At 42.9% G+C, this 288,358-nt stretch overlaps 2 protein-coding genes and 1 non-coding gene across 5 annotated transcripts; 1 reads left to right on the top strand and 2 right to left on the bottom strand.

Annotated features, from left to right (window-relative positions):
• Window positions 1-20,703: 20,703 nt before the first annotated feature.
• On the top strand, window positions 20,704-103,993 carry PLEKHG7 (pleckstrin homology and RhoGEF domain containing G7). Of its 2 annotated transcripts, none has more exons than XM_056569385.1 (18): window positions 20,704-20,768; window positions 48,241-48,702; window positions 48,787-48,963; window positions 53,881-53,903; window positions 64,181-64,308; window positions 65,546-65,586; window positions 66,264-66,362; window positions 67,217-67,366; window positions 71,489-71,584; window positions 73,780-73,881; window positions 77,759-77,872; window positions 81,042-81,216; window positions 88,653-88,768; window positions 94,949-95,042; window positions 95,127-95,206; window positions 96,492-96,645; window positions 103,219-103,316; window positions 103,630-103,993. In XM_056569385.1, exons 2-18 carry the CDS (start codon window positions 48,265-48,267, stop codon window positions 103,735-103,737), a joined length of 2,193 nt encoding a protein of 730 aa, XP_056425360.1. In that variant the 5' UTR covers window positions 20,704-20,768; window positions 48,241-48,264; the 3' UTR covers window positions 103,738-103,993. The 2 variants fall into 2 exon arrangements, with proteins under 2 accessions (XP_056425360.1, XP_056425359.1); XM_056569384.1 differs by lacking the exon at window positions 20,704-20,768 and adding an exon at window positions 30,363-31,042.
• Window positions 103,994-115,051: 11,058 nt separating this feature from the next.
• Window positions 115,052-233,622, bottom strand: EEA1 (early endosome antigen 1). 2 transcript variants are annotated; one of them, XM_056574352.1, is made up of 29 exons: window positions 233,465-233,622; window positions 206,717-206,803; window positions 197,345-197,472; window positions 192,439-192,493; window positions 191,744-191,809; window positions 184,034-184,073; window positions 182,897-183,010; window positions 182,532-182,653; window positions 178,518-178,673; window positions 171,508-171,624; window positions 169,036-169,374; window positions 168,224-168,373; window positions 164,606-164,725; window positions 161,841-162,044; window positions 160,727-160,927; window positions 158,499-158,612; window positions 158,178-158,333; window positions 155,904-156,043; window positions 141,174-141,492; window positions 140,704-140,805; window positions 138,890-139,075; window positions 137,423-137,605; window positions 133,759-133,944; window positions 133,326-133,457; window positions 131,985-132,170; window positions 131,521-131,759; window positions 130,722-130,842; window positions 117,696-117,794; window positions 115,052-116,116 (listed from the first exon to the last, which is right to left on the bottom strand). In XM_056574352.1, the coding sequence occupies exons 1-29, from the start codon at window positions 233,486-233,488 to the stop codon at window positions 115,994-115,996; spliced, it is 4,209 nt and encodes a 1,402-aa protein (XP_056430327.1). In that variant the 5' UTR covers window positions 233,489-233,622; the 3' UTR covers window positions 115,052-115,993. The 2 variants fall into 2 exon arrangements, with proteins under 2 accessions (XP_056430327.1, XP_056430328.1); XM_056574353.1 differs by lacking the exons at window positions 206,717-206,803; window positions 233,465-233,622 and having other exon boundaries at window positions 191,748-191,809; window positions 197,345-197,427.
• Window positions 123,659-123,846, bottom strand: LOC130267896 (U2 spliceosomal RNA). The gene has a single exon (XR_008843327.1). It is a non-coding gene; the product is annotated as a U2 spliceosomal RNA (small nuclear RNA).
• Window positions 233,623-288,358: the final 54,736 nt, after the last annotated feature.

Genomic DNA, 288,358 nt, shown 5'->3' with positions numbered 1-288,358 from the left:
TGCTCATGACCGTTGAAATTCTCCACCAAGAAAAATTTAATTCTTTGTTTTGCCAAATTGTACCTCGGACATTCTGCTTGGTTTGCCCTGGCTCCAGCGTCACACTCCTACCCTCGATTGGACCACTGGGGACATTAAGTCCTGGGGCGCTCCCTGCCACAAACGTTGCCTTAAGTCTGTACCCATCAGCCAAGTCTCCATCTCTACTCCATTGCCTGGCCTTCCTAAGGTCTACCAGGACTTTGCTGACGTCTTTAGTAAAAAAAGCAAGCGGAGGTCCACATAGACCCTACGACTGTCCTATTGACTTGCTTCCAGGCACCACTCCGCCCCATGGCAGAATCTATCTTCTCTCCGCCCCTGAAACCAGGGCCATGTCTGAATACATTCAGGAAAATCTTAAGAGAGGTTTCATTAGGAAGTCTTCTTCACCAGCCGAAGCGGGGATCTTCTTCGTTGCCAAGAAGGATGATGGATCACTATGCCCCTGCATAGACTATCGTGGCCTCAATAAAATTACAGTAAAGAACCGCTACCCTCTGCCTCTCATCTCTGAGCTCTTTGACCGTCTGCGCGGAGCAAAAGTTTTTACAAAGCTTGACCGTAGGGGCTCCTATAACCTCATCAGAATTCGTGAAGGAGATGAGTGGAAAAACGCTTTTAATACCAGAGATGGCCACTTCGAATATCTCATCATGCCATTTGGACTTTGCAATGCCCCTGCAGTTTTTCAAGATTTTGTCAACGAAATCTTTCGGGACTTACTGTATACCTGCGTAGTGATCTATCTAGATGACATCCTAATTTTTTCCTCCAACCTTGAGGAACACCGGCTCCATGTCCGTCAAGTACTCCAGCGCCTTCGTGTAAACCATCTTTACGCCAAATTAGAAAAATGCCTTTTTGAATGTAGCTGTCTTCCTTTCCTGGGATACCTGGTCTCTGGACAGGGTCTTCAAGTGGATCCTGACAAGCTCTCCGTGTTCTTGGATTGGCCACGCCCCTCTGGACTTCGTGCTATCCGGCGCTTCCTCGGATTCGCCAACTACTATCGTCAGTTCATTTCCCACTTCTCCACCATCGTTGCCCCTATTGTGGCACTGACGAAGAAAAGCGCAAATCCGAAGTCCTGGCCTTCCCAAGCCGATGAAACTTTTTCTTGCCTTAAGGCCGCCTTCGCTTCTGCACCAGTCTTATCTAGGCCAGATCCACTGAAGCCTTTCTTCCTTGAGGTTGACGCCTCCTCGGTAGGAGCCGGGGCTGTCCTTCTTCAAAGAGCCGCTAAAGAAAAAAAAAACGTCACTTGCAGTTTTCACTCCAAAACTTTTTCTCCTCCTGAAAAGAACTATTCCATAGGAGACCGTGAACTGTTGGCAATCAACTTGGCACTTGAAGAGTGGAGACATCTCCTGGAAGGGTCCCTTCACCCTATCACCATCTACACTGACCATAAAAATCTGTCCTATCTTCAGTCCACCCAGCGTTTAAATTCTCGCCAGGCCAGGTGGTCGTTGTTCTTTGCCAGATTCAATTTTCAAATTCATTTTCGTCTTGCAGACAAGAATATCAGAGCTGATGCCTTATCACGTTCCACTGATGACTCCGAAGCCGAGACCCCTCCTCAGCACTTCATACCTCCAGAGTACCTGATCTCCTCTGCTCCTGCTTCTCTGGTGCCAGTTCCTCCAGGAAAAACTTATGTTCCTCCACATCTTTGCCTCCAGACTCTCAAATGGGGTCATTCCTCCCATCTTTCTGGTCACGCTGGAATAAAAAATCCATACAGTTGATTTCCAGACACTACTGGTGTTCTTCCCTGGAAAAAGATGTGACTGATTTTGTACGTCCTGTACAGTATGTGCACGTGATAAAACTCCACGCCAGAAGCCTGCAGGTCTTCTCCACCCCCTGCCGTTGCCTGAACAGCCTTGGTCCCACATAGCCATGGACTTCATCACGGATCTTCCTTCATCTCATGGCAACACCGTCATTTGGGTGGTCATTGATCGTTTTTCCAAAATGGCTCATTTTGTCCTGCTTCTTGGCCTTCCTTCTGCGCCACAGTTGGCAAAGTATTTTTTTCTGCAGATTTTTCGTCTCCATGGGCTTCCCACGCATATCGTCTCTGATAGAGGCATTCAATTTATCTAAAAATTTTGGAGAGCACTCTGCACTCAATTAAAGAACAAATTAAATTTCTCGTCCGCCTATCACCCCCAATGCAATTGACAAGTGGAGAGGGTGAATCAAATTCTTGGTGACTACCTGCGACATTTTGTCTCCTCCCGTCAAGATGATTGGGTTGATCTGCTGCCCTGGGCCGAATTTTCGTACAATTTAAAGAATTCTGAGTCTTCCGCCAAATCTCCATTTTTTGTAGTGTACGGCCGTCACCCGCTGCCCCCCCCCCTTCCCATTCCATCTGGAGTTCCTGCCGTAGATGAATTAACTAAGGACTTCTCATCTATCTGGAAGGAGACTCAAAAGTCGCTCTCACTGGCCTCGTCTCGCATGAAAAGACATGCGGATAAGAAGAGAAGAACTCCTCCTGTCTTTTCCCCTGGTGACAAAGTATGGCTCTCTGCCAAATTCATTTGGTTCCAGGTCCCTAGCTACAAGCTGGGCCCTCGTTACCTCGAGCCTTTTAAAATCAAAAGTCAAATTTATTCTGTCTCCTACAAGCTCCATCTTCCTCCCTCTCTTCGTATTCCTAACTCTTTCCATGTCTCCCTTCTCAAACCCCTCATACTTAACCGTTATTCCCCCAAGGTCACCGCTCCTGCTCCTGTCACTGGGTCCTCTGATGTCGTCTCGGTGAAAGAGATCCTCGCCTCCAAGGTAAAAAAAAAAAATTCTTGTTAATTGGGAGAATCCAGACCCCTTGCCATTGCCCCTGACTACGAACCTTGCCGCCTGCCTTGACCCAGTGGCGTTGTAACCCGGGTGCGGGGGGTGCGGCCCGCACCGGGTGACACCAACCTAATGGGGTGACACCAAGACGCTCCGCAGCACCCGACCCCCTCCCCAGCTACACCGACACCCCCATCTGTGCCCGACCGGCCTCCCATCCGTCAGCACCCCCCCCCCTGCGCTGTGTGTGCGGTGCGCCCGTCCGTCAGCAACCCCCCCCCCCCCCCCTTTCACCTGCACTGTGCGCCCGTCCGTCATCACACCCCCCCCTCACCTTCACCAGCACTGTGCCCAGCCTCCGCTCCCACGTCTGCGCCGGCCTGACGTCACACCGCATGGCCGCGCAGGAGGACGTCAGTTACGTCACTCGCAGGGCGCCCGGTGAGAAGGAGCGCTGCGCTGGATGGGTGAGTGTGCGTGTCTGTCTCTCTCTGTCTGTCTCTATCTATGTTTGTGTGTGTGACTCTGTGTGTGTGGCTCTGTGAGTGTGTGTGTGACTGTGTATATGTGACTATGTGTGTGTATGTGACTCTGTGTGTGTGTGACTGTGTGACTCTGTGTGTGTGACTGCATGTGTGTTTGTGTGACTCTCTGAGTGTGTGTGTGACTGTGTGTGTTTGTGCGACTGTGTGTGTGACTCTGTGTGTGTGACTCTGTGTGTGTGTGTGTGTGACTGTGTGTGTGTCTCTCTGACTGTGTGTGTGTTTGTGTGTGTGTCTCTCTGTGTTGTATGTGTTTTTTTTGTGTGTGTGTGGGGGGGTGAACCAGCGATCTATTGTGGGGAGACTTTGACCCATTGTGGGGAACCTGCAAGGGAACCTGCGGCCTAATGTGGGGAAACTACTACCTAATGTGGGGAGTCTATGCTACCTAATGTGTGGAGTCTATGCTACCTAATGTGGGGAATCTGTGCTACCAAATGTGGGGAGTCTATGCTACCTTATGTGGGGAGTCTATGCTACCTTATGTGGGGAATCTGTGCTACCGAATGTGGGGAATCTATGCTACCTAATGTGGGGAAACTGCTACCTATTGTGGGGAATCTGTGCTACCTAATGTGGGTAAATTGACACCTAATGTGGGGAAATTTCTACCTAATGTAGGGTAACTGGTATCTACCTAATGTGGGGGAACTGGTACCAAATGTGGGGAATCTATGCTGCCTAATGTGGGGAAAAGATGCTACCTAATGTGGGGAAACTGCTACCTACCTAATGTGGGGGAACTGCTGCCTACCTAATGCTCCCCCCTGGCAGTAGCACCCTCATCATCCACCAGCAACACCCCCCCCCCAGCAGCACCTCCATCAGCATATCCTGATGGTGGATGATGGAGGTGCTCCTGCCAGGAGGACGATCCTGCCGATGGATGATGGGGGTGATACTGCCGGGGGGATGGGGGGGGGCAGTAGCACCCTCATCATCCTCCAGCATCCCCCCCCCAGTAGTATCACCCCCATCATCCACTAGCAACACCACCAATACCCCCCTCCCGTGGTAATAGCATCAGCTAACGGATGTTGAGGGGTGTTACTGCGGTTGTGGTGTTATATTCAGAGGGTGCACTGTATGGCAATGTTATATTCAGAGGGCGCAGTTTGTGGTAGTATTATATTCAGAAGGCGCAGTTTGTGGTAGTATTATATTCAGAGGGTACAGTATGTGGTAGTATTATATTCAGTGGGTACACTGTGTGGCAGTATTATAATCAGGGGTACAGTATGTGGCAGATTTATATTCAGAGAGTACAGTATGTGTTGGTATTATATTCAGAATGTACAGTGTGTGGTAGTATTATATTCAGTGGGTATGGTGTATGGAAGGTTTATAATCAAAGAGTATAGTGTATAGTAGTATTATATTTAGAGGATACAGTGTCTGGCAGGTTTATAATAATAATTGTTTTCATATAGAGGATGAGAATGCGCTGACATAGTGAGGAGACGTCTGGGCGTCACATTCTACAGACAGAAGTTTTAGCTGGAACAAGTCCTGGCGGTATGTACCATCTGAATTAGATGGGAAGACTATAGAGAAGACGTCACCTGTAGTCACTGATATCATTGTACATTCTCCTCTCCTCTCCTGTCCTATCAGAGCTGTAGTCGCTTGTCAGTTCTACAGTTAGGTCAGTGGAACTACAACTCCCAGCATAACCTCACCACTGCTCAAAGGGGTACTCTACTGGAAAACATTTTTTTTAATCAATTGGTGCTACAAAGTTAAACAGATTTGTAAATTACTTCTATTTAAAAATCTTAATCCTTCCAGTACTTATTAGCTGCTGTATAAGCGATTCACAGGAAGTTATTTTCTTTTTTAATTTATTTTCTGTCTGACCACAGTGCTCTGTGCTGACACCTCTGTCCATGTCAAGAACTGTCCATAGTAGGAGCAAATCCCCATAGCAAACCTATCCTGCTCTGGACAGTTCCTGACATGGCCAGAGGTGTCAGCAAATAGCACTGTGGTCAGACTGGAAAGAACTACACAACTTCCTGTGGAGCATACACCAGCTTATAAGTACTGTAAGTATTAAGATTTTAAATAGAAGTAATTTAAAAATCTGTTTAACTTTCTGGCACCAGTTGATATAAAAGTAAATGTTTTCCAGTGGAGTACCCCTTTAAGTAATTCTGGGAGCTGTATATTTCAATGGTGAAAACTTCTTTAACACTTTCCTATTCTGTGGCAACTGGTATATCTGATTATTATACTGGAATTTCTCACAATGCCCTACAACAGTGGTGTCTGTCACAACAGGCTAAAAACTTACTGGGGGGAAGGGGGAGGTATGGGGGTGACACCATTTTCTACCGCATCGGGTGACACCAACCCTAGCAACGCCACTGCCTTGACCTTCTGCTACGTCTGACCGCGCCTTGCCTTGTCCTTTTGTACCGCGCCTGTCTCAGCTGTCAGTGAGGTTGAGTCGCTATCTGGTGGAACGACCTGGAGGTTACCTGCCGCAGCAAGTCCATCCCGCTTTGCGGTGGGCTCTGGTGAAAACCAGTAACCCCTTAGATTCCGTTCCCCTGGTACGGCCCATGCCATCACCTCACACCATCACCTGACACAGAGGATCCACTCCAGTGCCCTTCCTGCATACCAGCCCGGATCCTGAGAGCCGTCCTTCTCCAAAATGTATTCCATTCTGCTGCTGAGGCTGCTGCTTCTTTTTCTGTACAAGATAAAGATATAAGTGTAGGATCTGTTCCTGTGTATGTGTCCAGTATAGGAGAGACACCATAGACATTAGGCTCCTCCTACTAGCACAGGGACAACTAAAAAATCTGGCAAAAAATTCCAGATACTAGTGATATAATGATCACAAATAGAAATACTCCTTGTAAAGCAGTAACTTAAGGGTTAATAGCACTTGGGACTACAAACTGCTCTCAGCATCAGTGCGTTCGCCAATATGGAGGAGATACATCAAAAACAAGGTGCTGATTCTACCTGGAGTGCATCTCATTAAGTACAGTTTGTATGAACTGGAATGCCTTCCTTTGCCCAAGTGACACGTTCCTGCTAGACTCTGCCCTTGCACATGAGGTGTCTGTAACAAGATTTTTCCTTATGGAATCCATCTACCATGGTGAGTGCTCCACCACTATTTTCTACATTGAAGAGATACTCCTTGTGTACACACAACAGCTTATCCTGAAAAGTACCCCTTTTGGTATCAAATTCTGATTTGATGAGCATTACTCTTTTCTTCATGTAAAAGTCAATCGTGTACTGGGATATAATTCAGATGTGAGTCAGATGTCATTTACATTTCTGTAGGATTTGTAAGACATTTAATAATTAAAGTAATAGCTTCAAGAGCAATGGTGAACCCAACCCATTCTTATATAACTAGTCATAGCCTCTCTTTACACGTTCATTTGTGATGAGACCATAAAATATTGTATACATATTTAGCAGATTTTACAGGAATTAATACATGCTAAGTATATATATTTACATGTGCAGGTTCTCACTTGATTCCTCTATATATCTGTCATACATGCCTTTTTGAGGATAAATCAGGAAAAATCAGGAAAACTAAAATGTATGGTTCAGTTTATTCCCATAGTACCTATCATCCAGGATCTACAGCTCTGTATCTAGTATGGAGTTGACAGATTCACCTTAATATTTGAGGTGACAAAGATAAATATTTGTTATTGTGCTATTAAGCGTGCTTTCATATTGAGGAGGAATTGTGCAGCTGTTCTGCTACGGTAGTGTCTTTCCATATGTCATGAATATGTCCATTGTCTCTCCATATGTCATGAATGGGGGGCAGGGAGAAGTGAGCCCTAAAGCTGTCCCTAAAACCACTTTCCATGCTTACTTGTCCATCCGCCCTAAATGACGGATCGACAACTAGGAGCTGGTCCCTTCCTAGTGCTAAAGTGCATGGACTTCGAAGTCAACAAAAGAAACTAAGCTGTACATTTCGGAGACAAGTTAGGAATATAATGGAACCAACAAACAGACATATAAATACAAACAAGGCAGGATATAGCATACTAACATACAGTTCAGAAACCGTAATCAAGATTAACGGCAGATATGATAATATGAACAAAACTAGATATGGGGATAAGTTTAGCAAACAAAACCAGGAGATACAGGGGATAAACAGGTTAACTGAATGCCAGAACACTAAATGGGTCAGGAAATCAAGAGCAGTGTTCAAACTGGACTCAGGATAAGGAACACACTAGAAACCCAACTCCAAACATGGAGGGCCATCAATACCAAAGCCACATAGACTCCTAGCCAGCAGGCACTCTCCACCGAGTGATCAGGATACTGGCCTAAAGGGAAACAGAAATCCTAAATAAAAGCAAACAAGGGTACAGACACAAGACACATTTACTCCTAGATGGACGGTAGATAGAAGGTCAAAACAGGACTGACATAACGCACAGTGTGAACACGGACTAAGGTATATCCAGGTAAATGCAGAACGAACATACAAGAAACTAAAACGAGACAAATGTACTAAAACAGAGCAGGCTCAAATCTATATATCAAATAGGACAGGTAACCATGGTTAAAACTCAGGATATATGCTAAAACAGACAAAAGCTTAAAGGGGTTATCCATCATAAGGGGATTTTAGTACGTACCTGGCAGACAGTAATGGGCATGGAAGGATCTGCCTTGTCTTGTGGCTAAATGTCATTAGATTACCATAACACTGTGACTAGCTTTTTGTGAACTTGTATTTCCTGTTTGACTTTTCTTTTTTTGACTACAAATCCCACAATTACATTTTCCTCCCTCCCACACATCAGCCACCCCACCCATTGAAACATAAATGAGCTGCATCCATTCAAAGACCTGTGGTTTTCAATCAGGGTGCCTACAGCGTGTATGAGAAGAAAATAAATAGGAGCACACACACCTGTAACTCTTGCTTGAAGTGGTTTTATTCCATAAGGATCAAATCCAACATCCCGACGCCCCTAAACCAGACAGAGCCGGAGCTGCAGGAGCTATTCACCTGGACCTGGGTGCCTACAGCTGTTGCATTAGTTGCAGATTGATCTCTCTCCCACCAAGCGATCCCTCCACCCATTGAAGCAGACAGGCTCCCTGTCATCAGCTGACTAGTGAGTCAGGTCTCAGCCGCATTGCAAGCTGGGAAAAATCTGAGACAACAGTAATTTTGTATGCTGTTAAAAATAAATAGTGAGGTGAAAATCACAGAAGAATTGTGAGAAAACCGTCACACACAGGTACAGACACTATATTATGAACTACACTAAGAGAGACCTTGAGCAGTTTGCAAAGGAAGAGTGGTCCAATATTGCGGCTGAGAGGTGTAAGAAGCTTTTTGATGGTTATAGGAAGCGACTGATTTCAGTTATTTTTTCCAAAGGGTGTGCAACCAAATATTAAGGTAATGGGGCCAATAATTTTGTCCAGCCCATTTTTGGAGTTTGGTGCGACATTATGTCCAATTTGCTTTTTTCCTCTCTTTTTTGGTTTAGTTCCAATACACACAAAGTGAACAAACATGTGTATAGCAAAACACATGTTACTGCAATCCTTTTCTGTGAGAAATACTTCATTCTCTTGAAAAATTTCAGCTGTGATGCATATTACAATATCAACTAAAGTGCAGTAGTATAGGTCATATTGGGGGAGATTTATCAAAACCTGTCCAGAGCAAGAGTTGCTGAGTTGCCCATAGCAACCAATCAGATCGCTTCTTTCATTTTTTTAAAAAGCCTCAGAAAAATGAAAGAAGCGACCTGATTGGTTGCTATGGGCAACTCAGCAACTTTTCCTCTGGACAGGTTTTGATAAATCTCCCCCATTGTGTATATAATAGTACAAGCTGTGATTCCTTTTAAGTAGTAGCAACCTTTGCATTTATAACAACCATGCTGAAGATGTTACTAGTGTGAGAGTGTACATAATAAACAGAATGCAAACTCCATCCATAGAATGGTATATTCCCTGACAATCTCCGTATATAAAGCTGTACAGGTTATAATCATACATAGAGTTATAACACTGTCATTCTTCCAAGAGCTACAATTTATGAGAGCATTTTAGCATTTCTGGATGTCCAGATTAAACCCTATTGTAAATGTGTTCACTTGTGTTGACATAAAATGACAAGCTGACATTTAATAAAGAAAGGTGCAAAAGGAAATATTGAATGGGACAATGGCGGAGAAACAGGAAAATCTCCAGTCAGAAGGTAAAGACATTTTCCTTTCTTTCTATGTGTTTGTGAACACCTCATACCTATTAATCTTAATAGAGCTAGAGTTATAATATACAATGATTTACATTCCCACAATACAATATGTTAGATTCCATATCTACAAATGTGAGCACTGGCAATATTCTAAAATATGCAACATTATATAGCAACTTGTGGTATGATATCATTTGCATGATAAAAGTCCCTGTTTAGTACCATAGTGTGGCTTAGAAGTACTTCTGACCGGCCTAGACAACCCTACACATGAGTGAATATAGACAAGGAGAAGCGCTCCTAGTGTGATAACGTAATAATAAAAATTAAGATGAGAAAAGCAATAGTGCTCACCGAGTATAGTTGTACTACAGCCAAGTACAACTATGGTGTAAACATGGAATAATCCTCAACGGGCGAAGATCGGCAGCCGCTCCTGGAAACACAGGTGAAGCACTCAGATGGATCCCTCCAAGGAAAAGCACAGGATGGAAGCGGCGCACAAGACATCAAAGGTAAAATGATTTATTTACCCGGCATGCAACGCGTTTCGCTGGACAACCATCTCCATCAGGCCCCTGATGAAGCTGGTTGTTCAGCGAAATGCGTTGCATGCCGGGTAAATAAATCATTTTACCTTTGAAGTATTGTGCGCCGCTTCCATCCTGTGCTGTTCCTTGGAGGGATCCGTCTGAGTACTACACATGAGTGGACAGGGGGCGTCCTATCTTCTCTCCCCCAGCTTCAACAGCCAGGGTAGATTCCAAGTTTTAGACTCAACCCAGTTCTCAGAAAAATGTATCTTTCTCTGCGGCAAAAAACTGGATATGCCTGAAAAATGACTCTTTAGCTGCACAAATATACCACTCCATCAGCCTTGTCTTTGGAGGAGGTTTTACATGAAACAGTTTTTCCCCATATTATTCTCAATATACATTTTAGGCTAGGTTCCCATCAGCATTCGCTGATTCAGTTATAATGATGGGACTTTAGCAGAGAAAAAACCCTGCATGTCAGGTTTTTTTTCTTACCTAAAATCATGTAAAATAATGGGCAACTAACAGAATCCAGATTGTTCCGTTCAAAGTGAATTGGGCCTATTGGGTCCCGTTGATGTCTGGCGTCATAACCTCTGTCCCAGCGCTGTTATGAGCTGTTGTAACGGAGCTTCCTAATGAAGCTCCACAACACTGATGTGAACATTGCCTTAACTCTCAAATTAGGGAAAAAGGCAAAAATATAGCATACAGTTGAGTGAGAGAAAAAAAAAGAAGGATTGCAGCACTCAGCCAAGCACTTCTTCCTGCTATTGTTAAAGGGGTACACTGCACAAACATCTTATCCCCTATCTAAAGGATAGGGGATAAGATGTTAGATCATGGGCGTCCCGTCGCTGGGGACCCCCACAATCTCTGGCGTGGCACCCTGTCACGGAGCGAACTCTGTTTCATGCCCGATGACTGTCGATGCGGCCACAGTGCCCCCTCCATTCACTTCTATGGGAGTAGGCATGACGACTACATCAAAGCCGCCACGCCTCCTCCCATTTACATGAATGGAGGGGGCGTGGCGTGACATTTTGAACGCGGAAGCTACAAGCTTCCGCGTTCCTCCTGCTGCCGGCACAGGGATCGCGGGGGTCCCCAGCGGCGGGATCCCCACGATCTAACATCTCATGCCCTATCCTTTGGATAGGGATAAGATGTTTGCGCTGGAGTACCCCTTTAAGTACCTTGGCCCACACTATTCAGAAATGTATGACACATCAGATGTTCTTTAAACTGATAGGTACCCTTTAACCTCTTAATGAAGTTTTCATTACAGGGCTAGAATACATGGGCACAGGTCTCCCCTGCAGGTGTTGTCAGTAGTGTTGAGCACGAATATTCACAATTCGAATATTTATTGCGAATTTTGCATATTCACATATTTGCAAATATGGCGAATATAGCACTATATATTCGCAATTACGAATATTCGTAATTTTTTTCCCACAGAACACATCACAGTGATCTCATCCCTTCCTGCTTCCAGCTTGTGGTCTAAAGAAGACTCCTATACTATTTACTGTATTAGACTGGAGAGAGAATTTTTCGCAAATATGAGAATAGGCGAATATGCGAATATTCGCGAATATCCTCAAATTCGCGAATATCGTCACTAAAGAATATTAGGAGATAGATAAATAGATAGATGGATAGATAGATAGATAGATAGATAGCAAGATAAATAGATAATATAGATAGATAAGTAGATAGATAATATAGATAGATAGATAGATAGGTAGATAGTTATCCGCATGGGCATATGCACATGCGAAAATAACCGCAAATATTTTGAATATGCAAATTTTGCAAATATAGGACGAATATTCGTCCATATATTCGCAAAATATCGGGAATTCGAACAGGCATATGCCGCTCATCACTAGTTGTCAGTATTAAAAAAACACTCTACCTCTATAAAAATCAACCCCTTACATGCCAACATGATCGCTGATGGGTTATAATGATATTTTTAACATATGGTGAACACAGAAAAGGAATGACAAAATAACATTTGTTCCATTTGTCCTCAAAAAATAGTTACTAAAAATGAACCAATAAGAAATATGAACACCAGAATAAGGAAAATAAAAAGTACAACTTGTCCTGTGAAAAAAAGACAAGCCCTCATATGGCTATGTCAACAGAAAAATAAAATAAATATGCCACTCAGAAGGTAAGAATGGAGAAAATAAAAATAAATAGTTTGGGCATTGAAGCCCAGAATGCATGCCTGGGGAAAGCGTAAGATATATGGTGCATGTTTATTTAAAAATATTCTACACTCATACCAGTAGGATTATTTCCCAAAAGTCTTTGGCTCAGGATTGTACTTATCATTAATGAAACAGTGAAGACTAGATAAACTAGATGCCATACAGGTTTGACGCTAATAGACAGGTGTGCATGAAATCTGTGATGCAGAAGTAACATCAAGGTTCTCCATTCAAGATATTAGGCCACCTGCATGGGAACCTGTACTTAGTCTAAGTAACAAGTCTTTCATATTATATAATTTGCTCAACAATGGACAGCTCAGTTCACATAGCCAACCAATTGTGATGTATTTGACAGGCGGATGATCAGAAAAAATCTGCTAAACTTTTAAACATTTTAAATGAATTCTAAATGTCGTAGTCTACAGTTACCCATTTCTTCATCTTGCTTTGTATCTAGTATTGATATGTGAATAATATACTTTATAAATAAAAGTTTACTAATTCTATTGGTGTAATCCATATAATAGTAAATCTGTAAATAAAGATCATTCACAACTCATGTTCACAATTATTCATCGTTTGGCTTTGGATCCAATGACAGGTTCTTATAGATATGTTTTAATCCAAGACATTCATGTCCCTTCCAGACCTCCTTTTCTTTTTCCTTTCTGGTCAAATGACTAATTCAGATCCTACATGTTTGCTGTGTTTGCAGGCTTATCTAAATATAACTTCATCCTTTATTCATTTAACCTGTTAAAAAAGTGAAGCCTTACTATCTGTATAATTCATGAAAATGCTGGTGCTGTGGCCATGACTGTTTAGAATGTATGGTAGCACATTACACAAGAATGTATTGTACATCCTAGTGATGAAATAGCGGAAATATCACAAGTTTGCCCACTTATACTCAGAAGAGCATTTGTGAGGGGAGATAGTGATGTTGGTTGAGATGGACTGACACCAAACACATGACTTGTTCATCCCAAAGGTGTTCAATGGGGTTGAGATTAGGACATTTGTGCAAAGCAGTCAAGTTATTTCACACCACATATACTAAACTTTGCCTTCATGGACCTTTTTTGTACTGGTGCACAGTCATGGTGGCTCAGAGAACCCAAACTATAACCACCATGTTGGAAGCATACAATTGTCCAAAATATCTTGGTATGCTGAACCATTAAAGGAATACTGCAGTGGAAAATAACTTATAGTATAGGAGATCGTGGGGGGGTCCCAGCGGTCAGACCCCCCGCGATCTATAACTTATTCCCTATCCTTCAGATAGGGGATAAGTTATTTTGCACTACAGTATTACTTTAACCCCTTAAGGACCCGTTTTTTTTTTCCATTTTTGCATTTTCGTTTTTTCCTCCTTACCTTTAAAAAATCTTAACTCTTTAAATTTTTCACCTAAAAATCCATATGATGGCTTATTTTTTGCGCCACCAATTCTACTTTGTAATGACGTCAGTCATTTTACCCAAAAATCTACGGAGAAATGGAAAAAAAATCAATGTGAGACAAAATTGAAAAAAAAAAAACATTTTGTCAATTTTGAGGGCTTCCGTTTCTACACAGTACATTTTTCGGTAAAAATTACACCTTCTCTTTATTCTGTAGGTCCATACGATTAAAATGATACCCTACGTATGTAGGTTTTATTTTGTCATACATCTGGAAAAAATCAAAACTACATGCAGGAAAATGTATACGTTTAAAATTGTCAATTCTGACCCCTATAACTTTTTTATTTTTCTGTGTATGGGGCGGTATGAGGGCTCATTTTTTGCACCATGATCTGAAGTTTTTAAGGGTACCATTTTTGCATTGATAGGACTTATTGATCTTTTTATTCATTTTTTAATGATATAAAAAGTGTCCAAAAATGCACTATTTTGGACTTTTGAATTTTTTTGCACGCACGCCATTGACCGTGCGGTTTAATTAACAATATATTTTTATAATTCGGACATTTCTGCATGCGGCGATACCACATATGTATATTTTTATTTACACTGTTTTTTTTATGGGAAAAGGGGGGTGATTCAAACTTTTAATAGGGGAGGGGTTAAATGATCTTTATTCACCTTTTTTTTCACTTTTTTTGTGCAGTGTTATAGCTCCCATAGGGACCTATAACACTGCACACACTCATAAGAAACCAGTGATCGATGATTCTGCCGCTTGACTGCTCATGCCTGGATCTCAGGCACTGAGCAGTCATTCTGCGATCGGACATCGAGGAGGCAGGTAGGGATCCTCCAGCTGTCCTGTAAGCTGTTCAGGATGCTGCGATTTCGCTGCGGCTATCCCGAACAGCTCCCTGAGCTAACCGGCATGGTTTCACTTTCATTTTAGACGCGGCATTCAACTTTGAACGCCGCGTCTAAAGGGTTTATAGCGCGTGGCACAATGTGATCAATGCCGCGCGCTATTAGCCACGGGTCCCGGCCGTTGTTAGAGGCCGGGTGTCGACCCGGCCGGGCCCGACACGCCGTGGCCCCGCGTTATAGATCGGAAGCGAACTCAGGACGTACAGGTACGCCCTGGGTCCTTAACAGGTTAAGGTTTCCCTTCCCTGGAACTAAGCAATAACAACTATAAAGCATTATCCTCACATCACCAAACTTTACAGTTGGCACAATGCAGTCAGGCAGATAACATAGCCCTCGCATTAAACAAACCCAGAATCATCTTTCAGACAATCAGAAGTGAAAAGAAGTGTGATCCAAAACTCCACGGAATGTTTCCGCTGCTTTAGAGTCCTATGGTGGTGTGCTTTACACCATTTTATCTGACGCTTGGCATTTTGTGTGGTGATAGAAGGCTTGTATGCAGCGGTCAAGCATGAAAACTCATGTCATGTGCTCCCAACACTCACAGTTTATTGTGTTAGATAAAGGAGGGAAAAAATTTCATGAAGAGGCTTGATGGAGCGGTCGCATCCTTTTACAGTACCATGCTGGAGTTCTGTAAGCACTTTAGAAAGACCCATTCTTGTACAAATGTACAGTATGTAAAGATGACTGCATTGATAGGTGCTGGATATTATACAGTTGCAAGAAAAAGTTGCAAGAAATATATGGATTTCTGCACAAATTGGTCATAAAATGTGATCTGATCTCCATCTAAGTCATAACAACAGACAATCACAGTCTGCTTAAACTAATAACACACAAAGAATTAAATGTTACCATGTTTTTATTGAACATATCATGTAAACATTCACAGTGCAGGTGGAAAAAGTATGTGAACCCCTAGACTAATGACATCTCCAAGAGCTAATTGGAGTGAGGTGTCACCCAACTGGAGGTCAATCAATGAGATGAGATTGGAGGTGTTGGTTACATTTGCCCTGCCCTATAAAAAAAACACCCACCAGTTCTGGGTTTGCTTTTCATAAGAAGCATTACCTTATGTAAGTGATGCCTCGCACAAAAGAGCTCTCAGAAGACCTATGATTAAGAATTGTTGACTAGCATAAAGCTGGAAAGGATTATAAAAGTATCTCCAAAAGCCTTGCCGTTCTTCAGTCCACTGTAAGACAAATTGTCTATAAATGGAGAAAGTCCAGCACTGCAGCTACTCTCCCTAGGAGTGGCTGTCATGTAAAGATGACTGCAAGAGCACAGTGCACAGTGCTCAATGAGGTGAAGAAGAATCCTAGAGTGTCTGCTAAAGGCTTACAAAAGTCTCTAGCATTGGCTAACATACCTGTTAGTGAATCTATGATACGTACAACACTAAACAAGAATGGATTTCATGGGAGGATACCACAGAGGAAGCCACTGTTGTCCAAAAAAAAAACATTGCTGCACGTTTACAGTTTGCACAAGAGCACCTGGATGTTCCACAGCAGTACTGGCAAAATATTCTGTGGACAGATGAAACCAAAGTTGAGTTGTTTGAAAGAAACACACAACACTATGTATGGAGAAAAAGAGGCACAGCACACTAACATCAAAACCTCATCCCAACTGTGAAGTATGGTGGTGGGGGCATCATGGTTTGGGGCTGCTTTGCTGCATCAGGGCCTGGATGGATTGCTATCATCAAAGGAAAAATGAATTCCCAGGTTTATCAAGACATTTTGCAGGAGAACTTAAGGCCATCTGTCCACCAGCTGAAGTTCAACAGAAGATGGGTGTTGCAACAGGACAATGACCCAAAGCATAGAAGTAAATCAACAACATAATGGCTTAAACAGAATAAAATACACCTTCTGGATTGGCCCAGTCCTGACCTCAACCCGATTGAGATGCTGTTGCATGACCTCAAGAAAGCGATTCAGACATCACAAGAATATTGCTGAACTGAAACTGTTCTGTTGTTACGCCTAGCGCTCCGGGTCCCCGCTCCTCCCCGGAGCGCTCACGGCGTCTTTCTCCCTGCAGCTCCCCGGTCAGTCCCGCTGACCGGGAGCGCTGCTCTGTCATGGCCGTTGGGGATGCGATTCGCACAGCGGGACGCGCCCGCTCGCGAATCGCATCCCAGGTCACTTACCCGTTCCCGTCCCCTGCTGTCATGTGCTGGCGCGCGCGGCTCCGCTCTCTAGGGCGCGCGCGCGCCAGCTCCCTGAGGCTTAAAGGGCCAGTGCACCAATGATTGGTGCCTGGCCCAATTAGCTTAATTGGCTTCCACCTGGTCCCTGACTATATCTATCCTCCTCCCATGCACTTCCTTGCCGGATCTTGTTGCCCTTGTGCCTAGTGAAAGCGTTTTGTGTGTTTAAAGCCTGTGTACCAGAACTTCTGCTATCTCCCCTGACTACGAACCTTGCCGCCTGCCCCCGACCTTCTGCTACGTCCGACTTTGCTTCTGCCTACTCCCTTGTACCTCGCCTATCTTCAGCAGCCAGAGAGGTGAGCCGTTGCTAGTGGATACGACCTGGTCACTACCGCCGCAGCAAGACCATCCCGCTTTGCGGCGGGCTCTGGTGAAAACCAGTAGTGTCTTAGAACCGGTCCACTAGCACGGCCCTCGCTATCCCTCTCTGGCACAGAGGATCCACCTCCTGCCAGCCGGCATCGTGACAGTAGATCCGGCCATGGATCCCGCTGAAGTTCCTCTGCCAGTTGTCGCTGACCTCCCTACGCTGGTCGCCCAGCAAGCTCGTCAGATCGCCCAACAAGATCACCAGCTGTCGTACTTGACCACCATGACACAGCAACTCCAGTCACAACTACAGCAAGTACAGTCACAGCTACAGCAGCAACAACCATCTCCTCCGCCAGCTCCTGCACCCCTTCCGCAGCGAGTGGCCACTCCTAGCCTCCGCCTGTCCTTGCCGGACAAATTTAATGGGGACTCTAAGTTTTGCCGTGGCTTTCTTTCGCAATGTTCCCTGCACATGGAGATGATGTCGGACCAGTTTCCTACTGAAAGGTCTAAGGTGGCTTTCGTAGTCAGCCTTCTGTCTGGAAAAGCTCTGTCATGGGCCACACCGCTCTGGGACCGCAATGACCCCGTCACTGCCTCTGTACACTCCTTCTTCTCGGAAATTCGAAGTGTCTTTGAGGAACCTGCCCGAGCCTCTTCTGCTGAGACTGCCCTGCTGAACCTGGTCCAGGGTAATTCCTCCGTTGGCGAGTACGCCATACAATTCCGTACTCTTGCCTCTGAACTATCCTGGAATAATGAGGCTCTCTGCGCGACCTTTAAAAAAGGCCTATCCAGCAACATTAAAGATGTTCTGGCCGCACGAGAGACTCCTGCTAACCTGCATGAACTCATTCATCTAGCCACTCGCATTGACATGCGTTTTTCTGAGAGGCATCAAGAGCTCCGCCAGGAAAAAGACTTAGATCTCTGGACACCTCTCCCACAGTCTCCACTGCAATCTGCGCCTAGGCCTCCCGCCGAGGAGGCCATGCAAGTGGATCGGTCTCGCCTGACCCTGGAAGAGAGGAATCGCCGTAAGGAAGAGAATCTTTGTCTGTACTGTGCCAGTACTGAACATTTTTTGGTGGATTGCCCAATCCGTCCTCCACGTCTGAGAAACGCACGCTCGCACCCAGCTCTCGTGGGTGTGGCGTCTCTTGATGCTAAGTCGGCTTCTCCACGTCTCACGGTGCCTGTTCGGATTTCTACTTCAGCCAGCTCTTCCCTCTCAGCCGTGGCCTGCCTGGACTCTGGAGCTTCTGGGAATTTTATTCGGGAGTCCTTAGTGAATAAATTCCGCATTCCGGTGACCCGTCTTGTCAAGCCACTCCACGTTTCCGCGGTCAACGGAGCCAGGTTGGATTGCACCGTGCGTTTCCGCACGGAGCCCCTCCTAATGTGCATCGGACCTCATCACGAGGAAATTGTATTTTTGGTCCTTCCTAATTGCACTTCTGAAGTTCTCCTTGGACTACCCTGGCTTCAACACCATTCCCCAGCCCTGGATTGGTCCACTGGGGAGATCAAGAGTTGGGGCCCCTCTTGTTCCAAGGACTGCCTTCAACCGGTTCCCAGTACTCCCTGCCGTGACCCTGTGGTTCCTCCTGTATCCGGTCCCCCTAAGGTCATTAAGGACTCTGCCTGCCACAGGAAATGCCTCTCCCCCCCTCCCAGTCCCATCAGGCAAGCCCCTGTGTCCCCGCATGGCCCTCGTCCTGGTGTCACACTGCCCCGTGCCAGGTCTCGCCCTCTGCCCTCTCTCCCCATTCCTACTCCTGCTGTTCTGCCTGCCGTTGAGGAATCCCTCCATCCTTTCCCGGTGTCCTCATCCCAGGGGAGGCAGTTTCCGGATAAAGAGAAGGGGAGACCTAAGGGGGGGGGTACTGTTACGCCTAGCGCTCCGGGTCCCCGCTCCTCCCCGGAGCGCTCACGGCGTCTTTCTCCCTGCAGCTCCCCGGTCAGTCCCGCTGACCGGGAGCGCTGCTCTGTCATGGCCGTTGGGGATGCGATTCGCACAGCGGGACGCGCCCGCTCGCGAATCGCATCCCAGGTCACTTACCCGTTCCCGTCCCCTGCTGTCATGTGCTGGCGCGCGTGGCTCCGCTCTCTAGGGCGCGCGCGCGCCAGCTCCCTGAGACTTAAAGGGCCAGTGCACCAATGATTGGTGCCTGGCCCAATTAGCTTAATTGGCTTCCACCTGGTCCCTGACTATATCTATCCTCCTCCCATGCACTTCCTTGCCGGATCTTGTTGCCCTTGTGCCTAGTGAAAGCGTTTTGTGTGTTTAAAGCCTGTGTACCAGAACTTCTGCTATCTCCCCTGACTACGAACCTTGCCGCCTGCCCCCGACCTTCTGCTACGTCCGACTTTGCTTCTGCCTACTCCCTTGTACCTCGCCTATCTTCAGCAGCCAGAGAGGTGAGCCGTTGCTAGTGGATACGACCTGGTCACTACCGCCGCAGCAAGACCATCCCGCTTTGCGGCGGGCTCTGGTGAAAACCAGTAGTGTCTTAGAACCGGTCCACTAGCACGGCCCTCGCTATCCCTCTCTGGCACAGAGGATCCACCTCCTGCCAGCCGGCATCGTGACATCTGTAAAGAGGAATGGTCAAGAATTACTCCTGACCGTTGTGCATGTCTGATCTGCAACTACAGGAAACGTTTGGTTGAACTTATTGCTGCCAAAGGAGGTTCAACCAATTATTAAATCCAAGGGTTCACATAGTTTTTCCACCTGCTCTGTGAATGTTTACAATGGTGTGTTCAATAAAAACATGGTAACATTTAATTATTTGTGTGTTATTAGTTTAAGCAGACTGTGATTGTCTATGGTGGTGACTTAGATGAGGATCATAACATTTTATGACCAATTTGTGCAAAAATCCATATAATTCCAAAGGGTTCACATACTTTTTCTTGCAACTGTAGACCTGTGGCAATGGATCTGAATGGAACATATGAATTCAATGGTTAAAGAGTACCTGTCACCAAACTAATCTTTTAATGTATTGTTCCTTATGTAATTATGAGACACTTTGCTATTTAGCTGCTGTTAAAATTCTTAACCTTCATGGCCAACATTTATCATTGTCTTTATACTGTTTCTTGTGTCTAGAAAAGGCGCAAAAAAGGCGCAAGCTTTATGGTATCTGTAAAGAGTAACATTTCTGAAAATATGTACCTGCACAAAATGTATGAAATGCTCTGCGACCATTTAATAAATTTGGTGCTCCTACACATTACCAGCACACAAAAAAGGTGTAGAAAAATGCTTCACTTACACCTACAATGATAAATGCCCACCTATATGTTTTAAATATGATTGAAAAAATGGCCACTAGGTGGCTCTGTTCTGTTCCCTACTGCAAGTCAAACAGTTGTCAGGATACCAAACTCAGGAAGTGCGTGCGGGGCATGGCGAGGCATAGCTCTCGTAGGCGTCAGTGACACTGTACCTGCTGGGGGACGCCCACTTTCTCCTGACGAGAGCTCATGCAATGTAAGCAAGGGGAAGGGTATGAAAATTTTAAGGGTAGGAGGGGTGTTATGAGTAGTAAGGGAATATAATCTGAGTTAGTTTAGAAAATATGGTTTAATGACAGGTACTCTTTAATGAGAATCTGTCATCATCAGTGTCAACCGCACTAACCTATTGGTACAGTTTTGTAGTGCAGTTGACAGTGATGTCAATGATACTTACCATTACTTGATCCATACCTTAGTTCCAGTCATATCCTTTATTTTTAATTGTGATGTGCTAATCAGGAGCTTAGTGCATGGTGGGGGGGATTTTAACCCTTTATGTTAACCCCTATGTTAACGCGGCTGGCTATTAACCCTTTAGATCGCCGCTGTCAAAGTTGACAGTGGCATCTAAAAGGTGCCTGTATCCAGTCCCTGGTGGTCCAGTGGGGTGGATCGCCCCCCCACAGCATGATCACAGGGGGGCGATCCACTACTGAGATAGCCTGAGACTTACCTCTCCTGCTGCGGCGGCTCCGGTGCTCAGAATGATATCGAGCACAGAGCACACACATCAATGGGATTGTATGTAATCCCATTGATCTGTATGAGGAATCAAATGATTCCTCCTAAAATTCCCCTAAGGGGACTAAAAGTATTAAAAAAAAAATAAAAAATTAAAAAGTTTAAAAACACACACATAAATCACTTAAAAGTTTAAATCACCCCCATTTTCCCCAAATCCATATAAAAAATATATAACCATAATAAAAATAAACATATATGGTATCGCCACGTGCGTAAATGTCCATACTATAAAAATATATTGTAAATTAAACCGCATGGTCAATGGCGTACGTGCAAAACAATTCCAAAATCCATAATAGCGCATTTTTGGTCACTTTTCATACCATAAAAAAAGGAATAAAAAGCGATCAAAAAGTCTGATCAAATCAAAAATGGTACTGATTAAAATTTCAGATCACGGGGCAAAATATTTGCCCTCATATCACCCCGTATGTGGATAAATAAAAAAGTTATAGGGGTCAGAAGAGGACAATTTTAAATGTATACATTTTTGTGCATGTAGTTATGATTTTTTCCAAAAGTACGACAAAATCAAACCTATATAAGTAGGGTATCATTTTAATCGTAAGGACCTACAGAATAAAGATAAGGTGTCATTTTATCGAAAAATGTACGGCGTAGAAATGGAAGCCCCCAAAATTAAAAAAATTGTGTTTTTTCTTCAAATTTGTCGCACAATTATTTTTTTTCCCATTTTGCGGTAGATTTTTGGGTAAAATGACTGATGTCATTACAAAGTAGAATTGGTGGCGCAAAAAATAAGCCATCATATGGATTTTTAGGTGCAAAATTGAAAGGGTTATGATTTTTAAACGTAAGGAGGAAAAAACGAAAGTGCAAAAACAGAAAAATGCTTGGTCCTTAAGGGGTTAAGAGCTGTGTCCAAACACATTTTCGATATAGTTCATGTTGTGGCATTTCTTTGGTGCTTCTAGGGAGGGATTTTTTATGCAGTATTTAAAGCCCAGATACCTGTGTAACCTTTACCTTTGGGAAGTGGTAAACAGTGCAAAGTGCATCTGTCACCAAAAAAATGCTGCTGCAATAGAGCTTCACAAGCATATTCTCGGCATACCTTTATAAAAAAAAAAAATTAGGCTGTTATATACTTACCAAAAAACTGCTTTATAATTCCTCTGTGAACCGGGCCAACAGTCAGAAAGGCAAAGTCCGGGGTCCATTCTCTGGCTACGTCATGGCTACCGCCTCTCTCTGCTTATGTCAAGCAGTCGATTGACTGCCAGCACGTGCGCTCAGCAGGGCCGTCGCAGATTATTGTGGGTCAATCAACTGCAACAGCCCTGTACAGCCCTGTACAGCTCTGCTGCGCGTGCCGGCAGTCAATCAACTGCTCAACATAAGCTGAGAGGTGGTATGGCCCTGAAGTATAAAGCAGCTTAATTTATTTATAAAGATATGGCGGTAATATGCTTGTGAAGCCCTGGTGCACTGTACAGGGGAAGATTTATCAAAACCTGTTGTTACGCCGAGCGCTCCGGGTCCCCGCTCCTCCCCGGAGCGCTCGCTACACTCTCCCCGCTGCAGCGCTCCGGTCAGATCCACTGACCCGGGGCGCTGCGATTCCGCTTCCAGCCGGGATGCGATTCGCGATGCGGGTAGCGCCCGCTCGCGATGCGCACCCCGGCTCCCGTACCTGACTCGCTCTCCCTCGGTCCTGTCCCGGCGCGCGCGGCCCCGCTCCCTAGGGCGCGCGCGCGCCGGGTCTTTGCGATTTAAAGGGCCACTGCGCCGCTGATTGGCGCAGTGATTCCAATTAGTGTCTTCACCTGTGCACTTCCCTATATCACCTCACTTCCCCTGCACTTCCCTGCCGGATCTTGTTGCCATTGTGCCAGTGAAAGCGTTTCCTTGTGTGTTCCTAGCCTGTGTTCCAGACCTCCTGCCGTTGCCCCTGACTACGATCCTTGCTGCCTGCCCCGACCTTCTGCTACGTCCGACCTTGCTTCTGTCTACTCCCTTGTACCGCGCCTATCTTCAGCAGCCAGAGAGGTGAGCCGTTGCTAGTGGATACGACCTGGTCACTACCGCCGCAGCAAGACCATCCCGCTTTGCGGCGGGCTCTGGTGAAAACCAGTAGTGGCTTAGAACCGATCCACTAGCACGGTCCACGCCAATCCCTCTCTGGCACAGAGGATCCACTACCTGCCAGCCGGCATCGTGACAGTAGATCCGGCCATGGATCCCGCTGAAGTTCCTCTGCCAGTTGTCGCTGACCTTACCACGGTGGTCGCCCAGCAGTCACAACAGATAGCGCAACAAGGCCAACAGCTGTCTCAACTGACCGTTATGCTACAGCAGTTACTACCACAGCTTCAGCAGTCATCTCCTCCGCCAGCTCCTGCACCTCCTCCGCAGCGAGTGGCCGCTCCTGGTCTACGCCTATCCTTGCCGGATAAATTTGATGGGGACTCTAAGTTTTGCCGTGGCTTTCTTTCCCAATGTTCCCTGCATCTGGAGATGATGTCGGACCTGTTTCCCACTGAAAGGTCTAAGGTGGCTTTCGTAGTCAGCCTTCTGTCTGGAAAAGCCCTGTCTTGGGCCACACCGCTCTGGGACCGCAATGACCCCGTCACTGCCTCTGTACACTCCTTCTTCTCGGAAATCCGAAGTGTCTTTGAGGAACCTGCCCGAGCCTCTTCTGCTGAGACTGCCCTGTTGAACCTGGTCCAGGGTAATTCTTCCGTTGGCGAGTATGCCGTACAATTCCGTACTCTTGCTTCAGAATTATCCTGGAATAATGAGGCCCTCTGCGCGACCTTTAAAAAAGGCCTATCCAGCAACATTAAAGATGTTCTGGCCGCACGAGAAACTCCTGCTAATCTACATGAACTTATTCACCTAGCCACTCGCATTGACATGCGTTTTTCCGAAAGGCGTCAGGAGCTCTGCCAAGATATGGACTCTGTTCGCACGAGGCGTTTCTTCTCCTCGGCTCCTCTCTCCTCTGGTCCCCTGCAATCTGTTCCTGTGCCTCCCGCCGTGGAGGCTATGCAGGTCGACCGGTCTCGCCTGACACCTCAAGAGAGGACACGACGCCGCATGGAGAACCTCTGCCTGTACTGTGCTAGTACCGAACACTTCCTGAGGGATTGTCCTATCCGTCCTCCCCGCCTGGAAAGACGTACGCTGACTCCGCACAAAGGTGAGACAGTCCTTGATGTCTACTCTGCTTCTCCACGTCTTACTGTGCCTGTGCGGATGTCTGCCTCTGCCTTCTCCTTCTCTACTGTGGCCTTCTTGGACTCTGGATCTGCAGGAAATTTTATTTTGGCCTCTCTCGTCAACAGGTTCAACATCCCAGTGACCAGTCTCGCCAGACCCCTTTACATCAATTGTGTAAACAATGAAAGATTGGACTGTACCATACGTTTCCGCACGGAGCCCCTTCTAATGAGCATCGGATCTCATCACGAGAGGATTGAACTTTTTGTCCTCCCCAATTGCACCTCGGAAATTCTCCTTGGACTTCCCTGGCTTCAACTTCATTCCCCAACCCTGGATTGGTCCACTGGGGAGATCAAGAGTTGGGGGCCCTCTTGTTCCAAGGACTGTCTAAAACGGGTTCCCAGTAACCCTTGCCGTGACTCTGTGGTTCCTCCAGTAACCGGTCTCCCTAAGGCCTATATGGACTTCGCGGATGTTTTCTGCAAAAAACAAGCTGAGACTCTACCTCCTCACAGGCCTTATGATTGTCCTATCGACCTCCTCCCGGGCACTACTCCACCCCGGGGCAGAATTTATCCTCTCTCTGCCCCAGAGACTCTTGCCATGTCTGAATACGTCCAGGAAAATTTAAAAAAGGGCTTTATCCGTAAATCCTCCTCTCCTGCCGGAGCCGGATTTTTCTTTGTGTCCAAAAAAGATGGCTCTCTACGTCCTTGCATTGACTACCGCGGTCTTAATAAAATCACGGTTAAGAACCGCTACCCCTTACCCCTCATCTCTGAACTCTTTGATCGCCTCCAAGGTGCCCACATCTTTACTAAATTGGACTTAAGAGGCGCCTATAACCTCATCCGCATCAGAGAGGGGGATGAGTGGAAAACGGCATTTAACACCAGAGATGGACACTTTGAGTATCTGGTCATGCCCTTTGGCCTGTGCAACGCCCCTGCTGTCTTCCAAGACTTTGTTAATGAAATTTTTCGTGATCTGTTATACTCCTGTGTTGTTGTATATCTGGACGATATCCTAATTTTTTCTGCCAATCTAGAAGAACACCGCCAGCATGTCCGTATGGTTCTTCAGAGACTTCGTGACAATCAACTCTATGCCAAAATTGAGAAATGTCTGTTTGAATGCCAATCTCTTCCTTTTCTAGGATATTTGGTCTCTGGCCAGGGACTACAAATGGATCCAGACAAACTCTCTGCCGTCTTAGATTGGCCACGCCCCTCCGGACTCCGTGCTATCCAACGCTTTTTGGGGTTCGCCAATTATTACAGGCAATTTATTCCACATTTTTCTACCGTTGTGGCTCCTATCGTGGCTTTAACCAAAAAAAATGCAGATCCCAAGTCTTGGCCTCCTCAAGCGGAAGACGCCTTTAAACGACTCAAGTCTGCCTTTTCTTCGGCTCCCGTGCTCTCCAGACCTGACCCTTCCAAACCCTTCCTATTGGAGGTTGATGCCTCCTCAGTGGAAGCTGGAGCTGTTCTTCTACAAAAAAATTCTTCCGGGCATGCTGTCACTTGTGGTTTTTTTTCTAGGACCTTCTCTCCGGCGGAGAGGAACTACTCCATCGGGGATCGAGAGCTTCTAGCCATTAAATTAGCACTTGAGGAATGGAGGCATCTGCTGGAGGGATCAAGATTTCCAGTTATTATTTACACCGACCACAAGAACCTCTCCTACCTCCAGTCTGCCCAACGGCTGAATCCTCGCCAGGCCCGGTGGTCTCTGTTCTTTGCCCGATTTAATTTTGAGATTCACTTTCGTCCTGCCGATAAGAACATTAGGGCCGATGCTCTCTCTCGTTCCTCGGATGCCTCAGAAGTTGAACTCTCTCCGCAACACATCATTCCACCTGACTGCCTGATCTCCACTTCTCCTGCCTCCATCAGGCAAACTCCTCCAGGAAAGACCTTTGTTTCTCCACGCCAACGCCTCGGAATCCTCAAATGGGGTCACTCCTCCCATCTCGCAGGTCATGTGGGCATCAAGAAATCTGTGCAACTCATCTCCCGCTTCTATTGGTGGCCGACTCTGGAGACGGATGTTGTGGACTTTGTGCGAGCCTGCACTATCTGTGCCCGGGATAAGACTCCTCGCCAGAAGCCTGCTGGTTTTCTTCATCCCCTGCCTGTCCCCGAACAGCCTTGGTCTCTGATTGGTATGGATTTTATTACTGATTTACCCCCTTCCCGTGGCAACACTGTTATTTGGGTGGTCGTTGATCGATTCTCCAAAATGGCACATTTCATCCCTCTTCCTGGTCTTCCTTCAGCGCCTCAGTTGGCTAAACAATTTTTTGTACACATTTTTCGTCTTCACGGGTTGCCTACGCAGATCGTCTCGGATAGAGGCGTCCAATTCGTGTCTAAATTCTGGAGGGCTCTCTGTAAACAACTCAAGATTAAATTAAATTTTTCTTCTGCATATCATCCCCAGTCCAATGGACAAGTAGAAAGAATTAACCAGGTCTTGGGTGATTATTTGCGACATTTTGTTTCCTCCCGCCAGGATGACTGGGCAGATCTCCTTCCATGGGCCGAATTCTCGTATAACTTCAGAGTCTCTGAATCTTCCTCCAAATCCCCATTTTTCGTGGTGTACGGCCGTCACCCTCTTCCCCCCCTCCCTACCCCCTTGCCCTCTGGTCTGCCCGCTGTGGATGAAATTTCTCGTGACCTTTCCATCATATGGAGAGAGACCCAAAATTCTCTCTTACAGGCTTCATCACGCATGAAGAAGTTCGCGGATAAGAAAAGAAGAGCTCCTCCCGTTTTTTCCCCTGGAGACAAGGTATGGCTCTCCGCTAAATATGTCCGCTTCCGTGTCCCTAGCTACAAGTTGGGACCACGCTATCTTGGTCCTTTCAAAATTTTGTGTCAAATTAATCCTGTCTCTTACAAACTTCTTCTTCCTCCTTCTCTTCGTATCCCTAATGCCTTTCACGTCTCTCTTCTTAAACCACTCATCCTCAACCGTTTTTCTCCCAAATCTGTTCCTCCCACTCCTGTTTCCGGCTCCTCGGACATCTTCTCTGTCAAAGAGATCTTAGCCTCTAAAAAGGTCAGAGGGAAAACTTTTTTTTTAGTGGACTGGGAGGGTTGTGGTCCTGAAGAGAGATCCTGGGAACCTGAGGACAACATCCTAGACAAAAGTCTGCTCCTCAGGTTCTCAGGCTCTAAGAAGAGGGGGAGACCCAAGGGGGGGGGTACTGTTACGCCGAGCGCTCCGGGTCCCCGCTCCTCCCCGGAGCGCTCGCTACACTCTCCCCGCTGCAGCGCTCCGGTCAGATCCACTGACCCGGGGCGCTGCGATTCCGCTTCCAGCCGGGATGCGATTCGCGATGCGGGTAGCGCCCGCTCGCGATGCGCACCCCGGCTCCCGTACCTGACTCGCTCTCCCTCGGTCCTGTCCCGGCGCGCGCGGCCCCGCTCCCTAGGGCGCGCGCGCGCCGGGTCTTTGCGATTTAAAGGGCCACTGCGCCGCTGATTGGCGCAGTGATTCCAATTAGTGTCTTCACCTGTGCACTTCCCTATATCACCTCACTTCCCCTGCACTTCCCTGCCGGATCTTGTTGCCATTGTGCCAGTGAAAGCGTTTCCTTGTGTGTTCCTAGCCTGTGTTCCAGACCTCCTGCCGTTGCCCCTGACTACGATCCTTGCTGCCTGCCCCGACCTTCTGCTACGTCCGACCTTGCTTCTGTCTACTCCCTTGTACCGCGCCTATCTTCAGCAGCCAGAGAGGTGAGCCGTTGCTAGTGGATACGACCTGGTCACTACCGCCGCAGCAAGACCATCCCGCTTTGCGGCGGGCTCTGGTGAAAACCAGTAGTGGCTTAGAACCGATCCACTAGCACGGTCCACGCCAATCCCTCTCTGGCACAGAGGATCCACTACCTGCCAGCCGGCATCGTGACACCTGTCCAGAGGAAAAGTAGCCCAGCTGCCCATAGCAACCAATCAGATCACTTCTTTCATTTTTAACAAGGCCTCTACAAAATGAAAGAAGCAATCTGATTGGTTGCTATGGGCAACTTTCCCTTTGCATGGGTTTTGATAAATCTACCTATGTGTGTGCAGCTTCACAAGCATATCCTTGGTGACAGTTGCGTTGTAAGGATGGTCCAGTGCTGTGGGCTTGTACTCCAGGTGACAATTTGCCAGACAACCCCTAAGACTAAGTTTCCACTTGGTTTTTTGTGTGCGTTTTTCCCCAAAAAATTCAAAAATGGCCCCAATGGCGTTTTTTCATTGAAAAAATGTTGCGGCCAGATGTTAGCTGTCAATCAATGAGAAATCCCAAAATTCTTTTTCCACTTTGCGTTTTTCAGTTTGGTGTTTTTTTTTTTTTTTTGTTTTTTTTTATCCTTTTGACGTTTTTTCACTCTTTTTTAGCTCCTTGGTGGTTTTGCAAAGTCGCAGCATGTTGAGCCTATGGCGTTTTTCCCCCTGAAATGTGGGAAATGGGGGTTTTTCACCCTGAAATGTGAGTTTTAACTTTGGCGTTTTTGCAGGAGGTTTTTATTCTTTTTTGGACTTTAACGATCCAAAAAAGGGATGGAGATACCTTTTTTAATAAAATTTTGTAGGGTACCATTAAAACAATATATTAAAAAAAGATACAGTAGTGATGGAAAAAATTGTATTTAATGAAATTTATCTTTTTATAATAAAAATTTTACTTCATTTTTAAACAGGGATCAACTTATGTGTGCAGGGCACTAAAAATATAGCAGACAATAATAAAAATGTAGTGTGTGTGTGTGTTTTTCACTTTTTTTAAAACATTTTTTAGGTAGTACTACTACTCCCAGCATGGAGCACACTGTTCCATGATGGGAGTAGTAGTACCTGTACTTATTGACAGATCACCTGGGGGTGTCTCCTGTATAATGTATAGATGCGCTGCGATTTTCCTGTATAATATATAGATGCGGCCGGCCACTCTTCTATGGTCCCCTGCACTGATGTATATATATATATATACCTATTCATATTTTCTGCAGAGAGCTATGATTGGCCAGATGGTTCCAGCCAATCACAACTCTCTGTGGGAAATATTAATAGGTATATATATACGTCAGTGCAGGAGACCATAGAAGAGCGGCCGCTGCATCTATACATTATACAGGAGGATCACAACAGGTTTCGGGAGTGACACCCGCTGTGATCTGTCCTTAACTGCAGGTACTACTGTTCCCAACATGGAGCACACTCTGCTCCATGTTGGGAGCAGTAGTACCTGCAGTTAAGGACAGATCACAGCGGGTGTCACTCCTGACATCCTGTGATCATCCTTCATCCCTGAGTTGTGGAGCAGCTTTCTCCGGCGCTCGCATCTCTGCTCTGTACTCCAGTTGGCCACTCACTCATTCATATTTCCCTCTGAGAGTGGTGATTGGCTGCAACAATCTGGACAATCCCCACTCTGGGCGGAAAATATGAATGAGTGAGGTGAATTTCTATTCACATCACTGGCCGGCGGGAGTATGGTGCAGAGATGCGAGCGCTGTATAGAGCCGCTCCGCATCTCTGCTATATTATGGACGATCGCATCGGGAGTCAGGAGTGACACCCGGGGTGATATGTCTATTAGTACAGGAACTACTACTCCCATCATGGAACAGTGTGTTCTACCTAAAAAAAATATAAAAAATAAAGAAAAGAAAAGTGAAAAAACACACACACTACACTTTTATTATTGTCGCTAAAATTTTTAGTGCCCTGCCCGCCCACATAAATTGATCCTTGTTTAAAAATTATTTAAAATTTCATCATAAAAAATATAAATTTCGTTAAATACAGTTTTTTTTCCATTACTACTGCATATTTTTTTTATGGTACCCAACAAATTTTGAAAAAACATCAAAGGGGCCAAAAATGCAATTTCCACTCAAAGACAAAAAACGCCAAACACAGGAAAGTCGAAACTTGGCCTTAGGGTGAGTGCCATATGATATCACTTCTCTCTTGAATACTTTGCATAAAAATGAGCACCTTTTGCATTTGAGAATGAGCGCCAAAGAACCTGTGGAGATTTTTACTGTGGCCAGTGTGGGAAACGCAGGTCTTTTTTGCTTCATTGTAGGAAAACAAGTATAGAATGCTTGAAGAAAAAGTATATTTCTGTCATTAACAGCTCACCTCTCCAGGCTAAGGGTGGGGATGGACAAAAAAATAAATGCTGCTGTAAAACAGGACCAGTTCTGTCACTCACTATATACCTGATAAACCTGTTCCTTGATCTATGCTGTATACTAGTCATAAAATCTAGGAACCCGTTGATTTACTGAAAAAAAAAAAAAAACAAATGGAAAGTTGTGTCAATGTGTGGAATCAATGAGCGGCAGGCACAGAGACATTGCTCTGTCACAGAGGAGGAGGAGGAGGCTTTCCCAGAGTTACTGGAATGCACAGCAACAGCCAGGGTGTGCCTATCGCTCGCTGACTGACTGACACACTGGGGATTTACCACAGAGGAGTGAAGTACAAGCAGCAACCTGTGACATGCAATGGTGGACTCCTTCAAACCGTAAGTCTGACAGGTGCCATTATTATAAGAATAATTCCAGCTTTGTACTTACATAGGGGGTTGTGATTTGTGAAACAAAATGTAAAAAGTAGTATTTTTTTTATATATAACACATATTTACTATACTGTTTACTATATATACTATATTGCATTTCGTCAACAATTTTGGCTTTCTCTATGCCAGTGTTTCCAAGCCAGGATGCCTCCAGCTGTTGCAAAACTACAACTCCCATCATGCCCGGACAGCTGAAGGCTGTCCGGGCATGATGGGAGTTGTAGTTTAACAACAGCTGGAGGCACCCTGGTTACGTACTAGGTGTATTGTGATGGCACATTGGAAAAAGTATTCATGCTACCATCTATGCTTAGTACAGAAGACAGTATGAGTATTTATTCTATAATTTTGTATGACACCTTTTCCATTTTGCGGAATAAGGATATAAACTGAACCACTCTGGTCGACGCCACAGTCCCATTGACTGTGATAATCTGTGCTAAATGGGTGTGAAGGATATTTTTACCTATAGAATTTTTTTTTATACCTATAGTATTTTTTTATATATATATAAAAGAACCGAACAACCTAAACAATTAAATTTAAGAATAAAAGAAGAAAACAATGAAATAAAATGATAGTACTAAGCTGTATGACAGAGGGGTTCAAGGTGTGTTAGTACAACAAAATATATATCCAAAGTATTCTACGACCTATAGTATTTTATGTCTGCTACGGTTACTCTACCTGAAGTAACATCTCGTAAGGAATGGAATTATCATTATACCTGGAAAAGCCTTCTCAAAATGAAGTGGCTGCAGGGATTAGTTAGTCACCATGGTTCTGCTTTTAACCCTGGTCATCTACTGGGGGAAGCTGCACAGTCATTTTTGTAGTATTATTATCATGTTAGCACCGTATGGTGCCATATTGATACTACTTGGATATATGAGCATTATTGAGGTGGTATGTAAACCAGTGAAGAGAGCTGCTAGAAGTGTAGCCCCTTTATTTACATGGTGCCATCTTATGAGTGACCACCCACAGCAAAAAAAAATTACTATTCTAAACAGAGGATGCTGCAGGCAAACAGTCATCATTCACCTGAAACGGGCAAATAAGTAATAGATGATTGGACATGCCAGTTTCACCGGGGACGAGGGTAAGGGGTAGAGCCATTATTTCTATCTGCTATGGACTCTGACTTATTGAGTGAGATTCTAAAGGTGGTTATAAACATTCGATAGAAGTAGGTTTATGGGTGAACATATGTTGAATGAATGATTGGGGAATGAAAGTTTCCCATACACAGCCATTCACATTTCAGCCATGTTGACATTACGGTTAAAACTGGCAATACATCACTGACAACGGGGGAAGGATGAGCACTCTATCTGGAAACATTCTGAGAATATTCTTTCCCATGGACCACAGATTTTTCGTCCAATTATTGACCGAAAATTTGGCCGACTACCTTTCAGAAGATAACAGTCTAACAACAAACAATTGATGGCAAATTTCACCCACTTTAACCCCTTAAGGACTCAGGGTTTTTCCGTTTTTGCACTTTCGTTTTTTCCTCCTTACCTTTTAAAAATCATAACCCTTTCAATTTTCCACCTAAAAATCCATATTATGGCTTATTTTTTGCGTCGTCAATTCTACTTTGCAGTGACATTAGTAATTTTACCCAAAAATGCACGGCGAAACGGAAAAAAAAATCATCGTGCGACAAAATCGAAAAAAATACGCCATTTTGTAACTTTTGGGGGCTTCCGTTTCTACGCAGTGCATATTTCGGTAAAAATTACACCTTATCATTATTCTGTAGGTCAATACGGTTAAAATGATACCCTACTTATATAGGTTTGATATTGTCGTACTTCTGGAAAAAATCATAACTACATGCAGGAAAATGTATACGTTTAAAAATGTCATCTTCTGACCCCTATAACTTTTTTATTTTTCCACGTACAGGGCGGTATGAGGACTCATTTTTTGCGCCGTGATCTTAAGTTTTTAACTGTAGGATTTTTGTTTTGATCGAACCTTTTGATCACTCTTTATTCATTTTTTAATGGTATACAAAAGTGACCAAAATACGCTTTTTTGGACTTTGGAATTTTTTTGCACATACGCCATTGACCGTGCGGTTTAATTAGTGATATATTTTTATAGTTCGGACATTTACGCACGCGGCGATACCACATATGTTTATTTTTTTATTTACACAGTTTTTTTTTTTATGGGAAAAGGGGGGTGATTCAAACTTTCATTAGGGAAGGGGTTAAATGTTATAGGTGTTATAGGTCCCCATAGGGACCTATAACACTGCACACACTGATCTCTCATGCTGATCACTGGCGTGTATTAACACGCCTGTGATCAGTGTTATCGGCGCTTGACTGCTCCTGCCTGGATCTCAGGCACGGAGCAGTCATTCGTCGATCGGACACCGAGGAGTCAGGTAAGGGCCCTCCCGGTGTCCTGTAAGCTGTTTGGGACGCCGCAATTTCACTGCGGCGGGCCAGAACAGCCCGACTGACTAACCGGAATACTTTCACTTTCGCTTTAGAAGCGGCGATCAGCTTTGAGGGTTAATACCGCACATTGCCGCGATCGGCGATGTGTGGTATTAGCCGCGGGTCCCGGCCTTTGATGAGCGCCGGGACCGACGCGATGTGATGCAGGGTCGCAGCGCGACCCCGCTTCATATCGCGGGAGCCGGCGCAGGACGTAAATATACGTCCTGCGTCGTTAAGGAGTTAAAGGGGTATTCCAGGAAAAACTTTTTTTGTGTATATATCAACAGGCTCCAGAAAGTTAAACAGATTTGTAAATTACTTCTATTAAAAAAATCTTAGTCCTTCCAATAATTATCAGCTGCTGAAGATGAGTTGTTCTTTTCTGTCTGGCAACAGTGCTCTCTGCTGACATCTCTGCTTGTCTCGGGAACTGCACAGAGTAGAAGAGGTTTGCTATGGGGATTTGCTTCTACTCTGGACAGTTCCCGGGACAGGTGTCATCAGAGAGCACTTAGACAGAAAAGAACAACTCAACTTCAGCAGCTCATAAGTACTGAAAAGATTAAGATTTTTTAATAGAAGTAAATTACAAATATGTTTAACTTTCTGGAGCCAGTTGATATATAAAACATGTTTTTTCCTGGATAACCCCTTTAAGGCTACATTCAGATGGCAGAAATTCCGCATAGAATTCCCCATGAATTCTGTGGGCGCATTCATTCGGCCGGGATTCCGCATCTTTGCAATCATTTGCAAAATGTCTGAGGAATTAATGCGGAATTTCACGTAAGTGCACGTAAAAAAAGTGCCTGTATTCTATGCAAATGTTGAATTAAATTTTTTTTAATACTTCTGCACGAAATTCGCACCAAATCCACATGTAGCAGAGCGAAAAAAGCCCCATTGATATCAATGGGCTCCTGCAGACATGACTTATATTTTTGCCGACGAATGCGGAATCCCATTAAACTCAATGTACTTAAAACATGCGGATTTCAATGCAGAATTTCAATATGCCTGCCTACATATATATATATATATATATATATATATATATATATATATATATATATATACAGTCATGGCCGTAAATGTTGGCACCCCTGAAATTTTTCTAGAAAATGAAGTATTTCTCACAGAAAAGGATTGCAGTAACACATGTTTTGCTATACACATGTTTATCACCTTTGTGTGTATTGGAACAAAACCAAAAAAAGGAGGGAAAAAAAGCTATTTGGACATAATGTCACACCAAACTCCAAAAATGGGCTGGACAAAATTATTGGCACACCCTTTCAAAATTGTAGAAAAGCATACAATGCTCCTTTAAACTCACCTGGGCAAGTAACAGGTGTGGGCAATATAAAAATCACACCTGAAATTAGATAAAATGGAGAGAAGTTCACTTAGTTTTTGCATTGTGTGTCTGTGTGTGCCACACTAAGTATGGACAACAGAAAGAGGAGAAGAGAACTGTCTGAGGACTTGAGAACCAAAATTGTGGAAAAATATTAACAATCTCAAAGTTACAAGTCCATCTCCAGAGATCTAGATTTGCCTTTGTCCACAGTGCGCAACATTATCAAGAAGTTTGCAACCCATGGCACTGTAGCTAATCTACCTGGGCATGGATGGAAGAGAAAAATTTATGAAAAGTGTCAACGCAGGATAGTCCGGATGGTGGAGAATAAGCAGCCCCAAACAAGTTCCAAAGATATTCAAGCTGTCCTGCAGGCTCAGGGACCATCAGTGTCAGTGCGAACTATCCGTCAACATTTAAATGAGATGAAACGCTATGGCAGTAGACCCAGGAGGACCCCACTGCTGACACAGAGACATAAAAAAGCAAGATTACATTTTGCCAAAATGAACTTGAGTAAGCCAAAATCCTTCTGGGAAAACATCTTGTGGACAGATGAGACCAAGATAGACCTTTTTGGTAAAGCACATCATTCTACTGTTTAGCGAACACGGAATGAGGCCTACAAAGAAAAGAACACAGTACCTACAGTGAAATATAGTGGAGGTTCAATGATGTTTTGGGGTTGTTTTGCTGCCTCTGGCACTGGGTGCCTTGAATGTGTGCAAGGCATCATGAAATCTGAGGATTTTGGGTCGCACTGTACAGCCCAGTGTCAGAAAGCTGGGTTTGCGTCTGAGATCTTGGGTCTTCCAGCAGGACAATGACCCCAAACATACGTCAAAAGCACCCAGAAATGGATGGCAACAAAGCGCTGGAGAGTTCTGAAGTGGCAGCAATGAGTCCAAATCTAAATCCCATTGAACACCTGTGGAGAGATCTTAAAATTGCTGTTGGGAAAAGGCGCCCTTCCAATAAGAGAGACCTGGAGCAGTTTACAAAGGAAGAGTGGTCCAACATTCCAGCTGAGAGGTGTAAGAAGCTTATTAATGGTTATAGGAAACAACTGATTTCAGTTCTTTTTTCCAAAGGGTGTGCAACCAAATATTAAGTTAAGGGTGCCAATAATTTTGGTTTAGTTCCAATACACACAAAGGGAATAAACATGTGTATAGCAAAACATGTGTTACTGTAATCCTTTTCTGTGAGAAATACGTCTATATGTCTATATACAGACTTAGCATGTAAATAGAGAGAGATGGATAAAGAGAGAACGTTTGCCTTTGCCAATGTTTGTGCACAGCTATGAATTGAGGGTATTTTTCACTTACAAAAGCAGCATTAACTTTGACTCCATTATACTTTTTTTCCAGTCTAATGTGTGTGTAGCTTAAAGGTTTTACAATGCACTGAATAGATCCAGTATATGTATAATCTACTAGATCAGAGGTAGAATTGTTTGCATCGGGCCAATTGTTTATTGTCGTATTATATTAAGAGCACATCCACCAGTCATTAAGCCGGGGCAGATATCAGCTATGAGTGGCATGCTATTAGTCATGTGGTTACATGTGGTTACTGAGTTCAGCACACTAATATATGGCTAGTAAACAGGTATTTTTATGGTACAATGTTACATGGCTCTACTGGATGTAAACTAAAAAAGATTAAGCTGGGTGTGATGTTTGGATGGTAACCAATGAAGTCATTCTTTTTATGGCTGCTAAGTGAGGTGTGTTATATGCTGTAAACCTGCAATCGCGGACAAGTTTTAGAGCCAGCGGAACTTTCTTTTCTGTGGGAAAAACTTTTCATTGCTGGAGGGATAATGTAATATAATGGTTTCTTGTTGAGGCCTAATGTAAGACACTGACGGCTTTTTTTTTGTTCTAGTTTTGTAGGACATCATTGTGATATAATTCTAGGTTTGGCAAAAAAAAAAAAGATATTAAAGAATTCATGCATCAATTGTTGATAGCTAATGCTCGAGTCATTTCATGACCCTAGAGTTTGGAAAAGAGCTAAGAGAACTTTGCTATAGATGCCTAAGGCTAGGTTTCCAAACAGTTATTTTTCGCACAAAAGTCGCACAAAAAGTGCGTAGCCGGCCAACAGGTATATGAAATGATGGCACGGTAATTTCATATTTCCCCGACCTGTGATTGACCTGGACTTCCCGGCCGAACACAGCTGCCAGAGGGAAATATGAAGTTACAGTACCGTCACTTAATTTTCTCTGCTTGTTACCTACCCCGCAGCATGACTACAACTCCCAGCATGCCCTTACAGTGAGGATATGCTGAGAGATGTAGTTGTGCGACAGCAGGCGGGAGAAGTGCGGGCGGGTGACAATAAATGTACTTACCTATTTTAAGTGGTTTTTTTCCTTCTCATTTCAGATCTGTGTATCCAGTAGACTACTTCGGATTCGGTGAACTACGTCGATCACCAGGGTTTATATTTTTAAGCTTAATGTTAATAAGATGGCTAACGAGGACTTTTGGGGGAGTGTTTTTTAAATGTGTTGTGTTTTTTTTTTTTATTTACTTGACAGGCTTAGTAGTGAAAGCTGTCTTATAGACAGAGTCCATTACTAAGCCGGGGCCTAGCGTTAGTCTCAAAAACAGCTAGCGCTATCCCCCAATTATTACCCAGGGACCCACTGCCACAGGGGTGCCGGGAAGAGCCGGTGCCAACAGGCCTGGAGCTTCAAAAATGGCGTTCCTGGGCCAAGGCGGTAACAAGCTGGTGTTATTTAGGCTGGGGAGGGCCAGTAACAATGGTCCTCGCCCACCCTGGTAATGTCAGGCTGTTGCTTCTTGGTTGGTATTTAGCTGAGAATAAAAATAGGGGAAATCCTATGCATTTTTTATTTTTTTATATTTAATTATTTATGCAAAACACGTGTGGGATTCTCTAAATTTTCATTCTCAGACAGATTCCAACCAAGCAGCAACAGCCTGACGTTACTGTTGCCCATTGGCCCATTTTTGATGCACCGAGCCTGTTGCTACTGACTCTTCCCAGCATCCCTGTAGAGGTGGGTACCGGGGTAATAATTGGGGGTTAGAGCTAGCTGTTTTGGGGGCTAACGTTAAGTCCCGGCTTATTAATGGCTTCCACTAATAAGCCTTTTGAAAAAAAAAAAAAACACATTTATGAAACTTTTATTTAAAAAAACACTCCCCCACAAGTCATTATTAACCATTTTATTAATATTAAACAAAAAAAAAAACACTGGTCATCGTACTCCACCGAATCCAAAGTAGTCCACAGGATACACGGATCTGAAATCAGAAGAGAAAAAAAAATTACATTTAGGGGGGAAAAAAGTGGTAAAAGAAATGTAATAAACACATATATGACACATTTTTTTAACAGCTGCGACTTGAGGTGGGTTTACAAAGTGTTGTTCTGAAGTAATTTATTAGTTTTTGTTTATGTGTGCTAAAAAAAATTGTATTCAAAGGTGATTTATTGTTTTTTGCTTATGTGAGCCAAATATATTAACCCCATGTGATAGTATGATAAATATGTCACACATAAGAAAAACCAAAGACTAAAAAAACTCGCTTACCAAAGCAAACAATGATAAATGTCCCCCATAGAGTCTACAAAATACTTCATAATATACATCTACTTGTGGTACAGACTGGGTAGGAAGGTTTAAAGGGCTATTCTATTTTTTATATCAACTGGCTCCAGAAAGTTAAACAGGTTTGTAAATTACTTTTATTAAAAAACGTAATCCTTTCAATAATTATCAGCTGCTGAAGTTGAGTTGTTCTTTTCAGTCTGGCAACAGTGCTCTCTGCTGACATCTCTGCTTGTCTCGGGAACTGCACTGAGTAGAAGAGGTTTACTATGGGGATTTGCTTCTAAACTGGGCGGTTCCCGATACACTTGTCATCAGAGAGCACTTAGACAGAAAAGAACAACTCAACTTCAGCAGCTCCTAAGCACTGAAAGGATTAAGATTTTTAGATTTTTTTATAGAAGCAATTTACAAATCTGTTTAACTTTCTAGAGCCAGTTGATATATAAAAAAATGTTTTTTCCTGGATAACCCCTTTAAGGCCGTATGCACAATGTCATACTATGGCTCTATACAAACTCTGTGATATATAGAGCTGTAATTGAGCATTCTTCCATATCTCTTTAACTTTATAAAAAAAAAAAAAATAAGACATGCTTCACTCAATGCCTGGGGTATTTTCCCCTAGTCCTTTTATCTCTGTTGTACAGAGCCAAAGGGGATTCCATGTTGTGCCATACAATCACCTTTCTATTGAAAGTGGCAACCTAACATCTATTAGGGTGCATTCTTAAAGAGGTACTCCTATTTTTTTTTTTTTTATCAACTGGTGCCAGAAAGTTAAAAAGATTTGTAAATGACTTCTATTAAAAAATCTTAATCATTCTAGTACTTATTAGCTGCTGAATACTACAGAGGAAATTATTTTCTTTTTGGAACACAGAACTCTCTGCTGACATCATGACCACAGTGCTCTCTGCTGACATCTCTGTCCATTTTAAGAACTGTCCAGAGTAGAAGAAAATCCCCATAGCAAACATTTGCTGCTCTGGACAGTTTCTAAAATGGACAGAGATGTCAGCAGAGAGCACTGTGCTCGTGATGTCAGCAGAGAGCTCTGTGATCCAAAAAGAAAATAATTTCCTCTGTTGTATTCAGCAGCTAATAACTACTGGAAGGATTAAGATTTTTTAAACAAAGTCATTTACTAATCTGTTTAACTTTTTGGCACCAGTTGATTTAAAAAAAAAAATGTTTTCCACCGGCGTACCCCTTTAACCCCTTAAGGACGCAGCCCATTTGGGCCTTAAGGACGCAGACAATTAAATTTTTACGTTTTAGTTTTTTCCTCCTCGCCTTCAAAAAATCATAACTCTTTTATATTTTCATCCACAGACTAGTATGAGGGCTTGATTTTTGTATGACCATTTGTCCGTTGTAGTGCCATAACTCACTTTACCATAAAATGTATGGCGCAACCAAAAAAAATACTATTTGTGTGGTGAAATTAAAAAGAAAACCGCAATTTTGCAAATTTTGGAAGGTTTTGTTTTCACGCCGTACAATTTACGGTAAAAATGACGTGTTCTTTATTTTTTGGGTCAATACAATTAAAATGATAGCCATGATAACGTACTTTTCTATTACTTTTGCTCTTTAAAAAAATCACAAACTTTTTAACCAAATTAGTACGTTTAATATCCCTATTTTGAAGACCTATAACTTTTTCATTTTTCTGTATAAGCGGCGGTATGAGGGTTCATTTTTTGCGGCATGATCTGTAATTTTTATTGGTACCATATTTGATTATATAGAACTTTTAATCCATTTTTTATAAAAAAAAATAGTCAATAAAATGTTATAAAAAAAGCAGCTATTTTGGACTTTTTTTTATTTTTACGTTCACGCCGTTCACCATACGGTATCATTAACATTTTATTTTAATATTTCAGATATTTACACATGCGGCAATACCCAATATGTATATAAAATATTTTTTTAACACTTTTTGGGGGGTGAAATAGGGAAAATGGGACAATTTATGTTTTTATTGGGGGAGGGGGTTTTTCACATTTTTTTTACTTTATTTTTTTATTTTTTTTACTTTTATTTTTACACTTTAATAGTCCCCATAGGGGACTGTTTATAGCAATCACTCGATTGCTAATACTGTTAAGTACTATGTATAGGACACAGCACTTATCAGCATTATAGGTCATCTTCTGCTCTGGTCTGCAGGAAGGCAGAACAGAGCAGAAGACGCCAAGAAGGCAGCAGAGCCAGGTGAGGGGACCTCCGTCTGCCTTGCTGGTCGATCGGATCGCCGCGGCGGCGCTGCGGACGATCCGATCATCCATTTTAGTGACTGCGATGCTGCAGATGCCGTGATCTGTATTGATTACGGCTTAATGGTGGACATCCATGGGATCGCGGATGTCTGCCATTACGGACGGGTCCCTGGGTGCGATCAGCAGCCAGGACCTGCCGCGCATGATCCGGGCATCGTTCCGATGCTCGCTGTTATGCTTAGGACGTAAATGTACGTCCTGGTGCTTTAAGTTCCAGCTCACCAGTACGTACATTTACGTCCTCAATCGTTAAGGGGTTAAATATTGAGGATTCTAAATTTACTTAATCCCCAAATTTAAAGGAAATCATTGAAAAGGTTTCTCATAAACAACACATATTACCTATGCACAGGATGGAAGATGAGTGTCTGATCACGGGGGTCTAACTACTGAGACCCTAACTCTTCATTAGAAGGGGTCCTCTGTCTGCCTGGTTAACAGGAGTAGTGGTTAGACATGTGCTCTGCTGCTCTATTTAATTCTGTGGACCTGACAAAGATAGAAGATAGCTGGTCCATTCAACCAGGGGGGCATAGGACTCCCATTCACATGATCAGACACACATCCTTTATTCTGTAGACAGAACAGTGTTGTTGGCGTGAAATCCCCATTTACTTGTGTGACATTTGGTACATTATGCAACTAAATTCCCTAAGTACTAAACAAATTTAGGAACATTTCTTATAACTGAATTATACAGATACACAGCACACTCGTTTTTATACTTTTCTCACATGTTGGACTAATGGATATATCATGACAAATGTTAAAAGACTGGGAATCGTATGCTGGTTAGCGGAAACACATGATAGTGCTGGAAGGCATGTTAGGAATAGACCTCATGTCTCATGATGTTATCTCACTAGACAGGATGACGCAAATATATGGCTCAGGGGGAAAATGCACACATAAAAGGCAAACAGACACCAGGAGAATTCAGATAGACAAAAAGGGGCAGACAGGTGGGCAGAGGTTAAATGCAGACAATGAAGGTAAACAGACACAGAGTGACTCCGTAGGTCATTAACCCGGGAGACTATCACAAAAAGACATTAGAAGGAGTCATTTACTAGTGATAAGAGCAAGATCATGTATGGGTACTAAACCACTGTTCTAATTCTGGTAACCAGATACACAACCTGTTCTAAGACTCCTCAGAGAAGGAAACGGAGTATATAACTTGATATGATCATAAAACAGGCATCTGGATAATATAGTAGAGCCCTATTTTAACTCTTATTTTATCAATGATTGTTAGATATTTGTTTCTATAATAAAACAAAAGCATCCTAGTGATTTACATGGGATTTGTTTATAGTAAAGCTCATGTTCCATTGAAAATGAGTACAACCCACAAATAGCTGCATTTAATATGCACAAGTGATGGGTAAACTTTAAATGGGCACGGTCAGATACAAAAACTTTTGATATGTTGTACAGCATGCAAAACCAATAGGTTTTGCAATTGCTTTCATTAGAAGATTTTCAGTATTTCATACTGAAAAAGCCAGTCAAACAACTGCCCCCACCCCCCCCCCCCCCCTGCTTGGACACATACTAGTCCAGCTGTGTCCATGCGTCATCACCTATGTCATGGACACACTTCCTTGATTGACAGCTGTGAGCGCAGGGCTCACAGCTAGAGGAAAAATCCTCCCGCTGTCAGTTTGTGTCATCTACTGTCAGTGAGGACAAGCTGGGAGTTGTAGTTTTGCTAATGCTAGGGGAGATGTGAGATGTGGAGCAGACAGCATACTGAGGGAGGGGGCGGAGACCTGCACAGTGAGGCCACGCCTCCTCCCTTTGAGAGGAATTCAGACTAGTGAGCTAAATTAAAAGTGTAATAAAAAAATAAATAAAGGTGATGGACACATAAAAATTTGATGTACATGGTCAGGATTAGGTACTGAGTGATATATTTAAAAAAAAAATTTGTTGGATCAGACTGGTACGCTTTAAGGAATTAGCCATAGTTTTGATTTGCCTATGCACTGAATGCATACACTCTCATTATCAATGAAGTGGTTGAGGCAAAACCTCTAGAACTGCTTTATGTGGTGGGTATGCTCACATTTATATAATAATCCTGTGGATGCTGTATCTGTAATCATTGACTTTAGTGCACATACTGCATCCCTTGAATCACACTAGGCACATTTATATGTAAGGACACTTAGCCAAAGAGTGTGGCCCCTGTGATCCCAGCTTTTTTGCATTATTTATACATTTGCACCAATAATCCCCTTTCCTCCCTTTTGCCTTTACAATATATTTCCTCACATTAGGTAGGCAGGTAGATCCCCTTCCCCTTTTGAACCCTTTTCGTCAAACTCTGACCTCAGTTAGAAAGGCAGCACCCACATAAGTTAGATAAGCAGACTCCTCCCTTTAGGTATATAAACCCTTCATTAGGCTTATAGGCACACTCCCCTCCTCTAGGTTGGTAGTTCCCCACCATAGGCAGATTTCCCCAAATTTAAGTAGGTTGCTCCTCCATTAGGTAAGTAGCTCCTACATTTGGTAGTTAGTCCCTCCATTAGGGAGAAAGCCCCTCCTTTAGGTAGGTTGCTCCTCTATTAGGCTCCTACTTTAAATATAGTGGTCACTGTACCCATAGAGATCTGGTATAGTTCAAAAAAACTTAAAAGTTTATTGCAGAACAAAAAAAACTTTGCACTCAAATGATGCGAATGTGAGGTTTATTTCATATACAATCCAAAGTTTAAGATAACGTTTCAGTCAAACATTGACCTTCATCAGATCCAGGATTGCTACGGAGTAAAGCATGGGAAATGGCCTAAAGCCGTGGTAGTGGCCAGTTGGAAGCGCGACCTTAGTCACTAGAAGCATCTGATTAAAAGTTTATTGCACCATGATACAAAAAAAAAAGATGCAACGTTTTTGGCAACCGTGCTTTTCTTAAGTGTATCGTTTTTGTATCATGGTGCAATAAACTCTTAAGCCTTTTGAACCATTCCGGACCTCTAATATGTTCTGTGACCACTACATTTGCAGTTTGAGTTTTTGTTCCATTAGTAGCCCTTTATTGGTAGCCCTCCATTAGGTAGGTAAGGTGGCCCCATACATTTGGTTACTGTTGTTACTGTTAGGCATCCCCCCCACCTGCATCCCTTTAGGTGGGGCACAGAACTGATGTTCTGATGGTCTTTAAAGGGGTATTCTCAAGAACCTAACTTATCCCCTTTCCAAAGGATAGGGGGTAAGTGTCTGATCATGAGGGTCTGACCGCTAGGACGCCCAGCAATCTCCTGTATGCCAGCAATTGGCTGAAAGCATCTCCAAAGGTGGGGGAAGGAGCACGCCGGGGACTGGTAAGTAGCCGTGCCTTGTATAGAACCCTTGCAGAGGGTTCAAGCAGTCAGACCCCCGTGATAAGACACTTATCCACTTTCGTGTGGATAGGGAATAATTTAGATCCCCTGGAATACCCCTTTATTTTATCTGTGTCTGACAAATGCAGATATAGTTAAAATTTATGCTACAAATGTCAGTGAGCCCCCCAATCAGTAGGCTCGGTGCAAGTGCACCAATTGCACCTATCTAAGTGGACCTGTGTCTGTGTTAAATTGAAAGATGACATCAAGACAATATAATTTTATTTAAAATAATGTCCTTCTTTAAAACCAGTATTCAAAATGTCTCGAGCTGCTGCATGATTGAATAAGGCAATATTAAATTATCCCTTAAATTCACATTATAGGTTTGGCACGCATCATCGGAGCACAAAAAATATAATTCTTTTTAAAAACAGAGGGTTTTTGTATGGTGCTAAATAGAGCATTGTGCAAAACCAATGTTTGAGAAAAATCTAACATGGGTACATCTACAGCTCTGTTCAACCACATCTGTGCAGATCAGCTATGAAAATCTCTACCGGACATGTGCAAAAGTATGCAATACCATTACTTCTCATTACAAGCTCAGCAGTTTAGTTATAATAACAATAATAATCATTTTATTTATATAGTGCCAGCAGATTCCACAGCACTTTACAATTTTGGGGTACAATAATGGACAAGTGTCAGACATAACAATATTACACACTAACTATTCAAACAGAAGGAGTGAGGGCCTTGCTCGTGAGAGTTTACAGACTACGAGGAATGGGGTTGAGATAGAAGGCATAAAGGGTTTTATTTTTACAATGGCCCAGCCATATTTTATAAATAAAAAGGTTACATACAGGAAAGAGAACCAGTTATTCTTAGTTTTGTATAATAATGTGAAATAACTCAGGGAAATAGTATTGAACACATGAAAAAGGTAGCAGATAAAAGGCATGAAAAGCCAAGACAACAGCTGACATCTACCAGTAATTAAAAAGCAATCAAGTACCTTGTCACTGGAAATTCATATCAGCTGGTTCAGTCCCAATTGATGGTCAACAAAAAAGGTTGTCACACAAGACACATGACATGATGGGTAAAAGCAAATAGCTGTCTCAAGACCTTCGCAAACTAATTGTTGCAAAACATAACGATGGTGTTTTTTAAGGGGGCATTTCTAAGCTTCTGAATTTTCCAGTGAGCGCTGTTGGGGTCACAATACAGAAGAGTAAGAAAATCAGTCCACTATAGAATTACCCAGTGCTCCTCGAAAGATTTCTGACATAGGATTGAAAAGAAGAATCAGATATGAATATATTTCCACCCATTTAACAAATAACTTTTATTATACAATACTTATTTTCTAATACTTCTACTTGCTGCAGACATTGAAAAGCAGATTGCTTTAGCTTTTATCAAGTTTTCTTTGTTTACATTAAACAATTTAAGAATTCTAAGAATGATGTGTGTGACATAGTAAGACAGTTTGTGATTCTAAGAAATATATTTACCCAGTTCAGCCTACAACCCTGCAGTGTTCATCTATAGGAAAGCCAATTCCTCTCACCTTAGGGGAAAAAATCTTCCAATCCAAAATGAGGAAATTAGAATAAATCCCTATAACAATAACTATAATCTATTACATTTATTTGCTCTATAAACACATTCTAGCCCCTTTTGCTCTTGAGTTTAAGTTTACTGTACCTTGACAATATATTCTTGCATAGAGCTTCCCGTCTCACTGCTCTTAACCCCTTAAGGACACATGACGTACTGGAACGTCATGTGTCCACTCCCGATCTATAACGCGGGGCCACGGCGTGGCCCCGCGTCATAGCGGGTCGGGCCCGGCCTCTAACAACGGCCGGGACCCGTGGCTAATAGCGCGCGGCATTGATCGCTGTGCCGCGCGCTATTAACCCTTTAGACGCGGCGTTCAAAGTTGAACGCCGCGTCTAAAGTGAAACCGAAAGCATGCCGGCTAGCTCAGTGGGCTGTTCGGGATAGCCGCGGTGAAATCGCGGCATCCCGAACAGCTGACAGGACAGCGGGAGGGCCCCTACCTGCCTCCTCGCTGTCCGATCGCCGAATGACAGCTCAGTGCCTGAGATCCAGGCATGAGCAGTCATCCGGCAGAATCGTTGATCACTGGTTTCTTATGAGAAACCAGTGATCAACATAGAAGATCAGTGTGTGCAGTGTTATAGGTCCCTATGGGACCTATAACACTGCAAAAAAAAAGTGCAAAAAAAAAGTGAATAAAGATCATTTAACTCCTCCCCTATTAAAAGTTTGAATCACCCCCCTTTTCCAATAAAAAAAAAAACACAGTGTAAATAAAAATAAAAATAAACATATATGGTATCACCGCGTGCGGAAATGTCCGAATTATAAAAATATATCATTAATTAAACCGCTCGGTCAATGGCGTGCGCGCAAAAAAATTCCAAAGTCCAAAATAGTGCATTTTTGGTCACTTTTTATATCATTTAAAAATGAATAAAAAGTGATCAATAAGTCCTATCAATGCAAAAATGGTACCGTTAAAAACTTCAGATCACGGCGCAAAAAATGAGCCCTCATACCGCCCCATACACGGAAAAATAAAAAAGTTATAGGGGTCAGAAGATGACAATTTTAAACGTATTAATTTTCCTGCATGTAGTTATGATTTTTTCCAGAAGTCCGACAAAATCAAACCTATATAAGTAGGGTATCATTTTAATCGTATGGACCTATAGAATACATATCAGGTGTCATTTTTACCGAAAAATGTACTACGTAGAAACGGAAGCCCCCAAAAGTTACAAAACAGCGTTTTTTTTTTCAATTTTGTCGCACAATGATTTTTTTTCCCGCTTCACCATAGATTTTTGGGCAAAATGACTGACGTCATTACAAAGTAGAATTGGTGGCGCAAAAAATAAGCCATCATATGGATTTTTAGGTGTAAATTTGAAAGAGTTATGATTTTTTAAAGGCAAGGAGCAAAAAACGAAAATGCAAAAACGGAAAAACCTCCGGTCCTTAAGGGGTTAAAGTAAAGAACCATGTTGTTGGAAAAACCTTCTTTACTCTCTTGCAATAGATATAGTCCTGGGTATAAACAGATAATGGAAGAGATCTCTGTTCTGACCTTTGATATATGTATACGTTTAAAGGTCATTCTTCAGCATCTTTTTTTTCTAAATGAAATAATCAAAATTTTAGTAATCTTTCTGGTTACCGTAGTCCACCCTGTAGTGACTTCTATTTAGGCCGAAGTACACAGTTTATTGTGCAAGTACAATATATATAGTATTTACACTAATATCTAATGTAAGCCACAATTACTCTACACATTTAGACTGGACATCCCTGGGAACTCTGTGTGTATAAGGGACATGTGTGCCAAATTCTCAGGTATTAATTACATGTACAAAGACTTGCCTGTTATACAATACTACAATTATCAATAGTAATACGTACAATTGTTAGTAATATTGTAGTTATATATAGAAAAACACAACTCACCTTTTCTAGAGTATTTGTCTTGTGTTTTTTTTAAATGGCACTCTCATTAAAACAAATTTTTGCTATTGCGCTCCTTATGGTAAATAAAAAATATTTCTAATATACTTTGTTTAAAAAAAATGAAGTTTTATTTGTGCTTAAAAAAGCTCAAGAGCACATTTCCCCCAATCTTTTACACAGACTTAGGACCAAGGTCCAAACACAGAAAGTGATAGCATATGGCAGTTAAGTTAGAAAGGAGCTATGATTGGATGAGGCTGGACCCCCCACCCCCACCCGTCCTCAGCATTCCAGGCTGCACTTTCTGTGTTTGGACCTCAGTCCTATGTCTGTGTATAAGATGGGGGAAAGTGTGCTCTTGAGCTTTTTTAAGCACAAATAAAACTTCATTTTTTTTAAACAAAGTATATTAGAAATATTTTTTATTTATCATAAGGAGTGCAATAGCAAAAATTTATTTTAATGAGTTAAATACTCCAGTCTCCTATATTCATATATTTTTGGTAATAGAATAAGCAAGTTAAAATGACTGCATCACTTCTCAAGTCCTCTTATGGTAATTTCTCCTCATTTAGGAATATGATGGAAATGTAAGAAACATGCAGGAGCCAGTTCACATTTGTATCCAAGACATGGACAAGGAAGACATTTTGGTTGAAGATTACAGAAACGGAGATAATAATGTTGAAGTTTTTCATGTCAACTTTCCTACTCCGGATCCACATACAAAGCGCAGTGAACTATGTCTAAACAGTTTAAATGACGGGCCCAATGTGAAAGATGAACATCTCATATTGGATACTATTAAGACCAATGTAGAAAAACTGCACAGAAAAGTAAATATCCCACCACTTGTGTTAACAGAGGTAGATGGAATCTACAGTACACCATTCCAATTTGATAGACAAGCACCTGCCAGAATATCTACTTCCCCAACGTTGAGGAGGCTGAGGAAAAATACTATAGCAAACTACACGTCATTGCAGGATGTTTTTGATGTCTCTAAGTTTCCAATTCATAAAGAGGAATGTATTGAGGTAAGTTGTTTAGCCTTGTGAATGTAAAGAACATTTCTATGACTTCATCCTTATAAGGTTGCACTGGTCATGTCATCTCCTCAGGACAATGTATCTTGTGTGTCCCAAAGCTTAGAAGACCATTTGAAAACTGATGACCATTTAGTGAACCCTGTAGACCGTTCTGTCCACACCAATTATACCGATGATGAAAAGTCACCTAAACACAGCTACAATGGGACAACTTCTACCGTAACTAAAGGAGAGCCTGAAATATCCAAGGTACAATGTATCTTCCTTTCTCGATTTTTTAATAATTCTATATTTTTTTCCTCCCAACATTAAACAGCAATGGTATTATTTCTCATTCATTACATTGTTACAAGACACAATAAATCCAGCTCTGTATTTTATTTATTTTTTTCTTGTAGATTTTTTTCATTTTATGAATTCTATCCAATCTTTTTATTTGGGGGAGAATTTCCTATCCAATTACAATGAATCTGATATCTCCCAGAAAATAGACATCTGATTATTTACCCTCTTTAGAAGCTTCTAGGTCTGTGTCCTCTCAAAAGAGCCACAATCGTATACTATAAAACTATAAAACACTTATGGAAACACTTATTGGTAGAATATGTGTATCTTATTACATAACTAAACCATATGAAAAAGTATGCCCATTGTTTCCTATATAAAATGTGGTGAAATGAATGACATTCCTTGACAAATAGAGATTTCCCAACTTCATCCTCCCATTTTCGACAAGCTTTATGTTTATTATCTCAATATTATATATTTAAAGCACTATTATGATTTATAGGTAACTTCTTATTAGCTACCCTATAATTTCCGATATCCTTTATAATCCCAACTTCCTGTATAATGTTTTAAGTTTCTTTATACTTACTATTAGACATGTGCAGAACCAAAAATGTAGTTTTTTTCGTTATGTTCGTTTTCGTTTTAATTTTTTTTTCGGTTCTGTGAATATTCGGAATGCTGTGCATCCGTCATATTCGGTTTTCAGATGCATCCGCAATTTTTTTTTCCGTTTTCGGATGCATTCGTTTAAAAAACGGATGCCTTCGTTGAAAACAACGAATGCATTCATTAATTCTGATTTTTGGTTCTGCGCATGTCTAGTGATCCCTCAACATACGATGGTAATTCGTATGTTGAGGGATTCGTGCAATGTAAAAAAGTAAAGTCCTACTCACCTGTCCCCAGGCCTCCGCTGGGCTCTCCTAGTCCTCTTCGGTACTCCGTTGGGCTCTGCTGGGCTCTCCTTGTCTACTCCGGTCCTCCGTTGTCTGCCGCAAGGCCTTACTGGGCCTCCGTAGCGACGTCATCACGTCGCTGCCGCATGCCATTCCTATTGGATGACGGGACGGCGTGCACGACGGCATCATGACGACGTCAGAGGGAGACCCGTATGAAGGCCCCGGACCAGCCCAGGACCCACCGGAGGAAGGCCCGGAGCAGCGCGGAAAGGTGAGTGAACCTGCCCGGGCTGCTACAACTGCTATCCGGCAGCAGCTTAAGCATTATGCGCTGCCGGATAGCAATTGATGCATGGCCCCGACATTCGGTATACTGATAACGAATGCATTCGTTGTTCGTTAGCATGCATATTCGTTATGCGTTAGTTAATTAATGCATTCGTTAACTGTATATTCGTATTCGTATGCTTTTTTGGGATTTTGTAATAATTTTTTTTGTGCATTCTTTTCGTAACGAACATCCGAAAACGGGAAAATTTGTTTTGTTCCGTGTTCGTTACGAAACGAATTGCACATGTCTACTTACTATACTTAACAGCCTTAGTATATCTTTCCCTAATTCTAAACATTTTTAGTACCTCCAAAAGCCTTAGCGGCATCTAGCAACAGGATAGAATGGAAGTCCGGTGCTGAGCCTATTTACCCTTAATAACTACAATCTGTTAGACAGCCCTGGATGAAATCAATTTTGGCATAAATTGATTTGGCATATCAAACCTATGAGCCCCATAAGAGCTAATATCCAAAGGGTCTTTGCCTCCCTTATCAATTAGTAATTACTCCTTCCAACATATAAATAGGTAGTGTGCCCTCTTAGAGAGATGGGTTCTAAACAAAGCTGGGATAAGTTTACCCCCCCCCCCCATACCTTTAATAAATTTTAAAGGGGAGACCATACACCAGGATATATATTTCCCCTCATACCTGCCAGTGCCCTTTTTACTTCTTCCACTGATACATCAAGTTCTCTCTTTTGCTTATTTGAAAAGGAGGTTACAGAAATATTAAATAAAAATCTTCCTGATATTTAAAACTGAACAATATGTAACTGATATTTAAAACTGAATGATATTTAACTGGATCATTTGTTATATTACCCTCGTAAAACTTAATTGCAACTACCCCCTTTTTTCCTCTTAGTTCTCTGCTACAGGAATGGATTATTGAGTTTATTCCATTAACTTTTTCCATCAGTGAACTATTATATTCAACCTGTGCTATTAACCATTTTTCTTCATTTTCTGGTGAAGGGTTCATAATAATTTGTTGTCCCCATAGAATATGATTGGATAAGCTTCTGGGGTGATATCCAATCTCCTCATTGTGAGTACCTCTCATTACCGAGTATCATATCGATTCTTGACTACTACTAGCTATATACTGTTACAACTCTTCATATAGTTCAGTGTTCCTCCTTTCCTCATGCACCGCTGCTTCATTCCACTCTACTGCCATGGGCACCGGCATGTTCCTCAGCTGGCTCCCAAGGGCAACGCTGGGCACCACCAAACAGCGAGTGCATGCCAGAAGGAGCCTCTGGCACACAGGTGTCTGTGAGAGACAGAATGATGGGCAACCTGTGTGCCAGAGGCTCCTTCTGGCATGCACTCGCTGTTTGGTGGCGCCCATCGCTGACTAGCAGCAACCCCTCCAATCCACCAGTATGATCCTCCTCCGTTCACTAACACCAAGTCCACAGTCATCCAGCATCCCATGTGCTTACACTATGGGTAAATTCCTTGCTCAGGGCTGAGCTCTAAACACTAGCACATGGCAAGATGAAGTGCACTCCGCTCCTCCACATGATGTTACTTTACTCATACTATGTGCAGCAGAATACTGCATTCAGCCATAGGCAATTTCCAGAAAGAAAAAGAAAACATCACTTTCTTAAAAATATATATTTTTTAAGTTTATGAAGACAGGTTCCATTGTCTTTAAGTGATCTCTGTTTTGGTGACATATTCCATACATTTTTAGATGAAACCTAATAGAACAACAAATACAAAACAGATGGTTAGAGATTAGTTGTCATTATATGCACCAGCCTTTTATATCCATTGTCCATTGTAAAAAAAAAAAAGACTTAAAAGACATTTTGCCAAAGGATCTAATAGGGATATATTTACACCACCCCCATCAAATGGTCTGCTCTGAGTTCCATTAGCAGTCCCAGGAGATTTTATAGGAAGAATAACACTTCATGTTCTTCCACTTCCTCCTGTCAGAATAATAGACACTCAATGGACTATATTGTAAAGGCCCTTTGAGTCTGTGAGCACCTTCTAGAACTTGGTAACCTTCTTTATATACTATTCAATGAGGTACTCTGTCCGTGTTTTCTCTGTTTTTACATATATATGACCAATGGGTCCTTTGGGCACAGGTTATATCTGTTGTACAATAGATCTGTCAGTGCATGTTATTTCCGTTACAAAAATGAAAATCACAATTATGGGAACAGAACCAAACTAATATCTCCTCTTAGAGTTTTTGTATCATGGTTTTCAGTAAGTTTAGTCATGTCTGACAGAAACACTGTTAGATGACAAATTGTTTGAATAGTAAAAACAGAAATATATGAATTCTGGGATATATTCTGACTGCCATGTTGCTTTCTTCTCGATTAATGCAATAGGTTTATAGGTTGAAATTGATGGACTTTTTTTAAACCCTATTAACTATGAAACTATTCAAGTGAATGGTACCTGAATTCAACAATATATACACCAGTAGTATACAACAATATAACACGTGGACTCTTCATGGGTCTACTGAACCAACCTTAACACGCCTTAAGGATCTATGGTGCTGTAAGTTAGTTTAGTTAGAACCTTAGGGAGCTCAGAAGTGGCATTAGAAATATGGGCACTTAAACAAGGTACAATAGGAAATGTAACTTGTATACATAACTGTCAAAGGAAATGGCTGTCATTTGCAAAGTGTGACTTTAAATTCAAGATGTATGTATTATGCACATCCATCAAAGTATTATTCTCCATGTTGTGGAAGATCGATGTGTAAATGTGTACAGGACGCTGTGTTTCTAATAAAGTGGATCATCATGTCTGCAGGTAGACAATAGAACGAGACCACATTCAGTAATCCTGGCATCGGTCTACAATTTTTTTAAATGCTAGCTCTGTTTCAGTTCTTGGCCAGACAACAAAAAGCCGTAACAACTACAAAAAGCTGGCAACATAGTCATGTCATACTGATGCATTGTCAACCCGAACCAAATTAGTCTTACCACATACAAAGCTAAAACAAAAAAGAAGAGCACTCCATAGCGTAAAACCGCCACTCCAGGGTCCAATTTAAAGTGGTATAAAACCCTTACCGAAGGTGGTTGTGTGAACTCACACACAACAATGGTCTGCGTGGATGAGAGAGTATATCTGGTCTGCAGCCTCCCCGACCTAGGCAATATTCAACAAGTGAGGACTTCCAAGGGGCGGTGGGGGGTATCGGCGCTGGCCAAGATCGGACACGTCCGGTGAGTATAAGGTGTTTTATTCAAATGCAACGCGTTTCACCGCACTTAGGCGGCTTCATCAGGCATCATCAGATGCCTGATGAAGCAGCCTAAGTGCGGTGAAACGCGTTGCATTTGAATAAAACACCATTTACTCACCGGACGTGTCCGATCTTGGCCAGCGCCGATACCCCCCACCGCCCCTTGGAAGTTCTCACTTACCACATACAAGACTGGTATAGAAATGTTCAATGAATAAGTAATGAATGTCGATAAATAGAATTCTACAAATTGTCAATATTCACCAGTACACATCTCGCCTGCATCTCCTTCAATCCTATCTTCTTACTAAATTTCACGAGGTTTAAAGATTGACTAAATATTTCTGTACCAACAAGTCAGACATGACTAAAATGTTCCCTGTTTGCCTTTGTCTTTCAGATAAAGGCGTTCCACCAGTCACGGTAAGTGAAAAAACAAAAAAACATTATTTTGTTGGTCCATGAGTCCCAGCACACCTGTCATGTGCATGTTGATAAATGTTTGAAATGACATAATATTGTGAAGCAACATTTTTGTCTGCTGAATGTTAGACAGTGATGTTGAAATCTTGGCTTATGCAGTATTTCTGACCCAAAGCAAAATACATATGTATGTATAACACCAATGTATTCAGCAATACCATACACATATATTGTACCAATCACGTTCTAAAGACCCACTCCCCAATGGGGCTCACATTCAGACTGTTTTTTTAAAACTCATTAGAGCCAAATTTATAGGAAGCTTATGAAGCTGTAGTTGAAGTGTGGAGTTAAACCAGAGAACTTGTAGAAAACCTCCAGCAGGACATCCATACTTAAAGGGGTACACCAGTGGAAAAAAAGTTTTTTCAAATCAACTAGTGCTAGAAAGTTAAACATATTTGTAAATTACTTCTATTTAAAAAATCCTAATCCTTCAAGCATTTATCAGCTGCTGTATGCTCCAGAGGAAGTTGTGAAGTTAATTTCAGTCTGACCACTTTGCTCGCTATTGACACCTCTGTCTGCTCCTACTCTGGACAGTTCCTGACATGGAAAGGTGTCAGCAGAGAGCACTGTGGTCAGACTGAAAAGAATAACTCAATTTCCTCTGGAGCATACAGCAGCTGATAAGTACTGGAAGGATGAAGATTTTTTAATAGAACTAATTTACAAATCTGTTTACATTTCTGGCACCAGTTGATTTAAAAAAAAAAATCCTACCGGAGTACCCCTTTAATGTAGTTGTTGCCCCTGATCAATTCTGTTTCTAGGACTTTAGTGCTACAAAGCCATGGTGCTATCCATATAGCTTAAAGATATTATAATTCATCCGATGGCATTCCCAGGATATGAATTCAGTTGATATAGTTGGATCCCAAGTGTTGTTGGTTACAGGAGCTGTTTAGATTGAATCACTGATAAATAAATAGGCAACGCACACACAGAAGCAAAACGGCAACTTAGAGTATCGCTGCAAATAAAATATCTTCTGTGTATTTGTTGCTGATCTATTGCCAGAATATTAAAATACTGAGTTGCCTGAATAGGAATGAAAAGCAGATCATCCAGTTATTTGTGTACACAGCAGACATATGTCTTGTGGCTGTCATGTTTAGAGTACGTGTGTGAGGCTAAAAAGATCTTCCTTTACCGAAATCTTGCCAACCAACAGCAAACAATGAACACACCTCTCAGCCCACACTTAGTTCTTCATATCACAGTATTCAGGGTGTTGTAGTCACTGATCCTTGCATTGCTATGCTGTGCCCACACCAAAATATTTATATTGTTATAATAGAAGTCTTCCAGGTAGTCTTTCACATACAAGTATTTCTTCATTGTTCTGCCAAATATATGGCTCAGTAGACACTGTAACGGGCAGCGGATGTGCGCCTGCTGTGCCACCTAACTGGTTTGGCTTTTGGCCAGTCCTGAGGGCATTGTATTTTTTGCATGTTTGAACAGAGGTGGGTATAGCTATTTTTGCTTTTGTTTATAATCCACCTCTATTTACATCCACTAGAGAAGTTCTGGTATTATAGAGCTGGATCCCCAATTTTTCTTGTAGGTGATCTCAATTGTGTTATGGAGGAGGACAAGGAAAAGCTCAGGTTGGGGAAAATGGTAGTACTTCTGGGCCCTACCCTTTTGTTTTGTTTATGTTCAAAATTTTGTTTGGTCGAGCTATATTTCAGGGGAATAATTTCCAGGACTGATATGTTATTGGGATTAAGAGAGATAGATAGATTAATGCGGTATATTAAAAATATTAGTTGTAGTTTATCAGATCATTCTCTAGTTCTTCTGGAATTTAATAAAGTAGTTAAAATTGGGGGGAGACCTTTTACTATAAATGCAGATTGGTTAAATATAATAGGGGCGGATAAGAAGTTTAATGTATAATCAATCCCAGAATATAACTGGCGGACCTTGCAGGATAATATAGTCTGGGATATAAATAAATGCCTATATTCAGGATAAATTGTTTGGAATAATTAAATATTTAAAGAAAAAGTTCTCCATGACAGAAAAGGATGTGGTGGAAAAACTTACATCAGCAGAGAATACTTTTATAAGTTACAGTGGGGGGGGGGGGGGAGTATTTAGTCAGCCACCAATTGTGCAAGTCCTCCCACTTAAAAAGATGAGAGAGGCCTGTAATTTTCATCATACGTATACCTCAACTATGAGAGACATAATGAGATAAAAAATTATAAAATCACATTGTCTGATTTTTAAAGAATTTATTTGCAAATTATGGTGGAAAATAAGTATTTGGTCACACTCCAAACTCCACTATGGCCAAGACCAAAGAGCTGTTGAAGGACACCAGAAACAAAATTGTAGACCTGAACCAGGCTGGGAAGACTGAATCTGCAACAGGCAAGCAGCCTGGTGTGAAGAAATCAACTGTGGGAACAATTATTAGAAAATGAAAGGCATACAAGACCTCTGATTATCTCCCTCGATCTGGGGCTCCACGCAAGATCTCACCTTGTGGTGTCAAAATGATCACAACAACGGTGAGCAAAAATTCAAAAACCAAACAGGGGGACCTAGTGAATGACCTGCAGAGAGCCGGGACCAAAGTAACAAAGGCTACCATCAGTAACACACTATGCCGCAAGGGACTCAAATCATGTAGTGCTAGACGTGTCCCCCTGCTTAAGCCAGTACATGTCCGGGCCCGTCTGAAGTTTGCTAGAGAGCATTTGGATGATCCAGAAGAGGATTGGGAGAATGTCATATGGGCAGATGAAACCAAAGTGGAACTTTTTGGTAAAAACTCAACTCGTCATGTTTGAGGAGAAAGAATGCTGAGTTGCATCCAAAGAACACCATACCTACTGTGAAGCATGGGAGTGTAAAAATCATGCTTTGGGGCTGTTTTTCAGCAAAGGGACCAATACAACTGATCTGTGTAAAGGAAAGAATGAATGGGGCAATTTATCGTGAGATTTTGAGTGAAAACCTCCTTCCATCAGCAAGGGCATTGAAGGTGAAACATGGCTGGGTCTTTCAGCATGACAATGATCCCAAACACACCACCGGGGCAATGAAGGAGTGGCTTTGTAAGAAGCATTTCAAGGTCCTGGAGTGGTCTAGCCAGTCTCCAGATCTCAACCCTATAGAAAACCTTTGGAGGGAGTTGAAAGTCTGTGTTGCCCAGCGACAGACCCAAAACATCACTGCTCTAGAGGAGATCTGCATTTAGGAATGAGCCAAAATACCAGCAACAGTGTATGAAAACATTGTGAAGACTTAAAAAAAAAGTTTGACCTCTGTCATTTCCAACAAAGGGTATATAACAAAGTATTGAGATGAACTTTTGTTATTGAGCAAATACTTATTTTCCACCATAATTTGCAAAAAAAAATATTTAAAAATCAGACAATGTGCCTTAATTTTTCTCATTATGTCTCTCATAGTTGAGGTATACCTATGATGAAAATTACAGGCCTCTCTCATCTTTTTAAGTGGGAGAACTTAAAGGGGTAGTTCAGTGGTGAAAAACTTATCCCCTATCCTAAGGATAGGGGATAAGTTTGAGATCGCGGGGGGTCCGACCGCTGGGGCCCCCTGCGATCTCTCTGTACGGGGCCCCGGCTCTCCGCCGAGATAGCGGGTGTCGACCCCCGCACGAGGCGGCGGCCGACACGCCCCCTCAATACATCTCAATGGCAGAGCCGGAGATTGCCGAGGGCAGCGCTTCGGCTCTGCCATAGAGTTGTATTGAGGGGGCGTGTCGGCCGCCGCTTCGTGCGGAGGTCGACACGCCCCCTTCCCGCGGGCTGTCGGGGCTCCGTACAGGAGATCGCGGGGGGCCCCAGGGGTCGGACCCCCCGCGATCTGCAACTTATCCCCTATCCTTAAGATAGGGGATAAGTTGTAAACCACTGAATCACCACTGGACTACTCCTTTAAGCACAATTGCTGGCTGACAAATACTTTTTTCCCCACTGTATCCAACTACCTGGGAGAACCTAGAATTGTATGGGAGCATTTTCAAATTTTGTAAATAATAAATCCCCAAATGAATTGCTTTCTTGGGGGGAAAAAAAACTTTCTTGAAATGGAGATGGCTAATAAATACTTGCTGTCAACAGTTCAGAACCAAAGGAGTTGGTTTTAACAGGAGCAATCAGGAGGCCTTGAAAAGGGAGGTGGCACTATATTTCAAGCAGGTATAATATACTGTTACATACAGATGAGGAAATTGGAGTTTATTATTAACTGAACAATCTAGACATAACTAATACATTGAATGAGGTCTAGTAGTAAACCTTTAGAAGTGTGCAATTTTATTTTACTGGCGTAGTGACAATACTAGAAACTATACAATAATAACACCCATAGCCCTAGATTCTAACATAGCAAATGTTTTGATCGATGGAAAGTAAAATTGTACATAATTGAGTCATTTCATGTCAGCTTTCTAGATCCTTCAGTAGAATACAGTCATGTGGCCCAGGTGGGTGGTTTAGATTTTTAAAGGCGTGGGTGTTCTTATGGAATTGCTTACTGAGTATATAAATACAGACAATAGAAAAGCTACATGATATGCTTATTTGCCAACTGGATTTTCCTGTTCTCTTTTGAGAGCTACTATTAACGTATTGTCCAACGTAGAGACTTTGGATCAGTGTGAAAACCAAAAACAAATATCTTACGCCCCTTTAAAATGATATGTTTGAAGTACATTCGGATTCTGAATTATTTCACCTAATCCATAATGGTGCTTGCTTTGTTAGAGCGATCACATTATTTACGCCTTGCTACCCTCTGAGATGTAATCAATTGGTAAAAGAATGTAAGTCTTCCATTGTTTTAGCTTATCTACACGTCATTGATGGTCCAAAGTTTAGATAAAAAGATATTTGTTTTACCATTTATTAATCCCATATTCATGTCTCTATAGAGTTCAAATTGGGCTCTGCAGTATAAGTAACAGCTGTATGTATGTCTTGATGTATACTTCTACCTACATATACCTCTTCTGAATGTATATCCCAATGAATACAGTCTGAAAGCAGCCTTAAAGGAGTTTATTAGATTAGTAAAAATGGATCTGGGTCTACCAGCGTGGTTCAGTCCTATACTCTCCCGACATAAATTCACAAAATGATTTATGAAAACATTTGGTGAAAATTGGTTGTACGTGCTTGGTAAAAATATGATGATCTTCCACTTAAATGTATTGCTACTATTATTCGATACATTTTTGGAATGGTAAAAATATATATAATAGTAATCAAGGTACAGATAGCTAAGTTTAAATTAGATAAAATATGTATTGGATATTACAAATGGTATGATAAATGGAGGGCTAGAGATGTAACTGGTATAATGCCTTGCTTTACTAAGATAATAATGGTATAGTGTTACTTGGTCCATGAGCAGGGCCCTTGCTACAGAGACAGTACACTAATGCAAGGTAATAAATGTTACAATACACGCATAAAATAGCATAAAGTTGGTTCAAATAAAATTAAATAAAATATTACAAAATAGAATAAAATAAAACAACTGCCACTCTATATATAGGATGTCCTAGATAGTACAGTGGTCCCTCAACATACGATGGTAATTCATTCCAAATGAACCATCGTTTGTTGAAACTATCGTATGTTGAGGGATCCGTGCAATGTAAACTATAGGAAGTTGTACTCACCTGTCCCCCGCCACTCCGGACCCGTCACCGCTGCCCTGGATGTCGCCCTCCATCGCTGTCACCGCGTCCCTGTGATGTCCCCCACCGCTCCGGAACGTCTCTGCTGGCCGGGAACGTCACTCTCATGTCGCCGTCATCACGTCACTACGCCGCTCCTATTGCACGACGGGAAGGCGTGCGCGGCGACGTGATGACGACGATGGAGAGCGCAGGCGATGGAGGGGATCCCGAAGAGGACGCTCCGTAGCCCCCAGGACAGGTAGGAGACCATCAACGAGGCACATGGGGCACCGTAAATGGCTATCCGGCGGCAGCTGAAGCAGTCTGCGCTGCCGGATAGCCGTTTATGCGATGGCCCCGACATACAAAAGCATTGTATGTTGATGCTGCCTTCAACATGCGATGGCCTCTGAGAGGCCATCGCATATTGAAATTATCATATGTCGGGGCCATCGTAGGTCGGGGGGGTCACTGTATAGGACAGTGTTTGTACTCCAGATAAGTAGTTCAAAGTTTTAGTTTAACACTGGTATCGCAGACTTCACCAATTTATGATATATATCCATAGATTAATGCAAAAGTGGATGCAAATAGAAGTAATACATGTTCGCAGGACAGGGAATGGACCAATGCAAGGCTGTTTACCCAGCGCTTGGACAGGGTCCAGGTCCTAACCCACAGGGTTCACCTTCCAGTAAGACGTTATGCATAATTTCATTTTCTGATTTGCATTATTTTTTACATTCCCATTTCTACTTCTTTCAGTATATCATCTTCTCCCCAATGTATTTCAGATGTGCAAGTTCACATTTTTCAGCTAGCAGTACACAGTAATTTATATTCCCCACATACATCATATCCAATAATAAGCTCTTTTACTGGAAAATCTAGAGATTTAGCTGGTTTTTGTGTTTTATCTTATATGTATATAAAAGTCATTACAAGTTCCATTTATATGTATTCTTATAGAATTGTACATACCACTCCTTATAAAAATATAAATCCTAATCCAAATTAGTGTTGAGCGGCATTGGCCATATTCGAATTTGCGATATTTGGCGAATATATAGACGAATATTCGTCCTATATTTGCGAATTTCACGTATTCGTTATATTCGAATATTTGCATATGTGAATATTTGCATATTCGAGTAAGAAAACAGTGAGGGGGTGGGCAACTTTACTAATGTCTGCTAGGGATGTTGTTGATAACCTCTGACAACTGTATTTGCATCATTCTAATTGGCCCACAAGTGAAAAGAAGGAATATGCGAATACTCACATATACGAATATGCGCCTATGCGGAAAAACGAATATTCGCAATTTCGAATATATAGCGAATATGGTATATTTGCAATATTTGCGAATTTGCGATATTCGCGCCCAACACTAATCCTAATGAGTGAAATCCATAACGTGTTGCCTACACCATTGTCCATATGCCAATCAACATGGCAGTCTTTAAAAGACCTCCCTTTTAGGGTCAGCCACACATAACCATTGAAAAAGGGGGACTCCCCCGAAACGCGTCAGGCCTCCTTAAAGGAGTTATCTAAGCTAAAACTTTTAACCCCCGCTGTGCCCGGGCTGTAAAACTATACATAATAAACTTTCACTTACCTGCCTACGATCCCCTGTTGTTCTGATATCGCCGTCCTGTTCTCCGGTCCCAGTCTCTTCCACTTCCTGCAGGTCGGTGACTTCACTCTGCGCTCAGCCTATCAGCGGCCGCAGCAATGTCCCATCGCGGCCGCTGATAGGCTGATCACAGAGTGAAGTCACCGACCCGCAGGAAGAGGAAGCTGACAGGGACCGGAGCACGGGCGGCGATATCGGAACAACGGGGGATCGTAGGCAGGCAAGTGAAAGTTTATTATGTATAGTTTTACAGCCCGGGCACAGCGGGGGCTAAAAGATTTCAGTTGGAGAACTCCTTTAACAGATCCTATTGATATGATCTGCCACTTGTACCACTGACTTTTCCATATTCCCACTTTTCCATATTCCTAGTCCATTCTGTCCTGTCTTCTAAAGATGTTCCAAACACATTGTAGGCTCACTCATTGGCAGGACTCATTGGCGGGTTAGGAAACACGGGGTAAGAGAGACTAAGGCTAAGTTTCCACTTGTTTTTTTTTTCTGGCAGTTTTTGGAAAACTGCCACTGCAGTTTTTGAGCCAAAGTCGGAAGAGGATCCATAAGGGAGGAAAAGTATAAGTCCTTCCTTTATATGTCCTATTCCTTTTGAATACATTTCTGGCTTTGGCTCAAAAACTGCAGTGGCAGTATTCCAAAAACTTCCAGAAAAAAAACCAAGTGGAAACCTAGCCTAAGGCAGATGAGCAATGACTAAAGTACATTTTGTAATTTTATAACTTTACAATACACCAGTATTGTATTTTTAACAAATTAGAGAGCCCCTATAACAGACAAAAGCACTCTGTGGGGGGCAGGAGCAGTCCTGTGTGTTGGGATCCTGCTTTTGCAATCAGTTGTGGGAATAGCAATGCTGCAGCAGTGTACCATCATCTAGGCAAGACGCCATTATGAGACACTGATACCATCTCAGTTGGCCAACATTTGCCCCTGCCCTCCAGCTGTCCGTAATTAAATTTATAGGTAGATTGAATTGTGTGCCCAATTTGAGGAAGACAGTCTTCTCTGTATTTGAGAAATGAGAAGGCATTGGTGGCAGAATCTCAGCAGTTTGGAGGACAGGTGTTGTCTCTTATTTTCACCCTCCTTATCAATGATACTCTGCCAATGAGCAAAAAGTTACATTCTATTAACTGTTATTATAAAACTCCAAAAACATTATAAGGAACAAATCTGCAAACTGATGGTTATAAAATGTAGAATTTAGATGTCAAGTTTACTTTGCAAACATAAAAGCTATCAAGCAAAAGCTAGAATCCTAGTCCTTTTCATCTTAGTTGGAATTTTAATAAATAAAGAATATACAATAATCCCCAGTGATGGAAATGGTTTGTGCTGGGAAGGATTCTAAGAAATGCTTTGTGTCTAAAGTTAATTAACACTTGTCAGTCAGGGAGAATTAACTAAGGAGAAATGACTTCCAGTTTAGAGCCTAATGGAAAACCTGGACTTTCAAATATTTGCTTTGAACTCAGTGAACTCAGGCACTAAGGGGGGGGGGTGGGAGGGTTCCGACCACTGGGACCCCCCCCGCGATCTCCTGTACGGGGCCCTGGCTCGCTGGACAGATAGCAGGTGTCGACCACCACATGAAGCGGCGGCCGACACACCCCCTCAATACAACTCTATGGCAGAGCCGGTGATTGCTGAAGGCAGAACTCCGGCTCTGCCATAGAGTTGTATTGAGGGGGCATGTCAGCCACTGCTTCGTGCGGTGGTCAACACGCCCCCTTCCAATGGGCTGCCGAGGCCCCCTACAGGAGATCGCAGGTGGCCCCAGCGGTCAGACCCCCCGCAATCCTTAGGATAGGGGATATGTTTTTCACCACTGGACTACTCCTTTAAGGCAAATAAGAAAGACAATAGAACTAAGGACAATCAATATGCCAAAATACATAATAAGCTTTTTATCTGCACAATGGTCCTTAAAGGGTACCTGTTGTTTCAAAAGATTTTTAACAACCAACACAGTTTTGTTAGATTAACCCTTCAGAGTGGAGACAATGTGTTTTTTTTTTTTTTTTGTGCTCTCACTGCTGGTATTAAGCCCTAAAGAGCCCCCTCCATGTTGAACAGTTATTTCTATTTCTCTTCATTACAGAGGGGTGGAACCACAGCTGGGCTGTTGCCAGCAGTACAAAAACAGGTTCTGACTTTCCCATACTAGTCTGGGCAATGTCAGCACAGCACATAGTCAATACTGCAATGTTATCAAATACTGCTGATTAAAGGGTACTGGACTAAACAGACTGGCACTGAGCTGGACTGATGACTTACACAGTACAGTACTATACTTGGAATGTGGGGGGTTTCTAATGCTCTTGCTATGTGAGAAGAAACTAAAAGAAAAATGTAAGCACAGCAAGGAAGAGATTACTCTATGCACTGAACTGCTGATGTTGCCACTGAGATGAAAACGAAGCCTTGATTTACCTTACAGACAAAGCATGGATCCTCTGGAGGATGGAGACATGCTCACAGATTGTAGGTACACAGAGTAGGCTCTCTTCCCTCTCCTCTACATAACAGTAACCAAACCTCATGCCCATATCATGTGTTCCACCCTGGTCTCTCTGTTACTAGACACAGACTGAGCCTATACCCAGGCAATGGACAGTAGATTGTCGAGAAGTGAAGCACATACTGGCCAAGATTTTAGAGCTGTTTTTCTGCGGTATGAACATATTTTTGGTAAATTAAGTGATTTACAAATATGGTATGTTTGAAATCACCTAGGCTATGACATGGAGAGCAGTTGTTTGAAATGACAAAGTATTGTGTATTATAATTGTCACCATGAACTGTTTTTATTTAATCTGTTAAAAAACAACTGTGGCTAGAGTTAAAAAAAAATAAGTGATATAATCTTTTGTCCTGTTTTCAAAGGAAGTATGAGCGAAGACGTAGTTCTGTGGTATTAAGTATACCTGGACTGGAAGTGTTCCCGGGAGATCTTCTGGTTTCAGATGGTGCTTCTGATTACATGTATCCGGCCTCATGGCTTCCTAACAGTGGTATGAATATGTACATATCAACACAATTTTGTGTCAGATTTTTTTTCTCCACGCTTACAAAAATAAATTGACAAAATATTTAAAATGTCTGAGCTGTTGGTAAAATATGTTTAGACAAGTTCCATTTTGCTCAAATGATAGATTAAGTTTCATGTTCTTCTCATGATGCCAATTTGGGCTAATAATTCATTTTTAAAGGGAATCTGTCATCAGTATCACCCACACTAACCTGTAGGTACAGGCTTGAAGTACAGGTGGTCATGATGAAAATGATACTTACCACTGGTCAATTGGTGGCCCCATTCGCCCGTTATTCCTCCTTGTTTGGTTGATGATATTCAGCAGGCTTGGTGTACGGGGGTGTTCCAGAAGCATGCGGATGTCAAGGCTGCTGCTTAGTTAAGTCTGCTCGCATCCTGCTCAGAGTGCTCCTAGAATGCCACCAGTGCACCAAGCCTGTTGAATATCATTAACCAAATAAGAATAACAGGCAAATGGGGCCAGCAATCGGCCTGTGGTAAGTATCATTTTCACCTCCAATACAGGTGTGTACCAACAGGTAAGTTTGAGTATACTGATGACAGATTCCCTTTACGTATGCTAAGAATCCTCTCCAATTATGCTGACAGAGTTAAATTGCCAGCTTAGCTGAGCCAATAGTTCAAAGTTCCTAAGGTTGAATGTACGTGGCACTCTCTTTTGCCAAGTCCATAAATTATTGAATTTACAACATAAACCTGCTTGATCTACCGATGCCACTCTTAACCTGTATTAAGACATTGGGATAGAGAATAAACTCTTTATGTTGGGTGTAACTAATGTTGGGTACAGTTTAAAACATGTTAGTTTATTTTAGCCAAGTATTAACATAATTAAAAAAAAACATTAGTGACTTTGCTTCTGGGTCAGCTATTGCTGAACAGACAGAAATACTGTATCTGTCAACATGATATTCTAGTTGTTCAAGTGTGTGATTTAAAATCATTAGATAGATTTCCACCAAAAGGAACGAATAATCCACTTCGGCAACTAGTATATTTATTGTGTATTGGCAGTATTACTATTAATAGCCATTACAATAACCAAACATGAACAAATGTGTTTTTATGAAAAGCAAAGAAACACGTATGTTTGTAGATACATACTAACCACACATTATATACCATTCCTAAGACTCAGCCAATATTTTATTTAGTGTTTATGGTATAGTACAAACTGAGTTCTTTTTATTAAATAGATGCCAAGAAACCAAAGTGGCCTTTCTCTAAGAAAGCATCGGTGAGTATTTTCATTTCAGTGATTTATAGAGACATGCGTTTATTTTTCTAGGTTGCTTTTATGCAGCTGAATTTGGTACCCATTGACTTCAATGGTAGCAAAATGAGCTGCATAAAATACGAAGCAGATACAATTGAATTGAACTTATCCATTAGCCACAGGATAACTGTCTGATTGCAGGGGTCCAACCACTGGGATCCCCTGTATGGAGCCCTGGATACTTACTGCCATCAGCATTCTCCGCCACATTCCTAGACAAGAGCAAGTACTAGCCCGCTAAGCCAATCACTGGCTGAGGCAGGACATCACTGTGGACAGTCACTTACTCTCGTCCAGGAAGGTGGAGGCTGGAGCGTGCAGAGGGTGTGTAAGTAGCCAGGGACCCGTACAGGAGAATGTGATATTATGTGTGCCAGCGGTAAATGGGGTAGTATTTTGAGATCAGTACTGAGATTTACAGTGCATACAGTATAAGAATATGAAATAAAAAATGGAGTGGCATTGATGGAGCAAGAGAAAAGATGAATCAGTTGAGTAGTAGTGTTGAAGATAAGAGGGATGCCAGTTGTAAGTTATAGTAGTTGGAATAGAATATAATAAGTGGCCTGCTGTAGCATTTTATTTGCCTTATGGATAAAGGGCTAATGGCTGGACCTTGTGTATTTATTCTTTCATAGTTCATCAAAGGCAAACAGAAGCAGAGTTATGATTTGGAGAGCTGTCTATCAATGTTTAAGGTCCCAGATTTCACTGAATATGAATTCTATAATATTAAGGTAATGTACAGTAATATCATTTGGCCATTGATTTGCCATTGATGGTAGTATGCACTTAGATCCAGACATAGAACAATTACTTGAAAAGGTAATAGCCCACAGTTTACTAAGGATCAGTAGACACACATCTTTTAGATACAATTATTTAACACATATTCAGGCAGGTTTAGCCTTTGCTGGGATTATCCGAGGTGTGTTCCTTCCTTATCAAATATGGAGCTGTGTCAGTCTTCTACTTTAGTCCTGTTTACTGCTGCTTTCTCTCCTGGTGCAGGTAGACAACTGCTTAGCTCATAGTTCCCAGCAAAGCTCAAAGACAGGAGGTTCGGCTCTGCTTGTCCCACAATGAAGCTCAGAGGTGTGAAAATGCATCGGCTTGTCTCCAGTGCAGCTCAGTGACACTTGTTTGTCTCACCAGTACTGCAAAATCCAATGGCAGGCTATAGATTTGTAGGTCCATAATGTAGAAGCTTCACTGGGGCCTAACATAAGCTATAAGGTGCTTGTTTAGATCACCCTAACAGGCTAAACATCTTCCCAATTTAACTTTGCTGCACACTGATATAGGACTAGGCTCGGAAAGTGTCCCGAATCAACTTCTTAGCAGGAGCTACCTCCCTATTCTGTCTTGGACTAACACACTGTATACATCTTCTCACTATAGAGGTTGAACTGTCCTTTTGGTAGAGAGGCAGGACTAGCCTAAACTCCTCCTCCCCTTCTGGAAGGTTCTTATTTAGGCATATGTGTGTGGGTTAAGACTTGCATAGCTCTAAGAATAACATTAGCATAATACATAATGTTATAACTTAAATCAGCACAAAACTCTCACTTATCTTCCATCGGAACTATAGGATAAAACATGGGATGAATTCAGAAACATGCAGACCATTGAGAATAAACAGATAACAAGTGGTTCCAACAGAAAAAGACTAGAATCTATCTGGGAACTGTTTACATCTGAATGTACTTACTTTTTGGAACATCTACTAGTTCTTAAAATGGTGAGTTTGATGTTTATCAATTAATATGTTGTAGAGATTATGGGTATTTTGTATTAGCACATATTGGAGTGTTGTGTAGTTTTCTTTGTGATTTTTAATTCCCAAAAGTATTTTTCCACAGTATTTACTAATGTTTCCCTACGTTTTGCACTCCTCCCTACATTTAGTTTTTTTTTTATGCATGCTCTGATCTGTGGGGTTTTCCAGAGCTCAAATCCAACACATTTTCTGTGGAAACCTTAGCAAATATGTTGGGATTTTTTGAAAATGTGACCACGCCCCTTTCCCCAAAAGCCACACCTTTTTTTGGGGTGGGGGGGGAGTTCTGAGTAAAATGGAGAGATGTTGGGTTTTTACATTTATTGGCACAAATTCTGGTGCAGGAACAATTTGTGGGGCAATGCGTCAAACAGGGCCCTGGGCAAAATTTTTAAATGGGGCCCCCCAGATTGTGTGACCAAAGTTCACTATGTTGTGCTCCCTGAATTGAGCTGCATCTCAGCTAATGCGAGTAAATGAGATTGCGCTGCAAACCCCAAATGGCTGTGACTACAACATGAGAAACGTAACAATTATAAGCCATACATTTTATGATGCTGTTTTATGGGTTAAATAAATGACCTGAAGAGCAAGAACTGATTTGTGCTGTATTTCTCTACGTGTGTCTACATTTACTTACATTAGCTGAGATTCAGCACGATTCAAGGAGAACAACATGGCAATCTTTGACTGTGTGACCCATTTTTGCCATGTAGCCCTAAACTAAATAGTGCAACCTTGTTCTTTATACAGTGATAGTCACCGCACACATATAAACCGTGATCTTCTCAATGCTACCTAATAGCATCCACATATACTATAAGGCTATGTTCACACAAAGGAATGCCCACATGGAGAATCTCTGTGCGGATATTCCGCAAACTGCGGGGGAACAGACATAATATGCCAACGCTAGGACTGCACAGGAATGCGCCATCTCATAGACAGCTATACATTCTGTGCTGACATTCTTTCTTTGTGCGGACACAGAAAGTGGAATTTTCGTGTCGTAAACATCTAGCACGGAAATTCCAGTGTGTGCACAGAGCAGCAGAATCCTGTTGAATTCAATGGACCCACATATACTATAACAGGGATCTTCTCAATGCTTCCTATCAGTAATAGCGCCCACATATACTGTAACAGTGATCTTCTCAGTGCTACCTATCAGTAATAGCGCCCACATATACTGTAACAGTGATCTTCTCAGTGCTGCCTGTCAGTAATAGCGCCCACATATACTATAACAGGGATCTTCTCAATGCTGTCTGTCAGTAATAGCGCCCACATATACTATGACAGGGATCTTCTCAATGCTGTCTGTCAGTAATAGCGCCCACATATACTGTAACAGTGATCTTCTCAGTGCTACCTATCAGTAATAGCGCCCACATATACTGTAACAGTGATCTTCTCAGTGCCGCCTGTCAGTAATAGCACCCACATATACTATAACAGTGATCTTCTCAGTGCTGTCTGTCAGTAATAGCGCCCACATATACTATAACAGGGATCTTCTCAATGCTTCCTATCAGTAATAGCGCCCACATATACTGTAACAGTGATCTTCTCAGTGCTGCCTGTCAGTAATAGCACCCACATATACTATAACAGGGATCTTCTCAATGCTTCCTATCAGTAATAGCGCCCACATATACTGTAACAGTGATCTTCTCAGTGCTACCTATCAGTAATAGCGCCCACATATACTGTAACAGTGATCTTCTCAGTGCTGCCTGTCAGTAATAGCACCCACATATACTATAACAGTGATCTTCTCAGTGCCACCTGTCAGTAATAGCGCCCACATATACTATAGGGGTATGTTCCCACTGCTGAAGCTCTGTTCGCGGAATTCCGTTCATGGGGATTCCGTCAGGTAGCTGCCGCTGAAAATTCTTTGGTGGTAGGACCGCGGGTCACTACGCCATCCCCATTGACGGCTATGCAGTACTCGCAGAATTCCATGCAAAGAATGAACATTGTTCACCGCGTGGAATTCTATTTGAGTAATTCCACAGTGTGAATGTACCTAACAGTGATCTTCTCAGTGCTGCCTGTCAGTAATAGCGCCCACATATACTATAACAGTGATCTTCTCAGTGCTGCCTGTCAGTAATAGCGCCCACATATACTATAACAGTGATCTTCTCAGTGCTGCCTGTCAGTAATAGCACCCACATATACTATAACAGTGATCTTCTCAGTGGTCCCTGTCAGTAATAGCGCCCACATATACTATAACAGTGATCTTCTCAGTGCTGCCTGTCAGTAATAGCGCCCACATATACTATAACAGTGATCTTCTCAGTGCTGCCTGTCAGTAATAGCGCCCACATATACTATAACAGTGATCTTCTCAGTGCTGCCTGTCAGTAATAGCACCCACATATACTATAACAGTGATCTTCTCAGTGGTCCCTGTCAGTAATAGCGCCCACATATACTATAACAGTGATCTTCTCAGTGCTGCCTGTCAGTAATAGCACCCACATATACTATAACAGTGATCTTCTCAGTGGTCCCTATCAGTAATAGCACCCACATATACTATAACAGTGATCTTTTCAGTGCTGCCTGTCAGTAATAGCACCCACATATACTATAACAGTGATCTCCTGAGTGCTCCCTGTCAGTAATAGTGCTCATTTTTCTCTTCACACAGTAATAGTTTTCCTTTTAAAGCCCCACACTGTAATAATGCCCCTTTTGTACCCCTTACTGTGTAATAATGCCCACCTTCATGGTCCTTACTGTACTACAGATCACGGTGCCAAAAAATTAGGCCTCATGCAGCCCTGAATAGGGAAAAATTGGAAAGTTATAGGGTCAGAATCTAAACTAGCTGTGTCCTCAAGGGGTTAACATCTTAATTCACCCCCCACAATATCTGTTACTGGTTCCTCACTGGTTGGGCAGCCATATATGTGCTGGAAGTGAATATTTAACCCCCCCCCCCCTCCCCCCCATGCTTTCCCCTATTACCTTCTTTTTTATCCATTGCACAGAGGCCATACACAGCACAGACTTACTATGCATCTTCTAAGACCTGAGATTACATCATCAGGAATCCTAGCCTATAGGAGTCATCACAGGTCCTAGAAGGTCCATAGTAAGTCTATTAGTGCTGTCTATTGACAGCTTTAGGGGTATACTAAGACTACTGTATTTTGCCGTGATTTGCTCAGAATCGCAGAAAAAACACAGCAATTTTTCTTCGATTTTGCGCAAAATGTAGTAGTGTAAGTAATGCCCTAAAGCTTTTCAGGGGCCCCCTTTTGGAGGGGGGCCCTGGGCAACCACCCGGGTTGCCCCGCCTAACGCTGGTCCTGGCGCCAAATTCTAGCGTACAACGTGACAAAACAGGTTGGGTTTACAATAGTAAATCAGGGCCATTGTGTTCATTATCTGGAATCTAATATGGAATCTAATACAGTTTTCTTGAGATTGTTACGGTTTTCTCATAATAACTAAGAACTAATTATATATGACTAATTTAACTATTGACTGTAAAGAGATACTCCTAAAGGGGATGCTTCTGAAACAGCCCTAATCTTATGTACAGGCTGTGTCTGGTTTTAGAGCTCAGCTCCATTTAAGTCATCATGCGGGAGCAGCCTGTGTGTCTTCTGAGGGACATCCTATTTATTATAGGTTTTAAAATCAGTGTCTTAGCTGAGTGATGTGCCCGTTTGTTTCTTATTGTCACTACTCATCATAGCGAGCAATGCAAGCAGTGTATGGATTGTCAGAAAGCCAATCAAAAGTATGACGGGTCAGAAGTTTTTAAAAAAAAATATACCAACTATTAGTTGTCTTTCTCCAAACCATAATTGTGTGCCAAAATTTTTGGCACATTTAGTCCACGCCTCTCTTACCCTACCACACTCCCTTTATAGAGGCTACACCCCATTTCTTGGATCCAGCAAAGAAGGGTTTTGTGTTTTTTTTTTGCATACATTGTGCTAGATTCCTGGCACATTTGTTTTAATTAATATTGGCCATTATTTTGTTTGTTTGTTTGATATTTTTATTTATTTATGTTAATTATATTTCAATTTTTTTCTCTATTTAATGTTATAGATATTTCTTCACGCACTTAAGCACTTACAGAACAATGATTATCTATTGGATGTGGATCCAGTTAGACTCTTTGCCAATTTGGAAGAGCTTAATCAGGTAAGTTGTTTTCTTACTTTGAAAGCATCTGTACTCTTGGAAGTTCTGGCGATAAATTGGTTTGTTACAATCCCTCATGACAAACAAAGGCATCAGAAAGGCATTGAAAACTTTTACTCAACCCTTGCCTCTCCACCTACTGAGGCCACCCTTACCCATATCACAAAATGGGAGAGAAACCTCAACAGCATGTTTTCTCAACCAGTGGTTTTAGGCACAGGAGCATGGTATTAAAGGGTTACTCCGCTACCCGTCACGAGGGGGCGGGCGTGATGTCACGAGGGGCGGCCCTGAACACAGAAGCCCGCACGCAGCGTTCGGAACAAGAAACATCCGGACGCTGGGGAGTGAAGCTTCCGAAGCAGGGCAGCGGAGTACCCCTTTAAGAGTTCTTTTAATGCTAGCCATCATGAGTCTTGCCAAAAACTCCTGTTTAGGCGGTACAACACTGTACAAACTGGCAAAAATATTCTCTAATACCTCAGACAAATACTGAAGAAGGGTGCAGTCACGTGGGCACATTTCTTTCTACTTTTTGAAAGTGCCCTTTGCTTTTACCCTCATGGCTAACAATTGTGTGTCACGATTCGGCTAGCTGGATGTGGATCCTCTGTGTCAGTGAGGAATTGGCGTGGACCGTGTCGGTGGACCGGTTCTAAGATGCTACTGGTATTCACCAGAGCCCGCCGCAAAGCGGGATGGTCTTGCTGCGGCAGTAGCAACCAGGTCGTATCCACTGGCAACGGCTCAACCTCTCTGACTGCTGAGAAGGCGTGGGACAGAAGGACTAGACAGAGGCAAGGTCAGACGTAGCAGAAGGTCGGGGCAGGCGGCAAGGTTCGTAGTCAATGTGGATAGCAGAAGATCTGGAACACAGGCTTTGGACAACACTAAACACTTTCACTGGCACAAGGCGACAAGATCCGGCAAATAAGTGCAGGGGAAGTGAGGTAATATGGACAGGGAGCAGGTGGAAGCTAATTAGACTGATTGGGCCAGGCACCAATCATTGGTGCACTGGCCCTTTAAATCTCAGAGAGCTAGCGCGCGCGCCCTAGAGAACGGAGCCGCGCACGCCAGAACATGACAGCCGGGGACCGGGACGGGTAAGTGACTTGGGATGCGATTCGCGAGCGGGCGCGTCCCGCTATGCGAATCGCATCCCCGCCGGCAATGTCAGTTGGGGAGGAGCAGGGACCCGGAGCGCTCGGCAACATTGTGTGAGTTATACCTTCTTACATTTGGTATTGAAACACAACTTAAACCCTAGGGTCATGCTTTGTCATATAAACAATTGTTGATCTCACAGCCACAGCCGAGAATTGGAAAACTAAACACTTACCTCTACTAGATACGGTTGTATGAAAAATTAAACTGAAAATATGAATATATGTTTGCCCACAGCCAATACACATTGCTGCAATCCTTTACAAAATGCATACCAGAATCCTCTAAATATGCGCACTCCCTGTCTATTTAATAAACATTGTTCCATAGATACATATCTACATCTGCACTACACGGTTCTTTTTTTTTTAGACATTCACCTAGGCATCTTAGTATTGGGGGAAATTCATCATCAGTTTTACACAAATGGTAAAAGGTCACAATTATTTGCGCAACGACTCAAAAAGCTGACGGTAGTATGGCACGGTAAGATTTTTTCAGTGGTCAGGGATTAATCAACTGCAACTGAAAATGTTCACATATATTGGAGCAAATTCTCACATTTTGGCACAACCTCACATTACCCCGGACTACACTTAAAAACTTGTTTCCATCTCCGCTACTTTGCTATTTGTGATGAACGCCCAGACAAACAAGGGTAAAAAGAACTTGATTTACAAAGAAAATGATAGATTCCCCCTATTGTTAGTGTCAATTTTAGTATTTGTTGTCATTTTAGTGGAAGTTCTTGTTATGTCCTAACATATTGTTTCATTCCATGGGAATTCTTCAAGGTTTATCATACATGTTTATGTACTAGAATACTAATTTCCATATGTTGGCTAATAATAACTTTAGTTAATAACCAACTACAGTTGTTTATATGCCTGTACATTGAACTGTGATTTACTACTGCTTGAAAACTTTAATAAGAACCATTAAAAGAGCTTAACAAAGGCGTCAGAACTTAAACTGTTTCATACTTTTTTTTTGGAATGTATCATGATATATATTTTTCTGTTTTTTAGGAAAGCCTAAATTTTGCTACAAGCATGTTTCACAATATTAAAAGCAGAGAACTTGGATCTGCATCTTCCTTCTCATTGCCACTAGCAGACTTACTAACAAAGGTCAGTTTATATGTAAATATTGGTGCTAATGTACATTGGGATGCACATAGGACCCATAACTTTTTTATTTTATTACTGACAAAGTTGTATTAGGGCTTCTTATTTGCGGGACAAGTTGTTTCATTGGCAGACTTTATTTTATCATAAAATGTATTACAGAGCAATAAAAAAAAAGTATACGTTAGGCAAAATTGAAAAAAAAAATATGAAATTGCACAACTTGTGGGGCAATATTTTTTTCAGGGTTGAGAATATGGCAAATCTGACATGCTATCTTTATTCTATTGGTCAGTGTGATTTTAATGATACCAAACTTGGGTCATTTTTGTTTTGTTTTAAGGTAAAAAAAAAAAAAAAATTAAACTTGAAAAAAAAAAAAGTTTGTATAATGCCACGTTCTGACCCCTATAACTTTTTTATTTTTCCACCTATAGAGCTATGTTGGGGATTATTGTTTGTGCCATCAGCTGTAGTTTTTACCAGTACCACTTTTGCTTATATATGCATTTTTGATCACTTTTTATTATGTTTTTTTCAGGGACATGATGTGACCAAAAATCAGCAATTTTGGCGTTTGGAATTTTTTTGCGTTTACGCCTTTTACCGTGCAGCATCAGGAACATCATTATTTAAAGAGGTGCTTCGGTGGAAAACTTTAGTTTTTTTTAAATCAACTGATGCGAAAGTTAAACAGATTTGTAAATTTCTTCTATAAAAAAATCGAAATCCTTCCAGTACTTATTAGCAGCTGTACACTACAGAGGAAATTATTTTCTTTTTTTATTTCTTTTCTGTTACGACCACAGTGCTCTCTGTTGACACCTCTGTCCGTGTTAGGAACTGTCCACAGCAGGAGAGAATCCCTATAGCAAACATTTGCTGCTCTGGACAGTTCCTAAAATGGACAGAGGAGTCAGCAGAGAGCACTGTGGACGTGCCAGAAAAGAAATCCAAAAAGAAAAGAATTTCCTTTGTAGTACACAGCCACTAATAAGAACTGGAAAGATTAAGAATTTTTAATAGAAGTAATTTACAAATCTGTTTAACTTTCTGGTACCAGTTTCTGGTATGCTGTTGCATTACATTGATCTATGTTTTCGGCACTCAATTTCTAAGGGCTGCCTATGGCAGCCTTAGGCAATCGCAAATCCACGGAGCAGCGGGAAGGATGGGTAAGTCCCCATTCTTCCCCGGCAACCCATCTGTTGGCCGTGATTACATCGCAAAGCTGCAGATGGGTCCCCTAGACCCCAGGGATTACCGGTATTTAATGTTTAAATTCAGTGATCGCTATTGATCATGCCATTTAACTATTTCAATGACGGACATCTGAGACAGCTCAAATGTCTGTCATTACCGGCAGATGTCAGCTGCTGATAGCCGTGGGGATCTGCCGGTTATGACTTGGACCTGACCCGCAGGCCCACGTAATATTCCCCTTACCCGACCCATGATGTATGGGACGGTAAAAAAGTCCCATCAAAACTAAAATGGAACCAATAGAAAATACAGATCACAGCGCAAAAATTTAGCCCTCATATATTCCTGTATACAGTAAAATAAAAGCGTTCTAGGGATCAGAAGAGGACAATGTTAAGCATACTCATTTTACAAAAAGTTATAAGGTTATCACTGTAATCATGCGGACCTACAGAATAAAGATAATGTGTCATTTTTACCGAAAACTGCACTGCGTTGAAACAGAAGCCCCCAAAATTAGCAAAATGTGTTTTTTTTTTATTTTTCCCCACAAATACTGTACAGTGTATGTTGAGGGATCCGTGCAATGAAAAGTATAGGAAGTTATAGTCACCTGTTTCCGCCACTCCGGACCATCACCGCTGCCCTGGATGTCACCCTCCATCGCTGTCGCCGCGTCCCTGGGGTGTCCCCGCCACTCCAGACCATCTCTGCTGCCTGGGATCGTCGCTCTTCATCGGTGTCATCATGTCACTGCGCACGCCGCTCCTATTGGATGAAGGACCGGCGTGCGCGGTGACGTGATGGCGATGAAGGAGAGCGACGGCGATGCAGGGAATCCTGAAGAGAACGGTCCAGAGCGCCGGGGACAGATGAGTGATCACCACCGGATCATGCGGGCCACCATAAACGGCTATCCGGCTGCAGCTGAATAAGTCTGTGCTGCCGGATAGCCGTTTGTGTGATGGCCCCGACATAAAAAAGCATTGTATGTTGATGCTGCCTTCAACATGCGATGGTCTCTGAGAGGCCATCGTATGTTGAAATGATCGTATGTTGGGGCCATCGTAGGTCGGGGGGTGACTATATATATATATATATATATATATATTTTTTTTTTTTTTTTTTTTTTTTTTGCTGCAGATTTTTTGGTAAAATGAGTGATATCATTACAAAGTACAATTGGTGGCACAAAAAACAAGCCCTATATGGGTCTGTAGGTGGAAAATTTAAAGCGTTATGGCTATTAGAAGGCGAGAAGGAAATTCAGCATACCTTATTTATAGCATATCAGTATCCCAACTTATCATTCACTGCAATATTTATAAAAATAATACAATAAAAATGTATAAACACCATGCTCAACAAGCAGTCTTTAATTTTATAGAGAGACAAAGAACAGTTAGAATCTTGTCAGGAGAGCCTACCCATAAGCTTTCTCTGATGCTGGACAATGCTAAAAAAGAAAAAAAAAACGACTTTAATCACTGTTCCCTGCCACTGGATAAGTAGTCCTGATAAGTAGTCCTGATAAGTAGTCCTGGAATGTAGTCACCCTGCCACTGCCTACCACCCAGCTTCTCTTGCTCAACTAACACACCAAGTGCTGGGCTTTGCATGAAACTTCAAACACTTAGTCAACCCTGAGTAGCTGAGAGGAGGGCGGGGGTAGCATGACTACATGCGATGTGGCTCCACCTCCAGGACTACTTACTCGGCAGCAGAAATACTGTTGTTGATATTTTTTTAATACAGTACGGCATTAAAGGAAGCTTACTGGCAGAGCATCTGAATTTGCCATTCCTGGGCATGGCCTATAGTGGTTAGGGGACCTGACAAGTTCCCATTAAAGGGAAACAGTCATCCTTTTCACGTACACTAGTCCCAATACACTGGGTTACAGTGTGGGTGAACAGGAGAGCGATGAGGCGTCAATTAGTTAAATACGTACCTGTAGTACGGAGCTGTGTCCCTCCAAAGATCCTCTTCTATCCCCGCTGAATTGTGCACAGGAGGCGAACCCGTCGGGGGAATTTGAATATTCATTGGCGTTGGTCATGTGAGTGCTTGCGCCTACTGAGCGCTCACGTGACCAGCACCACCAATGAATATTCAAATTCACCCTCTGGGCCCACCTCCAGTGCACAATTCAGCAGGGATAGAAGAGGATCTTCGGAGGGACACAGCTCAGGACGACAGGTACGTATTTAACTTATTGACCCCTCATCAGTCTCCTGTTCACCCACACTGTAACCTAGTGTAATGGGTTTGATGTGGGTGAACTGAATGACTGTTTTCCTTTAAATAATACAATTCTAGCTGCCTTTAGCCACCACTAGAGAGCTCCTAGGAGCTTACTGTTACTGCTTATACTGCATCCCAGTGACTCCTGGAAGCAGTCAACATGTTATATTGTATGATAAGGCAGGCATGTATCTGTGGAATAAATCTCCCGCTGTTATACATATATATTATGAGATTATGCATTATACAGAAAATCCAATGATTTCAATGCGCAGGGTGTATAGGGTTTCATTCCACCCATGCTGGTGCTGCAAAAGATGGAACACACAAATAGTACCAGTGCAACTGTAAGATATACCATACGATTTGCAGAATTTATCCAGAACATTGCTCGGATTATAACCAAGTTTCTTCTTTTTTTTTTATGTTTCAGTATTTCAAAGATAATTTCTGCTTAAGTCATCAGATCTACTGCCTGAATTACACATCCGCTATTATCTACCTAGAGACACTAAAGCAAAAAGAAGATTTTGCAGCATATATAAAAGTAATATATCTGTTTTAAGTGTAAAAAATGTTATTGAGTCAGGGATATAGAAGATAGCTAAGATCTCCAGGTTATTTTGGCCTTAGTCTTTTTATTAATTTATCATAAGTGATACTCCATGAGTCAGCTTATTTTATTCAGTAAAAAATAGATTTTATAAATTGAAATGAAAAAATCTTATTGATAAAACTCCCTCTGAGAATGCAATTCAGTTAGTGTTGTTTTCTTTAGTATCAAAAGATGTTAATACATATCTATGACTTATTTTGTTTGTTTCTTTAATTCTTGCTGCTGCCATGTTACAAGAGCTATGTTTAAAGGGGTAGTCCAGTGGTGAAAAACTTATCCCCTATCCTAAGGATAGGGGCTAAGTTTGAGATCGCGGGGGGTCCGACCGCTGGGGCCCCCTGCGATCTCTCTGTATGGGGCCAGGCTCCCAGATAGCGGGTGTCGACCTCCGCATGAAGCGGCGGCCGACACGCCCCTTCAATACATCTCTATGGCAGAGCCGGAGATTGCCGAAGGCAGCGCTTTGGCTCTGCCAGAAAGTTAAACAGATTTGTAAATTACTTCTATTAAAAAATGTTAATGCTTTCAGTACTTATTAGCTGCTGAATACTACAGAGGAAATTATTTTCATTTTGGAACACAGAGCTCTCTGCTGACATCACGAGCACAGTGCTCTCTGCTGACATCTCTGTCCATTTTTGGAACTGTCCAGTGCAGCATGTATTTGCTATGGGGATTTTCTCCTACTCTGGACAGTTCTTAAAATGGACAGAGATGTCAGCAGAGTGCACTGTGCTCGTGATGTCAGCAGAGAGCTCTGTGTTCCAAAATGAAAATAATTTCCTCTGTAGTATTCAGCAGCTAATAAGTACTGAAAGCATTAAGATTTTTTAATAGAAGTAATATAAAAGTCTGTTTAACTTTCTGGCACCAGTTGATATATGTGTGTGTGTATGTGTGTGTGTGTGTGTGTGTATATATATATATATATATATATATATATATATATATATATATATATAAATAAATAAAAAGTTTTCCACCGGAGTACCCCTTTAAACTTAACCATAAAAGGGAGCAATCACATCACGATTTTGCCATATAGTTTTGTATTTGAAAACTGTATACATTGACCTACATACAAAAACATACACAACAAGATGTATCCGGTTGTGTAAGTTTTTGTACTTGTACGGTTTTGTTCGTTTTTTTGCCATGCACAAAACTGTAGTCAACCACGGTTTTGTGTCCGGTTCTGTCCTATTTTCTGTTTTAAAAGGGTTTGTGTCCTTTTTAAAAACCATATACGGATTTTCTAACATTGTAGTCAATGGAAACCGTACTCAGCATACAATTGCATACAGTTTTGTCAGTTTCTGAGGTATACCTTTTCCAAAACAAAAACTAATTAAAAACAGTGTGGCAAAATTGTGATGTGAATGTAGCCTTACTGTTGCAAAAGAACAAAGCTGTCTTTCCCACTGCAGTGCCATTCACATTCAGCTGTATACCCTGAAGACTTCAGATCTGCAGTTATTCTTTTAGGATGGGTTCACACCTGCATTGTATTTTCCATTGTTCTCCTCTTGAAAGAAACTGCACTGGCACATCAGTTACATGTCATAGACAAATGGCGCCCAATGGACCACCATTCACTACAAGGATAAGTTTTCTTCTGGCAGTTTTTGGAATACTGCCACTGCAGTTTTTGAGCTAAAGCCAGAAATGTATTCAAAAGGAATAGGACATATAAAGGAAGGACTTAGGCTGCATTTACATGGCCGTCTAGACCTGCCCGTTGTTCTCCATCAAAAATAAAAACAAACTTTAAAAAAACAAAAAACAGTGCATCCGTTTGGATCCATTATTGTTCAGTTAATAAACCCCCCCAAAAAATTTTTTTTTGTTCTGAACATGCTCAGAAGTAAAAACGGGTCAAAAAACTGATTGAAAAAACGGATGCAAAGGGATGACATTTAAGGCTCATCCGTTTTCCATAGACTTAAATGTTAAATTTACTGTATCCGTTTTTTTTTTTTTTTTTCCCTATTTTTCCATTTTTTTGACAGGAGAAAAAATAATGCATGCACCGTCTTTTCTCCCATAAAAATAAAACAGAAATAAGTGCAGACGGGTGCAAACGGATGTGAAAGGGTTGTAAAAAAATCCTATTGACATCAATGAGATATTTTACAACCATTTGTAATCCGTTTAACAAGCAGCAACAACAGAACCTAAATGGGGGGGGGGGACAGATGGCCGTGTGAACGCACCCTTACACTTCTCCTCCCTTATGGATCCACTTCTGACTTTGGCTAAAAAACTGCAGTGACAGATTACCAAAAACTGCCAGAAAAAAAAAAAACAAGTGGAAACTTAGCCTAACAGGGTTTGTTCAGTTTCTGGCATGGTCTCTAGCATTTTAGCAGGTAAAATAGTGCAGCATGCTGTATCTAAAAAGCAAAAGGTGCAAAAAATTGCAAAAAATTCCAGCTCCCATGCCATGACTAAGAACCATATGGTTCGAAACACGTCAGCGTTTCTGCTTGTTTTTATTCTCCACTATTTTTGGGTATCATTTTAATATGATTTAATAAATGTTTGGATTTTACAGATTTTTTGGGGAGCTGGAATTTTTTGCATTTTTTGCACCTTTTGCTTTTTGGATACTGTTCATACCAAGATTTGCGGCTTGGACCTGTATTCCATGCTTCCTATATCACCTGAAGTTCCTTCCTATCATACAACATCTACAGGCGGTGAGCTGGTTCATTTTCTATATTGACTTTCGCAGCATGCTGTGCTATTTTCTGGTATTTCGGAGGCACAGGCGTGAATACATCCTTATTCCAGAATGTCATTACATTTTTCAAACATATACTCTGGATAACCCCCTTTAGAGACAGAAAGTGCTACTTATTTTAAAGAACAGTTACAAAAACCTTAGAGGGGAAGTGCAGATTCCAAAAACGCAATATTCCCTATTAGTCATCCATCTGTGCATTGTATGCGATCCTGATAATACTATTTGCTACATATCCTCGTGCTGTTGTTTTGAACCAAGCCTTGGTACAATTATTTCATTCTTTTCATAAATAGTTGCTTCCCTTCTCAGACATTAGTTCTTGGATCAATATCCTTTCCCTTTGTGCTTTTGTAGTGGTGTGAACAACAGGAACAGTGTAGGCGGCTGCACCTCACCGATTTGCTGGTAGCACCGTTACATCGACTCACCAGATATCCACTGCTCCTAAAGAACATATGGAGAAAAAGTAATGATGCTGCAGAGAAAGTGTCCATCTATTCAATGAAGGAGAAAGTTGAAAGTTCTATAAGTAAGTCCAGAATCTTTTTTTACTGGCTTGTATATAGCATATGTCACACACAATACCAAGACAACTCTTCTTATTGACGCTGCTGACCCCAGTTGCAGCTAAAAGAAAATAATGTCACCACATTGCTTGAGTTCTACCTGGAGCCTAAATTGCAATATCAGAACAATACAGCTATAATAGTTAACATATTGACCCCATGCATGAATCCTGGTATTAATCTAAGAAAACTTCTAGATATCCAATCATTTCTTTTTGCGTTTACAAGACAGACTGGCAGCTCACTATGGAATCAGGTAACATGCTCCCCATCAAAGTTTATGTATAGGTAAGGGGTGTCATTGAGATGGAAGGTACAGTTATTAGAGAGAGCCAAAAGCAAACAGACTGCAAAGAGACTACACATGTGCTTACTGCCAGAAATTAAAGGGTTATCCAGGAAAAACTTTTTTATATATATATATATATATATATATATATATATCAACTGGCTCCAGAAAGTTAAACAGATTTGTAAATTACTTATATTAGAAAATCTTAATCCTTTCAGTACTTATGAGCTTCTGAAGTTAAGGTTGTTCTTTTCTGTCTAAATCCTCTCTGATGACACCTGTCTTGGGAAATGCCCAGTTTAGAAGAGGGTGTTTCCCGAGACAGGTGTCATCAGAGAGAATTTAGACAGAAAAGAACAAACTTAACTTCAGAAGCTCATAAGTACTGAAAGGATTAAGATTTTTTAATAGAAGTAATTTACAAATCTGTTTAACTTTCTGGAGCCAGTTGATATATAAAAAAAAAAAAAGTTTTTTCCTGGAATACCCCTTTAAATCTCACCCCATGACTTAACTTACTGCTACTACTGTCCAGTACTGCTCTATAATGTCCTCCAAGCTGCTGCTGCCTATTAGGATGTGTATGGAGACATTTTATACTCCAAAAAGTTCAGTGCATTTGGATTATGAGAAATATGGGTGCAGGGATGATCCAAATATGTTGACATTTCCCAAGCTGTATAGGTACTGGGATGAGATAAGGCACATACTAGATTCTATCAGATATAGATACTTGTGATTTGGGAGATTATTCTGTTATCACAGGGTCCCAAGGAGCTAAAAATACTCTGCTAAAAACACTTTTAAGAAAAAATATATATATGTTGTCCCTAACAGGGACAACATATATATATTTTTTCTTGATTTGCTGCCGAGAGGAATTATGTACTAAACCTGGGTATATGTATGGCCAAACATTTCATACACTAATATTTCTAAAAACACTTTTAAAAACAAAAACAATAATTATTTGAAATAGTAAAACAATACCCATATTAGGAACGATGAAAAGAAATAAAAGAGCAAAATACAGTATGATGTGTATCTAGCAGGAGATAGGAGGGGTGAGGGCGGCACCAATGAGTGTAAAGTTATGTTCCTTTCATATCTCTGTGTAAAACTTACCATGAAGGCACAACTCACATTATGTAAACTAAAAATACTGATTCTTAAAAAACGTATATATATATTTTTATATATATATATATATATATATATATATATATATATATATATACACACACACACACACATGTATTTACAAAATAATGCAACAAGATAGAAATGTTTGACTGCTGCAAAGCTCAGCATACAGATATATGTTTACAAGTGGGGTCTGATGCGACACTCGGTCTTCTCACAAAAGGAAGGCAATACCCGCTGCCCTATAAGAAAGACCCTCAAAGGCTACATGTGGGTAGTATACCTCTTGGTTAGAGATTGTTGACAGATAGAAAGGTCTTTACAGAGGTCTCAAATACATTTTTCCAAATGACAGACTTTGAGAGGGGCACATCATTAGATTGATAAAATCAGGAGTCATTTTGACGAATTGTCCGCCATCTAGGTTGTTCTGATCAAGACGTTTGGAGGTATTGGGAGCAGTGTTTAAGTTAGGGTGTGCACACGTGGGGGAGATTCATCAAAACTTGTGCAGAGGAAAAGTTGACCAGTTTCCCATAGCAACCAATCAGATTACTTCTTTCATTTTTGAAAGGGCTTCTGAAAAATGAAAGAAGCAATCTGATTGGTTATTATGGGCAACTGGTCAACTTTTCCTTAGCACAGGTCTTAATGAATTTCCCCCATGGTGAACAGGCTTCAGATGGCCCAGGGAGACCATCAGTAGAGAGGATCATTTGATCTGCCGACAAGCACCTCAGCTGCTGGTAAGATGATCTGGAGAACCATCACATACAACAGTCAGTCACCCTAGTAGTGATATCAAGGACACGAACAGCTCACTGATATGTCCAGGACATACTGCGGCCACATGTGTTGCCTCTCATGGCTTTACACTGGCATCTTTTAGCAGGATAATGTTCACTTACACACAGCTAGGGTTTCCCAGGAATGTCTGTCAGATTAAAACACTTCCTTCGCCTGCTCGGTCACCAGATTTATCCCTAATCGAGCATTTATGGGATGCTAGGCAACCCACCAGTGTGCAGGATCTACAGGCCTAGCTACAACTTCTGAGGGGGAATGTGCCTTATGATGCCATACAGAACCTGTATGCATCCATGCCCAAGCATATCTCATCTTGTATCCAGGCTAGAGGTACAACAGGGTACTAGAGTCTCCCTTCAGTTGTACAATTTTCCTCAATAAACTTATCCTTTCCCTATAATGTTAAATGTATTATTATTATTATATTCACATTGGTGCATTATATATATATATATATATATATATATATATATATATATATATATATATATTCACAGTATGTGTGTTTTTATCTGAATGTCATAAATTCACCACTACTAACTTCTGACAAATAAAATAATACAGGGACAACAGTGCAACATTAACCTGTTGGGGACCATGAGCATATGGGTACGCCCTTGCGCCCTGGTACTTCAGGACCAAGGGCGTACCTGTACGTCAGTGGGAATTTCGATCCCTGCCGCTAGCCGGTCGGGGATCAGACTGGGATGCCTGCTGAAATCATTCAGCAGGCATCCCGTGCATCCACCCCCCTCCCCCATGTCGGCAATCGCTACAATTTGCTGATCAATTCAGATCGGCGATTTGCAGCAATTTCGGGCTGATCGGGTCTCTGATGATCCGATAGCCCAGAAAATAGGGATGATCGGAGCTGTCAAAGACAGCCCCAATGATCCTGAAGGATAGGAGTGAGGTGGCAGGGGTGCCACCTCCTCCTATGCCCTGCGATTGGCCGATCAGGATTGACCGGCAAATTGCAGGGCAGGGGCGGGGGGGGGAAGTTCATTTCCCCCGCTCTGCCTCCCCTGTATGTTGGGGCAGAGCAGGGGAAAGATGGCGGCGATGGTTCTGGGGCCGTGGATGCGGCAAAGACCGGCGACAGTTACCTCCAATCAAGGCGCAGGGACCAGGACCGGAGGCTGACAGGAGGTGGCAGGCAAGTGGAGGCAGTGGCCACGGCGGTGTCAGATGCAGTTTTAAAGATCGCTGTAAAGTGATCTTCATTGCTGTATCTAGGAGTTTCAAAACTACAACTCCCAGCATGCCCAGACAACCTTTGGCTGTCTGGGCATCCTGGGAGTTGTAGTTTTGCAACATCTGGAGGGCCACAGTTTGTAGACCACTGTCCTTCCAGATGTTGCAAAACTACAACTCTCAGCATGCCCAGACAGTCCAGGCATGCTGGGAGTTGTAGTCTTGCAACATCTTGAAGGGCACTGTTTGGAGACCACTATACATTGGTGTCTAAACTGTAGCGCTCCAGATGTCAATTCAAAGCATGCAGAGACTGTCCAGGCATGCTGGGAGTTTTAGTTCGGCAACATCTGGCCCTTCAGATGTTGCCGAACTACAACTCCCAGCATGCCTGGGCAGTCTGGGCATGCTTGGCGTTGAAGTTTTGCAATATCTGGGGGCTGCAGTTTGGAAACCACTACACAGTGGTCTCCAAACTGTTCTCCTCCAGTTGTTGCATAGCTACAACTCTCAACATGCCCTAAGGCTGTCTGGGCATGCTGGGAGTTGTAGTATTGCAACAACTGGAGGCACACTGGTGGAGAAACATTGTCTGTTTCCTAACTAAGTGTTTCCCAACCCATGTGCCTCCTACTGTTGCAAAACTATAACTCTCAGCATGCACTGACAGACCATGCATGCATACTAGGAGTTGTAGTTTTGAAACAGCTGGAGGCACATGGGTTGGGAAACACTGAGTTAGGAAACAGACTGTGGTGCGGAAACACTGCGGTAGTCTGTTATCTAACTCAGTGTTTCCCAATCTCAACCAGTGTGCATCTAGCTGTTGCATAACTACAACTCCCAGCATGTATGGTCTTTCAGTGCATGCTGAGAGTTGTAGTTTTGCCCCCCCCCCCCCCCCCCCCACGTGAATGGACAGGGTTCATTCACTTGGGCGGGGGTTTACAGCAAGTTTCAAGTTTAAGATGCGGCAAAAAACGGAGCCTCCAGCTGTTGCGACTCCCAGTATTGCCGGACAGCCATTGACTGTCCAGGCATGTTGGGAGTTTTGCAACAGCTGGAGTCAACCTGTTTGGGGAAAACTGACATACAGTATTTTTGGTGGAGGAGGCAAGTGTAACGCTTGCACCCGGGTACACCCCTATGAAAATCTCTAATCTAGGCCTCAAGTGCGCATGGCGCTCTCACTTCAGAGCCTTTACACTAACATGCTGGTGTTGCCCCATACTTTTCATTTCATAAGAGGTAAAAGGAAAAAAAGACCCCCCAAATTTGTAAAATTTGTACAGAAATACCCCATGTGGGCGTAAAATGCTCTGCGGGCGCACAACAAGGCTCAAGAGTGAGAGCGCACTATGTACATTTGAGGCCTAAATTGGTGATTTGCACAGGGGTGGCTACTGGTTACAGCGGTTCTGACATAAACGCACAAAAAGAAATACCCACATGTGACCCTATTTTGGAAACTACACCCCTCACAGAACATAACAAGGGGTACAGTGAGCCTTAACACCCCACAGTTGCCTGACAGATTTTTGGAACAGTGGTCCGTGAAAATGAAAAATGTAATTTTTCATTTGCATAGCCCACTGTTACAAAGATCTGTCAAATGCCAGTGGCGTGTAAATTCTCACTGAGTAAATGCTCTGGCACCATAGGGGCTTCCTAAATAAGATATGCCCAGCAAAATCCATTTCAGCAAAATTCACTTTCCAAAAGCCCAATGTCACTCCTTCCCTTTTGAGCCCTCTAGTGCACCCGCACATCACTTTACATCCCCATATGAGATATTTCCTTACTCGAGAGAAATGGGGTTTCACATTTCACATATTAAAAATAAAATTTTTAATTTTCACGTCTAACTTTATTGAAAATTCGTCAAACACCTGTGGGGTGTTAAGGCTTACTGTACCCCTTCCTTGAGGGGGTGTAGTTTCCCAAATAGTATACCATGTTGTTTTTTTTTGTTTGTTTGTTTTTTTGCTGTTCTGGCACCATAGGGGCTTCCTAAATGTGACATGCCCCCTCAAAAACCATTTCAGCAAAATTCGCTCTTCAAAATCCCATCGTCACTCCTTCCATTCTGAGCCCTCTACTGCACCCACAAAGCACTTTACATCCACATATGAGTTATTTCCTTACCCGAGAGAAATTGGGTTACAATTTTTTTGGGGGGGAGGGGGCTTTTTCTCCTTTACCCCTTGTAAAAATAAAAAAATATGGGTCTACAAGAACATGTTAGTGTAAAAAATAAAGATTTGGAATGTTCGCCTCCACTTTGCTGCTATTCCTGTGAAACACCTAAAGGGTTAAACTTTCTGAATGTCATTTTGCATACGTTGAGGGGTGAAGTTTTCATAATGGGGTATTTCTAACATAAAGACCCTCAAATTCACTTCAAAACTGAACTGTTCCCTGAAAAATTCAGATTTTGAAATTTACTTGAAAAATTGGAAAATTGCTGCTGAACTTTGAAGCCCTCTGGTGTCTTCCAAAAGTAAAAACATGTCAACTTTATGATGTCAACATGAAGTAGACATATTGTATATGTGAATCAATATATAATGTATCTGGAATGTCTATTTTCCTTAAGTCTATTTTCCTTAAAAATGCTAAATTTTCAAATTTTTCATGAAATTTTGGAATTTTTCACCAAGAAATAATGCAAGTATCAATGGAAATTTACCACTAACAAAGTCTCTGAATTAAATTCATAAGTACAAGCATCCCATAGTTATTAATGCTTAAAGGGGTACTCCGGTGAAAACCTTTTTTCTTTTAAATCAACTGGTGGCAGAAAGTTAAACATATTTGTAAATTACTTCTATAAAAAAATCTTAATCCTTCCAGTACTTATTAGCTGCTGAATGCTACAGAGGAAATTCCTTTCTTTTTGGAACACTGATGACATCACGAGCACAGTGCTCTCTGCTGACATCTCTGTCCATTTTAGCAACCATGCATAGCAGATGTATGCTAAGGGCAGCATGGTGGCTCAGTGGTTATCACTCCTGCTTTGCAGTGCTGGGGACTTGGGTTCAAATCCCACTAAGGACAACAATAAATAAAGCATTATTATTATAATAACGTCAGCAGAGAGAACTGTGCTCGTGATGTCATCAGAGAGCATTCCAAAAAGAAAAGAATTTCCTCTGTAGTATTCAGCAGCTAATAAGTACAGGAAGGATTAAGATTTTTTAATAGAAGTAATTTACAAATATGTTTAACTTTCTGCCACCAGTTGATTTAAAAGAAAAAAGGTTTTCACCGGAGTACCCCTTTAAAGTGACAGTCGTCAGATGTGCAAAAAAAATGCTAGGGTCAAAATGGGCTCAGTCCCCAAGGGATTAAATGGTAAGCCTGGGTTCACACATTATTTTGATCAGTATTAGTCCTCAATCTGGACCTCATTTTGGTACTTTTATCCAAACCCAGGAGTGGGTCCAAAACACAGTTAAGGTACAGATCTTATAGTTTTTCTCTGAATGAGGCATTTACAGTGATATCACAACAATGGACACTTAACATTTATATGGAGCAGACGGTGAATTAGTCATATCTATTTGGAAAAGCCCCAAAAACCAGTATGTCAGGTCTGTGAAGTCCCAAGGGCAAACTGTCTGCCCCACTATCTCCTGATCTGTTAATGACAAACTTGTCCTCACATATGAAGCATGTGCAAAGCTGTCATAACCCGCTGTGTTATTTTGGGATTAGTGTGGGATAATGTAATAATAACCACAGAGAAGTAGCAGTTAGCGGAAGTGACCATCGCTAAAAGCACCTCAGGATACAGCGCACTATTCTCCTTAGGAGGAAGTAATATAGTGCAGGTCATATATTATCTCAGGTTATAGGACAGCTTCATGAATTGTATTTTACACATGACACATATATCACCAATCTTGGTATTGTACCCCACTATACATGATCATTTGGCGTTTTCTTTAATCTTTCTAGGAGATCTTGAAGGGAGAGTGAAATGGTTGGATAAGTCACAGAAATTCAAACAACTTCAGGATGTAATTGTGTGGCCATCTCTATGGGAGAGAGACAAAAGATTCTTCATCCCAGAGGTATTTTATTGTGTTTAATAAATTGTCTGGTATAGAACAAAAGCAATTCCAAAATGCCTGTTAGGAAGTACTGAGTTCATATGGTGATATTGGGCGGGTACCACTCATTTGAGATGCGAATTCATTACAGTGGCCACAAAGAAAACTCTACAGCAGGGCTTTATAACAGGTTTCTTCTACTTGAGTCTTACCGGCCAATCCATGTGATGCAAGGCCTCAGCACTGAAAAACTAGTGTGCACTGTGCAGTGCCTTTAATACTCTCAGCAGCACAAAGCAAATAATAGACAGACCATGTAAGTGAATACAGTGCCGTTACAGTAAATCATTTACTCACAGGGGACGTCTTCTTGAATGGGAGATGTTCACTTTGCTTTTTCTTCATCTGGCCCAGAGAAACATGACATCTTTCAGGCAAGACGTGCCTCTGCAGAATGTGCCACGAAGACATCTTTTGCTACTTGCTATTCCAGCACCCGCCTCACCATAACACAAACTCGCCATCAATGCCACAGACAGTAATAGTACCCCCTTTTGTGCCCCCACACAGTAATACAGTCCAACTTTCTGCCACCATACAGAAGCAGTCTTTTATGCTCCCATATAGAAGTGCATCCCAATAGTGCCTTCATTGTGCAGATGATAAATTGGTGTTAAGTAGTACAATGGCTTCACTGTACCACGCTGCCTGTTTCAATGTGCTTCCAACCTCTTGCAGGCCCAAAAGCAGGCTGTCGTTGAAAAGAGTAAAAGGGGGAGCTCAGAGCAGATGGCTCCCTGCTCCACCACAGCTTTCAACTGGACTATATGTAAATACAGTAAAACTGTGCACTAACCTAGGGATCGGGGGCATGTGCCTTACATGTATACTGTTTGCAACATCACTGGTTGGGACCTGTGCCACAACAGTCAATGAGCTGTACCTATGAGCACTTCTCAGACTTTGAGAAGTGTTATTTTAGTACCACACTATTTATGTTTTACTGGGAACTATGTAGTGGTTCACCTTTTCTGTAGTTTTGTTGCAGGAGAGTTTAACTTGCACCACATGTCCCCCCATAAATTAAAGCTTAGAACACCCTGTCATCAGCTCTCCTTTCCTGACACATCTGTATAAGCATAACTATGATGGGCCATCTTTTCTCAGAACAATGCATTATGTTATTCCTCTGTTATTTTTCCTGGTAATGTATGAATACATTGACAACTGGGTGTCACCATTTTCCTTGTTTATAGGCTGTGTCCTTATGCAGTCTAACACTGTCCAATCAGTGCTCACATTCTCGGATTGAGATACCCTATTGGCACAATGCAGAATTCTATGAAAAGATGCTCCGGCATTCTTACTTCATGGGGAATACAAGTATTTACTAATAGTGTCAAGGAGGGCATCCATCCACTTTAAATGGCGATTGTCAGATTCAAAAACTTTTATATGTTGTACATCTTGGCAACACATTAAAGGAGAACTCCGGAATATAAAAATTGTCGCCCATACTGCCGGCAGTAAAAAAATAAAGATGTACATACCTTCCTCCCCTCCTCCGGTAACCAGCTCCGGTCTCCGCCGCGATCCACTTCCTGGTTGCAGGTGGTTGGATGAATCATACTGCGCTCAGCCAATCACCAGCCGCAGCAAAGTCAGACTCGGCCGGCGATAGGCAGACCGGCAGTGTGAAAACGCTTCAGGACACAAAATTCTTCACTACACTGGCACCTGCGGCCGGGCCCGAAAACGTCACACTGCTGCTCAGCCTATAGCCGGCCGAGTCGGGACTTCACTGCAGCTGGTGATTGGCTGAGCGCAGTATGATTCATGCGACCACCGGCAACCAGGAAGTGGATTGCGGCGGAGACCGAAGCCGGTTACCGAAGGCCCCGGGGGAGCGGAGGAAGGTATGTACATCTTTATTTTTTTTACTGCCGGCACTATGGGGGACAATTTTTATGTTCTGGAGTTCTCCTTTAACCTTTCTAATATACTTCATCAGAAAATGTTATTTCCTTTTTATAGAAATCATGGCTTAATAGTTGATAGTACTCCTTTGTGCTCTCTCCTGTCTGATAGTACTCCTGTGTTCTCTCCTGTCTGATAGGACTCCTCTGTGCTCTCTCCTGTCTGAAAGGACTCCTCTGTGCTCTCTCCTGTCTGATAGGACTCCTCTGTGCTCTCTCCTGTCTGATAGGACTCCTCTGTGCTCTCTCCAGATGTTGCAAAACTAAAACTCGCAGCATATCAAGACAGCCAAAGGAGTCCTATCAGACAAGAGAGAGCACAGAGGAGTACTATCAGACAGGAGAGAGAGAGCACAGAGAAGTGCTATCAGACATGAGAGAGCACAGAGGAGTGCTATCAGACCGGAGAGAGCACAGAGGAGTGCTATCAGACGGGAGAGAGCACAGAGGAGTGCTATCAGACAGGAGAGAGCACAGAGGAGTGCTATCAGACAGGAGAGAGCACAGAGGAGTGCTATTAGATGGGAGAGAGCACAAAGGAGTCCTATCAGACAGGAGAGAGAGCACAGAGGAGTGCTATCAGACAGGAGAGAGCACAAAGGGGTGCTATCAGAGAGGAGAGAGCACAGAGGAGTGCTATCAGAGAGGAGAGAGCACAGAGGAGTACTATCAGACAGGAGAGAGCACAGAGGAGTGTTGACAGGAGAGAGCACAGAGGAGTGCTCTCAGACAGGAGAGAGCACAGAGGAGTGCTATCAGACAGGAGAGAGCACAGAGGAGTACTGTCAGACGAGAGAGAGAGCACAGAGGAGTGCTGTCATACAGGAGAGAGAGAGAGCACAGAGGAGTGCTGTCAGACAGGAGAGAGCAAAGAGGAGTGCTGTCAGACAGGAGAGAGAGAGCAGAGAGGAGTGCTGTCATACAGGAGAGAGAGCACATAGGAGTCCTATCAGACAGGAGAGAGCACAAAGGGGTGCTATCAGAGAGGAGAGAGCACAGAGGAGTGCTATCAGACAGGAGAGAGCACAGAGGAGTGCTATCAGACAGGAGAGAGCACAGAGGAGTGCTATCAGACAGGAGAGAGCACAGAGGAGTGCTATCAGACAGGAGAGACCACAGAGGAGTGCTATCAGACAGGAGAGAGAGAGAGCACAGAGGAGTGCTGTCATACAGGAGAGAGAGAGCACAGAGGAGTCCTATCAGACAGGAGAGAGAGAGCACAGAGGAGTCCTGTCATACAGGAGAGAGAGCACAGAGGAGTCCTGTCATACAGGAGAGAGAGCACAGAGGAGTCCTATCAGACAGGAGAGAGCACAGAGGAGTCCTATCAGACAGGAGAGAGCACAGGGGAGTGCTATCAGACAGGAGAGAGCACAGAGAAGTGCTTTCAGACAGGAGAGAGCACAGAGGAGTGCTATCAGACAGGAGAGAGCACAGAGGAGTGCTATCAGACAGGAGAGAGCACATAGGAGTGCTATCAGACATGAGAGAGCACAGAGGAGTGCTGTCATACAGGAGAGAGAGCACAGAGGAGTCCTATCAGACAGGAGAGAGCACAGAGGAGTGCTATCAGACAGGAGAGAGCACAGGGGAGTGCTATCAGACAGGAGAGAGCACAGAGGAGTACTATCAGACAGGAGAGGGCACAGAGGAGTACTATCAGACAGGAGAGAGAGAGCACAGAAGAGTCCCATCAGACAGGAGAGAGAGCACAGAAGAGTCCTATCAGACAGGAGAGAGCACAGAGGAGTACTATCATACAGAAGAGAGCACAGAGGAGTACTATCAGACAGGAGAGAGCACAGAGGAGTACTATCAGACAGGAGAGAGCACAGAGGAGTACTATCAGACTGGAGAGGGCACAGAGGAGTACTATCAGACAGGAGAGAGCACAGAACAGAATTATCAGACAGGAGAGAGCACAGAGGAGTACTATCAGACAGGAGAGAGCACAGAGGAGTACTATCAGACAGGAGAGGGCACAGAGGAGTACTATCAGACAGGAGAGAGCACAGAACAGAATTATCAGACAGGAGAGAGCAAAGAGCAGAACTATCAGAAAGGTAGGAGCACAGAGGAGTCCTATCAGACAGGAGAGAGCACAGAGGAGTCCTATCAGAAGAAGATCGCACAGAGGAGTTCTACCAGACAGGAGAGAGCACAGAGGAGTACTATCAGACAGGAGAGTGCACAAAGGAGTACTATCAACTATTAAGCCATTTTTTCTATAAAAAGGAAATAACGTTTCTAATATACTTCATGAGAACATGTTAATGTTTTGCCAAGATGTACAACATATAAAAAGTTTTTGTATCTGACAGCGCCCATTTAAACATGTTTACAAGTGATATACCAGTCTGTGCTGAGGAAGTAACATACACTACAATTAAACCACGTCTTCTCTAGATAGTTACTTACTATATGTTGGTTATACAATAAAAACTAATTCCCATGTAAATTTATGGCATATCCACAAGATACAGTATGCCATTTATATCTTATAGATTTGGGTCCTACACCCACTCTGAAGATAATTGTCATTCTTAGAGATGGAATAGACACGTGTCATACATTCGTGGTGTACCACATAAAGATATGCCATGAATGTCAATAAAGAGAACAACCTATTTTAAAAACCTCATCTTCTAGAAAATGCTGGTATTTGACTTTTATACTCATTTATACTATCTTAATTAAAGAGTATCTGTTCTCAAAAAAATTCTTACATTTTAAGTGGACTGAATGTACATAGACTTAAATAATCCATCAGACATATTTTTCCTCATTTACTAAGCTAAAACTGGCTAGTTTTTGTCAGGTTACTTCAAGTTATTTTGACACATGTTGGCCCTTATTTACTATTGCAAACCCGACATATTTTGTGGGGTTGTGCACCAGAATCTGTCGCATGGCACCAGACTCTGTCGCATTGCGCCAGAAATTCTGTCTGCGCCAGATTTTGCACCAGAGTTTGCAAAGAAAACCCTAAAAAGGGGTGTGACCGCTGGGGAAAGGGGTGTGGCCTCAGAAAATGGGCGTGTTTCCAACATTTTCACAAAAACCCAACATATTTACTAAGGTTTCCACATAAAATGTGGTGGATTTTAGCTGAGGAAAACCAGACAGATCAGAGCATGTGTAAAAAAAGCAAAGTGTAGGGAAACCTTAGTAAATACCGTGGAAAATAAATTGTAGGGAATTAAAACCCACAAAGAAACCTACACAACACTTTTAGTAAATAAGGGCCATTGTCTGAGACATGTCTGCACCAGTGTGCAGCTGTATAATCCAACAAACCTGACATAACATTGTGAAAAGCTGAAAAAGGGGCGTGGACTGCCACAAATGGGCACGATCAACCCAAAAGGGGCGTGGACTGCCACAAATGGGCACGATCAACCCAAAAGGGGCGTGGACTGCCACAAATGGGCACGATCAACCCAAAAGGGGCATGGTTTCATTACCTTTTCTGTATATTATTGAATTCACAGAAAATCATGTAAATAAATGGCTGTAAATTTCCACCTAGAAAAAGCTGGTCAGAACATTTTCCCGACTTGTAAATTTGTGAATCCCCATAGTAAATAGAGAGGAAACTTGCAAGTCAGAAACAACATTTCCAACTTGTAAAAACCCAACACTCTTAGTAAATGAGGGTCATTACCTCTGCTGCTTCCCCACCTCCTTTCATACAGAGAACCTGCATTTCTATTCCCTCCTTTCTTATTTAGAGAGATGGTGATGTAGGCTGTAGGGTCTGGTCAGAGGTGATGACATCACTCAGGGGGTGGGGCTAGAGCTCAGAGACAAGATCTAGCCAAATCTCCTTAGACAGCAGAGGATGATGGATTGTTATTAAGAGGGAGAAGCCAGGAAACTGGAGAGGGGTGAATCACACAAAAGCATGCTAGAGTCAGTATCATTTGTGACTATTAAAAATTATCTGTCCTGAGCGAGTAAGTCTTAATTTAAATACAATTTTCTGAAACCGGAATACTCCTTTAAACAAAATTGTCCCGAAATACATCTTATGTCTGAAACACCACCAATGGTGAATCTGAATTGGGTATTGGTGAATTCCCCCTATGTTGCTGAAAGATAAGATTGGTGCTAATTTCCTTTAGAATATTTTGCTAATATATTATTACTGCAGCCAATGGAGAAATCTGCCTTACCCACTCCTGGTATTATATTGTGCCATCATTCTGTTTTTTTTTGGATTAAGGGCCTGAAGCACTATTTTAAGGACACCAATGTAGAGACCATCCTTTCTTCTCCCAATAGACAGCTTCTCTATGAGGGGAGACTCACCCTCACAGGTCAGTATTCTATTCTACTGGTTAACCACATGCTGCAGAATGAGCCTTCTCCCATAAGTAACCATCCTCTTGTTTTCTCCCCAGACAGCACACGTCTCCTGGATGTTTACCTACTCATTTTTGATGACTTTTTGCTCATTACAAAAATTAAAAGAAACAAACGGGTAATGAAGATAAGTCCATGCTGTATTTTTCATTAGTGGTTTAAGCTCATGCCCTATATGTTAAAACTAGTGATGTGCCGAAAGGAAAATTTAGACTGTGCTTGGCCGAAAACCAAAAATGCAATGCCTCGCCCACTTTTAAAAAAAATATATAGTTTTTATATAAATTTTTAATTTTTCCATATACGGGGATGTATGAGGGCTTATTTTTTTGCACCGTGATTTGAAGTTTTTATTGGTACCATTCTAGTTCTGATGTTTTTTTCTTTTAAATACTTTTAAGAATTTTTTTCTGATAAAAATCCACAGTTTTGGACTTCGATTTTATTTTATGTTTACGCCATTACTCCATCACTGTTATAAGCGATATACTGTTATGGGGGTACTCTCACTGTTATGGGGGTACTTTATCATTGTTCTAAGCCATATACTATTTGGGGGGGGGGGGTACTCTATCCAGGACGATCATACACTATATCAGTGTTTCCCAACCAGGGTTCCTCCATCTGTTGCAAAACTACAACTCCCAGAATTCTTTGACAGCTGAAGGCTCCCTCTTATGAAAATGGCCACAGGGTATGATCCGGATCAGCTGCTGCACTATGGCGGATAACTCATGGAGTCACAGCACGCCCCTCTGCAACCTCCTCCACTCAGACCCCACGGACACTGCCTAGGCCACCTCATCCACAAAGTTTATGGTCCTGTAGCTCAACAGCAGACAGCTCCCTGTCGGCCCGAGTTACCACGGCTACCAGAATCGGTTCACGCGGCGCAGCTCATGACGTCATCAGCGCAACGTCAGCCCCCTAAAATTTCTATCATTACAGCCGGGACCTACAGGTTATGATGCAAGCGCAGCTCCTGCACTTGCATCATAGCCGTGGTGGGATTCAGGGCGTACAGGCGCATTTTGGTGTGCTATGTCCCTGGCACCCAGGGTGTACCTGTACACCCTGTGTCATTTAGGCCACGCCACCCGAAATTTTTGGCACAAAAATGCATCAGCCGAAAATGCCGAAAGGGGCATTTTCGGCGGCCGAAATTTCGGTGCATCCCTAGTTAAAACATCTCATGACCAGCAAACATTTAACATTTCCCAGATTCTATGTTAGATCATAATGTTATGTGTTAAAATAAGGGGAGAACACATCCATGTTATTTTGAATTATCTTATGCTGTGCAAGGGTTAAAAATGTATCTTGTTCATTGGTATTTCACTTGTGATTGGCTTGAAGTAGACACATAATAGTTACAGAATTATGATAAAATGTTTCTCTTACAGAAATCCTCAAATATAGAAGTTAGTACAATTTATACATCTTTACACCCAGAGCTGCAGTCCATAATGAAAGAAGGAGGGTATTGTAAGGTTCTGGACCAACCAATCCCACTCGACAGGTTGACTGTTAAAAGCATCGATCTTTTCCACATGACAGGTAAATGAACACAAATCATAAGGACCAAGCGTTTTTCCACTTTCGTTATTTCCTCCTTACCTTTTAAAAATCATAACCCTTTCAATTTTGCACCTAAAAATCCATATGATGGTTTATTTTTTTGTGCCACCAATTCTACTTTGTAGTGACATCAGTCATTTTACCCAAAAATCTACGGTGAAACGGAAAGAAAAACATCATTGTGCGACAAAACTTAAGGAAAAACACAATTTTGTAAATTTTGGGGGCTTCCGTTTCTACGCAGTAAATATTTTGGTAAAAATGACACCTTATCTTTATTCTGTAGGTCCATGCGATTAAAATGATACCCTACTTATATAGGTTTGATTTTGTCGTACTTCTGGAAAAAATCATAACTACATGCAGGAAAATGTATACGTTTAAAAATGTCATCTTCTGACCCCTATAAACTTTTTTATTTTTCTGCGTATGGGGCGATATGAGGGCTATTTTTTTGCGCCGTAATCTGAATTTTTCATTGGTCCCATTTTTTTTTGATCAGACTTTTTGATAGCTTTTTATTCATTTTTTTATTGGTTTTAAAAACTGACCAAAAATAAGCAATTTTGGATGTTTGAATTTTTTTGCGCGTACGCCATTGTCCGTGCGGTTTAATTAACAACATATTTTTTTATAGTTCAGACATTAACGCACTTGGCGATACCACATGTTTATTTATTTAACACAGTTTTTTTTTTTTTTTAAATGGGAAAATGGGTGTGATTCTGACTTATTAGGGAAGGATTTAATTACAGGGGAAAACCAGATAGTTATTCACTCCTCTAAGTGAAATTGGTATATGAACCCTTGGAGAGACCTTTAACAAGTATTTATATATAAACTCAACCAATAAGGCATAGATATTTTAAAATATAACTTTTACTTAATCTTTATAAAAAGACAATCAACATCAATAGTGACAATTAGAAATCATAAAGACAATACCAAGAAATAATAATAGTGTATCTTCAGCAATGTTCTAATTCCAATATAAAGATAGAATACTTGATATAAGCCAATTGGCTTTGAGAGGGAGGGGGAAAAGGGTACACCTAGATAATTTGATATCCCTACCTATTAAAACTCTAATTCCCTACCTAAACTATGTGTGGATATGGGAAGGGTATAAATAATACAAAATCAATGACAAAACAGAGTACCAGTGACTATTGCAAGATAATTCATGCTATATGAACACTAGTAACATGTGCATAATTCCTCATACTTCTTGTCCTACGCGTTTCTCCCATCTCATAGGAATGGGTTCATCAGGGTGGAAGGAGAAATCAAAATGCAAAACCAGATAATATTTAGTAATGAGCTGAAGAAAAGATAAAAGTAAAGACAAAGATGGTCTTAGATGGTCATCGTCACCCAGTCAGGTCAGTCACCGTTGGTCTTGGGGAAAATAGATATGGTTGGGGAGTCAATTATTCATATAAAATGTATATAGTGTATATAATTAAGGTACCAACACTTAAATAGAACACATATGTATCAGGTTGATAAGTTTATCACTGTTGATGAACACATATGTATATATATATATATATATATATATATATATATATATATATATATCAGGTTGATGAGTTAATCACTGTTGATGACAACCTTATATACATAGAAGATGATTTGAAGGGAGTTGAAGAGCCGTTTTTATGGATGACTTCCCCACCAATAGAAATCTTGAAATTGACCATGAACTTGGATCGCATGCATCCAAATTTTAGAGCAGGACACGGTACAATTGTATCTTAAGGGATCCAGATAGGTAGAAAACCTCAACAAGCGGTGTTATTTGATAGAAGTAAATAAGCCCTCCTTGAAGAACCAGATGGTAGAACAGATAGGTGCCCAATGATAAATGGGGGGGCAGATGCTGGCAATAGATGAATGACGGCGATGATCGGATTCGGTCTTTGCCGTCATTCATCTATTGCCAGCGTCTGCTGGATACAATTGTACAATTAAGATACAATTGTACCGTGTCCTGCTCTAAAATTTGGATAGACAGATCTTGCACTAGTAATAAGGCAAGAAAGGGGAGAAACTAAAACTTAGCTTTTACTGATTATAGATAAAAAATCAAATAACAAAACCAAGTGTAACCAAGTGTGTAGACCAAAGTCTAAAATGGCCGAATATATTCAAAAGAAGGCTATAACAGTCCTTCCATGGATATAATTAGTGAACAATGGTTATCCGGGAGCTATAAATCCAGCCTCACCATTGATAACTCTAAAGAATAGTATCAAGAATTATACACCTCAACATAAGGATGCCCAACGCGTTTCTGTCACAATATAGTGACGTCATCAGGGGTAAAGCTTATGTAGTGGCCGAACTAGTGTGGTGCTATAATGCAAAAAAGCCACACACTTATGTTCAGTCCAAGAACTTGGTGTTACATGTGAAAATTACTACTCAATCATAGTATATCCAAGGGGGATGGCAGCCCATGATATCAGGCATGCCTTTTTAAATCTTAATGAAAAAACCTAGCCAGATGGATATATGTTTCAGCCGCGAGACCACAGGAACCTATAGAGGAGAAGAAGAAAGATACACATATTGTATATACACTTCATAGTACTCGTTCCTGCAAAAGAAAATCCTCCCCATATTTTATGCATTTACTCACAGCCTTCCATGGGCATGTCAGATTACCTAAAAGGAAAAAAAAATGCAAAAAAGATCCCATTCAGCCAATTGATCCTACTATAGGGGAGGCAAGGCTAGGGATAGGGGTGAAAACCGCTCAGCGGGGTACTCACGGTCTCTATTTTTCGGCACATATGCGGTGCAGCGCGTACCTGCATTAGCAGGGAGCCGGACTGTTCGGCTTCAGAGCGCTGTCAACTCGTGTCAGCGGCGTCTGACGTAATATCCACTTCCATTGCTGTGCCGCGTCAGAGCGGTCACACCCCCGTCTGACGTCAGTAAGGAGGGGCGTGGCCCTGTGCTCCGAGCCGCACTCGGTCCAGCAAAAGAAGATACAAAGTAAAACAGTGATTTCTGGCACTCAGTACATAGAGTCCCGTCACTAGAAACACCCATAGCATATCTAATTGTATCAAAACACCGAACCCACAGTCACAAACATAGTGGTAAGTGGATAGGGTGTTAGATAAATTGTATATATGATGATTTATACAAGTTGGAAAAGATATTAATAATAGTAATTAGGTAGCAAAGAGGAAAAAGTTATTCAGTGGGCCCAATGGAAGTATTAATATAAGGATACAAAGAGGTGGTTAGAATCGCAACGTATCCCTACACTAAATGGGACACTTAGCCACTGTTTATCGTGGCAAATAATAACCCGATGATGTTGTCCTGGTTGTATCCTTAAAATATCTCCATCAGTGATAGTCTTTTGCCCAAGGGAGATATTCTATTAATCAGTAAATGAGGAATATGATAGTTCTCAATAGGGCACACTCAGAAGAGAGGGGACAAAGAAATCAATCTGGAGGAGACACTGATAAAGGGCTATAGGGATGACTCCCTATATATATTGAGGTGAGGGGTGGTGAAGAGGGAGTCCCTAAGGGGAAGATGAGTGTGGAGATAGCGGGGCCTAAGGACCTATACGACCCTATTCTAGCTCTTAGCCCTACTCCTAGGCGGAATGGTCAGCCCTAAAAAGGGCGGTCCCGCTCACGAACCTCCTGGGCCTACAGATGCCCTAACTAGGGATGGTGACACAACCTCAGGAGGTCCGCTACAACCTCCACTATCTACCTAACCGTCACCAGAATAAGGCCAGGTTATAAGAAGCAAGCAAAATTTAGTTGCTCATTGAGGCCAGAGGGGGATACCGTGTTCAACTGATGGATCCAACGGCTCTCCCTCTGCAACAATAGCCGATCAGTGTCCCCTCCTCTAGGTGAAGGAATTACCTTATCAATTCCAATAAATTTCAGATTCTTGGTATTACCTGCATGAACCATATTGACATGTCTTGATAGTGGAGTGTCTCGATTGTGTCTGATGTCACCAAGATGTTCAAGAATGCGCTTCTTCAGTTCTCTCTTTGTTTTGCCTATATAGGTTAGGTCGCATTCACATGTGGCCATGTAGATGATAAATTTAGAATTACAATTAATGAAATGACGAACTTTCATCCATTTGGAGGTTATAGGGTTGTAAAACTGATTACTTTTTTGTAGATGTGGGCAGGCTTTGCATCTTCCACAAGGGAAGTTACCAAGAATTTGTGACATATTCCCCAACCAGGTCTGCTGTGTTCTCCTTGGGGGACCCAGATGGCTTTGCATTAATAAATCACCTAGGTTACGTCCTCTTCTAAATGTGATGAGTGGTCTGTCAGAGATGGTTATTCCAATGTCTTGATCCATTTTGAGGATAGGCCAATACTTATCAAGTATCCCTCTGATCTGGTCTGTACACTGATCATAAGTAGCTATAATTCTAGTACAGTCTGGTCCAATTTCTCGGGGTTTTGGGGTAAGAAGGGATTCCCTCGGTGTGCCAAGAGCTTGTTTGTATGCATGGCTGAGTACATGATTGGGGTATCCCCTCTCTCTGAAGCGTGCCCTTAAGTTTGGATGCATGCGATCGACGTTCATGGTCAATTTCAAGATTTCTATTAGTGGGGAAGTCATCCATAAAAACGGCTCTTCAACTCCCTTCAAATTATCTTCTATGTATATAAGGTTGTCATCAACAGTGATTAACTTATCAACCTGATACATATATGTGTTCTATTTAAGTGTTGGTACCTTAATTATATACACTATATACATTTTATATGAATAATTGACTCCCCAACCATATCTATTTTCCCCAAGACCAACGGTGACTGACCTGACTGGGTGACGATGACCAGCTAAGACCATCTTTGTCTTTACTTTTATCTTTTCTTCAGCTCATTACTAAATATTATCTGGTTTTGCATTTTGATTTCTCCTTCCACCCTGATGAACCCATTCTTATGAGATGGGAGAAACGCGTAGGACAAGAAGTATGAGAAATTATGCACATGGTACTAGTGTTCATATAGCATGAATTATCTTGCAATAGTCACTGGTACTGTTTTGTCATTGATTTTGTATTATTTATACCCTTCCCATATCCACACATAGTTTAGGTAGGGAATTAGAGTTTTAATAGGTAGGGATATCAAATTATCTAGGGCATTCACCTGTACCCTTTCCCCCCTCCCTCTCAAAGCCAATTGGCTTATATCAAGTATTCTATCTTTATATTGGAATTAGAACATTGCTGAAGATATACTATTATTATTTCTTGGTATTGTCTTTATGATTTCTAATTGTCACTATTGATGTTGATTGTCTTTTTATAAAGATTAAGTAAAAGTTATATTTTAAAATATCTATGCCTTATTGGTTGAGTTTATATATAAATACTTATTAGGGAAGGGGTTAAATCACATTTATTAACTCTTTTTTGACACTTTTTTTTTTTTTTGCAATGTAATAGCCCCCAAAGGGGATTATAACACGCAATACATTAATTGCAGGCACTGTTCATTGCATTGCCATAGCATTGATCATTGTTATCCTGGCTTGACTGCTCAAGCCTGGAACTCAGGCTTGGAGCAAACGCAGATCAGACAGCGTGGAGCCAGGTAGGGAGCCTCCCGATTTCCCCGTGGTGGCCCCAAACAGCTCAGCTGAGCTAACCGGCAGCATATTCTCCAGTTTTAGATGCTGCGATCAACTTTGATAGCGGCGTCTAAAGGGTTATTACCGGACATCAGTCTGATCGGCAATGTCCGGTATTAGCCACGGGTAGATATGAAGTGTGCTCAGCTTCTGAGCACGCTTAACAGATCGGGCGCCGGCTGCTGGGTAAATATACGTCTGTGGTCGATAAGGAGTTAAAGCTGACCTGTGCAAACATATTAAAGCGGACCAGTCAGCAGTTTTGAGCTATAAAAACTGCTAACAGGCCCATAGAGAGGTCAGGAAGGGGAGTCCATGGATACCTAATGCCTCAGTCATGAAGTGTGTACTATGGATATAAGTGTTGTAGAAGGTTCTGGCCACCAGAGCTCTCTGCATTGAGAGTCCCTAGCCCCTCCACTTAAAGTCACTCGAGCTATCAGTCATTACTGAGATGAGGTTTCTGGAACACACTCAATGAGGACAACTCTGGGAATCTAATAAGATACCACCGCCTGAGTATTTCTGGTGACCCAACACAACTGTTGGCAACACATTATTAAGGGTAAAATTAGCTCTCGCTATATTATGATGTCCTCCAGGCTGTCAGCAATAGTAAAGAAAATGAGTTTTAAAAGTCTCTTGTGCTCCTATGGTAATAAGGTGCAAGTAGTCATCTGGTCATGTGCCATCCTAAAATAGTCACAGTGCTCCGAGCTGTAATAACGCATTCTTGTGATTGACAGTCTGGTCCAGTTTACATCACCGCTCTTCACTGAAATGTTGTGCCAGGAAATCAAATTGCTGATAACTGTTTTCGAATATTACCAATAATATATAGGCACACTATATACATATTTTAAAACAACTGCATCCTTCTTTTGGTCTCCCTGAGCAGTGTATGGAATGAAGCATGCCTTTTTGATCCAGCATGAGAATCGCTATCAGCAGTGTATTGCTGCCTTCATTCTGCAAGCAAATACTGAGTCAGCTAAGGTTAGTTTTGTTTTATTTCTCCTGTAAAAAAAAAAAAGATGCTTTATAGTGGCCTTCTCGAAAGTAACTACCCAGAAACATGTGAGAGAGATGTGTCTGGCGCATTGGAGCTCAGACTCCTACAAATGGGGGTTGAGCTGCGATATCATACACAACCTATAGACAAGAGAAGAACAGTGTCTCAGGAAGGGAGGGGGAGGTCCAGACCATTTTGTTCCCCAACTAAACTGTTCTTTAGCATATAACTAGGGGGGAGATATATCAGGATTATTTGGGTTAACACTTTCTAAATGTTCCTAAATATGTTTCACAGAAAATGTGGATGTCGCAACTCGAAACTGCCATTTCTTGCTACAGTGAAGCCTATGAATCAAACAGATCATCATTATTTGGCTACCCAATGGAGTCGGCTGAAATCTAGTGGTGTTGTATATAGGAGATCTGGATTCAATGTAAATGTTTTGTCAACTGTTTTATAAGTGTGCTTTGTCTTTGCCAAAATTTGTAACATATTGCAAATATTATGTAACTACTTTTGCATTGTTTTTTTATCACTTGACATTTAGATAATTTATATAACTCTAGTAATAATTTGCCCAAGCTGCAGTGTTTTTTCTTTTTGTATGGTAAAATGAGATGGTTTGCATGTTCAGGTCAAATAAAGTTGCACATGTTCACCACCACCATTGTCTGCTATTAAACTGGGTCTATTTTCTGGTAGCAGAATTATAAAAAAAAAAAAAAAGAAAGAAAAGAAAAATATATATAATAATATTAATAATTATAAAAGGCAGACTCCACAAAAGCAACTTTCAGTGTCTGCATGTATATCAGTATGTAAAAAAATAAATAAATAAGAAACATAGCCGCACATCCACCATTTGTATTTTGATCTATTTTCAAAAACTAACAGGTTATTAGCATACATTTTGATTAAAAAGTACAAGCCCACTCGCCGTGTCAAGGCCCCCTAGTCAGAGTGAGTCCCTAACCCGGCACTGGCGTAGCGCCAGGCAGCCCCCATCCCTCTCTCAGATCACTGTGTTAGCAGTGCGCTGCGCAATGACCAAATGCCCGCCTCCAGTCCCGCCCGCTAGTGTGCACAAGGCCCAATCCCCCTGGCGCTCGTGGATGTTTTAGCAGTGCGCCACAATGAACACCTGCCCGCCTCCCCTTCTGTCCCGCCACTGCACACAAGCCCCCCCGCGCTTGTGCATTTCAGAAGCACCAACAACCACAGCATCGGAGACAGGGGCACTGCAACTGAAGACAGCTCCCTGTAAGTGCCTCAGCGTCACGGCCTTGTATGTGAGGGGAGAATTAAATGTGTAAATATATAAATATGTATATACACACACACACACACACACACACACACACACACATACATACATACCAGTGTTTCCCAGGGGGCCCTCTAGCTGTGTGCAAAACTGCAATTGGGCATGCTGGGAGTTGTAGTTTTGCAACAGCTGGAGGCACTCTGGTAGGGGAATGCTGATATATACACCAGTGTTTTTCCAGGGTGCCTCCAGCAAAACTGCCATTGGGCATGCTGTGAGTTGTAGTGCGGCTATGTTTCTGTTTATTTTTGTATAACAGTATGTCCCTCTCTACTAAAAAGGGTATATAGAAGACTGAACAGATACAGTTAAGGGTGTTGTTCTGGAAGCACGCATTGCTGTTTATTAGTGAAAAACACTGTAGACCGATGTCTGCTGGAATTCAGTAGGAAATATAAAACACTATTTACAATGCTTTTTTGTTTGGTGTGTTTTTGGCTATTTTTCCAATACACAGCATGCTGTAGATATAGTGTTGTTTGACCCAGTTTGTGGATTCTCCCCTCCATAGATGTTCATAGTTTTTTTTTTTTCTGCCTAAAAAAACAGACCACCAAAATCAGATCTGTGGGGGGCTGACTCCTGGCAATTTGCTGATCAGATGTAAAATGGCTCTGGTGGGCATGTAAGTGTCACAGCCTGGGTTTCTTGCTTCTCATCCTGTAGTTGCCATACTTACATACCCTTTAGTTCCAAACACTGTGTGCATGCTGCGGGGATCAGCTGTCATGCCTCCTCCCATAGACTTGCATTGAGAGGGTGTGTAGTGCGACATCACGAGGGGGTGTGGCTGACCCCCACAAGGCGCACACAGCGTTCGGCATCATTACAGAAACATTGCATTTAAAGCTCAAAAAGCCAAGTTCACACAGTGGTCCAGTGCCAAATGAGCTGTGGAAAGTGCACGTGTGACATGCAGTTTTGTCACTGATTGAACCCCTTGAATGATTAAAACTTGTAACAAATTCACCAAAAATCTGTGATGTATAGGAAAACGCTGAGGAACTGGAAGCAAACAGCAGACAAGACTAGCTTTACTTGTACTACAAAGGTGTATTCACACGTACAGTATCCTGCAGATGTCAACGTAAACTAAATGACTTAAACACAGCATAAAATCTGCAGCATCAAATATGCACAGGATACTGTATGTGTGAATATACCCTTAAGCAGGAGACCTAATAATGAAGACAGTAACCCATGACTAGTTAGAAAGATCTATTTTATTTACCATTTGCTATACAGATTAGAAAACAAGTAATGTTTCAACAAGCATCCTTCCATTCAGCTCTATTCCGAGACCTGCAATATGTCTAGTCACAGATACGTCTCCTACAGAAGTGCACACTGGAATAACAGCTCTCACAACGTAAGGCACCACTACATGATCACAACATTGAGAGAAGGGCTTGGAAAGAAAACTTGTCAAATACTCATGCAGAACTCTGTACATTTCATATGATCCAGTTAAGTGTAGTGTAATGTGCATCAATTGCATTGTAAAGTTCAAATATTCATCATCACAAAGTGCATAAAACCCATAAGCAGCTTCTCACGTTCACTGCACGATGAGGAACACGTTTGGTGCCAGGTGATATGTGCAGATCTCCCTCACGTCCAGCACTAGACGCAGTGGCTCGGGTTACTCTGCGGCCACATTAGGCGTTTGTCATAAGTGCATCAGCGAATAAGGAGAATATTATTGTCCGTGTATTTTCAGGTACAAATAAGGTGTCATCTCTAAACAGTGGGGTCGTGCTTGTCTGGATGCTGGTGGTCGGGTATAAGAACCGCTAAATCACTGCAACCACAGGAAGCGATAGATAACCACAGCTTGACTCACGATAAAAGGTTTTCACTACAAATGTGATCATTATACACAAGAATGTCCCTAATCCCTGGTCACACAGATCCCTATTGTAGTGGCATGTAAACATGACCCAAGAGAAACCTATTTTTGGGAAATGTCATGTTTCCTGTTCTAATCCTTAAGAAAAAGCTGATGCCGAACCCAGGCTCATATGTAGTTCAATATTACTATACAAAGGTCCATCCAATTGGCAGGGGGTTGGGTAACACTATGTAATCCCAACCATAGCTACACAGCTGACTCTATGGGGCCTATGCAATTCTATCTTTAGGAGCCTTTTCCCAAGAGCTTTCACTGTATATACGAGCAATGAATGTAATATAACAAGTCAAATGGGGCTCAGATTTATCGTCCACAGTGAAAACAGAAACAGCTCTTCCACACAGCCATGGATTCCATGGATGAGCCATATGTTTAGTGCAGGGATGGACCTGTATACCATATTGCAAGACCAGAAAAGAATTTGCCAAACCATCATCCACGGAGTGCAAGGTAACTTCTTGATGGGGAGGTGCTAGATACTAGTTAATAGGTGATATGTCCGCTACTATTTTTTATGTGCTCAAAGAAAACGGACAAAAAAAAAGCCTAAACATTATCTGGTTTAACAGTCATTAAAGACTCCCCATATATACGGGATATACAAAAAATATAAATAACACAGCTCATGCTTCATTAGATCAAACTGGTGAATAGTGGCAAACCTAGATGGAGAAAGGAGCTCTGTACAGAATGCATTATATGTGAGCACACTGATCTATTACATAGAATATGATGACAGTATCTCAGGTGATCCCTATCTATGCCGCAGGTATATATTATGATAATGTTACAGAAGTATTCATGGCGTTCCCACAGTGTAGTCATAGGGTTCAAAAGACCTAAAGTAACCTACTTGTGATTAGATTTGGTCTTTAACCGTTATTTGCGGAACACAAAATAGTGGTAGAATACACTTGTGTGACCTGCATGCACAAAAAAACAGCATGCCATTTTGATGGTATCTTAACTTATACCCGCAGGGTATGGTGCTTTGTCCACAAAATTAAGAGCATTGCGCAAAAACGTGCAACTTTGTTTACGCAAGTGATCTGGTGTTAAACTTAAAGGGGTACTCCTCTGGTCAAAGTGTCCCAAAAGCTGGAGTCGGGGAGCTTGTGATGTCATAGCCCCGCCCCCTCATGACATCACATCCTGCCCCCTCAATGCAAGTCTTTGGGAGGAGGCGTGACAGCCGCCACGCCCCCTCCCATAGACTTGCATTGAGGGGGTGTGACGTCATGAGGGGGCGGGGCTATGACGTCACGAGCTCCCATCTCCAGTGCTCGGAACAGTTTGTTCCAAACACTGAGCAGTTTAGTGCCCCTTTAACTAAATCCCCCAATTTTTCATATTTAAGATTTGTAAATTGTGGTGCCTGCTTTACATGTGAGGATAATATCCCCAATACAGGGTGGGATTCCTACAAGAGAAAACAGGGAAAGGAAGAGGTTTCATTTTCCTTTAACTGGATACAATGCACTAGAAGAACAAACACTGACCCAAAACAAATGGTTTCTAGGAAATAAAAAAACAGCAGCACTCATGTCTATAGCTGTCTCTAGTATTGCAGCTCAGACCTAATAATACCCAACTTTTAAATGGATAAAATATTTTATTTTCCTAATTTTATACAAACGCCTATTCAAAATTCAGAATTCAGAACTGCATACAGCAATGATGTGAAGGAGTAAAGCGAGTGTCCTGGGAGTGGGGGGCATACAATGCTATAATATATAAAATGGACTTCAGGCATGAGCACATTGGATAAACCATTAACATTGGCACAGAGGATAGCACTCTAAAAAATAATACCGCAACGATACAATAAAAAGGAAGTCTATTTCAATTTACAAACCAAAGCGAAACTGCACTTGTATGACCATGTACGTACACTACACATCCATTTTTAAAAAGCACATCTGGTGTGATGATATAGAAGCCAATATGTGAAGTAAGTGCATTATCCACAATTCCCCAGTATACTCAGAGCAGGGCACTTATTAGGATGGTAGTTGTCTGCAGATGCATCTAGGTCTATAGGCAAAACTTTCTGCTCTTAAAGGGGTTATCCAGGAAAAAAACTTTTTTTTTTTTTTTTTTAGATCAACTGGCTCCAGAAAGTTAAACAGATTTGTAAATTACTTCTATTAAAAAATCATAATCCTTCCAATAATTATCAGCTGCTGAAGTGGAGTTGTTCTTTTCTGTCTAAGTGCTCTCTGATTACACGTGTCTCGGGAGCTGTCCAGTGTAGAAACAAATTCCCATAGCAAACCTATTTTGCTCTGTGCAGTTCCTATGGGAATTTGCTTCTACTCTGGACAGCTCCCGAGATACGTGTCATCAGAGAGCACTTAGACAGAAAATAACAACTCAACTTCAGCAGCTCATAAGTACTGAAAGGATTAAGATTTAATAGAAGCAATTTACAAATCTGCTTAACTTTCTGGAGCCAGTTGATATAAAAAAAAAAAAAGTTTTTTCCTGGATAACCCCTTTAAATAACATTTTACAACAGGAGGACCATCACAGCCATTACACTTATTCCTCTAAAGCAGTGTTTCTCAAGCGCGGTCCTCAAGTCCCCCCAACAGGTCATGTTTTCAGGATTTCCTTAGTCTTTCACAGGTGATATAACTGTGGTGATGTCTGATTCACTGACCAGAATGATATCACCTGTGAAAGACTAAGGAACAACTGAAAACATGACCTGTTGGGGGGACTTGAGGACCGCGTTTGGGAAACACTGTTCTAATACATCCAAAATGGAAAAAAAGAAGCATGTTTCATGGTAGCCATCGGATTCCACAGTCAAACTACTAGCCATCCTTTCTTCTTGTTAACCAATTTGGAAGGGCCAAATGAAAGGGTGTATGACTGCAGGATCGGAATACTACAGTTTGTTATCTGTTACAATGGAGACATATTGGTCTGCATAGGAGCTGTAGACACAATGCTATAAGTAAATAAGAAGACTGCAACATTGCCTGATTTTTCCATTTTAAGGATAGGGTCACACAGAGTGCATTAGAACATTTGCCGACAGCAGAACGAGCTCCCGGCTGTGGCTAAGAAGCTCTGTGTGTCCACTTGTAGCAACGGATTTCCTGCTGGCAGTCAAGAGCAGACACACAGAGCTACCCAGCTGCAAAAGGGAGCATAACTAGCTGTCGCTCTGGGACTGCTGTCAGTGCATCCACAGCGTGAAATACACTGCGGATACACTGTGCTTAAAGAGGTTAACCAACACTAGAAAACCAGAGCTAATTTCTTTCTAAAAAAAAAAAAGCATCACACCTGTCCATGTGTGGTATTACAAGTTGGCTCCATCTTCTTCAATGGAACTGAGTTGCAATGCCACACACAACCCGAGGACAGGGGTGGTGCTGTTTTTGGAAGAAATAATTTCTGGTTTTCTTTTAAATGCATTAAGACAATAAAAAAATTGCCTTTGCTTTACTTGTATCCATTTTGGGTAGCAATATGTTCCTTTTTCATTCCTGTATAAAGCTGTGTAGGTTCAGAATTGTAACCATAGAGTTCAGATGACAAGTGCACCTGTCTGAAAATATAGTGAGGTTTTCAAGACCAACTATCTGTCTGTTTTTTGGGGACTACAAAGCAGAATTGCACTTTTAGGGTGCATTCCCACAGGGCGTATACGCAGCGTATTTGACGATGCACAAAATTTACGGCAGCAGCTGGAAATAGGCTGCGTATTCCTTGCTCACTATACACACAGGGCTTTCCGGCGGCAGCCCTATGTGTGCAGTGAGTTTTGGAGGCGGAGCCGCGCGTCGCAGACACGCCGGCACACGGCCCGGCCTCTAAAGCTCACTACACACATAGGGCTGCCGCCGGAAAGCCCTGTGTGTGTATAGTGAGCAAGGAATACGCAGCGTATTTCCCGCTGCTGCCATACATTTTGCGCAGCGTCAAATACGCTGCGTATACGCCCTGTGGGAACGTACCCTTACGGCAATCCACCTCATGCACCCGGAGCAGTCATAAAACAGTCGGTGGCCTGCTGGCTGACAGCCAGGTAGGGGCCTTTGTTTTCCCTAGGACCCTTCTGTTCTAACAGCAGCAAGGATAAGACAAGTGTATATCCTCAATGGAAATACATGCATATCATGCAACGGTCTGCATTTAACTGAATACACATACTGAAAGAGGTAGTCAAAGAGGTTTTGCACATGTATTAGACGTCTTGCAGAATCTGAGGTCTCGTGAACATGAGAGATGAAACACATAGTGTAGTACTGCCAATAGTAGAGGTAGAGGTAGCACAGCTCAGTGTCACACAGCCGGTAAGGCCGAGGCTATACGGCCACTTTGGTTGTGAACTATTACGTGTTTTGCACTTATTCTGAATTTGTCATTTCACTTGCGACCTGCGTGCGAAAATTCTGTAGGTTTCGCTTTCTGGTAAAAGTTGTGTTGCAGTTGAATTATGTCATGTGATGCAAGCATTGATGCAGAGTCACATGGCATTCTTCATTTCACGTGGCCATGTAGCCCCAACTTACCCAAGCTTTATGCTGATGCTATTGCTGGATAAGCACTTGTTGTGTTGGTTCCCCAATAGTATGTACACTGTAAAGCCACAAAAGACATATTGCTCACGGTGTCACGTTTAGCTAGCACATATGGCACATTGTTCATGGTTTTATTAAGAAACAGATAACAAAAATAATCATTTTATGATAAAAAGATGACGCAACATGAGCACCTGGAGTGAGCCCTGACAGGTAATAGCCCCTCGGCCTGTATAACTACAGATTTCGTTTCCTCCGATAGGTTTGGCAAGGATTGAAATACTGTTCATTTGTAGTATCCTGCGTCATATTGAGGAACTGGCCTGATAAGGTCTGAGCTGGCTCTGTAGCAACATCCAAACATCCCTTTCCCTTATCTGTGCTCTTTAGACTGAGCCAAAACCATTAATTACAGTCATACACAAAGCCAAGCAACCGTTTTGTCAATAGCAACTAATCCCAATGCCTTTTCCCATTTTAGTCTTGGAAGCAGATAATATTTGATACTGAACAACCAATTGTTTTTCTTTGCACTTGTCTCTATCTAGTTCCAAAACTATAACTCTAAGCATGCCCGGACAGCCGAAGGCTGTCCGGGCATGCTTGGAGTTGTAGTTTTGCAACAGTTTGTAGTACACTAGTTGGGAAAGACTGTACTTTACTATACTAAAACAATACACAGCGCCTCCATACAGTTCACATGTTATTATCCCACTTTTATGATCCCCCCTACAAAATTATGATCCCCCTTTAATATACCCTGAAAAATGAAAAATACATTTAAGTCAACTAAGTGAACATATCCTTAAAGGAATACTCCACTGGAAAACACTTTTTTTTTTTTTTTTTTTTAATCAACTGGTGCCAGAAAGCTAAACAGATTTGTAAATCACTTCTATTTAAAAATCTTATACCTTCCAGTACTTATCAGCTGCTGTATACTACAGAGGAAGTTCTTTTCTTTTTGAATTTCCTTTCTGTCTGACCACAGTGCTCTCTGCTGACACCTCTGCCCATTTCAGGAACTGTCCAAAGTAGGAGCAAATCCCCATAGCAAACCTCTCCTGCTCTGGACAGTTCCTAAAATGGACAGAGGTGTCAGCAGAGAGCACTGTGGACAGACAGAAAGGAAATTCAAAAAGAAGAGAACTTCTTGTGGGGCATACAGCAGCTGATAAGTACTGGATGGATTAAGATTTGTTTAACTTTCTGGCATCAGTTGATTAAAAAAAAAAAAAAGTTTTCCAGCGGAGTACCCCTTCAAGAGTTGTAATTTATCAAAGTATATTAATCATGATATGAATGGGTACACCACATATGCATTGTTAGTTACCTAGTGGTCTATCTGATCCTATGCCACCATGCATATACTTTATAATAAGTGTAGTATGACTTAAAGGGGAACTCCGGTACTAGACATCTTAGTCCCTATCCACAGCTCAAACCCCCGTCGATCAGACATTTTATCCCCTATTCTGTGGATAGGGGATAAGATATCTAGTACTTTTTTTTTTTTTTTAAATCAACTGGTGCCAGAAAGTTAAACAGATTTGTAAATTACTTCTATAAAATCTAAAAAAATCTTAATCCTTCGAGTACTTATTAGCTGCTGAATACTACAGAGGAAATTATTTTCTATTTGGAACACAGTGCTCTCTTCTGACATCACGAGCACAGTGCTCTCTGCTGACATCTGTGTCCATTTTAGGAACTGTCCAGAGCAGCATATGTTTGCTATGGGGATTTTCTCCATTGGAGTACCCCTATAAAGGAGAACTCCAGTACTAGACATCTTATCCCCTATCCACAGAATAGGGGATAAAATGTCTGATTGACTGGGGTTCGACCTGTGGATAGGGACTAAGATGTCTAGTACCAGAGTTCTCCTTTATGGGGTGAGACAGAGGATAAAGTAACCTATGTGCAGTCAAGTCATGCAAATGAACAGGGACAATGAGTAAAGCTAGCCATAGTCAGAAAGATGTGGTGACTACATGAAGAATACCTGAAATCTGCATTCAAAGTCCATGGTGTATTCTTGAAAATCTGCAGATGCCCATAAGCCAAAGCCAGTTCTTTACTCTGTGAATTAAGTTGGATACTCTACTTTTTGCTGAATTTTGATGCATGTTCTATACTAGCCTGTCTGGCAACCCTGTGGTGCGGCACAAAGGGAGAGAAGCCTTGACTCAAAAAAAAAGTCCACATATTACATGACCAGGAGTTTTCCACAAAAAAAAAATCATAGTTACAAACATTTAAAAACAAAAAAAGTACATGTTTCTGGCAGAAAAGTACAGCTAAAAACACTAAAGGTTCACATATGACTAGATACAACGGAAACTAAAAAAAATGGGTAAGAGGTGTATACAGGTACAGGTATAATATAGCTATGATTATGTCAGTGGCTGGCAGGAATGGAGATTCTATAATCCCATTGGGTGATAGGGCTGGAATACTCCTCATGGGCAGGGTCAAACGTTTCAGATTTAGAATACGTTCCGTATTTCAGTGCTAGCAAAGTTGATGGTTGTGTATTATTACTCCCATAGACTTTGCTAACACAGAATATTACTTTCTGGAATTAGACTCTGTTCACACTAATATTAGAGTTGCATTCCATTAGGTTTTAATTAAAGGGGTATGTATTCCGGCTTCATACATCTTACTCTCTATCCAAAGCATAGGGGATAAGATGTATGATCGCGGGGGTCCCACCACTGGGACTCCTGCAATCTCGGTGCAGCCCCCGGCATTTTGTACCGGGCCCTGCCTTAGAGTCTGAGATGTCACGTCACGGCCACGCCCCCTCCATTCATGTCTATGGGAGGGGGTGTGACTGCCGTCATACCCCTTCCAAAGACATGAATGGAGGGAGTGTGGTGTGACTTGACAAGGGGGCATGGCCTTAAGTCACGTCTCAGACTCTGAGGCAGCGCCTGGCACAGAATGCCGGAGGCTGCACAGAGATCGCGGGGGTCCCAGCGGCGGGACCCCTGCGATCATACATCCTATCCCTTGTCCTTTGGATAGGGGAAAAGATGTAAAAAGCCGGAATATCCCTTTAAAAGAAAACTCACTGACCTATTAATCGGGACTCTCTCTTTATATATCTAGCAAACCCATTGTAAATCCTGTAATAAAGAATATCCTTATACCCATACAGTGGTAACATCCACAGCTATTCTTCTGCTTGAATACAGTGAAACCACAATGATAGATTTTCCTTTCTATATCAGAAGATTCCACACAACGACCTAATCTGCCTAAAACAAAACCAAACCTGTCACTGGTGGGATATCTGGATATTGTTTCATCTGGTAAAAGATATAAAACCTGCCACTAGACAGCAGTAACCCAGCTCAAAGTCTTACTTTCCAGTCCTCATCAATGTTGATATGGGGGATAAGGTCACATACACAGAAAATATCACCCAAATGAACAAAGTACAGTGATCCCTCAACTTACAATGGCCTCAACATACAATAGTTTCAACATACAATGGTCTTTTCTGGACCATTGTAACTTGAAACCAGACTCAACCTACAATGCTATGGAATCTGAGAAACGTGTCTAGGGCTGTTAGACCCGACCAATCAGAATGGGCATTCACTGGTAAAACCCCTGTATTCCTAAAGTGCATGCACTGACTGGTGTCTGGTAGCGCCCCCTACAGTACAGGGAGGTATTACATGTTCTGTACTCTTTACCTGTGCCAGGGTTAGCTGCTCCTTTGTACTCCAGGTGGGGGGCGGCTCCATTTTACTTTTCTTTAGGACACTGTGTGTACTGTACAGGACCCTGAAGAAGCTTCTTTCCTCTACATAGACCAGTGTTTCCCAACGAGGGTGCTTCCAGCTGTTGCAAAACTACAACTCCCAGCATGCCCGGACAGCCGAAGGCTGTCCGGGCATGCTGGGAGTTGTAGTTTTGCAACAGCTGGAGGCACTCTGGTTGGGAAACACTGAAATAGACAGTGATTTACAGCTCCCAGCAGATCTTTATTACTTTTATATATAAGGTTTTGCTTTAACTATATTAGTTATCTGCTTATTTTTCATTAATCCTCACTTTTTCCTATTTTTGGATGACATTTTGGTGGCTCCAGAACCAATTACCAGGTTTCCATAGAGTTCTGGTCTCAACATACAATGGTTTCAACATACAATGGTCGTCCTGGAACCGATTAATATTGTAACTTGAGGGACCACTCTATGTAGTCACGCCTTAGGACAAAGTACAAAGTCAGAAACACTAAGCATTCAGTTTCTGTTATTCATCAGCAGAGACACAAGGTGTACGCAGCAAGTAACTGTAAACTAGTCCCCGGAGAGCCTGCATTACGTGACCGGTCCAGTCTACATATCTAGATGTGCAATGACAGGAGGATGGAGAAATACTAAGTGTCATAAGCACTCATCGGTTTACAGTGCGTGAGCATGCAGAGCCAGAAACACCTAGTAAGGCCAACCAGTACTGAAAAAAATGTACGGTAAATAGATCCTTCCACAGAGATACAGTCTTACTCCCAGGCAGCGCAACTAAATTTCAGACTTAAGTGTTTTCTTGGTTTACTGTCAAATTATGTATAAAAAATACATTGTTACATATCTGTTAGGCTACTATTTACAGGCTGACAGCACAAAATGGCGGCAGACAAATAAAAAACAAAAAAGATGTGAGGGGCGGGAGGCTCATAAGCTTGTGTCTCATGAAAAATACAATAATTTTACTTTGTAGCAATAAAACAACCGAAAAAGGTAATTTTTGTGTTTTCAAATTTTACAATCTTCATCCAAAGAAATAAGTACTTTGAGTGCTTCATGAAGTGCAGTAACAAAAATACTAGATGTCATTTACAGAGACTTGTCTACAGATCAGTTCCTATCCTTGCAAATCACTAAAACATGTATTACAAACACGGACTGGTTTTTTGGAGGAGGGAGTTAAGGCATTCTTTGAGGAACATTCTGCACAGAAGATATTTCCACAATGTCTACAGTGGTGCTGTGAAGAAAAGAAAAGACAAATACATTTCGAATATGTTAACAAGTGAACATTCATTTCGGCAAAAGCTAAAGCTGGGTTTACATTGCCATCTGGCTCCGCTAAAGGGAGCTCCCACAGCAATTCTGTCAAAACGACGGGAGTTTAGCGGAGAAAAAAATAAAAATAAAATCGTGCATGAACTATTGTTTTCTTCAGTAAACTACCAAATTCCAGACGGATCCCATTCAAGTCAAGATTCGTCAGGATTTGGTGGAGTCAGTTGTGCTCCGACCCATTTTGGGACCATTCAGCCCAAAGAATTAAGAGCTGAACTGACTCCGAACGGGACAAAGCTCAATGGCAATGTGAACCTAGACTAACAAACATGACAATTTTTTTTTTAACAGAACACTTTGTCTAACGATAAAACAAAACAATTGTCTAAAAATGAAACAAAAGTATCCTAAAATAAAAATGGATTGTTTTATAATTTATATAGTTTATTACCAATAAAATAAATATGCATAGCTTAGGCCTCGTTCACATCAGCATCAGATGTTCCATTCGGCCTGTGGCATAGAACAGACCCAATTGAACACAGCCTTAGGGCTTAGAGGGGTACTCCACTGCCCCAACAACTGGAACTTTAGGGGGCACAAGATGACAATTTTAAACATACTAATTTTGGTGCATGTAGTTATAATTTTTTAAAGTAGTAAAATAAAATAAAACCTACATAAATTGGATATCCTTGTAAACGTTTGGACCTACAGAATAAAGCAGTTGTTTGACTGGCTTTTTCAGTATGAAATACTGATCATTTTATAACGAAAGCAATTGCAAAACCAATGCATGCTTTACAACATATCAAAAGTTTTTGTATCCAACAGTACCCATTTAAGGTGAAAATGGGCTTGGTTAAACTTTTTTTTTAATTTTTTTAACACTTTATTAGTCCCCTTAGGGGACTTTTAGGAGGAATCATTAGATTCCTCATACAGATCAATAGAGGAGGAGGGGGATCGATCCACCCCACTCCTTCCCTTTAGATGCCACTCCTCCCATGTCCCTTTAGATGCCGCTTACAGCTTTGACAGCGGCAATCTAAAGGGTTAATAGCGGCCCCCAGTGACAGGAATCAGCTGGGGGCCGGCCGGCCGGTATGGATTGGTCTTGAGTAAAGAGCCCAAGCCATTCACTGGTTGCAGTCTCCTAACGGATTGCTATTGGGCGGCTGCTGAAGCAGTCAGCGATGCCGTATATCGTTTTTTGCGATGGCCACGACACACAGGTATGTTGATGCTGCCTGCAACATATGATGGGCTCTGAGAGGCCATCATATGTTTAAAGGATCGTATGTCTGGGGATCACTGTATAAAACATCCTCTAGAGCATAAATTAGCTGATAAGTACTGGAAGGATTAAGATTTTTTACTAGAAGTCATTTACAAATCCGTTTAACTTTCTGGAGCGAGTTGATTTTAAAAACAAACATTTTTCCACTGGAGTACCCCTTTAAGGTGGGAACTATAGGGCTGCTGAATTACTGGAGTGCTTCTCGAATATCCTGGCTCTATAAATACATTTCATGACTTACCCTTCGTATTGTTACTGAAAATCCCTTCCCACACTCCATGCAGTTTTGTACTTCATGGTCTTCAGTCCACTTTCTATTAAGTGCTTGACTGTGTTTTATCTGTGATGTAAAAATAACCATACATTAAAATGGCTTTCATTAGACACCGTATTGTACAAACTGCTAAAGAGGTTCTATTAAACAGTAGTCAAAATATAATTCCATGTGTTATGCCATACAACGCAGCACTATGATGCCCCTTTTAGAGGTAGCTTTTATGAAGTCTTACAACTCGATTGGGGATTTAATAAGCAAAGTCAGAAACTCTCCCAGAAGGGCAGAATACCCATCTGTAGACAGCTGTTTTTCAGGGTTGCTGCCCCTCATCAGAATAATGCAGAGTGCTGCAGAGAAACCAATTTTCATGGCACCAAAGAGGAAACGTTTCTACTTTATGACAGCGGCATAAAGAAGTTGTAGAGACTCATAGTCCATTTATTCTCTACTTGAAGGGAAAGCTAGCTCCAAGCAAATGGCATCAGAGAGCTGCTTTACATACCCTTCTTCCCTAAATTCTCAGTGATGCATGAATGGCCTATAAGTTTCCAGACATCTAAACACATTAGACACTGCTCAAAAAATATAAAGGGAACACTTTAGCAACCCAATGTAACTCCAAGTCAATCACACTTCTGTGAAATCACACTGTCCACTCAGGAAGCAATACTGATTGACAATCAATTTCACATGCTGTTGTGCAAATGGAACAGACAACAGGTGGAAGTTATAGGCAATTAGCAAGACACCCCCAATAAAGAAGTTGTTCTTCAGGTGGGAACCACAGACCACTTCTCAGTTCCTATGCTTCCTGGCTGATGTTTTGGTCACTTTTGAATGCTGGCGGTGCTTTCACTCTAGTGGTAGCATGAGATGGAGTCTACATGCTACACAAGTGGCCAGGTAGTGCAGCTCATCCAGGATGGCACATCAATGCGAGCTGTGGCAAGAAGGTTTGCTGTGTCTGTCATGGTAATGTACAGAGCATGAAGGCGCTACCAGGAGACAGACCAATACATCAGGAGACACGGAGGTGGCCGTCAGAGGGCAACAACCCAGCAGCAGGACGGCTCCCTTCGCCTTTATGCAAGGAGGAGTAGGAGGAGCACTGCCAGAGCCCTGCAAAATGACCTCCAGCAGGCCACAAATGTGCATGTGTCCACTCAAACCGTCAGAAACAGACTCCATGAGGGTGGTATGAGGGCCCGACGTCCACAGGTGGGGGTTGTGCTAACAATCCAACACCATGCAGGACGTTTGGCATTTGCCAGAGAACACCAAGATTGGCAAATTCGCCACTGGCACCCTGTGCTCTTCACAGATGAAAGCAGGTTCACAATAAGCACATGTGACAGAGTCTGGAGATGCCGTGGAGAACGTTCTGCTGCCTGCAACATCCTTCAGCATGACCAGTTTGGCTGTGTGTCAGTAATGGTGTGGGGTGGCATTTCTTTTGGGGGGGCCGCACAGCCCTCCATGTGCTTGCCAGAGGTAGCCTGACTGCCATTAGGTATGATTTTGTTGTCAGCACATTCAACTATGTAAAGACAAAAGTATTTCATAAGATTAGTTCATTCATTCAGATCTAGGATGTGTTATCTTAGTGTTCCCTTTATTTTTTCAAGCAATGTACATTATATATCTGTTTCTACTGATTCTCCCTTAAACATTAAAGTTTAGCCTGGCCAATTTAACACCTTAACTAGAGATGAGCGAATTTACAGTAAATTCGATTCTTCACAAACTTCTCGGCTCGGCAGTTGATGACTTATCCTGCATAAATTAGTTCAGCTTTCAGGTGCTCCGGTGGGCTGGAAAAGGTGGATACAGTCCTAGGAAAGAGTCTCCTAGGACTGTATCCACCTTTTCCAGCCCACCGGAGCACCTGAAAGCTGAACTAATTTATGCAGGATAAGTCATCAACTGCCGAGCCGAGAAGTTCGTGACAAATCGAATTTACTGTAAATTCACTCATCTCTAACCTTAACGTCACAGGACGTAAATGTACGTCCTGGCAAGGTGGTGCTTAACGCACCAGGACGTACATTTACGTTCTGTACATGACCGCAAGCATCCCAGGGACCTGCTGGTAATGGCCGACATCCGTGATCGTCCGCCATTAACCCCTCAGATGCCGTGATCAATACAGATGCGATGGATGATCGGATCGCCTGCAGCACTGCCGTGGGGATCCGATCATCCAGAACGGAGGTGCCCTCCGCCGCCTTCCTCGGGTCTTCTACTCTGGTCTGAGATCGAGCAGACCAGAGCAGAAGATGACCAATAATACTGATCAGTGCTATGCCCTATGCATAGCATTGAACAGTATTAGCAATAAAATGATTGATATAAAAAAAGTCCCTTATGGGACTATTAAAGTGTAAAAATTTAAGTAAAAAAAAAAAGTAAAAAAAAATTACAAAATTTGAAAAATCCCCTACCCCAATAAAAATTTCAATTGTCCCTTTTTTCCCCATTTTACCCCCAAAAAGTGTAAAAAAATTATTTAATAAACATATTTAGTACCGCCGCGTGCATAAATATCCAAACTATTAAAATATAATGTTAATGATCCCGTAAAAAAAAAATATTTTTTATAACATTCTATTCCCCAAAAAATTGATAAATGTATTAAAAAGTTTTATATGGTATCAATAAAAAGTACAGATCACAGCGCAAAAAATGAGCCCTCATACCGCTGCTTATAGGGAAAAATGAAAAAGTTATAGGTCAGCAAAAGGGAGATTTTTTTTTGTACTCACCGTAAAATCTCTTTCTCGTAGCCTTCATTGGGAAACACAGAGACCATGGGTATTATGCTGCTGCCACTAGGCAAAAAAGAAGTCGGCTCCTCCCAGCAGGATACAGTGGTCCCTCAACACACGATGGTAATCCGTTCCAAATGAACCATCGTTTGTTGAAACCATCGTAAGTTGAGGGATCTGTGCAATGTAAAGTATAGGATGTTATACTCACCTGTCCCTGCCGCTCCGGACCGTCACCGCTGCCCTGGATGTTGCCCTCCATCGCTGTCACCGCGTCCCCGGGGTGTCCCCGACGTCTCTGCTTCCCTGGGATCCTCGCTCTCCCTCGCCGCCATCACGTCACTACGCACGCCGCTCCTATTGGATGACGGGACAACATGCACGGCGATGTGATGACGACGAAGGAGAGCGCCGGCGATGGAGGGAATCCCGAAGAGGACGCTCCGGAACACCGAGGACAGGTAAGAGACCTGTCACCGGAGCATACGGGGCACCGTAAACGGCTATCCGGCTGCAGCTGAAGCATTCTGCGCTGCCGGATAGCCGTTTATGCGATGGCCCCGACATACAAAAGCATCAGATGTTGATGCTGCCTCTGAGAGGCCATCGCATGTTGAAATTATCGTATGTCGAGGCCATCGTAGGTCGGGGGGGGGGGGGGGGGGGGGGGGGTCACTGTATACCTGCCCACAGGCACAGAGCTAATCAGTTGTGTCACAAAGCAGTAGGAGAAGCCAAACAACAAAGGAGATGCGTCCAAAGGACACCAGCAAGTAACAACAGGCAACAAAATAACCTGACTACGAGAAAGAGATTTTAGAGTGGGTACAAAAAAAAATAACTCCTTTTCTCGGTCGCCTTATTGGGGAACACAGGGACCATGGGACGTCCCAAAGCAGTCCCTGGGGTGGGAAAAATAACAGTCAGAGAAGGGAAGGAATGTGGAAGAGGCCCAGGAGGAAACCGGAAACCCACCACCTGGAAACCCCAACAAAACATGAGGGGTGAGCTAGGACCCGAAAAGGAAGGAACCAAGCAAGGACGGAGGTCTAACCTCTAACCAAATGCGACAAGAAACAGTCTTCTCAGACACCCCCTGGCCGGAGGGCGAACATCACCTCCAAAGAAAAGACCTAAGGCGCAGGACTACAGAGGCCTGGCCCAAATGTAGAAGAGAGAGCGACAAGAGAACTCCAATTCAGGGATTCCACAAAGCAAACAAACATGGCAAGGAAACTCCAGCTCCCAGAAGAGAAGCATTCCATACAGGCCTGAAGGAAGAGCCCAACTAAGAGGCCAGCCGCAACTACAGGACCAAGTCAGAGGAAAGAGAATGACAAGAAGGCGGCAGCTGAACATGCCCAGCAGAGGGCAAGACCTTCAGAAAGTGAAACTAGAAGCCGCCGGAAAAGGAGAAGAGAGAGACAAACAAGATCCATTTCCAAGCCTGAATGCACAGCAATCCGGCCCAGAAGACGACTAGTTCAGGAGCACATTGCTGACCGCTTGGACCGAGAGGCCTGGACACCAAACCACAGTCCCAAGGCCACGCTGCCAAGAGACCGGGTGGAAGAGGAAACTCAAAGAGAACACAGTATTGCCTGGAAGGGTGAGGAAAGTGGAGGGCGATGGGAGGACAACGCCCATCTAGGTGTGAATTGCCAGACAGAGGTAACCAGGAGGGCAGAAGGGCCCTCAACAACAAGGTCCGTTCACCCCGTAGGGAGACGATGAGAGACAAAAAGGCCGGTGAGGAGGTTGGAACTGTCCGGAAACCCTGGAGCAGTCGTCACGAGAACCAAAGGTTCCCAGATCCGGGGGTCCCACACCAGAAGCGGCTAATCAAACCCAAGCCGGAGCGAAACGCCCCAGGTGAAGAGCCCCTAGGCCGAAAAAAAAAAAAGAATAGGGAAACCAACTCTGAGATAAAGACGTGTAACCGCCACCTGGAAAACTGCACACTGCAAAGTCATCCTGCACAAGCAGAACATCAAGGGATAGGGGACCACCATGAAAGAAGTGGCATACACTCAGAGGGAACAGCGGACAGAACAACAGGCAACACTAGCACAGAGATCACTGCGCAGCCCAAGCACCCTCAGATACAAGGGACAAGAGGCTAGTCAAGGTCGCCCAGCAGTCAGAACGGACTGGATAACTTAAAGGAGACAAAGCAGGAGAGAAATGTACTGAAGTGCCAATGCTCTGCCACCAAAAAATAAACCATGCAATACAAGGAAGCTGGAGGACGATGCCACGTCTGCCAAACTCCCAGTAGGGCGGAATGGCTGAAATCCGGATAGCCGGCAGCCCACCAAGCCACCCTGAGGCTGGTAACGGAAGGGGTCAACGAGATGGCTGGACATGCCATAGGAGGGATATAGAAGATCGCACAGAAGAAAAGAAATGAATGACCCTAGGAGAAAAAGTAGGCCACCTACGAAACCTGCCCATAAGCCAGGGGGCAAACCATGACTGCATGATGAAAAGCAGGCATCATATTGTAGGCAACAGAAATAGGTAGGAAGACCACTAATACCCATGCCATGGAGAAAAATGTGATGGATTAACCAGCTGTAGCAGTAGAGTAGCCAATCTCACCCTGATGCCTTTTCTGGGAAGGGAAATGTGAATCCTGGACTAGCCAGAGTCAGAATCCAATAAGCCCTGACCTGGATACACAGTCACTCTGCTATCGACTGCGAATGACTCCCCCCGTGGAAGGAGGAAGAGAAAAGGCTCTAGTGACAAACCTGCCCTTTCTATAAAAAGGAGTACACTGGTTGTGAGAGCCACAGCAGGTAGTCCACAAAATACTGCCCCTAGAAAACCACTGATACTTCACATAAGGAAGGGTGGGGGGGGAAGGACGCCATGACTGTCCAGAGCCCGGTGAATATGTCCAGAGCCCGGTGAATACGCAGGGTCATTCTACAGAGCCCCTCGTACCAGTAACAGGGTACTAGAACTGCCGCCGCAAAATGACCAATCAGGTCACTACGGAAAACGGGCCAGGGCTCAAAACCATCGAGAAAAACAGGGGCTAGGAAAGCCCATGGCTGCAGACTGCACTTATGTAGGCAAAATGGTACAGTACGAAGGTCAAGTGCCGCAAACATGCGGACAAAGGACCTAATAGTTTGACAGATTGTAAAGAGTAGTGGAAGATGCCCTGTACCCGAAGATACTGCCATATTGGGTCAATGCACAGGGTTATGGAAGCAAGCTTCGAATCGGCCCCCGTTCTCAAAAATCTATTTAATATATGGTCCCCAGATAGGGGACGTATGAAATTAAACTGATAAGAACAGATACAATGCCTGATCTTAGCCGAAAGGCCGAGAAGCGATCAGAATGCCTGCAAGGCAGGGGAGTATGTGAGCCACCAGGCAACCCAGGCCACAGAACTGACCAGGGGGTCTGAGGGAGATACTCCAAACCGCTAAAGCAACAAAATTGCCATAAAAAAAAAAAATTTAATATGCAGATCACGCAGCCCTCAGAGAAAGGGCACGCTGGTGAAGACACGCCCCCAGGTGCCACGAAAGATGGCCTAGAGGAAGGAAGAAGCCAGGGACTAAATTTATACCACGGGCCACCAGGAATCGCAGTGTGCTGGACACCGCGTCTCCACTGCAGCCATCCCAGAAGCCAGGCTGGGGACCGAACACAGTCTCGACTGCATGATCAGGGCGCTGGCAGCCGGGAAAAGAGAAGGAGCGCTGCAAAAATGCGTCTCCCCAACCGGCGCCCCAAGAACCAAGCCAGAGACTGAATGCCTGGTGCAGCCGACCCGTCCCCGATGCTGCACTGCCTGGCCATGGACCAGAGACCCGCTCCCATAGAGGGTCCAGCATGGAAAGGCCATGAAACGCGGCCACGCACTAAGCCTGGCTGCAATACAGGTACAGAGGGGGGAGACCGGAGTATTCGGACACCCTGCAGCCAGCTAGCCGACATGGATTGCGGCAGCCTTGTAGCGGAGATGGGGGAAAAATGTCCATAGCTGGAGCTGGGGAGCTGAGTGAGCAGATGAGGGAGGGAGAGGCCACCGGACTGACCCCTACAGGTATGGCACTGGGGCCATAAGGAGTCTTTCCTGGAGCAGCCACCAGCAATTGTGGCAGAGGAGCTGGGCACAGTGTATAAGACCCCTAGAAGGTAGAGGAGGGAGGAAGGGGGGAATGTAGTACTTAATCACCTGCAGACCTCATCTTCCTATTCTTACCCTGAAGTCTTCGGCCTGCCTAAAACCGCACTGCATCACGCCAAGCTGCCATAGCAAGGCGGCAGGGGCAAGTGGGGGGACCTGGACCCAGAGTACTCAGTCAGGCACTGGCCGTTGGCGAGAAGGGATTAATGGCCCATACTCTATGCACCCTGCCCCTTCATTGCATGTAGGAGATCAGGTAGCACCATGCTCCTGTCCCCCAACCTAGAAAAATAACAAAGGGAAAAAACTCAACTTAACATCCCTAGCTAGAAAATAATAGAACAGAAAAGGCCAGGTCTGGTGAGAACTCCAGACCCGTGTCTGCCTCCTACTGAGCTATTGATTAGATCTGTGCCTGTGGGCAGGTATATCCTGCTGGGAGGAGCAAACTTCTTTTTTGCCTAGTGTCAGCCTCCTAGAGGCAGCAACATAATACCCCTGGTCTCTGTGTTCCCCAATTAGGTGACCGAGAAATAGAGGGATTTTAAACGTACTCTTTTAAGTTCTAGAGCAATAGGAGGAGACAAATAGGTCAAGGAAAACCCCAAAACTGTCCGAGAACCAGAAGGAAAAACATAACTGAACACACCCTCGGACAGAGAACCAACGGGAAACAAACCCAAACAAAGGGCGGGAGCTGTGTCTCCCAATGGATACTTAGAGAAAGAGATTTTACGGTAAGTGTTAAAAAATCTCCTTTTCTCTATCGGCTCCATTGGGGAACACAGACTGTGGGACGTACCAAAGCCGTCCCTTGGGTGGGCAGATACGTAATCAGGCAGACGGCCGATGCACTGCCGCCTGCAACACTTTACGCCCCAGACTAGCATCAGCTGATGCGAAAGTATAAACTCGGTAGAACCTCGAGAAAGTGTGCAAAGACGACCAGGTAGCCGCCTTGCAAATCTGCGAGGCCGAGGCTCTATTCTGGAGAGCCCAGGATGCTCCGACAGAACGAGTGGAATGAGCCACAACCCTGAAAGGAGGAATCTTCCCCTTGCAGCGATAGGCTTCCGAAATGGCGGACCTAATCCACCTAGAAATGGTGGCCTTGGAAGCAGGTTGTCCCTTGCGACGACCTTCCGTAAGGACAAAAAAGGAATCACACTGACGAAACGAAGAAGTGATGGAGAGATCAGCCCGAACAGCCCGGACGTAGTCCAGCTTGTGTAGTAAGCGCTCCCTAGGATGAGAGGAAGTAGGACAAAAGGACGGGAGGACAATGTTCTCATTGAGATGAAAGGCCAAGACCACCTTGGGCAAAAAGGAAGGGTCTGGCCGGAAAACAACCTTGTCCTGATGGATCACCAGAAACGGAGAACGTCAGGAAAGAGCTGCCAATTCAGACACCCTCCGGATGGAGGTGATAGCCCCAAGAAACGCCACTTTCCGAGAAAGGAGGCAGAGAGACACCTAAGGGGTTCAAAGGGTGCACCCTGGAGGGCACTCAGAACCAAATTTAAGTCCCAAGGGGGAGAAGGAGACCGATAAGGAGGAACAGCGTGCGCCACTCCTTGCAGGAAAGTCCGGACAAGAGAATTAGAAGCCAGGGGCCGCTGGAAAAGAACAGTAAAGGCTGAAACCTGACCTTTAAGGGAACTGAGAGATAATCCCAGTTCCAGCCCCAACTGTAAAAAGGAGAGAAGACGGGGAACTGAGAAGGTCACCGGGAAGAAGTCCTGAGCTTCACACCAACTAAAATAACACCGCCAAGTACGGTGGTAAATTCTTGCGGTGGAGGGCTTACGAGCCTTGAGCATGGTGTGAATGACTTGTGAGGAGAACCCGCGGGCACTCAAAACCGCGGTCTCAACCGCCACGCCGTCAAATGCAGCGACTGTAAATTGGGGTGGCAAAGAGGACCCTGAGAGAGTAGATCCGGGCGGAGCAGAAGGAGCAGAGGAACGTCGTCCAGGAGCCTGACTACGTCGGCGTACCACGACCAATCTGGAGCTACCAGAATGGCGGGAACGACCTCTGCCTTGAGCTTCCTCAGTACCCTGGGAAGGAGCGGAAGAGGAGGGAACAGATAAGGCAGGGCGAACCCCGTCCAAGGAATCACTAGGGCGTCCACGGCCAAGGCCTGAGGGTCCCGGGACTTGGACACAAATGGAAGAAATTTTCTGATTGTGCCGGGACGCGAAGAGGTCCCCGTCCGGAACGCCCCAGAGATCGCAGAGCTGCGTGAAGACCTCCGGATGAAGAGACCACTCGCCGGGGTCGGGAGAGGACCGCTTCCCAGTTGAGCACTCCCGGAATGTGGATCGCCGAGATGGCCAGAACCTGGCTCTCCGCCCAGGAAAGAATTTTGGTCACCTCGGCCATGGCTGCCGAGCTGCAGGTGCCGCCCTCTCGATTTATGTACGCCTCGGCCGTGGCATTGTCTGACTGAACGCGGACAGGACGGGACTGAAGACAGGGCTCCCAATGAAGAAGACAAAGAAGAATTGCCCATAATTCCAATATGTTTATCAGAAGAAGGGTCTCCTGGGGAGACCAGAGACCCTGAACCGTCCAATCCCTGAACACGCCGCCCCAGCCTGACAGGCTGGCATCCGTAGTAACCACTTGCCAATGAAGGGGGAAGGAAGGACCGCCCCTGGATAAGGGGCGAGCAGAGCCACCAGAGCAGAGACTGAGGGACCCTGGGAGGTAGAATAATCTGACGACTGAGGGACAGGGGCGACCTGTTCCATCGAGCGGGAATCGCCAGTTGGAGAGGGCAGAATGGAACTGAGCAAAGGGCACGGCCTCCATAGCTGCCACCATTCAACCCAGGACTTCCATACAAGTGCGGATGGAGACTGATACCTGAGTCCGCAGGGAGTGGACCCCCTCCCAGAGCGCCAGACATTTGTCCGGCGGAAGATAAATTCGGGCAGAGGCCGTGTCGAATCGAAACCCCAGAAAGGTTAGAGACTGGGTAGGCCGGAGGACTGACTTGTCCCGATTGACCAGCCAGCCGAAACGAGTCAGAGTGTGGAGAGTGACCTCCAGATTCTACAGAGTCTGGGCTCTGGTTGGAGCATTGATGAGAAGATCGTCCAGATAGGGTATCACGAGATGCCTCTCGACCGTAACAGGCCCATCACTGGCGCAAGGACCTTCGTAAAGACCCGAGGAGCCGTGGCTAGACCGAAGGAGAGAGCTACAAATTGAAAGTGCCCATCCGGAACTGCAAAGCAGAGGTACCGATGATGGCCCGGAAATATTGGCACATGGAGGTAGGCATCCTTGATGTCCACTGAGGAGAGGAACTCCCCCTGTTCTAGGGACGCCACCACCGAGCGGAGAGATTCCATCCGTAAGCGGTGGATGAGAAGATGACGGTTGAGACGCTTGAGGTCTAGGATTGGTCGTACAGAACCGTCCTTCTTGGGGACCACAAAGAGATTTGAATAGAAACCCCGAAAACGTTCCTCTAGGGGAACGGGAACAATCACCCCCTAGAGAAGCAGGGACTGGAGAGCCACATGAAATTGCTTTGCCAGGGGAGGAGACCGGGGGGCCCAGGATCGAAAAAAACGATTCCTCTGGAGGGAGGCAAATTCGATTCGGTAACCGTTGGACACCACGTCTCTGACCCAAGAGTCCTGAATGTGTGAGGTACAGATGTCGCGGAAACACAAAAGACGCGGGTGGAGGTCTTACTTCATGCAGAAGTGGGTTTGCGGTTGCCCGATTTGGGCGCAAAACGGCCAGAGCGGTTGGAGTCCGACTTCCAAGACGGGCGAGCCCGGAACGAGGGAGCCTTCTTGTCCCTCGAGGGCGCCTGCCCGGACCCTTTGTTGGAGCCAGAGGCCCAAAAGGACCGAAAGGAAAAATACTTCCTTTGGGAAGTAGGGCGAGCCTTATTTTGAGGTAACAAGGAACTCTTACCTCCCGTTGCCTCGGAGATAATCTCAACAAGGCGTGTGCCAAAAAGACGGCCACCCATAAAGGGAAGCTCAGTGAGAGACCTTTTGAAAGTGGCATCCGCATTCCAAGCTTTAAGCCACAGAGCGGCGGAGGGCTGCTAGGTGACCCACAGCAAAGGCAGAACAACGGCTGCCTGCATGGAAGCTGCGCACAGAAAGTCCCCAGCCTTAGCGCAACGGAGAGCCAGAGCAGATAGATCCTCTGGGGGGGATCCCGCTAAAATATCCTGATGGAGCTGTCGACACCACTCCGACAGGGCCTTCGACACCCATGTCGAGACGAAGATGGGAAGAAGAGAAGAGCCAGCTGCTTCAATAGCGAACTTCGCTAAAGAATCTACCTTTTTGTCCGCGGGATCTTTGAAGGCAGGGGCATCTGCCAGAGGCAGTGTAGTCGCCTTTGAGATTCGGGAGATTGGTGGATCCACTGAGGAAGGGGAAACCACCCTAGCGACAAAGTCCTTGTCAAATGGATAACGTTCTTGAATTGTCTTGACTCCCGGGAATCTCTTGTCCGGATGCTTCCATGCGGATTCCAGAATGTCGTCAAAGTCAGCGTGAGAGCTGAACCTTTGAGGTGCTGGCTTAGTATGATCAAAGGATACTCCCGGATTGACATCCGAAGATCCTGGGTCCTCCAAGTGAAAGGTGTCTCGTATGGCTGTCCTGGGGGGAGGGGGCGATCCAGATCGGGTACGCAGCTCTGGCGTGGCAGAGTGGCGACTCCGAGAACGTCCTCTGGAGGAGTGATGTTTGTGCCCATTTCGCGGGAGGCCTCAGCCACCGAATGGGAGACTTGGGTCAAGTCAGCCATATACTGGGTCAGGGAAGAAACCCAGGCTGGAGGAGCGGCTGAACCCACTGGGATCGAAGGGGTATCAGGGGGCACCAGAGGGTCTGGGAGTTGCCGGCAAAGTGAAAGTAAAAAGAAAGCCGGCGCTGAAGCGCCCGGCTCATAACAGTGCCACGGCTGCAGCCACGTATAAGGTGCTGTAGAATGTGACATAAGCCGGCGCTGAGAGCGCTCGAGCCGAAGAAGCGCCGCGGCTGACAGCCGCATATAAGGCGCTGAGTAGTGGCCAAAACACACACAATAAAGGATTTTATAACACATGCCTTAAAAAACATGCCCCCTTAGTGCAATTGCTCCCCCAGTATAGTGCAGCCCCTGTAAAACAAGCCCCAAAAAATGAGAGTGGGCCAAAACAGGGGGTCTCCAGAGGTTGCGAGGCGGTACCTGTGGAAAAAGTACTTACCTCAGTCAGAAGAACTTACCTGAAGTCTTCAGTCAGCTTATGGTCCCTGCATCATACCTGGCTGCTATGCGCGAGCGAGGCGAGCAGAGACATAGGGGGACCCGGACCCATGAGGTACCACCCAGGTGCTAACCGTTGGCGAGAGGGGGTTAACAGCGCATATACGCAATGTCTGTGCCCCCTTACTCGCAATGGGGAAACAGTGAACCGCAGTTCCTGAGTCCCAACCTGAAAACAGAAAGAAAAGGGAATTTAAAAAACTAACACGTCCCTATACTTGGAAAAATAAAAAACAGAAGACCTGGTCTGGGCAACCCAGACCAGTCCACCTCCTTCAGACACTAAGCTTAAACTGACTAGCTCAGAGCCTGAAGGCGGGTATATCCTGCTGGGAGGAGACGACTTTTTTTATTACCATAGTGTCACACCTACTAGAGACAGCAAGATACACCCACTGTCTGTGTCCCCCAATGGAGCCGATAGAGAAATATAAAAGAGTTATGATTTTTAGAAGGCGAGGAGGAAAAAACAAAAACGTCAAAATAAAATGGTCTGCGTCCTTAAGGCCAAAATGGTCTGAGTCCTAAAGGGGTTAATGAGTAGAGAGGATTAAGGTACTGACAGACCCCTGCGACAGTCACTTATGGCTTGGGGAACAAAAGATCAGGCAAACTGACAGCCGACTGCAATGCAATGAGTGTTTTTAGTAAACTTTAAAACTACTGAGCATGCTGGTGGTAACTTCACTATACGTTTACTTATAGGTCTCACTGTAGAATCTCACAATGGTCAATGCATAAACATAAGCATGCTGGGATGCCAAATTACTGTCACATCACCTGTAGTGACTGGTTTTCCCTGCCAAGCTCCTTCATGGCATAAGTGGTTTCATCTACTTTTTTCCGTAGCTCAACTACTTTGGCTTGTAGCTTTTCAATTTCTCCTTCACTCTTGAGATACCTGAAAGATGATGGTATAATAAAAATTATCAATAAGACTCACGTGCAGACCAACAATGTGTGACAATATAAGTACGCCTACACAAGGAGCTTATTTACTTGTGAGGATTTCTTAACCTAAAGATTTTGATCACATAATAGAGAATGATTCTGATATAAGCCCCAAGCAGCACAGTCCTACAATCTTACAAATAATTTCTGTCATTCTGACAAAAGGTGTTGGGGCAATGTACTATTAAAAAGCAGCTATATACAATGCTCACACTAGAGCAGTATTTCCCAACCAGGGTGCCTCCAGCTGTTGCAAAACTACAATTCCCAGCATGCCAGGACAGCCTACGGCAGTCCGGGCATGCTGGGAGTTGTAGCTTTGCAACAGCTGGAGGCACACTGGTTGGGAAACGCTGCACTAGATTCACTTTGAGAGGAAATTTTATGTTTGGCTATTAGTTGATAACAAATATAAACCATCTAGTAAAGATGTTCATTCCCCTCTCCAGTCAACAGAGGCAGTGGCTTCTAGAACTTTTTTAGGCAGGCAGAGTACCATAACGCTGAGCCCACTGCTCTCCCATAGCAATATGTGGAATGTATAACAGACACTAATGAAGTTTCACCTTAAATATATCCATACTTCAGTCACAAATAAGAAGCTAAAAATATAGCTTACAAAACCTACCTTTCCAGCAAGGCCCGCCTGTCTTCCTGGTTATTCTGGACTGTTGCTTCCAGCACTGCAATTTCTCCTCGCAAATCATCTGTCTGTTTTTCCAGCTCCCCGACCCTCCGCTGACTGCTCTGCCATTCCTTCTTCAGGGTTGCCAGGTTTTCATTTAAAGCTGTGATTTGCATGGTCAGCTTAGACTCATTCTCTTCATGTTTTTTCTTTTGTTCCTCTCTTTCCTTTACTTCTGCTGTCTGATCAAAGAGACAGAGATGCAGATAATTATTATTGTCTAAGTGATCATATATAATTGTAGGATTGAAAAAAATAATAATAATATTATTATTATAAATATTGTTGTTATTATTATAAATATCGTTATAATATTATTAATATTTTTATTATTATTATTATTATTATCAATAATAATAGAAATATTATTGTTGATCAACAAGACTGCCTAGACAAAGATTATTTACCAGTTTTTCTTTCAGGTCTGTATGCTGTTTCTTCCATTCTTCTTCCTTTTTTTTCAGCATGTCCTTAATAGACTGCTGCTGGTCCTTTTCCTGCTTAAGGGCTGCCACCGAACTCTCCATCTTACCCTGCAGCTCCAGCTTCTGCTGAATCAGCAGTTGTTTGGCTTCTTCTAGGCTGCTTGTTTTCTGTTAGGAAATCAGAGGTAATTTATTTTAATGGAAACAGGACACATTAAAAAGTTCAGTCCAAGTTTTTAAGCAAGGTGCTAAGCAGTTTAAAAAAAAATGAATACAACTTTGACTATGTGTTGAGTTAATGTCATTAAAAAAGTTATGTAAAGAGTAAATGTCATAAAAAAAAACACTGACATGTAGAGCAGAAATGTAAAAAAAAAAAAAATTGGTCATGGTCTCACTGCTGAGACACCGACTGATGTCTAGATAAAGCCGTGAGGAGCACACGACAGCACCCTTCACTCCCCAGCTAGAAGATGGGCTCCTTTGTTAGTCTATGGTGCTTTCCCCTGAAATCAGACACACTAAGCACTGGCTGGAGAGTGAAGTGCGCTGCCATGTGCTTCTTCTGGCTAGATCTAAAGATATGTTAGGGCCACATGACTTTATTTTATTTACAACTATAGTTTGATTCCCATGTACAACCTGACCTGGTTTTCTATCTCCACTCTGTTCTGTCGCAGTTTCATGTATATTGCCAACACAAATAAGCACCATGCCTTTTTTGTGTTACTCCTCCAAATGATGTATATTGTAAGCTCTTAAGAGCAGAGACCTCTCACATTTTATGTCTTTTATTTATTTTTCTGATACATTGCCATTTTAATTCTATGTCTCTTTTCCAGATATAAAGTGCGGAGCAGTATGTTGGCACTATATACAGATCATTATTTAAAATGCCACTTATGTCACCTAGCTAATTCTGTCTAACTATAAAGATATGTTAAAATGGGTACAAGAGGAGCTGTTTTTTTGGCAAAGAAAACACATTTCCATGTCAAAAACAGCACAATGAATTCTGCATTAACTTCAATAGGAGACGGGAAAACATGCTAAAAATAATTGACATGTCCCTTCTTTTTAACGCAGTTTAATGCTGAAGCTTTGGGACTGGCCCCCAGCAAATCAGAGCGAGCCATAGGGTCTTGTGGCCATATCTTACTTAGTGTTTTAATCATCTACTGATTCATTTCAATACAAGATATATTTATTTTTCCTTTCTACACTTGTCATGTCATTAACATCCCTTATATTGACTGCATGATTTGGTAAAGTGTTGTCTTTCCTCCCTGTGCTCCATTAAAATTACAACTTTTTATAAGATACCTTTTGATATTCTTCTCTTACAGTCTTAAGTTCTTCTTTCTTCTTTGTGAGTTCTTCTTCTAACTTACCCTTAAGGGCAGTCAGATTATTCACTTTCACTTTTTCATCGCTCAATTCTTTATCTAGGAGGGTCTACAAACAGAACAGAGTATTTGTTAGGACACTGTGGTTTCAGCAAGCAATCCACCTGCTCCTTGGGGGCTTGCTCAACAGCAGCTATAGAAAATATTTGCTGTATATTCATTTCCCCCTATTCCAAAGGAAATGATTTCTAAAATAGACAAAACTAAAATAAAATAGAATGAATAGCATACAACAAAAAGTGTATACAATACAATCATATAGTTCAAAAGATAAACTCTAGATAACATACAGTAATGCTGTGAGAGATAGAAATAAAAGGAAATGGTAATAATTGGATATACCAATGTACCTTCTGTTTTTGCAGTTCCTGAAGATTTTGCCCGTGCTCCTTGAGCTGGTTTGTCTTTGTTGATATTTCCTGCTCCATGGTGGTCTTCACTGTAGTTAGTTCCTTGATCTGTTTCACATGGTTACTTATCTCATTCCTGTTAGACTTCAGTTCCTCTTGGGCCAAGATAAGCTTCTCTTCTAAAGCCTAAAATACATTTTATACATTATGATCATGTAGAAGCTCTTAGGAAACTCCGCTGATCACTGATAACCTATAAACTGTCGTTTGTTGTCAATTTCTTTCTATGTATAAGACTAGGAGATTGTTATCAATTGGTACCGTATTTTTCGCCGTATAAGACACACTTTTTCTTCCCCAAAACTGGGGGGGAAAAGTTGGTGCGTCTTATATGGCGAATACCTGTGGCCATCAATGGCCGGGCACCGCCGATTGCGGTGATGCCCTGTATTAACCCTTCAGACGCGTCGATCCAGACTAACCCGGCTGCTCAGTCTGGCTGTTCGGGACCGCCGCGGTGAAATCGCGGTGTCCTGAACAGCTTACAGGACACCGGGAGGGACCTTACCTGCCTCCACTGTGTGTTCTCCGTGCCGGGATCCCCTGCGCTCTCCTTCAACGTCATCACGTCGTCGCGCACGCCATCCAATAGGAGCGGCGTGCGGAGCGGCGTGATGACGGCGAAGTGATGACGGCGACGGAGAGCGTGGGTCCCGGGGAAGAAGAAGTCCGGAGCGTCGGGGACACCATGGGGACGCGGCGACAGCGATGGAGCGACATCCAGGGCACCGGTGAAGGGTCCGGAGCGGCGGGGACACGTGAGTATTACCTCCTACCAGTGGTCTTCAACCTGCGGACCTCCAGATGTTGCAAAACTACAACTCCCAGCATGCCCGGACAGCCAACGACTGTCCGGGCATGCTGGGAGTTGTAGTTTTGCAACATCTGGAGGTCCGCAGGTTGAAGACCACTGTTGGGTTCAGAATCTTTATTTTTTTAGATTTTGCACCTATAAATTGGGTGCGTCTTATACGCCGGTGCGTCCTATAGGGCGAAAATACGGTACATAGTACTCTGAAAAGTGGAAAATAACACTATACTTAAATCCAACATAACATACTCAGCAGATGTTCCTATGCTGTGTACAGGAGCCTGGAGTACATTGTTGTATTATTACAGACAAGCTTGTCAGTCAGATTATTTTGGTCTTCAGCTCAAGGCAGAATTACCACTTAACTGTGAAGCAGGTACAATCAACATTTCCCCTCTTTTAGTAGCATTACCCTTATTTTTGGAATAATGAAGTAGCTCAAAACATTGGCAGAAAGGAGTCCATTTTGATATCTTAGGCTAGGTTCACACTGCGTTCATGCAGCATGCCATAGCAATCTGTCGGAATCCCCCAAGAATGGGATGCTGACGTATACAGTGATCCCTCAACTTACAATGGCCTCAACATACAATAGTTTCAACATACAATAGTCTTTTCTGGACCATTGTAACTTGAAACCAGACTCAACATACAATGATACAGACAGTCCAGATGTGTGATACCTGTCACAACTGGAGGAACTGACCAATCTGGTAAAGCACCTGTATTACTGAAGTGCATGCACTGACTGGCTGTCTGGTAGCGCCCCCTACAGTACAGGGAGGAACTACAAGTTCTGTACTACTCCTTAACAGTACCAGGGTTAGCTGCTCCTTTGGCCACCAAGTAAGGGCGGCTCTATTTGGGACACTGTGTGTACTGTATAGGACCCTGAAGAAGCTCCTGTCCTCTACATAAACCATTGTTTCCCAACCAGGGTGTCTCCAGCTGTTGCAAAACTACAACTCCCAGCATGCCCGGACAGCCAACGGCTGTCCGGGCATGCTGGGAGTTGTAGTTTTGCAATAGCTAGAGGCACCCTGGTAGGGAAACATGTACTGAAGTGGCACGCTTATTTACCAGTAACAATAGTGTAGCAGACCATGTCGTTGAGTCACGATAAATTAGCGAATAAAGGGACTAGTCACTAAATGACTTATGTTTGGGATATTGAAATAAATGAGGCTCGCTGCTGTATGCCACAGTATATGTCAGCATTCCTTTTATGGTGGGATGCCAATGGATAGCTGTAATGTACTGCATAAATACAATGTAAACCTAGCCTTAAGTGACACTTACTGAGTGTCTGTCTTACTTCTGAATGAAACGTTTTTTATTAGAAAAGTGCTGTGACGTCAAGAAATGCACCCCATGGGATTGGCTGTGTATAATGGTGGAATGCAGTCAGTGTTCACTTTTCGCTGCAAAAATATCACAGAGAATAGTAAAGCTATACGTGGTATCCATTAAAATAAATGGCTCACCAGTTTAATGCCCAAATGTTCTTCAAGGAGAGGAAGAAATCTATGCGCTGGCCTTCCATTCTGGCATTAGGTAGATGCCAAACAGCTGGTACTACTCTATTAAGTCAGAATGCCCCAATATGTCAAATGGAGAGAGCTGTATTTAAAGGGGTACGTTTTTAAAAAAAATCAACTGGTGCCAGAAAGTTCAACAGATCTGTAAATTACTTCTATTAACAATTCTTGGTCCTTCCAGAACTTATTAGCAGCTGTATACTACAGAGGAAATTCTTTTTTTATTTTGGGATTTCTTTTCTGTCACGACCACAGTGCTCTCTGCTGACATCTCTGTCCATGTCAGGAACTGTCCAGAGCAGGAGAAAATCCCCATAGCAAACACATGCTACTCTGGACATTTCCTAAAATGGACAGAGGTATCAGCAGAGAGCACTGTGCTCGTGACAGAAAAATTCAAAAAGAAAATAACTTCCTCTGTAGTATACAGCCGCTAATAAGTACTGGAAGGATTACAATTTTTTAATAGAAGTAATTTACAAATCTGTTTAACTTTCTGGTATCAGTTGATTTAAAAAAAAAAAAAAAAGTTTTCCACCGCAGTACGCAATTTAACCAGACAAGCTTCAATCTGAACTACAGATCTGAAAGTATTTTTTTACTACAAAGTGTACTCTCTCCAAGATCATTTTCTAGATTTTCTGCCAAGAGAGGGGGTGGAAATGAGGAAAACAAATGAACTGACTTCTGTCTTTTATTTTTTATTTAACCAAGTAGAAACAAATGGCGATTTCAGCTCCCATAATAAATTCAATCTTTAATTAATCCATTAAAAAAATGTACCCAAAAAGTGCATAATAATGCCAAACGAAACGCCGACGCTTCAGCGTTTCATTTGGCTTTTATTATGCACTTTTTTTGGATACCTTTTTTAATGGATTAATTAAAGATTGAACTTTTAATGGGAGCTGGAATCACCGTTTGTTTCTACTTAGTATCTACCTGGGATCCGGCCCAAGTCTTTCCCGTCCTTCCACAAGCTACATTCCAGCATGTGTATGGACATTCATCTGAACGGTGAGCTGACTGTTTATTTTATTAATTGTTCTTTTTTTTTTTACTATTGACCAAAAATGTAGTGTGTAAACTGCATCAGTACTATTTAAAGTATTTCACTCCTTGACAAGATTATAGACCTAAAAACATGGTAGTTTTCATAACTGACTGAAACAGACTAATTTCATTAAAAATAAAAAAAACTGTAATGTTAGGGAGCAAATTACCAAGAGCAGAAATACAACATTTAAATACATACTTTAAGATCTTGTCGAAGGGAAGAAACTTCGGATTCTTTTCCGTACATATCTGACTGGAGGTTCTCCAGTTTTTCCTGGAGACCTTCATTGGATTTTTGCAAATTAGACAGTTTTCCTTTTTCCGATGCCAGTTCCCCAGTCAAAGATGTCAGCTGCTGCTGGAGTTTTTCCTCTTGCTGTACCTGAAAAGCAACATTTTAAAACATTGAGAAAAAGAGCCTTACTCAGGCCAACTTTTCCCTGGTGGTCTAGTGGCTAGGATTCAGCTTTCTCACCGCCGCGGCCAGGGTCCGATTCCTGGTAAGGGAAGTCCCATTTACAGTTATGGTATATAGATGTAGAGGAATGCAAAGAGTTTTCCCAAGCAGATAACACGTCCATATGCCCAATTAGACCAAATGGACATTACTTTTCTAATATTGTACTGCTTTTAAAAAGTCTCTTAAGGACTTTTTTTTTTTTTAACGCCGTTCACCATACGGGATGATTAACATTATATTTTTACACTTTTTTAGTCCCCATAGGGGACTGTTTATAGCAATCATCAGATAGCTAATACTGTTCAGTGCTATGTATAGGCATAGCACTGATCAGTATTATCAGCGATGTTTTGCTCTGGTCTGCTGGAAGGCAGATCAGAGCAGAAGACCCTGGGAGAGCGGTAGAAGCAGGTGAGGGGACCTCCATCCCCAACTTGGCTGATCTGATCCCCAGGGCAGTGTCGCGGGCAATCAGATCAGCCATTTAAAGTGCAGCATTGCCGCAGATGCCGTGATCTGCATTGATCACAACATCTGAGGGTTCAATTGCTAACAGGTGGAGATGTTTTGATTAAACTTGGTACATATTTCTTATATGTCAGATAATATATAGTTTACGGGTGTCCCAATACAGACAGACAATCTGCGCAGCCTTATAAAAGTAAAACAGCAGGTCCTAGACAGCAAAATCATAATTTACGATGACACTGGCCCGACTGTAAGACGATTAAAACCCCTGAGTAATCTTCGCAGCCCTAGATTAATGTGATAAGGAGGTGTGTACTGAAAATCCCATGGAAAGCTATAGAACTTCCATTACATGTCCTGATCCAGTTACTCTCGGGCTTCTGAGATTGCTTAGGAGTTTTAAAAATTCTGCTACCAGACTAACGTCATGGTAAAGCATAATTTACCTAGCTGGCAGGCGCAGAAAATAGTTAGGGGGAAGAGAATATTTATTGTGGGCCGAGTGAAGAGTGAGGGGAGAGAGAAGACATCAGTGTGTGGACAGGCAAAGGGGCTCCAGTGAGTAGTGCAGGGAGAATAAGCAGCATATCACTGCTGGGTGGCACATAGTATCAGTGTCACCCAGCTTTCCCAGCCTACTGAAGAGCATTGCTTTTCCTTTCCCATAAGGTTTAGGTAGGAGAACTGGGCAAAACCTAGAATATTATAAATGAAAGGCACTGAAGGAACAGCATATACCTTATCCTTTAACTGTGCACTGAGATCTTGCATATTTTTTTGGAGTTTTTTCTTCTCTTCTTCAGAAGAGGTTTGGAACTTTTTCAGCTGTGATTGAAGTTCTTGTTGAAGTTTTTCTTTTTCTTTTACAGAACTCTGAAGCTTTTCATTAAGTGCTTGTATCTCATTCTTAAACTTGGTGTATTCCTATAAAAAGATTATACAATATTTAAATATATATAGCTAACAGACACCAGTTCTGCTTAACTCTTTAAATGGCATATATACATATGGCTTTAGCAATGCAACATTTTCTCCCTTCACAATACTGATAATTAAATAATCTCTTTAAAGGAGAAGTATCATGAAAAAAAAAAAAAAATTATATATATATCTATCCCCTTATCGCCTATGGGAGAGCAATTCGGCAATCTTCGACTATCATATAGAGCTATATGAAGGGGGCGTGGCGGCCCCTGCTTTGGGCGGGGGTCATGACGTGCAGCTGTATAGGAGAGCCGGGGCTCTAAACAGGACATCGCGGGGGGCCCCAGCGCTCAGACCCCTGCAATCTAACACTTATCCCCTATCGTTTGGATAGGGGATACATTTTTTTTTCATGATACTTCTGCTTTAATGGCTTGTTTGGCTTGACCCTTCCTGGCTATGATCTGATCATTGAGGGTCTAGCAGTCAAGAACAGTGCCATCAAGTGACATCAACACCTTATTTCTATTTTGGAATCTCTTGGCTGCGTAATAAGCAGGGCCTTCTGGAGAGATCACTGCTTTTGTGAGCAGCAAATTCATTATCATCTGTATAGCTGCAAACTATACATTTCAAGTAATGAGTAAGTTGACCATATACCCCTCAGTATACCAGAATGTCAATAGGGTGAAGTTTAAAAATGTGTAAGTCCTGTACGATAATGAGAATCTTAAAGGAGTACTTAAAGGGGAAAAATCATTCATGTATAACATGCAGAGGCATTATGCTAAGGACAATGGGAGAGAGCTATAAAACCTTGTGCAAAGGAGCAGTTGCCCATAACAACCTACGAAAGTCCTGTCTTAAGAGGCCTTTTAAAAATGAAAGCTGGAATATGATTGGTTGCTATGGGCAACAGCTCCACTGTTCCTTAGCATAGGGTTTAAAAAAACCTCCCCCATTATTTCAGGACACATGTCAATGGGAAGCACTGCAGTCCCCAGTGCAATTATTTAAAATGACTGTAATGGAAACTGAGCACCATTAAAGGGGTAGTCCAGTGGTAAAAAACTTATCCCCTATCCTAAGGATAGGAGATAAGTTTGAGATCGCGGGGGGTCCGACCGCTGGGGCCCCCTGCGATCTCTCTGTACGGGGGCCAGGCTCTCCGGCCAGATAGCGGGTGTCGACATCCGCACGGAGCGGCGGCCGACACGCCCCCTCAATACATCTCTATGGCAGAGCCGGAGATTGCCGAAGGCAGCGCTTCCGCTTGTGACTTCACAGCCACACCCTCCTCAGTGCAAGTCTATTGGAGGGGGCGTGACGGCTGTCACTCCCCCTCCCATAGAGTTGCATTGAGGGGGCGTGACGGCCACCGCTTCGTGCGGAGGTTGACACGCCCCCTTCCTGCGGGCTGTCGGGGCTCCGTACAGGAGATCGCAGGGGGCCCCAGTGGTCTGACCCCCCGCGATCTCAAACTTATCCCCTATCCTTAGGATAGGGGATAAGTTGTTCACCACTGGGTTCACCACTGGACTACTCCTTTAACTGCTGACCAATAACTATTCTCTATAGAAATACTTATTTGCTTTCAGTAACATGTGGATAAGAGACTAATGTCTTACCTCCTCTTTTGATGACAGATGAGTCTTAAGCTCCTGAATCTCTTTAGCCGCTGAGTCTGTCTGGGTCTGCAGCTTAACTTTCAATGCCTCACGCGATTTTTCCTAGTGAAGCAATGACACAGCACATAAATTCAGGATTAATCTTTACTTCACAACATAGTCCCAATCTAGAAGCCGCACTATACACCTACAATCCATTGCTTGGTTTACTCTCTAACTCATTCCCACAAACTGATGTATTACTACATCCTAGCAGTGGTGTTCTTACAACAATAGGACATACAGTGGATGAAACAAGAAGATGCTGACATCCTGCTGTAGCCGCAGCTCTCCAGGATGTGACTGCTGAGTGCCCATAAGTTATCATGGCAGTGAGAGTCTCCCTAAATCGGTCAGAGATTACTTTTAGGTCATGCCATAGATAGAAAACAATTAATTCAATGGAAGCTTGCCGTGAACAGCATACTGACCATGACCTGGACCAGCTCCTTTCCAGTCTGTCGTTCCTTCTCCAAAAGTTCTTTTGACTTTTCTAGTAACTCTGTGTTTTTTGTTAACTTGTCTTTGGCATCTGTGAGTCCTTTCTGCAAAGTGTCTTTCTCCAGCTTCAGTTTCTCCACGTTACTAGCAACTTCTAGTTTGTGTGCTTCTTGTTTTTCCAGGTCTTTCTTCAACTTTTCTACTGCACCCTTAAGATTGGTCAACTCTGTCTCCTGTTTTGAGATCAGCTCCTTTGACTGGATCAGAGCATCAGACTTTTTCTGTGCCTCCTGCTTCACATTAACCACTCTATAATCAAATGCAATGGATAAAAAAAAAAAACACCACAACTAAAACAAAAACATTAGGGATCTGTAATACATCACAAGAATACATCTTCAGCCATTATCTGGATGAGTTAGTATGCAGTTTACAACCTTATTGAAAGCATTACCATCATTTATGTTAAAAAAAAATTCTGACATGTCAAAAGCTTTGATCAGCTGGGGTCTCTGCTGAGACCCCCATAGATCTCCAGGAAAAGTTAGGTGTCCATTTCACTCCCAGGTTCAGAGCTCTTTGCAGTAGACAGGCATTAGAGCTTGTAACATGTGCACTTTAACTGGCTTTTTGTAGAGATCAGTGGAGGTCTCAGCAGAGACCCCCTACTGATCAAAGTTTTTGACATGTCTACGTGACATGTCAAAATTTTTTCTTTTATTAATTGTAACGTTTTAACTCAAAAAAAAAAGACTAACACCCCTCTAATAAACAGCACACCTATGACAATACCCCTGAACGCTGAGAAAGTCCCCAATTGGGTGACAGAACGCGTGTGGCACTTGAGCGGGCACCCATCTACGATGAGAATTGCATTGCTATTCAGTACCTCTAACTGTGTCCTTATGCTTTCTTTGCTATTTTGTTGTGTCTTTCCTATAGCTTTCTCCGTTGATTGGCAGTAATCCATTGCATATTCCAGAGCGATAGAAGGAGAGATAATATTATTTAAGTTAACTAATAGCTTCTCTGGTAGGGGTTTATTTTGCTTCAGTGGCTACAGTATGCACTGAAAAATATACTGATACACTTTTTCAGAGTTGTTCTATGTACTAATCATTAATAAGGACCAATAGGAATGTTACATTCCATTTATTTAGCATTTTTGGTGTAGGTGGGTACAGGATTACCCATTATTTTTGGGTGTTTTTAACTGTATGTCCATGTTACCTTTATTGTTTTGATACCTGTATGTGTTATAAAGATTTGTGTATTAAGCATATTTTGATTTGGTATTTATTGTCATAGGTGTGCTGTTTATTAGAGGGGTGTCAGTTTATTTATTTTTAATTTTTTAGTGTATCGGGTATTTGTACACCTCCAATAGCACCCATCTTATATGTTTTCATTAGAGCTGAGCCCCCTCGGTTTGACTATTTATAGTAACTCTTTAATCCAAGCCATGTTTTAGGAACACCAAGGAAACAGATGCTGTATAAGGACAGTGTGATGTGATTTATACATTAACTGTGTAAAGGAGTAAGAAAATAATTGATCAATAGGGTTCAAGGGATCCTAAAAGAGGTTACTTACTTCAAACAATCACATCATTAACTTTTTTACATTATATGATAATAAAGGTGAGCCCCTTCTAGTGGCGACTGCCTTTAACCTCTTAAGAATAAAGCACATTTAAATTTTTCCATTTTCCTTAACAACTTTGTTTCCATCAACACAACCATAAGAGGACTTGTTTTTAATGGGAAAGGTATCATTTGTTTTATCTAGCTACAGTTATCTACCTAGGTCTGCAGCTCTGAGCAGAATATAGCGCTGAAAGATGTATAAATGATGGATATATACGTCAGGAATGATGGGCGTCATATCTTTTGTTGTCTTAAAGGGGTACTTAAAGGGGTAACAAGAAAAACTGAGCTAATCAGTTTTAGTCCCAGAGCAGTAGAAGAAGACCGACAGGAAAGAAAAAACCCAGAAACTGTCCAAGGAACCGCAGAATAAAAATGAACTGAAACAACCAACCTCGGACAGGTAACCAAACCAGGAACACCAGAAAAATGGGTGGGAGCTGTGTCCCCAATGGATCCTCCGAGAAAGATTTTACGGTAAGCATAAAAATCTTCTTTTCTCTATTGGCTCCATTGGGGGACACAGACCTTGGGATGTACCAAAGCAGTCCTGAGGGTGGGTAAAAGAGGAGCAAGTTAGGTGGAAGACTGGACCACGGCCGCATGCAACACCTTGTGACCCAGACTAGCATCAGCAGATGCAAAGGTATGCACCTGGCAGAATTTGGAAAAGTGTGCAAAGATGACCAGGTGGTTGCTTTACAAACTTGCGAGGCCGAAGCCCTGTTGCGGAGAACCCAGGAGGCCCCGACAGAACGAGTGGAATGAGCTGAGACCCTGAAGGGTGGAGTCTTCCCCTTGCAGCGGTAAGCTTCCGAAATAGCAGACCTTATCCACCGAGAAATGGTGTCCTGGGAAGCAGGTAGTCCTATACGACAACCCTGCGCAAGTACAAAAAAGCAGTCACACTGTTGAAAGAAAGAAGTGACTGAGAGGTAGGTCCAAACGGCCCATACTACATCAAGTTTATGGAGCAAACATTCCTTTGGATGAGATGGGGCCGGACAAAAGGACAGCAGGATGATGTCCTCATTGAGATGAAAAGCAGAAACAACCTTAGGTAGAAAGGACGTAACTGGATGAAAAACAACCTTTTCCTGGTGGATGACCAGGTAGGGAGAGCGGCAGGATAGAGCTGCCAGCTCCGAAACCCTCCTAATAGAAGTGACCGCAATAAGGGACGCCACCTTCCAGGAAAGTAGACATAGAGGAACATCCCTGATAGGGTCAAAGGGAGCACCCTGTAGGGCACCGAGAACCAAGTTCATATCCCAAGGTGGAGTAGGCAATCTGTAATAGGGATCGACCGATTATCGGTATGGCCGATATTATCGGCCGATAATCACGATTTTGGGCATTATCGGTATCGGCAATTATCTTGCCGATAAGCCGATAATGCACCGCCCCCCGCACCGCGACCGCCACCCCCTCGACCCGCCGCACCGCACCCCCGACCCACGTCACACCCCCCACCGTGATGCTAGGCGGTATACCAGTATGGATTTTTTCCCATACCGCTATACCGATCGGGCCCCTCCCCCACTCTCCGAGTCAATAAAAAAATTAAACTTACCCGTAATGGGGGTGGTCCAGGCCATCCATCCTTCATGTAGTGTCCGGGGGCGTTCCGGGTGGAGGGTGGTCCGGTCCGGGCTGTCCTTCTCCGGCGGTCTTCTTCTCCACTCCGGGCAGGCTCCGGCTTAGTACGCTGCATAGACGCCGCTACGCCGTGACGTCAGGTGCGTCGCTGCGCACGGGCGTCACTGCGCAGCGACGTCTATGCAGCGTACTAGGCCGGAGCCTGCCCGGAGTGGAGAAGATGACCGCCGGAGAAGAAGGACAGCCCGGACCGGACCACCCTCCACCCGGAACGCCCCCGGACACTACAGGAACGATGGATGGGTGGCCCGGAGCACCCTGGCAGGTAGGGGAGAGAAGCAGGTGGTGGTGGCGGCGGTCTATGGCCCCGCAAAAGCCACAGCAGATCATTGATTTAAAGCGCCCGCTTTAAATCAATGATCTGCAGCGGTGTCGCAGGGGGTTAAATAGCCGATAACTTATACCGGAATATCGGTATAAGTTATCGGCTATCGGCCCTAACCTGCACCGATTATCGGTATCGGCCCTAAAAAAACGATATCGGTCGATCCCTAATCTGTAAGGCGGGGCCGCATGAGCCACACCTTGAAGAAAAGTCCGGATATGAGGATCAGACGCCAGGGGACGTTAAAAGAGAATGGAAAGAGACGAAACTTGGCCCTTAAGGTAACTGAGAGCCAAAATGTTGTTCCAACCCAGACTGTAAAAATGAAAGAAGTCGTGGGAGAGAGAAAGTAACTGGGGAAAAAGCGTGAGATGCACACCAACGAAAATAAGACTGCCAAGTACGGTGGTAAACCTTCGCAGAAGAGGGCTTGTGCGCCCTGATCATAGTGCGAACAACTTGGCTAGAAAACACTCTGGCTCTCAAAACCGCAGTTTCAACCGTGACGCCTATAAATGCAGCAACAGTAAATTGGGTTGGCAAAGAGGACCCTGAGAGAGCAGGTCTGGACGGAGTGGGAGGCGCAGTGGCGCATCGTCCATTAACCGAACCACGTCTGCGTACTATGCCCTCCTGGGCCAGTCCGGAGCCACGAGAATAGCGGGGAAGCCTTCTGCCTTGATCTTCCTCAAGACCCTGGGAAGGCTGAGAAGGGCTAGAAACCTGAAAAGAAAGGGAGAGAATACTCACCTCTTTCCTTAGAAAACTTACCTCATGAAGTCTTCAGTCAGCTTTTAGACACCTGCAACATGCAGGGCTGAGACAGCGAGACAAGCAGGGAGAGTAGGGGGACCCGGACCCAGAGGTACAACCACAGGCGCTGACCAGTGGTGAGAAGGGGTTGACAGTACATGATTCTTTGTCTGTGCCCTTTCTTTGCAAATGGGGAAACAGAGAATGCTATGTTCCTGAGACCCCACCTGAAAAGAGAAAAAATAAACGGAGAGAAAAGTCTAACTAAACATCCCTAAACTGAAAAATAATACAATAAGTGACCAGGTCTGGAGAGCTCCAGACCAGCATCTGCCTCCTACAGACACTAAGCTAAAGCTGATTAGTTCATGTGCCTGTAGGCGGGTATATACTGCTGGGAGGGGCCAACTTTTCTTGTTACCATAGTGTCAAGCCTTTTAGTGACAGCAGCATATACCCAAGGTCTGTGTCCCCAATGGAGCAGATAGAGAAAATAATTTCCTCTGTAGCATACAGCAGCTGAGAAGTACTGGAAGGGTAAAGATTTTTTAATAGAAGGCATTTACAAATCGGTTTAACTTTCTTGCACCAGTTGATTTAAAAAAAATATATATATATTTTCCACCGGATTACCCCTTTAACCAGTTGGGGACGGAGGGCGTATGGATACGCCCTCGCGTCCCTTCATTTAAAGATGGAGGGCGTACCTGTACACCCTCCGCATTTCCGATCACCTAAGCTGGCCGGGGGGTGATCGGACCGGAATGACTGCTGAAATCATTCAGCAGGCATCCCGTGCCAATTAACCCCCACCCCCACATGTCGGCGATCGCCGCAAATCGCAGGGGAATTCACACAAGCGATTTGCGGCTATTCAGGGTCATACTGGTCTACGGTGACGCGGAAAATAAGGGGGATCGGGGTTGTCCAAGACACCCACGATCCCCCTGAAGGGATAGGAGTGAGGTGGCAGGGGTGCCACCCCTCCTATCCCTGCTATTGGTCGTCAAGAAGCAACAACCAATAGCAGATCGGGGGCAGGGGGGTAAACTTTCAGTTTCCCCGTTCTGCCCACCCACAATAGGTGGGGCAGAACGGGGAAACCAAGGAGGACCGACGCCGAACATCCACTTACTCATCGGCGGCGGCGGAGACGATCGCGGCACAAGAGGATGGCGATGCGGCTCCCTGGATCCTACGGAAGCCGGTGAGTTGCCTAGCAACATCTGGAGTGCTACAGTTTGAGACCCCTATATAGCGGTCTCTAAAGTGTGGCCCTCTAGATCTTGCAAAACTACAACTCCCAGCATGCCCACACAGCAGTTTAGCAGTTTGCTGTCTGGGCATGCTGGGATTTGTAGTTTTGCAACATCTGGAGATCACTGTGCAGTGGTCTTTAAACTGTAGCCCTCCAGATGTTGCAAAACTACAACTCCCAGCATGCCCAAACAGCTGTATCAGCATGCTGGGAGTTGTAGATGCGTACCTCCAGCTGTTGCATAACTACATCTCCCAGCATGCCCATCGGCGATCAGTACATGCTGGGAGTTGTAGTTTTGCAACAGCTGGAGGCACACTGGTTGGAAAATACTGAGTTAGGTAACAGAACCTAACTGAAGGTTTTCCAACCAGTGTGCCTCCAGCTGTTGCAAAAGTACAACTCCCAGCATGCAGTCTGTCAGTACATGCTGAGAGTTGTAGTTTTTAAACAGCTGGAGGTTTGCCCCCCCCCCCCCCCATGTGAATGCACAGGGTACATTCACACGGGCAAGTTTACAGAGGGTTTCCTGCTTTAGTTTGAGCTGGCTGCGGCAAATTTTACACTGCAGCGCAAACTCCTAGCGGGAAACTCACCGCAAACCGCCGCCAATGCGAATGTACCCTAAAAACACTACACTAACACATAATAAAGGGTAAAACACTACATATACACCCCCTTACACTGTCCCCCCCAATAATAATGAAAACATATCGTACGGCAGTGTTCACAAAACAGAGGCTACAGCTGTTGCAAAACAACTACTCCCAGCATTTCCGGACAGCCACTGACTGTCCAGGCATGCTGGGAGTTTAGCAACAGCTGGAAGCACCCTGTTAGGGGTATTCTACGCCAATGTCCACCCATATGCAATCCCTAATTTAGTCCTCAAATACGCATGGCGGTCTCTCTCTTCGGAGCCCTGTAGTATTTCAATGAAACAGTTTATGGCCACATATGGGGTATTTCCGTACTCTGGAGAAATTTCACTACAAATTTTGGGGGCTTTTTCTCCCTTTTACCCCTTATGAAAAGGAAAAGTTGGGGTCTACACCAGCCTGTTAGCGGAATGTATTTTACATTAACATGCTGGTGTTGCCCCATACTTTTTATTTTCACAAGAGGTAAAAGGGAAAAAAAAAAAAGACCCCCAAATTTGTAACGCAATTTCTCCTGAGTACAGAAATACCCCATATGTGGGCGTAAAATGCTTTGCGAGTGCACAACAAGGCTTAGGAGTGAGAGCGCACTATGTACAGTTGAGGCCTAAATTGGTGATTTGCACAATAAATGCAAAAAAAATGAATACCTAAGTGTGACCCCATTTTGGAAACTACACCCCTCACGGAACGTAACAAGGGGTATAGTGCACCTTAACACCCCACAGGTGTTTGACGAATTTTCGTTAAAGTTGGATGGGAAAATGAAGAAAAAAAATGTTTTTTTCACTAAAATACTGGTGTTACCCTAAATTTTTCATTTTCACAAGGGAAAGTAGGAAAAAAGTCCTCCATTTATTCTGAGTAAGAACATAGCCCATATGTGGATGTAAAGGGCTCTGCAGGCATACTACAATGCTCAGAAGAGAAGGAGCAACATTGGGATTTTGGAGAGAAATTTTGTCCGGAATTGAAGGCCACTTGCGTTTACAAAGCCCCCATAGTGCCAGAACAATGGACACCCCCCCCCTCCCACATGTGACCCCATTTTGGAAACTACACCCCTCATGTAATGTAATAAGGGGTACACTGAGCATTAACACCCCACAGGTGTGACAGATTTTTGGAACAGTGGTCCGTGAAAATGAAAAAAGGAGATTTTTGTTTACTTACCGTAAAATCTCTTTCTCGAAGGATCCATTGGGGGACACAGACCGTGGGTGCATGCTGCTGTCTCTAGGAGGTGTGACACTATGGTAATAAAAAAAGTAAGCTTCTCCCAGCAGGATATACCCGCCTCCGGTCCCTGAGCTAATCAGTTTTAGTTCCAGAGCAATAGGAGAGGACCGACAGGTCAAAGACACAAACTGTCCGAGAACCAGCAGGACAAAAAGACGGGAGGACAATGTCCTCATTGAGATGAAAAGCCGAAACCACCTTAGGCAAAAAGGAAGGATCTGGCCGGAAAACAACCTTGTCCTGGTGGAGCACCAGAAATGGAGAACGGCAGGAGAGAGCTGCCAATTCAGACACCCTCCGGATGGAGGTGATAGCCACAAGAAACGCCACTTTCCAAGAAAGGAGGCGTAGAGACACCTCTCTAAGGGGCTCAAAAAGTTCACCCTGGAGGGCACTCAGAACCAGATTCAAGTCCCAAGGGGGAGAGGGCGACCAATAAGGAGGGACAGCATGCGCCACTCCTTGAAGGAAAGTCCGGACATGAGAATTAGAAGCCAGAGGATGCTGGAAAAGAATAGAAAGGACCGAAACCTGACCTTTAAGGGAACTGAGAGACAACCCTAGTTCCAACCCCGACTGCAAAAAGGAGAGAAGACGGGGAACCGAGAAGGTCACAGGAGACAGGACCTGAGCTTCACACCAGCGAAAATAAGACCGCCAGGTACGGTGGTACATTTTTGCCGAGGAGGGCTTACGAGCCCTGAGCATGGTGTGAATGACTTGGGAAGAGAACCCGCTGGCCCTCAAAACCACGGTCTCAACTGCCACGCCGTCAAATGCAGCAACTGTAAATTGGGGTGGCAAAGAGGACCCTGTGAGAGCAGGTCCGGACGAAGCGGAAGGCGCAGCGGAGTGTCGTTCAGGAGCCTGACCACATCGGCGTACCACGACCTTCGGGGCCAATCTGGAGCTACCAGAATGGCGGGAACGTCCTCCGCTTTGAGCTTCCTCAGAACCCTGGGAAGGAGCGGAAGGGGAATAAACAGATAGGGTAGGGCAAACCCCGCCCAAGGAATCACTAGGGCATCCACGGATAAAGCCAGAGGGTCCCGGGACTTGGACACAAATGGAAGGATCTTCCGATTGTGCCGGGACACGAAGAGGTCCATGTCTGGAATGCCCCAGAGGTCGCAGATCTGTGCGAAGACCTCTGGATGTAGGGACCACTCGATGGGGTCGGGTGAGGACCGACTGAGGAAGTCTGCTATCCAGTTGAGCACCCCGGAATGTGAATCGCCGAGATGGCCGGAACCATGCTTTCCGCCCAGATGAGAATCTTGGACACCTCGGCCATGGCTGCCGAGCTGCGAGTGCCGCCTTGACGATTTATGTATGCCACGGCCGGGTCTGAAGCCGGGACTCCCAATGAAGAAGGCAAAGCAGGATCGCCCGTAGTTCCAATATGTTTATCGGAAGAAGGGCTTCTCGGGGAGACCAGAGTCCCTGGACCGTCCAATCCCTGAACACACCACCCCAGCCCGACAGACTGGCGTCTGTCGTAACCACCTGCCAGTGAAGGGGAAGAAATGAGCGCCCCTGGAGAAGAAGCGGGGAGCACAGCCACCAGAGAAGAGAGACTGACGGATCCTGTGAGGGAGAAAAACTTGCGATCGAGGGACAACGGAGATCTGTCCCACCGAGAGAGGATCACCAGTTGAAGTGGTCGGTAATGAAACTGGGCAAAGGGCACAGCCTCTATGGTCGCCACCATCCGACCCAGGACTTCCATGCAAGTGCAGATGGAGACTGGGACCTGGAGCCGAAGGGAGCGGACTCCTGACAGAAGAGTCAGACGTTTGTCCGGCGGAAGGCACATTCGGGCCGAGGTGGTGTTGAAGTGAAGTCCCAAGAATATCAGGGACTGGGTGGGAGAGAGGACTGACTTGTCCCGGTTGACCCTCCACCCGAAGAGATCCAGAGTGTGAAGAGTGACATCCACACTCTGGATCGCTTCGGGTGGAGGGTCTGGGCTCTGGTGGGAGCCTTGATGAGAGGGTTGTCCAGGTAGGGTATCACCGAGACTCCCCTCGACCGCAACAGGGCCATTACCGGTGCAAGGATCTTGGTAAAGACCTGAGGAGCCGTGGCCAGGCCAAAGGGGAGGGCTACGAATTGAAAATGTCCCTTCGGAGCCGCAAAGCGGAGGTACCGATGATGGCCTGGAAATATTGGCACATGGAGGTAGGCATCCTTGATGTCCACCAAGGAAGAAACTCCCCTAGTTCCAGGGATCCCACTACCGAACAGAGAGATTCCATTCGGAAGTGGCAGATGAGAAGATGACGGTCGAGACGCTTGAGGTCTAGGATTGGCCGCACAGAACCGTCCTTCTTGGGGACCACAAAAAGATTGGAATAGAAACCCCGAAAACGTTCCCCCTGGAGGAACGATAACGCACTGGAGAAGCAGAGACTGGAGAGCCTCTCGAAACTGCTTCACCAGAGAAGGAGACTGGGGGGCCCGGGATCGAAAAAAGCGAACCCTCGGGAGGGAGGCGAATTCGATTCGGTAACCGCTGGATACCACGTCCCTGACCCAGGAGTCCAGAATGTGTGTGGTCCAGATGTCTCGAAAAATATAAGAGACGACCTCCCACCCGAGAAAAAACTGCGGGTGGGGGCTTCACTTCATGCAGAAGAGGGTTTGCGGTTGCCTGATTTGGCCACAAACCAGCCGGAACGGTTGGTGTCTGACTTCCAAGACGGGCGTGGCCAGAACGAGGGAGACTTCTTGTCCCACGAAGGTGCCCGCTCAGACCCCTTGCTGGGGCCAAAGGTCCGAAAGGAAGAGGACTTCCTTTGGGAAGTAGAGCGAGCCTTATTTTGAGGCAACAAGGAACTCTTACCTCCCGTCGCCTCAGAGATAATCTCGTCAAGGCGCATGCCAAAAAGACGGCCACCCGCAAAAGGAAGCTCAGTGAGAGACCTTTTGGAAGCGGCATCCGCATCCCAAGCTTTAAGCCACATAGAACGGCGGAGAGCAGCTAGGTGACCCACAGCAAAGGCAGAACAACGGGCTGACTGCATGGAAGCTGTGCACAGAAATTCCCCAGCTTTAGAGCATTGGAGAGCCAGAGCAGACAGATCCTCTGAGGGGGATTCCGCTAGGATACCCTGACGGAATTTTGGGCACCACTCAGATAGGGCCTTGGACGCCCATGCTGAGGCGAAGATGGGAAGAAGCGAAGAGCCGGCTGTTTCAGAGGCAAACTTCGCTAAGGACTCCACCTTCTTGTCCGTGGAATCCTTGAAGGCAGCCGCATCTGCCAGTGGCAGCGTAGTGGCCTTAGAGATCCGGGAGATTGGTGGATCCACTGAGGGAGGGGAAACCACCTTAGTGACTAGATCCTTGTCAAATGGATAACGTTCTTGAATCGTCTGAATTCCCGGGAACCTCTTGTCTGGATGTTTCCATGCAGATTCCAGAATGGCGTCAAAGTCAGCGTGAGAGCTGAACTTTTGAGGTGCTGGCTTAGCATGATGAAAGGATACTTCAGGAGTTACGTCCGAAGTTCCTGGGTCCTCTAAGTGAAAGGTGTCTCTTATGGCCGCAAGCAGTGAGTTCACCATTTCAACTGTATCCGAGCGGTCCGTTGTCAGAATCAGATGCCGATTCGGAAGCCTCGTCAGCCAGTTCACCAGGAGAATGTGAACGAGTGAAGGCAGTCCTGGAGGGGGGCGACCCTGACCGGATACGCGGCTCTGGCGTGGTAGAGCGGCGACTCCGAGAACGTCCTCTGGAGGAGCGACGTTTGTGACCAGATGACGGGGGGGGGGGGGGCGGAACCCACAGGGGGAGCGCCCATGCCTATCTGAGGACTCAATGGAAGAGTCGGACGAGGCACCCCTAGTACACTTGTGAGAGCGTGAAGAATGTGGGGAAGCGGAGCGAGCCCCCACAGAGGGCCGGCGCAGGGCAGACCCCTTCAAGGCGGATACCACTTCCCGGGAGGCCTCAGCTACCGAACGGGAGACTTGGGTCAAGGAAGAAACCCAGGTTGGAGGGGCAGCTGAATCCACCGGGACCGAAAGGGCATCCAGGGGTACCTGGGGGTCTGGGGGAGCAGTCAGAGCAAGTGGGCTCAGTAGAGCTAGGCATCTTAGCATTACAGTGCTTACAGACAAAATAAGTCACCAACACTCCGGTTTTCTGTTTAGAGGGAGGAACAGCTCTGGGTATGGACATAATGAGAAAAGACCGGAACTTTCTCACCCTAGTCTATGTCCCCTGGCAGCTGGCAGAGAGGAGAACTCTGCTCCGTGCAGCTAGTGAAAAAAGGCCAGCCAATAGCCAGAGAGGGGCGTGCCTGAGGCAGAGGCACTGAAGGATTGGCCTCTCACAGTGAAATTCACGCCCATGGCGCTGATTGGAGGACACTTCGTGCCTCCAGGGAGCTCCGCCGGCCCTGTGGGCGGAGCTAATGGAGGACGGGGAAGAAGCTGTCATGGCGCCCGCTCCCAGTCCCGAGCGCATATGTCAGCCGCAAGAGAGCGGGCGGTGAACACGCCGGCAGCAGCTGTCGGAGAAAGTGAAAGTAAGCCGGCGCTCCGTGCGCCCAGCCAGAGAAAGCGCCGCGGCTGTCAGCCGCATATAAGGCGCTGCGGCTCGTAGCCGCATAGTAAAAAACACACACACAGTGAGGTATGAAACACACATACACACAGTGCAATCACTCATGCCCCCTAAAGATGCCACTGCTCGCCCCAGAAAGAATAAAGCCCCAGTACAGCCAGCCCCATAAACCTAAAAAAAGGTGGGCCAAAAAAAGAGGGTCTCCAGAGGTTGCAGGTCCGCACCTAAGGAGAAAGGAATGTACTCACCTCAGTCAGAAGAACTTACCTAATGGAGTCTTCTGTGAAGTCTTCAGTCAGCTTTTTGTCACCTGCATCACGCCTGGCTGCTATGCGCAAGCGAGGCGAGCAGAGAAATAGGGGGACCCGGACCCATGAGGTACCAACCCAGGCGCTGACCGTTGGCGAGGGGGGGTGAACAGCGCATATACGCAATGTCTGTGCCCCCTTACTCACAATGGGGAAACAGGGAACCGGAGTCCCTGAGTCCCCACCTGAAAACATGAAAGAAAAAGGGAATAAAAAACTAACACGTCCCTATACTAGGAAAAACAATAAAATAGAAGACCATGCCACCTCCTTCATACACTAAGCTTAAACTGATTAGCTCAGGGCCTGGAGGCGGGTATATCCTGCTGGGAGGAGCAGATTTTTTTATTACCATAGTGTCACACCTCCTAGAGACAGCAGCATAACCCCACGGTCTGTGTCCCCCAATGGAGCCGATAGAGAAATTTAATTTTTCATTTGCACAGTTCACTGTTCCAAAGATCTGTCAAACGCCAGTGGGGCAAAAATGCTCACTGCACCCCTTATTACATTCTGTGAGGGGTGTAGTTTCGAGGGGTGTAGTTTGTAAAAGCACATGGCACCATGACTTCCATTCCAAACAAATTCTATCTCCAAAAGCCCAATGGCGCTCCTTCTCTTCTGAGCATTGTAGTGCACCAGCAGAGCACTTGTCTACACATGGGGTATTTCCATACTCAGAAGAAATGGGGTTACAAATTTTGGGGGGCATTTTCTCCTATTACCCCTTGTAAAAATGTAAAATTTGGGAAAAAGCCAGCATTTTAGTAAAAAAATTAAAGAAATCATCTACACATCCAACTTTAACGAAGTGTCGTCAAACACCTGTGGGGTGTTAAGACTCACTGTACCCCTTGTTACGTTCCTTGAGGGGTGTAGTTTCCAAAATAGTATGCCATGTGTTTTTTTTTTTTTGCTGTTCTGGCACCATAGGGGCTTCCTAAATGCGACATGCCCCCCAAAAACCATTTCAGCAAAATTTGCTTTCCAAAAGCCAAATCTGACTCCTTCTCTTCTGAGCATTGTAGTTCGCCTGCAGAGCATTTTACGTCCTAACATCTGGTATTTCCATACTAAGAAGAGATGGGGTTACAAATTTTGGGGAGCATTTCCTCCCATTACCCCTTGTAAAAATTATAAGTTTGAGGGGGAAAAAAATGCAGTTTAGTGAAAATTTTTTAATTTACACATCTGATTTTAATGAAAAGTCGTCTAACACCTGTGGGGTGTTAAGGCTCGCTGGACCCCTTGTTACATACCTTGAGAGGGGGGGGGAGGGGTTGCTGTTCTGGCACCATAGGGGCTTCCTAAATGTGACATACCCCTCAAAAACCATTTCAGAAAGTCTCACACTCCAAAATCTCATTGTTGCTCCTTCACTTCCCTCTACTGCGCCCGCCGAACACTTCACATACACATATGAGGTATTTCATTACTCGAGAAAAATTGGGTTACAAGTTTTGGGGGGCTTTTTCTCCTATTACCCCTTGTAAAAATTCAAAAACTGGGTCTACAAGAACATGCGAGTGTAAAAATAAATGAAGATTTTGAATTTTCTCCTTCACGTTTTCTCATTCAATACATAAATTTATTTGGAATGTCTATTTTCCTTACAAGCAGAGAGCTTCAAATTCAGAAAAATGCAAAATTTAAAATTTTTCCATCAAATTTTGGAATTTTTCACCAAGAAATTATGCAAATATCGACGAAAATTTACCACTAACAAAGTAGAATATGTCATGAAAAAACAATCTAGGAATCAGAATGAAAAGTTAAAGCATCCCAGAGTTATTAATGCTTAAAGTGACAGTGGTCGGAATTGCAAAAAATGCTCCCTTCCTTAGGGTTATAATGGGCTCCGTTCCCAAGGGGTTAATGTCTTGCACCAAGGAAAATTATTGAGCTTATTCCACCATTAAGACTTATCCCCTAACCACAGAATGGTGAAAGTATTGTCTAGGTGTTATCAGTCAGGGTTGGGGCCCTACACAGTCTGACACTATCCCATCAGTGCTGACATTGCCAGACTGTGTAGGGAAACACTATGACAATTTACAAGGTGAATGTTAACACCTATAGTCAATTTATTCATAAACTTTCAGTAGTAATAACAGAATAGTTATTTCATTAAAAAAAATACAAGCATTTACTAGAACAAACCGCTCAGGACAAATGACAGGTAACCTTCCAATACTCCAGTAGAAATGAAATTGATAAGTAGTACCTATTACTTAAGTAGTATATTATATAACATGGCTCTAATATTGATATAATAATAAAATAATGAAACCATTTACTTACAACGCCTTCTCATCCTCCAGCAGTTTGACTAGTTCTGACACTTTTAGCTCTAGTTGTGAGCTCTGCTGCTTCTGCTGCTGAAGATCTTGCACACATTGCTCACGACTCGCTTTCACACTTGCTAAATCTACTTCCAGTTTCTGTGGAAAATACAATGTACAAATCCATGATTAACTTGAAATTATTTTTGACAATTGATTCAATTTTAATATAAACAACCTCTGAGAACTGTGGCAAGTGAATGGCTGAGCAGGTACTTCCTTGTGTTGAGAGTTTTCACTAGTTTTTCCCTCTACAGGCTCCAACCCTTAAGTCTAGTTGTCCCTTAGCTAGTGTATGGAGACTAGCTGCTTTGATGTCTTCCATACACTACACCTCTAGACAAAACCCTAAAAAGCAGCAGCAGGGTTAGGAAATTGTAAAGCAATACTGAGCAGTGATTTGTTAAATAGAACACACACTACAGACTTCTGTAGACAGTCTCTGCTTGTCACACTAGCAGTTAACTCCTTCACCCCCTTCTCTCTCCAAAGACTTTTATGGGTATCATGTCTGCTCAGAGAAGTCTATGGAGCTGTCTCTCAAGACCATTTTTCAGAGTGAATGACGAGTTTCGGAAGGTAGGCGGACGAATTTTGGCAGGTTTGCTGTTGTGCCATGTTCTTTCCATTTGGGTATGATAGATTTGATGGTGCTCCTGGAGAACATCAAAGATTTGGAGATATATATATATATATATATATTTTTTTTTTTATATAATCTAACCATGACTTGTACTTAACAACATTGAACCCCTACTTGTTTGGAGAGTTCCTTGGTCTTCATGGCAGTGTTTGGTTACTGATGCCTCTTGCTTAGGTGTTGCAGCCTCTAGGGCTTTCAAAAAAGGTGTGCATTTGTAGTGACAGATCATGTGACACTTAGATTGCACACAGGTGGACACCATTTCACTAATTATGTGACTTCTGAAGGTAATTGGTTGGACCAGAGCTTTTTATGGGATTCCTAACAAAGGGGGTGAATACATACACACATGCCAAATTTCTGTTTTCTATTTCTAAACAATAGTTATATTTATATAATCTTTTTCTTATTTCACTTCACCAACTTAGACTATTGAGTTCCAGTCCACAATTATTAGAAAATGGAAGACATACAAGACCACTGATAATCTCCCTCGATCTGGTGCTCCACGCAAGATCTCACCCTGTGGTGTCAAAATGATCACAAGAACGGTGAGCAAAAATCCCAGAACCACACGGGGCCAAAGTAACAAAGGCTACCATCAGTAACACACTACGCCGCCGGGGACTCAAATCATGCAGTGCCAGACGTGTCCCTCTGCTTAAGCCAGTACATGTCCGGGCGCGTCTCAGGATTGCTAGAGAGCATTTGGATGATCCAGAAGAGTACAGGGAGAATGTCAGATGAAACCAAAGTAGAACTTTTTGGTAAAAACTCAACTCATCGTGAAGTATGGGGGTGGCAACATCATGCTTTGGGGCTGTTTTTCTGCTAAGGGACCAGGACGACTGATCCGTGTAAAGGAAAGAATGAATGGGGCCACATATCGTGAGATTTTGAGTGAAAATCTCCTTCCATCAGCAAGGGCATTGAAGAGGAAATAGGGCAATGAAGCATTGGTTTCGTAAGAAGCGTTTCAAGGTCCTGGAGTGGCCTAGCCAGTCTCCAGATCTCAACCCCATAGAAAACCTTTGGAGGGAGTTGAAAGTCTGTGTTGCCCAGCGACAGCCCCAAAACATCACTGTTCTAGAGGAGATCTGATTGGAGGAAGGGGACAAAATACCAGCAGCAGTGTGTGAAAACCTTGTGACCTATGTCATTGCCAACAAAGGGTATATAACAAAGTATTGAGATTCACCTTTGTTACTGACCAAATGCTTATTTTCCACCATAATTTGCAATGGATTTTTTCTCATTATGTCTCTCATAGTGGAGGTATATACCTATGATGAAAATGACAGGCTTCTCCCATTGTATCCAAAACATTTATATTTATGCATTAGGAAAAAATAGTAGCTGTACTTTTAAAGGGGTTATCCAGGAATAGAAAAACAGAGCTAATTTATTTCAAGAACCGCTCCCTGTCTGTCTCCAGGTTGGGTGTGGTTCTGCACCTCAGTTCCATTGAAGTGAATGGTGCAAAGTTGTAATACTACACACAAAATGGAAACAGACGTGGAGCTGTTTTTAACAGAAATTTGCTTTTTTTTTTCTATTCCTGGATAACCCCTTTAACTAATTTGCACTCACCTTCACCTGCCCCTCAAGGCCTTCTGCTTTCTGCTCTAGGTTCAATTGCTTCTCCTTGTACTCTTTGAGAGTTTGCTCCAGCTGAGTACAATGATCCCGCTTTTCTTGTAATTTTGCTGTCACTTGCTCAAGCTGAACATTCACTTTATTTAATTCCTACTTGGAAAAAAAAAGAGAATCAATAGAAATACACAATGCAAGAGTATTGAATAATTGAAAACGAGTATACATTTAATTATTAGTACTCAATAATGGCAAACAATCATACATACATTAAGCTTACTGATTGCATGTGCTTAGCAATGTTGGAGCAATGCTTACCTGTTGCTTGTCTTGCAATGCATTTTGAGCTGTATCCAAGTGATTTTGCAAGTCAACCCTCTGTGCAGTCTTTGCTGCTTCAGCCGATAATAAAAGCTCAGTCTTTGCTTTGACCTGAAAGTAAAGCGGAACTTAATACTGCAGGGGATATGATAAGCTAAAATGGCGGAGGAGGGTCCCCTTACCTGCCTCCTGCCCCCGATCAATGACTCACTGATGCAGTCTGGCTTAGTCAGGCTATATCAGTGGATCCCCGATCTCAATGTGTAATGCTAGGCTGTAGACATAGCATTATATAGTGAATCAATTTATTGATTGCATATAAAAGTCCCCAAAGGAGACTTAAAGTGTAAAATAAATAAACCCTTATTTTCCAATTTTCCCCACAATAAAATAAATAAAAAACTGTATTTTTTACATATTTGGAATCAATGTGTGTAATTGTCAAAACTATTAAAATATAATAAATGTAAAAGAAATACTGTATCAGGGGAAATAAAATGAATTAAAAGCGATCAAAATGTCCCATCAGAACAAAAGTTAGCCCTGTATATACCAATTTTGTTTAAAAAAAGTTAGCATTTTTTCTATAGTACAATAATAGAAAAACTATATAAATTGGGTAACATTTTAACAGCATTGACCTATAGAATAAATAGAATGTCAATTTTACCATGAAGTGCACTGTGTAATAAGCAAGCACTTGCCTCTTAGAAGGATCCCTGTGTTTGTTCTGTCCGCATATACCCATGTGCACTTTCATGTTCTTGTGTTATCATGAATAAAAAATAATTAAGTATCTATGGTGAGTGCCCTGACTTTCTATTCTTTACATGGAAATTGAGCACTGTGGAATAACCAAACCCCCCCCCAAAAAAAATTTAAAAAATAAAGTTGCATAATTACAATTATAATTAATTTTCTTATACTTCTTCACCCATTAATAATAATTTTTGTTACACGATACATTTTATGGTCAAATGAAAGGTGAGATTAAAGTATAAAGTATAATTGGTCACGCAAAAAATAAGCTCTAGGTGGAAAAATAAAATGGTTATGCCTCTTAGAATGCGAAGAGGAAAAACTGATGTATTTCACTATACAGCAGCATAACAATGTTTATTATTAACAGGAAGAAAAATGTACAACAAAGCATACCACCCCACTCTGTCAGGTGAATAATGGCATATGGCTACTTTCAGAGCAGTACAGAGGAAATGTGAATGGACCCTTACCTGTGCTGTGATATGTTGAAATGGGAACCCTATTCCCTTACATTTGTTAAAAAGGATCCTGTCCTTAGGCCAGATACTTCTCAAATGAAAATTTAGCTACTGGCATCTGAAAGCTTTATAGGGGTTAACCACTTTATTGATAATGTATTGCATTGGAGGATATAGGCTACATAGTAATATACTCTTTATTGAACGTGTCCTGTCCATAACATGACCACAAATGAAGTAGCGTGTGATAACTCTCCTTCATTTATTTATTTATTTATTTATTTATTTTGCAACATGTTACTACAGGGAAGACTAAATGATGTTTTTCATTACATGTGCCTTCATCTGCAAACATCTTATAGACAGGACAGAAGGCTGGCTGGACAAGGGAATGTGACTTCACAAATATACAAAACCGGAAACAACTTCAATGGAGAATATATTATTAGTGAAGAAGGATATAATTGTCCTTTAGATGACATCTCTATCTAGAAAAACAGGTTAGGCTTCTTTCACACTACTGAAGACGCTCTGTTACAAACCGATGTTAATGGCTCTTTTTTTTTTTCTTCTTCTACTTTGTCTGCCATTAACGTCCGTTATTGTAACAGAGCCTAACGGGAGTTAAAACGGGCAAAGAGGATCCCATTCACTTGAATGAGATTCCTCTAACGTTAGTCATAACTCCTGTTCTTGCGGCCGAAGATAGCGGGAGAAAAAAAAACGTGTCATGCACAAATTTTTCTCTCACTATCTTCCTAACGGACGTCACCTACCGGGCGAAAACGGTACTGTGAAAGGAGCCTTAGACCGCAAAGCCTTCTTAAAAAGGTCAAAATGAAAATTTGAAATGTTTTCTACTATGCCATCAGTGGAAGTGCTGTTTATTATTTGTACTAATGTGTTATTACTATTGTCTAGGAACTTCCTTTGGAAAAAAAAACACTAAATGGCAGTGCTACAGTAATATACTAAAAAACAATTATGACATTATATAAACAGTACCTGTAGATCCAGCTGCACTATTTTTTCTTTGCTCTCATTCAGTTGACCATTTAGTTCTCCATTGGTGGTCTCCAGAGACAGGACACGGTCTTGAGCTGCTCGGACCTGGGATTTCTGCTCCTGCACTTGCTCATGGAGATCTTCCTGTGCTTGTTTGTGGCTTTCTGACTGATTCTTTAATTTTTCTGTTAGTTGTGTTACCTGTAAAAACAATACAAGAGTCAGTACACCTGTTAATGCTATGTAATACTGACCTGACCCAGATTCTATGAATACAACAAGCCAGACCGCATAGGCAGATGTATGCATCTCCGCTAGGGCAGAGAAATATCTAATACATGAGATACCTGTACACTGACCCCCCGACCTACGATGGCACCGACATACGATCATTTCAACATACGATGGCCTCTCAGAGGCCATCACATGTTGAAGGCAGCATCAACATACGATGATTTTGTATGTCGGGGCCATCGCATAAACGGCTATCCGGCAGCGCTGACTGCTTCAGTTGCCACCGTATAGACGTTTACGGTGCCCTGTGTGGTCCGCTGACGATCATTTACCTGTCCTCGGAGCTCCAGACCATCCTCTTCGGGATCCTCTGCATGGTCGGCGCTCTCCATCGTCGTCATCACATCGCTGCGCACACCGTCCCATCATCCAATAGGAGCAGCGTGCGTAGCGACGTGATGGCGGCGACGGAGAGCAAGGATGCCGTGGTAGCAAAGGCCTTGCCGGAGCGTCGGGGACACGGCGACAGCGATTGAAGGCGACATCCAGGGCAGCGGTGACGAGCGGTGATGGTCTGGAGCGGCGGGGACAGGTGAGTATAACCTCCAATACCAGTGGTCTTCAACCTGTGGACCTCCAGATGTTGCAAAACTACAACTCCCAGTATGCCCGGACCGCCGTTGGCTGTCCGGGCATGCTGGGTGTTGTAGTTTTGCAACATCTGGAGGTCTGCAGGTTGCAGTCCACTGTCCTATACTTTACATTGCACGGATCCCTCAACATACGATGGTTTCAACAAACGATGGTCCATTTGGAACGGATTACCATTGTATGTTGAGGGACCACTGTATAGTTCATTTATCCCATAACCGCTACGTACCTGTTCCTGCAGAGTGTGGTTCTTCTCTTGTAGCTGGTTGAGGACGGCAGTTTCTCCTTCACCAGCTTGAATTTTGGCACATAGATCTTCTCGCTCTTTCTCAAGTAAGGAAATATTTTTTTTGCTCTTTTCCAGCAAGGCCTCGAGGTTTTGAATTTTTTGATCTTTGTCACCAATCTGCCTCAACACTTGCTCAAGATCACTCTGAAAAATGTCATTAAGCATCAGGTAAATGTGTAGTGGAAAATAAAATCACCTTGTAGAATAAGATCATATGAAGAAATGGCAATATCACAAAGCACAAATATAGTAAACTTAATTGGGAGAAGAAAAATGTACAGCATGCTACTACTGCTTCACTTCCATGTGGATCATGTGAATATTGCTGCCCCACATAAGGGAAGTATATTGCCATTATAGATCCAGTCTTCTATCAGCCTCATGAAAGAGAGAACAACCTCATCCTGTCCACAGCCATCTTGGTCACTAAAAAAAACAGACTTAACATTGCTAACAGACAGCTTAATAAAATTCTGATAAAAAAAAAAAAAAAAATAAGACCAAAAAAAAAAAATCAAACAAAAGGTAATGACCCTATAAACACCTTAGTGTTAATAACTTATCATCACCTGAATTATAGTAGCAGACTATATGATGGCAAACTCAGTCTCTGCCCTATCATTATCGAGGCCCTGCAACAAGCAGGTTTATCAGGTTCCTCTAATGAAGAAAATGGGGCTTTATCCAGCGTGATGACTGTCTGTTAAAAAGGAGCATTGCACCGGAAACATGTCTACAATATAAAGATCCCGTATGCAATATGCTGCTTGTTGTATTGTTTTAATGCTGAGGATATAAAGGTTCCATTTTATCATCTCCAACACACTAGATGAAGCCTCATTTTCTTTGTGATGCCATACGCTTGATCAGAAGTGGACATCTGCAAGGGAGAGAAATGAGGAACTGTCTAACTTACCTTGTTCAACCTCTGATGCAATCAGATAAGCTATTAAATCAGATACATAATTAAAAGAATGCTGTCTGTCCCTAAAACAACTGTCACAAACATATGTACCATTAAAGATAAATGTAAAACACTAATATGTCACAAACACTCAATTAGATGACAGACGTGCAGTGTTGTGCTGTAAAGATGTCCCAGAAAGCATTAACGGGCTATATTATTACCCAAATGTTCGCTTGTTCCTCATCACTGTCCAGGGTAGATATACCCAGCGATCAAACAACAAATGATATAAAGCTTCAGTGAACACAAGCTGATTAGTCATATCATTTATGTGGATATGAAAATGATCAACAGTCAATGTGTAAACAGGACATGTGATGCCAACAATCATGTAAAGTGGTTTACTGTATATGTATAATTACATTAGGCTGGGTTCACACTCCATTAGCAGGGTATACCTGTCTGGATACATTGGTAGAATCTGTAAAGCATACGTCCAATATATGGCTATAATGGATGACACTTAGTGGTTGATTGCTCCAGGCAGTAAATCTGCCCATGTAAAAGAGATCCTTATAGTCATTGTACACAGGCAGATAACTTACCCACAAAAAGTTCTGATCAATGGTTTAGACAATAAACAGAACAATTATCAAACTTTGGCTAATTGTCTATTTTGTGCTTTACTAATGTATGGCAGTTTTTATGCAGTGGGTGTCAGAGTTATCATAAAAAGGAGGAAGCTGCACACAAAAAAAGAAAAAAAAAAAATTATTATATATAATAATAATATATATATCGTATTTATCGTCGTATAACACGCACTTTTTAGGCAAAAAATTTTAGCCTAAAGTCTACCTGCGTGTTATACGCCGATAAGCCGCTGCAGTTCAATGATTTAAAGCGGGCGCTTTAAATCAATGAACTGCAGCGGCTTTGCAGGTGCAGAGACCGCCAGCGCTGCCCCTGCCTGCCCTGGGGTCTAGCACCCTGCTGCCGGCCCTTCTCTCCCCCTGGCGATCGGTGCCGCTGCCCGTTCTCTCCCCCTGACTATCAGTGCCGGCGCCGATAGCCAGGGGGAGAGAAGCGGCGCCAGCAATGGGGCAGCGGCGCCGATAGCCAGGGGGAGGAAACGGGGCAGCGGCGCCGGCAGTGGGTGCCGCTGCCCCTTCTCTCCCCCTGTCTGTCGGTGCCGCTGCCCCATTGCCGGCACCGCTTCTCTCCCCCTGGCTATAGGCGCCGGCAATGGGGCACCGCCACCGATAGTCAGGGGGAGAGAACGGGCAGTGGCGCCGATAGCCAGCGGGAGAGAAGCGGCAGCAGGGCTCTAGACCCCAGGAAAGGCAGGGGGAGAGAAGCCAGCAGCGACGGCCTCTCTCCCCCTGCCTTTCCTGGGGATGTATCGGGGTATACGCATGCGCACACACGCACCCTCATTTTGCCATGGATATTTAGGTAAAAAAACTTTTTTTATCCAAATATCCTTGGTAAAATGAGGGTGCGTGTTATAGGCCGGTGCGTGGTATACCCCGATAAATACGGTGTATATATGTGTGTGTGTATATATATATATATATATATATATATATATATATATATATATAATTGCTTTACTGCAGTTTGTGTTATGTCAGTCTGTTGTGGCAACAAATTTAATAATAGAGCTTATGTTTAGCTTGAACAATCTGGAAACCCAGCACTGTAGCGTACAAAGCAGTTTCAATTACCATTTAGTCCATTTTATTTGTTTTACCACTAGCTTGACATATAACCAAGGTATATGTATGTATATATTTACCTGGGCTTCTCTCAGTTTGGATGTAGTGGTTTGCTGAAGGGTTTGCTGTTCTTGGTGTTGCTGTCGAATTTTCTCCAACTGATGCTGCAGATCGGCTGAAGTGGAGACATTTTCTTTAAGCTGAGGGAAAACAAACGTTTCCATTTTAATTCTTCTACATCCAATAAATACCCAAACCTAAATATTTGGAATGTTCAGAAGTAAAAGCATACCCTGTTTATTGTTAAAGGAGTTTAAAATAAATAAATAAATAAATAAATAAATAAATAAACAGCTCCCTCCTATCTGCTGTGATGTCTTCTGATCCCCCAATTCTCTCTTTTCTTTCTACTTCTGAGACAGACTCTACTCGGTAGAGAGGGACCCCTCACCCAATCCATGATTTACATGGGACATTGCTTTGGCTAGTCAATGCCTAAGAAGGGATGTTACTGCGAGGATGGCATTGGGGGGGGGGGGGGGAGGGGATCACGTAGGTGAGCATAGCTCTAGTGTCCCGTTAGAAGTCTGCTAGAGCTGCCAGTCATTGTGAAAAGGTGGGGTCAGGGATGCTCCCATTAGAGAGAGCTGCCTCTCTGACTATTCAGCAGCAGCATGATGTTTTCTCTGTCATGCACATGTATGTACTAACCCTTACCTGAGGCTATTTAGGGCTGTCAGCAATTTTACTAATAGAAAACTGCTGACAGATGCATAGATGCTACATCATATACATACCGTATTTTTCGCCGTATTAGACGCACTTTTTCTTCCCCAAAATGTGGGGGGGAAAAGTTGGTGCGTCTTATACGGCGAATATACGCCCGAGGCTGCTGCGGGCGAGAGCAGCGGGAAGTCAGCGGTAAGTACAGAGGCTGCGGCGGTGCGGTACAGCGCTGACTACCCGCTCCCCACCCGCAGCAGCCTCATGACCGCCGGTGAATTTTTCCCCTCACACCGGCTATGTTTATTGCCCTACGCCTGAAACATACAGTTCCGGGCGCCGGGCAAGTGAATTACTAATAACTGTATACTAAAAACCAGGGTGCCTCCAGCTGTTCTGAAACTACAACTCCCAGCATGCCCGGACCGGCAAAGGCTGTCTGGGCATGCTGGTAGTTGTAGTTTCACAACAGCTGGAGGCCCCCTGGTTTTTAATATACAGTATTAGTTTTTACCTGCTCTGGCCGGCCCCCGCCTGCAGCCGCACACAGGAGCCGGCCCGGGCACATAAAATCATAGGTTTTCCTATGCCGGACATCCCTATGTCCCGAAAAATCTTTTCGGGACATAAGGATGTCCGCGGGTCACTCACCATTCCCCGGCTGATGCGCGTCCTCCTCCGGTCCTCCTGCGGTCTTCCTGCGATCCTCCGCCTCTCTATGGTTGTACGCACGGGACCTCAGTGACGTCCCGTGCGTACAACCATAGAGGCGCCGGAGGACCGGAGGAAGACGCGCGCCGACCGGGGCCTGGTGAGTGACCGGCGGTGTGTAATCTTCAGCGTTCTGGTCACCGCTCCTCCGGTCCCGGCACCTACTGCTATGGTCCATAGGCCATAGCAGTAGATTGTGACACCGGGCCAGAGGAGCGGTGACCGAAACACTGGTGGCAGCACACAGACATACAGCCTCCAGCCGTACACTGTATATGGCTGGAAGCTGTATGTCTGTGGGGGGAGCTGCCTACCATTGTGGGGGAACTATACTGCCAACTATTGTGGGGGGACTATACTGCCAACCATTGTGGGGGAACTATACTGACAACCATTGTGGAGGGGGGGGGGGAGCTGCCTACCATTGTGGGGGAACTATACTGCAAACTATTGTGGGGGGACTATACTGCCAACCATTGTGGGGTAACTATACTGCCAACCATTGTGGAGGGGGGGGGGGGAAGCTGCCTACCATTGTGGGGGAACTATACTGCCAACTATTGTGGGGGAACTATACTGCCAACCATTGTGGGGGGGAGGGGGGAGGAGCTGCCTACCATTGTGGGGGAACTATACTGTCTACCATTGTGGGGGAACTATACTGCCAACCATTGTGGGGGAACTATACTGCCAACCATTGTGGGGGAACTATACTGCCAACTATTGTGGGGGAACTATACTGCCAACCATTGTGGGGGAACTATACTGCCAACTATTGTGGGGGAACTATACTGCCAACCATTGTAGGGGAACTATAATGCCAACCATTGTGGAGGGGGGGGGGAGCTGCCTACCATTGTGGGGGAACTATACTGCCAACTATTGTGGGGGAACTATACTGCCAACCATTGTGGGGGGGAGGGGGGAGGAGCTGCCTACCATTGTGGGGGAACTATACTGTCTACCATTGTGGGGGAACTATACTGCCAACCATTGTGGGGGAACTATACTGCCAACCATTGTGGGGGAACTATACTGATATAAAATATTTTACTACAGTATTTGGTTCAGAATCTTTTTTTCTAGATTTTCCTCCTTTAAAATTGGGTGCATCTTATATGCCGGAGCGTCTTATATGGCGAAAAATACGGTACATTAAAGATAACTGTGTACATACAAAGGCAACAATTTGGTTAGGGTCTTTTTCTGTTCCAGCATGACTGTACCCCAGTGCACAAATCAGCAACCATAACAGACATGATTGCATGAGTTTGGTGTGGAAGAACTTAACAGGTCCGTACAAATCCCTGACCTCAACCCTATCAAACATATTTGAAATGAACTAGAATGGAATTTGTGAGTCAGGCCCTCTAATTCAACGTCAGCGTCACAAATTTCCACAGGCACAATCAAATACCTTGTACAAAGCATTTTTTAGAACAGTAAACAGTTATGACTGCAAAAGGAGCCAAATTCTGTATGAATATCCACAAGGTGTAATGTTTAGTTGTCAAAATGTCACCATATAGTGTAGAATATATTTCTCTTTCCTCTGGACAATACTTCTTATTAGGGCTCATTATCTCACTACAATGCCCCATCCAGTGTGAAAACTAGTGATGACAGTTTCAGGATTTAAAGGGGCACTCCGTCACCTAGACATCTTATCCTGTATCCAAAGAATAGGGGATAAGATGTCTGATCACCCCAGACATTCAGTGCACGGAGCGAACTTCGCTCTGTGCCGGATGACTGGCGATGCTGGGCAGAGGCTCGTGACGTCACAGCCACGCCTGCTCGTGAAATCACGGCCACGCCCCCTCAATGCAAGTCTATGGGAGGGGGAGTGACAGCCATCACACCCCCTCCCATAAACTTGCACTGAGGAGGGTGTGGCAGTGAAGTCACGAGCCTCCGGCGCTGCACCAGACGCTCTAAATGAATTCTGAGTGCAGCAGGGAGATGGCGGGGGTCCCCAGTGTCTGGCACCCCGCGATCAGACATCTTATCCTCTATTCTTTGGATAGGGCACGGTACCCCTTTAATAGTTTAAATATATTAAAATGGAGATTGAATTATTTGCATCTAAAAATGAGCAATACATATGACTGACAGGTAACAGCAGCACAAGATTTAGAACTACATACAAATCAGAATATTTTATAGGTTGCCTGGAACATAAAACAGTTTACACAAGGTGAAAGGTTCAGACCTTCAAAGACAGGCAGTAGCCAGAAATATTAGTGCAAAGCAAACATTCAGACCTGCTCCTCAGCACGTGAAAGCTTAAGCTGCAAATCCGCCACCTGCTGTTCCTTGTCCATCAGTTTCTCAGCAGACAGCTGTCTCTGCTCTTTAAGCCTTCCATGTGCTTCCCCTAGCTGGCGCTCCGTCTCCAGTAATTTGCTGTGAAGCTAAAAAGACATGAGCTTAAATATGACTGCCAGGTACTTTCCATAGATCATTCTCACATACAACCTGACTTCCACTAATACATAACATCTATTTATTTGCACATTAGTGTATAAGCAAAATCTTATAGCCAACAACAAATTATACAGTTAGAGGTGGCACATGGACATGCCTGCCCCCTGTGCCAGTCAGTGGCTGAGGTGGGACACGACTGTGGTCAATGAGTGGACAGGTACTTGTGCACTTTATCTTTTAAAATTAACATTTAGAAATAATTAACACACATGTGAGAACTCACATATACATGCCCCCTCTGCCATCAGAAGCAGTCACTGTCGGTCGTGTGACCACTACATTTTAAGGCAAATGAAGTGGCTAACTGGCATTATTACACCAATGTTTACTTGATACATCTATAATAGTAAGTATGAAATCATTTCAGCACTTTTTATCTGTCCCCCCCCCCCCCCCTTTATTCATTTGTCTCATAGGCTTTTCTGAGCAGGACCCTCACTCCCACAGTATGAGTTGTTGAATAGTTTGTTAGTCTGTAGTGTCTGATTTGTTGGAACATGTGCCCATTGTACTGTAAGTGCTGTGGGACTTGTCACAATGTAAATAAAAATTATCCTTATTTATAGATAGAATGTGTGAAATGTGTCACCTGGTTAATCTCACTCTGCTGCTGTAAACCATGTTGCTCCTTTTCCTCCCGCTGTTGTTGAAGCTGCTTGAACTCAGCCTTAAGGTTCTGGTGCTTAACCTCCACCTCAGTCAGCTCCTCTTTCAGTTTCTGGTTAGCTTGTCCTTTCTCAGCCATCTCTGTTTTCAGGGTCTGCAGCAAAGCTTCACTGGCAGACAACCGTGCCTGGAGCTGCTGACACTCCACATCTTTATGGTTGAGATTAACCTGCAGGTTCTTCCTGGACATAACCTCTTCACTGTGTTTCTCTTCCAACTGAGTGTACTCCAGCTCCTTCTTTAGGAGTTTCTCTACCATGGTCTGCCAAGTTTACAAAAGAACATATTCATATTTCAGATTTTACCAGTTTCTAGACTCTGCTCTTCCTCAAGTGCCTAACAAAATATGATGAAGTGCCCCTTATTTTAACTGGTGGCAGAAGGCCTGGTATCATTGTTGTCCCTAAGAAAAGACAACTTCTCTGCAAGACAAAATAGAAAAATAGTGCCGGTACCATAACTAAAAAAATAAATAAAAAATAAACCTCAAGTTAGTAACTAAGGCTAGGTTCATATTGTTGTTGTGCTCCATCACAACGGACCCAGTTCCCAAACCGGGTCAGAGCACAACTGACATAAATGATTATCATCGGGCATCTGGTAGTTTACCAGAGTTTAGCGGAAAATAAATTGTGCATGCTGAACTACCGTCGTTACCACAGACTTGCAGACGGAACTTCACATAATGGAGCCCAACGGCCATGTGAACTTACCCTAAGTTTTCTCTTTTTAGGTCATAACTGAGGGTGGATTTAAAGAAAACCAGGCTGTACTGGCTAAAACCAAAAGATAATTTGAGGCTCAGGATCTAGAATACTGGATAGATGTTTAGTTAATGATTATATTAAATATGTAATGTGCTCCATGACACACAGGGCCGTTGTGGTTCAGCGGGGACACAAAATACAATAAATTGAAAATAAAAATTAAAAAAGTCACATAATAACATAGAATATATTTGTGTTAAAATAGAATAAAATATAATAAAATGAAATAAAATAAAATTATATAAATAAACAAGCTACACGTCTGTGGTTACTCCAGCCTATGAGGAAATAATGATATAACTGTTCTTGCACGTGTCTTTTGAATGGAAAGAAATAAGGTGCAGCAATAAGCTGTACAATGCGCTGCTTGTAAAATGAATAGTATCCGTTGGTATTGATGTAACAATTAATGCATGGTAACAATAGCAGCAATGACTGGTATACTAGAAGTGAGTAGCAAACAGTAGCAATGTTTAGTTAAGTATACTTGCTGTACTGAAGAACTGAAAAACGGATCGCCGCTTAGATACTCGACAGTCTCACAGGACTAGGGGTAATAGTGGGCTTCAACAGTGGGGACTGCAGCGCCTCAGTGAACCATTGATTTTGGCAAATCGCATACAGTGCGCGGAAGTAATGTTCAGAATTACGGTCTTATTGTATGTTGCTTATGCTGTTAGAGACTCGGCCATCTCAAAAATTACAGCAGTGATGCATGCTGTAATTTTTGAGACGGCCGAGTCTCTAACAGCATAAGCTACATTCAATAAGACCTGGATTCAGAACATTACTTCCGCACACTGTGTGAGATTTGGCAAAATCAATGGTTCACTGAGGCGCTGCAGTCCCCACTGTTGAAGCCCACTATTACCCCTAGTCCTGTGAGACTGTCGAGTATCTAAGCGGCGATCCGTTTTTCAGTTCTTCAGTACAGCAAGTATACTTAACTAAACATTGCTACTGTTTGCTACTCACACTGCTAGTATACCAGTCATTGCTGCTATTGTTACCATGCATTAATTGTTACATCAATACCAACGGATACTATTCATTTTACAAGCAGCGCATTGTACAGCTTATTGCTGCACCTTATTTCTTTCCATTCAAAAGACACGTGCAAGAACAGTTATATCATTATTTCCTCATAGGCTGGAGTAACCACAGACATGTAGCTTGTTTATTAATCTAATTTTATTTCATTTTATTATATTATATTACATTTTAACACAAATATATTCTATGTTATATTTATGTGACTCTTAAAATTTTTATTTTCAATTTATTGTATTTTGTGTCCCTGCTGAACCACAACGGCCCTGTGTGTCACAGAGCACATTACATATTTAATATAATCATTAAATAAACATCTATCCAGTATTCTAGATCCTGAGCCTCAATTCTCTTTATTTATATTTTAACCTTTTCGACACCGTGGGTATAGGTGCCATTTGAGTTGCTCGGATCAAAGGTTACTAGCAGATAGGAGCCTCTCCTATATTGTACATTTGCTAAAACCAAAAGATGTGAAAAGAGAGAGGCAATAAGAACTCCAGCCACATTATAAATGCAGGGCACGGATTTCTACTGAGCCTTTCTTCCAGATAAGTGCTGGAGGGTAGGGCACATACCTCATTCTTCTGTGACAGTTCGGTCAAGGAACTTTTGAGTTGTTGTAGTTCTTGGACATAAACTGCAACTTCCTGGGGTCCCTTTTCAAGTTCAGCTTTCAACTGGTTAATTGTGGACTAAGAAGGAATAAACAATAAGGGCATATTAAAATGATATGAACGATATTTTTGATGATCAGGTGATGATAAAACAATGAATTAAGGCGTCATAAAAATAGGCTTTAAAATAGGTGGATTTTGCTTGTGACTGTGTGGATTTCTATTGGATTTTAAGTTTACTACATAGAAAGATAAAATCTGCAGTGAAAAGTAGTCAACATGCTGTGGATTAAAAAATCTGCACCAAAACCTACAGCATGATAATGTGATTTGGATAATCTCTTTACCTGCACGGTACTATAATCCACAATATTTTATCTACATGTGCATTTACCCCTGAAATGTATCTGTCTGTTCTCCCAAACTATCTTATAACTAATATGTAGTATTAATAATTTAATTCATTATTTTAGGTTATAAAAAAAATAAAACACTAAGTAAAACCTTACATACAGAGTGATTTAGGTACTTAGTTATCTAATAATAATTGCTGTATAGAGACACATATCACACACAATAGTACTCCAACACTGAGGCAAAGAACATATTGCAGCTTCCCTATTACTAACAGAAAAAGATGCTGCCGGGGGTGAGAGGTCACTGTTGTATATGTATATAAACACACACACACACACACACACACACACACACACACACGTACATATATATATATATATATATATATATATATATATATATATATACACTACTGATTTAATAAAAACTAAAGTTGTAAAAACCCTGTGCCATACAACGATGTAGTAAGCCTACATAAAGCTGATAGTATATGGTGAATCTAGACAGTTCTTAGGGAAATGCAGAAGCATAATATTCTTTAATAAATTTATATTTTTCAGAATCAATTGCTTTACAGGAGACAGAACTGTAAATCAGAGGGAGCTGATAGATCCCCTTTAAAAACCGTTCACGTACCAGTCATCTGTATATAGAACACAACTAAGGCAATGTGGGTTTCCAAAAAGGTTAAACAAGTAAAACAGCTTTAATCCTTAGAGGTAGGTTTTTTTAATTCCCCCCCCCCCTCGCTTTTAATAGCCATAAGTCTTTCAATTTTCACCTATAGGTGCATATAAGGGATAGTTTTATACATCACCAATTGTACTTTGTAATAACATCACTTATTTTACCACAAAATCTACAGTGAATTAAAAATAAAATAAAATAAATGAATGGGGGGGAGGGGGGTGTCCTGTTTCTACACAGCGCGCTGTGTCCTTTACAGTTAAAGTGTTCTCCTTATTCTGTTGGTCAATAGGATTACAAGGATTATATTAAAAAATATATAAAACGTTTTGTACAAAAAGAAGTATGCTTAAAATTGTCCTCTTCTGACCCCTATAACACTTATTTTTTCCAATACAAGGCTGTATAAGGGATCCTTTTTTTTGCGCAATGATCTGTAGTTTTTTTTTAGGTACCATTTTTGCTTTATGGAACTTATGTCTGAATGTATGCTTTATCGTAAAACCACAAACAAAATAGCTTTATTAAGGTAAGGACAAATACAGATACAGACCAAACCCCAGCTGAAAATGCACATGCCTACCGAAGTGTGTGGTTACTAAAACCGATGTGAACACCACTGCAATCCATGGTAAAATATGTTAGATGTTTTGACTGTGGTCACAGTGAGGGAGATTTATTAAAACCTGTGTAGAGGAAGAGCGGTGCAGTTGCCCATAGCAACCAACCAGATCACTTCTTTCATTTCTCAGAAGCCTTTGCTCACACCATCCTATTTTTTTTTCTGTCCCTGCCTATTACCCATCTATCCCTAACCCCCTGCCTGCCTTTAATTTTTTTTTTTTTACATATTTAAAATGCTTTTTTGTCTGCCTGGTAGCGTGCTCACTACCAGGCAGACTTCCCCAGCAGGCACCACGTCACTGATGCCTGCTGGGGCCGGCGCTTCCGCCCGTAGTTCACCTATACAGGGTGCCTCCAGCTGTTTCCCCACTGCAACTGCCAGCTTGCCATGACATCTATTGGCTGTCAGGGCATGCTGGGAGTTGTAGTGGGGAAACAACTGGAGCCACCCTGTATAGGTGAACACCGGAGCACATACCGCTCCCCGCTGCGCAGCCCGCAAATAACCCCCCCCCCCCCCCACCCCGCCCCCGTTGCGCCGCTTAACTCACTCCCCCTCCCCCTTAGTTCACCCAGAGTACCCCCTCCCAGCCGCGCAGCCCGCATGCCCCCCCCCCCCCCCCCCCCCGCTCCGCTCAACCCACTCAGTTCACCTATTCAGTGTCCCTCCAGGCTTCCCCACTACAACTCCCAAGGCATGCTGGGAGTTGTAGTGGGGAAACTGGAGGCATACTGTATAGGTGAACAGTATACATAATACTTGAACATATACATAATACATGTATACATAATACAGTGAACATAATACTTTACCTTGTCCCCATCTTCCTTCAAAGCGCTCGCTCCCGCCTGTCTGATTGACAGGCGGGAGCGAGCACAGCAGTGATTGAATTTCGACTCGTTGCCAGGCTTCAACGAGTCGAAATTCAGTGGTGACGTCACTGCTGAATGCATTCGGCCACTAGGAGGGCAACCCCTAGTGGCCGAATTTAAAAGTGATTTTAAACTGTTTTAAAATCACTTTTTTTAATTAAACTATATTAGAGATATGTTGTAGTACTTGAGTACTACAGCATATCAATTTTTAGTTTTCAACTGTACCACTCTTTCTCTACACAGGTTTTGATAAATCTTCCCCTTTATGTGTGGGTAGACCATCAATCAATTATCAACACAAGACTCATTTATCAGGACAGCGATAGGTTTATTTCAATGCCAGGTGATCCCTTTATGTGTCAGATCTAAAACGCAACAATAGTGGTTAAAACTATTACCTTGAATGGGATTACCTCCATTAGAAAGCAGACAAAGAGAAATTGACAAAGATGATGGATGAAAGGAAAATAACATGAAGGTGAACAACAATAGAAAGGGGGACAATAAATGAAGGCCAGCAAATAGAATATGGATACTGGGTGTATATTCTTCTACTTATGGCAATACACTACTAAAGTTTTTCTCCAGGATTCACTATACCCAAAGGCTGTATTCACATGTTGCAGTCATATTGCATTTCTTGTCGTAATAAAAATTGTCATTTCGCTGGCTGCAAAAACCATGATTTGGAAAACATGTGAACATCTTTAAACTAAGATTCAAATGTCTAAGTAAATGTATATACATCTGAGTTTATAGTTGTGTAGTTGCCTGTAGTTTATAATCATTCAATAGTTAACCTTGATGTTATAGAAAGCCACTGGCTGAGCTTTAGCTTATATATAGCAGCTAACTAGTGTACATAGCTCTTCAGACTAACGTCTTGGCAGCAAATATTGGAAATGTTTGAAATGTTTTCAGACCTTAGGACTTTTTTTTATATTTTAATTTTTTTACATTATGTCTTGTAGCCTTATGCTTAAGAAAAAAAATCAAGTTAAAAGCGTTACTCCACTGGAAAACATTTTATTTTAAATTAACTGGTGCCAGAAAGTTAAAAACAGATTTGTAAATGACTTCTTTTTAACCTGTTAAGGACCCATGACGTAACGTTACGTCAGGAGTCCGATCCCAATCTATAACGCGGGGCCACGGCCGGCCTCTAAAAACGGCCGGGACCCGTGGCTAATAGCGCGCCGCATTGATCGCGGTGCCGCGCGCTATTAACCCTTTAGACGCGGCGTTCAAAGTTGAACGCCGTGTCTAAAGTGAAAGCATGCCGGTTAGCTCAGGGAGCATCCCGAATAGCTTGCAGGACAGCTGGAGGATCCCTACCTGCCTCCTGGTGTCCGATCGCCGAATGATTGCTCAGTGCCTGAGATCCAGGCATGAGCAGTCAAGCGGCAGAATCATCGATCACTGGTTTCTTATGAGAAACCAGTGATCAATGTAATAGATCAGTGTGTGCAGTGTTATAGGTCCCTATGGGAGCTATAACACTGCAAAAAAAAAAGTGAATAAAGCTCATTTAACCCCTTCCCTATTAAAAGTTTGAATCACCCCCCTTTTCCGTTAAAAAAAAAAAAAAAACAACACAGTGTAAATAAAAATAAACATATGTGGTATCGCCGCTTGCGGAAATGTCCGAATTATAAAAATATATCGATAATTAAACCGCACGGTCAATGGCGTACACGCAAAAAATTTCCAAAGTCCAAAAATGAATAAAAAGCAATCAATAAATCCTATCAATGCAAAAATGGTACCGCTAAAAACTTCAGATCACGGTGCAAAATATGAGCCCTCATACCGCCCCATACGCGGAAAAATAAAAAAGTTATAGGGGTCAGAAGATGACAATTTTAAACGTATAAATTTTCCTGCATGTAGTTATGACTTTTTCCAGAAGTACGACAAAATAAAACCTATATAAGTAGGATATCATTTAAATCGTATGGACCTACAGAATAAAGATAAGGTGTCATTTTTACCGAAAAATGTACTACGTAGAAACGGAAGCCCCCAAGAGTTACAAAACAGCGCTTTTTTTTTTTTTTCAATTTTGTCTCATAATGATTTTTTTTCCCATTTTCCCAAAAACGGAAAAAACCCCGGTCCTTAAGGGGTTAAAAATCTTAATCCTTCCAGTACTTCTCAGCTGCTGTATACTACAGAGGAAGTTCTTTTCTTTTTGAATTTCCTTTCTGCCTGACCACAGTGCTCTTTGCTGACACCTCTGTCCATGTCAGGAACTGTCCAGAGTAGGAGCACATCCCCATAGCAAACCTATCCTGCTCTGGACAGTTCCTAAAATGGGCAGGGGTGTCAGCAAAGAACACTGTGGTCACACAAAAAGGAAATTCAAAAAGAAAAGAACTCCCCGTGGAGCACACAGCAGCTGATAAGTACTGGAAGGATTACAATTTCTAAATAGAAGTAATTTACAAATCTGTTTAACTTTCTGGCACCAGTTGATTTAAAAAAAAAAAAAAATGTTTCCAACCCCCATTATTCTGCACTCAATACCCCATCATGACAAAGTGAAAACAGAATGTTAACATTTTTTGCTAATCTATAGAAAATAAAAAATTGAAATATTTTATTAACATAAGTATTCAGACCCTTTACTCAGGACTTGAAGCACCTTTGGCAGTGATTACATCCTCCAGTCCCCTTGGGTATGATACCACAAAGTTTACACTGTCAGGTTGGATGAGGACAATCGGTGGAAGCCATTTTCAGGTCTCTCTAAAGATATTCAATTGGGTCTAAGTCAGGGCTCTGGCTGGACCACTCAAGGAAATTCAGAGAGCTGTCCCTAAGTCACTCCAGTGCTGTGTTGGCTGTCTGCTTGTCTTGTTGGAAGATGAACTTCCAGCCCAGTCTAAGGTCCAGAGTGCTCTGAATAATGTTTTCATTAAGAATATCTCTGTACTTTGCTTCATTCAGCTTTCTCCCAACCCTGACCAGTCTACATGTCCCAGCCGCTAAAAAACATGTAAGGATAGTATTGAGCAGGTCATGATCAATGCCTAGTTTCCTCCAGATGGTTAAAATTGAGGCCAAAAATTTCAATCTTGGTTTCATCAGATCAAAGAATACAGTTTCTCACAGTCTGAGGGGGAAAAAAAATGCTGCTGTGATGGTTGACCTAAAATTTTCCCCAATCTTCACGTAGGATTTTTGTATCTCCACCTCTAATGGTGCTCCTTGTGGCAGGATATAGCCAAAAATATCAGGGCAGCCTCTGATCCTGTGACTTGCTCGCAGATTATCGTCATCTGGAGACAGAGTTGATAGAAGTGCCATGGACTTGTATGGGATATTTGGCAACTTGCTCTCTCCAGATAGTGATGGCCTGCAAGCAAGTCATGCGACCATTAGGTTTCTTTCAAGAAATATGGAGGCCACTGTGCTCATAAGTGCAGCAGAATCTTTCTTTGTACCTTTCTCCAGATCTGTGCCTTTGCACAATCCTGTCTCTGAGCTCTACAGGGAGTTATTTCCTCTTCATGGCTTGATTTTTGCTCTGATATACATTATCATCTGTGATACCTTATATATACAGGGCAATGTCTAACCAAATCCGGTCCAATCCTCTTAATTTACCAGAGGTGACTCCAATCGAGGAGTAGAAAACATCTGGAGAAATTAAAGCGAGGTCCCAAAACTAAATTTCAAATATCAGAGCAAAGGATGTGAATACCTTGAAAAGTCCATAAGAAGTTTTAGTTTTTACAAGTTTGCAAAGGTTTCTAAAATTCTGTTTTCAGTTTGTCATTATGGGGTATAGAGTGCAAAAAAATGATGGGGGAAAAAAAAAAAAATCAACATTTAGTTTTTATTTCTTTAAGGCCGCTTAAAAAAATTATGAAAAATATTTATAAATTATAAATAGTATAAATTATGTTGGTGAACTATAAAATAAGGTTAATATTTTAGGATGTATCTATCATCATTTTTGCACTGTGCAACTGTAAGGGGCTAGTATGCCTATAACTTAAGTAATTTCCTGTCGTATCTGCAAATTCTAATTTTTCACTGTTCAAGGAAGCGTATGGAATTGCTTTATGAAAGCGGATATTGCTTGGTATTAAATGTCACTCACAAACGTAAGGAACACAAATAGCTTAAGCTCCAGAACAGACAAGAATGTAGATGACAAATGGAAAAAGAGGAAAGAACAAACAATGATGGTTTCCAAACTGGGCCTGCAGCAATGTGCACCAAGTTTTACACAATCGATTTAATAAACGTTACCATACACAGCATTACTAAATATAGAGGGGAAAAAGGGATTCCAGTCCTAACATGCCAACACGTAGTCCCCAACATACTATAGCTATAAATGACTACATAATAATGCAGATGTGGCATGGCTTGGTTCTAGGATGTCATTTTCCAGTACCACCCCTCCCCCTGTTTACCTCAGAATTAGCATTTTGCATTTGCAGTTGCCTGCACTCATCTTTCAACTTCTCCGATTCTTTTTCACGTTCCAGAGTGGTTTTGTCCATCAGAGTCTGAACTTGGATGAGCTCTTTTTTTAACACAGCCACATCTTCAATTCCAGGTCGTTGTAACTGTGGGGCAAAAAGACTATAACTATACATAAGGCTAGAAGGTTATCCAATAAACAATGTTCTACCCATATTATTCTTTAGAAGGAAAAAAAAAAAAACATTTTCTTTGTACACCCATTTCTTTTTATTAGTTTTGCCTTCCACATGTAATCAAAAGAACTGTCATTATTGCTAGAGATGAGAGAATTTACAGTACAAAGTGCAAAATCTTAAAGGGAACCAATTATCAGATTTTACCCTATATAATTCTAGGTAAAGCGTTATATAGGGTAAAATTGTTGTCCTCACCATCCCCGGGGGATGCTCCTGCCCCCAGGGATGGTGAAGATATGAAGTTATAAACTAGTCGCCGCCGCCGTAAGTAGTCACCTGGGCGGGGAGCTCTTCTCACCTACTCCCGTTCTTCGTCTGGCAGCAACGCCCCCTCCGCTTGATTGATGGGCCGAGTCATTGTTCCACTCACTGAACAGACAAAGCAGAGCGATGCCGCTGCCCATCAATCAGAGGGGGCGTCGCTGCCGGCTGAAGAACGGGAGTAGGTGAGAAGAGCTCCCCGCCCAGGTGACTACTTACGGCGGCGGCGGCGACTAGTTTATAACTTCATATCTTCACCATCCCTGGAGGCAGGAGCGTCCCCCGGGAATGGTGAAAATAAAGATTTTACCCTATATAACGCTTTGCCAAGCGTTGTATAGGGTAAAATCTGATGATTGGTTCCCTTTAAGGCTCAAGCCTCATCCGGCGATTTGTTTTGTCTACACAAAAAGTATTTTGGTTCTGCAAGTGCTGCAATTCCCCAGGAAGGTCTGGTATGACAGAGATCTCTTACAACTGCATCCAATGGATACAATCCTACAAGACCTCTTGACTGTCATACTAGACTTCTCCAGGGAATTAAAGTACTTGCAAATCCAAATTATTTTACAAGGCAAAACAAATCGCTGGCTGAAGTTTGAGATTCAGTACTGAGAATTTGCTTACATTTAGTACTTACCACTAGATGTTTTAGAGGAAAGTAAAGGAAAGTTATTTGCTGAATTTTAGTTATGCCCATGTTAACTTGTATTAAAGGGAATCAAGCATTAGATTTTACCATATATAACTCTTAGCAACGTGTTATACATGGTAAAATCTTTATCCTTACCATCCCCGGGAGACTTTTCTGCCCACAGGGATGGTGAGGATATGAAGTCTCCCCTGCCGCCCTTCATATCCTCACCATCTTTGTGGGCAGGACTGTCCCCCAGGGATGGTAAGGATAAAGATTTTACCATATATATAGCGCATTGTCAAGTGTTATATTATGGCTAAATCTAATGCTTGGTTACTTTTAATTGGGCACTTTCAGATACAAAAAAACATTAACCTTTCTAATATACTTCATAAGAAAATTTTAGGAGAGAGCACAGAGGAGTGCTATCAGACAGGAGAGAGCACAGAGGAGTGCTATCAGACAGGAGAGAGCACAGAGGAGTGCTATCAGACAGGAGAGAGCACAGAGGAGTGCTATCAGACAGGAGAGAGCAAAGAGGAGTCCTATCAGACAGGAGAGAGCACAGAGGTGTCCTATCAGACAGGAGAGGGCAAAGAGGAGTACTATCAGACAGGAGTGAGCACAGAGGAGTACTATCAGACAGGAGTGAGCACAGAGGAGTCCTATCAGACAGGAGTGAGCACAGAGGAGTCCTATCAGACAGGAGAGAGCACAGAGGAGTCCTATCAGACAGGAGTGAGCACAGAGGAGTCCTATCAGACAGGAGTGAGCACAGAGGAGTCCTATCAGACAGGAGTGAGCACAGAGGAGTACTATCAGACAGGAGAGAGTACAGAGGAGTACTATCAGACAGAAGAGAGCAGAGAGGAGTACTATCAGACATTAGAGAGCACAGAGGAGTACTATCAGACAGGAGAGAGCACAGAGGAGTACTATCAGACAGGAGAGAGCACAGAGGAGTGCTATCAGACAGGAGTGAGCACAGAGGAGTGCTATCAGACAGGAGAGAGCACAGAGGAGTGCTATCAGACAGGAGAGAGCACAGAGGAGTCCTATAAGACAGGAGAGAGCACAGAGGAGTACTATCAAAGAGGAGAGAGAGGACAGAGGAGTACTATCAGAGAGCACAGAGGAGTCCTATCAGACAGGAGAGGGCACAGAGGAGTACTATCAGAGAGGAGAGAGCACAGAGGAGTACTATCAGACAGGAGAGAGCACAGAGGAGTCCTATCAGACAGGAGTGAGCACAGAGGAGTGCTATCAGACAGGAGAGAGCACAGAGGAGTGCTATCAGACAGGAGAGAGCACAGAGGAGTGCTATCAGACAGGAGAGAGCACAGAGGAGTCCTATCAGACAGGAGAGGGCACAGAGGAGTCCTATCAGACAGGAGAGAACACAGAGGAGTACTATCAGACAGGAGAGAGCACAGAGGAGTGCTATCTGACAGTGCCCATTTAAGTGTCCACTAATGTGGCCAAGGGGTCTCCACCTGTGTAATAATCATGCGACAGTGTCCCTGGACTGACATAAATGATACAAGCTTATCAGATGGGGCTAGTCTTTATTATTTTCACAGAATAACAGAATAGGATGCTACTAGTAGCAATCTTTACAAAGAACCTCTTTTGCCAATGCAAGTCAACACTTTAGAAGCTGCACCACCTTTTCTCAAGTGTTATATTTCAAGAGAATTAGGGCTGCAAATAATGGTTATTTTCATATACTATTAGTTAACCAATTATTTATGTTTTGATTAATCAGCTAATCGAGTAAAAATATTCATAGGGGGAAAGAAGATAATTTGTATGTTAGATTGGGGAGGAAGTTAATGAGGGATCTGTACCAATGAGTGGGAGGGAGTTAATGTAGGGAGGATATCGGACTGAAGGTCTTCTGTTTTGTGTAAGGGATGCATTATGTGTTGAGGAAGAGTTTGTGGGGTCGGCTAGATGCAGAGCTTGGCAGAAGCTTAGTGGAGTAGCTTATATATTTAGCTATGTATAACAATTCTTTCAAATACAGTATATATTTTTCCCTTATAAAGATCTATACCCCTCTCCCTGTTTCTTACCTTTGGCCCCTGGTTGTCCATCCTACATGCCCCCCAGCAGCCTATTTAGTGAAGAGGGGGCCAGCACTCATCTTCCACTTCCTACATCTTCTCTCTGCAACTCTTGTGAGTCCAGCCTGTGGCATAGAGCCTGACAACCAGGGACTCAGGATAGTTGCAGAAAGAAGCTGCAGGAAGCAGGAGATAATGTGTATTGGGCTTTCTCTTCACTAAACAGACTGCTAAAAACCACATTTGCATAAATACGTTGAGAAAATCACTATGTACATGTGAACTTTGAAAAATGGCCGATCAACAAACCAATTCATCAATTATGAAATTAGTTGACCAGTGCTTTCACAATTGATTAGATGCCGATTAGTTGTTTAGTCCTAAAGAGAATTAAGTTGATACTTTGTATTCAATTCACCACAAGTAAATTTAGTGTCACAAAGTTTGTTAATATGTGTTATATCTACTTCCCCCTCAATGTTATCAGGGTGCATAAAACTTATGGGACATAACCTCTGTTGATACAGTACAGATGCTCCAGTGGACACCCACTGGTCTTTCTTTACAGGTTGTCAGCAATAAAGGGAGCTATTGGCACATGACTGCTGCAACATAGGAGCCATCGCTTCATTTAGTCGTTCCCCTTTCCAAGTGATCCAAATCTGATTAGAGACTCTGGACTGTCTAATTTCAAAGTTTTTTTTTTAGGGAATTGACTAAATGAAACGGTGGCCAATGCATTCAATTCTGTCTCTTACTCTAGATTTGCACAACTCTAGATATGATCATGACAGTATTTACCAGCTCAGTCTTCAGATCTTCTATTACACGAGACCTTATCTGTAGTTCCTGGTTTAAACTCTTCACTTTCTCCTCAGATGCAGCCAGGTGGCCTTTACCTTCATCACATGAAGCTTTTAACTCTATATTGAAATATTACATAACATATGAAATAAGCATGGGAATTTACACATACATAGGATAAGCATTGCTTCATAAACTGCACTTGCACTAGGCTTTTAAATATAAAGATTCGATCTGGTAACTTGACATTTACCACTGTAAAACATAAACCTGAAATAGGCAGGTTGAAGTTGACTATCTTTCTGGAGTATAGGTAAACCAAATCTTACCTTCATTTATACATACACAAATATAACACTTACCAACCACTTCAGTAGCCATCTGTGCTGCTTTCTGTTCAAACAAGTCCTTCATCTGCTTAATATTAAAGATCTCCGTCCTAGCTTCTTCCAGCTGCTGTTCCAGGGACTGAAGTTCTGTAAGGAAGAAACTTTTTGGTTATTTTTACTCTCAAACTAAATAAACTTAAAAGCAATCCGAAGTGACAAATGAAATAGATGTCTACTTTGGAAAATTATGTTACTAGGAAAGCCCTTGTAGGTAATCACAAAGGTCATCACAAGGTTCCTGCCTCTAGGACCCCAAGTGAAGAGCTGTAATATGGGGGAGAGGGAACAAAAGCAGGAGTTCAATTCATTTGCAGCATCTCTGTAGGGGAATTAAAGCATCACACAATGTCATTCAATTTATGGGTGATCAGTTGGGTATGCCAAGTCCTACACAGTGAGATATACACTTTATGGTTGTTCTCTGCTCTGGACGTCTTGAATGGCCAACCAGCTCTATTAACACTTTAAAGGGAATCTATCGGCTTTGATTGCATACAAACCGATAAAACCTCCCTTTTATTTCTCAGTCAAGTGTCAAGAAGACAGAGCAGAGCTGCTCAAGTGCCATAACCTCCTCGTTCACCCGCTGGCCGCGCTTATTTATAAAATGACGGCATAGTCTAGTAGTAACCCATCATTCATATAGGAACCCGTTTAACTGTTGTATAAATGAAAAAGTACTCTATACAACTTACTAAGAAAGGCATGTGTAGCTGCTAAAATATTTAACTCACAGGACACAGTCTGAACTGTATACGACTATTTCTACTTCTCAGCTATGTGTTATTTGGCAGGCTCATTATGTTAGCAAGAGTATTCTCACTAACGTTTGTATTATCTATTGTCTTGCACTAAACAAGGGCATTTTGTGGTGCTGGGGTCCTGGGTTTAAATCCCACCAAAGACAAAACAATGGAGTTTCTATGATCTCCCAATGTTTGGGTTTCCTCCAGGTACTCCAGTTTCATCCCACAATCCAAAACATACCAATCATGTTAATTTGGAGTTTAAACTAGGAGCCACTGGGGACAGGTTTTGTACAGCACTGCTGGAAATGCTGGTGCTAAATAAATAAAGGTATTATTGTTATAAAACAATGATCATAATCACCTGTCGATGATACTGTGGTAACTCCATCAGGTATTGAGTTCTAAGAATAAACAAAATAATAAATAAAGAAAGGAGAAGGCAAATGACAACAATAGGGGAAAAATTGAAAGTGGTTTATCATGAACAATACTTTTTACCTATTCAAAGGATAGATGATAAATGTTTGGTTGCTGGGATCCCCACCAATCATGACAACAGGAATCCCAAATCACCTATTGGTCTAGTAGCATGTATGCTGCTGCTCCAGTTATTTATGTGGAACTGATGATGATGATAACTCACAGCAACCAGACAAGATTTTTTTGTACTCACCGTAAAATCTCTCTCTCCTAGTCTTCATTGGGGGACACAGGAGACCATGGGTATAGGCTACTGCCCACTGGTACTGACATAATCAGTTTGTACCAAAGCAGTAGAAATCAAAGATAAGATTCTGAGAACAGGACAGAAGAGAACACCACCGACCAATGAACCAGCGAACCAAAGAAACAAAAATGGGTACTGCCCCCCCCACCCCCCCAAAGGACGACTAAGAGATATTATGGCGAGTACAACAATCCTCTTGTCTCGGTCGTTTCAATGGGAGGACAGAGGAGACCATGAGACATCCAAATGCAGTGCCTGGGGTGGGAAAAAGTAAGGGCCAGACAAAAGGGCCTATTTGGAAGAATGAGGCACTGCTGCTGACAGAACATCCTAGATAGAACAGCCAGCACAAATAAAAATGGAGGGTCCTAGAAAAACTTGAAAGACAGTCGGCAAGGTTACTGTCCAATAACTGTGCAAGGAGGCACAGGTTATAGTGTTGATTAGCGAGACCCTAAATGAGTATTCCAGGATGAAGTGAATGAAGTGCTTCTTCTGGCCATACTACCTACTGGAACTGCTTCCCTGATATACAGGTAAGTGAGACACATTCACCAATCACCAATGTGACACCCTCACACGTGATCACTGACGTATCAGATTTCTTTGAAATCAAAAACACACTGCGAGATCTGTCCTCTCATTTAACCCCAGAGGTCCCGTTGGATTGGTAAGTATAATCCATTCTGTTTCTTTCTTCAGGAGCGTTATGTCTTTTCTTTCTCCTGCTATATAATTTCTACTTTTTCAAGCCCAATGAAACGCAGGACCTTTGGGTTATTATCATGCTTCTCTTTCATGTGGGATAATAAACGAGGGACACCATTCTTTCCTGTGCATATGGAATAAAAGTGTTCTCGAATGCGCTTGAAGAGTTCCCTTTTGTTTTTCTCACGTAAAAGAAATCGCATAGGCAGAATATCGCATAGACAATGTTTTCCATCGACATGTAATTAGATGTTTTACTGTATGGAATATCGGACCTGTTCGTAAATTTTTTGTTGCTATCAAGTATTTGCAATAATTACAGTCCCTGCAGCTATAATTACCTTGCGGTATTAAATCACCTAGCCATGTAGTTTTTTTACTTGCCTGATCTTTTTCTTAGTTTATCTCCTATTGTGTTATTCTTTCTGTAGGTGATTAAAGGTTTCCTTACTGCTATCTCTTTTATTTCATCGTCTGCCTCTAAGACGTACCAGTTTCTTCTTAAAGTAGTCTCTATAGTGTGATTTAAGGGTACATTTTCAAAAACAAACGTAAATCGTTTTTCTTTTATGTTTTTCTTTTCGGCTGTAACAAATCTTGTCTATTTAATCTGTCTGGTTTTTTTCTACCTATTTTAAGTAGTTCTACTCCCTCTCCCCTATGTTCTTTTGTGAGTATTTTATGCAATAAAGCAAGAAGACAAACATGGTAAGTGGCCGTTTTTTCTTTTCTTCATACAAATGTAGTTCATAATCGTGTCTGTACCTGTGTGTGACGGTTTTCTCACAATTCTTCTGTGATTATTGCCCCAATATTTATTTTCCACAGCATGCAAAATTACTCACATCTTGGGATTTCCCAGGTTGCAGTAAGTTGAGACCTGACATCACTAGTTAGGTGATCAGAGGGAGCCACTCCTGCTTCAATTTGGATCTGTAGGCCCCTGGATTAGAAAACACTATGTTCAATGGGTGTGGTGGCTGATGTGTGGAAGGAAAGAAAGTGACCTCAAACTTTCAAGAATGGAACCGTGGGATGCGTAGTTTAGAGAACAAAATCCAACAGGAAACACCCAGTTCTGGCAAGTAAGTACTAAAATCACCTTATGGTGGATAACCCCCTAAGTCAAATAGGGCTGGAAGCACACACAATTTCCAAGGTCGAAAAAATCTTTTGGGAGGATCCAAGCAGCAAAGCCTAGAAGGACATCAGATGAAAACACAGGAAAAGGACCAGAGAAAAGTCCTTTGGGCAAGATCTGATGTTGTAAGAAAGGTTAGTTAAGAAAGGGACACATCAAAATGACTTTACTCCTGAGAAGGATCCAACACAAGGGGGGGCTCTAGAAAGCAGGAAGGCCTAGAGGTAAACTTGAGAAATTATGGGCCAGAGCACAGAAACTCATGGACAAGTGATCTGAAAAAATCTAAAATAGTTAATCACAGTGCTAGGGAACACAGTCTATCGGTAAAGCATCCACAAGGAGCTCAATACACAGAGGGAAAGATAAGGGAAGGTAACGGTGCTAAAGAATGGAATCAGAATAACTGCACAGTACCACTTCTTCAACAACGTAAGTAGGAGATGGCCCAGACAAAGAATTCCACATACCAGAAAGTATAGTTTACTTTGCCTGCGGAGTGGAAATGTGGAGGGGGCTACAGTGTTTAGGTGACCCCCTGCCCAGGCAGAAAAGGTTAGTATGTCTATCATCATTCCACCACCAACAGAATGAGGTAATGTGGCTGGTGCTGTGACAAGTCACTTTGTGTGGGACTGTCAGATATGCGCTGAGGGGTAGGATCTGAGTGATACAAACAATACTACCTGGGGACGGGTCAAAGGGATTAGTGCCACAACATGGCAGTTACACCATGTCACTGAGGACCATGAACTTAGTAACATGATAATGCTGCATGAGGACAAGTAGTGTGAATTGTACAGTATCATACTGGTAACACTCTATAAGAAGGTTACACGTGTAGAAAGCAGGTAATGCAACTGGTTCTGTGGACCAGACCGGATTGGTGGACCGGACAAAGATAAAATGTAGTCGAGGGGAAAAAGTGGGGGACCAGGGCTAAGTATTTTCCCATCAGCATATAAATAAAAAAAAAAAAACATACACACACACTCTGGAATACCTCTTTAAGACAGTGGGGCCAGAATAAACAGCAAAGGAAGGAACCGACTGACTGTTGCTAGGTGCCAGAAGTAACAAAAATAGGGTCAGATGCTAATGGAACCAGAGTTTCTGGGATTTTTGGACATGGGGCTGGTGGGGACAAAAATGATCAGTCTCTAGGTGAACAAGCTGACCAGGAACACTGGTGGCTACAGACCAGCCTCAATGGAATGAGAGCCAAGTGTCATGTTGTGGAGCTGAGGAAACAGCACAGTTTCAGTGAGGTTCAGTACATACACAAGATGCCAGCAGTGACCAAAGATCACCCCGCAAGGCAATCACACTCTTTATTAAATTTCTGTGATTTACAGGAAAGAGCAGGCGGTGTGACTGGTTGATCAGGCTCTGGAGTGGGAGGAGCCTTGGGACAAAGCCAAGGAAAATTACGGAGTGGCGGTCACATTAAGCTTACCAATTGTGCATGTAGAACTGAGGCCACGCGGCAGAGTCAGAAGGACTTCGGTAAATGGCAGATAAATAACAGAAAGAAGAAAGCACTGCCCTTGTGGCTTCTCTAAGTCAACTTCCAGAGGAACTGCTAGTTCCCGTAGCAAGCTGCTAGAGAGAGGTACAGTGAATTCGGGAAATCTTCAGATCCTTTCAAATTTTTTTCACATTTTGCTTTGCTGCTATCTGTGCCAAAATAAATATATATGTAAAAATTTCCCCCACTGTTTTGAACTTACTATCCCATAAAAAGAATGTAAAAACAGAATGCTAGACATCTTTGCTAATTTACTGAAAAAGGAAAAACGAAAACAATACTTCGGCAGAAATATTGGTATAAATAGAATCCCCCCACAACATGATACTGTCATCACCATGCTTCACTGTAGGTATGGTCTAGGACAGGTGGTACCTGGTTTCCTCCAGAAATGAGACATAGGGCCCATTAACAAGGCAGAATATACGCCAGGAAAAATTTGGGTGGACAATCTGTGTGCGGCAGGTGCTGACTGAATCAACATATGGAGTCCCATCAAAAGCAGAAGCCGTTTAAAAACAAATGGGAAAACGCTACATCTGAATTTGTAGCGGAAAAGGGATTGAGCACTTAGACAAGAGAATCTTGATTATTACAGTCTTATATAAACCAAGATTGAACTTCCTGGGGGAGAGATCATTGACTGCTGACATTTTTGGCTGCAATTATAGCACAAAAATGTTTGCGCAATTTTAAAATAGACACTCCAAATTGGCGTGTGAAACACAGTGCATCATTATTGAAATTGCAGTGGAAGATATTTACCATGTGTGCCTTTTTCTTGTGTAAAAAAAAGTGTGTAAACGAAAAAAAAAAAAAAAAAAGCTCATTCAAACCACAACTGCTTTGCCTTAAAATCTGTGCACCTTATTGATAAATTTGGCGTGAGTAAGCCAAAAAAAAGAGGAATGACTGCACACAGCCACACAATGGTAAATCTTACCCCTTGGTCTCAATTCTAAGAGCACTTTAGGTGCTTTTCTGCAAACTTTCATGTGTCTTCACTGAAGAGAGGCTTCTTTCTTGCCACTCTGCCATAAAGCCCAGATTGGTGGGGTGCTGCAGTGAGGGACCTCTCTCATCAAGGACCTTCTCCCAAAATTACTTAGTTTGGTGGTGTGTCCAACCCTAGGAAGAGTCATGATTGTTCCAAACTGCTTTCATTTAAGATGGAAGCCACTGTGCTCTTGGGAACTTTTAGGACAGAAAAAACATTTTTGGACATCTAGACGTTTCATCCTCGCCTTCTAAAATCCATAACTCTTTTATGTTTCCATCCACAGACCCATACGAGGGCTTGCTTTTTGTGCGACCAATTGTACTTTGTAATGACGCCTCATTTTACCATAAAATGTACGGCGAACCCAAAAAATTATTATTTGTGTGAGGAAATTTAAATGAAAAACGCAATTTTGCAGGATTTTGTTTTCGCACTGGACACTTTATGGTAATTTTTTTTATTTTATTCTGGTGCTTAATATGATTAAAATGATACCCATGTTTACATACTTTTCTATTACTGTACCGCTTTTAAAACAACTTTTTTTTTTTTTTTACAAAATCAGTATGTTTCAAATCGCCCTATTTTGACTACCTCTAACTTTTCCATTTTTCCATATACGGGGCTATATGAGGGCTCTTTTTTTTGCGCCATGACATGTAGTTGTTTATTTTTTGTATCACTTTTGTGTATATGTGATTATTTGATCGCTTTTAAAAAAATTTTGTGAATGTGATGATGTGATGTGACCAAAAAGAATCAATTTTAGACTTTTTTTTTTTTTACGCCGTTCACAGTACGGGATCATTAACATAATATTTTGATAGATCGGACATTTATACACGTGGCCATACCAAATATGTTTAATAATAATTTTTTTACAGTTTTTGAGTAAAATGGGGAAAAGGGTGATATACATTTTTATTGGGGAGGGGCTTTTTCAAATTTCTTTTTTACTTTTATTTTTAACTCATTATGTCCCCATAGGGGACTATCAATAACATTCGTTAGATTGCTAATACTGTTCAGTGCTATGGATTGGCATAGCATTGATCAGTATTATTGGCGATCTCCTGCTATGGTCTGCTGGAAGGCAGATCAGAGCAGAAGACCCCAGGAGGGGGGCGGAGGCCGGTGAGGGGACCTACGGCCGCCATCTTGGCTGATCTGAACCCGGCAGCCATGCCGTGGGTGATCAGATCAGCCATTACAATGGCTGCACTGCCACAGATGACACGATCTGTATTGATCACGGCATCTGAGAGGTTAATGGTGGACATCAGCACAATCGCTGATGTCCACCATTACCGGCGGGTCCCCGGCTTCTCCAGTGCTTGAGTCATGTACAGGATGCAAATGTATGTCCTGTTGCGCGAAGTACCAACGCATCAGAACATACATTTACGTCCATTATCCTTAAGGGGTTAAGAGCCACAACTCTTATATTTTTACATCCACAGACTCATATGAGGGCTTGCGTTTTGCGTAACCAATTGTACTTTGTAATGACACCTTTCAATTACAAAATTTTCTAAATGTATGTTGCAACAAAAAAATTATTTGTGGGGGGGGGATTGAAACGAAAAGCATAAGGGGGTGTTGTAAAGGCAGTGCACTATACGGTAAAACTGACATGTTCTTGTTATTCTGTGGGCCAATACAATTAAAACTTTACCCATGTTTACAACATTTTCTATTACTGTACGGCTTTTTTTTTTTTTTTAAATAAGGATGCTTAAAATTGCCCAATTCTAACTCCTATTTCTTAGTTCTCCATATATGAGGCTGTTGTAGGGCTCATCTAGCCTTACCACTTTTGCGTATGTGACAATTTTGGACTTTAGTACTTTCTGTAAATCACTCTCCAACATTAGTGGTGAGGGCCATGCCATGATTATGAGCTGTATTAGCTTGAAATGCGTTGGTGTTTTTAGTTTTTTCAATGAATAGAAGCTGTATTAACTTGAAACACAGTTTTTTATTTCCTGCCAATGGGGTTACGTTTTGCCTTTTAATTTTGTGAGCTGGAATCGCCATATGGATTTTGTCTACTAGTTCACACAGGATCTGGCCCATTGCCCTCTCCATGCAGTTGGTGCACGTTTAATTCCTGGATGGCATTCATATGGACGGTGAGTTGACTTTCAATAGGGCCTCCGTTTTGTTTTTGTATTAGCAGTGAGGTACCCGCCATCTATGAAGCAAGCACATTCTGGATTGCAGAATGATAGGAGTTTCTTTATTTTAGTATAAAGCCACAACATGACTGATTCTTAAAAATGTGAAGGGGTCTGAAGACTATCCAAATGCACTGTACCTTAGATGGCTTGAGCATGCAGCCATGCTAGAAAGCACACCACATGGGGCTAAAAAAAAGGGAGAAGAATGGCAGGAGTCCTCAGCAAATGAAATACAAAAGGACCCCCCAAAAAAAGAAGGGAGTCTGGGGGTTGGAGGAGGAAAAGGGGCTAGAACCTGGAGGGAGCCAGCTATACCCATGGTCTTCTGGGTCTCTCAAACTACCAAGAAAGGCACTTTTAGGGGGTAAACGCTTTACCCTGAAAACCATCTGTGAAAATAAACAGCAATTCTTATTTTTATGAGTTACTATAGAACAATTTTCATTTCTTGTATTTTTATGTTGCAAAACTCCATATAAAAGGAAGGTGTAAAGGTGTATATAATCTACATACACACGTGAGCATGTGTGTACACGTGGCACTACTGTAGACTATTGCCCAAGAAGCAGTAAACAAAGTTCATCTTAGGGGTCAGACTAGTACACTACGGAGCTAAAGGCTTAGATAACATTTTTGGTATCTAGTTCCTTATAAAAACAGCTTAATACATAGTAATCCAAATTTAGCTTAAAAAATAAAATTAAAATAAATAACAAAACTCATGTAATGTAACATTTTCATTTCTGTAATAAAAATAAATCTACTTCAAACATCTTAAAGGAATTACTTGCTTCAGTTGCTCTTGAACATTTTCCAACTCTTTCTTCAGTTCTTCTGCATACCATTTCTCTTCCTAAATCATATAAAGACAACATAAAATAGTAAAAAATAGTTCATTTCTAGTGAGCAATAGAGCCCTCATGCATAGAGGATAGTGGGCCTCATAGTTTCCTGGATTGGTAACTGTAGTCCAATGGAGTGCCCATTCCAACATAGATTGTACATGACAAAAGTCATGTTGTAGAGATTATATGAAACATGAACAACCTTAAAAAAGCCTTCCACATGCAACTATGCATGTGCATAGCAGCAGACGTGTTAGAGCGACTAGAGTGGATGTATCCATGTGAAAGAAAGAAATCCCAAACATTTATGGCATGTTCTATGATTAAGAAGTACACTTCGGGCCCTACTAGATGCTCAATGCACCCATCTCGTAGGCTGCTGTTTGTTTGCAGAGCCTATTACAAGGCTTAGGCACCATGCATGGAGGGCCACATAAAGAATTGCGGCACTTTGCCATCACTCATTGCCCACACATCCCCTATTACATGGCAAGACATGCAGCAGAGGAGCAATGATTTTTTGACATGTCAAAATAACCCGATCACCTGACAAATGAGCGTTTGCTGGTAATATTACAAAAACCTTATATGTAAGTGAGGTTTCAACAAATAACAGACATTTCATAGTAATGCTCACCTTAAGTGATGCTTGTAAGTCCTGAACCTCCTGCCGAAGTAGCAATAACTCCTCTCTAAGACAGATTTAAAAAAAAAAGATATATATATTGTAAGTCTATACTATACATACTATGAATGGTTTAGAAATATTAGTCATATATAAAAGAAGACCTGACTCATTGACTCATCAACGCCCAGCCTAAACCCTTGGACCAAGAAACCTGAATTTTTGCACAGGTGTTGTTTTAAAGACATAGACAAGGAATAAGAAAGTATGTTTCGAAATTCCACCCTTAAAGGAGAACTCCGGAATATAAAAATTGTCGCCCATAGTGCCGGCAGTAAAAAAATAAAGATGTACCTACCTTCCTCCGCTCCCCTGGGGCATTCGGTAACCGGCTCCGGCCTCCATCATGATCCTCTTCCTGGCTTCCGGTGGTCGGAGAGTCTTACTGCGCTCAGCCAATCACCGGCCGCAGTGAAGTCCCGACTCGGCCGGCTATAGGCTGAGCAGCAGTGTGACGTTTTTCGGCCCCGACCGCAGGTGCCGGTGTAGTGAAGAATTTTGTGTCATGCAGCGTTTTCACACTGCTGCTCAGCCTATCACCGGCCGAGTCTGACTTCGCTGCGGCTGGTGATTGGCTGAGCGCAGTATGATTCATCCAACCACCGGCAACCAGGAAGTGGATCGCGGCGGAGACCAGAGCCGGTTACCGGAGGCCCCGGGGGAGCGGAGGAAGGTATGTACATCTTTATTTTTTTACTGCCGGTATATGGGCGACAATTTTTATATTCTGGAGTTCTCCTTTAAGGGGGTGAAAAAGGGTTTTACAAGTCTATGGGAAATATATGTTACTGCATAACTTCCAAACGGCTGGAGATATTTCGATAATACTTGGTCACATGTTACTTATATGTCCACTTAAAATATAGGATAGTTAATTTAACTCTTTACTACCCCGAGGACGGGATAGGAGGACGGGATAGGAGGACGAATAGGAGGACGGGATAGGAGGACGGGATATGAGGTCGGGATAAGGGATCGACCAATATCGATTTTTTAGGGCCGATACCGATAATCTGTGGCCTTTCAGGCAGATAGCCGATAACTTTTACCGATATTCCGGTATAGGTTATCGGCTATTTCTCCACCACCCCCGGGCCCCGAAGAAGCGGCTGCAGATCATTGATTTAAAGCGGGTGCTGTTCAGTTTTGGTCGCCTGTTCATAAAAGGGACACTGTGGAGTTGGAAAGGGTGCAGAGACGCGCGACTAAACTAATATGGGGCATGGAACATCTTAGCTATGAGGAGCGATTAAAGGAGTTACAATTGTTTAGTCTTGAGAAGAGACGTTTAAGGGGGGATATGATAAACGTATATAAGTATATAAATGGCCCATACAAAAAATATGGAGAAAAACTGTTCCAGGTTAAACCCCCCCAAAGGACGAGGGGGCACTCCCTCCGTCTGGAGAAGAAAAGGTTTAGTCTAAAGGGGCGGCACGCCTTCTTTACCGTGAGGACTGTGAATTTATGGAACGGTCTACCTCAGGAACTGGTCACAGCAGGAACAATTAACAGCTTTAAAGCAGGGTTAGATACATTCCTGGAACAAAATAACATTAATGCTTATGCAGAATTATAAAACTACATCCCTTTCCCTTATCCCCTTACATCCTTCCCTTCAATCCCCTGGTTGGACTTGATGGACGTATGTCTTTTTTCAACCATACTAACTATGTAACTATGTAACTATGTAACTGCAGTGGCTTTTGCAGGGACAGAGACCGCCGCCGCCACCCGCTTCTCTCCCCCTGCCGGTCCTTAGTCCAACCGCCGCTGCCCCATCCCTGGTTTTATAATTACCCCGGGCCCCAGGAACAGGCAATTATAAAACCAGGGATGGGGCAGCGGCGGTCTCTGGCCAGTGCGGTGGGGGGGTGCGGTGGTGGGGCGTTCCGGGCGCGGGGGGCAGGGCATTATCGGATTTTCGGCAAGGAAATTGCTGATACCGATAACGTCAAAAATCGTGAATATCAGCCGATAATATCGGCCAAACCGATAATCAGTCAATCCCTAGTCGGGATATGAGGACAGGATAGGAGGACTGTTGGCAGTATATAAGCAGCGTGAGAAGGCGGGTTCCCCTGCGAGCAGACTCAAAAGTCCTCAAAGGATGTCGATCTTCAACTCCATGAAACAGCAGATGTAATTTTTCCGGTTGTTTGGATGCCCGTAGACTTTACCCAGAGCAGCCTGATTACTATAGGATCGTAAAAAGTAAATCTATGTTACCCCAAATTTAACGCGAGCGAAGCAGTGGGCAAAAGCTAGTAGTAGTATATTTAGGTAACCAATTCACGACCAGGCCAATTTTCATTTTTATGTTTTTATAATGATATTTTAAAATAAAATATACTGCATAAGCGGGAAAAATTATTGTGGGGTAGAATTTTTTTTTACAATGTTGCTAATTTGTGTGTGTGAGGGGGGTTGGTTTTTGTGTTATGCATGTTACGGTAAAACTGGCATTATTCTGTGGTCAGTAAAATTACACTGATATCCCTTTATATAGAATTTTTTTTTACTACTCTTGAAAAATGTAAACTGAAATAAATAAATTAGCTTCAATTCGCCCTATTTTGATCCCTATAACTTGGTTTTTAATATTTTTCTCTACAGGGCTGTATGAGGACTCATTTTTGCACTGTGATCTATAGTTTTTATCAGTACCATTTTGGTTGAGGTGGGATTTTTTATTTTATACATGATGTGACCAAAAATCAGCAGTTCTGGCATTTGGTCTCTGTTTTTCATTTAATCCGTTTACCATGTGGGATGAACAAAGCTATATTTTATTAGGTTGAACAATTCTGCACACGGCAATACCAAATATGATTTTGGGGGTTTTGTAAAAGGACCGCAGGAGCTGTACAGGAGCTGTATTAGATAAAATAAAAAAGGGTCTGAAATGTTTCCATTACAGTACTTCTCTTGGCAATGAGCTGTGTATTGCATATCAGCTCAGCTACAAATCCCACCTCGCTCCATACAGCCACAGACTTAAAGGAGTAGTCCAGTATAAAAAAAAAACTTCTCTCCTATCCACAGGGGGACCTCAGCTGGGGCCATCACGATCTCCTGCCCAGCGCCCCGGCTCTCTGCATGAATGAATTGTGATGTAAATACACAAATGTTGTATCTCCGGCTCTCCCATAGAGATGCATGGTAGGGGCGTGTCAGCCACCCGTGGGCGATACACTTCATTCACGGGGAGAGCCAGGGCGCCGGGCGATCGTGTGGGGTCCCAGCTGTCGGCACAACACTACCACCCCCCCCCCCCCCCCCCGCTTAAACTTTTCCGCTATCTAGCGGATACGGGATACTTTTTACATTTTTTTAGGACAACTCCTTTAACACAAACCTGTAATGGTTTTTAGACAAATGAATATTGTTCCACACTGTGCATGATCATTTGTCTAAATCATTTTAATCACTGCCTAAGTCCCTGAAAGGGTACAAGTTTCCCGTTCCCCATGGTGATTCTATGGCATTGGCTGGAGATGGGTGCTGTGGATATAAGAGCTGATAAGGAACTTCTGTCTCATAGCACATAGTTAAATACAGTGAAAAGAACAGCACCAGTTCAGAAACTTAGGTGCCGAATTTAAAATGCACGTAATTTTGAAAAATACCTATAATGCACAGTGCTGTGCCATTTTTCCGAAAATAGAAGTTAGCTTATAATGATACAATTCTGAACAGCTGCAACATTAGGGGGATCTTAAGACAGATATATATGAAGATTTAATCAAAAACAGTAATAAAGTCAACTTCAGAAAACTCCTTAAATGGGTTTTCCAGTTTTGCAAAACTGCATTGAACATCATCCCAAGATATATAACTTACTAATATAGTGTTATGACAAATGGTACTGGATTGAGCATACACTTGCGTTATTCCCTACTCCTGACAGGAAGTTGTGTAGTTCTTAATTTTCAATGTGGTGTTGTCTCCCCAGCTCCTCCCTTATTACCAAGACAACGCATCATCACCTGCTGTCTCAGGAGGCGTGGCTAGATCTAGGGATCTTGTCCCTGATCTCCATCCCAGCCACTGAGTGATGTCATCCCCTCTGACGAGTCCCTACAGCCCATATCACCATCTCCTAGTTATATATATTATATATATATATATAGCTGAGGAAAAACTGTTCTGGGAACTACACTACTGACCAACTGCTCAACCAAGAAAAACAGGACTAAGGGTGCATTCACACCACGTTTTGTACATACGGGTGTCGGATCCGGCGGGGGGGGGGGGGCAAACCGGGCGCTCCCGTACCCCGGCCGGATCAGCCAATGACTCCGGTCGGCTCAGTTTTGACCCGAATGCGGTTTTGGACCGGACCTAGGATCAGCCCGTGACTCCATTTACATTAATGATCCGACCGGAGTCAAACGGTGACTCTGGTCGGATCATTCATGTAAATGGAGTCACGGGCTGATCCGGCCGGGGTACGGGAGCGCCCGGTTTGCCCCTCCCCCCGCCAGATTCAGCACCCGTATGTACAAAACGTGGTGTGAATGCACCCTCAGACTCCCAAAACAAATGCATTTTTGCTTGTTTCGGAACTAGACCATACAAGTAAGCAATGTTTTATGCCTCTGCAGCATTTTTATTTGTTTTACCTGATGTCCTAGTAACCCCTTAACTTCCACGGTTGGTGAACACAGAAAACCAGCAATCTGTATTCCAAATAATTCTGTAGTAAACAATACAACTAAAGGAGAATGTGATTTGGAGCACTGTAGCACTATTATTTAAAAGATTATAATATGAAAATAATCTACAAAGAATTCAGAAACTAATTGGACTAAAACAAAAAAGATTATGAAAAAGGCACATTTAAACACAAAAATACCTTTCTGTAGAAGAATTGACGTCTCCTCCATGACCAGGGTCACTACAGGGCTCGTGAGAAGCTTCATAATGTTTAAAAAGTTCTTCTGCTGTTCCATGGGATTTCATACAGAGCGGACAAATAAAGCCCTAGAAGTAAAAAAAATAGCTTTTCATTGTATAATCTCCAATCATATCACTTCAAACATAGGAGCAAGGAGAGGAAAAGGAAAGGACCATCACCACAATGCAACATCAAGAGTAAAGCAACATAAAATAAAGCCTCTTATTTGTAAGCAGGGGAAGGAGCGTAAGGCTAGATTTTTCCATACATTTAAATGAGATTTTGGGTTGAATTCCCTACAACATATTCATACAGAAAAGTGGAGGGTAGGTGATAAATGTCAGTTGTGAGAAAAAAACATCGCCCGATAATAAATAATAATAATAATAATAATAACAATAATAATAATAATAATAAATAAATAAAAAAAAAAACACACACAAAACATTGTGGGGAGATTTATCAAAACCTCTCCAGAGGAAAAGTTGCTGAGTTGCCCATAGCAACCAACCAGATTGCTTCTTTAACTTTTCACAGGCCTTTTCAAAAATGAAAGAAGCGATCTGATTGGTTGGTGGAAAAAAAAAAAAAAAAAAACAGGCAGAGAAATACAGAGAGATGCCACTCCTAGTTGACAAAAAAAATTATTTCCTGATGTTAGTCTTGTCTGTCTGTCTCTCTCTCTCTCTCTCTTAACCATTTAATGACTACAGATATACCTTTTTACAGTGGTCATTAAAAGACTATTTTAGAATATCTGCTGGGCCCGACTAGACCCAGCATAGCCATGGCAGTGGCAGTTGTATCAGGACTGTTTTCCCCTATGCCTGAAGCTGCTTTGGCAGGTCCAGTTATAATGGAAATAAGTTTTCCATAAATAAATAAAATACATACATACATAAAAAAATAAGCCCCCAGAATGTCCTTTATAACATTTTGAAAGACAGAAATAAAAAAAGTTAAACAAAAAAAAAATAAAATAAAAAAGTTACCTTTAATACTCACTATAAACAAATTGTTAATGTCTGGCAATGATACACAAAGCCCTGCCCCAAAATAACAACCTTAAAGGAGTACTCCGAAGCGCTGGTACTTTAAAAAGACCTTTCTAACGATACCTCAGAAATGTATAAGCCATTTCTGAAGTAATAGAAGTCCAAGTTGGAGTCAGAGTTTGCAAAACAGAGGAGTCAGAAATTTGGCATACTGACTCCCCTGCCCTGCTTTACACAGAAAATGTTCATGTTCACTTGAATACAAGAACCTAAAACTGAGTAATATCCTTTCCAATCCATTTCTGTTTTCAGCACAATAAGCAAATAATGGGGCAACATACTATGGACTATTCCCTCAGAATTCATTGCCCTCCTCATCAAAACGCAATATCTGAGCTGCAAAAGGAAGTTCCCATGTGTAATACCCCAAGAAATATTTTCCACGAGTGATAGACAACAGAAATGCATTCCACAACCAGGAAAGTAGTAATGTACAGGTTTGGTCCATAGCACAATGACAACATTTTACCATGGAGATGAACCTTCATGAGTACTTTAATAGGAAATAGCATCTGTAAGGAGTCTATAAGGTCTGGGATTACTGACGCTTCCTTCCGGTTGCCTCCAGACACGAAAACATTTATCACATATCTATAGCCAACGGTTTGGAAAGTACAGTTGTGGATTTAGCTACATATCCACAAGTTATCCACAACACTACATTATCTGGTAGGTTTCTGTGACAAATCCATGCTTTCTGAAAAGTAATGGTGCGGATGTCACAATCTACACTACAGGTCATGTCAGAAAAGATCTGCTGTGTGTGGATGAGATCCGTTAAAAGGGTTATAAAGAAATATTCCCCATCTACAGGATAGAAGGGGTGTCAAACTGCAGGGATCTGCAATGACTCTAAGGAGGAAGGTCTATTCATTAGGGGGACACAGGATAGGGGATAACTTCTAATCTTTGAATAACTCCATAAATATACTTTGCTGATTGTGGCACAAATCCCAGCAGAAAATACCCACTGCAATTTTTACCCAAATACTTGAAACAATCTTGATCCTTTATTCAGCCATATTAATGCATGGATACATTGGGATAGCAACTGCTTTTAGGAAATGACTGTCCCTTCTGCCTCTGATCACAGTCTATACGTTCTGTATGACTTAATAGCTCATATAGACAGCAGATAACAGCTTGTCAGCTTTTGCTGAAATACACTGCTAAACTAGACCTATACGCTGGGGAACCTTCTGTGCTTCATTAACTCCAGCTTACATTATTGCACAATATAAAACGCGTTTTGGTTCAAAAATAGAACCTTCATCAGGAATGTTCTCTTACCTGACTAAAGCGCTATTCCAGGCCTGAAAGGCACTTTATATTGTGCAATAATCCAATAAAGAAAGACTTAAAGGAAATCTGTAATCAGTGTCACCTGCACTAACCCATTGGTACAGACAGGTAGTGCTGCTGATATTGCCGACAACAATACTTACCTAGTTCCGTTCCAGCCGACTTAAAGTATAGGTGGAGCTTAGTGATGTCACCGCTGCTGTTTGCTATCTGGGTCCCAATGCTAGCAAACAGCAGCGGTGACGTCACTAAGCTTTGTCAATGCTCCACGTCAGCCCCGGAACAGAAGACATGGTGGAAGATTGTTGAAGAACCAGAGCACTGAACAGGACCAGGTAAGTATGGTTGTCATCAGTGTCACCTGCACTACCTGCCTGTACCGACAGGTTAGTGCAGGTGACACTGATCACAGATTTCCTTTATGAAATCAAACAAGCTTCCTACTTTTCCAGTGTGATAGGATGCACCAGTGTAATGGTCCCATACAAAAGCTGGGTCCAAATAGCTAATAAGGAAGGGCAGCAGGCTGCAGCCCTAACCTTGGGCAAAAATAAATCTTCATTTACATCTTAATTCGCATTCATATTATCATGTTCTGCTCATGTCCCTTTTCTCAATGTCTTTACAGTGCTCATATAACCAGGGGTTGTAATATTAAGTCTGATCATACATATTCTACAAGACTAGCTTCATTAACCGTGGAAACAACAAACGTGAATTAGCACTTCAACCAAGGCATATGAGTAATGTTCCTTGTGATAAACCTGTCTCAGAAGAAATGATAAGCATGCTGCACTCCGAGGCATGTCAAAGTCGATGCATTTAACTGGCCGTGAAAATCAATTATTCACAGAATACATGCAAATAAAACACATTATTGCTATGATACTGCAATAGAATCTTGGAAACCAGACTGTGGTAATTGTGCCTAAAACTGGATTAGTAATATTCCAGGGACCTGCGCCAAAAGCAAAAAGGAAAGGATTTATGCTAAAAGAAAAAATCCTACAATGTTGTAAATATGACTTTCAATTAGTTAATACATAACAAAAGTTTATACACAAAAAATACTACTACTACTACATCATAATAAGAATACAACAACCTTAGAAGAGATGTATTACATATAGTTTTAAACTAATTAACGGAGTAAACCAGTTTAAAAAACCTATCCCCTATCCACACTCTTAGGGGATAAGTGTCAGACTGCGAGGGGTCCAACCGCTGTGAACCCGTGATCTCCTGCCCAGCACCCTGCCTCTCCCCATGAATGAAGTGTGTCGACCGAGGCACAGAGCGGTGGCCAACACGCCCCTCCATGTATCTCTAGGGGATAGACGGAGATACAGGAACGCTGCATCTCTGGCTCTCCAATAGACATGCATAGAGGTGGCGTGTCAACCACCGCTTCCTGCTGTGGTCAACACACTTCATTCATGGGGAGAGGCAGGGCGCCAGGTGGGAGATCAAGGTCAGGCCCGCGTGATCTGACACTTATCCCCTATGTGATAGATATGGGGATAATTTTTTTTATTTTTTATACTGGATTATTCCTTTAAACTTTCATTGGACAAAAATATCAGACAAAAAGGGAAGTAGTCACAGTACATAAAAATCAATATATTCATTTTAACTCCAAATCCCATTGAGGCATTTGATATGACATTTAGCAATGCGCCACCAAAACATTGTTTGCAAGAATATATAATATATTAGAATATATAGAGGAGAAAAAGAGCCATACACAACCTTCCAAAGAAATATGCAAAACTGCAACATGCTGATCTGAAGAATAAGGGTATGTCCAGACGGGCAAAAACCTTACACCCCTGCAGTGCTGGGCTGCAGCCATGTGGTCCGCACAAGGGAGGTCAGGCCTTAAAACTTCAATTAATTAAATGGGAGCCTCAAAGGGTATATGTGTGGAAAGAAATGATATGTCACTTGTTTTTCTCACACATTCCTCTGGCTCCTACTGAAGTCAAAGGGAGTATTTTTAATTGATATTTTTTGTTTTAGGTAAAAGCATGCGGTGTTTGGAATTTGTGCAGTTTCCATGTCAGAAACACTCGGTTTGTGTGTGTGAACATACCCTAATATAGGCTGTCAAAATTTTCATAAGATCAAAGCTTAGGGTTGCGTCACTAAGCAGGTTTGATTCACTAAAAAAGGCCCAAGACACCAAAAGCAATGAAGCTGGGCTATATAAATGATGAAATGCAGGACCCACAGTTGCATCGGGAAGACCACTGGATGGCTGCTGTCCATTTGTTCCTGACTCCACATGCTTGCTCTCGTAATGTTCAGCAAGCTCGGGGGCAGTGACATACATGGTCATACATACAGGACAGATGAACCCCTGTGGAATGAATATATAAAACTCCATATACAATATTGTAAAATGTTTACACAAACTTTTTAAAGGAAAGCTATTTTATTACTACTAGAATATTAGCAGGAATTTATAGGGTCATGAGAACCAAGAAATACAGATGTATATTTGAGGAAAACATTTTGTTTTATTAACTCACCTGTAAAATCTCTGCAGAAAAACAGAAATCCTTGGGTATGGTTGTTGCCACTAGGAGGTGGACTTACCGTCCACCTCCTAGTGGCAACAACCATACCCAAGGTTTCTGTTTAGTGTCGGCTCCTTCTGCACAGTACATACACTTCATGCAGATAACCAGCTAATCGATTTGTACACAAGTAGAAGTAGGAGAAGCAAACACAAAGCTAAATATTAAACCCAGAACAAAACCCTAGATGGCTCAGATCCAAGTGCAAGAGGAACCAATCTACTAACACCCATAAACAACTAGGATAAAGCCAGAGAAAAACAGTCATAATAAGGATGTTGGAGATAGGGAGATCTGGAAAACGCTAACCATGTGTCCATATGATGTACAAATCAAACCCTAGTTTGGAAAGTTGAGGGACTGAGTGGGGTGTGTGAAAGAAACCCTCTAGAGTAGACCAAAGTATTGAAGAGGGATGCACCTTTGTAAAAATATGAGACACAGTTACTGTGTTTGTAGAGAAATGGGACTGGACAGAAGAAAAGGGATGGTGGCCCTATTAAGGCGGAAGGGAAGGGGTCACAAAACCAACACCACTCAATGGATGACTTATGTGGCAAGAGGACAGGAAGAGATTAGGCAGAGAGCCCACAAACATTGCTCACATTCCAGTGGCAATGGCACCTCTTCAGGTGTGTCCTGACAACATGCTGGATTGGTGGAGGAGAAGGCAAGAAAGCTGGATGACAGCATAAACAGGCAAGACAAGAGGGAGCTAGACTGCTTAGTTATATTTTGCAAGTAACAGTGTGATGAATAGCATGGTTCATCTTCCCTTAATGGGAATGAACAGGTCTATGCCATACCTGTTTCCCACCTTGAAGTGAGGAAAAAAATTGTGCACTAAAATAATAAAAGCAGGTGAAAAGCAAAGAGGTCTATCTCCTCCTTTCAGACAATCAATAAGGATTAAAGAGCTCGGAGTGTGCAAGGTGGACATGGGCAGTGCAGAAGGAGCTTATCAGTGTCTCAGTGACAGCAGCGCATATAAAGACTATATAAAAGGACTATAAGGAAACGTATTCAAATAAATTTATAAAAACTGCTCTAAATTGGGGATCTTTATCAACAGCGGTGGAGAAAATTGTTGCCACCTTTACTGCTTCATAGTATGAAAACAGTATCTTCAGAAATAAGTGACCAACAAGGTTTCCTTAGAATATCTTAACAGCTATTCCGAATACTTTCAACAAAACAACGAACGTCAACAGATACATTTCTAAAAAGAAAAAGAATTACCATAGTACATGACGAGGACTGGATTAAAGGCATCCTACCCCGATACTTGGCTGAACACATTTTAGTAACAATAGCAGCCTCCAAATATTTGTGTAGCCATCAGCGAGTGTCTGCTGGTAGTTTCTTCTACACTTCTGCAATTCTCTTCTTGAGGGTTCTTTTGACCTATTTTGTTAGGCTCAAGCCTAGTTTCTTATACTTGCCCCACTTCAATCTAAAATGCCTTAGAGGGGTACTCCACTGGAAAATATTTTATTTTAAATCAACTGGTGCCAGAAAGATAAACAGATTTGTAAATTACTTCTATTAAAAAAAAATCTTAATCCTTCCAGTACTTATCAGCTGCTGTTATGATCCACATCATCCACATAAATTTAGAATTTCCTTTTTGCCTGACCACAGTGCTCTCTGCTGACACCTCTGTCCATTTTAGGAACTGTCAAAGCAGGATAGGTTTTCTATGGGGATTTGCTCCTACTCAGGACAGTTCCTAAAATGGACAGAGGGGTCAGCAGAGAGCACTGTGGTCAGACAGAAAGGAAATTCAAAAAGAAAAGAACTTTCTGTGGATCATAACAGCAGCTGATAAGTACTGGAAGAGTTAAGATTTTTTAATAGAAGCGATTTACAAATCTGTTTAACTTTCTGGCACTAGTTGATTTAAAAAAAATAATTTTTCCAGTGGAGTACACCTTTAATAATCCTGTTTTGAATCAGTTTTTGTTTTGGAAAACTTATCCCTCAAAAACTGACAAAACTGTATGCAATTGTTTGCTATATATGGTTTTCCTTGACTACAGTGTTATAAAACAGTATAGTTTTTATATATATATATATATATATATATATATATATATATATGACACAAAACCCTTTGTAAACAGAAAAACAGGACACAACCAGACACAAAACCATGGTAAACGACAGTTTTGTGCACAGAAAGAAAACAAAAAACGCACAACCATACACGTACAAAAACTTAAACAAACGGATACATCTTGTTGTGTCTGTTTTTGTATGGGAAGTAAATGTATGTGGTTTCCTATATACTTGCATACGGTTTTCAAATACAAAACCGTATATGGGAACAGTATATCAAAATTGTGATGTGAATGCACAACAGCAGCTACATAACACTATGGATCATTGTAGGTCATGTAAACTTTTCTTTATTGGCTACATTTTGTCATCTTTAAAAATAGCTCTGGTGTGTATTGCCATTTCCCCAGAAGGATTGTAGTTTGTCTTTCATTCATAGAGCTCTGTTTTGTTTGGTGGAAGGCATAAGGTACAGGTTGAAACTGTAAATCCAGATGTCTCGAGCTCATCCTGATGTTCTTTCAAAGTTTTTCATGGATTATTTGCCACAAATTCATGAGAACATTTTGGACTGTTGTGGCTGGCATGTCAGGGTCTTGTAGTATTTAGACTGATTGTGCTTTATAGTAACAGCAGTTATCTTGCCTTTGCCATTGTGCCATTCATTTAACACTTTATTCCTGGAGATATTTTACATGGTGTACCTAATATTTAGAGGTACCGATAATTGATAACTATGTTGTTACAGCAATAGATTTGCACCTTTTATCTGTCACACAATAGATCGAGGCAGATACAGACTGAAGACATACATCAGCATGTACCGTATTTATCGGCGTATAACACGCACTTTTAAAACTTAAATTTAAGGCAAAAAGCCTGCGTGTTATACGCTGATGAATCTTCTGGTCACTGATTTAAAGCGGCGGCAGCAGCGGCTGCTTGTTGAGTATTAGCAGCACGGCCGCGGACACTTTAAATCAGTGACCAGCGGCATCTCCTCTCCGCTCTGTAAAACTGTCACTTGTTTTCTGCCGCACTATCCACAGGTACTGGTGTGGTGGATAGTGCGGAAGATGCTGATTAAAATGAGCCCTATCTTGTCCGGATCTGCCCTACCTTTTAATCAGCGTCTCCCGCACTATCCACTAGTACCTGTATATAGTGCGGGAGAAAACAAGTGACAGTTTTACTTTTCATTTTCCCTCCCTCCCTCATCATTCCCCCCTTTCCCTGCTTTTCATAGTTTTGTTTATTTTCCTTACCTGGCTGCGCTTCGGCAGGTCAAGCAGGGGGTCTTGCGGGCTGCGGTCAGTGAAGCACATGAGTGACGTCCTCTGCCGGCTTCTCTGCACGGCATCAGTGAAGTCACTTTTCATTTCCTGTAGTCACTTGCCGAAAAGTGACATCCCTGATGCCCGCAGCCCGCAAGACAGCCGAAGCGCAGCCAGGTAAGGAAAGGGGAAGAATAGCATATACAGTGGTCTTCAACCTGCGGCCCTCCAGATGTTGCAAAACTACAACTCCCAGCATGCCCGAATAGTTTTGCAACATCTGGAGGTCCGCAGGTTGAAGACCACTGGCATAGGAGGAACATGATGGGGGGGACATGATGAGACAGGGTGGGGGGATGATGAGACAGGGTGGGGGGATGCTGAGGGGACGCACTAAATGCTTCATGTCTGTATGGCTAGTGGTGGTCTATGACAGGGGGAAATGATGAGACATGGGGGGGTGGCGATGAGAGGGGTAAATGTGGCACAGGGATTGATAAAAGGGAAGGAATGATGTGGCACTGGATGGGACAGGACCAAACTGAGGTGCAGAAGAAAACGAATTTGGGGGGGGATGATGTGGCATTTAGTCCAAGTCATTTATTTAACATTTTATTTTTTTTACAAAAATTTCCCTGTTAAAATGGGGGTGCGTGTTATACGCCAGTACATGTTATACGCCGATAAATACGGTACTTGTCTCACACACCCAAAGACCTAGGTAAATATTGATTAGTGTTTAGTCTTTAAAACAAATGGCACTGTCATCCATAAATACAATATAGTCAGATCCATTACTGCTAGTGACTGGCCAGCAAAGGGTAGACCTGGACCATCTAGTCCGGCAACTGAAAAAAGTTCTGACTATAAAGCCTGTGAATTCTATAGATTATGCTGCAAACAAAATACTATTTAATTAAACTACAATATTAAGCTTTGTCACTTATTACTTTCACTCTGCAGGAAGTTAAGGACACTTGACTGGGTCACTCAGGGCTTTTTCCATTTTTTTATTATACAGTAAGATCTAAAGGCACACTATACAAGATACTTGTAATATACCTCTGAAGTACTCTCATTGTTAAGAGCGTTTCCAGGAGTTGCAGAAGATTCAGATTCAGAATTCTGAGCTCCAACTCTCCCAGGAGTCTAAAAGAGATAAAAAAGCAAAATTACTTTTCTCATTATATCACATGTAACACAAAGAACACATAGAGAATTGACACACAATGGCCAGTTACACAAAAGTACTAAGAAAACAAAATAAAAGACTGTTGTGTACAGTACAAAGTCATCTATTTAAAGAAGGGGGCACACTAGCTTTTTGTTACAAAAGCCACACAGGTGTGCTGTATCCCTCCTAGGGGCCACAATAAGAAGAATTTGAGACATTTCAGACAAGTATGGCATATCAAGAGTGTCTAATAAGTGAGGTGAACTGAAAGGAGTAATCAAATATAGGGGTGGAAGAGATGGCCATTTATTTCCTGACAATGTCTGCTTCATCATGCAGGACTAGGGTCAAGACAACCACTCCTGTGGAATTGCTGATATGGGTGATAAAGACATACCGTATATACTCGAGTATAAGACGAGTTTTTCAGCACGTGCTGAAAACGCCCCCCTCGGCTTATACTCGAGTGAACTTTCCGCCTGTCCATCTTCACCGAGAGGCCCTCTTCTCCGCTCTGGGCCGGCCCCGGACTAGTGACGTTGCCTTGACGACGACGCACAGAGACGTTCACGCGCAGGGACGTCCCTGTGCGTCATCGTCAAGGAAACGTCACTAGTCCGGGGCTGGCCTGGAGCGGAAAAGAGGGCCTCCCGGTGAAGATAGACAGCCCGGAACGACTAACCCTCCCCACCGGACGGTCCCTGCAGCATAGATGGCCCAGACCAGCTCACCCTTCCTTCCCACCGAAGGGAGGTGAGTACAAAACAAAAGGGGGGTCTGGGTGATGACGAAGGCCCAGCAGTGGTCTTCAACCTGCGGACCTCCAGATGTTTCAAAACTACAACTCCCAGCATGCCCGGACAGCCATCGGCTGTCCGGGCATTCTGGGAGTTGTAGTTTTGCAACATCTGGAGGTCCGCAGGTTGAAGACCACTGATTAAAGGGATTTACAGGCGGTGATGATGAAGTGGGGGGGGGGGGATGATGACGGGGGTCTGGATGATGACAGGGTGATGATGACAGGGGTCTGGATGATGACAGGGGGGTATGATGTATTTCCCACCCTAGGCTTATAGTCGAGTCAATAACTTTTCTGGGTTATTGGGGTGAAATTAGGGGCCTCAGCTTATATTCGGGTTGGCTTATACTCGAGTATATACGATAATGTATAATGAATGACTCTTCCAACCGTACACAGTGGGAGATCAGTGGAAATTTGGGAATGTACAGTAATAATATTATAAGTTGGTGATCGATCTTTGATCAAGTGAACAATAAATGCTTATAAAAGCAAATTAATTGTAATGTATCATGTACTACATTTGATCAGGGAAAATAAGAAAAAACATCTACGGCACGATCATGATCCCAAGCAAATCAAAGGCTAATCTCCCTTTACACAGAACAAGTGACAGAAAATACAGAATAAGGATATATTTTATTGTTGTTGCTTCTATAAAGCAGATTGAGGATACTTTTATTACAGCAAAAAAGCATCATGGCTATGTTTGCACCTGTTTGTTCATTCCCATTGCTCTACTCAATAGCAATCCCGTCACATGACAGACACCAGTGGTCCCTGACGGACTTCAATGACAAATATATCACCAAGTGCTCTGCGTGTAGTGCTGTGTTGTACAGCATTTTATGTGCAAGTCGTTTTGACATATTAACCCCATAACGATGCAGGACATAAATGTACGTCCTGGTGCGGTGGTACTTATCGCACCAGGACGTACATTTACATCGAGTACATCACCGTGAGCATCGGAGCCCGGGAATGTCTGCCGTTAACCCCTCAGATGCCGTGATCAATACAGATCACAGCATCTGCGGGAGTGCGGTCACAAAAATGCATGATAGGATCGCCCGCAGCAAAAAATGCAAAAAACAAGCCCTCATACTAGTCTGTGGATGAAAATATAAAAGTTATGATTTTTAGAAGGCGAGGAGGAAAAACGAAAATGTAAAAATAAAAAATTGTCTGAGTCCTTAAAGGGGTACTCCAGTGTGAAAAACTAAGGATAGGTGATAAGTTTGAGATCGAGGGGGGTCCGACCGCTGGGGCCCCCTGCGATCTCTCTGTACGGGGGCTAGGCTCTCCGGCCAGATAGCAGGTGTCGACCTCCGCACGAAGCGGCGGCCGACACGCCCCCTCAATACATCTCTATGGCAGACCCGGAGATTGCCGAAGGCAGAGCTTCAGCTCTGCCATAGAGTTGTATTGAGGGGGCGTGTCGGCCGCCGCTTCGTGCGGAGGTCAACACGCCCCCTTCCCACGGGCTGTCGGAGCTCCATACAGGAGATCGCAGGGGGCCCCAGCGGTTGGACCCCCCGCGATCTAAAACTTAACCCCTATCCTTAGGATAGCAGATAAGTTGTTCACCACTGGGGTCACCACTGGACTACTCCTTTAAGGCCCAAATGGACTGAGTCCTTAAGGGGTTAAAGGAAAATACAGTACTCAGCAGACCCATCAATAAAAGAAGAAATAATGAAAAACATACAAAAATTTAAACCTGCCATTAAGAGGTCAAGCACAGATGTGAACCCAGCCTTACATGTATGTAATGTCCATTCCACCTAAAAATAAGGAAGTAGATGGTGATGTATAAAATCCTGACTAGTCCATACACATTGGACACCAAATGACATACTGCAGGATCACTTAGAACGCATTCTCTTATATATGGTTGTCAGGATTCGGCAGGCTGGAGGTGGATCCTCTGTGTCAGAGAGGGATTGGCGTGGACCGTGTCGGTGGACCGGTTCTAAGTTGCTACTGGTATTCACCAGAGCCCGCCTCAAAGCGGGATGGTCTTGCAGGACGGGCGGGACGGTAGCAACCAGGTCGTATCCAGCGGCAACGGCTCAACCTCTCTGACTGCTGAGATAGGCGCGGTACAAGGGATAGACAAGAGCAAGGTCGGACGTAGCAGAAGGTCAGAGCAGGCAGCAAGGATCGTAGTCAGGGGCAACGGCAAGAGGTCTGGAACACTGGCTTGGGACACACAAGGAACGCTTTCACTGGCACAATGGCAACAAGATCCGGCAAGGAAGTGAAGGGGAAGTGAGGTAATATAGGGAAGTGCACAGGTGAACACACTAATTAAAAGCAATGCCCAATCAGTGGGCACAGACGGGGAACGAGTCTGGTAAGCGGGTCGGGATGCGCACCGCGAGCGGGCGCGTCCCGCATCGCGAATCGCATCCCGGCTGGGGACATTGTCGCAGCGCACCCGGTCAGCGGGTCTGACCGGGGCGCTGCGAACAGGAGAACGCTGTGAGCGCTCTGGGGAGGAGCGGGGACCCGGAGCGCTCGGCGTAACAATGGTTCATACTTGACCCTTCTTAAAATCTCTAACCCATGTTCCCAATGGGTCAAAGTTTGAACAATAAATATTCTCCCCATGAAGAACAAAAGCAATCCTGAAGCCGGACTAGAAGACCAGATCTAGACAAATCTAGAAGCCTGTAGGATAATTCAAAGATTTATTTTCAGGATTAAAGGATTCGTTTTCTCTGATTTCAGCAAGAATGCATCGGAATATCTGGGCGCCAACATTGTTTTAATCTCATCAGTTACTTGGCATCATACATTTATTTGACTCCAACAAGAAATGATATTTATTTTTTGTGCTTTGTTTTTTTTCTCTGCTGGCTCCTTCACAAAAAGCAACAAAAAGTCATGAGTTCTCTTTGGCATATGGGAACCACACATGACTTTACAGGCTTCGTCTGAAACAAAACATTTCTATAGTGCAACCACAGCCAGATACTGTCCACCTCCAAATACTATCACTTTCTTTAATATACTACAGCAAGGCCTTACTATAGAAGTGGGATCTGACAGTGCCTTAAAAGGTGTTGTACAAGATCACTAAATGTGTGTTCTCACTTGACAGTTTTTTGTAAAACGGTCACTGCAGTTTTTAGCCAAAGCCAAGTGTACTCAAAAGGGAATCGGAAATATAAAAGGAAGGACTTATATTTCTTATTACCCATCGGTCTATTTCTGACTTTGGCTCAAAAACTGCAGTCAGGTTAGGTTTCCACAAAGGTTTTTTTTAACCCCTTAACGACGCAGGACGTATATTTACGTCCTGCGCCGGCTCCAGCGATATGAAGCGGGATCGCGCCGCGATCTCGCATCATATCGCGTCGGTCCCGGCGCTAATCAACGGCCGGGACCCGCGGCTAATACCACACATCGCCGATCGCGGCGATGTGCGGTATTAACCCTTTAGAAGCGGCGGTCAAAGCTGACCGCCGCTTCTAAAGTGAAACTGAAAGTATCCCGGCTGCTCAGTCGGGCTGTTCGGGACCGCCGCGGTGAAATCGCGGCGTCCCGAACAGCTGATCGGACACCGGGAGGGCCCTTACCTGCCTCCTCGGTGTCCGATCGAGGAATGACTGCTCCGTGCCTGAGATCCAGGCAGGAGCAGTGAAGCGCCGATAATGCTGATCACAGGCGTGTTAATACACGCCTGTGATCAGGATGAGAGATCAGTGTGTGCAGTGTTATAGGTCCCTATGGGACCTATAACACTGCAAAAAAAAGTAAAAAATAAGTGTTAATAAAGGTCATTTAACCCCTTCCCTAATAAAAGTTTGAATCACCCCCCTTTTCCCATAAAAAAAAATAAAACAGTGTAAAAAAATAAAATAAATAAACATATGTGGTATCGCCGCGTGCATAAATGTCCGAACTATAAAAATATATCATTAATTAAGCCGTATGGTCAATGGTGTACGCGCAAAAAAATTCCAAAGTCCCAAAAAGCGTATTTTGGTCACTTTTTATAACATTAAAAAATGAATAAAAAGTGATCAAAAAGTCCGATCAAAACAAAAATCATACCGATAAAAACTTCAGATCACGGCGCAAAAAATGAGTCCTCATACCGCCCCGTAAGTGGAAAAATAAAAAAGTTATAGGGGTCAGAAGATGACATTTTTAAACGTATAAATTTTCCTGCATGTAGTTATGATTTTTTCCAGAAGTGCGACAAAATCAAACCTATATAAGTAGGGTATCATTTTAACCGTATGGTCCTACAGAATAATATGGTGTAATGTTTACCGAAATATGCACTGCGTAGAAACGGAAGTCCCCAAAAGTTACAAAATGGCGGGTTTTTTCGATTTTGTCGCACAATGATTTTTTTTTTCCGTTTCGCCGTGCATTTTTGGGTAAAATGACTAATGTCACTGCAAAGTAGAATTGGCGACGCAAAAAATAAGCCATAATATGGATTTTTAGGTGGAAAATTGAAAGGGTTATGATTTTTAAAAGGTAAGGAGGCAAAAACGGAAAAACCCTGAGTCCTTAAGGGGTTAATGCAGTTTTTGACAAACTGCCACTAGAGTTTTTGAACCAGCCAGAAGTGTATTCAAATGTAAATATAAAGGATGGATTTCTCCTTCCTACTGGATCCACTCCTGACTTTGGCTCAAAAACTGCAGTGGTAGTTTTCCAAAAAAAAACACCAGAAAAAAAACCTGTGTGGAAATCTAACCTTAGGCTGGTTCACATATGTCCAGCATCTGTCAAGTTAAGTGAACCCAGCCTCAAACTGGACACAATTGATGCCAAAACTGATGGCAACGTGCATCGGTAGTCATCTGGCATCCATTATTTCGGAGCAGCGGACCGGGAAACGCAGCAAGATGCGTTCCCCCATCCAGCATGTCCAGCTATCTGGTGTCCAAGTTAAGGCTGGGTCCACACTACGTTTTGTCCCATACGGGAGCGCATACGGCAGGAGGGAGCTAAAACCTCGCGCTCCCGTATGTGACCGTATGCGCTCCCGTATGCCGTTCACTTCAATGAGCCGACCGGAGTGAAACGTTCGGTCGGCTCATTTTTGCGCCGTATGCGCTTTTACAACCGGACCTAAAACCATGGTCACATACGGGAGCGCGAGGTTTTAGCTCCCTCCTGCCGTATGCGCTCCCGTATGGGACAAAACGTAGTGTGGACCCAGCCTTAGACATCAGATAAATGTAAACTGTCCCATTCAAATGAAAGGGATCAGTTTTATCATCCATTTCCCTCCAATGCTTTTTCTACAGCTATAGGATATAGGAGGGGGCCTTACAGTTTAAAAAAATACTGGCAAGTGGAAACACAGGCTAATGAAGCAGAGGTGAATCAGCTGACATAACCCAATGGAGTGTGGCACTATATCTAGAAAAAAAAAAAAACTATTTAGACAATGTATGTCAGGAGGATCTCACAACACATCTGTGATATTATGCAGTATAGCATAGATTAGCATCGTCACCCATAGACTTCCATGAAAAAAACGCAGTGTAGTTTGCATGGAAAAGACAGAACAACACCTTCCTACACAGGAAAACAAACAAAACTAGGCTATAATCCTGGTAGACTCCAAGCAGGGGGCATTTGGCTACATTCTGCAGATTGAGATGCTGTCAAATCTGATAAATGCAGGACCTGCACCTATCTCGAGATCGAGGCAGCCTGGTTGTGATCGAAAAAAAATAAAATTAGCTGAACCAACAGTTTAACACAGTTTGTACAGTTCCTATTAATAAGAGTTTCATAAGAAAGCCAATATGGGTTGGGGGACCCTAAGGGTACTTTCACATTGAGTAATATGATTGGAAATCCCTCAGCAGCAATGCAGTGCTCGCAGAATTCCATGCAAAGAATGAACAGGTTAATTCTTTGCCCGAATCAATTTCAGCGGCGGAATTCTCCTCTCCTCTGTTCACAGTGCAAATTTCTGACACGCAATTCAGCTCGAGGAAATTCAGCTCTAATAACTGCGAGCGAACATACCCTTATTATGAATATGAATCCAGAATTACTCCAGAATGACAGTCCTAAATATACACAAACATTATTAACATGTCATCAAGGAATCTACAAGGAAAATATCAAGGAATAAAAACACCTACATTGAAAAGAGACTAAAAATTTAAAATAAATGACTTTTGACATTTTTCTCCCTTCTGAGTCTGGGACTCATTGTTTTGGGGTATGTGCACAATAAGGAATTTCCGGCAGAACCCATGCTAAATTTAAATGGAGACAAGAAAGGAAATGGGGTGCCTCCTAGTGTAGATACTCAATCGGTGTGTGCCCATTCACTACACCAACTCTACTAACCTTCTAGAGTTGTGCTACGGATAGACACAACTATACTGAGGGCATGAACAGTGGCTCAGCTGTTGCCACAGAGATGGAGCTGCTGCACTCTGATCCAGAATGGCATCCAAATGGGACCGATCAGTAACAAGAAGAGGAGAGCAGGAAAAAACAGGTTCACAGAGAGTCTGTTGGGTACATATGTAAAGACGACCATGCACAGGACGATATCAACTTTAATGTTTGGAAAATCAGGACAACGCGTTTTGGTGCACACCAGTGCCTTCCTCAGGTTCACCAATTATATGGGGAGAGCATCCTTAAGTGTGTGCCCCGTATAATTGGTGAACTTAAGGAAGGCGCTGGTGTGCCCCAAAACACGTTGTCCCAATTTTCCATACATTAAAGTTGATATCGTCCTGTGCATGGCCTAGAGTTGTCTTTACTTCTGTACCCAGCAGCGCCTCTGGAAACCTGTTTTTTCCTGCTCTCCTCTTTGTGCTGAATTTAAAGCAATTTTCGTGTCAAATTCCACACGCATTTCATCTGGTATCAGACTTGATTTTAAGTTTTTTTTTTTTTTATCTTATTCTCACATTTAGCAATATCAGCATGTAAATTTCTGACACTGATCCCAATTCTGCCCAGCGAGGAAACATTCCACTAAAGTCAATGAGGTATTCACATGTACAGTATCCAGTTCATATTTGATGTGCAGAATTTTATCCTGTAGATTTCAAAGTAAACTAAATAACTGAACAAGCTTCAAATCTGCAGGTTCAAATCCTGCACATCAAATGTGCAATGTATACTGTACGTGTGAATAGACACTAAATCTGGCACACCCCATGCCAAATAATAGTGCCAATTCCAATTTATTCCAGCATGGAGCAGAAAAAGGATACAAGTGAGGAACTTACCCTCTGTGTACATAACATCTTAAAGGGGTACTCCGCCCCTAGACATCTTATCCCCTATCCAAAGGATAGGGGATAAGATGTCAGATCGCCACGGTCCCGCTGCTGGGCAACCCTGGGATCCCCGCTGCGGCACCCCGCTATCATTACAGCACAGAGCGAGTTCGCTCTGCACGTAATGACGGGCAGTACAGGGGCCGGAGCATCGTTACGTCACGGCCCCGCCATTCGTGACGTCACGGCCCGCCCCTTTCAATACAAGTCTATGGGAGGGGGCGTGGCAGTCGCCACGCCCCCTCCCATAGACTTGCATTAAGGGACGGGACGTGATGTCATGAGGGGCAGAGCCATGACGTCACACTGCTCCGTCACCCATATCTCCCGTGATTACGCACAGAGCGAACTCGCTCTGTGCTGTAATGAGAGCATGGTGCCGCAGCGGGGATCCCCAGCAGCGGGACCGCGGCGATCTGACATCTTATCCCCTATCCTTTGGATAGGGGATAAGATGTATAGGGGCGGAGTACCCCTTTAAAGGAGTACTCCAGCGCAAAATAACTTATCCCTTATCCAAAGGATAGGGGATAAGTTATAGATCGCAGGGGGTCCGAGTGCTGGGGCCCCCCGGGATCTCCTGGACGGGGCCGCGGCAGTCTGCCGGAAGTGAAGTTTCGTCGCCAGCAGAAAGCCGTGGCAGACACTCCCCCTCCATGTATCTCTAGGGGATTCATGGAGGTGGCGTGTCGGCCGCCGCGTCATGCGGGGATGGAACGCCCCCTTTCCTGTATATAGCCGCGGCCCTGTACCGAAGATCGCAGGGGGGCCCCAGCGCTCGGACCCCCGCGATCTATAACTTATCCCCTATCCTTCAGATAGGGGATAAGTTATTTTTCACTATAGATGTCCTTTAATCCAGAAATACAACAGCCTCTCCATCTCAACAATAAGCTCTCTGCCCTTGTGCACTGTGGTTGACAGGTCCGTCACTTTAATGTTGTTATTCATGTCTTGACTCTTCACAAATTGTAGAAACTGTAGATTGTAAGAAACCATACTCTAGAACTAACTGGCTTCAAAAAGGTTTTATGATGTATGCTACTGTATACCTGCAGTATGGCCAAGGGTTCCACAGACCAAACCTAGGACACAAAAGTGTAGTCTACCATGCTTTTGCGTCCCATAACACAGAGCAAACACCTTTGGACAGTCTCCTGACATATACTGACGGCATGCAGAGTAATATGACACAGACACCCCTTATAAAGGAGCATGACAAGTGGTTTTCATATTAGGCTCCTTTCACACTGTGTAATTGCTCCATTACAAAGGGATGTTAATTGCTCGTTTTTCCCCCAACTTTACAAGCTATTAACGTCCGTTATTGTAAGGGAGTATAACGGAGTTATAACGGGCAAAGAGGATCCCATTCACTTGAATTCACTCCCGTTATTGCGGCAGAAGATAGTGGGAGAAAAAGATGGCGCAAGCACTCATTTTTCTCCCGCTATCTTCATAACGGCCACAGGGGTGTGGAATTTTTTTTTTAAACTACTTGTCAAGTAGGGCCCCCTGTGCCATTATGTTACCCCCCCCCCCCCTTAGCCATTATATCCCCCTCTGATGCTCCATGTTATTATATTCCCCGCGATGCCCCCTGCACTATTATATTCCCCCCCCTTATGCCCCCTGCGCCATAATCCCCCCTCTGATGCCCCCTGCGCCATGTTCCCACCTCTGATGCTCCGTGTCAATATATATCCCCCTCTGATGCTCCGTGTCATTATATTCCCCCTCCTCTCTGATGCCCCCTGCATCATTATATTTCAGCCCAACCCCCTCCCCTCTTCTGTACAACATTATTTACTAAACCTCCCCTCCTCTCCGATCCCCTGCTACCTGTCTAGCCCCATGTTCGTTCCGGCAGGCTCACGGGCTCGGCGGTCACTGTTGTTACTGGACCGCATCTTCGGTCCAGACGGAGGGGCGCACGACGAGTGACGTCATCGCACGCACCTACGCCGGGAGTCTTTCATCCTGCGCGGCTCGCTATAGACTGCAGCGCACATCTGCAGTCTATAGGAGTTTGGTTACAGAGCAAAATTGATTGCCCCGTTATATGTGAATTCTTTAGGCATTTAGCCCTGCTTGCCGGAAGCAGGGCTAAATGCCTGAAGAATTCACCTGCCCTGTGCCCGGAACTGCATGTCCCGAGCGTCGGGCGATATAAATTCCACATCCCTGGGCCATCACACTGCCAGGACTAAACGTAGTGTGAAAGGAGCCTTAGTTTCATTGTACTAATCTCTGTATTCATGTTTGGGGATAGAACAATCCCTCTGTGTTTCTCCAGTACAATGACTGTGTTGGGCCCATTATTGTCAAACTACTTTAATGCTTCATTACTTTTGCAGCCATAATCCAAATTACAGACTATATAGAGTAATATTAGATATAAACACGCAGTGTGGTATCAAGCAATCAATATTTCACATGTAGGGAAGATTATGGAAACAATATTTTATTCAGCATTTACCGTAGGGTTTATTTTATAAAAGCAGAATCAAAGTACTTTGAATAAATAATTACTAAGATCACGTTGCCCTAACCAGGGCTACCGAGATATATTGCCGGTCCCTTCATCGAAAGAATTCATGTTTATGGTGAACTTGTCATTTCAAAAAAACTTTTGTCATGTCTGGTTGTTTAGACACCCACCAATCACAAGGCAGTAGAAGTGCACATAAGGGGGGAGATTTATCAAAACCTGTCCAGAGGAAAAGTTGCCCAGTTGCCCATAGCAACCAATCAGATAGCTTCTTTCATTTCTAACAAGGCCTCTGCAAAATAAAAGAAGTGATCTGATTGGTCGCTATGGGCAACTGGGCAACTTTTCCTGTGGACAGGTTTTGATAAATCTCCCCCAAGATGTTTAGGGGCAGAGTAACCCTTTAATGGTAAGTCGCAGCCAGGGTTCTCTATTAGCCTCAGGTATATGGATCTGCTGGGGTCCACCCTCCATACAGATCATTGGTCAATCTTCATCTGTATATTACAGTAGACTTCAACACATGCACTGGCTGCTTGACCCAGTTATCCCTGTGTGGTAGCAGAAATGGGTAACAAATCCAACAAAATCTGCATTGGGAATATATACAGTGGTCCCTCAAGTTACAATATTAATTGGTTCCAGGACGACCATTGTATGTTGAAACCATTGTATGTTGAGGCCATAACTCTATGGAAGCCTGGTAATTGGTTCTGAAGCCACCAAAATGTCATCCAAAAATAGGAAAAAGTGAGGATTAATGAAAAATAAGCAGATAACTAATATAGATAAAGTAAATCCTTACATATAAAAGTAAGAAAGAGCTGCATGGAGCTGTAATCACTGTCTATTTCAGTGTTTCTCAACCAGAGTGCCTCCAGCTGTTGCAAAACTACAACTCCCAGCATGCCCGGACAGCCTTCGGCTGTCCGGGCATGCTGGGAGTTGTAGTTGTGCAACAGCTGGAGGCACCCTCGTTGGGAAACACTGGTCTATGTACAGGACAGGAGCTTCTTCAGGGTCCTCTACAGTACACACAGTGCCCTAAAAAAAAAAAAAAAAAAAAATTTAAAATGGAGCTGCCCTTGGTGTCCAAAGGAGCAGCTAGCCATGGCATAGGTTAAAAGTAGTACAGAACATGTAATACCTCCCTGTACTGTAGGGGGCGCTACCAGACAGGAATTTAGTGCATCCACTTTAGGAATACAGGGGTTTTACTAGTGAAATGTCCATTCTGATTGGTCGGTTCTTCCAGCCATTGACAGGTTTTGCAGATTCCATAGCATTGTATGTTGAGTCTGGTTTCAAGTTACAATGGTCCAGAAAAGACCATTGTATGTTGAAACTATTGTATGTTGAGGCCATTGTGAGTTGAGGAATCACTGTACTGGCCATCCATCTACTAGTGCACTAGACCTCCGTGCACCTTTAGTACTGCAGTCATTTGGTATATTTTCCAATAGGGGTCAGAAATATTCTGCAGGATTGTTGGTCCATGTGAACAGGATAGCTTCTCACTAGAGATGAGCGAATTTACAGTAAATTCGATTCGTCACGAACTTCTCGGCTCGGCAGTTGATGGCCTTTCGTGCATAAATTAGTTCAGCTTTCAGGTGCTCCGGTGGGCTAGAAAAGGTGGATACAGTCCTAGGAGAGAGTCTCCAGCCCACCGGAGCACCTGAAAGCTGAACTCATTTATGCAGGAAAAGTCATCAACTGCCGAGCCGAGAAGTTTATGACAAATCGAATTTACTGTAAGTTCGCTCATCTCTACTTCTCACAGTTGCCTTACATTAGATGGCAGTACTGACATGTTCTGAACAGCACATTTCACCTTTTCTACAGGAAGAAGATCTGGGAACTGGAAAAGTCCATGAAAACAAGGAACCTCACTGTAATGTTCCTGGAACCATTCCCTGCCAATACAACCCTTGTGGCATGGTGAATTGCCATGCTGAAAGTGTCCTACAATACGGTGAACATTTACGATAAAGAGATGAACTTAATCATCCATAATGTGTAGACAAGCCCTCCTGTCCAAACATTTATCCACAGGTATCAGAGGACACGGGGTGTACCAAGAAAACATTCCCCACACCATTATACCACTTCCACCAGAATGTACTGTAGACACTTGACAGGAAGGGTTCATCATTCTGCTTCTGACAAAGTTTTACCCTCCCATCGGCATGGTGCACTAAAAGCCGGATACATCTGACCATGGCAATGGAAATGTCCACTGCTCAGTGATATGTCCACCCTGTAGTTGAAGTGGCTGGTCTTGACTGCGGCATCTACAGGGTAAACTACTGAGATCTTACTGGGGGTAAGGACTTAGGTGTTAACTAAAATTAAAGGGGTTCTCCACCATAAGGTGATTTTAGTATGTACCTGGCAGACAGTAATGGACATGCTTAGGAAGGATCTGCGCTTGTCTTGGGGCTAAATGGCTATGTTGTAATATTACCCTAATACTGTGGCTAGCTTTTTGTGAACTGTTTTTTTGTTTCCTGTTTGAGTTTTCTTCTTTGAACTACAAATCCCATAATTCCATTTTCCACCCTCCCACCCATTGAAACATAAATGAGCTGCATCCATTCAAAAGACCTGTGGTTTTCAATCAGGGTGTCTACAGCTGTTGCATTAGTTGCAGATTGATCTCTCTCCCACCAAGCGATCCCTCCACCCAATGAAGCAGACAGGCTCCCTGTCATCAGCTGACTAGTGAGTCAGGTCTCGGCCGCATTGCAACCTGGGAAAAATCTGAGACAACAGTCATTTTGTATGCTGTTAAAAATAAATATTGGGGTGAAAATCACATAAGAAAAGTGAGAAAACCGTCACATACAGGTACAAACGCTATATTATGACCTACACTAACTTTACGGCCCCTGTAGCACAGTCAAATAAAAAAAATTCCTGGAATACCCCTTTAACACTTGTGGTCAGGGCTACATGATGTGACAGTCGTATCTTAACCCCTTAAGGATGTAGGTTTTTCCGTTTTTGCATTTTCATTTTTTCCTCTTCCACCTTCTAAAAATCATAACGCTTTCACTTTTGCACCTAAAGTTCCATATTATGGCTTATTTCTTGCGCCACCAATTCTACTTTGCAGTAACAGTCATTTTACCTAAATATCCACGGCGAAAGGGAAAAAAATTAATTGTGCAACAAAATTGAAGAAAAAATAAAATTTTGTAACTTTTGGGGGCTTTCGTTTCTATGAAGTGCATTTTTCGATAAAAATTACACCTTATCTTTATTCTGCAGGTCCATACGATTAAAATGATATATTAGGGAATACAGAAGAACACACTGGCCCTTTAAATCTCAGAGCTCCGGCGCGCATGCGGAGCAAACAGAAGGAGGAGATGAGTGACAGCCCAAGATTTGCATGTGGGCGTGTCCTGCGATGCGAATCCCGGCCCGCCGAAGGACAGAGGAAGAGAACACTCACCGCCAATGTAACTGGCCATAGCGTTCGCTGTAACACTTACCTTAAAGGGGTTCTCCGGTGCTTACACATCTTTTCCCCTATTCAAAGGATAGGGGATAAGATGCCTGATCGCGGGAGTCCCGCCGCTGGGGACCCCCCGGGATCATGCACACGGCACCCCGTTTGTAATCAGTCCCTGGAGCGTGTTCGCTCCGGGTCTGATTACAGGCGACCACCCGGCCGGAGGCGTGTGACGTCACGCCTCCGCCCCCGTGTGACGTCATGCTCCGCCCCTCAATGCAAGCCCACAGAAGGGGGCGCGATAGCTGCCGCGTGCATGATCACTGGCGTCCCCAGCCGAGGGACTCCCACAATCAAGCATCTTATCCCCTATCCTTTGGATAGGGGAAAAGATGTGTAAGCAACGGAGAACCCCTTTAACCGACAAGAGTTCATTCCAACTTCTGACCCCTAGATGATCTATTAACCATTTTTGTTCCGCAACAGCAGAAACAAGATGGGTCTCCCATATGCACCATTTGGAAAATTCTAGAATGTTGGATATTTTAACTGCATTATGATTCCTTAGATCGGACAAATGCTTATGCATGCCTTTCTTTCATTTATGGGGTGTACACACACAGTGGCCCCCATTTATCAATCAGCCTGAAACCCTAATTGTCTGTTTGTTCCCCACAGCAACCAATCACAGCTCAACTTTTGAATCTCAATGAGCTCTTGTAAAGTGAAAGTTGAGCTGTGATTGGTTGCTGTGGGGAAAAAAAAGACAATTAGGGTTTCAGGCTGATTGATAAATCAGGGCCAGCACTACACTTCATTTATTATAAACTCATTTATTATGTTTGGTCTGAATATGGTACACCAAAAAGGGGTTGGGTCACAGAAGGGATTTTATACTCCAGTACAGAGTATCATGAAATATTCTTGTCTTGGATTTATCTAACTATGCACCATGACGTGGGTGAGCAGATTTATATATATATTTTTTTTATTGTACAACTGAAAGGAGACACAAGTACCCTATTTGGTACCCTGGGGTACCCTGTTTTTTAACCCCTTAGGGACAGATGGTTTTTCCGTATTTGCACTTTCGTTTTTTCCTCCTCACCTCTTAAAAATCATAACCCTTTCAATTTTGCACCTAAAAATCCATATGAGGGCTTATTTTTTGCGCCACCAATTCTACTTTGTAATGACTAGAGATGAGCGAACTTACAGTAAATTTGATTCGTCACAAACTTCTCGGCTCGGCAGTTGATGACTTTTCCTGCGTAAATTAGTTCAGCCTTCAGGTGCTCCGGTGGGCTGGAAAAGGTGGATACATTCTTAGGAAAGAGTCTCCTAGGACTGTATCCACCTTTTCCAGCCCACCGGAGCACCTGAAAGCTGAACTAATTTATGCAGGAAAAGTCATCAACTGCCGAGCCGAGAAGTTTGTGATGAATCGAATTTACTGTAAGTTCGCTCATCTCTAGTAATGACATCAGTCATTTTACCCAAAAATCTACGGCGAAATGAAAAAAAAATAATCATTGTGCGACAAAAATGAAGAAAAAAATGCAATTTTTTAACTTTTGGGGGCTTCCGTTTCTACACAGTACATTTTTCGGTAAAAATTACACCTTATCTTTATTCTGTAGGTCCATACGATTAAAATGATACCCTACTTATATAGGTTTGATTTTGTCGCACTTCTGGAAAAAATCATAACTACATGCAGGAAAATTTATACGTTTAAAAATGTCATCTTCTGACCCCTATAACTTTTTTATTTTTCTGCGTATGGGGCGGTATGAGGGCTCATTTTTTGCGACGTGATCTTAAGTTTTTAGCGGTATGATTTTTTATTGATCGGACTTTATGATCGCTTTTTATTTATTTTTTCCCTATATTAAAAGTGACCAAAAATACGCTATTCTGGACTTTGGAATTGGAACAAATTCTCAAACCGGAAGGTGGCGGTCATAGACATACAATGTTACTGCAACGAGAAGCCCATTGGATCCTGAAGTATAATGTGCAGGGTCTTGCGGGGGGTTAATGAGCACATTGATCCGTCCCTTTTCCTGATCCGTGTATAGTTTTCATTTTTAATTCATTTAGTCTTTGATCTTTTGCCCTAAGGATTTAATATACTCACGGTCTTTCACTTTTTCATTGTATGTTTTTCTTTTGGGCACACTAACAGTTTATACGTTGCTATGGATACTCACTTTGATCACTTGACATAAAAGGACACAGCGGGATGACGTAGATTTGAGGCCGTAAGAAGTACGCACTGACGTGCAAAGTGGCGGGCGTTGCCTCTGAGCGCTCCCCAGCATCTATCTCAGTACCCCAGGATATGTACACACTGGGGGACATGTATCATTTCCAGTGTATAATAGAAGTCTTTTACCCCTCTGCCTGTTGTCTAAATTTGGCGCAGCTGCGTTAAATTTATCATTCTTGCGCAGCTACTTTCTTGAATTGCGTTTAAATTTAGAATTCTCCTCAGAGCATAAATTTACACCCCAGCTCTATTTAGTAGGAGCTTTGTCTGCAGCGTATCTGCACCTAAACAGTTAAAGTGTCCTCGTTATTAGTTTTAGAATTTTTTTTCTTACTCATGTAGAGTTTTAATCTCACAATAATACCACTTTTTGCACCCAATTATAACACATCAATTATACCAATGTCCTTATTCTTCATTTAACATCTGTGACACCCCTGTGCAAATCACCTCAAATGTACATGGTGCACTCTACCTTATGGGCCTTGTTGTGCGCCCGCAGAGCACTTTGCGCCCACATATGTGGTATCTCCGTACTCCGGCTAAATTGTGTCCCAAAAAATGGGGATCTTTTTTTCCCCATTTACCTCTTGTGAAAATGTAAAGTATGCGGCAACACCTGCATGTCAATGTAAATAATTTTATTTTTATACACTAACATACTGGTGTAGACTCCAACTGTTCCTTTACATAATGGGTAAAAGCCGATCCCCGTGATCCGGACTCACACACCGCGCTGCTAAGTATTCTCATAGCGAAACGCTGCTATCAGCTAGTCAGATTTGACTAGCTGATAGCAGCGATCGCTGGGGGGGGGGGGGTGAAACCCCCCGTGGTCACATGGTAAGATGGCTGGCTATCACTATTACCGGGCGCTGGGGAAAAGTATAACGGAAAGCAGTAAATTGTAAAAATAAAAGGAGAATGATCTACAGTGTTAAGTGGATTACAAAGCTATTTTAATGTGACGGAGCTTGTTCAATGATAAGTAAGAGATCAAACATTTCCTATGTAAATGTATTAAATTGTTGGATCATAAAATAACAAAACCAATATACAAGTGATCTAATGAATAACTGAACTGGAAACAAATATTCTATATGCAAATTATTTTCAAAGTGCTTTGGAATAACCAAGGAGTAAAAATATAAAGCAAACCAAATGAGGAATTGAGATAGGAAAGTTATAACATTCTGGTGGTTCCTTAGTAGAACTTTCCTTCAGAAATAGAAAGGATCGCTACGTGCAGTTAAAGTTGGCTTATATTTGCGGGGGAAAAGACGCACTTGCATCAAAATTTTTGGTGCAAAGGAAAAGAACGCAGGTAATAAATCCATGTGTACTGTATATGCAGCTCCAAGGTACCCTGATTCAGCCACATCTGGACGACATGCTCTACCAAAACGTGCGCAAAAAAATGCACACAAAACAGGGGTAAAATCTTTGATACATGTCCCTCACTAACCATGCAGTGAGTGCATGTATGACCTGTTTATATTGGGACTTGTTGATACTTTATCTAGTATACATGCACCCCGCAGGTGCCATCTACAGAATTGCCACTGGACCCTGGATTCTGATTCCCAGAATGGTCTAAATTAGGGATCGACCGATTATCACGATTTTGGGCATTATCGGTATCGGCAATTATCTTGCCGATAAGCCGACAATGCCCCGCCCCCACCGCACCGCGACCGCCACCCCCTCAACCCGCCGCACCGCACCTCCGACCCACCGTGATGCTAGGCGGTATACCGGTATGGATTTTTTCCCATACCGCTATACCGGTCGGGCCCCTCCCCCACCCTCCGAGTGAATAAAAAAATTAAACTTACCCGTAATGGGGGTGGTCCAGGCCATCCTTCCTTCATGTAGTGTCCGGGGGCGTTCCGGGTGGAGGGTGGTCCGGTCCGGGCTGTCCTTCTTCTCCGGCGGGCCTCTTCTCCACTCCGGGCAGGCTCCGGCCTAGTATGCTGCATAGACGCCGCTACGCCGTGACGTCAGGTGCGTCGCTGCGCACGGGCGTCACTGCGCAGCGACGTCTATGCAGCGTACTAGGCCGGAGCCTGCCCGGAGTGGAGAAGAGGCCCGCCGGAGAAGAAGGACAGCCCGGACCGGACCACCCTCCACCCGGAACGCCCCCGGACACTACAGGAACGATGGATGGATGGCCCGGAGCACCCTGGCAGGTAGGGGAGAGAAGCGGGTGGTGGCGGCGGCGGCCTATGGCCCCGCAAAAGCCACTGCAGATCATTGATTTAAAGCGCCCGCTTTAAATCAATGATCTGCAGCAGTGTCGCAGGGGGTTAAATAGCCGATAACTTATACCGAAATATCGGTATAAGTTATCGGCTATCGGCCCTAACCTGCACCGATTATAGGTATCGGTATCGGCCCTAAAAAAACGATATCGGTCGATCCCTAGTCTAAATGGCAAGAAATTCATCGTAACACCCACCCCATTTATCTCAGTCCAATAAGGTGCCATCTCAAAGTCTGTCACCTGAAAAAATGTCTTTGCGTGCATCAAAGAAACAGGTCTAGCAGTCAATGATTGTTTTACACTATCCAAAAGTAGCCTCTGGAAGCATTTTTATATAGTGATAGGGGAAGAACTTTTACACCCACAAAACCTGTCCTGTGTCTATTCATACTACACCTGTTATCATTTACATATCTGCCCGAGACATAACTGCATGCTGAGTTTTGAAAGAATTTGACATTTCTATATGGGTGCATTATTATTATTTTTTATATTTTGTCAATGGGCGTGAATACAGTTATTTTTGATGTAGCAGAAATAGTTTCATTTCTTGAAATGATTAATAAGATGTGCCCCACCCATGCCACATAACAAGCTGACATCAATCCCTGACTCACTCAGTACCAGTACCCAACATGACTTTTTAGCTCTAGCCCACTCCATCTTTTCTGGCCCATGGACTTGGAGTCTGATGCTGTAAGTGGAGCAATAGGAAGTATAACTGTTATTGTGTAATTGGAAACATTTACAATGTCTTGCTAAACTAAAGGCATCCAAGTCTTCACACAGGCTGTACTGTATCACAAGTGTAGAAACAGTACAGAGAATAGTACAGACAAGGCAGTCTGCTAGTAGAGGGGCTGTATATCTAGTCCAGGGGATATTGGGCCATCACAATATTTGAGCCATTTCTATTATGCATTAGTTTAAGGCCTACTAACATGATTCCAGGCCATTTCAGGTTTGCTTTTTTAGCATAAATTTTGGGGTTTTTATGTATACTTTTTTATTTTTATTTTTTTTAACCTTGTTATGGTCTGTCTCTGAAAAGTCAAGAAAGAGAATTTTTTTTTTATACTATACTATGCTGCAGCTCCAGTAACAGAATTATAATTTTTTTTTTTTTGGTATAGTGACTATTGTCACGGTTTGGCCCAGTGTTTCCCAACCAGTGTGCCGCCAGCTTTTGCAAAATTATAACTTCCAGCTTGCCCAGGCAGCTAAAGGCTGTCTGGCTGGGCATGCTGGGAGTTGTGGTTGTGCAGCAGCTGGAGGCACACTGGTTTAGGCTATGCTGTGTCCAGATAGACCCGTTTCAAGCCTTTTAGTACCAGCAGCAATCATGTAACAACCTATGTGTTACTGCTTGGTCTTCTCTCTCGCCTTCCTTCACCTCCCGTCTCACCTTTCCTGCCTTCGTAGATGACTTCTCCAACCTATGTGGGCTACATTAGCACATATTCCAGTCTCTCAGCTTTGCCGGGACGGAAGGATTCTCATTGTGGAAGATCTCCGGACCCTCATCCTTGAGGTAACTTCATCGTTCATCCTTATGACACACTTTACCAAGTGTTGTGCTGCATTGCTAAAACAACATTACCCCCTTAGGGACCCCATTACCTTTGAGAACTTCCTGGCCCCTCTCACCTCTATGGGGCAGGGGCTGTCCATGATGCTGGATGCTTATGAAAATGCAAAAACAAGAAGTAAGCCAGGTTACATTGGTTCTTCAGAAATTAGGTCTGACCTTCTCTGAGACGGAAGTCATATACTTGGCAATTCCCATGGATAATCTAGGTGTGTGAGGCTTCAGGAGTTGCATTTTAAAATCTTGTCAGAATGGTACAGAACCAAAGTTTCTTTATACTCATGCCCTCACCCCACTGCCCGCTGCTGGTGCTGCAACACCCAAACTGGCTCTCATGCACACATCTGGTGCCAATGCTCTCTCATGAAACCCTACTGGGCAGAGATAGAACCATCAATATCGACCATCACAGCTACACGAGTATTCCTCACCCCAGCCTCTGTCCTACAAGCCATCTGCAAAGTCCCTTGTTACCCATCTCTTGGCAGCAGCAAAATCCTTAATCCCACTGAAATGGCTTCAGGCCTCTCCTCCGCTGCTTAGTGAATGGGTTGAGAAGGTTCACTAAATATGTCGGTTTGAAGAAATGACCAGCAGTGCTTCGAGCATGCACGACACCTTTGCTGAAATTTGGGAACCCTGGCTTACTTCTGTTTATTGCACATCAAATTGAATGTATTTATATCTTTGTAGCTTGCTTTTGCTTAAGCTTTTACCTTGCCCCTTGCCCCCTTACCTCCCTACATTTAACACCTACCCCCCCTTATCTATTGTTGCTCTTTGTTCCTGTACGTGGTTCTTCTTCTATAGTGTTCATCTCCCCCAAGCTTGGGGTAAGTTTTTCTTAAGTATATTAGAAAAGTTAATGTTTTGCCAAGATGTTCAACATATAAAAAGTTTTTGAATCTGACAGTGCCCATTTAATGTTATCACCTCCTATTGCCAAAAAAAAATGTGGGACTTTTTAAGCAGATGAACAAAGCTGTCATGAACATGAAGAGAAATGGGCAAAACACTTGGGTGTGTAGCAGCCAGGAATCATGTGACTGCTGCTGTTCCCATTTATGTCTGTATGATCAAAGGATTACTGTATCTATGCTCATAAACTGTGCCGTCTACAGGTTCAAGCAGTGCCTCCATGACAGTGACTGGACGTCCCATGGTCCTGCGACCGTCCCTATCCACCTTCCTAGTGCCCATGTTACAACAGAGATCAACAGCAGAAGATAACACGGCAGCTGCTGTCCTTTATCCTTTGCTTGGCTGGCAGGGTTGGTAGAGATGGAGAAAAGCACTCTCAGTAACAACCCACCTTCATACACTGGGCTGTGCCTGGTTGTACCATCACCTATATGCAGTCAATGCTTTATGATCACACCAGTCAACAGGGAACATATATGTTTGTCTCCACGCCCAGCACAGCCCAGAAATCTAGGTCAGTCACCGAATGCAAAGTATAGGGTATAGATCCAGCTTTAGACAATGAAATAACCATAATCCCTTAAAGGGGTTTTGTCATCTCCTTTCATACGTGAGCCGCCAATCCCAGCAAACTGCTGGTTTTCCAGGAAAAGCTACAGCCAGCCAACACAGGGAACTTGTGATATTACTGGAAGCCATGTAACATACCGAAGGTATGTGTCTGCAAGAGTGACTAATGTGATTCACGGAGGAAAGGCCCAACGCTCACACTGATGAACCCACCACATTGTGTATTAATGGGTCAGGCATTCGTCTCTAAGGCTATTGTGTAATGTTCTATTTGTATGGAAAGCCACAGCTTCCCCAGAGATAGCAGCTCATTGCTGAGGATGTTCGAAGCCAATCGAGCGAATATGTGATAAAACCGGTTAGCGCCCCTGTACTATGGGAGTTCCCACAATTTGCTGCTCTCTGGCAACAAGACACCAGAATCCTCAGTTTGGCTTTGGATGTGACCTGTGGCTGATGACGCATCCCCTTCACAGACCATCTAAACACCCGGTTTTTTTTTTAATTGAAGGGGGCAGGCAGCAGTTCCTGTCCAGCCATGGATTGGAAGGGAACCTGTTATCAGTATCACCTGCACTAACCAGTTGTACAGGCTTGTAACGCAGGTGACACTGATGAGAATGATACTTACCAGTCCCTGATATGTTCATCCGCAATCCTGGTTCTTCGGTACATACAAATGACCTACTTGGTGCATGTGACACCCGGCTGGCATCTTCCTATCTACACCTCCTCCCTTGTACTGAGCCTCCTCGGCTGCAGAATGGAGCTCCACTATGCAGAGGCTCAGCACAGGGTGGAAGACGCCAGCCGGACTTCACCGTGCACCAAGTAGGTCATTTGTATGTACCGAAGAACCAGGATTGCTGCAGAAGAGAGGCACGAAGCGGGAGCCAGTAAGTATCATTGTTATCAGTGCCACCTGCACACTCTTCAATAGAAATAATTATGAAGTCATATTATGAAAAAATAACCACATCAATCACAAAAACTGCAGTCTGTCCCAAATAGCAGGTCTGAAAGACATACCGTACATAACTTTTTTTTCCACAAAAACACCACAATGTATTGCACCTTTTTTTTCCTCCACAGTGCAGTTTTTGTGACTTTTTCCCAAAAAAAGCACGAATTAGTACTATTTAGTATTTTTTTGTGACACTCTTTTAAATGTTTCCTTTTTTTTCCCCATTATGAATTCTGCAATTCAAGGATTCTACTGACTTCCATCTAACATCGGGACACTATAGGGGAGATTTACCAAAACTTGTGCAGGGAAACAATGTGGCAGTTGCCCATAGCAACCAATTAGATCCCTGCTTTCATCTTTCAGGAACTTTTTTTTTTCTTTAAGAAGCAATCTGGTTGGTCGCTATGTGCAACTGTTCCACTGTTCCTCTGCACAAGGTTTTATGCATCTCCCCTCTTGTGTAAACCACATTCAGACTGAGCGGCAGTGAATGGGATAGGTTGGTCACAATGTAAACCTATCCGCCTATTAGATTTATACAGTAATATCTACAACTTGTCGCACTTTAAGGCCAGGTTCACAGTGCGGATCCTCCAGCTGGAATTTCCACCATAGATCCCTTGGGACATTAGGGGCGGCAATGCATTTCTGAGCAGATCTTTAGGCGGATCTGTCTAGGGGGCCACAATGCAGCCTGTGTATTCATACCGCTGCCTGCGGAATCTCTGGTGGAAGTTCTGTCTGGAGATTCCGCAGCGTGAACCTGGCCTAACAGTTGCAAACTGCAGATAGGGATGTCCCGACACCAATACTTGTGCACATGTCTCCAATACGTGCAGATTGCACGGAGGCCACCCGATCAGTAGACAGAAAGACGTACTTTCCCCCAATAGGTCCCCTCCATAAAAAAAAAGGTAAAAAACTTTTTCTCACATTTCCAACGCTTCTGCGCTGAGGCCTCTTTATCGTTCGCTCCATCAGGTTCTGCACCACTCTGGCTTGCAGGAGAAGGTCCAGCACCAATAAAAGAGCAGGGGATGTGTAGGCCTCAGCATGGGAGAAGAGGGAAGGTGAGTAGGATTTTTATTATTTTCTTTTGGAGGGGACTTATTGGGGGAAACTATTTACTGGGGGCATCTACCCAATAGGAGGTTCCCTACCTACCTTACTACTGGGGGCTTCTACCTAAAAGGAGAGGGTTCCCTTCTTACCTACCTGTTGATATTAAAGGGGTACTCTAGGGAACTAAACCCTTAGCCCATCTTATCCTTCTCACCAACATATTTGTCTAAATATCATTCATTAGCTATATAGAGCCGTTTCCCTCTTTCAGCTGTCACTTACATGCAGGGAGTGAGTGAAATACATCATTATCAGATCCACCTTGTCTTTTAGCTTCAGTCATCACTAGGAGTAACCCTTACCCTCCCAGAAGACAAACCCCACATGGTTTCTGTCTTGACTTCACAGCTTCTCCTCCCCTCCCTGTGGGAGGATCTTGCCAGCAGAAAAGTCCAGCGTCTGGGAAGATTCTCAGTCACAACTCAGCAAAAATGCTGCTCTTAGCCTTCTGTAGATGAAATCACTGACTGCTGCCATTCAGAGCATAGCATCATTTATTGCTTGGGGAGGTGGGGGTTAGTTTGAAAGAAAAGACATGTACAGTGTGTGTAAGCTGCAGTGAAAGCATGCACACAGATAGTAAGAGCAATTGGCTGGCAGCCATTACATAGAGCTGCACTCTATGCTGAGATTTGTAGTCTGGGCTGCAAGCAAGGTAAAAGAATAATCAGGAGCCAACAGGGGCCACGGAAGCTGGAAGAATCACAAGGATAAAGTACAGGGGACCCAGAACAGGTATTGTGGTGGCTTTGGGGCATTTTTATTTTTCTTAACTTCCCCGGAGCACCCCTTTAATAAGGCAAAGTCCCTTCCTGTTTATCTTCTGGGGCTTTCTCTACCTGACTACTTGGGGCATATCTTAATTATGATTTTCATATTCATCTTTGGCCTAAAACTCCACGAAGTCTGTGTAATGTAAATGTGACAGCAAAGTCTAGAGTCACCTTTGCTGTCACATGAAATAATTTAAAAAAAAGTATTGGTAAGTACTTGAAGTATCAATACTTTGAGTCGGTCTTCAGGACATCCCTACTGCAGGGCAAGCTGGGAATTGCAGTTTTGCAATAGTTGGGCATCCAAATGTTGGAACCCACAGTATCCTCATATACCCCTGATCTGCACAAAAGGGTTTCCTCCACAATTTCCAGCCCATACATTACTTGGGTTAGGCTAAGTTCACATCTTGTGTTGCACCACATAAGGGAGCCTGATGGACCAATGAACAGCAACAGATTAAAGTGTACCTGTCATCAACAAAAATATAACGTAGATAATACTATTACATGTACATTTGTAATATGCATTGGTTAAAAAGTATGTATATGCTTTGTCCCTGCAGCTATTGACTGTGTGTCTCCATGAGGAGTCCAAATACAGGAAGTGAGTGTGGACAGGCAGGGCTCCCGTGCACCGGGGGCAGGCAGGGCTCCCGTGCACCGGGGGCAGGCAGGGCTCCCGTGCACCGGGGGCAGGCAGGGCTCCCGTGCACCGGGGGCAGGCAGGGCTCCCGTGCACCGGGGGCAGGCAGGGCTCCCGTGCACCGGGGGCAGGCAGGGCTCCCGTGCACCGGGGGCAGGCAGGGCTCCCGTGCACCGGGGGCAGGCAGGGCTCCCGTGCACCGGGGACAGGCAGGGCTCCCGTGCACCGGGGACAGGCAGGGCTCCCGTGCACCGGGGACAGGCAGGGCTCCCGTGCACCGGGGACAGGCAGGGCTCCCGTGCACCGGGGACAGGCAGGGCTCCCGTGCACCGGGGACAGGCAGGGCTCCCGTGCACCGGGGACAGGCAGGGCTCCCGTGCACCGGGGACAGGCAGGGCTCCCGTGCACCGGGGACAGGCAGGGCTCCCGTGCACCGGGGACAGGCAGGGCTCCCGTGCACCGGGGACAGGCAGGGCTCCCGTGCACCGGGGACAGGCAGGGCTCCCGTGCACCGGGGACAGGCAGGGCTCCCGTGCACCGGGGACAGGCAGGGCTCCCGTGCACCGGGGACAGGCAGGGCTCCCGTGCACCGGGGACAGGCAGGGCTCCCGTGCACCGGGGACAGGCAGGGCTCCCGTGCACCGGGGACAGGCAGGGCTCCGTGCACCGGGGACAGGCAGCGCTCCGTGCACCGGGGACAGGCAGCGCTCCGTGCACCGGGGACAGGCAGCGCTCCGTGCACTGAGGCTCTGTGACATGCTCCAGGCTCACACATGAGGATGACTGACAAGTCAGGAGCCTGCACAGAGGCCTGCTTGTCCTGCCCTCACTTCCTGTATTTGGACTCTTCATAGAGACACACATGTAATAGCTGCAGGGACAGCACTTTTTCACCCATAAATATACACATTTTTAACTAATGTATATTACAAACAGACATATAATGGTATCATCTACATTGTATAAAAAGTTTTTTGTTGACGTTCAACTGACTTTACTGGGGTCCATGGGGTTTCCGTCTGATGTCTGTTTATTTTGCAGGATAACACCGGACAAGTAGCTACCACTTGCAGTATTTTTATTTGTGAAATAAGACTCTGTAGAATAAACAACAGAGCTTCCCAAGTGTGAACTAAGTCTTATTTCCACAGTAACGCCTGGTGACAGATTGTGGGGGCCACTACTGTGCAGCGATCGGTGGTGCCCATCAATGTTATAATGAGACAGATTAGATCAATCTCTATAAGTATGGTCACCTACAGGCACAAAGACACAAAGTCAGGTGACAGAAGTGCGGCAGGGAAGGAGTTAATGGGGCACACTGCGGGACTATACAATGGGGCAGATGTGACACCCGGGCCGCACGTCATGTGATCAGGCCCACACCCGGGCCCACACACCGCACATACATGTCCACACAGCCCGCACTAGGAAGTGTCTGTCATTCACGTGTGGCGGCCATAGAGCAGTCTCACCAGCTGCAGGATCCTCCGGAACATGTCTCCTGTGGGCGAGGGCGGCGGCTGCAGGCGGCTCTGACTACGGCCCCAACCTTCTCTTCTCTATTGGTAACCGGAGAAATCACACAGGCATAGAGAACGTCTGCTCTTCTCGATCACTCAAACCAACGACAATGTTTACACTCCAAACCTGCCCTTCTGTCAAACGCCGAGCCTTCAGCTCTCTAGCGCCACCTACCAGTCCTCCGGCGTCTCCTCTGCATTCCGCTACAGTCAGGAGGTTTATTACTGCACAAGGTAATGGTATAGGGCGGCGTGATAGAGCAGGGGGCTGCAGAGGGAACAGGCCGACCCCAATGCTATTGGGCAGATTTTCCCAACCAGGGTGCCTCCAGCTGTTCGAGCATTCTGGGAGTTGTAGTTTTGCAACAGCTGGTGGCACCCTGGTTGGGAAACACTGCCATAAGGAGAGGGTTCAAACTCGGGTTTTGTGGAAGCCTCCAGCTGTTGCCAAACTACAACTCCCAGCATGCCCAGACAGCCGAAGGCTGTCTGAGCATGCTGGGAGTTGTAGTTTTGCAACAGCTGGAGGCACCCTGGTTGGGAAACACTGCCATAAGGAGAGGGTTCACACTCGGGTTTTGTGGAAGCCTCCAGCTGTTGCCAAACTACAACTCCCAGCATGCCCAGACAGCCGAAGGCTGTCTGAGCATGCTGGGAGTTGTAGTTTTGCAACAGCTGGAGGCACCCTGGTTGGGAAACACTGCCATAAGGAGAGGGTTCACACTCGGGTTTTGTGGAAGCCCCAGCTGTTGCCAAACTACAACTCCCAGCATGCCCAGACAGCCGAAGGCTGTCTGAGCATGCTGGGAGTTGTAGTTTTGCAACAGCTGGAGGCACCCTGGTTGGGAAACACTGCCATAAGGAGAGAGTTCACACTCGGGTTTTGTGGAAGCCTCCAGCTGTTGCCAAACTACAACTCCCAGTATGCCCAGACAGCCGAAGGCTGTCTGAGCATGCTGGGAGTTGTAGTTTTGCAACAGCTGGAGGCACCCTGGTTGGGAAACACTGCCATAAGGAGAGAGTTCACACTCAGGTTTTGTGGAAGCCTCTAGCTGTTGCCAAACTACAACTCCCAGCATGGTCGGACAGCCGAAGGCTGTCTGAGCATGCTGGGAGTTGTAGTTTTGCAACAGCTGGAGGCCCCCTGGTTGGGAAACACTGCCATAAGGAGAGAGTTCACACTCGGATTTTGTGGAAGCCTCCAGCTGTTGCAAAACTACAACTCCCAGCATGCCCGGACAGCCGAAGGCTGAGTCCTTAAGGGGTTAAATAATTTTTTTTTAAAACCCTTCCCGCTATAGGACTTATCCATACGTCCCAGCACCCGACATGTTCGCACACTGGGACGTATGCATACGTAGTAGCGGTCTCCTGGGCCCTGCTGTCAATCAAAGCCAGGGTCCCAGTGCATTGCCATAGAATGAAATTTGCCATAGAATGAAATGCTCCTCCGCATTAACCCCACAGATGCCGTGATCAATCATGAATCGCAGGCTGGATCGCACAGGCTGTAGTATCTGCAGCAGATCAGGTTATACTGTGCTGCAGTACAAATGGATTGCAGCATAATATAACCTATAAAAAGTGAAAAATAAAATAATAAAAGGTTGTTCAATACATGTATGTAAATATGCATGTACAAAAAATGCCACTTTTCCAATAAAAACCTGTAGTCATCAAAAAAGATCATGAATGCCGTAATAAAAAAAAGCGCAAAATTCGCCAGTTCTAGTACAAATAGCGGAATAAAAAAGATCTAAAGTTAGCACGTATCGCAAAAATGATACCAAAGTACAGCTCATCCCGCAAAAAATAAGCCCTCAATCAATGGCATTGGACAAAAAATAAAAAAGTTATGGCTGTTGGAAAATGAATGGCAGAAAAATAATTTTGCTCAGAAAAGGAAAAAGAACATAGAAAGCTATATAATCGTACCAACCCACAGAATAAATATAACATCCCTTTTACTGCACAGTTTACACCATAAAAAAAATTAATAAAAAATGCCAGAAATCTTCAATTTTTTCTAAATATTTTGGAGTTTTTCACAAAAAATCTGACATGTCAACAGAAATGCACCAATTATATAAAGTACAATATGTCACGAAAAAACCAATCTTAGAATCGCTCCGCTCAGAAAAAGCGTTCCAAAGTTATTACCATTTAAAGAGACCCAGTCAAATAAAAAAATAAAAAAGAGCCTGGTAATTAAAGGGGTACTCCTGTGGAAAACTTTTTTTTAAATCAACTGGTGCCAGAAAGTTAAACAGATTTGTAAATTACTTCTATTAAAAAATCTTAATCCTTCCAGTACTTATTAGCTGCTGAATACTACAGAGGAAATGGTTTTCTTTTTGGAACACTGAGCTCTTTGCTGACATCATGACCACAGTGCTCTCTGCTGACATCTCTGTCCATTTTAGGAACAGTCCAGAACAGCATATGTTTGCTATGGGGATTTCTCCTACTCTGGACAATTCTTAAAATGGACAGAGATGTCAGCAGAGAGCACTGTGCTCATGATGTCAGCAGAGAGCTCTGTGTTCCAAAAAGAAAACCATGTCCTCTGTAGTATTCATCAGCTAATAAGTACTGGAAGAATTAATATTTTTTAATAGAAGTAATTTTAATATTACAAATCTGTTTAACTTTCTGGCACCAATTGATTTAAAAAAAAAAAAGTTTTCCGTGGGAGTACCCCTTTAAGGTAAAAAAAATGGGTCCATCCTTAAGGGGTTAATGGCAATCACTGTACAATAAAAATGATGTAATTTTTATTCTGTGGGTTGGTACGATCCTGGCGATACCCAATTTATATAGTTTTTTTTTTCTTTTTTTACTTTTCACAACATAATCCTTTTTTTTCCCTTTTTTGTGTTGCTTTGCTCTAACAGCCATAACTTTTTTTATTTTTCATCCAACGCCATTGAGTGAGGGCTTATTTTTGCGCGGGATGAGCTGTACTTTTTATTGGCACCATTTTTGCGATTCATGCTACCTTTTGATCTTTTTTACTCATTACAAAAGTGGAAACACCTATGGTGTATAGGTTTGGGCATTTTTTTTTTTTTTTTTGTGGTGATAATATAGGATTTTATCGGGAAAGGGGCATTTATAAAAAAAAAATTACACTTTATTAATGAATTGAAAAAACTTAATTGTATATTTTTCACTTTTTACTGGTTATACATCTGTACTGCAGCACAGTATAACTGTCAGTATACCCTGACATGCAGCATGTGAAAATCGGCCAATGGCAGGACCTCACAGGCTGCTGTACTAGCTGGCCTTCTGCTGCCATGGTAACCAACAGGACCTTGTGATAGCCCCCTCCCTCTATCAATCCCATGGATTTTGTGATCAGGACTGATCACAGCCTCTATGGGGTTAATGCTGCCAAGACCAGCATGTTCCCGATCTCGGCAGATGTGGCGGGACCCTCATCGTGCTGAGCAGGATATCGCCAGGACGTATGTATACGTCCAGTTGCGTGTGGAGGGAGTGAGAGTGGACACAGGACCAGCAAAAACTGCCAAAGGAGAAAAGACGCAATTTACACACAAAGATAAAAACATCAGAATAAAAAAAAAATTCTGGACATAAAAATTCTGGCAAAAAAACATGTAGAAACCTAGCCTTAAAGTTATACAAAGCAAATGGCATGTGCACCATAATGTGACAATACAGAGATAATGGGGGAGATATATCAAATTGTGTGAGCTGAGAGATTTTGCCCATAACAGCCAATCACAGCTCAGTTTACATATCCTAACAAGCTCTGGTAAAGTCAAAGCTGAGCTGTGATTGGTTGTTGTGGGAAAATTCTTTCCCCTTATTTTTTCAAACTTTTTGATAAATCAGGGCCAATATGTGCAATATACACTCACTGGCTACTTTATTAGGTTTATTTGCTAGTACTGAGTCGCCCCCTTTTCCCCTTTTTTTGTTATATTGAGCCTGTTTCTCCAATAATTTGCTGTGGAAATAAGTATCGATCCTGCATCATTTCTTCTCCATTTACTATGAAGCAGAAAGGTGCAAAGGTGTGAACATACCCCCCTACTATGTATTTTTACTAGACGCATTAAAGCTATGTTTTAGAGGTTTCCTACTGGTCAATATTTTTTCTTCATACCCCCCCCCCCCCCCCCCCCTTCTAATACTACTACTTCTTTATGAATAAACAGGAATTCTTCCCAACTTTATATATGAAAGGAGTAACATGAATATTCATGTACTTATATTTATAAGTCTAGAAAAGGGATGCCCTGTTTTGAAATAGCCCCGCCAAGTGTTGTCTGTGTGAATATACAGATAATTAACCCAGTGATGTCACAGCGCAGTAATAGTTATTTTGAGATCACAGCTCAGGGATTGTGACTAAAGTAAAGTAACGGAAGGACTAATAGTCACAGTGCAGGGATGATGCTTACGGTGATCATGGTCTCACATTATCTCCGTGCTAAGATATTATGTAATGTCACTAGAAATAACAAATACAGTGTTTCACAGTACAGGGAAAATAAACACTGTAAAATCAGAGGAAAAGGTAACTGAACACAGTGATGTCACTGTATAGGAATAAAGCACACAGTAGACACAGTGATGTCACTGTATAAGAATAAAGCACACAGTAGACACAGTGATGTCACAGTATAAGAATAAATCACACAGTAGACACAGTGATGTCACTGTATAGGGATAAAGCACACAGTAGACACAGTGATGTCACAGTATAAGAATAAATCACACAGTAGACACAGTGATGTCACAGTATAGGAACAAAGCACACAGTAGACACAGTGATGTCACAGTATAGGAATAAAGCACACAGTAGACACAGTGATGTCACTGTATAGGAATGAAGCACACAGTAGACACAGTGATGTCACAGTATAGGAATAAAGTATGCAGTAGACACAGTGATGTCACTGTATAGGAATAAAGCACGCAGTAGACAGGGATGTCCCAGTATAGGAATAAAGCGGACAGTAGACACAGGGATGTCACAGTATAGGAATAAAGCACACAGTAGACAGTGATGTCACTGTATAGGAATAAAGCACACAGTAGACACAGTGATGTCACAGTATAGGAATAAAGCCCACAGTAGACACAGTGATGTCACTGTATAGGAATAAAGCACACAGTAGACACAGTGATGCCACTGTATAGGAATAAAGCACACATTAGACACAGTGATGTCACAGTATAGGAATAAAGCACACAGTAGACACAGTGATGTCCCTGTATAGGAATAAAGCGTACAGTAGACACAGTGATGTCACTGTATAGGAATAAAGCACACAGTAGACACAGTGATGTCACAGTATAGGAATAAAGCACACAGTAGACACAGTGATGTCACAGGATAGGAATAAAGCGTACAGTAGACACAGTGATGTCACAGTATAGGAATAAAGCACACAGTAGACGCAGTGATGTCACAGTATAGGAATAAAGCACACAGTAGACACAGTGATGTCACAGTATAGGAATAAAGCACACAGTAGACACAGTGATGTCACAGGATAGGAATAAAGCTTACAGTAGACACAGTGATGTCACAGAATAGGAATAAAGCACACAGTAGACACAGTGATGTCACAGTATAGGAATAAAGCGTACAGTAGACACAGTGATGTCACTGTATAGGAATAAAGCACACAGTAGACACAGGACACAGTGATGTCACAGTATAGGAATAAAGCACACAGTAGACACAGTGATTTCACAGGATAGGAATAAAGCGTACAGTAGACACAGTGATGTCACAGTATAGGAATAAAGCACACAGTAGACACAGTGATGTCACAGTATAGGAATAAAGCATACAGTAGACACAGTGATGCCACTGTATAGGAATAAAGCACACAGTAGACACAGTGATGTCACAGTATAGGCATAAAGCACACAGTAGACACAGTGATGTCACTGTATAGGAATAAAGCACACAGTAGACACAGTGATGTCACTGTATAGGAATAAAGCGTACAGTAGACACAGTGATGTCACTGTATAGGAATAAAGCACACAGTAGACACAGTGATGTCACAGTATAGGAATAAAGCGTACAGTAGACACAGTGATGTCACTGTATAGGAATAAAGCGTACAGTAGACACAGTGATGTCACTGTATAGGAATAAAGCACACAGTAGACACAGTGATGTCACAGTATAGGAATAAAGCGTACAGTAGACACAGTGATGTCACTGTATAGGAATAAAGCACACAGTAGACACAGTGATGTCACTGTATAGGAATAAAGCACACAGTAGACACAGTGATGTCACTGTATAGGAATAAAGCACACAGTAGACACAGTGATGTCACAGTATAGGAATAAAGCACACAGTAGACACAGTGATGTCACAGTATAGGAATAAAGCACACAGTAGACACAGTGATGTCACTGTATAGGAATAAAGCACACAGTAGACACAGTGATGTCACTGTATAGGGATAAAGCACACAGTAGACACAGTGATGTCACAGTATAAGAATAAATCACACAGTAGACACAGTGATGTCACTGTATAGGAATAAAGCACACAGTAGACACAGTGATGTCACAGTATAAGAATAAATCACACAGTAGACACAGTGATGTCACAGTATAGGAACAAAGCACACAGTAGACACAGTGATGTCACAGTATAGGAATAAAGCACACAGTAGACACAGTGATGTCACTGTATAGGAATGAAGCACACAGTAGACACAGTGATGTCACAGTATAGGAATAAAGTACGCAGTAGACACAGTGATGTCACTGTATAGGAATAAAGCACGCAGTAGACAGGGATGTCCCAGTATAGGAATAAAGTGGACAGTAGACACAGGGATGCCACAGTATAGGAATAAAGCACACAGTAGACAGTGATGTCACTGTATAGGAATAAAGCACACAGTAGACACAGTGATGTCACAGTATAGGAATAAAGCCCACAGTAGACACAGTGATGTCACTGTATAGGAATAAAGCACACAGTAGACACAGTGATGCCACTGTATAGGAATAAAGCACACATTAGACACAGTGATGTCACAGTATAGGAATAAAGCACACAGTAGACACAGTGATGTCCCTGTATAGGAATAAAGCGTACAGTATACACAGTCATGTCACTGTATAGGAATAAAGCACACAGTAGACACAGTGATGTCACAGTATAGGAATAAAGCACACAGTAGACACAGTGATGTCACAGTATAGGAATAAAGCACACAGTAGACACAGTGATGTCACAGGATAGGAATAAAGCTTACAGTAGACACAGTGATGTCACAAAATAGGAATAAAGCACACAGTAGACACAGTGATGTCACAGTATAGGAATAAAGCGTACAGTAGACACAGTGATGTCACTGTATAGGAATAAAGCACACAGTAGACACAGGACACAGTGATGTCACAGTATAGGAATAAAGCACACAGTAGACACAGTGATTTCACAGGATAGGAATAAAGCGTACAGTAGACACAGTGATGTCACAGTATAGGAATAAAGCACACAGTAGACACAGTGATGTCACAGTATAGGAATAAAGCGTACAGTAGACACAGTGATGCCACTGTATAGGAATAAAGCACACAGTAGACACAGTGATGTCACAGTATAGGCATAAAGCACACAGTAGACACAGTGATGTCACTGTATAGGAATAAAGCACACAGTAGACACAGTGATGTCACTGTATAGGAATAAAGCGTACAGTAGACACAGTGATGTCACTGTATAGGAATAAAGCGTACAGTAGACACAGTGATGTCACTGTATAGGAATAAAGCACACAGTAGACACAGTGATGTCACAGTATAGGAATAAAGCACACAGTAGACACAGTGATGTCACAGGATAGGAATAAAGCGTACAGTAGACACAGTGATGTCACAGTATAGGAATAAAGCACACAGTAGACGCAGTGATGTCACAGTATAGGAATAAAGCACACAGTAGACACAGTGATGTCACAGTATAGGAATAAAGCACACAGTAGACACAGTGATGTCACAGGATAGGAATAAAGCTTACAGTAGACACAGTGATGTCACAGAATAGGAATAAAGCACACAGTAGACACAGTGATGTCACAGTATAGGAATAAAGCACACAGTAGACACAGGACACAGTGATGTCACAGTATAGGAATAAAGCACACAGTAGACACAGTGATTTCACAGGATAGGAATAAAGCGTACAGTAGACACAGTGATGTCACAGTATAGGAATAAAGCACACAGTAGACACAGTGATTTCACAGGATAGGAATAAAGCGTACAGTAGACACAGTGATGTCACTGTATAGGAATAAAGCACACAGTAGACACAGTGATGTCACTGTATAGGAATAAAGCGTACAGTAGACACAGTGATGTCACTGTATAGGAATAAAGCACACAGTAGACACAGTGATGTCACAGTATAGGAATAAAGCGTACAGTAGACACAGTGATGTCACTGTATAGGAATAAAGCGTACAGTAGACACAGTGATGTCACTGTATAGGAATAAAGCACACAGTAGACACAGTGATGTCACAGTATAGGAATAAAGCGTACAGTAGACACAGTGATGTCACTGTATAGGAATAAAGCGTACAGTAGACACAGTGATGTCACTGTATAGGAATAAAGCACACAGTAGACACAGTGATGTCACTGTATAGGAATAAAGCACACAGTAGACACAGTGATGTCACAGTATAGGAATAAAGCACACAGTAGACACAGTGATGTCACAGTATAGGAATAAAGCACACAGTAGACACAGTGATGTCACTGTATAGGAATAAAGCACACAGTAGACACAGTGATGTCACAGTATAGGAATAAAGCGTACAGTAGACACAGTGATGTCACTGTATAGGAATAAAGCGTAAAGTAGACACAGTGATGTCACTGTATAGGAATAAAGCGTACAGTAGACACAGTGATGTCACTGTATAGGAATAAAGCACACAGTAGACACAGTGATGTCACAGTATAGGAATAAAGCACACAGTAGACACAGTGATGTCACAGTATAGGAATAAAGCACACAGTAGACACAGTGATGTCACAGTATAGGAATAAAGCACACAGTAGACACAGTGATGTCACAGTATAGGAATAAAGCACACAGTAGACACAGTGATGTCACAGTATAGGAATAAAGCACACAGTAGACACAGTGATGTCACAGTATAGGAATAAAGCACACAGTAGACATAGTGATGTCACAGTATAGGAATAAAGCACACAGTAGACACAGTGATGTCACTGTATAGGAATAAAGCACACAGTAGACATAGTGATGTCACAGTATAGGAATAAAGCGTACAGTAGACACAGTGATGTCACTGTATAGGAATAAAGCATACAGTAGACACAGTGATGTCACTGTATAGGAATAAAGCACACAGTAGACACAGTGATGTCACAGGATAGGAGTAAAGCATACAGTAGACACAGTGATGTCACAGGATAGGAGTAAAGCATACAGTAGACACAGTGATGTCACAGTATAGGAATAAAGCACACCACTAGGCAATGGAGGTCCAGTCACTAATGCGGCATCCTGTAGGGAGCAGTGCCAGCCGCTAATAATAAAAATTATGACTTTATGTTTTTTACACACCCCTTTCTTGATTTGCACCATTCTCCCTATTGTTTGGGGGCTTGAGGGTGCATATTATGGGCCCCGTGACATAGAGGGAGGGAGACAAACCAAGCTCCTTCCTATCCTCTGCAGAAAGAAATGCAGCAGTCACTAGTAGCTTCATGAATCAGCGTAGATACACTCATGGTGGGCAACTATTGCTATTAATATGAGTCCCTGTGAAAATGGATAACGCAAACCATCCTTTCTTAGCCTGTAAAAAAAATCTTCTGTTTAATTGGAGACACAAAAAGGCCTAAAATTGTATGGGAACTGTATTATAGACCTGTACGAAAAAAATCTGCAAGCATGCGGCACATCAATGGGCACCATCAATATAAAATGTTTTGACATGTCCCAAGAGTTTTTTTTATAATGACAGGTACTCTTCAGGAAGAAGGTCATAAAAAACACTATGTAACTTTCCCTCTATAGAGTTTAGAGTTGGGCAACGTTTGAGGCTGCTAAAAGGGGCATCATATGCCCAAGAATACACAAGAACCATGGCTCAGGCTTGTTAGTCACAGCTGTACGACTTATGTCTAACAAGCTTTTTTATCACTCAATACAACAATACTAGACAAATCTATGACACATTGCAGTGTACTCAACCATGCCAAGCATAGCACATTCTAGTGTTCCCTGCCGGGTACTAGGTGAAAGGAGAATGTATTTTGGAAGTGTGATGCAGCTACATGTGATTTGACTATTTTTAACCATGTTATCAACCCTTTATTACATGAACCATTGGCCAACACCTTGGAAAATATCAGGTAAGGCCTTTTTTTTCTCACTCTTTCAGGAAAAGTATGTTTATTTTTTACATTTATTAATACCCAAAGCTGTGCTGGATATTATAGATGAAAAGAAAGAGATAGAGTCCTAGCCATGGTACTTAGCTTGACGGTCCTACTGCTGCAGCTCCTGCCGTTGGCCTCATCCAGTTATAAGGCAACTTTCTTACCTGGGAGGTAAGGCCACCACTCTGCTGCTTAGAATTCACTGCAACATTAGGTTACTAACAGAACTGGTGGCAGAATATGATATTAGGCCTGATGGATGTTTTTTATTATACCTTGCTTTTCATTCTCATCTGTTGTTCTACTCCTGGCCCTGACTACTATTCATTACTGTCCTGGTGATGACCCTTATCTGAAAAAAAGCTTTTACTGCATCATAGCAACTGTTACCTATCTCTGACTCTTCTGGTAACTGCCACCTGCAGCAAAGTCCACACTTCCATGCAAAGGTAAAGGGGTACTCCACTGGAAAACATTTTTAATTAACTGGTGCCAGAAAGTTAAACAGATTTGTAAATTACTTCTATTTAAAAATCTTATTCCTTCCAGAACTTTTCAGCTGTTGTATGCTCCACAAGAAGTTCTTTTCTTTTTGAATTTCTTTTCAGTCGGACCACAGTGCTCTCTGCTGACACCTCTGTCCATTTTATGAACTGTCGAGAGTAGGAGCAAATCCCCATAACAAACCTCTCTTGCTCTGGACAGTTCCTAAAATGGGCAGAGGTGTCAGCAGAGAGATCTGTCAATAGACAGAAGGGAAATTTTAAAAGAAAAAAAAGTCCTCTGTAGTATACAGCAGCTGATAAGTACTGGAAGGATTAAGATTTTGAAATAGAAGTAACTTACAAATCTGTTTAACTTTCTGGCAGCAGTTGATTAAAAAAAAAAAGTTTTCCAGTGGAGTACCCCTTTAAGGGTGAATACTAAGGGATCTCTGAGATTCTGCATCCCAGTCTTACCAGCACCAACTGGATTGTGGCTTAGAGAATCAGTATTCCAGTAGGTGGTCTGAGACAATGACAGGAATGCTTAGAGGGGATAGCTTATCTAAGGTACCTGTCAGATGTAGCTACCATGTACCAGAAAACAGGGCGATACAAAGGAATCCAGGAATAGTTGAATTTTAACAGACCATAGCTTCTAAGGACTTTAGTAAAGTCTGTTTTAGGGCCTGGAGTTTTATGGTATTAAAACCAGGTTGGTAGTGCAGTCTTTATTCCTTGTCTTCACCATACAGAAAAAGGAGATACACAATAAAGGGCACACCCAGAATCAATATATATCAAAGTTTATTACAAATATCAGAAATACAAAAAGACAAAGACTTTTAAAAGCAATTTACAAGGACCAAAAAATGTCACTGCACAAACAGGGAGGGTCCCTGAAAGACCCTTACCCAGGGAACCTGCTTTATACAATATAGTGTATGCCAAAACTCTAACCGGTACTGTAAATGATTATTGCCACACAATAAGACAATCTTTGCTATAATACAACCTGTTTCCAGCAAAACATTGTCAAGTACAGGAAAGGATGGCAGATGGAGGAGAATCTCAGGCAGGCGCCCCCCTAGACCCCACGCTTTACGTTGCCCATCGGCAACTTCCTCAGGGGTAGCGACACTTCACACTACCCCTGAGGAAGTTGCCGATGGGCAACGTAACTCGTGGGGTCTGGGGGGGTTCAGGGACCCTCCCTGTTTGTGCCCTCCCTGTTTGTACCTTTTTAGTCCTTTTAAATTGCTTTTAAATGTCTTTGTCTTTTTGTATTTCTGATATTTGTAATAAACTTTGATATATATTGATTCTGGGTGTGCGCTGTATTGTGTATCTTCTTTTTTTCTGTATGGTGAAGTGTTTGTGTTCTGATACACATAGTAGCACCCCTTTTATATGATATGGTGATTTATGTAGCTGAGCCCTCTTGCCTTAGTGTATTTATTCCTTGCTGGCCAGTTTCAAGTGTTCAGATTGGGCAATATCAGCACAGGCGCTGAAGACATCTGGTTAATAAGGTTAAAGCAAGGTCTAACCCAGTCTGTAGGCTGAAGTTGGGAGTAACCTGTACCTCTGACAAAAGTTAGAGTCCTGATGTCTGAAGCCTTAAAAAGGGACATTTTGACTTGCATGAGTAATACATTTGATAACTTTTGTTGTGTGGCTGCTAATAAGTGAAGGCTGTATTTTTGTTAGCGGAAGAATAAAAACAGGAAAACTTTACTTCTGTGTCCCTGTCTCTGATTGATTTTTCCCTGGCTCTACAGAGCTAATCTCATACAGTTGATCTGACACTGTACGGTTTCTGACACATCTAGACCAGTTTTCCACAGACCCTCACAAATTGCTTTAAACTCTGTGGATGCAAAGGTCTATCCCTTTATGACCTATGTCAGGTTTATCTAGTCAGGAAATTAGTGAATGTTTTCAGGACATACAGCGGAGTATTTAGCCAGCCACCAATTGGGCAAGTTCTTCCACTTAAAAAGATGAGAGAGGCGTGTAATTTTCATCATAGGTATACCTCAACTATGAGAGACATAATAAGAAAACAAAATCCATAAAATCACATTGTCTGATTTTTAAAGAATTTAAATGCAAATAATGGTGGAAAATAAGTATTTGGTCAATAACAAAAGTTCATCTCAATACTTTGTTATATACCCTTTGTTGGCAATGACAGAGGTCAAACATTTTCTGTAAGTCTTCACAAGGTTTTCACACACTGTTGCTGGTATTTTGACCCAGTCCTCCATGCAGATCTCCTCTAGAGCAGTGATGTTTTGGGGCTGTCGCTAGGGCAACACAGACTTTCAACTCTCTCCAAAGATTTTCTATGGGGTTGAGATCTGGAGACTGGCTAGGTCACTCCAGGACCTTGAAATGCTTCTTATGAAGCCACTCCTTTATTGCCTGGGCAGTGTGTTTGGGATTATTGTCATACTGAAAGACCCAGCCACATTTCATCTTCAATGCCCTTGCTGATGGATGGAGGTTTTTACTCAAAATCTCACAAGATATGGCCCCATTCATTCTTTTCTTTAAACGAATCAGTCGTCCTGGTCCCTTAGCAGAAAAACAGTCCAAAAGCATGATGTTTCCACCCCCATGCTTCACAGTAGGTATGGTGTTCTTTGGATGCAACTCAGCATTCTTTCTCTTCTAAACACGACGAGTTGAGTTTTTACCCAAAACTACTACTTTGCTTTCATCTGACCATATGACAGTCTCCCAATACTCTTTTGGATCATCCAAATGCTCTCTAGCAAACTTCAGACGGGCCCAGACATGTACTGGCTTAAGCAGGGGGACACGTCTGGCACTGCATGATTTGAGTCTCTGGCGGCATAGTGTGTTACTGATGGTAGCCTTTTTTACTTTGGTCCCAGCTTTCTGCAGGTCATTCATTAGGTCCCCCGTGTGGTTCTGGGATTTTTGCTCACTGTTCTTGTGATCATTTTGACACCAAGGGTTGAGATTTTGCGTGGAGCCCCAGATCGAGGGAGATTATTAGTGGTCTTGTATGTCTTCCATTTTCTAATAATTGCTCCCACAGTTGATTTCTTCACACCAAGCTGCTTGCCTATTGCAGATTCAGTCTTCCCAGCCTGGTGCAGGTCTAGAATTTTGTTTCTGGTGTCCTTCGACAGCTATTTGGTCTAGGCCATAGTGGAGTTTGGAGTGTGACTGTTTCAGATTGTGGACAGGTGTTTTTTATACTGATAACAAGTTCAAACAGGTGCCATTAATACAGTGGGGGACAGAGGAGACTCTTAAAGAAGAAGTTACAGGTCTGTGAGAGCCAGAAATCTTGCTTGTTTGTAAGTGACCAAATGTTTATTTTCCACCATAATTTCCAAATAAATTCTTAAAAAATCAGACAATGTGATTTTATGGATTTTTTTTTTCTCATTATGTCTCCCATAGTTGAGGTATACCTATGATGATAATTACAGGCCTCTCTCATCATTTTAAGTGGGAGAACTTGCACAGTTGGTGGCTGACTAAACATTTTTTTGCCCCACTGTAAATAGTTTGGAGGTTTGGGCTGGGAAGTGGCAGATGAAGTTCAACAGTGATTAATGTAAGGTCATGCACATGAGGAGAAAAAATCCAGGCTGGGAATATGCATTCAATGGGAAAACCCTGGGGCCGACTGATATGCATAAGGACTTAGGCGTTTTAGTTAATAGTAAATTTAGCTGTAGTGACAGGCAGCTGCTGCTAAGGCAAATAAAATCATTGGGTGCATCAATAGGGGCATAGATGCCCACGACAAGGAAAAATCACTAGTCAGACCACACATAGAATACTGTGTACAGTACTGGGCACCAGTGTACAAGAAATATAAAGTGGAGCTGGAAAGGGTTCAAAGACGGGCAACCAGGGTAATACAAGGAATGGGAGGACTACAGTACCCAGAAACATTATCAGCGGGTTGTGCACCAAGGTGCGACGGAGAGAGGTCTCCGAACTATAGCCTCACTGCTGAGACCGGTATACCTGATTGCAAATCAGAAGTGTACATCCACACCATACCAGTGCCAGCCGTCTGTTGTTCTACTGTTGATTATCAGACTTAGGGTTATTTAGTTTAGTGAAAAGACGGCTTAGGGGCGACCTAATAACTATATAGGGGCAGTACAGAGATCTCTCCCATGATCTATGGATACCCAGAATTGTAGTTGTAACAAGTTGGCATCCTCTACGTATAGAGAAAAGAAGGTTTCTCTACCAACACAGATGGGGATTCTTTACTGTAAGAGCAGTGAGACAGTGGAACTCTTTGCCAGAGGAGGTGGTCGTGGTGATGTCAATAAAAATGTTCAGAAGGGGCCTGGACATGATTCTGGACAGTAATAGTATGACTGGTTATAGATATTAAATTTACATGGACAGAATGTTGGTCCAGGGATTTATTCTGATTGCCATATTCCGTCATGTGCACTGTGTAGGGGAATCCTATTGACAGCAATTGGACTCCGCTGCATCAGAATTTTCAAGCAGAGTTTCAAAGTGGAATTACACTCGGAAATTCTATACTAAGTACCCAACCTAAGTGCGCTGCTTACTGCTAAGGCCATCTTCAGTAAACATGCACTTACTGTTAATATAGGGATAGTAATAATTATTTATATGCTTTTTATTGTCCTTATGCTGGGTCCACATAGTACAGTTTTGGAATGAAGGAAAGTCTTATCCTGTTCCTCTTTTTTTATTTAGTCCCTGTCACTCCATCTATACGAAAAAAGAAAAAAAAAAAGTTTAGCACAAGATTGTGAGCAGAATTTTCTAATTATTATTTTTTTTATAAACTGACAGAAAAACCATGAAGAATATAAATTTTCTTATGTTATTATAACACAGATTTCTTGTGTTATTATTGTATCCCTTTTGTTTGTTTAGAAAGCAATTTCTACAAACACTTATATTAGGGATTCTATTTGACAATTTGCTAATTTATGCATTGTTTAAAAAATGGAGCCAGCTTTAAATAACAAATCTAAATAACACTGTAGTATAAAAACTAGATAAGAGATCGATAAGGAAGGAGCTGTTCTTATCTAGTTGCATGAGACCATAACATTCCTGATGGCATTATTGTCCTTCTGCTTTGATCAAGCTGTCACTGAAACCACTCGATCGAGCAGTGCTCCCTGGAACATTTTGATTCAGACCTTAAGTACGGTGAACACATTGTAGCTTTACATACAACACTATGTTCTCATTTTCAAAGTTGTAATGTTATATCAGGGTTGGAACAAATTCCAAACAACATAGTAGTATTTTGTAAGTTACCCTGATGTTTCTGCCACAGATGAACAATTGAATCAGTATAAGTAAACACATAAACAAAATGTATCAACTCAGGTTGTTTTCTTACTGAATATAAGTACACTGAACTGGTAAGCTTTATTCAGCATTCCCCTGGTTGGACTTGATGGACATATGTCTTTTTTCAACCATACTAACTATGTAACTATGTAGTCCCACCTAGTCCCAAAACAAGCCTCTATTTGACTTCATTGACTAAACACTTTAAAAATATTGCTCTTGGAATGTGATGTTTAAAAAAAATAATAATTAAAGGGGTACTCTTTAATGATGCCCCTAGACATGATTAAAGGGGTAATCCTTAGGAAAGGGAATAAGATGTCCCATCCCGGGTGGCGGGGGGAGTCAGCAACTAAAATGTTGCTACTTTGATTTTTATTTATATCACTTATCGTTTCAAGACTAAATTGATAGAAGTCAAGTTAAAAGTAAATATTTCAGGATCCCAAGAATAGCTGATGATCCATTACAACAACAGGATTAAGTAAACATATCCAGACAAGCTGTCTCTCAATGATTCATGGATGTTCATCATGCTGCATAATTTAAGTATGGACTTCCTAAAATGAATTGATACTGAAAAATGTAATATTCATGAACGTCTGTGAATGGACGGTACAGTGTTATACACATAATATTAGCTCAGTACAGACTTTTACTTTAGACTCTGATAATAATATTTATAAATGTGCTCTGCTTGCTTTTTTTTGTTTATTTATTTATTGATGTATTTATTTATTTAAGATTGGCCTTATCAGTTATTTCATTTAGCCCCTTTAGGTGCAAAGTAGATGAACTTATCTTGGAAACCATTGATGTATCATTTATAGAGTATAGTACACAATAAAGAAAGGAGCAATAGCTACTGAAATGTAATCACTTTATTAAATCATTTTTAAAATACAGGAAAAAATTGAAATTTTAAAAACATTCTAGGAGCAGTGTAGCACAACTCCACTTAGTTCCAAATTGTATACTGTTAACCATAACAAAAGTGTATGGGAGAGGTGTACTGATTATATTATACTGTAAACAGATAACTGAAATAAAGTGCACTAAGGGTCCGGGACAAGAGTCCTAATCCTGACCTAATGGTAACAGGACTCTATATCTGTTCAAACTCACATGTTATTAAATCACCATAACAACCATACACTCACCCATGTAGTGCGCTGACGCTGCCTGCCTAAACGTTATCAAGGGACGTGCAGTATCTGCCATCATCTCCACTATTATAATTGGCATTTCGCACCAACTAGAACTGAGCCTGTGTGTATCAGCACATGCGCCGGGCCCAGGAGCAGCTGTCCGTCCCCATCCACCACCGCATCACAGCAGCTGCGTGCAGGCCCAGGAGATGTCATTTCCGGACCTGCACACAGCGCTTACTGACACCCATAGGATGAGGCACGCTGCCCGGACTGCCCACTGCATGCGCACTACACAGGCACAGTATACTATTTCAGTGATGATATACAGTGTTCATAGGCATAACCCTAGACATACAAATAAATAGCATATTATACCTTATAAATAATACATCAATTAGTGAGGTATCACATGTAGTAGGAAACCATTATAACAAACAATAACAGTAAAGTTTAAATAATCCATATAAAGGAAAATATATGTATGAAATCCTATGTATTATCGCTCTGTGCCTAAATCATTAATAAAGTGCTGATACAGACTGTATTAAAATATTACAAAGTGATGAATAAAATGATCATTATCATAAAGTGTGAAGTGGTATGACTGAATAATAACACTTAAAAAATACTTGCCCAATAAAATACTAATGTGATAATGTGCTAATAAAGCATATTTAAAAATCCACTTACGGTAATATGGTGAAAAATATATATCTACATGAACGATGAAATAATATACAGTATATTTAAGTGACCCATACCACTACAGCATATCATCATAAAAATAAAATAAAACCACACATGTAATATAAACAGTGATGTGTAAATTAGAAACTGATTACAAGAAAGAAAAAAGGGGGAAATAAATATAAAAAGTCAGCGAAGAGGAAGATGTTGGAAGGTGCGCGTCATATTCTGGTTGGTGGATCCTTCTTTTGGTTTTCTTCCACAGCATCAAATAATACAACAGTCAAGTGTATGTCAAAATCACATAAATATGACAGAACTAGAGAATAGAGGAAAAAAGATAGCGTTAAAAACATATAATTAGGGTATAATACAAGGAATCATAGAAATGTTGGGAAACTCAGCTGTTTGTTTAAGCCCATTGGTACCATCGTGCCCAAAGTCACTATCCACCTACTGTCTGGGCTAGTATCTTTTTGAGATTACCACCTCTAATACCCATGTTGAGTTTTTCTATTCCTCTGATTTTTAACTGTATAGGATCACATTGTTAGAACAGTTTTTAAAGTGTTTAGGTAGGGTCTTTAAAGTTGTAATTTCCTCAATTTCTCTAGCTGCCAGTATGTCCCGTACATGCTCTCTTGTTCTAATATGTAATTCCCTAGATGTTAGTCCTATGTAGATCTTTTGACAAGTGCATGTAGCATAATAGATCACATATGAGCTACTGCATGAGACATACTGGTGGATAGAAAGTCCATCAGCCAGACGAGAATTCTGTGGCCCTCTCTATATTGCAACAAGCCCAGCAATCCCCACAAGGGAAGCAACCCATTCTGGGGCCTCTGGAGCCAAAAGGGTTTGTCACTTTCGCCACATAGTGGCTCCTAACCAAGGTGTCTCTTAGATTCTTATTTCTTTTAGCTGTCATTTGTAATTTTTGTGGTAAAGCTGCTGCAATATGAGGGTCAGTCTGTAGAATACCCCAGTAGTTTTGCAAACAGGTACACATAGTTTCCCACTCACAATTGAATGTGGAAATGAATCTTACAAATTCAGGATATTTTTGTTTCTCTTTTTTTGTACCTTTTTAATAGGTCCTCCCTCTGAGTATGACGTGCTCTCTGATAAGCATGTTTGACACTGCGTTTACTGTATCCACGTTGTAAAAAATTTTCTGTTAACAATTGACTTTGCTTTTGGAAATCTTTCTCAGTGGAACAGATTCTCCATATATGTAAAAATTGACCAACCGGTACTGCTTTTATGGTAGAAGCTGTGTGTGCTGAACTTGCATGCAAGAGGGAGTTGGTGGCCATAGCCTTATTAAAATCATCTGTTGAGAGAAAGCCATTAATACCTTTTTTAATTTGTATATCCAGGAAGTCAAATGATTCTTGACTGTATTTATGTGTTAATTTAACATTGATGTTATTGTCTTTAAGACTCTCCATAAATGTTTCCAGTTGGGACACCAACCCTGCCAAAAAAATAAAACATCATCTATATACCCAATCCAGTACTGCACATGGTAGGCAATCCCTGCCCCCCCCCCCCCCCCCGCACTGAAACAAACCCCTCACCCAATAACCGAGAAAGAGGTTTGCGTACAAAGGGGCGCAGGTGGCCCCCATGGCAGTACCCCTTTTCTGCAAATAAAATTGATTTTTAAAAGTAAAAAAATGATAAGTCAAGATGTATTCTAACAAACTCAAAATTAAATGGCAGGTGTCGGCATCCCACTGGCTGGACTGAAGATAAAATTGTGTGGCTTTTAATCCATCCTCATGGTGAATACATGTGTACAAGGACTCGACATCCGCTGTCACCATGTACATGTCTTGTTCCATAAAAATCCCATCGATTCTCCCCAGGATGCTTGTAGTGTCCTTTACAAAGAATGGTAAACATTCCACGAGTGGTTGGAGGTAATGGTCTATGAACTTGCAGACGGGATCACATAACCCATCTACGCCTGACACTATTGGGCATCCTGGGAGATCGAGGGGATTTTTATGGATCTTAGGGATCACATAGAAGGTAGGCACCTGGGGACTGGTAGATAACAATTCCTCTTTAATGTTCTTTCTTATGATGCCCTGTTGGAAGGCTGTCTCCAAAAGGTCCTCTAATTGGGATAAAAAAGAACTCAATGGATTGTACTTACATTTTTCATAGGTGATACTATCCTTCAGTTGGCAGAAAATTTCTTTTTCATACTGTATGACGGGCCAGATCACCACATTTCCCCCCTTATCCGCGGGTTTATACACCATTTCATCATATGATTGTAGTTCTTTTAGGGCTTTACATTGTGTTCTAATTAAATTGTCACCTTTATTTTTTGTTGAAATCTGCTTTAACTCTTCCCCAACTTTTTTTGTAAAAATGTCAATGGCCGAACAAAGTGAGAAGGGGGGGGGAAATGTTTTTGATCTGGAACGGGTTTGGTACGGTTGCTTACCTAATGAAATATTCATGAACTGTTAATGGACGGCACAGTGTTATACAAATCATATTAGCCGAGTACAGACTTTTACTTTAGACTCTGATAATATTTAGAAATGTGCTCTGCTTGCTTTTTTGTTTATTTATTGATGTATTTATTTAAGATGGATATTATCACTTATTTAATTTAGCCTCTTTATGTGCAAAGTAGATAAACTTATTTTGGAAACCATTGATGTACCATTTATAGAGGCATGGCAGATGACTAGCAACCCATGAGTAGGACTAAGTTCAGCACTGAACTGCTGCCTCTTCTTGCAGCTTTTACCATAGCAGCTTTCTGCAGTGACTACTAGGGTGAGCTCACTGTATACAGATTTATATTTGGAGATTTGGAGTTTAACACTCAACCCAGTCTGTGAAGGCAGAATATCAATTATCAAGTCCAGAAACTAAAGTTTACCCTGGTGAATATTAACATTAATAAAGACATATCACATCTGGTGGAGGCTTAACTAAGTCAGGGCCAGATTAAGGCTACTTACAAAATAGAGTCCCCCGCCATCACAAGAATATATTTAAATATGTAGAAATTACAACCTATTATAAGAAGAGACACCTGTTAAAAAGTTTAAATCAATCCCCTTTTCCTATTTTATAAATAAAATAATGTAATAAAAAAATAATCATATGTGGTACCGCCGCGTGCATAAATGTCTGAACTATTAAAATATAAGGTTAGCTAAACCGCACGTCCGGTGGCGTACATGTAAAAAAATACCAAAGTCCAAAATTGTGAATTTTTGGTCACTTCATATACCATAAAAATATTAATAAAAAGCGATCAAAAAGACCCATCAAAAAAAAAAATGGTAAAGATAAAAGCTACAGACCATGGCGCAAAAAATAAGCCCTGATATAGCACCATAAGTGGAAAAATAAAAAGTTATAGGGGTCAGAAGTTTGCAATTTTAAACATACAAATTTTGGTGCATGTAGTTTTTTTTTTTTTAAGTAGTACAATAAATAAATAAAACCTACATAAATTGGGTATCCCTTTAACCGTATGGACCTACAAAATAAAGATAATGTGTCATTTTTACCGAAAAGTGCACTGCGTAGAAACGGAAGCCCTAAAAATTTGCTAAATGTTTTTTTTTCCATTTCACCCAACAAATATTTTTTTTCGTTTCGCCGCAGATTATGTTAGAAAATAAGTAATGTCAGTTCAATTGATGACGCAAAAAACAAGCCCTTATATGGGTCTGTAGGTGCAAAACTGAACTCGTTCTGATTTTTAGAAGATGAGGAGGAAAAAACGAAAGTGCAAAAACGAAGGAAGTGTGTCCATGACATAGATGATGATGCATGGACACAGCAAGACTAGTATGTGTCCAAGCAGGCAGGGGGGAGTAGTTTGACTGGCATTTTCAATATGAAATACTGAAAATTTTGGTATTTTGTATCTGACAGTGCCCATTTAAGGTGGAAATGGGCTGAGTCCTTAATCTGTTAAGGACGTAGGGCGTACATGTACGCCCTACGCCCGGTCCCGGTGTTTAAAACGGGGTCACACTGTGACTCCGCATCACACCGGGTCAGTCCCGGCTGCTATTCATAGCCGAGACCCTGGGCTAACAGTGCGCGGCACAATGATTGTGCCGCGCGCTATTAACCCTTCAGACGCGGCGATCAAAGTTGACCGCCGCGTCTGAAAGTGAAAATAAACACTTCCCGGCAGCTCAGTCGGGCTGATCGGGACATCGCGATAAAATCGTGATGTTCCGATCACTTAGGACGCGAGCGGAGACCCCCTTACCTTGCTCCGTCACGTCCGGATCAGCATAAGAGATCAGTGTGTGCAGTGCTATAGCTCCCTATGGGAGCTATAGCACTGCAAACAAAAAGTTTTAAAAAAAAGTTAACAAAGGTCATTTAACCCCTTCCTTAATAAAAGTTTGAATCACCCCCCCTTTTCCCGTAAAAAAAAACTGTGTAAATAAACATATGTGGTATCACCGCATGCGGATATGTCCGAACTATAAAAATATATTCTTAATTAAATTGCACGGTCAACGGTGTACGCGCAAAAAAATTCCAAAGTCCAAAATAGCGTATTTTTGATCACTTTTTATATCATGAAAAAATGCATAAAAAGTGATCAAAAAGTCAGATCAATACAAAAATGGTACTGATACACGGAAAAAATGAGCCCTCATACAGGCCCGTACACGGAAAAATAAAAAAGTTATAGGGGTTAGAAGATGAGAATTTTTAACATATAAATTTTCCTGCATGTTGTTATGATTTTTTTCTGAAGTACGACAATATCCAACCTATATAAGTAGGGTATCATTTTAACCGTATTGACAGAATAAAGATAAGGTGTTATTTTCACCGAAAAATGCACTGCGTAGAAACGGAAGCCCCCAAAAGTTACAAAATGACATTTTTTCTTCAATTTTGTTGCACAATTAATTTTTTTTTCCGTTTCGTCGTGGATTTTTTGGTAAAATGACTAATGTCACTGCAAACAATAAGCCATCATATGGAATTTTATGTGCAAAATTGAAAACGTTATGATTTTTAGAAGGTGATGAGGAAAAAATGAAAAGGCAAAAATGGAAAAACCCTGCGTCGTTAAGGGGTTAAAGAAGTCTGAGTTTTTGGAACCTTTTTTACAAATAATAAAATAGCATTTGCTGTAGCAAAAAGAAAAGTTCACAAGAGACATTTCCGTTGCCAGAAGAACGTCAGAAAGCTTACGACTCATTTATGCTGTAAAAACGTATTTTTGTATTGAAGCTCAATATGAAAATACTGTGTGTGCACATAACCTAAAGGCTGCTAAATATGACTACAGAAGAGATGGGGAAATAAAAATTTGCAATACAAATAGATATCCAGAGGGTTTAGCAGCACCATAAAATGTTTCTACGGAATATTTATAAGAATAACCACAACTGTTGTACTTACTTTTCAAATCTCTTGGGGCTCTCATGCCAATGCTTTCCTGGCCTCTTTATGATCTTTGTTTAAGCTGTTAAAAGATTTGATTGGTCAGGGTTTCAGCGCTGAGTCCCCCACTGATCATTAGAATGAATTGGATGAAGTGAGCTGTAGCGCACCTCACACCCTGGCTAGCAGCAATCTCTGTACATCTTTACTAGAAGGCCCCACAGACTTTATAACAGAGTCCTGTGAGCCAAAGGGTAAATCTATTAAGCAAGAACTTTCCCCCCACGTTCCAGTAATTTGTGGGGTCTCCGTGCTGAAACCCCGACCAATCAAAATTTTGACAAGTCTCTGTGACATTTCAAAACTTTGTTACATTACAGGGGCTATTTAATGGGTTTCTAGTCATCTCTACCTTTTTATAAAGCACATTTGATATTATTCAATGATGTTTTTACTACTATATACCTTTATAACTGTATATAGAACAGGGGGACTACAGGTAGGCATATTCATGGGGAAGAATACTCACTGGTGTTATTTCACTTATTTTCACATTTTTCTTTATAGGGTAAAATAAAATTCTGGCTTCAGGTCTTGTGTGAGGGAAAAAATCTAAATTACTTATTGCAATAACAATTCACAATATATCCAGTAGATGGTGCTACCATCCTGCTGATTTATCTGCATTTGCCTTCATGAGCACATTTGTATTATGTCTATAAAATGAATAGAATCTTTGGAATTTAAAGGAGAACTACGGGATTGAAAAATGTATCCCCTATCCTAAGGATAGGGGATAAGTTTCAGATCACGGGGGGTCCGACCGCTGGGGCCCCCCGTGATCTCCCGTACGGGGCCCCGACTCTCTTAGAGAGGGCGTGTTGACCACCGCACGAAGCAGCGGCCGACACGCCCCCTCCATACACTGCTATGCTCAGTAAATGAAGGGCGCGTGTCAGCCGCCACCTCGTGCGGTGGTCGACACGCGCTCTCTATGCAGAGAGCCGCGGCCCCGTACGGGAGATCGTGGGGGGCCCCAGCGGTCGAACCCCCCGCGATCTGAATCTTATCCCCTATCCTTAGAATAGGGGATAAAATTTTCAATCCCGTAGTTGTCCTTTAAGCCTGATTCTTAAAGGAGTTCTCAAATCTTATCATGTTATACCCTATCCACAGGATAGGAGATAGCAAGCAGATCAGTGTGGGTGCGACCACTAGAACCCCTACCGATCCAGAGAATAGGAATATAATCCTCCCCAGAATAGGGGGGTGGACCCTGCCAATAAGGCCATTGAACATTTACAAGTACTCTGAAGTATATTGTAGCATACCTATGTTTCTAGTCTACTAGTGACTACGTTCAGACCATTTCAAATAATATACAGGTTTTTTTTTGTTTTTTTTTTCAGTACTCTAAAAAGCAGGTGCCTGCACTTTTGAGTCCTATCAGAAAACCATGTTGTGTCCATTGCAATCAATGTCCATGGCATAGGAGCACCATGGTATATGTTGGCATACCATTCTGCCAGTTGGCTTCTTTAATGGGCACTGTCAGATACAATAACTTTTGATATGTTCTAAAGCATAGGTTGTAGACACGTAAAAATTAGATGTACATGATCAGAATGAGGTACTGAGCAATATATAACAGTTTTTAAAGGGGGGGGGGGGAATCAGACGGGTACGCTTTAAAGGGGTACTCCGGTGAAAACCTTTTTTCTTTTAAATCAACTGTTGCCAGAAAGTTAAACATATTTGTAAATTACTTCTATTAAAAAAATCTTAATCCTTCCAGTACTTATTAGCTGCTGAATGCTACAGAGGAAATTCCTTTCTTTTTGGAACACTGATGACATCACGAGCACAGTGCTCTCTGCTGACATCTCTGTCCATTTTAGCAACTGTGCATAGCAGATGTATGCTAAGGGCAGCATGGTGGCTTAGTGGTTAGCACTGCTGCCTTGCAGTGCTGGGGTCTTGGGTTCAAATCCCAATAAGGACAACAATAAATAAATAAAGACTTATTATTATAATAACGTCAGCAGAGAGCACTGTGCTCGTGATGTCATCAGAGAGCATTCCAAAAAGAAAAGAATTTCCTCTGTAGTATTCAGCAGCTAATAAGTACAGGAAGAATTAAGATTTTTTAATAGAAGTAATTTACAAATCTGTTTAACTTTCCGGAGCCAGTTGATTTAAAAGAAAAAAGATTTTCACCGGAGTACCCCTTTAAGTGATGTAAAGGTATCCTTATACTGTCTCCTCTCCGGTCTGTGACAGGTTTCATAACTTAGGATGAGCTGTATAAATTATATTTGTGTCATATAATCTATCGGACTTAACTCTCCTGTCAATTATATTTTCATTTCCTCAACATCTATCTAGTTATTTTGCACAATTTTGATTGTTTTATCTGTTATTTCTCTGCAGTTCTATTAAAAAGACCAGAAAATTGCTTTGATGTCAACTTTTGAAACTGTAGCTCGTGTCCAGCCGATGTTCACAGGAGGAAAGTCCCATCCAAACTTCTCAATAACTATGGCAATTAGAAGCTCCACATGAGAAGCAGTATTCTTTATTATTTGTACACAGCAGGCAGATTTTAATAATATTGTCACAGGGCCGAGTTCTGCTGCTATGTAAAAATGTTAGCAATTATTTTTGTAATTCATGCACACACATGAGGCCTATACAAGCTCCGAGGGGTAATACAGCAATGTCAATAAACTGTACAGCTTGAATGTAACTATATGTGCTATTTATTGTCATGTTGCACTGTTTAGTGTATACAATGCACCTTTTACACATCATAAGGATAAGTAAATAAAGGGACTAGGGCAGACCGGAGTTGCCTGATGTGTGTGTCTGACGTACTCTTATAAAGAATGCATCTTAGTGGCATCCATCATACATAGGGTCCAATAGTAAAAAGACGCCCAATAGCATAGTGCAGATGTCCACACTGTTAAATACAGCATAACCTGCTACATGTGTCCTACACAGAGAGCTAAACAACATATCTGTCAGATACATGGGGCTCTATATATCCATTTCCTGGTGTTTGCATTAAAGGACTTGGCTATACACAGCTCAAATGAGTAGTCCTGCTTATCTCCCACCCACAATCTCTTGTACGGGGCCTCGGCTCTACTCCTGCACTGAGCTCTGTTGACCACGGCATGAAGCTGTGGTCAACACACCCCCTCCATGCATCTCTATGGGAGAACCAGAGATACACGAGTACAGCGCTTCAGCTCTCCCATAGAGATGAAGGGAGGGCGAGTGCCGACCCCCACTCCATGCAGAAGGAAAGCCAGGGCGACGTGCAGGAGATCACTTGGGGTTCTAGCAGTTGGTACATTTTTTTTAAGCTGGATAACTCCTATAATGTTGTGTAAAAACAGTGTGGTGTCGGGGTGTGATATGCAGGGCAGATGTTATTACCCTAGGGGAAGATGGCATTAACCCCTTGTATTCGTGATGCCAGGGTGTGGTTTAGCCTATAACCACCCAAAGCTATACCGCTGGATCTTGGGCTAGGCACGGGGCAATAAAGACTCCGACGCCAAGTTACGGACAACGGTAGCTTTACTGAGGGTAGAGAGTTGGTAAAGTCTATACAGCTCGGCCAGGGCCCAGTGAGGTGACCAGTGACTCAGAGACCAGGATTGCTGGGACTTGTAGTAGATCTAGGCAATTTAGTGCAGGCCACGTTGCTTGACAATTTGACAGAGACTCTGACTTGACTTGACTGATGACAGACAATGCTGCAGATTTAGCTTACTTGACTTGATGGTGGCTGCAGGACTTGACTTTGAGGCCTCCAACACTCTGGACACACACACTAGGCATGACTGACCTCAGCAAAGACTTATCTCCAAAGAGAAAAGAGCAAAAGAGAGAGAGCTAGCTCCACCCAGGGCCTATATGGGGGAAACTAGCAGGGAGCCCATAGGCCACTCTTGGGGTCAGCTGGTCGCTGGTACCACCTGGGTAACAATCACATGGTATAACTTCTTAGGCTCATTTCACACTATGAACAGGACCCATTACATAACACATAAAATCGCGGGCGATCGCGGGGTAAAATTGCCATTAGAAAACCCCTAACTTACTTTAGTAAATCCCTTTATAGTCTATGGGATTGTTCTAATACACGTTTTAACCCGTTCTGGCCTGTCATTCATAACGCAAGTTATTTTGGGACTATTTGTCCCGCTACTATCTCCCGTCCCAAAATAACTAGCATTATGATTGGCGGGCGAGAACGGGTTAAAACGTGTATTAGAACAATCCCATAGACTATAATGAGATTTACTAACGTAAGTTAGGGCTTTTCTAATGGCCATTTTACCCCGCGATTGCCCGCGATTTTATAACGTGTGTTATGTAACGGGTCCTGTTCATAGTGTGAAAGGAGCCTTAAAGGTACAATACACAGCATAATGCATAACATATTTACTATGGGGGAAAGAAACACTGCAGGGGGCCTTTGGGACATGGAGGTACACTTCCTGACAGGGCAGGGAAGGCACGGGGTAACACCATTCCGTATTGGCCCACTACAACAGCCTAATACAGTGATCAAAGTATATGCTGTCTTCTGTAAGGGGACCCAAATGCAGGAGCTTCCTTCTTGCATTCGGGCCATTGCCATAAATGTCATGGTAATCTAATGGCTGCCAAATATTCTTTCCCCTTTGGGCTACCAGGGTAAGGTAAAGTAATATATATTTATATAATATATATATTTGGTATACTATTTTTGTTTGGGTACTGCATTAAAGCCACATATGTGTCCCAAAAAATAAAAAAATATATATTGTGATAAGGTATAAAAAAGAAATTCCTGATTAAGATGTGCCATTCAGACATCTGAAGACCTTGGCCCTGCAGAGGTTAATAGGCATGCGTTTCAGTGAATCTGAGCCTATGCTTTAAAGGTGCCAATTAATCATCAGTGAACTCTTAAGCTTTTCTCATAAATGAGTCATTCTTTTCCTTTGTAAGCAGTTTACTCCAATTTATGCCAGTTTACAAAAGACCTTTAACTCACAATGCACACATTAGGCCTTTCCATAAGGTAACATGGCAAATGTGATTCATTTATAATAACACTCTATGCTGGGAGTTCTTTCAGATAGTATAAGTTTCTGAATGCCACGCAAGATGAACAATATGAGACCTACATGAAATGAATGTCGCAAGATCTAAGAATCTGTCATCACTCAACAATGCAGCAAGAGATCATATTGCTAGCTGTCAAACAGTATGGTATGTATATTGTAGTATCTGTCTGGTCATGCTGGATGACAGAGATCCATTACTGGATATTGCTTTATATCAGGGAACCTTTATGTTACTTAAAGGGGTATTCCGGCTTAATACATCTTATCCCCTATCCAAAGAATAGGGGACAAGATGTATGATTGCAGGGGTCCCACCACTGTGGACCCCCACAATCTCAGTGTAGCTCCCGTCATTCTGTGCTGGGTGCTGCCTCCAAGAAGGAGATGTGACATCACGGCCAGGCCCCCCCCCCAGTGATGTCATGCCACGCCCCCTCCATTCATGTTTATAGACATGAATGGAAGGGGGTGTAGTGTGACATCACAAGGGGTGTGGCCATGATGTTACATCCCGTCTTGGAGGAAGGGCCCGGCACAGAATGCCGGGAGCTGCACTGAGATTGCAGGGGTCCACAGTGGCGGGACCCCTGCAATCATACATCTTGTCCCCTATTCTTTGGATAGGGGATAAGATGTATTAAGCTGGTATACCCCTTTAAAGACAAAAAAAAAAGCCTTTGGGTCCCATTGGAGACCCAGGCCTAGATGTCCTCCTATAAAAAAGCCTTTGGGTCCCATTGGAGACTTGTTACTTGTTAACAAGTCTCTTGTTACTCAGTGTTACCCACCATACTAGTACATTAACATAGCTTTTGTCTGGAAAAGTTAATAAAAGTGAAATTTCCTTTCAGGTGCTAGCAGGAATAGCATCAAGGTGGATAAAAATCCCAAGTGGGGGGATTTATCATTGTTGTCTTTAGAAAGTGTGTTTTGAAGTCTTTTTTTTTTTTGCTTTGGTTTGTTTGCTTACATGTGACATATTTATCATACTATTGCAGGGGGTTAATAAATTAGCAAAAACCAATAAATCACTGCAGAACACCATTTTGTACTATTCCCCCTCTTCTCTGTGACTTTTTTAAAGTGCTCTCCAAGGGCAGTTTTGTAAGCCAGTTCTGGGCTGGTGTAGATTTGCTGTGTTTTAGGGGGGCTTTCGACTTTTTGCGCAACATTTGCACTTGATAAATCCATTCCCACTGCAAAATAAAAACTGAAATTGGTTTTGCATGATTATTTGTAGCTTTTTGCTTTCAGCCAAAAGTCACAAAAAAGTGTTTTGGCACACGTGACATATCATGCACCAAATATAAGCAAAAAAGACTCTAAAGACAATGATAAATGTCCCCCATGTTATGTTGGGCAGCTAGTAGTTAAAAGATACAGCAGCATGCTATGGTCACTACAGCAGTCATGATATATAGCTTCACATGGAAAAAAACACTAGACACCATATAGCTACAGTAAAGTATGTGTCTCGGATATTGGATTATGCAGCATCAGCTCATTTAAATGTAAAGGCTGAACTAGCCAACAAGATGTATTAGGTGCCTGCACAGAACACACGTATATTGATACTCTCTGTATCCCATATATCAGTGGTCTCCAAACTATGGACCTCCAGATGTTGCGAAACTACAACTTCATTATCCAGTCTTGTACATAAAGTTTAAATGCATTGTCTAAACAGAACAACCCCTATCCATCTGCACTAGTTTGCCTTATAAACATCTGCTCTGCTATCAGACCAATCAGAAAAATGCTTGCAGGCAGAGGCCCTCAAGCTGCCGGACTTTGGCCATCCACGTATTACATGGAGGGTCATTCTTTCAAGCGTCTGTGTAATACTACTTTTCTCCTGTAGTGGCCGCTGCAAAGAAAATAAGTCAATAGGATCTTTTTGTTTCAAATACCTGTGTTTTCTACAGGTTTTGGACGTGTCTCTCGTGTTAAAGTGCTTGTGTGTAATAAGACAACAACTTTTATCAATGTATCGTGAACAGGTATGGAACTTTCTAACATACTTTAAGAGGAATTTATTAAACCATTAAACCTGGTTGCAAGTGTCAAAAAAAGTGTGCACCTCTAAGCAAATCCAGCAAAGCTGTCAAGGCGCAGTCTTTTGCATAAGACCGGCATATGAAACACCAGTCTTTGTAAGAACTTTTTTTTTCTGTTTTTTGATTATTCATTATTTTCAAAACATCTACTTTTAGTAAATATAAGTTGCATTCTTATATTTGGTTGATACCCCACTGGTTAGCTGAGTGGACAGGTGCTGCAACAAGCGCTCGCTGCAAGGTATGTGAAGAAAACATGGGTTTATTGAAGTAGTCTCGCAATGTACGGGCACACTAAAACTCCTAACACGTTTCACGCTATAAGCACTTAGTCATAGAGTATAGACTTGTATTACTAAACACATTTAAAGACTAAAATTCCTTGTCATGTGTTCGTGACATTACACAATCAAATCAGCATACAGAAACTCCAGTTGGGGCTTGGAATAAATCAAAATGGATTCACAATTACATAGTGTCACAGTAAGTGGGACACAACACCAAAACGTAACAATATACAAAGTTCCTCACTAGTAACATATTGTATTTCAGACCATATTAATATCTACTGTATCTATAGTCCTCTAAATATCCCAAAATTACAAAATTACATTACAATTATCTGTATATAATGAAAATCCACAAGAAACCGCACTCAAGTGTGAATACCTGCCAGCTTCCTGACGATTAATAAATCATAATCTAGCCGCAGTACAAAAATCAGGAAGGTTTTCCTATTTAACAGTTTTCGTTTTAGATTGCCCCCTCTAATATGATTTCTTACCTTTTGAATTCCCGTTAACATTGTTTTTTTTATTGATGTTAAACAGATATTGCATTGACATATATATATATATATATATATATATATATATATATATATGTAACACATTTTCAAAATTTACAAAACAGTAAAGAAGACAAAAGAAAAGAAACTCTGGTATGAAATACACTGCAGGCGCCAAGTCCAAATGTTATGTTTGTCCATAGGTTAATGTAGGAGGTGCAGTCCAGATGTATCAGCCTTCAACACTTTACTTATTTAGTTAAGCAAACTCCATATAATGGGAAAACATCCCATACTAAGAGTAAACAAAAAAAAGTATACAACATATAAATCTTTTCAATTCTCATAACACGTAAACCAGTTACATCCCCTAAATGTGTCTCTCTGAAGTGCACGCTAAGTGCAGAGAGGCCAAATTTCTGACTAAGTGCGTCAGACATAAGACGTCTGAGTCTGGTTTTAAAGGGGTGATTAGTGCAACCTACGTATTGACACCGGCAATTCATACAGGAGGCTAAGTATATTACTGAGCTGGATTTACAGTTTATATATTCCTTCACATCATATTTTTTCTAACACTGCTGCATTCCATATGCGCACATGTAATGCACCTGTTATGGCCACAACACCAATTGCCCATTCAGCTAATCCATGTATTGCTCACTACTAGGGTTCACTTTGAAACAAACTGGGAGACAGCCTAGATCCCGAAGATGGCCCTCTTCTCGATACAACATTGATTCCTGAGGCTACCAATTTCTTAAGGACCGTGTCTGTTTCAAATACAGGTACTTATTTTTTGATAATGTTACTTATAGTAGCAAACTGAGTGCTATGAGAAGTTACTAGTGTAGGTTTAAGTTTCTTGTTGTTTTCTTCATTATTGGAAATTTTTCTGTCTTTCTTTGAACATCCTGACACAAGAGTCTGTCTATTAATATTCTCCATTCTACTTTCTGTCATCTGGATATCCTGTGCTGAATAACCCCTTACTTGAAAACGCTCCTTCCGTTTTGACTTTTGCACCTGGAAAATGTGATCCTCAGAACAGTTGCGCTTCAACCGGCACAACTCCCCAAAAGGAATGTTTTTTTACTACATGCCATGGATGGCAAGATCTAAAGTGGAAACAGAGTAGCTCCAATGATTAACCCCTTAAGCACACAGCCCATTATGAACTTAAAGGGGTATTCCGCTGATCAGAATTGAGCAGAGGACTAACGCTGAGCGGCGGAGTACCCCTTTAAGGACCAGAGCATTTTTGGCACATTTGACCACTGTCACTTTAAGCATTAATAACTCTGGGATGCTTTTCCTAATCATTCTGATTCTGAGATAGTTTTTTCGGGACATATTCTACTAAGTAGGTAAATTTTCGTTGATACTCTGCAGGTGCACTACAATGCTCAGAAGAGAAGAATTGTTTGGAATGGAAGTCGGGGCCCATAGTGTCAGAACAGTGGACCCCCACATGTGACCCCATTTTGGAAACTGCATCCCTAACAGAATTCAATAAGAGGTGCAGTGAGCATTTAAACCCCACTGGCATTTGACAGAACAGTGGGCTGTGCAAATGAAAAATTAAATTTTTCATTTTCACGGACCACTGTTTAAAAAATCTGTCTGACACCTGTGGGGCATAAATGCTCACTGTACCCCTTATTACAGTACATGAGGGGTGTAGTTTCCAAAATGGGGTCACATGTGGGGGGCGGGGGTGCAATGTTCTGGCACCATGGGGGCTTGGTAAACACACGTGGCCTTCAATTCTGGACAAATTTTCTCTCCAAAAGCCCAATGGCATTCCTTACTCTTCTTAGCATTGTAGCGCACCCGCAGAGCACTTTACATCCACGTATGGCATATGTTCTTACTAAAAAGAAATGGGGTTGCAAATTTTTTCCTATTTTCCCTTGTGAAAATTAAAATTCTTCGAACACCTGTGGGGTGTTAAGGCTCACAATATCCCTTATTACGTTCAGTGAGGGGAGTAGTTTCCAAAATGTGGTCATGCATGGGTATTTATTGTTTTGCATTTATGTCAGAACCGCTGTAAAATCAGCCACCCCTGTGCAAATCACCAATTTATGCCTTAAATGTACATAGTGCACTCTCACTCCTGAGCCTTGTTGTGCATCCGCAGAGCATTTTACACCCACATATGGGGTATTTCTGCACTCAAGAGAAATTGCGTTACAAATTTTGGGGGTCTTTTTTTCCTTTTACAGCTTGTGAAAATGAAAAGTATGGGGCAACACCAGCATGTTGATGTAAAAATGTAAATTTTTTACACTAACAGGCGGTTGTAGACCCCAACTTTTCCTTTTCATAAGGGGTAAAAGGAGAAAAAGCCTACCAAAATGTGTAACACAATTGCTCCCGAGTACAGAAATACCCCATATGTGGCCCTAAACTGCTTCCTTGAAATATGACAGGGCTCCAAAGTGAGAGAGCGCCATTTAAGGCTTAAATTAGGGTTTGCATAGGGATACAATTGCCTCCGCTACCAAAAATATTCTATGCCAGAGATTCCCAAACAGGGTGCCTCCAGCTGTAGCTAAACTCCCAGCATGCCTGGACATTTAGTGGCTGTCCGGAAATGCTCGGAGTTGTTGTTTTGCAACAGCTCGATGCTCTTTTTTGGAAACACTGCTGTACGAGACGTTTTTTAATTTTTATTGGGGGGGGGGGGACAGGATATGTGTGTATATGTAGTGTTTTACCCTTTATTTTGTGTAGTGTAGTGTTTTTAGGGTACATTCGCACTGGTGGGGGTTTACGGTGGGTTTCCCACTAGGAGTTTGAGCTGTGCCAGACCTCTGCCGCCGGTCCCAGCACAGTTCCCCCGCCCTGCCCGCTCTGTGTCTTGCACAGCCCCGATCCCCCTTATTTTCCAGGTCACCAGAGACCCGTATGACCTGAAATCTCCACAGATCGTCGGTCTGAATTGACTCAGGCCCCTCCAGACGTTGTCATGGGAGGCCTGCTGAATTATTTCAGCAGGCATCCTGGTCCGGTCCCCACCCGGCAAGAGGCGGGGACCGGAATTCCCACGGGCATACAGGTATGCCCTGGATCCTTAAGTCCCAGGGAGCCAGGGCGTACCTGTATGCCCTGTGTTCTAGACTGCTTATCGGACAGGGTTGTGTAAACACATACACAACAATGGATCGCGTGTAAGTGTTGAAAGAGATCCGGTCGGCAGCCTTCCTGCACAAAATCAATGTACCAGAAGAACTTCAAAGGAATATTCAGGAATATTCAGGAATTCAGACAGCGCTGACCGGGAGCAGGACATCAACGGTGATACAGGTAAAGGAGTTTATTGACCGACATGCGCGTGTTTTGCTGTGTTTACCTGTATCACCGTTGATGTCCTGCTCCCGGTCAGCGACATCTGAATTCCTGAATATTCCTTCATTTTTAAGTTCTTCTGGCACATGGATAGCAAGAGGCTGCCAGCAATGCAGAGTTGCTCGCAGTCTCTTTTCTAAAGGGACTCCCCACCATTTTTCCCTCCTGAGACAACCAAAAAATTTCCAAAAAATAAACAGCCTCTCTACTAAAATGTGATGTGAAATGTAAATTCAAATCATTCTGGCAAATATATTGGATAAACTCTGAAAATTCTACTTCCATTCCCGTCCACACCAGTAGGAGGTCAGCAATAAAGCGACCTACCCTCTGGATGTCGTGAAAAAAGGGATTGTAAGGAGAAAAAATATAATGAATTTCCCAAAATAACAGGCAAGTATTTGGTGCCCATCGGGCTTGAAAGAAATACTCCCCATTGAGCATAAAAAATAATGTTTTAACTAAAATTCTATAGCAATACTGAGGAATTCTTTCAAGTCAGGGGACTACGTGCTGTAGTGTTCAAGACAATACCCCAAGTCCTCCATGCCCTTATCCCATGGTATTGAAGGATAGAGTGCTACCACATCACAAGTGGCCCAGGCAAACTCAGGGTTCCAGGAGATGTTGTCTAGTATATTAATAACATGCTTAGTGTTCCGAATATATGTTGGTGTGGTTTTAGTTATCGGTTGTAGAAAATGATCCACCCATTCCCCGAGTTTCTCCACAAGGAAGCCTATCCCAGCTACTATTTGTCTTAATGGTGGTGGGAAAGCCCCTTGTGGAAGGAGTGGAATACTGGCATTACCAGTTTATTCACAAACAGATACTATTCTAATTTTTTATCCAGAACGTCTAGTGGAAAACCCTCACTCAAAACTTTTTTTCATTTCTTTTGACATACCTGTGTGGGATCACTATTAACACATTTGTAAATGTTCCTATCTGACAACATCTCCTGGTTAAATTTGTTATACAGTCCCGAATCCAATACTACTACATTACCCCCCTTGTTAGCATTCCGTATTGTTATATGAGGATACACAATGAGTTCTTTTAATGCTAATCATTCTGCTTTATTGAGATTGTCAGATTTTGCATTACTACATTCATGCATTTTCACTAGGCCCCTTTTCAACCAACTCCTGGAATCTATCCAGGGCCTACCTGAGCTAGGTAAGTATGTTTTTGTTGTTGTTTTTTTTTCGCTGCCCCAGCATCATCTTTTTAACATATATACAATAGGAAGAGGAACGGTCCGGCACATGCAGGACTACTAGGGTCAGGTGGCTGTAGATAGGAGAGGTAGCGCTGAGATCCCAAAGGGGCGTGGATACAGGAGGTGCAAAGTCTGATGCGAGTACTAAAAAGAAAACAAAGGACAAAAAGAAAACAAAGACTGCACTCACTATCCAGCGTGTCTTTTATTCAATCATGTGTAAGCATTCGGCGGGGCAGGCAGGAGCACGCTGGCATGCCCCTGCCTCCTCCGCCGAATGCCTACACATGATTGAAAAAAAGACATGCTGGATGGTGAGTGCAATCTTTGTTTTCTTTTTGTCCTACCTTTTAAGGGTTACTCCGCTACCCAGCATCTGGAACATTGAGTTACGTGTTCACGCCTGCCCCCTTGTGATGTCACGCCCAGTCATGTGATGTCATGTCCCGCCCCCTCAATGCAAGTCTATGGGAGGGGGTGTGATGGCCATCTTTCATTGAGGGGGCAGGCCGTGATGTCACGAGGGGGCGGGTGTGAAGACGGAAGCCCTCACACAATGTTCAGAACTCAATGGGGACATTTATCAAGGGGTTTAGTCAGGTTTTCTTTACTATAATTGTCGCAAAATTGTCGCAACTGCGACTATGTGTGTTTTCGTGCGACAATTTGCGTGAAGAACAAGAAAAGCAAGAAAATTCAAACTTGCTTACGTAGTTAATTTTTCAAAATGGATTTGCTTTAGTCAGGTATTTATTAACTGCGACAGTCGCAGCTGCGCAATCAAATGTCGCAACTGCCTTAAAAATTGACTAAATTTACTCCAGCTCCAACATGGAGCAGGAAAAGCTACTGCCGCCCGGGCTCCGACATACTTTCTCCCCGCTACCCTCACTTTGCTACAGGGACACTGCAGTGATTTGCATCCCACCCCTCTCACCTGCCAGCGCCACACAACTCCCATCTGTCTGCTAACTGTTGCAAGACTATAAGTCCCAGCATGCCCTTACAGTGAGGACACGCTGGGAGTTGTAGTCTTGTAGCAGCGGGAGCTGAGCGGCGCGGGCGGGAGACAAGTGGGGATGTATATCAGTGTCCCCATCATTATTAAGTGAGGGTAGCGGGCAGGCCGTATGAGGAGCCCGGGCGGCTGCACTGTAATGTCAGCCCGGGCTAGCTTATAACATATACCGGCGCCGCAGACTCCAACATCCCCTGCTGTCATTTCACATTTCCCGCTGTGTCCTGTGATTGGCCAGGACCAGCAGCCAATCACAGGACCCGACCGGAACAGTGACATGATTAGGGGATATAGGAGTCTGTCAGGGGGGGTCCGTCAGCATACACCCCCCCCCACGGCCTTCACCTGCGCTGTGCCCGTCCGTAACCCCCCCCCCCCGGCCTTCACCTGCACTGTTCCCAGCCCCCGCCCCCACCAGCACCCCTGTCACCCCCCCCTTCACTGTGCCCGGCCCCCACCAGTACCCATCTCACCCCCCCCCAGCCTTCACCTACACTGTGCCCGGCCTCCGCTCCCACGTCTTCGGTTGCGCCGGCCTGACGTCCCTCCGTCAGTGACGTCACTCGCAGGGCGCCCGGTGAGAAGGAGCGCTGCGCTGGATGGGTGAGTGTGTGTGTATGTCTCTCTGTCTGTCTCTATCTCTGTCTGTGTGTCTCTGTCTGTGTGTCTCTGTCTGTGTGTGATGTGTGTGTTTGTGTGTGTGTGTGACTGTGTGTGTGTGACTCTCTGTGTGTGTTTTCCCGGGCTCCCTTTGCAGGACTACAACTCCCAGCATGCCCTTACTGTAAGGACATGCTTGGAGTTGTAGTTGTGCAGTGCAGGCGAATGACAAGCTTGTCCCCTGCCCCCAGCGGCAGGACTACAACTCCCAGCATGTCCTTACTGTAAGGGCATGCTGGGAGTTGTAGTCCTGCAGCTGGGGGCAGGGGACAAGCTTGTCACTTGCCCACACATCTCCTGCACCACACAACTACAACTCCCAGCATGTCCTTACTGTAAGGGCATGCTGGGAGTTGTAGTCGTGCGGGGTGGGAGATGTGCAAGCAGGTGATAATAAATGTACTAACCCATTTTTTTTTCTCATTTCAGATCAGTGTATCCTGTGGACTCCTTCGGATTCGGTGGACTACTTCGATGACCAGCATGTTCTTTGTTTGATTTTAATAAAATGGTTAACGAGGGCTTGTGGGGGAGTGTTTTTTGTAATAAATTTTTTTTTAAACCTGTTGTGTTTTTTCCTTACTTTACTTAACAGGCTTAGTAGTGGAAGCTGTCTTATAGACGGAGTCCATTACTAAGCTGGGCTTAGCGTTAGCCACAAAAACAGCTAGCGCTAACCCCCAATTACCCCGGTTCCCAACGCCACAGGGGTGCCGGGAACAGTCGGTACAAACAGGCCTGGAGCGTCAAAAAAGGCGCTCCTGGGCCTAGGCGGTAACAGGCTGACGTTATTTAGGCTGGGGAGGGCCAGTAACAATGGTCCTCGCCCACCCTGGTAACATCAGGCTGTTACTGTTTGGTTGGTATTTGGCTTAGAAGAAATATAGCGGGGACCCTATGTGTTTTTTTTTTTTAAATAAAACATTTAATATTTAAAAAAAAACACATAGGGTCCCCACTATTTTTATTCTCAGCCAAATACCAACCAAACAGTAACAGCCTGACGTTACCAGGATGGGCGAGGACCATTGTTACTGGCCCTCCCCAGCCCAAATAACGCCAGCCTGTTACCGCCTAGGCCCAGGAGCGCCATTTTTGACGCTCTGGGCCTGTTGGTACCGGCTCTTCCCGACACCCCTTTGGTGTTGGGTACCGGGGTAATAATTGGGGGTTAGCGCTAGCTGTTTTTGTGGCTAACGCTAAGCCCGGCTTAGTAATGGACTCTGTCTGTAAGACAGCTTCCACTACTAAGCCTGTCCAGTAAGTAAAAAATAAAAAAGCACAACAGGTTTAAAAAAAATTTCATTATCTAAAAAACACTCCCCCACAAGCCCTCGTTAACCATTTTATTAACATTAAGCAAAGAAAAACGCTGGTCATCGAAGTAGTCCACCGAATCCGAAGGAGTCCACAGGATACACGGATCTGTAGAAGAAGTAACAAAAAAAAAATGAGTAAGTACATTTAGGGAGAAAAAACAGTGTTAAAAAAAATGTAATAAACACACACACACAATAAATATATATATATATCTATATACATGCAAAAAAATTTTCAAAGCTGCAAAGTGGTGTTCTGTAGTTATTATTTGTTTTTTGCTTACGTGTGCTAAAAAAAAAATGGTATTTAAAAGTGATTTCTTGGTTTTTGCTCATGTAAGCCAAATTTATCAACCCCCCGTGATAGTATGATAAATGTCATACATACGGTAAGCAAAAAAATAGCAAGAAAAAAAATGACTACAGAACTTGCTTACCAAAGTAACGATGATAAATGTCCCCAAATGTTCCAGACTCTGGGGAGCGGAGTAACCATTTAAGATATACAGTGCCTTGTGAAAGTATTTGGCCCCCTTGAACTTTTTGACCTTTTGCTACATTTCAGGCTTCAAACATAGAGATATAAAACTGTAATTTTTTGTGAAGAACCAACAACAAGTGGGACACAATCATGAAGTGGAACGAAATTTATTGGATATTTCAAACTTTTTTAACAAATAAAAAACTGAAAAATTGGGCGTGCAAAATTATTCAGCCCCCTAAAGGTAATACTTTGTAGTGCTTCCTTTTGCTGCAATTACAGCTGTAAGTCGCTTGGGGTATGTCTCTCTCAGTTTTGCACATCGAGCAAAACAGCTGGAGCTCAGTGAGGTTGGATGGAGAGCGTTTGTGAACAGCAGTTTTCAGTTCTTTCCACAGATTCTCGATTGGATTCAGGTCTGGCCTTTGACTTGGTCATTCTAACACCTTGATATCTTTATTTGTGAACCATTCCATTGTAGATTTTGCTTTATGTTTTGGATCATTGTCTTGTTGGAAGACAAATCTCCGTCCCAGTCTCAGGTCTTTTGCAGACTCCCTCAGGTTTTCTTCCAGAATGGTCCTCTATTTGGCTTCATCCATCTTCCCATCAATTTTAACCATCTTCCCTGTCCCTGCTGAAGAAAAGCAGGCCCAAATCATGATGCTGCCACCACCATGTTTGACAGTGGGGATGGTGTGTTCAGGGTGATGAGCTGTGTTGCTTTTACGCCAAACATAACGTTTTGTATTGTTGCCAAAAAGTTTGATTTTGGTTTCATCTGACCAGAGCACCTTCTTCCACATGTTTGGTCGGTTTCCCAGGTGGCTTGTGGCAAAACTTTAAATGACACTTTTTATGGATATCTTTAAGAAATGGCTTTCTTCTTGCCACTCTTCCATAAATGCCAGATTTGTGCTGTATACGACTGATTGTTGTCCTATGGACAGAGTCTCCCACCTCAGCTTTAGATCTCTGCAGTTCATCCAGAGTGATCATGGGCCTCTTGGCTGCATCTCTGATCAGTCTTCTCCTTATATGAGCTGAAAGTTTAGAGGGACAGCCAGGTCTTCGTAGATTTGCAGTGGTCTGATACTCCTTCCATTTCAATATTATCGCTTGCACAGTGCTCCTTGGGATGTTTAAAGCTTGGGAAATCTTTTTGTATACAAATCCGGCTTTAAACTTCTCCACAACAGTATCTCGGACCTGCCTGGTGTGTTCCTTGTTCTTCATGATGCTCTCTGCGCTTTAAACAGACCTCTGAGACTATCACAGTGCAGGTGCATTTATACGGAGACTTGATTACACACAGGTGGATTCTATTTATCATCATTAGTCATTTAGTTCAACATTGGATCATTCAGAGATCCTCACTGAACTTCTGGAGAGAGTTTGCTGCACTGAAAGTAAAGGGGCTGAATAATTTTGCACGCCCAATTTTTCAGTTTTTTATTTGTTAACAAAGTTTGAAATATCCAATAAATTTCGTTCCACTTCACGATTCTGTCCCATTTGTTATTGATTCTTCACAAAAAATTACAGTTTTATGCCTGTCCTAAAATCTTTAAGGGATCTGCAATCTGGCTGTCCTTTTAAAGAGGACCTGTGGTTGCAGTAACCTATAGATTGCTTAATAGGGGCTGATCACATACCTGTTTACAGAATAATGATCAGGCCCCCCACTCCCCCTCCAATTTCAGAGTTATAGGGCTTAAGTCTCCTCTGACTAATTTAGAAAATTTATCAGATGGTTCTGTGTGGTGGATGTATGAGGGACATGCATATTTATAATGCGCACCACAACTCCTCTTACAGTCACCACACGAAACTCAGCCAAACATAGCTCATATGGAAATAAAGACCTGCCCGTCTGACCGATTTACTACAAAAAACTATAACGCCAGAAGGAGGCGTATGTGATTCCAGTATGTGACACCACAGCCCCTCCCCACACAAACACACACACTATGTACAGGTAACTACCACTCATTTTATTCAAAGTGGCTCTTTAAAGGGGTACTCCGGTGAAAAACTTATTATTTTTTTTAAATCAACTGGTGCCAGAAAGTTATACAGATTTGTAAATGACTTCTATTAAAAAAATCTCAGTCCTTCCTGTACGTATTAGCTGCTGAATACTACAGTGGAAATTCTTTTCCCTTTGAAACACAGAGCTCTCTGTTGACATCATGAGCACAGTGCTCTCTGCTGACATCTCTGTCCATTTTAGGAACTGTCCAGAGTAAAAGGAAATTCCCATAGCAAACATATGCTGTTCTGGACAGTTCCTAAAATGGACAGAGATGTCAGCAGAGAGCAATGTGCTCATGATGTCAGCAGAGAGCTCTGTGTTTCAAAAAGAAAAGAATTTCCGCTGTAGTATTCAGCAGCTAATAAGTACAGGAAGGATAAGGATTTTTTAATAGAAATAATTTACAAATCTGTTTAACTTTCTGGCACCAGTTGATTTAAAAATAAAAAGGTTTTCACCGGAGTACCTCTTTAAGTGCAGACTGACTCTATGTTTTCTCCTCTATGTACTGTATCTGATGACTCAAGCTGCAACTGGAGGTAACCATGATGGCAAAGTACTAGTTAATTTCCCTGTTTTGATTGTTTCTCTGGGAAATGGTTGTCTGTTGCAGCTAATCTGTCTGTGGTTATGATTTAAGATGTGTCAGCAAAGGACTCTATCCTCTTACCAGCTATGGCAAGAAACTGAACCATTACAAAGGCGCTAAATAAAGAGCATACACTTTAGAGGCCCCATTATCAGACCTCATTGTATATCTATGTCAATAAGAAAATGATTATGAGGACAGCATTATACAGTATTGTGTTTCACTTATTTCTTTTTATAAACTGCCCACAATGTTTTAGTCTTTGGATCTGAGGAGACAAGTCGCATCAGTTGTAATGAATACAATTGGAACACAATGATGCATTCATTCTTTCGGATACTGGCCTCCCAGGTAATTGGTGACTAGAAGCTCCGAGTCAATATAACACCACTGTAATGGACTTTAAAGTAGCTGAGAATTATGATGGGGTGAGAGCAGTTTTATGTATATACCATACATTATAAGGCATTATCCTATACAGGAAGGATGAAGATGTTTTAATAGAAGTAATTTACAAATCTTTTTAACTTTCTGGCACCAGTTGATTTAAAAGAAAAAAGGTTTTCACCGGAGTACCCCTTTAACTCTTAGGTTCGGGTGCACACTTCTGAATCCCCGGACCGAAGTTTTCTGTTTGCAGCTTCTGAGTGCGGCCCGCTCTGACTGATTCAGGACCGCACGGACATTGCTGTCCACTTAGACAGCAACAGCTGCGGAGTGGATTCCTTTTTTATGGCACTGTAATTTCAGTACTGGAATACCTGCCGCTAAAATTTTGTAGCGTGCACTGTGCAGCGGAATCCCATTGCCAGCAATGGGACTCTGCAGCACGGGAATTTTTCTAGCAGAATTTTAAATTGGAATTCTGCTCAGAAATTCCATAGTGTAAACCCGGCCTTAGGGTATAATAGGAAACTGTACCTTTTCTGGTGCAGGTGAAGTTGCCAAACTTATGACATCCCCTTTTTATTTCTCAGTCAAGTGTTAAGGTTGGGCCAGGCTGCTCAAGTGCCCTATCCTGGGACACTTCCTTGCTTGCCCTCATCTTCCAGCCCCTACTTGACTGATGCCCAGGACTTTGTACATCAAGCAAAAATGAGCTGAAGAGTGAGCATTAGCAAGGAGGCATGCCAGGCTGTCCAGGCATGCTGGGTGTTGTAGTTTAGCAAAAGCTAGGTTCACATTTGACTATAAAAACTCATGTACATTCTCTAGAAGCAACCCCCCATTCAAATGTATGAAACAGATAGAGTACCTAAATTAATAAATTTGTTACATGTAAACATACCCTGATATTACCAAAGTGTTGCTAAATATTTACTATATTAATGTGTTACTCTACATGAAATACATGTAAAACACTCCAAAAATCAGATAGACAAATACAACAACGTCTGGCAGCCTTGGACACATTTTACATCCTCTAGGGACTATACGTCCATGCATCTTTCACGGAAACATATGTCCCCCAAGCCCTACAGCACGCCCGGTTTCCGGTGCTCCCTCTACCTAAACAGCCCATTTTTCACAAATAGCCACCATGCCTCATTGCTTTGCCATGTTGTTCTGAAGCCCTCCTGACCCGCTGGGTAAGTCTTACAACCTCTTTCTGACGAACCTAGTAGTCTTCCTCGTTCCCATTCCCTTCTGTCCCTTTGGAACCCTTTCCTGTCTCTTCTTCATCCTTCTTTCTGTCCTCATCTCCTCTTCTTCCCATATGTTGCTTACACCAACCACATTGTTGTTGATTGTACCTACCCTGATCACATAGAAGCTCGGACCATGTACCTTGAGTAGACTAATTGATGTTTGAATTGTCATGTCTTTAACTATTCACTTTAATGTATTCAACATCCTGTCTTGTTACTGAATACCTGACTTTATATAGTGATGGTACGCATCATATGTGTGTACCCTATCGACAACCGCGTTTCTTACGATGCCTGTTTATTGATGGTATTTTTGTACTTTACTTGAACTTTGTACTTTGAATAAAATTAATAAAGCGTTAATATATAATAAAAAAAAAAGAAATACTTGTAAAACTTTTGGTGCTTTATGATAAAATGATCTATTATTATGTGGGCATTTGTGCAGCTGTAGCTTATGCCTCAGTGTCCAGATATGCTATGTTTGTATAGGTTAACTAGTATAGACATTAGAGTAACATTGTTGTAGTGATTCTCTCAAATGTCAAAAAAAAGAAAAGGAAAACATGTTCTCCCACTTTCATGCAGTTTTGCAATTCATTCTGTAAAACTGCTTAAAACCACAGATCAAATATACAGTAGTGTGTTTGTATCAGTAAGTGAAGCTATATCTACGCACTGTACCTTTAAGAGTTTGTCTTATTGGTTGCTGTTGGTCTGCATTGACTCTGTTACACTTCTATCTTAGAAAGTGGCGCTGTTGATAATTTCCCATGTAATCTGAAAAATGAGTGTCCTAAAAGTAGAATACTGCTGGAAACACAGCAAAACATAGCGTGGTACCGTGCTATCCGGAAAAATCTGTGTGATGGCAAATCCTTTTGTGTAAAAAATAAAACAAACAATAGTGTTATAGGAGTGATATCTTCATTGTTTTACCAGAAAAGTTATGTTGAAGTTCAGCGACCACCCCTGAAGTAAACTTTACAACTGTATGGCTGAAAGACCAGTACAATATTTATACATCCTGGTCCAGATTACAGCCAGTATCTCTGTTTACTTCTAAATTAGATGCTTTATCATGTCCCCTACCTGTTATATATATATATATATATATATATATATATATATATATACGCAGCACCACATGACTGAGGGCCGCCTCCCCCTCCTGGTCAGTGGTCACAAGTTGGCAGAGGAAGAAGATGTGCAGAAGGAACAAGAGGTGTTTGTTGTCTTTCAAAGTTCCACTTCAAACAATGACATTAAGCAGCAGTACAATTGGCCTAATGGGGTTAGTTAAGAAATTAAATATGCCAATTTTTTTTACAATAAAAACAGATAGGACATTGCTAAGTGATGTTTATCTGTGTTCTTTGTATGGTTACACTAAGAAAATTTCACACTGCCCCGGATCAGTGCTTTTTTGTGTGCAGAATTTTACAGCGAACATCAGAGTAGGAAATCAAAGTCCCACTGACTAATGGGTTTTTATAGGCAGATTATATTGAAAAAATAAACATGTTCAGTCTTTCTGCAAAATCAAATTTTGCTTCAGAACTTCCAATGTGAGAAATGAGCAGCAAACTCCTATTGAGATCAATGAAAAGCTGCTGCGAAAAGCGGAATCTGCTGGAAATTAATTCTAAGGGGAATGTCCATAGTGTGCAAGGGCCTTAAAGTGCAACTGTCATAAATTTCTACCCCATAAACTGATCCCAGGATGAGAAAGGTGATTACAATTACAATTCAGGTATACATGTTACTGCTTTCTAGCAGTCTTGATGACCCTGGTCCTCAGTGCATGCGCCCTCCATCACTTTTTTTTGCGCGTGGCGAGTTCTCTGAAGGAGCACCTGCTCCCTCCCTCTATGAGTGCTCACTCTCACTGCCTCCTAGCTCAGCACACCTGTGCAAAGGGAGGGAGCGAGCACTTGTTAAGAGAACTCACCACGCGCAAGAAGATGTGATAGAGGGTGCATGCGTTAAGGACCTGTGTGTCAGTCACACAGCAGTCCCAGCGCTGACGTAAAGGGGATAGGCTTGGTGGCCTTGGGGCATTGGAAACCCCTGGCCCCGCTTATCAGACCTTTACTGACTATGTGGCCTGACAAACCTTCAAAAAAGTCCTGTTATTGGTTGATCAAAGATCCACCACAACTTATCTTTGCTACTTGGTCCTTTCCACAAGAAAGCTGCACCTTATCTTCACCTGCTCGAATAAAGAACATGGTTGTTTGGTCATTAATGGGGTAAACAGTTGTCCAGACTTTGATCACTGAAGATTTCTATGTGCAGGAAACATTCTATACAATCACATGTTAAATCATAAATGTCTTCAATTTTTGTAGGCTCTAAAAACTTTTCAATTCTTTAGAATAAACCAGCGCATATTTTAAGATTAGTGGTCCTTGAAATATCTTCTGAATAGCAGGGGCTTTTATGAAGTATTTATCATACCATGTTACAGAACGACATAAGAATAAATGGTGTCATTACACAAAGTAAATATTTATTAACCTCCTGAGGGAAGATAAGAAGCATTTGTGTAATATAACATTACGAGTCATTTCATGGCATGAAACCTTTGGTACTTAGAGGATGTAAGTTGTTAACACAACCAATGAAACTGAAAACGCACGACAAGTATTTATTAGGTTACAATTACACAAGGTATCATAAAAGGAGCCAGTCAGACTTTTACATTCATTTAATCCCTTTAGACATCAAAAACTAATAGTAACATAACAGATATATGAAAAAGGAACATGGTCCCTTACTGTCAGCTATAGACATCATTATACCACAGACATAAGAATGCATGTAATGTGGTGGTTTGGAATATATGGAGTCTTTGATAGCGTATAATCATAATCTGTCAGAATTATTTCACAGGCCATAAACCTAGTTATCATTTTACTATATTGAGACATACTGGCCAGAGTTTCAACCTTTTTACTGCCAACAACACACTCTGCCACGTGGTACTGTTTTATGGTAGGGTCACACGTAACAGATTTTTGTGCAGCAGACCGGTCAGTGACCCGACCCATTTTGTGCCTCCAACTGTTGCCACTCTCCTTTTCCCTGCCTCGCTCCACCCCTGGCCGCTATGAGTAGCCACACAGGGGGCCTGTGAGTCGGCGAATGCACTCTGACATCACGGCTGACATCGCGGAGCCGCCGTGATGTCTGAGTGCACTGCAATTGTGCAGTGTACGCAGACATTGTGGCTGCTCTGCAATGTTAGAGTGCACTCGCCAATTTGGGCAGGGTGAGGCGGAGGAATGAGGGTGGCAACAGCTGAAGGCACATAATGGGTCGGGTCACCAGCAGATCCGCAGCGTAAAATACACTGCGGATCCGTTACGTATGACCCTACCCTTAATGTGTATGGTGGCCATACAGTTGCACACGTCTGCACTGACTTTAATTCTAAGTAATTGTGAACTGTTTGTGACATGCACCAGTATTTTATACTTGGAGAGGCATGTCTGGAGAACTTGCAGCACTCCCTATAGCCCCTTTAGCTCACATTAGTTTCTCTGATTCACTCTTGATAGAATTTGTTGAACTGTATAAAGTCTACTGATGTGCCTACCTTATATACTATTTACTACAGTGGAGAGTAAACCCCTTTTGTTGTGAGCTGTCCCTACTGATAAGACATTTATTATTGTTTTATTCACAAATGATCATTTCAACAAACTTTTGACATGTCATAGTGACATGTCAGAAGTGTTCATATCTGGGGAGTCCAAGTTCTGAGTTCCCATCGATCATTAAAATAAAGGGGCAGAAGTGCGCAGCTGCAAGGTCTGTGCCTCTTCATTTCCACTTGAGGAGTGACCGGTATACAGAATTACAATGCAAGTCTATGGGATTTCCATTCACTCACATGCAGCCAAGTCCTTCTGCCCCTTTATTCTAGCAATCGATGGGGCTGTCAGCATCGGAACTCAAGCGATACAAACTTCTGACTTGACACTGCGGTGGCCCAGTATGGGATGCTGTGTCTCCATGTCCCCAGGGTGCTCTTTATGTGTTATCCCCTATGTACATAAGTTGTATAATAAAATGTACGGTTTCTATAACCTGATAAGGACCCAAGGCCTACCTGTACGCCCTGAATCCTCTCCCGATCTATAACGGGTCGGGCCCGGCCGGGACCCCTGGCTAATAGCGCGCGGCATTGATCGCGCTGCCGTGCGCTATTAACCCTTTAGATGCGGCGTTCAAAGTTGAACGTCGCGTCTAAAATGAAAGTGAAACCATGCCGGTTAGCTCAGGGAGCTGTTCGGGATAGCCGTGGGGAAATCGCGGCATCCCGAACAGCTTAAAGGACAGCTGGAGGGTCGCTACCTGCCTCCTCGCTGTCCGATCGCCGAATGACTGCTCAGTGCCTGAGATCCAGGCATGAGCAGTCAAGCGGCAGAATCATCGATCACTGGTTTCTTATGAGAAACCAGTGATCAATGTAAAAGATCAGTGTGTGCAGTGTTATAGGTCCCTATGGGAGCTATAACACTGCAAAAAAAAGTGAAAAAAAAGTGAATAAAGATCATTTAACCCCTCCCCTATTAAAAGTTTGAATCACCCCCCTTTTCCTGTAAAAAAAAAAAAAAAAACTGTGTAAATAAAAATAAACATATGTGGTATCGCCGCATGTGGAAATGTCTGAATTATAAAAATATATCATTAATTAAACTGCACGGTCAATGGCGTCCGCGCAAAAAAAAAAGGTCCAAAAATAGTGCATTTTTGGTCACTTTTTATATCATGAAAAAATGAATAAAAAGATAAGTCGGTTTCCTCCACAGAACCACCACAGTCAGCAGGCCAAGTTCAACCTGATTCATCTCCAGCTGCTGCACTCATCTCAAGAACATCTGCCACCGCCCCTGTCTTCCTGGGAAATCCCGTCCTTCCAAACTACAACGGTGACCGTTTTACATTGAGGGACTTCAAGGAGAAGATATACAGCGTTTTCAGGTTTTATGCTTTTCCCCCCTCATCAACAGGTGCAGTTACTAACAGGGCAGTTGCAAGGGCCTGCATTGGAGGAGGTACGCACCTGGCCACTGGCCGACAAGGCTACAGTCGAGAGAATTTTTGAGGGGCTCTATCAAGTGTTCGAGTCTCATTCCCCCTCTGAGGTACGTCTAAGACTGTATGAGTGACGTCACAAGCCAGGTGAGACTCTTCGGGCTTATGCTGTAGCCCTACAGAACGCTTTAGAAGCAGTACAAAAGCTAGATGGTATTACACCCGATCAGGGTAAAAGGGTGCTGATGGACCGTTTCATAGATGGGGAACAGAATAAGTGGGATAAGGCCCAACTTAGGATGTTGGCAGCACAGAACCCCAACATGGCTTTCCCTGCCTCCAAGAGGTTAGCCATCAAAGTCATTGAGTCAGGGCTCGAGGCGGAAGAAGTTAGGCCCCCCTCTCCAGACTCATTGGGAGCCCCGACCGTAACCACTCCTCCGCCTACAGCTGTCTCGACTCCCTTTAGTCCTTGGGCTAATGACTTACAACATGTACGGCAGGACATTGATCAGTTGACCAAAGCTTTTAAAGAGATGGTAGGCAGGACTAACTCACCTTCACTTAAAGAGCCTGCCCCTCGATTATTTGGTGCCGTGCCCGACCAGGGGTGAAGAACCAAGATTACCAAGCACTCTTGGAACCCATGCTACTGGAGGACTACCCTTTGGTATGCGCAGCTAGAAGCCTTGTGACTGTGAAAAATGGAAGAGTTCCGGTTCAAGTGGTTTACCTCTCCCAAGCCGCTACCAGATTAACCAAGTATACTCCCATAACTCAGCTGCATCACCTGGATTCCTGAGACATGATGTCAAAGCCACAAGTTGCTAGACAGTGGACTGTTCAGGCTTCCCAAGGGGCCGACAAGGGTCCAGTGGAACCATGGTGGACCCAGTTGCAGATAGGGGATGAAGATACTCTCCAGGACCAGGTTGGAGGAGTCATTCAAGTGGCTAGAAGCTTTCAGTAAGCAGCCCACCGACCTAACCGGAGATAGTCTGCCCATCAAAGTCGCGCCTGGGATGTACCAGACGGTGAAGAAAATGCTGCAGGAGATGAAGGAGGCTGATGTTATTCAGGAGAGCCAGAGCCCCTGGGCTGCTCCTTTGGTGCTTGTTAAAAAGAAGGGTGGAACCGTTCGATTTTGTATGGACTACAGGAAGTTGAATGATGTAACCCATAAAGATGCCTACCCTCTTCCTAGGATAGAAGAGTCCCTCACTGCTTTGGGATCCGCAGCCTATTTTTCTACACTAGACCTGACCAGTGGATACTGGCAGGTACCCATGGCCGAGGAAGATCGGGAGAAGATGGCATTTTTGACCCCGATGGGGCTCTTTGAATTTAAAAGCATGCCCTTTGGACTTTGCAACGCACCGGCTACCTTTCAACGCTTAATGGAAAGATGCCTTGGGCACCTGAACTTCTAAAGTGTTCTTCTTTACCTGGATGATGTTATTGTCTAATCTCGGACATACCAGGAACACCTGGACCATCTCAGAGAAGTCTTCCAAGTCCTGATACAACATAGACTAAAAGTCAAGCCCTCCAAGTGCCATTTATTGAAGCCCAAATCCACTACCTGGGACATGTTGTCAGTGCCGAAGGAGTGCAACCTGATCCTGATAAAGTGAGTGCTGTGAAAAAGTGGCCCACGCCTAGAACTGTAGGTGACATACAGAATTTCTTGGGATTTGCGGGCTATTACAGACGGTTCATCCCTCACTTCGCTCAAATTGCTGGGCCTCTGACTGCTCTGTTGCGGGAGTTGCCAAGGAAAACTACAATGGAAGACTCCCGATACAGTGGGATGAAGATCAAGAAATAGCCTTCCGGGCCCTGAAGTGCCTCCTTACTGAACCCCCATTCTGGCGTACCCTGACTACAGCCAGCTATTTCGACTGCCCACTGATGCCAGCTTTGAAGGTTTGGAGGCCATTCTATCGCAGATACAGGATGGTAAAGAGAGAGTTATAGCCTATGCCAGTAGGCACCTACAGGGCGCATAAAGAAATTATGCTAACTATAGCTCCTTCAAGCTAGAACTTCTTGCTTTGGTTTGGGCGGTCACTGAAAAATTTAAGGACTATTTGACGGCTACTCCCTTTACGGTCTACATCGATAACAATCCTTTGGCCCACCTGAACACTGCCAAGCTGGGAGCCATTGTACAATGCTGGGCCTCTAGATTGGCCAACTACGACTTCAACATCAAGTATCGAAGTGGGAAGACCAATGTCAACGCAGATGTGCTCTTCCATATGGCTCCCGGTGAGGAACCACCCATGCAAGATGTGTGGGAAGATGTAGAGATGCTGCCCATTTACCAGCGATTCGTGAGTCAGAGTACCTTGACGGCTCAAGAAGGTGATGACCCTGGGCCTCCTAAGGTTCCCAAAGATCTGTATACCTGGAAGACCTTGCAAGATGAGAGTCTGGTCATGGGGGATCTCTTGGACTATCTATTGCAGAAGAGAGTTCCGACTAGGCTCCGCAAGGCGCAAGGGGACTTGGAGTTGAAGCGGTTGTGGCAACAGAGGAATCACCTGTTCCTCCACAAGGGACTGCTATGTAGAAATTCATTGGATCCAGTCTCAGGAGAACGCCTGCATCAGATCTTAGGCCCTCGAAGGGACACAGCCATGGTTCTTAATGCCTATCACGACCAGTCGGGACACTTTGGGGTCCACAAGACTGAGGCTACCATCAGAAGAAGGTTCTACTGGGTGGGAATGCGTGGAGATATTGAGAAGTGGTGTGCCGAATGCACCATCTGCAATGTCACCAAGAACCCTCGTAAGGACGCAAGGGCACCTCTACACCCCATGCATACTGAGAGGCCCAACCAACTGGTTGCTCTGGACCACGTGAAGTTATCCCCTACCCGATCGGGATATGCCTATGCCCTGACTATGGTGGACCATTATTCCGAGTGGGTGGTCGTTGTGCCCGTCAAGGATCTTACTGCCAGAACGGCTGCCCATGTCTTCTACAACCATTGGGTCGAACCTTTGGGGTGTCCTGAATCGGTCCTCACTGATCGAGGGACTGCATTCGAGGCTCAGTTATTTCAAGAACTCTGCCAGTTCCATGATTGCAAGAAGCTTCGGACCACCGCATATCACCCTCAGGGAAATGGGTTGTGCGAAAGGATTAATCAGGTATTCATCCACATGCTAAGGGCAGCATCTGTGTCAAAACACGAAGAGTGGCCCGACTTCTGCCTGAACTGTTGGAGATCTACAACAATACTATCCACTGCTCTACAGGATACACTCCTTTCTTCTTTATGATGGGCCGACATGGCCAACTTCCCAAGGATAGAGCCTTTGAAATTCCCCTCAAACCTCTCAATATTGGGTGTCTGAGCATCGAAGGAGGATTGAAGAAGCTAAGGATATTGTAGAAAAGAAAATGGGCGAGGCCCAGTACAGGCAGCAAAAGGATTACAATCGGCATGCCTCCGCTCAGCCACTGCAGCTTGGAGACAGAGTGTGGCTCAGAAAATTCCCTCGGATACATAAGCTGGATTCTCTGTGGGAGACGGAGCCTTACACTGTTACGGCAATGCCATATCCCGACACAGATGTTTACGAAGTACAGAAGGAGGGGTTTCAACCACAAGTGGTCCACCGAAATAGGATAAAATTGTGCGTGAAGGATGACTTGCCAGAGCCGGCTCCTCCTGTTTCCCCAGAAGCAAGGCCAATGAGAGAATATGTTCCAGGAGAGGGAATCCATCCTACAATGGACGTTCCACTGTTCTCCCCTCATCAGCCTGCAATGTTCTATGGCGTACCATGTTCAGCTTTAGCCCAACCGTCCTTGATCTCCTCGCCCAGCATCAGTTGCACTCCAGTGAGAGCTCCAAGTACTCCAGTGACAGCTCCAAGTACTCCAGGACTCTCCTCACCAAGCCTCATGGGTCACACCAGTCCTGCAGAAGATATGACTCCTGTTTCCAGCCCTCAAGTTGGTCCCTCGGTGACTGAAGTTCCTAGAGAATTGTCTTTTGATGAGGTTCCTGAGAGTCAGAAAGTGGTGTTGCGTCGGTCTCAAAGGTCTACACAAGGGAAACTACCCTTAAGGTACCAAGACTGACCTTTCACATATTATTGTACACATAGTACCTCAAACTAATCACCCAAGTGTACTTACCTCACTTAAACTTAGTACACCAAACAACAAAGATATCTCACACTCAAGTAAACGATTTAGGAATTGTAGCCTATGTCATTTTCCAATTCCTGCCACTGTCATGTACACTAACTGTTCTCTTCTTTCTCTTACGTGTGCGAGATGCCCTACCCGGCCAGTAGGTGCTCTTGTGAGCTAAAAATAATACACATAATCAAAAAGGTAACCTAGGTAAGGTTTATCTGTTGTGTTCTAGGGATAAGAGCGTGTAGCCAATGGACCCTAGTAGCCAGTTTATTGGTAGAAAGCCTAAGGCAAGCCAGTAAAACCCTCAGTGTACTTAACAGGTAACTAATGTGGCAGAAATGTATAGTGAGATTCAAAAATGTCTAGTGCGATTCAAAAATGTCTAGTGAGATTCAAAAATGTCTAGTGAGATTCAAAAATGTCTAGTGAGATTCAAAAATGTCTAGTGAGATTCAAAAATGTCTAGTGCGATTCAAAAATGTCTAGTGCGATTCAAAAATGTTAAGTAGGATGTATCTCATGTAAATAATATCATCCTGTTACTAAATTCATGAACCAAGTAATTCTGTTCATGAGTTTACCCATTCATATGCATGTACTTAAAAAAAAAGTGAAATAGCTTTGCAGTGTTATACAGCCTGATTAATGGACATTAGAAAAGTTATGCCCAGAACTGTTGTAAATTAACCTTCACTTCGTCCCTCTGTCTTAGGGTACAGACGTCGAGGCCGACTTATTTTAAGTAAGTGGGTTTGTGGTGTCCCGGTACCGTATTGCATACCGTACCTTGTATGGTGGTCCCCAAAGTCAGAGTTGCTATGCTCAGATAGTGTCCTTCAGGTGGGACAGACCCTAGTCGCCTCTCTTCTACTCTAAATTTATAATGTTTATATGTACATATTTAATAATAATGTATATTTAATATAATGTATAGTATGCTTACCTTGTTAGCGTTGCAGGACCTTCGATCATGTGACTATGTTAATTCCTCTGTGGTGTGTTAGAGGACCTTTGGAGGTCCTTGGATAACATGCTACCCATAATTCCATGTGAAGGTGATTGACAGAAGTATTGGACCAATTATCTCTAGTCCAGCCCCTGCCCATATAAGGGAGCTGTAGCCAATTATCGCTCTCTTGGGTTGCTGCTCTCGTGGATGCCAGACTAGCAGGATGGATCTGCGCAACTTTCAAAGACACGCTAGGCCAGAAAACCTACCGGCCTCAGCCTAAACTAAACCGTGAGTTCTAAACTAATCCCCGCTAAAGCTAGCGTGACTACTGGACCGAAACTAAATCCCCTAAATCCAGTGGAACAGCACATATCAGTCTAAGGATTCTAAATTGCTTAAGATCCCAACATTTGTCAATCTCCAAGAGACTTTGCATGTATAGAGACTGTTCCGGTTATGAAGCTTGCATAAAATCTTCAGTAAAAGTTCCAACTGTTTTCAGCAAACTCTCCGGTTGTGGACATTCAATTATTCTATACCTCCCTATCTCTCGTGAGATGGGTGGCAGTAGGACAAGCATTACAGAGGAGCCCTCACCCTGGCATCATGAATAGAAAGGGTTAACCAGACACCCTTTAGTCACCGCACAGCTACACCCCATATACCCTACTCCCCCAGGCTATCACATGTGCATTGGAGGCGGGGCCTCTCAGTTTACATATTCATGGGCTGTGACTCCAAGTCCTAGTCATGCTATGCTCAGTTAGCATATGCAAAGAGCAGAGCGTTCACATGACCAGCAACTCCACATCACTAGGACGTGGAGTCACAGACCATAAAAATGTAAATATAGCCGACGGGCTCCC

This window comes from Hyla sarda, chromosome 4, assembly GCF_029499605.1.
Source record: "Hyla sarda isolate aHylSar1 chromosome 4, aHylSar1.hap1, whole genome shotgun sequence".
Taxonomy (NCBI): domain Eukaryota; kingdom Metazoa; phylum Chordata; class Amphibia; order Anura; family Hylidae; genus Hyla; species Hyla sarda.
The sequence above is the reverse complement of the archived record's forward strand: the minus strand, read 5'-3'. Positions and strand labels throughout refer to the sequence as shown.

What these genes read in the sequence shown, in the direction of transcription:
- PLEKHG7 (XM_056569385.1), top strand. Translation starts at nt 48,265, where the DNA reads ATGCAGGAGCCAGTTCACATTTGTATCCAAGACATGGACAAGGAAGAC. An exon ending in TAGCAGACTTACTAACAAAG is followed by an intron (nt 73,882 to 77,758) that starts GTCAGTTTATAT and finishes TTTATGTTTCAG; the next exon opens with TATTTCAAAGATAATTTCTG. An exon ending in CAAATACTGAGTCAGCTAAG is followed by an intron (nt 103,317 to 103,629) that starts GTTAGTTTTGTT and finishes TATGTTTCACAG; the next exon opens with AAAATGTGGATGTCGCAACT.
- EEA1 (XM_056574352.1), bottom strand. Translation starts at nt 233,488, where the DNA reads ATGTTCCGGAGGATCCTGCAGCTG. An exon ending in AACTGTCACAGAAGAATGAG is followed by an intron (nt 169,375 to 171,507) that starts GTATGTGCCCTA and finishes TAAACTTGGCAG; the next exon opens with ACCATGGTAGAGAAACTCCT. An exon ending in TAAGAGAAGAATATCAAAAG is followed by an intron (nt 132,171 to 133,325) that starts GTATCTTATAAA and finishes ATTTCCTAACAG; the next exon opens with AAAACAAGCAGCCTAGAAGA.